A 284366-nucleotide genomic window follows, 5' to 3' on the forward strand; every position below is an offset into this window, starting at 1 on the left:
CTTTTCTCTGCCAGTCCTCCAGGTATTTGACCATCACTTCCTTCTCCGTGAGCCTCCCATGATTTCCGAGGGAACAGGCCCAGTCCCGTGGCAGGTTGCAGGCTTGCCCAGGCCCCTGGCCACGCTGGCTGGGCCCAGCTGTGGAATTTGCAAAAACATACTTAATAATTCAGGAAAGCCCCCCGGTTCCTCCTGTGTCTCGTCCGCTTGCACACCGCTGCCACACTCGACAGTTCTGACACCAGAGGCGGGGGGTTTCTCCCCCGGATTGGGCGATTCCTCGACACCAGCTGGATGTCCCAGCATTGAACTCGACTCTGACACCACCCGCCTGGAGAGAGCATCGAGTCCCACGGGTTAGTGGCTCAGGCCCACAAGACTGTGCCCCCCACCTTCCGCTGCCAATGGCAAGTCCACACTGGCACCTGTGTTTCCGGCCTCCTGGCGGCAAATCGCAGGTGTCCGCGACCTCCTTTGATTAATTTGCTAGAGCGGCTCTCGGAACTCACGAAAACAGTTTATTTACTGTTGACGGGCTCCTTCTAAGAGGATACGACATAGGCTACGGGTGAGCATCCAATCTGGAAGAGATGGGTAAGGTGAGGCACGTGGGAAGAGGCTTCCCTCCGTGCATGGCGGCCCCACCCCAGCACCTCCACGTGCCACCAGCCTGGAAGGTCCGTGAACCCCGCACTTGCGGGATCTTTAGGGAGTCTTCGTGACATAGGCACGATTGATTGTTAACTCCACCCCAGCCTCTCCCCTGGAGAACGGATGGTGAGGCTGGAAATTCCAACCGTCTAATCACGGCCTGGTCTTCTGGTGACCGGTCCCATCCAGTAGCCGGCCCAGACGCACCTTGGAACAGAGACATTGCTGTCACCCAGGAAATCCCAAGGGATTTAGGAGCTCTGTGTCAGACTGCGGTCAAAGACCAACTATTTGAACAAAGGATGTTTCTAATGCTCTTATCACTTAAGACATTACAAATGTTTTAGGAGCTCTGTTCCAAGAAACCAGGGCTAGAGATCAATCTATGTATTTTCTATCATCCACCACTAGTACGGAAGAAAAATGTGGGGCCCTGGTTCAGAAATGAGGACACACTGCAAAATGGTGACAGCAGCGGCTTGCATCGCTCCGGGCTTAGTCCCTTGCCCGGGGTCGCAGCCTGTGGTCAGAGATGAGCCGCTGTCCTCTGAACCCGTGCAGGGCTGGCCAAATGCAGATTCCCCGCTACCCCCGCCCCCAGACCTCCTGGATCAGCATCTCCGGCTGTGAGCTGGGGCCTCTGCCCTCTCAACCTGGTCCTCAGCTCGCACTGCTGCCCGAGGGAAGGCCGAGAATCACTGTTGGGCCCAGGGCTTGTTCTGCAGCCTCTGGGGGAGGAGGCTGGGCTGTTCATGGGGCAGACTGTGAACTAAGCGTCGCCTTCTTTTCCTGAGGGCTGCTGGTCAGCCCCATCGCCCCAGCCTTGGCGTGAGCAAGTTCTTTCTGACCGTCTCCTTGCAAGAGCAGGCCTGAGCTGACACCAGACGCGGCAGGCCTGAATGCTGCCCAGTTGCCCGAGTCGCAGACTGAGGGACCTGAGGCCCATTCGGAGCTCCTGCCACAGGCTCCAGAGGCCAGACAAGCAAGCAGGGCCGTCAGGGTCCAGGGCAGCTGTGAAGGAAGAGTGGAGCTTGGAACATACTCTGGAGGGAGGGCCTGAAGGACACAAAACACCAGACTCGTGTTTGTAGCCACAGCCCCGAAGCTCAGCAGGGCCCCCAGGGGACCGTGACCCGTGCCCGAATCTGTGGCCTTCCTGCCAGGCCCTTCTCTTTTCTGGGCCTCCCATCCTGGTTATCCTTCTTAGTCCCCAGGCCAGCTTTCCTTTAGGCTTCAGCAGCTTAGGGCATGAAATGTGTCTCCTGGAGCCTCCCGGCAGGTCAGAGCCCAGGGCTCAGAGTTGAACTGAGGTCTGTTGGGGCCAAAACCCGGAGTCAGAGGTGAGAGAGGAGCCTCGTGTGGCCCCAGACACTGGCCGGTGTCCACCTCATTGGGAACGTTTGAGAAAGGAAGCTGGTGGCCTCCCCAACGTCCACCCCCCCCACCATCCCTACCATCGGAGGATGCTTTCACAGCACGATGTTATTGCACCCCATGGTCGAGGGGGCACGGTTTCTGTTTTGGGGGAGCAGAAACCGAGTCTTCACATGGCAGGTGGGAAAGGGTTAATGAGGCCAGAGGGGGCCATGCCCACGTTTCTGAGAGGAATGTTACAATGTACCCTTGAGAGCCTGCAAAGCTAACCTTTAGGGACAGTTTTCCCCAGGAGGGAAACGGCCCTGGGGACCAAGTCAGGAGTCTGTGCCCCGAGGGGCTCTGCAGAGGGCATGAGCGTGTTTCGGGGCTGTCCTCGGGACCTAGGCATCTACACCCAGCACTTCAGCCCCCCTCCAGACCAAGTCGGGGACTTCTTCCTGGAGCAGAGGACATTGGGGTGGCAGGAGGGGATGCAGGGAGTGACCCCCGGACAGGGAGGCAGCTCTGGATGCTGTGTAAACCACCGACGAGGCCATGGGTTTTCTCCACGACAGTGGCAGTGGCCTGCAGGGCACGGCTCGGGGGTTGTCACTCTGTGGACACCAGGAAGAGAATCCAGTGGTAACGAATTGCTCGAACCCCACCAGCTGGACGGGGGCTGGGCAGGCAGCAAAGGCCGTGACCCTCCTGGGACTTGACATTCATTCACTGTGTGTGAAGGGGGCCCCAGCCTCAGTCTGAGCACACAGACCAGAGCAGGGCAGACAGGAAACCTGCATCCAGAACATTCCTGCTGAAACACGGCGACAGAGCAGGGCAAGGAGAGGCGCTCCAGAAACGGAAATCTCCCAAGGCTGCCGTTGGAGCAAATGCACACTCAGCAGCTCCATCCAGGATGCTTTGTTCTTTGTTCTTTCTTTCTTTTTTTTTTTTTTTTGGTTGTTTTTTCTTGTGTAAATATTACAGTTCTTTTGTCTTCATCAAAGCCCCACGCGCTTCTGTGTCTTGTCTTGCTCGGCCGTTTCTGAGCTGGTTAGACAGAGTCCCGTGTCCCCAGCTGAACTCAGGATCTCAAAATGATCTCGGGCACCAATTGTTCCCCAGTCCTTCCAGAGACGTCCTCCACAGGCACAATTCCCTGGGGATTGAAAAGCAACACCGTCGCCCGGGGCCCACCCCAGAGACCTGGATTTAGCGGGAGAGAATCTGCTCCCCCAGGGACTCAAGCACAAGGCCTGGGCAGGACCCATGATTCCAGGGAGCTCGCGGGGCCGTGCTGCACGGACGCCAGCTGACCAGCCAGAGGCAGGAAGGGCCCATGGTTCTTACCAGTTGTGTGACTTTGGCAAAGGCCCCGAGACCCCGGGCCTTGGTGTCCCCACGTGTGAGTCGGGATGGCGTCCCTGCCTTCTAAGTCTCCCAGGACCGTGGGGAACATCAGACGATGTAAAGGGTGGGCCAAGTGCAGGCCGCACCCGGGAAATGCTGTGCCTCTTCCAGGCGGCGCCTCGGGGCCATGAGTCTGTCCCCGTGGGAAGGACACAGGCCCGCCTGGCTGGAGACACCAAGTATGGCACAAGGCCAGCTGGATGCGCCCTCCGGTGGGCTCCGCGGCTGTGCAGGGGATCTGCCAGGAGGTGGTGGGGGCATTCTTTCCAAGGGCTTCTGCTGTGAGCAAGGGCGGGGCCGGGTGGGACACGGCGGGGAGAGGGAAGATGGGCAGACGTCAGCGGCAGGCAGAGCAGCCCCGCTAGCCCTAGAAGGGGCCGTGCGGCCCACCGTGGAGAAGCGGTGACCTAGGTCACAGCCTGTGCTCACCTGGAATGAAGGCCTGGGGAGCCCGGGGCAGGGGGGCCGGCTGCATGGCTGCTGGGGTGAAATGCTTTGTAGATTTTATTTATTCATTTGAGAGAGAGAGAGAGTTCGCACATGAGCCGTGGGCAGAGGGAGAGGGAGACGCAGACTCCCGGCTGAGCAGGGAGTCCGACGCGTGACTCGATCCCAGGACCCCGACATCACGACCTGGGTGGAAGGCACACGCTTAACCGACTGAGCCCCCCAGGCTCCCCTGGGGTGAACCACTGTGAAGGGTGTGAGCTGTGCGAAGTGCTGCTCTTAATTATGCAGAGTTTGAAGAGAGAAATGACAGGCTCGAGACGCGCCCGCAGAATCACAGAGCTTGTCTTTGCAGCCTTGGCTCACGGGACTCGCCACGGAGCAGAGGGGCGTCTGGCTGGTTCAGTCGGTTAAGCGACTTGATTTCGGCTCAGGTCATGATCTCAGGGTTCGAGGATGGAGCCCTGCATGGGGCTCTGCACTCGGCAGGGAGTCTGCTTCTCTGCTTCTCCCTCTGCCCCTCCCCCTGCTCATGTGCGCGCTCTCTAAATGAACAAATAAATCTAAGAAAAAGAAAATTCACTTGCCATTTCATTATTTAAAAAACAAAACAAAAACTGAGCAGAGTCTGACTTTAACACCAAGTGAATTTGTAGCCTCTCTGGGCCTCTTAAGGGAAAGTGCCAGAACCTTGGGAATTGTTGGGGCACTTTGGGAATGTTTGTTTTGCTGGGATTCCCAAGCCCCTGGAGCCCACAAAGCACCCCTGGCAAAAGCACCCCGGCCCTCCCAGCTGATGAAGCTCGACCTTTGTTTCCTCCTCACCCGCCAGCCCTTGCTGCCTGTAGACGCGTCACCAACCACGAAAGGTGGGGGAGATGGGCACAATCCTCAGGAAAGAGGAAGGCCGTGCACCTCCCCTACCAAACCCCCAATATTTGCCGATTTATGTAATCCCAAACCCAGGGAATATATGTGAGAATGGATTTGAGAATATTAGACTGGGAAGAAAGAAATCAAATAGTAGACTGGGCTGATTTTATTAAAATAGCTGCACTGACCAGAATCTGGAGTCCCCAAGTGCGCTGGGACTGGTGCTGCTGGTCAGTCACGGACTGGACCCCGGACTCTGCGGCCGAAGCTAAAGGGAAGCTTGCCGAGGTTCCTTGCGCTAACGGGGAGCGAAGAAGCCACACACGTCCAGAAAACAAAGGGTGGACAGATTTGTGCAGCCCCTCCCCCACCCCGGCTGACTCCCTGCGGACACAGTCCCTTTACCCGCCTGAGACTAGTTGTCAAGGTTAGCGCAGCATCTTTGAAGAGAGAAGAAGGGAATATCTCCTCCCCCCCCACCCCTGGGGCTGCTGAGACCGCCTAGGATTTGCTGAGACCAGCTCTCTGATTTCAGAGGGAACCATGGGATCCTTGAGGGACCGGGCGGCGTGGGGGGGGTGGGGGTGTTCCTGAGATGGGCAGCAGGACCCAAGTGGCCATCAATGGCCATCAAAGGGGCTGGCCTGCAGAAGTCTTCCACTGATCACAGGATTCCTGGGGCCTAAAAACTGAACAGCTGCTAAAGTCCTCCTTGATTTGTACGACCGAAGAAAATTCCAGGCCCACAAGCAGAGACCTGGCTTGATTCATCACCGTGGAGCGTCACGGTGCTTCACCCGTCCCGCAGAGCTCAGAGCCCCTGGAATTCCTGAGAGGAAGTTCCCCGAGATAACACGACAGGTAAATGACACCATGGGTCAAGGCTGCAAAGCGGCCAAACGCCTCCCGAGCGGCCTGTGGCCTTCACGGGGAACTATGGGATGGGCAAAGAAGTAGCGAGATGTTGAGGGGGATTATCTGACACTAATCCTGAGCTCTAGTGACCAAGGACGAGTTAGTAGGGTCTCGTGACCGTAGCCCGCCAGTCCCAACACTGGTTTATGGGACTCAGTGATAAACTTTGAATGCTTCCAGCACATAAGCCTTGTGGCTCCAAGACCCTGTGCCATGGGGAATTTCTAGACGGTGTGGCTGGAATCCCCACCCACACAGGCCTCCTGGCTCGCAGAACAAGGACCGTCACAGTAGAAACCAGCGACACGGAGCTCTCTCAAAGCTCCTTCTCCTTATTAAAAAAAAAAAAAAAAAGCACTACCATATCCCTGCCGACATCAGAGATACTGTTTTTACCATCAAGCCAAAAAAGATGGAGAGACCGTGATTGAAACCCTATCAGTTTGGGCTTTGCAGGGACTTCACCGTCCTGGAGAATGGCAGTGGAGTCATCGCGCTTAGTGGGGTGGGGACTTCACCTGCAGCTGCTGCTCTCCAGGGCCCCTTTGCTGGAGCCAATATGGGCAGTGATCCCCGGTTGGGGCAGGGATGGGTGTGGGAACGGCCGCTCTGCAGGCTACCACGCAGATGGCACCAGAGAAGGCTTTTGCCCGGGCTGGGTCTGTGGGGTTCTGGGTCTGCAGGGCTGCTATAATGTCATCCACAGGGACTTGAACCCCTTCTTGTTGCCTCGGCCTGGGCCATGACACGGATCACACGGCGCTGTTGGCACCTGACAAGCGGAAAGTACCAGGTCTCGTCTCAATGCATCTGCAAGAGCTGTGTGTGCCTGAGGGTGTGAGAACCCCTCCTGCCTGAGCAAGCTTCCTGGGGCTGCTGGGCACCGCCCCTGTGACATGAACTTTGCAGCCTGCACTGGGGTACAAAGCATGGTGAGTCCCCGCGGATTTGAGAGACAACAGGTATTCCATCTCCGTGGGCTGCTCGGTCCCACATATTAAAGAGCCATGGCGAGAGCAAGTGAAGTCTTTCCAGCTGATTCAGGCCTCCGTGCGGGGAGCTGAGCCCCGACGGCAGCGTGTGCTGAGCCAGGGGGCCCTCCGTGTCTGTGCCAGACCAGAAGGTGGTGGGCCGGAGGACCCGGGTCAGCCCCGATGAAGGGGTCACAGTGCAGATGGTGCTCCAGGAGCAAAAGCCACACTTCGAACAGCAGGCGACGGTCCTTCAGCTGAGGAACAGCTCCAAGGCTGAGTGTCAGCCACGGCTGCCGCCGAGTGACTGTGAGCTTGAGCTAGACATCTCGGATGTGTGTCTGAGCCATGGGCACAGGCTGGGGGTGTCCAGCAGTTAATCACCAGGGGAGCCGGTAGGGGTGAGACCGGCCTTGGGAGGAAGGTTCCCAAAGGCACAGGTAAATGGAAGGAGCGGGTGGCTCAACTCCCGGTGCTCCAGCTCCTGCTGCCCGTGACGCCGCGTCCTCCTGGGGAGGCCCTGTGGCCAGTTGGGTAGCGTCCTAGGGCTGCTGTACCGAGTGCCTCCGATGAGGTGACTCGAAACAGCCACAGGTCTCAGTTCTGCGGGGCAGAAGTCGGAAAGCAAGGCGCTCCAGAGCCTCGTTCCCTCTGAAGCCTGTCGGAGGAGTCCTCCCTTGCCTCTACCAGCTCCCGGTGGTTGCTGGCGATCCTTGGCATTCCCCGGCTTCTAGACGCATCCATCACTCCAATCTCTGCCTGTCGTCACATGATGTTCTCACGTTGTGTGTCCACGTCTCTTGTCCTCTTATAAGAACACCGATCATATTGGATTATGGGCCTACCTACTCCAGTACGACCTCATCTTAACGAACTCCATCAGGGATGACCGTGTTCCCAGATAAGGTCACATTCGGAAGCCCTGGAAGTTAGGACGTCCATATATCTTTGGGGGGGGGGGACACAATTCAGCCCACAGCCCCAGTGGACTGAGGACGAAAAGTATGAGCCTTGTTTCATAATGGCTGTGCATGACCTGCCCCCAAGGACGCCTCCGGCCCTGCTGACCCATGGGGGCCTCGCCCTGAGGCGGCGACAGGGAAATCCCAAGCAGCAGGCCTGGCAGCTCTCATCCATAGTGCGAGGCTAGACCCAGCCAAGCTGGGCTCCCCGGCCACCCGGAAACTGGGTAAACTCGCCAATGCCCTGCAGTAAAGATCTTTCTGTTTAAACCAGCAAGAAGGGACGGTGTTGGTGCCACACACAGCACGAAGGCTCAAGTGTGATTAGACAAGAGCAGTAAACAGGCCAACGGCAAGCTTCCCAGGGGAAATGATGCGGGGAGGAAGGGGTGTCGGGGGGCAGGCAAAGGAGAGGGGCCCAAGGGACAGCCCTCTGGGAGCTGGTTTGTGCCTTGGTCCTCTTCTTCCCACCAAGCCCTCTATTTGGAGGTAGGGAGGGAAGGAGGGGGAGAGAGAGGAAAAAACACACCCTTAGAGCAGGCCTGTTCTCAGAAGCACTCTCTGAAGCTCGGCGCCAGCTCTGTCACACGGTTGCACTGAAATCCAGTTGGAATATTGGTCAACAGAACCTTCCCCGGGCAATGCTTCTCAAAAGCTGCCTGCGCAGGAGATGGGCAGATCTGGGTGATGTGGTGCCTGGAGCTTACTCAAGTTTGCGGAGCCCTGTTTAAGAAGAACACACGATCATGAGTATAAAATTGCGGGCTTTGTAGGCTTTCTGGAATATGACGGGGTTGGGGCTGTCCTGGAAAGGGGAGAAACACGGAGAGGGCACAGACCCCGCAGGCACATACAGGACCCACCAGCAGGGCTCTGGGCAGCCAGAGACCGTGGGAGTCACGCTGGGGCATCTGGGGACCCGGGACAAGGGCAAGGCCTTAGTGAAAGGAGCCAGACTGGGGGCTGCAGAGAGGGCAGGATGGGGCCCAGAATGCGGGGCAGCACCGGCAGGAGGGGCTGGGCCAGGAAAGCCTGGATCTGGGGGCCCGCATCTGACGGAGCCAGCCAGCCGGTGAGCACAGGAGAAAATGAGTCTGGCAGGAACATCTTGAGTAAATTAAAGGGAACAGACACGGTGAGGCTGGGAGTCGGAGAGGGATGTTCTGGCGGCACAGCGGGGAGGAGGTGAGGGCAGGTAGAGGCTGCATAATGCAGGCTTTATATCCCATATGCCGGGAGGAGCCTGGCCTGCAGTGGCCTGGGGGTTCTGGGCCGGAAAGAGAGGGGAGAAGGCAATTTGACCTGAGGGGACTGGTGGGGGATCCAGGAATCTGCAGGAGGAGAGGGGAGAGAGGGGGCACGGGGAGGGGCAGAAGAGTAGAGAGGAGGGAGGAGGGGGAGCCAGTGGGGGCAGGGTGTGCAGAGACTCAGGCCCTGAGAATAGGCTGTGGGGAAGGAAGTGTGTCCTTCACAGTTGGAGAAAGGTCGGTAAGAAGTGGCCCAGAAGGGTGACCAAGTAGCTCTTCTAATTAAAGGAAGGCACGGGGCCCACCTGGAGCGAACCGGCCAGGGGATCTGTCTCTGAATCTAGTGGCTCGGATTCCCGGGACAGGCCAGAACCCGGGAAGCATAGCCCCACCCTTCCATTATACAGGTGGGGAGACTGAGGCCTGGAGCGGGAAACAGAACCCAGCGTCTCTGGGTACATCCCTGCCCCTGGCGTCAGGCTGCCCAGCGGGGCCCCCTAAATGCTGCCCCCGAGGCCCTGTGCCAAGAGGAAATGAGAACCCATGCACGCACAGCTCGGGGAGAGAGCAGAGCACAGCCCTCGGGAGGGAATGCGCCAGCCCCGCAGTCAAAAAATGGAGAAATCACTCACCACCACGTTGCGCTTGCTAAGGGTTTAACCTAAGGTGCTTGAGATTTCAGTTGGCTCACAGGGGCACAGCCCAAGCGTAGCGCTCTTTCACGAGAACCTGGCAGAGGGGTGATCTCCCTGTGAGTGGCCTCCCGGGACCCAGAGCCGCTGTGTTCGTTGTCCCACTGGCACAAGGCATAGTTGGGTCCCCTGGGGTTTGTCCCAAACCTGAAAGTCAGCCCAGGTAAAAGAAGTACTCCTCCTCCTCCCCCTCCTCCCGCCCCAGCAGCCCCACCTGACCATGGCCCGGATACCATTAGCTAATATTTGTTTATCATGTGAATTGCTTTTTATGATTACGAAAGTAATCCATGCTCGTTAGAAACTCAGAAAATAGAGAAAAGTCAACAAAGAAGACGGAAATCACTCATAATCACACATCTCAGCCATCATAGGAGATGTTTGGTGGTCTGTTTTTTCCTAGGCTTTTTTCAGTGTATAAAAGTCACTTGCAAAAGTCGTCATAGCTGGAGTCACACCACCTGCTGTTTCATACGCTAGTTTTTTTTTTTAACTGAATATAATCTTCTGTGGAATCTCCCACATCGATATACATTATCCAAAAGTAAAATTATGAATTCACTTTATTTAAGCCTATTAAGCCTAAATGTTTAGAGGTTAAATTATCCACGGTGCCCAACACATGGTAAATCCCCACTGCCAAATAAATATCTAAAAACAAAATGCCACTTTGTCCCTGCATTCCACCACTTCCGCCTCTGAGCTGGCCGGCCTCACGGTCTGCCTTGGGCCAAGCAAGTCAGGCCCAAGAGATTTGGAGGCACTGATGTATAGTGGAGAAGAGACCCTTCCAGAAGACAAGCCTGTTTTCTAGCATAGAGAGGGTGTGAGACTTGGTTCTGCCCTGATATGGTGCAGGCACTGTTCGAAGTTTTACGTACACTATTCTATGAACTTACACAACAATCTGTCAGATGGCACAATTGGGCAGAGACGGCCTATTTTCCCCCAGTGTTCCTCCCCCTTCTTCCTTAGCATAAGGACCCCAATTGTATTGGGGCACACGGATGCTGGAATAAAAACTACACCCCTCAGAATTCCTGGTTGCTGGGAGGAGCCACATGACAGATTCTGTCTAAAGACCTATAAGCTAACGTGTGTGTGACTCCAAAAAGTGCCCTTTAAAGAGAGGCAGAGAACCCCACTGTGCCCCTTACTCCTTTTTGCTAGCTGGAAATAAGATGTAATGGCTGGAGCTTGGCAGCCATGTTGGGCCAGGAGATGAGAGCTTCCTGCAAGGGTGGCAGAACAGTGAGAAAAAGGGGGACTATATATCCCTGTATATCTATATGCCTGCAGATTGGGAAATCACCCTGTCACCTCAAAACTGCTTACCTGTAGAACTTCACATGTCAGAAAAATTAAGTTTTATCTTGTTAAAAAAAAAATTAAAAGGCCATGGCAGGACTTTTAGAGCCCTGGGCTCTTTCCATAGATAGCTTACTACTATTAGGGAAGATTGTTAACATTTATTGAGTGCCTACCACATGCCAGACATATTATATACCTTATTTAATTAAATATAATATAATTTAGCTTAATTTAATTTCCCCAACAACCCTGCAGTGTTAGTATTATTATCCCATCCTACAGATGAAGAAACTAAGGCTCAAAGAGGCTGAGGAACTTGTTAAGTCACACAGCTAGTAAATGATAGAGTGCGACTACCCAATTTCTGTCCTTCCCACTTTCCCTCCCTGCCTCCCAAACTCTTCTGGGTTCATTCACTCGCGCTTTCCGGCAAGATGAGCTCCCACGGGAGAAAGTGAAGTTGCTAAAGGTAGCTTGTCTTGTTTTCTGCCAGCCTCACTTCTGAACTGAAGTTCCAGAAACCACACCATTTCCCAGGGGTGTGAAGGAAAACTTAAATCATGTTTTAATATCAGTAAATTATTTTCTTCACTTAAGGGGGGGAAAAAGCCCGTCGTCAGCTATAATAAATCCAACTCAATTACACTTATTATAGTGATGGCTGTTCATGCCACTCTAATTGGCTTCTCTCGGCGTTTTCATTAGGAACCTGCATCTTCAAAGGTTTATAACTCAGACACATCTGTACCTGGAGCTGAAATTTGGCATTAACGGCCAGATGGGGAACCCAGGCGCCACAAGAAGGAAGACAGCCCAGCCCCCACTCCCGGAGCCAACCCTCTGTGCCTCGGATGGTGCTAGCAGGGTGACCGGTCACGGCACATTTGTCTCCACACGGACCTGGGTCCTGTTGGGACGGGTCCCTGGGCTTGTCGGGTGGCAGTGGGGCCACAGCCTGGCCGAGGCTGGGCCCCAGCTGGGATTCTGGCCGCTCATGTCACTGCGAAACAACTCCCCAGGGGACCCCCCCAGGGGTTTTGGGATATGGTGGAAGGATCCAGGATGAGAAGTCAGACCTGGGTCAGGGTCCTGCTTGCTGTCCTATGGTCTTGGGCAAGGTGCTTGGCCTTTTGAATGCTTCATCTTCAAAGTGGATAATAGTTACCATGAGGCTCAAAGGAGATTCAATGTGGAAAGCAGTTACAGAAAGTGCTAGATCGATGTGAATCTCTATTGCGGCCCCCCCAGGACACCAGTTGATTTCTCTCCTAAGAGGAAGCTTGGACAGGTTGGTTTTCTGGACAAGTGAGACTCAGACTCAAGTCAGTTCTGCCTGTGTGTCAGGCCAGCGAGAGTCGCAGCATGCCCCCTCAGGTGGACAGGCTCACGGGTCGCAGAGGGGCTCCTGCATGGCAAAAGGGAAGGGTGCGTTCCTTGCCCGGCCCTGGGTTCCAATCCTGCCTGCTCCACTTACTCTCCAGGTGACTCTAGGCAAGTCACTCTGCTTCTCCGATCCTTTGGTTTTCACTGACATAAAATGCAGGTAATAATTGTGCGAGGTACAGGCCGGCACAGGTCGGCCCTCCGCACAGCAGACCTATTGTTATTAACCGTTGGTAAACCTGCACGATTCAGAGAAACTGGTGAGTGGAGGGGAGCCGGCCGGCCACCTTCTCATGCAACATTTCGCCAGCCCCGGCGACTGCTCGTGAAGGGTGGCTTTGGGGGAGCTCACCTGGAGACCTCGGCCTCAGGATTCCTCACGGGGACCCTCGGCCCTCACCTCTGCCGGCCCCACCTGCTGCATTCCCGCGGCTCATCCCCAGCCGGCCTCGGATGACTTCCTGGAGCGAGACAGAGCCAGCCTTGATTCAAGGGGTGTGCAGGGACAGGGAGAAGGGGGTGCCCCTGGCGGAAGGGCCAAGTAAATGTCTGGGAAGGGCTCCTTCATGTGGCCAAGATGCAGGGTGGCTGTGGGAACAGGGAACTCACTCTTGGCTCCCCCTCTGGCCCCGTACCCCTGCCCTGGGGCATCTCTCCATGTGACTGTCGCTCCCACACGCTGAGGCCCGACCCCAAGTAACTGTACCGTAGTACACGGAGCGTGGGCCCCGGGCTCAGCAGGCTGAACGCTAGCTCCACTCACTTGCTGGCTGGGGCAGCTTCCTGGGCCTCAGTTTCCTCATCTGCAAAACGGGGTAACAGTGCATACGTGGTAGGGCTGTGGTCAGGTTTAAACGGGCAGTGCACTCCGCGGCTGCGCGGGGCCCAGCATGCAGCAGGCTTTCCACAAATGGGGCAGAAGTGGCGAGTCTGGAGCCTTCCAGGACCCAGGTGACCACGCGGTCCCACCCCATCATCTAACACGCCCATGGTCCAGGCATCTGGGGTCAGGGCAGAACCCTGCAGCTCGCCCCCTTGCACCCCTCCCACCAGGCCGGCTACACCCACCTCTCCTCATCAGGGCTCTCGCCACTCGCTTTGTCCAGCAAGCTCCTCATCGGTCTCTCTGCTCCCAGCCTCTCCCTTTCCCGTCCCTTCTATGGCCCACTGCCTAAGCTGCCCTCCTAAAGCCTCTCCATTCAGAAGTCCTCAATGGTATCACTGTATGATTCCAAGTACATGACATTCTGGAAAAGGCAGAACTATGGAGGCGGTAAAAAGTTCAGTGGGTGCCAAGGGGAGGGACGCATGCAGCACAGAGGGCTTTTATGGACGTGAATTCTCTGTATGATGCTAGCGTGGGGGATACACGACGTCATACGGTCGTCCAGACCCCGAGAATGTACGACCGCAAGTGACTCCAAAGTAGACTGTGCACTTTGGTTGATAATGCGTCCGCGTGAGTTCGTCGATTTGACAAACGCGCCACACCAATGGCCTATATTAATACAAGGAGGAACTGGTGGGGGGCGAGGGCGAGTAGGGGAACTCTGTCATATTGCACACTGTTTTCTGTGCACCTAAGAGCACTCCAATAAAAATTTTTTTTAAAAAACCTATTACTTTTCTTTTTTTTAAGCCTCAGTTGTTCTAAACCTCTCAATTTCAATCCCTCGACTTGGCAGTGAAGCCCTGTAGGAACGGACCTCAGCTTCACCCTGGCCCCCCACCTCCTGACACAAACACCCCCTTGTGGTAGGGGTCTGTCTGGCAACCCCCGAGGCTAGCCTGTGGGGATCAGAACAAATGTAACTCAGCCTGGGCCCCGAAGGAGACGCACTGGAGCCTCCCCGGCTCTGGGGGTCTTCGCACCCATCCCACAGCACCTCGGGCTGGTCTGAGCGGCCCGGCCTTCCCCCGCACCCCCGTGCGCAGTGATGGGCTGCAGTCTCGGGGTGCCGAGAGGCACTGCAGGGAGGGACCATCATCACGGCTGTGCTGGGTGTCCCTGGTCCTCGAGGCCACTTGCTGCTGGAGACCCAAGGGCAGGAAGCCCAGGGCATCGCGAGGGCAGCGTCGCTGGTCACCGGGTCCATCCTGTGCCACTAGTTCTAAGTACCCTGTTTGTGATTCCCGGGACCCTCACGACAGCCCAGGAGATTGACTTCCCCCATTTTTCAGACAGAAGATGTGGTCCACTGAATAGTGGCCCCCCGAAGGCCTGTGGCCCTAATCCCCAGAGGGTGACTTATGTGGCCCAGGGGGCCCTGCGGATATGATGGGGTGGAGGCTCTGGAGAAGGCGGGAGGCCCCCAGTGCAACCATCACCATCCCTCCAGGGAGCAGAGGGCGCGCCTATGGCAGCAGCTACTGGACACGCCCCCCCCATGCTCCGTCTTGGGTCATCCCCGCTCCTCCCAGTGTTGCTCTGAAATCTCGGGTGTGGGGGGATCTTTCCTCCCCCTTCTCACCTCCAGCTCCTCCTACCCAGGTCACTGTAGACTCAGGCTTCCTGCCTCTGTTCTGCCTCCGCACGCAAACCCGTCATCGTGGACCCCTCAGCCCCAGAGCCCCAGCACCACCAAGACAAAGCTCCTACTCCTTCTGAGGGTGTGCACAGCTGCCTGGGGGGCCCCCGTCCATCCCTCAGCCTCGGTCTGGCCTCCCTCCAGCAAGAACACTTGCTCCTGGCTGCACCTCTCCATCACACGGTTCTCGGTGCCAGGTTCTTCACCTCCTCCCCTTGCTCGGCTGACACCGGCACAGCTTGTAAGACCTGGACCGGGCGTGGCCCTCCCTCAGGGCCCGAGCTACCCGGGTGGTGCCAAGGTGTGCCCTTTGAACAGGAAGCAGGGTGTGGGGCAACCTCGACCTGGGGCCTTGACCGGGGCAGGCCCCTGTGGCTCTACACAGGAGGGGCCTAAGTGGACCTTGCTCTCCTCAGCCCTGCTGAGCACTCACGGCAGGCGAGGAATTGTGGGGTGCTGGGTTCAAACATTCACTAGGAGACAGACATGCAGAACAGCCCAAAGAGCGGGGTAACCCCTACAATCCCAAGACTGCTCATGGGTGTCCTGGCCTCCAGCCTCCCCTTCTCCAGCCCTCCCTTCTCTGGGCTGCCAGGCGGCTCTTTCCAAATAATGGCAACATCCACCTGATGTGGAGACTCCATGAGGAACTCATGTCAAAACTGAGATCTGAAGACTTTGTGGAAGTACCTAAATCAGGCTGCGGCTGGGAGGTAACGTTTTAGACAGAGTAGCATGTGCAAAGGTCCTGGGTCTGGGAAGTATGTGACACATGAGAGAAATAAAAAGAAAAATGTGGCTAGCACAGAAAAAGCCTGCTCCTTCCTTCCCAGAATGTCCCTGCAGGGATGGATTTTTGCCTTTCCATACCCTCCCCCTGCGACTCACCTGCCCCAGGAAGCCCGGTCTGTCACTCACCGGCCTCCTAGGACTGGTTGCCTGTGTTGGGAATATGGAAACGGGAGGGCATTGTTGTATATTTTCCCAGTGGGCTCCAGATTTAGGTCTCCAAGGATAGGCCCAGCTGCTGTAAAATGCTGTAAAAGACAGGCCAGGTCCTCCTTTATCTACCCGGAAGAGGACGACAGCGACCGATGCCTATCAGACCTCGCTTTCAAAGTACAGCAGGTGCGCCCTATCTGATGTTCATGTGAGGAGAGAATGCTTGGGTGTAACTTGCCAGAGGGATTGTGAAAAGGCAGGAAGCTCCTCAGGTTCCAGTTTCACTGTCTACACCTCTTTCTGGCACCGAAAGGGCAAACCCTCATGGGTTTCGTCACCCAGAGGCCTGGCCTGCAAACTGCATGCTTTCTCTACCTGACAACGTCCGGACTCCCCCGCCTTCTTCTGCATCCAAGCGGAAGCTTCTTCAAGGGCAGTCTTCTCTCTCAGACATTTTGGGGATTTAAAAACAACAACAACAACAACTGTGATGGGAGAGCTGTCCTGTAGCTGGGAAGCCCACTTCTGGAAACTCCCCTACACAGCAGGCTCTCTGCTCTGTGGGTTGGCTTTGTGCTGCTTTGCTGGGGGGGGGGGGGGGGGAGAGCTCCGAGAAGGACAAGCCCCGCATTGCCTCTGTAACATGGCCTTGGCTGTCTTCAGAGCAGGAGTGTGCTCGGTCCAAGGGGAGAACCAAGATGGGTTTATGTGATCGTGACCATCTGATTCCACTTGCTGGATACTTGCTTTCTTAGGGTTCCTCATAGCTAGGGCTAGTCATGTGACCACACCCTGGACAGTGAGATGCACAGGGAAGGGTCTGCTGGGGAAGCTTTGGTCTCCCTGATAAAACAGACAGATGGGGGCGCCTGGGTGGCACAGCGGTTAAGCGTCTGCCTTCGGCTCAGGGCGTGGTCCCGGCGTTACGGGATCGAGCCCCACATCAGGCTCTTCTGCTGTGAGCCTGCTTCTTCCTCTCCCACTCCCCCTTGTGTTCCCTCTCTCGCTGGCTGTCTCTATCTCTGTCGAATAAATAAATAAAATCTTTAAAAAAAAAAAAACAGACAGATGGGACTTTATCTCTTTCCTCTTTTCTTGCCTCAAACAAGGGTATGATGTCTAGAGTTACGGCGGCCATTTTGTAATAATAAGATGATAAATATGAAGAAAAGTCAGCACACGGGAGAGACATAGAGAAAGAACCTGGACTGCCTTCCACCCAAAGACATTCTTGAGCAGAAGCCTCAACATCCCCAATTGTCTACCCCTAGACTTCTATTATGTAAGAAGAGTAAGCCCCTATCTCTTAGGTCTCTACTATTTGTAGTTGAAAGCATTCGTAACTGATTCACCTTGTATGTCTCATTCCCCTAAAATTCTCTAAAGTTGGTCCTGTAACATTTATATTTCCAAGATCTTTAACACCAGCAAGTACCGTGTCTGGTGTAGCAGGAAGAACACCATCAGTTTCATTTCAAGGAGCCTCGAGTCCTTCCATACTTTTCTGAGATTTAACATGCTACCAGTAGACTCGTCACTATGCATAGAAGAGAAAAATGAACCTAGGATTCAAAATTCAAAGCCCAAGACCCATGTAAGGTGGGGACTGTACTAGAAGATCTTGATCCCATTATGCTAGAACTCTAAAGGGCCACACGCCCAGGATGAGTGTGAACCAGAAGTCCATCTTCCCTTCTTCCCCCCCTGTAGAGACTACAAAGAACAGTTTCTTGGCATCGAGCAGATTGGGGGAAAAGCTCAGCTCTGGGAAGTTGTGACCACATACTAAGCCTTGTGCAGACAGGTAGCCCAAATACACTTTACCTGAAGCGTCTAAAAAACTTCAAGAAGCAGGGGTACATCACAGCAATTCTGGAGAGGAAGTGCTCCTGGTGCGTAGCAGAAGCAAGTTCAGATCCTTTTTGGAAGAAGCCACATTTCATCCCATCCTCAAAAAACTCCCTCTAGGTAATTTTTCAAGGACAGTAAGCACACTCAGTAAAATATAAAAAGCACAAAGGGAATTAAGGCAAGAGAGCAAGAATAAGCAGGAAAAAAGATAGATAGCTAAACTGAGCCCCAAATGCTTCATCTATTGGAATAATAGGAAGCAAACCATAAAGCTGTTTAGTATGTTAAAAGAAATAAAATATAAACTTAAAAATATCTGCAGGAAACAGAACTATAAAAATAGGTAGTTTTTTTTATAAAAATGTAGACTACAATACCTGGAATTTGAAATTCAGTAAATGGATTTAACAGATTAAATATAGACAAAGAGAGAATCAGTGAACTGGAATACAGGTCAGAAGAAATCATCAAACGACAGCACAGAGAAACCAAAAGATGAAAATCATGAAAAAGAGGTTCAGGGATGGGCAGGAGAGAGTGAGAATGCCCAAATACATTCAGTTGCAATTCCAAAAGGAAAAGCAAGAGAGAATGGGGCCAGACGATTATTTGAAGAGATAATGTCTCAGAATTTTTCAGAGCTGATGAAAGGTGTCAATGCATAGATTTAAGGAGCCCAACAAATGCCAAGGATGAAAAATCAAAAGTGAAAAGGATGTTCAGACTCTGAGGGCTCATCACAGCCCCGTCTCTTAACAGGCAGGGTAGACCAGTGACATGTCCCAAGGGCGGATGTTACTCAGCCCATCCTGAAACGCGAAGCTCCTGCAGGGGCATGAACAAAGCAAGTACAAGTGTGATAACTGTGTCTGCAAAGTCCACTCCTTCTTTCCTGGCCTAGGTCTGCAGAGGGCCATGATCGGAATGATAGCCGAGGGGCCAGAACATCCTGACCCTCCTGCTTTTTATATGCAACACCAGAGAGATGGAGGAAAAGGTGGAAACCCCATTCCACCAAGGTTGGATTAATTTATTACTGAGAAGTCTAGCACAAATTCCTTGTTGACCCAGCTGGCCCATTACCTTCGTCTCCATGCCCACCTTTGTAGTGCCGTGCACTTGGGATTTGATAGCCAACACTCTGGGATCTCTTGTCTAGCAACACTCGTGGAGAAAAGTTCAATCCTGTAACTTTTGGAATATCAAAGCTTACATCTCATTTTCAGGTGGAAAAACTGAGGCCAGAGGAGGTCGGGAACACACGAGGGAGGTCTGCGGTCAGGTGAACCTGGGCCAGGGACTCCTGATGCCCAGTTCAGGCTACTCTCTGCCATTTGTCTTCCCACTTCTTGAAGAACATGGAGGCAGGCTATTTCATTCTCACGGATGGCGTTCAACAAGTGGTCATGACAGCATGTAACAGAGCGTGTGAAAAAGAAGATTCCTAAAGCTCCCCAAGGGTGACATGGAAGTATAGCTATGGACACCCCAACTCCGAACAGCCCGGTTACATAACCGCGACAGTAAATGGTGAATCATTGCCGTGTAATGGAAAAATCAGATTGGTCACTAGGAAAAGTAAAAGGAGCACCGCAGTGAGTCACTGGGCCCACCCTCCCGTTGAGTCTCTGAAACGCTACACCTACCGGTTGATTCAGAGTCTGGGCTTTGTCTTCCTTTCTTCCACATCAATGTTTCGATATTTCACAATGGAGCTTTGCAAGTGATGTGAATTTCTAAAGAAGGCTGGGCCAAAGCCCCACACGTTGTCTCTTGACTGTTCTAATGGGTGGGCTCTGCGCCTACACCCAGCAGGGATAACAGCTTAAAATGGAGTAATAACTGGTATTACTGAGTGCCTACCGTGTTCCAGAAAGACACTTGGACTCCGAAATTCATTATACTGATTCATCCTCGTTACAGCTCTATGAGATCGGCACTGTCCCCATTTCACAGATGAGAAAGACGAGGCTAAGGAGGATTAAGAACATGTCCAGAGTCTCACAGTTAGTAGGAAATGACAGAGGCAAGAATCATCCCAGGAAAATCCATCCTACCCACTTTCTAACAGAATAGAAGACCTCTAGGCTTTTGTAAGCTCAGAGAAAGGCAGACACCCAGGTGGTGGCTGTCATGAGGGGGAGAGGAGAGAGTGAATGGAGAGGGCCCCCTCTCCTGGTGCCCACAGTGACCGTGCAGTAGGTATGACCTCCCCCTTTCTAGTAGATTGTAAGAGTCGAAATGAAGTGGGACAAGGAAGGTAAGCACAGCTCTTGGAAGAGGCCTTTTTGTTCAATGGAGAGCAAGGCTTAAATTTCTCTGTTACTCCTTTGGTAGACCATGTGGAAAGTTCTAGAAGGCAACCTTTTACTGAACACTAATGAGGAGCACTGGCCCATACTGCATAGTGGAAACTCACCCAGAATAACATTTTCCAAAGCAGCTGTTCCCTTGCTAGGCTGGGCGTGGAGAATGCCTCTTCCGCAGGAAGTTCCAGCTGAGCACATGTAAACATGCTGTTTTGATGGCCTGAGGAGTGATTCACTTATTTATATACATTACTGGTGTGACCCACGGCCTCGGCCACTTCTCCTTTTAGTATTCAAATTAGTCAGCTGAACCATTGCTCCCAAAGCCTCAGGGACTCAGTTCAAAAGGGCCAGACCCTCTGCCTCCAGCTGTAGAGAGGCTGACTCGGTTTCCCTCTGCAGTGGTTTCACTGCGGACTTGAAAGATCGTTGCCACACACAGGTCCATCTCGGTGCTCTTCCCCACGTCAGGCTCAAGGACATCCCAGCTGGCCTGGCGGCGGCTCCTCAGCGTACCAGCGAGGAGGGGTGGTCTCTGCTTGCAACGGCTCAGCCGTGTGCCAGACCAAGAGTGGGTGCGCCCAGGTTCACCTGTGCTCCCTGGGTCCCAGCCCTTAGCACTTCAGAGCCTCTGTCCCGGGGGGCAGTGGCCAGGCCCGCAGTGTGTGTGTTCTGAAGAGGCCTATGGAGAGCTCAACCAGCTCCTGCCCGGTCACACCCCGCAAAGTCCCCTCCCTCCTGGTGGGGCCTCGTCTCTCCCACCCTCGGAGGTTCTGATGATGCTGACCCTTCCTCACTCCACACACTTGCAGAAGTCAATTCCAGGTGGGCTGCAGACCTGACTGTGACAGGAGAAACAACAAAGCCTCTAGAAGAGAAAGCAGGAGCACATCCTCATGGGCTTGGGATTCGCAAAGAGTTCTTAAACAAAACACAGAAAGCGCTGCCATAAAGGGAAGAGACTAGAGTCAGACTTGACTAAACCTAAGAACTGCTGGTCATCAGTTAAGACGCCATCGCCATGAAGAGAGTGGAAAGGGCAGCCACAGAGTAGCCGTTACCTGCCATACGTATTTCTGACAAAGGATGTGTCCTGGGAGTATATTTTTAAAAAATTCTCACAAACCACTAATAGTCAGACAAGCCAATAGAAAAATGGGCAAAGGCCTTGAACAGGCTCCTCACCAAAGATGAAATCCAATGGCCAGGAAGCAAATGAAGCGAATGGAATCGGGCTCTCCTTCATCCGCTCCGGGGATGCGCGGTGAAACCACAACGCGGAAAAGCCGCACGCCCGCCGTAGTGGCTCGGCGGAAAAGACACACGGTGCCTGGTGGTGGCGGCAGCGCAGGGCACCCGGAACCGTCGTCACTGCTGGGAGGTGGAAAGCGGGGCAGTCACTTCGGGAAGCTTTCAGCCCCTGGACTGGAGCCGGACAGAAGCCGACCGCTAGTCCCGGACCCGCCAACGGCCTGGTGTACACACGGGCACAGAAGCGTGTGAAAGAATACCCACAGGGATCCACCAGTCTACCAGAACCGAGGGAGAGTCACACCACGGGACAGGACACGGCCACGGCCAAAGTGCTGGTTCTCTGTGGGCGAGCCACGGGCCGACAGCTGAGCCGTGGAGAGCACGCCCCGGGATTTCGTCCGTGAACTTCCGAAACAGGAGAGAGGCAAGTCTGCGATGGAAGACGTCCGAAGAGAGGTTACCCTTGCGGGGGCGTTCGTGACTGTGAGGGGCACAAGGTGGCTTCTGGAATATTCTGTGTCTTGCCCTGGGCACTGGGCTCAGCTTGTGAGTTCACCGAGTTGTTCACCTGGAACGTGTGTGCTTTTCTGTTGTAGGTTCTCGTCAGTGAAAATTTTTCTTCGAAAATGGGAAAGGAGGGGCGCCTGGGTGGCTCAGTGGTTAAGCCCTGAGTGGTTAAGCCCTTCGGCTCAGGGCGTGATCCTAGCGTTATGGGATCGAGCCCCGCATCAGGCTCCTCCGCTGGGAGCCTGCTTCTTCCTCTCCCACTCCCCCTGCTTGTGTTCCCTCTCTCGCTGGCTGTCTCTCTCTGTCAAATAAATAAAAATAAAATCTTAAAAAAAAAAAAGCTATGAGTTAAAAAAAAAAAAAGAAAAAGAAAGAAAAAAGAAAATGGGAAAGGAAAGGGGTCCAGGTGTCTAACTCTTTTCCTCCAGGAAGTGTCTCCCACTGTTGATGAATTTGCCCACCTCCGCCGTGACCCTTGAACTCTGTGTTTCAAGGATTATGTCCAGGAAGGGGCTGTGATTCTTCCATGTGTGTAAGTGTGCAGGCCGACTGTGGGGCCCCTGCCCAGAATGCAGGCACGAGCTTTGCTTTTCTTGCTGGAGAAGCCTCTGGAACTGAAATGACAGCTTCCCTCACCAAAGCAAGCGAGTTTGCCTCACGTCCTGCTACACACACACACACACACACACACACACACACACACACACTTGCCGTTTTTCTGATTATGCAAGAGCTGCAGGCCCATTGTAGAACATTTAGAAAACACCAGAAAAGAATAAAGAGAAAAGAAAAGTCATCCGCGATCCTACCGCCCAAACACAAAAGAACTTCTCATTTTGGCATATTTTCTTTCGGTCTTTCTGTACATTTCATGAATGTGTTTTTAAACAACTTCGCTGAGGCATAATTTACGCACAGCAAAAGTCACCTGTTTCAAGTGCACAATTCAATACTTTCCAGTAAACTTACAGAGTTGTGCCACCACGACCACGACCCAGTTGTGGGGCGTATCCCTCACCGCGAAGGATCCCTCGTGCCCGTTTGCTCTCACTCCCCAACCCCCCCCCCCAACCCCAGGCAGCCGAGATCTGCTTGTGGTAAGCTGATCCTTTCTGGACATTTCCTACAAACGGGATCGCACAATATGCAGTCTTCTACATCTGGTTTTTGCACTTCACCATAATTTCTTTGAGGTGCGTCTATGCTGTAGCACGAATCGGCAGTTTGTTCCTGTTTTGTTGAGTATCAGCCCTGTGTATGGAGATAACGCGTTTTGTTCATGCGTCTATCAATTGAAGAGCATTTGGACTTTCTCCATTTGGGCCGTTCTGAGTAAGGCTGCTGAGAAAATTTGTGTACGATCTTTTGTTCCGCCCTCTCTTCATTTCTCTTGGGTACGTGCGCACGGGAAACCCTGGGGTGTATGGCAAACTGACGCGTAATTTTTAAGAAACTGACAAACTGTTCTCTTGAGGTGGCCTCCGGTTTCCCTTCCCAGCAGCCACGGAGACTTGTATTACTGCAAGTTTTTAAAATTGTAGCCATTCTGGTCAGTGTGAAGTGGTTTTAATTTGCATTTTCCTAATGACTAATGAGCCATTTGTGTACCCTTTTTGGTGAACAGTCTTTTCAAATATTTTGCCTAATTTTAAATTGGGTTGTTTTGTCTTTTTATTGAGTTGTAAGAGTTCTTTATATATTCTGGGTACGCGTCCTTTGTCAGATATATGATTGACAAATGTTTTCTCCCAGTCCGTGGCTTGTCTTTTCATTTTCCTGATGGTGTCTATTGAAGCACTTTCTTAATTTTGATGAAGTCAATTTATCCTTTTTTTTTTTCCCTTTTACTACTTCCATTTTTTGGTGTTGTATCTGAGAACTATTTGCCCAGCCCAAGATCACAAAGGTTTTATTCTGTGTTTATTCCCAAAATTTTACAGTTTAAGCTCTTATACTTACATCTAGGATTTATTTTGAGTTAATTTCTGCGTACAGTGTGAATTAAGGTTCTAAATTCATCTTTTCACATGTGGGTGTATAATTACTGAGCGCCATTTGTTGAAAAACCATTCTTTTCCACCCTTGAATTCCTTTGAAATCCTTGTTGAAAATCAATTGACCACAGTGTAAGAGTTTATTTCTGGGCTCCTGCTTCTGTTCCCTTGATCTGTGTGTGTGTGTGTGTGTGTGTGTGTGTGTGTGTCTTACATCACTGCTATACTATCTTAATTATTATAACTTATTTGTGATAAGTTTTAAAATCAGGAAGCATGAGTCCTACAACTTTATTTTCCTTTTTCAAAATTGTTTTGGCTAGTCTGGGCTCTTCGCATTTCCATATAAATTTTAGGATTAGCTTGTCAATTTCTGCAAAAATGCCTGCTGGGATTTTGGTAGGACCTCACCATATATACAGCCTTTTGAAATGATGTGTTATATTAATTCATTTTTCTTGCATTCCTGCAATAAGTCCCAGTCGGTCATGGTGTCTAATTCTCTTTATGTGTTGTTGGGTTTGGTTGACTAGTATTTTTTTGAGAATTTTTGTATCCGTACTCATAAGAAATATTGGTCTGTAGTTTTATTTTCTTATGATGTCCTTGTCTGGTTTTGGCATCGGGGTGATTTTGGCCTCACAGTGTTGTTAAGTGTTCCCTCCTCTTCTATTTTCTGGAAGAGTTTGTGGCAGATTGGTGTTATTTCTTCTTTAAATGTGAAGTCATCTGGGCCTGGACTTTTCTTCATGGAGGTTTCTAAATTACAACTTCACATTCTTTACATGTTAAAAGACTATTTAGATGATCTCTTTCTTTTCGAGTCAGTTTTGGTCATTTGTGTTTCTAGAAATTTGTCCTTTTCATCTTAGTTGTCTTTTGGCATGAAGTTTTCCGTGGGATTCTCTTACAATCCTTTAATTTTGGTTGAGTCAGCAGTGATGTCCGCTCTTTCATTTCTGATTTTGATAAGTGGTGACATCTTTCCTTTCTTCTTGGTCAGTCCAATCAAAGGTCGGTCACTCTTGTCAATTGTTTCAAAGGTCAAGTGTTGGTTTCACTGGTTTCCTTTCTGTTTTTATTTTATAGAGTCCACTTTCATCTTTATTTTCTTTACTTTTATTTTTTAAAAAGATTTAATTTATTTGTCAGAGAGAGAGAGAGCACAAGCAAGGGGAGCAGCAAGCAAAGGGAGAAGCAGGCTTCCCGCTGAGCAAGGAACCCGATGCGGGACTTGATCTCAGGACCCTGGGATCATGACCTGAGCTGAAGGCAGATGCTTAACCTACTGAGCCACCCAGGTGTCCCACTTTCATCTTTATTTGATGTATATATACACGTATCTGTGTGGGTGTGTGTGCGTGTGTGTGTATATATATATATATATTTATATATATATATATATATATATAAGCGGTCTCCACACCCAGCATGAAGCCCAATGCAGGTTCTGAACCCACGACCCCAAGATCAAGACCCGAGATCTGAGATCAACATTTGGATGCTTAACTGACTGAGCCACCCAGACACCCCCAATGTATATATTTTTTAATGAAATTTGATTCATACAGCTTTATATCCTGTTTTTTTCTTAAAATTGTCATAAATCTTTTCCCATCATTAAAACATTCCTTGAAACTCAGTTTTTGTGGGTGCTCAATATTACATCGTGCTAGTTAGCGATTCCCTATTGCGAACATTTGGAAGGTTTTCCAGCTTCTCATGGTCATGAGCAATGCCTAGATGAACATCTTTCTGCTGACATCTAATTATTTCTTGAGAGTAGTTTCTCAGAAACAAGTTTCCTGGGTCAAAGCAGGTGAATGCTAATTCCTCTCTGAAAGGTCTTCACCCAGTTATGCTCTCTTGGCTGGGACGAGAGCATTTATTTGACTGCACTTTCGTTATAAATGTTAAAGGAGGAGTCCTGGCACAGGCTTCCTGGGGCTCGGTGACAGTGGGGACCCTGAGGGCTGCAGCAGGGCTGAACCCGAGCATAGGTTCCTCGACCTGTGTTGGGTTGGGGATGAGCAGAGAGAAAACAAAAGATGTTCTCTCCCAGGTCTGGTCTCAGCGCCTGCAGACCGGTGCTTGCTGGCAACGGTGATTCCGCACTTCGAGGCCCGAGATTGGCTACCTCAGCCTCTGCGATGGGATCCTGGAGGCTGGTTCATGGTCCCCTAAGAGCCAAGTGGTTCCCTCAGGGTCAAGGGCCCTGTGTCAGCCATTCAGTCCTGCACACACTTTGTTAAGCACCACACATCGGCCCCCAGAACGATTTGAGCACAATGAGGTTGGCTCACCCCATACCCAGAAACTCGTCATCGGTCTGCGGGGAGTGGAGTACAAGTTCTTTAGCTCCGTGTTCCACAACTTTCCAGAGACTGGCCCAACTTAATTTCCCGGCTTTGTTCATTTTTCCATTCATGTACGCAACGGATGGGGAGTACCTACTGTCTGCCAGGCACTAAGTCCGGGGACCCAGCTGTGGTGACCACAGGAGGCCTGCCTTCAGCGAGCTCCCGGTGCGCGTGGGTCTCCCAGCCCCCGGCTGTCCCCCCACACCTGCGCTGTCACCACGCCAGCCCCCGGCTCCTACAGAACACCGAGAGGCATTCTCTCGCCACAGTTCTGCCCGCCTTGCTAGAAGGTCTGCTGCGGCCTGGTTATAAAGCTCTGCCCGCCCGGCAATGCCCTTCAGAGGGACCTCCTTAAGAGCAGCCGTCTCCAGCTCTGCCTGCGCCCAGTCCTGCTTACACTAGGCCATTAGTAATGTTTGTTGAATTCAAGAGCGCTGGGCTGGGGGCCAGCAGGGCTGCTTTGATCCGTCCCCTATCCTTGGTGCCTCGTCACTGTCTCAGGGTGCCCAGCAGGAGGGGTGCAGGTGGGCAGGTCACAGGAGCTGGTGTGGGATGGCAGAAGCCTCACCGGCCACCAGCCGTATGCCTCTGGCAGGCAATGCGTCCTCGTGGGGCTCTGGGGTGCTGCTTTGTAAGACAAAGGGTTTGGCTAGTGGGGGAGTCCCCAGAAAGTAGTGACGCCAACGGTCCCCCTTCTGGGAATTTTGATACAGGTCAGGTTCCTGGTTCAAGCCCCAGAGGCTCTGATCCAGGGGGCTGTGGCAGGGCCCAGGAATCGGTGGCTTCGGTGACTGGCCATTCCTGGCTTGGGAAAGACTGGACGAGGTGAAGTGTGAGGTCTCCACTGCTTCCTGAGTCCCGTGGATCTAAATTCGGTAACTCAACCCGGAAGTTCAGTGAAAGTCTCTAATTAAATCTGCTCCTTAGGATTTCTGCTGTTTTTCTTCCTTTGAAGACAGGGCCCACTGCTGGGCTGGGCAGGCGACAGGCTTGCCCAGGTTTGGGGGAGCCAGGCTGCTGGAAGCTGTGTGCAGCCCTCTGCTTCCACGAGACTTAGTGGCCTCAGAGTCCTGCTGTGCCCAGAGTCCCAGCCTAGGAATCCCTTTTGCAGGGGCCTCTCTGCTCTCTGAGCAAGCTACTAGCCACAGGTACCCTGCAGGGGTGAATGACGGCGAGCCACCACACCCGGCCTGCAGGAGGGTCTGCCACCTCACTGAGCCTCTGCTTCCTCTTCTGTGCCATGGGGGCCCCTGCCTCATAGGTGCTGCTAAGGCTCCCCTAGTGGGGAGCAATCCACCACATCAGCCATGGTGCTGAATCTACAGGGAGAAAGGCGAGAGGAATAGGGGCAGGACGCAGATGGGGACAAGCAGAGGCTGGATCCCCAGGGAGTCGTCAGGCAAAGGCCTGAGCCAGGAGCCAGTCCGAGAGGCAGGCATGCAGGAATGGGGCAGAGAGCGGCGGCCTTCCATGCCCGGCCCTGACGCCTGGCCCTGGGTGATGCTGCCTGCCCCCCCTCCCCAGGCTGCTGGAGGCCCAGGGCCCACCCAGGGTGGCCGCTCCTCAGGGCTAGGTTTCCTCCTTCTTCTGCAGCCATGGAGAATCTAGGGGCCCACCTGGGAATGCCACACCTCAGAAAGCCTACACTGGCCGGAAAGGGCGCTCAGAATAGGCCCGGCCAACTCCCGACTCCGGCCAGCTTCATCTGTCTCAGCTGCATGTTCATGCAAACTGCAAATGAGGTCGGAGCCCTGGGGGGGCCTGAGCATCAGCTAGTCCAACACGTCCATTTTACAGGTAAGCAAACTGAGGCGAATGAGCTGAGCATGGGCTCCAGCTTCCCCGGTCAGAGAACCATTCTGCTCAGCTGTCGTCTGCCGCCTGTCACGCCTTCCTGGGCTGACGCAGGGCTGGATCCCCCTGGGCTTTCTCCTTAAGAAGTGCATGGTGAGTCCTGACCTCCCTGAAGGACCTTCAGTGGTGATGGGACATGAAAGGGACTTCTCTTGTCTCTCCTGGCCCTCAGCTTAGCCCCTGACCTTGGCTGACCTTGAAGGAAGCAAAACAAACAAGATACACCTGTTTATCTACCGTGAGGCCGACTTTGGACTGAGGGCTGCTGGCTGGGGACAGCAAGGCGGGGGCAGGGTAGGAATTTTCAGGTCTTCCTCACAACAGTGGAAGAGCCCAGAGTCTCAGAACTGTCAGTGCAGAGGTGAACCTTGGCCCTTCGGCCCCAGGACTGAGCTCTAGGAAGAAGAGAGAACTCTTGAACGGTATCACGATTTCAAGCTTGAAGGACAAGACCGCAAGCAACCCCACTGCACCCCAGCTTTGCTTGCACGCCTGATTCTGATTTTCATGTCTTGGCTACAACAATCCTGTGAGGGGGACGTGACTCTCCCCATGTGGCGGATGAGGACACCGGGGCTCAGGGAAGCACGTGCCCTGTGTGGGGGCATCTAGCTGGCAAGGTTGGAGGCAGAGCTGGAACCTGGTGCTGTCTGACCCCACCTCCACTGACTCCATCCAGAACCTTCTCAGTAGGGTAGGGCTGAGGGTAGTGCCAGTGCTGGAGCTGCCCGTGCCCTTCCACTTTACAGGCAGGGAAACTGAGGCTCAGAGGGGCATGCCAACCTGCCAAAGTTCTCATCACACGCAAGAGGCTCCCAACCAGCCCAGTGGTCCTTCCTAGACCTGGGACCCCCTTCCAGTCTCATTCTCGACTTTCCCCAGCTCTTCCCAGACCGGTTGCGGACAGGCTGGGCCTGACACCGTTGGGGGAGCCTGCCTGCCAGCCCAACCAGATACCCGGCCTGCAGCAGCTGCAACTGGAACCCGAGGCGGCAGGGAGGGTGTCCGCAGAGCCCGGCGCACACACAGCCATCTGGTACTTTCAGCTTTTTGCAAATCCTGAAATATCACCTTCTAATTGCTTAATTTTCTGCATTCGTTCATTTATTTAGACTAGCCTGGGGCTCTCCCGCCTGGCGTATTAGAGAACTTCTTACTTTTTAATAATAATACTTAGCATTTATATAGTGTGTTTCATGTTCAAAGTGCTTTACGGAGTTCACTAATTAATCAGAACACTAACTGCTGCCCTGGGCAGGTTTGACCAAGTTCTCGGGCTCCTAATTGTGAGGGGTGTAATTCCTCCTGCTGCCCGACCCCCAGTTCCCCTCTCTGGACCCCCATTTCCACCTGCAGCCAAGATTCTGGGCCGTTGCTCACAGCTCGGCCCCTGTGCTGGCCGGGCCCGGGCTGGGGACATGGAGCCAGGGCAGACAGGCTGCGCCCCGGGGCCCCCCCCCCCCCAGGGCTGGGGTCGATGCCAGAGGGGAGAGAACCAAGAGACACGGGGAGGGGGCACAAAGGACAAAGTGCCCCACTGAGCCTCGCAGAGCGGGGCTCCTGGAAGGATGGAGATTTGAGGACTGACAAGGAGACCTTCCTGCAGGGGAGGCAGGAATGGCATCCAAGGCAGAGGGAACAGCCTGGCAAAGAGGTGGCGTTGAGAAGCAGGAGTTTAATGTTGTCGCAGGAAGGGAGAGGCAGACGGGCTTGGAGGCCAGGGGCCAGGCTGCAGGTGCTGAACGGCCTGCAGAGGGGCTGTGGTCTTATGCACAGGCCATGAGCTGTCAGTGTGGATCTGTTCTTTCCAGGTTATTCCGCAGGTAGCAGGGAGGCTGAGTCCAGAACAGGAGCAAAATGGAGAGGCCTGAACTGGGCAGATGGAAAGAAAGACAAACCCAGGAGGGATACAGGGGAAGAGGAACAGGACAGGTAACCAGTTAGGTGGGAGTGGAGAAGCATGTGGCCGTGGGGCCCCCTGAGGGTCCAGCTTGTTGGGGGGGGGGTCCCAGAAGGTGGTGCCTGCACACTTCCTCCCAGTGTAGCTACGGAGAGACTGGCTGTGGTCAATCTGTGGGTCTAGGGCTTAGAGGAGATTTGGAGAGAGGTCTGGAAGAAGCCGGGCTTGGAAGTTACCGGGATGCAGGTGGCATCCGAGACCTGGGAGTGTCTGGGCTCTCTGGGGTCATCGGTCTGTCCGGGGTGGGTCGAGGAGAGGGGCTGGCATAGGCAGCCAAGGCGAGGCAGGCAGAGCGGGGCAAGGTCAGAGGGACAGGGCGGTGCCCCCGAAGCCAGAGGTGAGGATTTCAGGACAGCAGCAGCGCGGCAAGGCCGGGAAAGAAGGCCCGGGGAACTGGAGGAGCGCTGTGTCAGGAGGGCAGAGTGTGCAGGAGAAGAAGGATGGGCTGCTGTGTGTGCTGGGGGTGCAGAGGGAAGCGTGGCTGGGCAGCGGCTGATGGGAGAAAGGGCAAACGAGAAACTTAGGAGCGTCTCCAGAAAAGAACAAGAAGACTTGCTGAAGTGGGGGAGAGCCCAGAGGGGTGTCTGTCTTCACCTCGGTGGGGTGTGTGAGGACGCACGTCGGGTGGGCTGGCAGGAGCCGAGGGGGTTTCCTGCCTGTGCATGCTGGTCGTGTCAGTGGAGGAGGAGACAAATCTTTCCACGGGGCAGGAAGAGACCAGACCCTATATCCGAGGCTGTGACCCAGTCCTGGACCTGCCCCAGTCCTGGGCCTGCAGAGCTGGTTGGAGCTCAGGGGACATCAGGATGGTGGGCAGGTCTGTGGTCTACATCTTGGGGACTGGCCGTGCCCGTGGAGGGCTCCAGGGGTCCGCCTGCACCTCCCTGCCGTCCCCAGAGGCTCCTGTGAGGACAGGGCCTAGCTGTTTGCTCCCACTCCATCCCAGCCTGGCCCAGTGCCAGGGCCCGCTCCATCAGGAGTCTTTGAGGGAAGTGGACTCAGCCCTCTACTTGGTCAGCTCTTCGTGTGTGGCAAGCAACAGGGGTCAGGTGGCCCGGCCTTACTCTCAAATCTCCATCCAACTTCCAGCACAAGAGTCGGAGATGAGGCTTGAAACCCGTATCTGTGGGCCTGAAGGCGTGCAGAGCCTCAGACCCTACTTCCCACTCGCCACGATGCCCCCGCAGCTGGATGCACCCCCACCTGAAGCAGACCTCTAATCCGAGAAGACCAGGGAGAGAGCAGAGGAGCATGAGGGCCATCGGACAGCAGGGCCCAGGAGCTAGAGGCCAGAGCATCCGCAGCAGCAGCCCCGCCGTGCCCGCGACCAGGGGCGTCCAGGCCATGGGAAGACAAGGGTGGGAGGGTGCAGAAGGAGAGGAGAGGTGCCCGGGGGAGGGAGGGAGAAGGGGCAAAGGCCGGGCCAGTGCCCCAGTGTCTCTGTCTGATCGTCTGATTGGCTTCCCCAACAACAAAACGAGGCCGGGAAGGAGGCGGCACTGACTCCTGCGGGCTGGGGCTCTGCCAGGTCTGTGGCAGCCCAGAGACGTTGTTGCCCCGGAGGGAGGGAGGGGCGCGCCAGTTCTTAGTCTCCACTCGGGCTTCTGACTAAGGGGGTGCTCAGAGCCCAGGCCCAGCAGCCTCCTGGGTTCGCGAGTCCTCGGGGCTGGGAAGGAGAAGTTAATTGAACAGCTAATAGGTAACAGGCCCCGTGCCAAACAATAATGATTAGCTTTTATTGAGCGCTGTGCTTGGCGCTCCCTGTAGCTCTTCACACGAACTACCTCGGTGAAGGTTCACACAGCCCCAGGGGAGCCGTGTCGCCCTGGTGTCCCTGCTTCACAGATGGGGAAACTGAGGCAGACTGCAGGGTAGCAGCGTGTGAAGCCACAGCAGCGGGAGCAAAGCCAGCGCCGAGCTCTGTGCTGTGCGGCCCCCCCAGCCCGCACTGCTCTTGGGTGCCGTGGTCCACGGAGGCAGATGGGGTACCCAGGCTGGGGATGCCTGGAGGATCTGGTGTGTGCGCGGGGTGCAGGGTGTGTGGGTGTGTGCGTGCATGTCTGTAAGCGTGGCATGTGTGGGGTGTGTGTGTGTGTGTGTGTGTGTGTGGTGTGGGTGTGCGTAGCTTGTGGACAGACAACTTCCTCCTCCCGCTGGCATGGGCTTCTTCACTGGCGAGATGAGCACTTTGGACCAGAAGTATTCCAACCTTTTTAACCACAAGCTCTTACTCAATGGCAATCTTACATGAGATCGCCAAGATCTAAAACAGATTAAGAAGAGAGAGTTTCCAGGTGGAGCGCAGCTGACTCGACTTCTCTCCCGGCCCCCTGGCTGGCCCCAGATACCCAGAAGGACCCCTGAGCACGGCCAGCCTTTGACCCCCAGACCCCGGCTCTTGCTGAGAAGTCTGTAACGTCCCTAAATACCACCCCCTTCGCACACGAAGAGCAGATACTGATCAGAAAGAAAGAGATGCCATATAGAGTTGTACGTAAGCGACCCCCCCATATACACTAACTAGGAATAGCTCCAGCCCAAAAATTAACTTTATTTGCAATATAAAGATGCACAAATTAAATAATCATGACATGGTGATTTGTGAACTTAGCATTCTGCAGCCTCTCCCAAAACGTGAATGGAAACCAAAGCTATTTTATAGGAGAAAACCTCCAGTAGCATATTTGACAAATGTTAATCTATGGTTCTTTCCGTGAAGTCCCTGGGCCCAGCTCCCACCCCCCGCTGGCGCACGAGACTTCAGGGGTGGGCCTGGCCATTCGGAGCCCCTTTGGGACTGAGGAGCCCAAGGGCAGAGCAGCGCTGTGCGTGTTTTTCATTCATTTGTGTTATTTCTGCATATGAATTCAACCCACATCTACTGAATGCTTTCCGTCCAGCCGGGTTGCGTGCTCAGAACCCTGGGGGCCAGGGTGGAGACACCTTGGTGTAGCAGAGCGTCCTTATTGAAATGGCCAGTGTAGACAGGCTGGGGCGCTTGGGCCTCCCTCGGGCACCCCGGTCTGCTGCTTCTGCCCCCATTTCCCAGGCCGAGGCATCGGGGAAGCCACTGGGAGATGGGCCGGCAGCGCGAGGACCTGCCCGGCCCCCAAGCACACAAAGAAGCCAGCTTGGGGTGACAGCTGGGAGGGGCTCTCCCAGAACACTGGCTTCCCCGGACGCACCTGCAGACACACCTCCCTCCAGCCATCCTTCACTTCCTTCTTCAGGGGCCTGGCCCTGATCTCCGGGATTCTCACTTGCACAGTGAGGAATTCTGACACAATGAGTCGATGCAGTCACCTAAATAAATGGGTTTGTCAAACAAATCAGAATCCTTGAGTTTCGCCATTGGAAAGTCCCCTTGACATCATGCAATGCACACGAATGTGGCCTGGACAGGTGGCTAGCCTGTCCTTGCTTGAACACCTTCCATGACGGGGACCTCACTACGTTTAAGGCAGCCCCTTCCTCTTCTCAATGGTTCTTACTAGAAATGTGTTGAACTTTCCCCTTAGTGGTTTACACACATACATCCGAACGGCAGCCCAGGCCAACATTTACCCTTTTCCACAGAACATTTCAGCTGCTAGAAAACAGGACTCACATGGGCCAGCCAAAGCTGGAGTCACGTCTGCATGGGGTACCACTTGCGCCCCCACATGCACGGGTGCAGGACCTGGCATCGACTCCTGTCCCTTCCAAGGGGCAGGCCCAGCCCCTCGCTCCAGCCCCCAGCCTTCCAAGGCTCATGGCCTGCTCACTGTTCCACAAGAGCTCTTCTGTCTCCTTTTTAAGACCAGAAACATCTATTTTAGCTTGTAGAATTTGCCAGAGAGTCCCTAAAGGTGACCACCACCATGAGTCCTTGATGGCAGAGCGAGGTGGTGTGGCCCAGGAGAGAGCATGGGGGGATCTCGGTCACCCAGGCTGTACTGCCCACTGGCCATAGGATCTTAGGGGCAGAGCTGGGGGTTCCTGACTAAGGGGTCTACTCGCCAAGCCCAGGGCCTGGTAGGGGCTGTATCTTCCTAGAGACGTTCCCCCTTCTAGAGCGTAGGAACGCAGCTCTCAGCACCAGCTCCAGCCTTGCCTGGGGAGTGACCGCGTCTCGGAGCCTCAGTTTCCTTATCTGTAAAACCACGTGATTGCTGACAGCTAGGAGGTGCTCAGATATAATTGAGTGAACGCGTGAACGAGTGAAGGAAACCGTCTTACTGGGCAGGTGTAAAGACTTGGTACCAGTAAGTACTCGATATAACATGATTTCCTCACTTCTCCCCCTTCTCTAGGTCAAAGAACACTCCACTGCATATCCACTCCTTAACACACGGATGCCCCTCCTTGGGGGTCTGCCTCACACTTCGTTCTCTTTCCGCACCGTGCTCTGTGCCGGGACCGACCTGGCAGTACGTCTGGTCCAGGGCTAAGGGGAGCCACCACGGCACACGGACGCTGCTCGGTGGCCTGGCGGATGTTCCGTGCCTGGCTGGCCGTCTTGGCGACGGGCCCGCCACACCCACCCTCCCTCTCAGTGGAGGCGATTACAGGCCGTTGACAGAGGAGGAAAGTTAGTCAGTGGCCCTGCCAGCCAGCAGCGAACAGCCTGTTACATCACAGCCCGCACGCCCGGCCGCCTGTCACCCACCCAGCACGCTGGACAACGCCCCGACCCGGGCCCAGGCCCGTGATGCATCATGCCGGTAACTCCCTGCTGCCTCCCTGAACAGCTGGCGGGCCCCGTCTTGCCTTGGCACCACTGGCTCCTGTCCTAGATCATTATGGGGAGTGTGGCGTGAGCAGCCTCTCTGTCTCCTGGGGCGCGGTGGCTCAGAATGCTTGCACAGAGCTCCGTGGGATCTGGGACTCTCTCGCAACAGGCCTCTGTGACCAGCCACCCGCGGCCCAGGGCACAGCTTCAGGTGGCCATCGGTTTAGATGATGCAAATGGACCGGGCCGGGGCTGCATGTCAGGTTGGGAGTCAGCGTGGCCACTGGCCAGCTGGAACTCTGGGCGCGTTCCTGGCATCTCTGAGCTGCTCCATCAGTTGTAAAGCTGGGGTGATGATGGCGCCTACTTCACACGGCGTCTTAAGTTACACGAGGTAACGCCGTGGAGCCCTGCGCACCCCGTGCCCGACGCAGAAGCAAAGCTTCTTCGTGAGATGGCCACCGCTGGCGTAGCCGGAATGACGCTCGACTCTTCTTTTCCTTTACTATTGGTCAGATGGCCAAATGCAAATGCTCTTTTCAATGACATGTGGTTGCATGGAGAACAGAAAGGAAAAAAAAACCGTCGTGATTTTGAATTATAAAAAAAGTCCTCAAGGTGGGGGGCCGTGGGTGGTGGAAGGATGGGACAAAGATGACACCTGTTCAAGTGGGGCGAGAGGCGCACGGGGTCCTTATGCCATTCTGTTGCCTTTGTGTATGTCTGATAGTTTTCAAAATAAAACAGTTAAATGAAAATCGTAGTCTGTGAGTCAGGCTGAGACTTGGGTTCGTTTGGGACACTCACACTGACTGATGGGACAGATTTAACAATTTTTACTGAGGGCTGATGCTATGGCAGGCTGGGGTGTCGAAGATGAGGAATGGAGGGCCCGCTTCCAGTGCTTCCAATGAGTAGAAGAGAGACCCGTCAACAGGTCGTCTATCAGGGATGAACACATCTTCCTAATGAAATGAGGTCTGCTCTAGGTCTGCAGCTGAGCTCAAGGCAGGGAAGAGCATGTCAGCAGTGAGAACAGCCTGAACGAACATGCAGGGTGCACGGTGGGCCCGAGCAGCTCTGGACGAGGGTGACTTGTGACACCATGCGTGGCAGATAACAAAGCCAAGAAGGTGGCGGGCAGCTGGTAATAGCCGGGGCAGCCTATGTCCCTGGGCTTTCATCTGGAGACAGGAAGAGCCCCGGGGGTTGCACCAGGTAGGCAAAGGGCTTACAGAGAGATGTTTTTCGGAAAGTTCATTTCACAGCCATGGGGAGAAGATTGGAGGGAGCCAAGGACCAGCTGGAAAGCTCCTGCAAGGTGCTGGTAACATTGGAGAGAAAAATCAGCAGGGCCACGCTTTGATCAGATGGAGGTGGGGGCAGGGCTCTGGGTATCCCCCACCTTGATTCCTGGGTGGGATGATCCGTGGAATCTGAATAGTGGGGAGGAGGGCATGTGGGATGGATCCCAACGCCAAAGGTTGCTTCTGACCCACTATTGAAACTTTCCAGGAGTGCACCAAGCTCCACCAGAGCTGGAAACTGGGGGCTGGCATTGTGAGCAGAGAGGTGACAGCCAAAGCTGGTGGGTCACTCAAGTGGCACCTCGAAAGTGAGAAGGGTGGGGTTGAAGTCAAGGGCAACTCAACATAAAGCGTGAGCAGGGCAGGAAGGAGGGAGTGGTGTCACGGAAACCAAGATGAAAAGAGGGTCGGGGAGCAGTCTCAATGTCAGATGGGGGCCGGCAAGACATGACATTTGCTCATTGGATTGACAACGCAGCCATTGCTGGAGACTTCTGCCAGGATGAAGCAGGCACTGTAGCCGAAGCACCATGGGCTGAGTGGGACACAGGAGGCCGGGTCACGGACGTCCTGATGGCATAAGTGAATCCTGCAAAGAAGCAGGAAGGGGAGACGGAGCTGGAGCGGGTGTGGCCACAGCAGGGTTTATTTGGGATCGGGGGGCTAAGTTTCTCAGAGACAGCTTCACCCTTCTGCAGGGGACTCTAAGCCTCTTGTCCTGACCACAAGCACACCCATGAGGCCAACGCCAGCCTGGACCCAATCACACAGCACTGGGCTGTTCACACCACGGACGCCCTGTGACTCAAAGGAGAAGCAACAGGTCCTAGAAGGAGGTCACAGAAAGTGTCTGAAGACCTGGATTCCTGTCGCGGCTCCACCAATCCTCAATGTTCTCATCAGTGAAATGGGCATAAATATGTTGGATCCTTATCAGGCTTGGGCGAGGTCACACACGTGGACATTCTCTGCGCATGGTATTGCACAAGGGGAGCACGATTCTTGCTAGATGGTATTGGCCTCAATCGGAGGGATATTCTTCAGTGCTCCCTCCCGCAAATGAATCTTAGTGTGTCGAAGGTCAGTCTCCATGGTCCCACTGTGAAAAGCCGCAGCGCTCTTCTTTGGGTCATAACTCGCCACCAACTTTGGGGACCTCATCTGGCACAGGGGTGGCTCCAGAGTTCAGCCGAGTCCACGGCACCATCCTACACGCTGCAAAAGTAAACACTGCTTAGCCTCGACGGCTCCCTGAATGGTTTCCGGGTGAATCAAAGAGACAGTGCACACATCCTGTTAAGTAATCATCCTCTCTCCTGGGGGTTCCCCTCTTTCCAGGATGTGATCTACACAAAGCCTGCTGTTGCTGCATGTGCCCTGACCTGGCGTCATTGCCTGGGTTGCACAAAATGCCCGTGAGGAGTGCAAACAGAACCAGCTACCGAGGTAGGCGCTTCCAGGGAGAGGTGACGTAGGGCCCAGGGCAGGTAGGACATAGGTTCCTGAAACTGCCACTGGTCGTTCTGGCCCAGGTTCTCCAAGGTCCAGCTCTCCTTATTTCATGTTATTTGGGTCTCAAAGTGCCAGCCCAGGGGGAAGACAGACACTGCCTCCGACCCTACAAAGTCGAGTCATTTCCAGCATGAGACACCTGCTTCCTCGCAGTTTAAGGGTTCAGTACCTTGAAGGCAGCTCAAGCCTTAGGGCCTCGAAAGGTAATTGTGAGCAGCCGGATCCGGCACACATTCCACTAAACACCTACTGTATGCTCACGAGAGCTCCTCTCACCCTGTCATGAAATTATAGCGTTTCAGGGTCAGAAAGGACTTGTACGGTCATCTAGTCCAACCCTGCCTTCCCAACCTCTGCTTGAATAATCTCTCTAGCAGCTCAGCCAGACAAGGGATCAACCCCTGGTTTGTTAAACCCTTCAGTGCCAGGGAACTCACTGCCTTACGAAGTGGTCAGTACTGTCTTATAGCACCTTACACTGATAGATTTTCTTATTATGAGGATTTTAGTAAATCCTTAGGCAATCACCCAGGATTTAGGAAATTACCCCAGAAGCTCTGATTGGTCTTGTACTGACTCTGTGGAGGCATGGGACCCTCCTCCACCTGCCAGCCCTCCAGGTATTTAAATGCAAACCCGTTGGCTGCTGCTTCTCCTTCTGGTGATTTCTCTCTAATACTCGTTATTGTCTGTTTTTTAAATTAGGGCCGTTGTAGCTGATGTGAGGTGGTACCTCATTGTGGTTTTGATTTCCACTCATCTAATGGCTAATGATGTTGAGCGTCTTTTCATGTGCTTACTGGCCATTCATGTATCTTCTTGAGAGTTATGTCTGTTCAAAGCCTTGGCCAGTTTTTAAAATTGGATTGTCTTTTTTTGTTGTTGTTGAGTTGTAAAAGCTCTTTATATATTCTGGATATTAACCCTTATAAAATATATGATTTGCAAAGAGTTTCTGTCATTCTGTGTGGGTTTTTTTCTTACACTCTTGATAATATCTTTTGACACATAAAAATTTTACTTTATTTTTCCAGCTCTATTGATGTATGATTGACAGTAAATGTAAGATATTTAAAGTGTACAATATGATGATTTGAAAAATTCAAAATTGTTAAGGTTTTTTTTTTTTCAAGTAATCTCTGTGTCCAACGTGGGGCTCAAATCATGACCCCGAGATAGAGAGATGCATGCTCCACCGGCTGAGGCAGCCAGCTGCCCCCGAAATTTTAGTTTTGATAAGGTTTAATTTAGCAATTTTTTTTTGTCTCTTGTGCTTCTGGTGTTACATTTAAGAACCATTGCCTAATCTGAGCTCATGAAGATTTATAGTTATGAATTTTTTTCTAAGAATTTTATAGTTTTAGCTCTTACATTTAAAAATCTTTGATCTATTTTGAGTGATTTTCTGTATATGGTGTGAGGTAGGGCTCCACCTTCATGCTTTCACATGTAGCTATCCATCTGCCTCAGCACGTTTGTTGAGAAGACTATTCTTTCCCCCATTGAATTGTCCTGGAACCACTGTTGATAATTGTTCATATGTATATGGGTTTATTTCTCGATTCTCAAATTTATCTCATTGCATTGAATCTATAGATCAATTTGGGAAGTAGCCTTCTTAACAATACGAAACCTTCCAATCCATAAACTGGGAATGTCTTTGTATTTATTCAGTTTTGCTTTAATTTCTTTCAATGATGTTCTTCCCCTCTCTCTGGCCCCACTCAAACTTTTCTTGCAGCCAAAAACCTGGACTCCCTCCAGGTACACATAGGACGTGGGTATAAGCCCCTCAGCCTCCCGGCTGGTCCTCTGAATATGTTCCTGTTTGTCCAAGGAATGCCTAAGCACAGTGCTCCCAGTCTGGCCTGCATGGCAGGGGAAGAGGACTGCTCCTCGGGGATCCCCTCAGCACCCTAGGATGCCATGCTGACCTCCAGTGACCCACCTGCTCCGAGGTGCCAGCATGCTGATTTTCGGTGCTGACTTCTCTGCTTCCCCCCGGACGCTGTGAACTAGTTGGGAGGCAGTAACCCAGGCTCCGTCAGTTGAGTCTCCAGGGTCTGACTCCAGGGCTCCTGTGAATGTTTGCAGAGCAAAGCAGTTTGCTTGTTCTGGCTCAAGACAGCTATGAACTCCACTGAAGAGAACACCTGGGGATGCTCCTGGACACTATTGATCTTACGGCATGTCTGTGAGTTAAAATCAGTCTCTCTGGGGAAACCAAGCATTCTGAGTATTATTGGTGATTCCCATCCCTCTTCTCTCACTCCATAGCCTGCTTCAAACTGACGACTCAGGACATTTCGCTCTAACTTGGGTGCTAAAATAGGAGCATTGTTCACTTTATGAGTACCTAGAGGCTCAGAGATGGAACTCTTTAAATGCGATAAATAATAATAATAATAATAATAATAATACTCTCTTCTCCTGGGGGCTAAGTCTTTAAATTAAATGTTTGGTTTGGGTGGCGCCTTCCAACGCCTGCGGGCAACATGCAGCACCTTCAGATAGGAATTGCAAATAGTGAGAACCATGACTCAGTCACAGGAGAGACTCGGGAGAATGTTAAGAGTGCTGTTTCTAAGATACAGCATCTCACGGGACAGAAAAATCCGAAGTTTCCCCACTAGGGCAGAGACAAGACCAGTCAGAACAGAAGACACTGGATACGTTGTAAACTAGATCCGGAGCCTGAATGAGTGAGAGATTCCGTGGGGAACCACGTTGAGAATCGTCTGAGATTCTGCCCACACTCTTCACCAGGGAGGCTGTCACGGAGTTGGGCTATCTAGAGAAACCCCACTGGCCAAGTCGCTGACGCCCTGTTGGTGTCCAGATACCAGGTGGGTCCAGTATGTTCTCTCTTGACCAACAGAAGAGTCTGGATCCTCAGTTGCTGGGGTGATTCTACTCACCCAACGGAAATTCCAAAGTAGGTGCCATTGGCACTGCTCGGTCTGGTCCTACCTTCTGGAAGCATCTTTCTTTCTTAGAGCACAACAGAAATCTGAATTCACACAAACATATTTTGTGTGAATCTGCTCTCAAATGTTTATTGACGGATTGGCTGGGGGTCACCCCACCTTGCCTCTCACCCACAGTGGGTACTGATTTGCTTTTTTCGGATCCTGAGACTCAAACCCTTCCTCCCGAAGGTGGAGTGTTGGATTGAGTGAGCTTCAGGCCTTCAGGCCCTGATGCCCCAGGATCCCTTCCGCCCTGACCATGTTGGAGCCACAAGCTGAACCTTGGGAAAGCAGGAGCCCCTCCCCAGTGCCCCTCGGTGAGGGGCAGGCACTGGGGTTCAGTCCCACGGCCTGAGCACTCAGGTTTCTCTCAGGGGTGGTAACTCTGAGAAAACCCTAACACAGTTTCCTATGGGATTATCTCTTTAAAAAATAAGAATCATCACACAACATTTAAGGTTTAAACACATTCTAAAATACCCGCCCTACCTTTCTCTCTCTTCTTTACCTGTGGGCTCCTCCGTGTTCTCTTAGGCTCAACTGTTGAATCTTAATTTATCACGAGAACCTCTTCCCCTGACACACTCAAGGTCTTGGTCAGTTTGCTACTGAAAGTTCCTCTTGGACTTGCCCTTTCTCTGTACCAGCCACAAGCAGGCTGGGGGGCCTGGCCGGCCCTCCACCACACGGAGCAAAGCCAGCGTGCGCCCAGAGCCTTCGGCCGGGTCCCCGTGGAGGCTGGCAGGGGCAAGGCAGCGTTGAGGCTACAAGGCACCTCGAGGGGGTGGAAGGACCAGGTGGGGTGGGGAGGAGGGTCTGGCAGCGAGAGCAGGGAGGCCCGTGAGGAGAGGGGTGAGACTTCCTCCTCGCCAGAGGGGAGTCCTGGGTCAGCACCCGAAGAAGGCCTCCCAACGTGAGGCTGGAGTGCAGGCCACCAAACGCTGCCTTGAAACAACATCAGCCAGGGGTGTTGGAGGCTCAGACTGGTGGGGCCAGCTGGTTTCCTAGGCTAGCTATCCTGGGCCACCGCCTACAGGACAAGTCCTGCTGCCCCTTGTGTCCCCCTCACTAGACAGTATGGCCCTGAGGCCATGCTCTAAAATGGAAGAAGTTAGTGAAGAACCCCCAATTGTATCTTCATACATCGTTGCCTTTTGGAATTTCCACCAGCACCAAAATAAAGACCTAAGGATACGCACATGGTTGCACCTCCCCAAGAAAAGTCCTCGGACAACGACCCCATATAGCCCCGCACCAAGGGCCTCTCATTGCCATTTCAGTGCCTCGGACAACCAAGGACCCAGGAGCTGGAAACACAGAGACCCAAACATATAAGCCAGAAGAAATAGTCTAAGCAGGGGAAAGAAAAAAAATCATTCTTACTAAAATCCTGAAAGAAATATGAATTCCACTCAGGAAGGAACCAGTATCGAAATGCTTAATAGGACAAGAAAATTAAGTTAAGGAACTCTCTCCCAGGAAGTAAAGCGGAAGGTAACTGAAGGTACAGGAGAAGAGAAACCAGAAAACTGCCGGTCTAGTCCACGAGGCCCAATTACACCAGAATAGAACACATTCCAGAAAGAGAAGCCAAGAGAAGAGGAGAGGAAGTAACCGACAAAACAATTCAAGAAAAAGTTTCCCAAACTAAAAGCCTGAGTATCCAGAATGGCACTGAGTTACAGGACAACGGAGGCAAAGCGACCAATGACCAAGACTTTCCTGGGAGGGTGGCTTGATTTTATTTCTCTGAAAAGTTGTACAATGTAGAAGAGAGGGCTCTAGCTTGGGTGGGTGAGGCGGCTTTGCAGATGGAACTAAAAGGGAGGCTTTGCCCGCCTGCCACCCAGGCATAGCTCCAGGCCTGTGCTCTGCGGGCCCCCACACTCCTGGAAGCCTGCTCCCTTCTTGTCCCCTTGGGAACCACCTGAGATTTTCCCTGGAACCATGTGTCACAGGAGAAGATGTTGGACTGGAGCGGGGTCTAGTCAGTGGAGAAGCTTACAGAAGGGAAGTGAGGTCCAGCCTGAGAGCAGGAACTCCATTAGACATCCAGGCCCCCTGGACCTGTCCACGCCTGTTGACTCCCTGGGGAGCTGGAGAAAAGAACCAGTTTCTGGAACAGGGGCATCAGGAACAAGGGATCTTTGAAGGCTCCACAGGGTGAAATCATGATGGGTGAGGGAGGGGTGCTTTCAATGCATTTTGGTGGAAAGAACAGATGATACCATGCCATCTCCCCTCCCCAACCTTGGCTTCCTTAAAACCCTTCATCTGTTGTCACACCCGTGTGAGAGGCAGTGACAACGTGTGTTTCAAAGCAGGTTGAGCAATCCACTCATCCTTACTTTGTGGTTGGGTGTGAAGAGACCAAGGCAAGGATGACAAGGCCGAGGGCCTTTCTCCAAGCACAGGATTGATCTATGATTCCTGAGTCACAAGCGGGCGAATGGGAGAGGCTTTCAAATCGGGGCGTTGGAGAGAAGCTCGGGTTATGTAATAGAAGCATGGTGAGCTGTTCTTGATATGATTACCACTCTCAGTAATTATTATTATTATTCGACCTACTCAGATAAATCCAATTAAATAGAACTATTTTGCAATCAGTTGTTCCGAGGATGGCAAGGAGCTCTCTCTGCGGAGGCAAGAACCATCCCTTCGGTTTGTACTGCACGGGGCTGTTAAGAAGGCAGCCCCACCTGTATGGTCTCTTTCAGGTTTTGATCCACACAACCAACTATATGAAGAAGACCAGGTATGATTTCCCCCATTTTATGAGCAAGGAGCTATTTTATGGCTCAGAGATACCAAGTGACTTTCCCAAAGTCACACAGCAGGAAAAGGACAGAGCCAAGACCAGGCTGGTCTCTGGGACCCCATTTCAGATGTGCCTCTACCACTCAGGCTGGGCTGCAGAGAGCCTCTTATCAGGTGACACTGCTCTGGGCTGGAGGGTCAGCAAACGCTGGAAAGAGCAGGAACTTTGAAGTAAATAAAATACTGTAATGTGGGTCTCTATAATGAAACCATTGTGTGGTAGTGAGGCATGGCGTGTCCCTGAGCCATGCGGAATCTGAGAGCCTCAATCCTTCCCTGAGCTCTAACCAGGCTGTGCTAGGAGAACCCTGGGTGCTGTTTGCCTCTGAAGGAGACGTAAAAGTCTTGCCATTGCCATCTCAAAACGAAAATGTGGTTTTCCTCCTGATTATAACAGCATGACAAATTTATTGTAGAAAATCTTGAAAATCCAGAAAACTATGGGGAACAATATAAAAAGCATCCATATTTCTACTAACATTGTGTATTTCCTTCCTGAGAAGTTTCTTGTACAGATGGTATTTCTTTTTTAAGGAATCGGGATCATGGTGTGTAAGGTTTTGCGTCCTAGGTTTTTTCCCCACATTAACTCATTTCACAGTTCTTTCCCCATGACATTGGTCTTTGGAAACAAAATTTTTCCTTGATTTTTGTCTTTGTTAAACCATAGAAATGAATTAAAACAGAAAGAATGAGAAACAGGATATATGCCTGTGTAAATTTCCACGCATGAAAGTCTGTTTTTGAATAGCAATGTTTGAGCAACGTAAAGAAAAAAAACCACACACACACACACACGCACACACACACGCACACGCACACGCATACTAAGTGAGCCTAAAAAACATTTGAGAAACATTTAGCATTCTTTCCTACAAAATTCGAAGTAATAGATCATGGAAACTTTAGAAAAAGACCATTCACCAAGAACCAACAGAGAACAGTTTTCTAAATGGTGAAATTTAGAACAATGTTCCACGAAATCAGGAACTAAACAATGATGATACTACCACTATTATTATTATTATTATTATTATTATTATTATTGAACATGGTCTTGGTGATTCCAGCAAATGCAATAAGATAAAAATACTATAAAACTGATTTGAACCTTGGAAAACAAGAAATTAATTTGTCTATTTTTTGTTGATGATATGAGAATATAGTACTCAGAAACCCCAAAATTAGCAAAGTGACTAGAATTAAAAAGTATTTGCTAACATAGCTAGATACAAGATATATATACAAATATTGACAGTTTCTATTCCAGCCTTAAATAATTAGAAATGGAAGAAGATATATTCACAACAGCAAATAAAACTATTGAATACTTAGAAATACAATATACAAGAAAGAAAAATATTTTGCATAAAAACAGTAAAATATTATCAAATTACATAAACCAAGACATGAATAAAGGGAAAGCCATATCCTATTCTTAGATAAGAAGACATAATATATATTTAAATTTGCCCCTCATATATTTAATTCAATTCCAAATAGACTCCTAACAGAGTTTTGTGTGTGTGTGTGTGTGTGTGTGTGTGTCTGTTTCTGTGTGTCTGTGTTTTAGGACAGATAATTGGACAAAATGATTATAAAGTTTATTTGGGAAAATAAATTCTTAAGAATACCAACTTTTTGAGGGGTGCCTGGGTGGCTCAGTCGGTTAAGCTTCTGACTCTTGATTTCGGCTCAGGTCATGGTCTCAGGGTTGAGATTGAGCCCCACTTCGGGCTCTTTGCTGGGTGCAGAGCCTGCTTAAGATTCTCTCTCTCCCTAATGCTTAGTGAAATAAGTCAAGCAGAGAAAGACAACTATCATATGATTTCTCTCATCTATGGAACATAAGAACTAGAATGATCAGTAGGGGAAGAAAGGGATAAAGAAAGGGGGGGTAATCAGAAGGGGGAATGAAACATGAGAGACTATGGACTATGAGAAACAAACTGAGGGCTACAGAGGGGAGGGGGGTGGGGAAATGGGATAGACCGGTGATGGGTAGTAAGGAGGGCACATATTGCATGGTGCACTGGGTGTTATACACAACTAATGAATCATCGAGCCTTACATCGAAAACCGGGGATGTACTGTATGGTGACTAACATAATATAATAAAAAATCATTATTAAAAAAAAAAAAAAGATTCTCTCTCTCCCTCTCCCTCTGCCCCTCCCTTGCCCCGTGTGCACATGTGTGTGTGTGCTCGCTCTCTCGCCAAAAAAAAAGAAAGAAAGAAAGAAAGAAAAAAGAAAAAGAAAAAAAAGAAATAAAAGGATACCAACTTTTTGAAAAAGAATAATCAGAGAAATTTGCATTTCCAGACCACGAAATACCAAAAAGCCATTCTATTCAAATAAATATGGTATTGGCATTGGAAGAGAACCTTACCTACAGAACAAAATGAGAAAGTAGAAATAGAAAGCAAAAAGCAGTAAGTTTAAAAATATAATACATGAAAAAATGGTCTTTTACTAATGGGAAAAGATAAATTGGTCTTCAGTCTTACAACTTTACAATGACCAATTCCAGATAAAGACTTAAACATAAAAAGAAAGACAATAAAAATGTCAGAAGGAAGATGTTATTTCTTTTCTTTTAGGAAGCTACCTAATAATTTACCAATAAGAAAACCTTTTCCTAGATGGGGCACCTGGGTGGCTCAGTCGGTTGGGCGTCTGTCTTCAGCTTGGGTCATGGTCCTGGGGTCCTGGGGTCCTGGGGTCCGGCCCCACATCGGGCTCCCTGCTCGGTGGAGAGCCTGCTTCTCCCTCTCCCTCTGCTAGTCCCCCTGCTTGTGCTTTCTCTCTCTCTCTGTCAAATAAATAAATAAAATCTTTAAAGAGAAAGGAAAAAGAAAACCTTTCCCTAGAAACTCAGAAGCTATTTAAAGGAAAAAAGGTAGGCTTGTTTGTTAATATTAAACCACTTAAAATTGTTTATGGCAGAAGATACCTTAAACAAGTTGTCAATTATATATACTTGCAATTCAGTATCTATTACATAGAAATTGATGTGAGACAATCACCCAGTAAAAAAATGGATCAAAAATATGGAGAAGCAATTTATAGAAGAGCAAATCCAAGGGCCTAACAAATTTTTTTAAAGATTCTTAAAAACGCCAATAGTATAGGAAATGCAATTTATATTAACCGAGATAATTCTTCAAGATGATAAAACTAGCAAAATCTAAAAACAGCAATAATGCCTTTCACTCTTGGGGTATGGGAAAACCAGTACGCAGTTACTGGTTACAGCTTAATTGAGAGGCCATCTGGTAACACCTATTAAAATAATACATATTTATTCTTCAGCCCAGCAATAATCCCATGCCTGGGAATCTAGTGCATAGAAATAAAAGCATCAGTATATAAGGCTTTATATTCAAGAATTGCAGCCCTGGCAAACTGTGGGAACAAAGTGAATACATAGCTGTCAATAAGGGAGGTTGAATAAAGCATAGCAATTCTCACCCTAGAATAGAATATAACCATTAATAAGGATAAATTAGGGCTAGTAACTGTTGACATCTTTGAGAAAATGGAGATGCAAAAACCTGTATGAAGTACGACCTTGTTTTTGCAAACAATAGGATTAAAACCCTCTCTGTGCTTGTATATTGTTATATGAGTAAGGAGAATACGTATTAGGCTGTTAGCGTAGACATCCTGGAGAGTTGTTATAGGTAGAGTTGGAAGGGGCATGGAGGGCTGGCAGAAAAAAGGAAAAGGAAAAAAATAAGCACCCCAAAAGAAAAATAAACCAGAGGGTGGAGATGGTGTGTTCTGTACCTTTTCCCTTGGCCCGGACCCAAGGGAAGTCCAGTGGGATTTGCCGAATCTCGATATAAAGACCCAGCATGGAGGCTTTTCCTCTAATATTTAGCAAGTGGAAACTGGGAGACGTAAGCTTATCAGCTTGTGCTTAATAGGACTCAGAGCTGGTCAGTATAGTCCTATTGTACATTCTTTAGCAATAAAGCAGTAATGGAAAATCTCACCTTGTCCCTCCCTCATGGGTGATGAAATGCAGTATTTGCCCCACCCTAAACCCCTTCTTGAACAACCTTGTTCCCCACAATGCCTGCTGCCCACGAGGACCACCTGACTCAGGTAGCTTATCCATGGACCCCTGAGCCAGGCCAGTTGGAATCAGGGTGAAAGGGGGAGCTGAGAGGACACCAGACCAGTCATTTGGTAACTGCAAGCTTTAGCAGTGAGAGGTCATATTGAGCTGGGGTTGGGGTCACCATTTGGGGCTGAGGATGTAGGATTGCCAAGAGTGATGGCACCTGATTCCAGCCCCTGTGGGTTCTGGAAGAGCAAGGGCCCTGTGCCTCTGTTGTCTCCTTCCTCAAGGAGTATCGGTTCCAAGCAGATTCCTCCTGGTGCTGAACCTGGTGCTGAACTCAGCACCAGCCTGTGTCCCACGCTTTCCCTGGAATGCGACATTCATGGATATGGGCCGCCAGGTTCCAGCTCAGCTTGGTGTTTTATGGGCTCCGAACCCCAGTCGGTGCTTCATCTCACTTTCTCAGTTGGTAGCTGGTGATTGTGACACACCCCTCAGCAGGATCTGCGGAGGGAAGGAATCTCGGGTACTCAGCACAGGGTCTGGCACTTAGCAAGTACTCTGTGAACATTGGAGTTATCAGAAACCAAGTCAGTGCTCACCTGTTGACCAAACAAAGTGATGAACTGGTTTCCATGACACTGCACATTTGTGTTTCTCTCTCTTTCTCTGCTCTCCGATAACCTTCACAGGAACTAGTAGACTTTAGGTCCCTTTATGCTACTAAAGGGTATCATGATTTGCCACAGGCGAATTTGTGGGTCATTCAGCAATTACACTGCTAGGTATTTACCCCAAAGCTACAAATGTAGCAATCCAAAAGGGCATCTGCACCCCAATGTTTATAGCAGCAATGTCCACAATAGCCAAACTGTGGGAAGAGCCCAGACGTCCATCGACAGAGGAGTGGATAAAGAAAATGTGGTCTATATATACAATGGAATACTACAGAACCATCAGAAAATGGAATCTTGCCATTTGCAATGACTTGGATGGAACTGGAGGGTATTATGCTAAGTAAAATAAGTCAGTCAGAGAAAGACGGTTATCATATGATTTCACTCATATGTGGACTTCAAGAAACAAAACAGAGGAGCATAGGGGAAGGGATGGAAAAATAAAACAAGATGAAATCAGAGAGGGAGAAAAACCATAAGAGACCCTTAATCATAGGAAACAGACAGAGTTGCTGGAGGGGAGGGGAGATGGGGAGATGGGGTAACTGGGTGTTGGGCATTAAGGAGGGCGCGTGATGTGATGAGCACTGGGTGTTATATACAACTGATGAATCACTGACCTTTGCCTCTGCAACTAATAATACACTATATGTTCATTGAATTTAAATAAAATAAAATTAAATTTAAAAAATTGTGGATCATTTCACCATCTTGAAAGTGCTGATAAATATTTTCAAGCGAGCGCATCTACTGGTGCTAAATTGAGTGGAGTTACAGGCTCCAGAACTATTTAATAATGGTTGTTCTTCTTCAAAAATTCAAATATCAACTTTAATCAAGAGGTGGCTTAAACTCTGTATGAAGGAGTTTATGTGACCACCACTGTTAGCTCTAAATCAACTCGCATCTAACCAGAGAAATTTATTTCTACTATCTTGAAGAGAAGAGAATTTCCACTTGTCTATTCACCAAAAAATGTAGTGTTTTTTTTTTTAATGGAAACTTCCAGGAGGATATTCCACAGGCACAAAGTTTATGACCTTTACACAGTGGCAACATTTCCCTTTCATCTCTCCTCTCTGATTTCCCACCTCTTCTTCATTTTCCCGCCATGACGGAGTGGCAAGGTCAGACCGGGGTCAACGGCCGTCATGAGAAAGGAGAGCAAATCACTCCTCATCTCTTGCTAACAGGAAGACACAGGCAAACACATTATGGTTTCTGGTGGGGTTGATGTGTGGGGCACACACCCACACACTGCTGTGTGGACTTGTTCCCACGAAATGAGTCTTTCATGGTGGAAGGGAATATTAATTTATTTGATTGGATGCCTGTCAGCATTGTTCTAGAGGGAAAATGCCAGAACCACACCAGCAGATATAGTCATGACAAAGCATCAGCTGAAAAGCTTTCCTTGATTTACTTTACCATTTCTTCACCATGACTTCTTGCCCCTGTGCCTGCATACACCGACTGAATTCATTCCATCGCTCATTCCATACCTATCCCATATCTTCTACGTGTTGAGGATACACAAAGAACCTGGAGTCCCATCTTAAGGGGCTCCCACTTGGGGGGCAGAGGAGGAAAACAAACAAAGGACCAGTGCCCAGTGCCCTGGTAGAGAGAAACTCTGGGAGCCTGGGCAGTTTGGTGGACAGGCAGGCCACTGGCTCAACTCGGGACAGAGACGGCTTCCTCAGGTGAGCTGACACTGCCGTTGGGTCTGGAAGCATGAGTAGACCTCACCAGGAAAAGAACCAGCAGGTACAAATGTTCAGAAGAGGGGAAGGAGACTCCTCCAGCAGCGGGGTGGGCCGGCCGCACGTAGACACACACAAGCACCATCGTTGTGGGCTGTGTATCTTGCCCACTGGACTGTGAACGTTAGCGCACAGATGGCATTTCCTTCCTTTGTGGGGGCCCCAGTACCCCACAATGGGCTTGATACAGGTGGGGCTACTCGGTGAACAGAGAGTGATGCAACAAAGGCCATCACCCAGCTAGCCCTGCGGTGGGCTCCATCTTGTCCTGGCCCAACAGGGACTTGGCATCCTTCCTCCTTTGGCAGAGCCTGAGACTTGGGATTCTGATCTGAGATCTTCCTGGGTCCCTCAAAACCCCAAGATTCTTCCTCTCTCTGTACCCATTTATAGAAACAACAGTGAAAAATACAATATTTTAAACCTGACTCTGGAACACTAATGCCATCTCCAAAACTGGGATTTTTTTTTTCCTCCTCCCTTTTGGTCTATCAATTAATGTCAAAGAAAGGCGTATGGGTAGAAGATCATACCCTTTGAAAAAAAAAATTCATTCTTTGATCAAAGAAGAATGTTTGGTAAACTTGCCCAGAGTTAAACTAATTGGTTTGGGAGCTGATAGAATCTTCCTGAGGTGCTCTGTTGCTAAATTAGTATTGGTCAAGATGTTTGAAGTTCAGAGGAGAGCGGATTCTCAGAGGAGAAGCCCATTTGCATAATTGGCATCACGTGGCGCTCGCCAACACCGGCTTCCAGCATCCAACCCTCCTGCCGAGATGAAAGAGACACGTCCTCTGTACCTGACCTGGCTCCGCTGCCAGTGGAGATGCTCTGGAAACTTTGAAGAGCAAGTGGCTTCCCTGCCCCTGAAAACCAAGTGTCCTGGAACACTAACGAGTGCAGAAAGACACAGCGGGGTCTGGACCACAGCGGGTTTCTCAACCCTAGCGGTGCTGTTGACTTTAGGGGCCCAATCACTCTTTGTCCTGGGGGCTGCCAGGTGCTTTGTAACACAGGTGGTCACATCCCTGGCCGCTCCCCCGGAGACGGCAGGGGGACACCGCCCCATTGTGACAACCAGGTGTCTCCAGACATGGCTGAATGTCCCCTGCGAGGCCCAATCACCCCCTGTTGAGAACTCCTGGGCTGGACTCATAGAGTCTACTCTTGGCTCTAAATAAAATTCGGTACCTGTAGCCTCAACTCAGAGAATTCCTTGGTCAGCGAGCGTTCCCTCCGCTAGCTGGTTGCCATCCTCTTCCATGCCTGTAGTGTTAAGACAGAGATTGACATTATAGGGGCGGCTCAGTCGGTGAAGCGTCTGCCTTCAGCTCAGGTCATGGTCTCAGGGTCCTGGGATCGAGCCTCTCATCGGGCTCCCTGCTCAGCGGAGCGCCTGCTTCTCCCTCTCCCTCTGCCCACCACCCCCTGCTTGCTACTAAGTCCTCTCTCTGTCGGCTGAACGCATTCACAGTCCATCTTACACATTTAGAAAGAGCCAGGAGGCTCTGCTCTCTGGGGCAGGCAGGGCTCAGGGGAGGAGCACGGGTCCTGGGCTCAGTGGGGCCACACGCAGTCTCTGGCAGCTCATGGCCTGGCTGGGGCCAGGGCTGGGTCACTTAGCATCCTCACACTCCCCCCACCGCCCCTGAGAAATCGGAGTCAAGAATCCCTATTTCACAAGGTCTCGGCGAGGAGGGAGTGGGGAGACAGATGGAAAAGTTCCGTGCAAGAGCAGGCCCCCGACACCGTGAATGATCCCGTCTGGTTCCGTCAGCGTGACGAGCCCAAGCTGCGGAAGACAGAGAACAGAGCGTGACAACAATGTTGTTCGCGCAGAGTCAACGAGGCAGCTCTCTGCTGGAATGTGCTGGACGGGTTTCACTCAGACGTGGCTCTGCGCACCGTTAAACCAGGCCTGAGCTCAGTGAAAGTCTGCTGGCTGAGCACCCATGGGTTCTAGAACCACGAGATGTCAGTGCCGAGGGGACAGTTCATGGTCATCTCCTTCAGGGGTTCCAGGCTGACGGTTGTATTTAAGGAAGAAACTTCTAATTCTTCCAGACTAAGCCATGGGTTCCCCTGGGGACTATGCAACTCGCAAAGACAGCGCCGAAGAGCTAGGGGCAGGTGGGGAGCAGGGTGCGGTCAAATCCTCTGGAGTCTCCCCAGAGGACCTTCGGGGTCAGAGACACACGAGCCCAGAAGCACTTACCTCACGGTCTTAGCTTTGGCACGCAGTTCGCTTCCCCCTTCTCTCACCCTGAGAACCTTGTTCTCAACAACATCACCAAGGGTCCTGCTATACGTGCTCACGTATGCTGTCGTTCCGGAATAACAGTGTCTGCCTTAGCCCTCGAGGACGGCCACCAAACGCAGTCTAGACCCCTGGCGGGTCCTGAGGGTGATTGTTAGGGCCGGCATAGCAGTGTCAACGGAAATCACTTTTTCCTGGACGTTTATGTCACCAGGTTGATAGACAAATGTTTACTTAATTCGTGTGTTTTATTTGTTATGGATCGTTCTGTTGTTCTTTCTTACTTACCATTGTTTTTTAATTTCGTAAGGATGTGCAGTTTCCAAAGTCAGCACAGGAAAGCAAGACACATCTGGAGAGGTCTGGCTTCCACGCCCGCGTCCCCTCTGGCCCTGCCCTCGCCCTCCGCTGACAGGCTACCCTGGGTGGCTCAGTCAGTTAAGCAGCTGCCTTTGGCGCAGGTCATGATCCCAGGTCCCGGGATCGAGCCCCACATGGGGCTCCCTGCTCAGCGGGGAGTCTGCTTCTCCCTCTCCGTCTGCCCCTCGCTCTCACTCAGGCTCACGCTCTCTCTCTCAAATAAATGTATAAAATCTTTAAAAAAATAAATTCTTCAAAATAATGAAATGAGTCGTTCACTCTTTATTGATTCTTTGTGAAAAATAAGCGACTGAATCTTTTGAGTCCATATTGAACGTGTGCCTGTATCGTATCGCGTGTATACATTCCATCAAGTACACATATACATTTTTTTTATTTTTTATACATACATGTTTTAAATTAGCACACTGCATAGGCGCCATGCTTCTGTTTCTCAGTACATCTTGAAGAACTCTTCCTTAGCGGAATGTGAAAGGTTTTTTCATTCCTAAAGTCAGCACCTCCAACCATTTCGTTCTGACAGGCAAGGACACTGAGGCGCAGGGACTCGTGTCTGTCTGCTCAGCCCAGCACGTGCAGGGCCAGGAGACCACAGGCCCAGCCCGGGACTCCTCCCATTCATCACAGATGGACCGAGTGTCCAGGGCCCACTGAGAGGAGAGGGCTTCCCAAGGTGACAGGCTGGGTCACATGTGTACAGCCCTCCGCCATACCTCAGGCAGAGGGCCAGAGCCCTCCGGGGACGTCATCCAGACCTCATCCAGACCACAGGCCCCAGAATGGGGGCTAGAAAAGGCTTAGGCTACCCTCAGCCCCCTGCACCTCCCCCTGCACGGACAAGCAGCCCAAGGCCGGGCAAGGTCAGTGCACAGTGGTGGCTCTCACCCCAGCCTCCCCATGCTGTGGGGTCTCAGGTGAGTCACCTGACAGCACTGAGCTTCAGTGCCCTCGTCTGTCAAATAGGGATGGCCCCCGCAGGTTCCACTGCAGGATGGGGCGAGGTGGCCGAGAACAGGGGTGAACATTTCCCGCACTCATGGCCAGGCGTGCTACGCACAGCAGCACGACATCTTCCAACATGGCCTTTCGGAGGAAGCCACCCAAAGGTGGGACACCAGCCCATGGAAAGCCGGTGTGAGGGGCAGAGGGGAGCAGATATGGGTCAGGGAGCAGAGTGACCTTCCCGACCTGCTTCCTCCTCAGGAACCATCAGGAACAGGGCCTGCATCGGCCCAGGGCTAGGTGTGTGTCTGGATTCAGTGCAGGGAATGAACAGAGAGCCTTCAACAGAGGAGGTGAGAGAAAGGTGACAAGGTCCTGACAAGGCCCCAGAAGCCCTTCCTTGACGATTTCTCCAAAAGCAGACCCGAAAGTACCAGAGCCCCAAAGCCGGCCTTCAGCCCCGTCTCTCTGTTGATAGATCATTCCCCGTGGCCCTCGCAGCCCCTAGGTGGCTTTGCCAGCCATAATTTCTATTCTAATGACCACCCTGGCCTCTCCACAACCCTGTGGGACAGGCACGGGAGCTGTTGTTATCCCAGCTTTGCAGATGGGGAAAGCAAGGCCCAGGAGGTCCCCAAAATGATAGAGTCTGTGAGAAATGCAACAAAGGGACCCTGACCTTCCCTATCCAGAAAGAGCGTGTCCCCTACTTTGGTACCTTAGGAAAGCCCCCAGGCCTTTCCCCAGTCCCAGCTTCCTTATCTGTAAATTAGACTCTCTCAAAAGTCCCCTCACTGCTTAGTTAACTCCTCAAATTCCAAGAATCAGGGAGAAGGATTTCCTTCGTCTGGCTCCTCTGTGCCAACCCTCCCTTGGGGGTCTGAGCCGGCAGAGACTGGGGCCGAGTCCGGGTGCCCATATTTGGTGGGATCGCAGCCCCATTGGCCTGATCTCCAGGTGTTGGACCCTCCCTGGCTCTTAGTCACCTGCCCAGGAATGCGGGCATTGTGGGAGATGACAGAGTGTCTCCGCATTTCTGGCTGCCAGGTGCTCTCCAAGCCCGCACTTCCTGCTCAAATCCACACCAGAAGCCTGCTGCGTGCGCTCTGGAGGTCGGGACAGGAATCTCCTGTCTGTCTCATGACGTCTCAGATTTTATCTTGCCCTCTTTTTTTCCGAAGGAAATTATTTCTTGAAGGTAGAATTAAGATGCTAACACTTGACCTCATAGATTCCTTGGAGGGAACTGATGAAGTAAGATTTTTTTTAAAAGCACATTTAGCAAGGAGCTGGCCCAGACCCGGGCGTGGCGGGGCCTCGCAGGACCGGGCACCTCCCCCGGCGCTGACCCGCTGGGAGGTCACTGTTATGGGGAGGGGGGGGTGTCCCTGTTTTCCAGATAAGGAAACGCCTAGAGAAGTGAAAATGCTCCCAAAGTCACAGAAAATGAGTGGTTAAAGCTGAGATTTGAAGAAAGGGAAGTAATGGGCCCTTCCCCGTTTGGTGCCCAGAGGGGGCAGCTTGGGTGGGCTGTGACCCTGATTGCTGCTTTCAGGATTGCCTCTCCATACCCCCGCCTTGTCCTTTCTCTGACAGCTCCCCCCATCCCAGCTCCCCCCATCCCCTCCAGCAGAGCCCTCTCCCCAGACATCCAGGATCCTGGAATGAGCAAAGCCGATACGCCCTTTTCTTTTCTAGGGATGCCCATTCATAATTCTCAAGTCTCAATGTATTATTTCTTAATTTGCCAGAGAAGCTGTGAAATTCTATGACTATCCTTTCTATGACTCTACTCTCTACCTTGCATTCTCTCATTTCTCGGTGCATCTAATCTACAAAAGAATAAGACTTCCTTTTTCAGGATTGGGTGTTTTACAAGCACTGACTAATATAACCAGGGACTTAGCTTTCACTCCCAAATCTCACAGCGAATGGGGACCACGCTAGAATCGATCTAGGTCTCCTCAGACCCCAAGCCCGTGGCGATCCCACTCTGCCTCCACTTCCCCCAAGAGAGAACCAGCCCAAGGGCCTGGGTTTGCCTGCCCACCTGCTCCAGGCCTCCCCAGCCTGGGCCTTAATTGCACACGTGGCAAGTCTTCAAGTCGAGATGAAAGAACCAGCAATATAGAACTTTTCCACACACAGGCCTCTCATCTGAAAGCCCTATCTATCTATTTATCATCTATTAATGTTTTTAAAAGAAGGTAATTGACTCTCCCAACGCAGCTCAGAGGCAGGAGACGGTCTTTCCCTTTTTTTCTCGTGAAGAAAGAAGCCCACAGGTGCGGGCTGGGCGGCTTTCTCCCGGGCTGGGCGTTTGAACACGAGCTAGAAGGCAGGATGGCGACAGCTCTGTTTTCCCATCAGAGAACCTGACCCCCACCTGTCTCCGTTTCCCTTTGTGGTTATGCCCTGGATCTGCTTAAAGACCACCTGCCAAGGGAATCAGCACATCACCAAGTCCTCCTCCCAGCTCCGGCATCAAGAGCAGTGACCAAGGCCAGGAGAGGATTCTAGACTTTGTCCTGGAGTCCTCTCCTGGGGGGATGGTGTTCGTCTCGTGGGGTTGTCATATGGGATCCAGGACATAACTCGCAGAGAATCCCCAACCCAAGGCCCGGCACACGTATTAGAGACGCTGCTATGATTTGCTGGCCTCTGACTGAAATCTGTAATTATGCTGCATTGATGATTGGCAGGGAGCAAACACGGTATAATTTTTAAAAATTATATAAATTATCTTCTAGACTTTTTTTTTAAACTTTCTATGACTATATCTGCCTTTGTTTCTGCTTGTATGGAAATTAAAATTTTGCCTTTTCCTGCAAAATTATCTTTTATAGCCTACTAGATTATGATAATAATACTTTGTACTTTTGTCGGGCCTTTTATCCAGGAATCTCAAAGCACTTCATAAACTTTAATTAATTCTTGCAGCAAGCCCCGTGAGGTAGGTAAGCATTATTAACCCCATTTTACAGATAAGGAGAGCGAGACATTGAGAAGTTAAGTAATTTGCCGAAGGCCCCAAAGCATTTAGTAGCTGAGTCTGAACAAGACCGCAAAACGCCTGTCTCAGGCCTTACTTGGCCCGCTGGGGCTGCCCCGCTGGTCTCCCTGGGGGGCCCCCGGGCATGATTGATGGGGAGGCCTCAATTGATTGCAGCCCCCATGTTAAATACATGTTGTTGGGCTTACAGGCGTTATGGGGAATTAATGAGGCTGACTCACGTTTTGCCCCCGGGTACTGGCCTATCTTCAGGTGAGCTGGGCAAAGCCTGCAAACCCACTTCTCAGATCAGAACACTCCCCTGCTACAAAGCTGTCTCCACCAGCAGACTCCCATTTCCCTCCTATTTGGTCTCAGCTAAGCATCTGCCATGGGCCAGGCACAATAATAATAATAATAATAATAATAATAATAATAATACTCTCTTCTCCTGGGGGCTAAGTCTTTAAATTAAATGTTTGGTTTGGGTGGCGCCTTCCAACGCCTGCGGGCAACATGCAGCACCTTCAGATAGGAATTGCAAATAGTGAGAACCATGACTCAGTCACAGGAGAGACTCGGGAGAATGTTAAGAGTGCTGTTTCTAAGATACAGCATCTCACGGGACAGAAAAATCCGAAGTTTCCCCACTAGGGCAGAGACAAGACCAGTCAGAACAGAAGACACTGGATACGTTGTAAACTAGATCCGGAGCCTGAATGAGTGAGAGATTCCGTGGGGAACCACGTTGAGAATCGTCTGAGATTCTGCCCACACTCTTCACCAGGGAGGCTGTCACGGAGTTGGGCTATCTAGAGAAACCCCACTGGCCAAGTCGCTGACGCCCTGTTGGTGTCCAGATACCAGGTGGGTCCAGTATGTTCTCTCTTGACCAACAGAAGAGTCTGGATCCTCAGTTGCTGGGGTGATTCTACTCACCCAACGGAAATTCCAAAGTAGGTGCCATTGGCACTGCTCGGTCTGGTCCTACCTTCTGGAAGCATCTTTCTTTCTTAGAGCACAACAGAAATCTGAATTCACACAAACATATTTTGTGTGAATCTGCTCTCAAATGTTTATTGACGGATTGGCTGGGGGTCACCCAGCCCTGCCTCTCACCCACAGTGGGTACTGATTTGCTTTTTTCGGATCCTGAGACTCAAACCCTTCCTCCCGAAGGTGGAGTGTTGGACTGAGTGAGCTCCAGGCCTTCAGGCTGATGCCCCAGGATCCCTTCCGCCCTGACCATGTTTGAGCCACAAGCCGAACCTTGGGAAACCAGGAGCCCCTCCCCAGTGCCCCTCGGTGAGGGGCAGGCACCTGAGTGAGCTCCAGGCCTTCAGGCTGATGCCCCAGGATCCCTTCCGCCCTGACCATGTTTGAGCCACAAGCCGAACCTTGGGAAACCAGGAGCCCCTCCCCAGTGCCCCTCGGTGAGGGGCAGGCACTGGGGTTCAGTCCCACGGCCTGAGCACTCAGGTTTCTCTCAGGGGTGGTAACTCTGAGAAAACCCTAACACAGTTTCCTATGGGATTATCTCTTTAAAAAAAAAATTATCACACAACAACATTTAAGGTTTAAACACATTCTAAAATACCCGCCCTACCTTTCTCTCTCTTCTTTACCTGTGGGCTCCTCCGTGTTCTCTTAGGCTCAACTGTTGAATCTTAATTTATCACGAGAAGCTCTTCCCCTGACACGCTCAAGGTCTTGGTCAGCTTGCTACTGAAAGTTCCTCCTGGACTTGCCCTTTCTCTGTACCAGCCACAAGCAGGCTGGGGGGCCTGGCCGGCCCTCCACCACACGGAGCAAAGCCAGCGTGCGCCCAGAGCCTTCGGCCGGGTCCCCGTGGAGGCTGGCAGGGGCAAGGCAGCGTTGAGGCTACAAGGCACCTCGAGGGGGTGGAAGGACCAGGTGGGGTGGGGAGGAGGGTCTGGCAGCGAGAGCAGGGAGGCCCGTGAGGAGAGGGGTGAGACTTCCTCCTCGCCAGAGGGTGTTCCTGGGTCAGCACCCGAAGAAGGCCTCCCAACGTGAGGCTGGAGTGCAGGCCACCAAATGCTGCCTTGAAACAACACTAGCCAGGGGTGTCGGAGGCTCAGGCTGGCGGGGCCAGCTGGTTTCCTAGGCTAGCTATCCTGGGCCACCGCCTACAGGACAAGTCCTGCTGCCCCTTGTGTTCCTCTCCCTAGACAGTGGGCACACAAGGTCAAAGCTTGGAGGGCGTGTCCTTGTGCACCCAACCTTGCCTGGGTGGCCTACCCAGTGGCAGAAGCATCCAGTCTCCAGATGACCCGCCCCTCAGAGGAAAAAAGTGAATACAGTTATCATGCTGGCCCCCATGTTTGCCTGTGGGTTGCCCAGGCAGCTTCTGACAAAATGATACCCCCGGCCCAGGGAGCTAGGGCTGGCCACCTACCCTGCACCCCGGCATAACCACAGGTGCCTCTGGGCTTCAGCTTCCTGGTGGGTCTGCTGTCCCCACGACCTCCCAGCACGGGTTGGCCTGAGCCAGTCCCTTGACCCTTGACCAACAGGGAGGTTCTGGGCTGCAAAGCCGAAGACCTGGCCTTGGCCAGCCCTAGTCAAGTCTAGCCTTCAAGGGTCCTCTTCTCCCATTCTCTGGGCCATCTGCCCACCGAGACTACCTTTCTTATTTAAATTGTAGCAGAATTAAATGTTTGCTAAGCCCTTCTGCCTACAGAGCCTCATGAACTCCCACACTGATATCACATAATCAATCCTTCCATTCAAGGGAATAAGACTTCTTTTACTGCAGTGTGTCCTTCTAGAAGTTTCTGGACTATCACAAAGGGTGCAACTGTCAAAGAATGTGGATGGTGTTCGCACGTGTGTGTGTGTGTGTGTGTGTGTGTGTGTGTGTGTCTGTACACCCGTGTGTGGCTCCTGGGATCCCACGTGAAGTATTTCATTCAAGCCAGATTACAAATATGACCCTGAACCACGAAAGCCCAGCCCAGGGGCCAGGCCTCTTCTCTCAGATGAAGGGAGTGAGAAGAGAGATGGGCTCATCCTTGGTCTGGCTTAGACGTGCTCAGCCCCAACAGCAATACTGTTTCCTCTCATCTTTAAAAATTGGCCCCTGGCTGGCTCGGTCTGTGACTCTTGATCTCGAGGTCGTGAGTCTGAGCCCCACATTGGGCGGGAAGATTACTTTTTTAAAAACTCACATTGAGTACTTATGATCGTAAAAGTTAAAACTTAATTGTTACAGAAAATTTGGAAAATACAGAAAAAAAAAATTAAAATGACCGCAAGTAACTTTTACTGAGCCCTCTGGGCTTGGCGGGTACACATTCTTGTGAATAGNAGTTGGGGGGGCGGGGGGGTTAGGTGGTGGGCTTCAGGCAGGCAGGCAGGCCCAGAGCCCCCTCCAAAACAGTTTACATTCTCTGCTTTTCCTTCCAATGTCATCTTCTCCCCTACCCCCACCTTTTCGACAAAATTGGACCCAAATGGCCTTCATCTGTATTGTGCTTTCTGTGCTTAAGCCCCGTATTGTAAACATTTTCCCTGGTCATGAAGCATTCTTTGAAGACATCATTTCCCTTACTGTGTAGGATTCCAGCCTACGAAAACCTCTCCCATCATGTGTTTAACCATCCTGCCTGTTGGACTTTGGGGGCAGGCCACAGAAATAGGGTGGGGGCTCTGCCCTTCACGAGGAAGCCCTTCCCACGGCCTGAGCTAGTTTGCATCCACTGGCTGGTGAGCCAGAGGCATGGCCGTGCTTGGGGCTCCCAGGACACCCCCATCTCTCGTTGTCGTCAAAGATAATTCTCATTAAAACTGCCAGGCTGCCTAGTGGTTGTGAGGTTTCCTTTTGGGGAGATGAGAAAGTTCTGGAAGTACGATAGTGGTGCTGGTAGCCCAACACGGCGACTGTCCCGAATGCCGCTGAATCGTAACTTTAAGACGGTAAATGTTATGTTATGTGTGTTTTACCCAATTTTTTTTTTTTAACTGTCAAACTGGAACGGTCCCTGTGGCCCCAGGTTTGTTCCTGGCTCGGGCACACGCACGCCCCCGCAGTGGCGCAGGTGGCCTCATTCTCATCGGTGGCAGAATAGAAGGAAGGCTTAGCGCGTCACAGAGAGGTCTCAAATACTGTCTTTCGGGTCAAGGATCAGCTCCTTCAAAGCCCTGCCTCCCCGCGATGGCTGTGTCCCCTCGGCAGAAAGCCCGGCGTTGGGGCTCTGACTGCCCAACGTACCCCCGCCACTGGGCTTTGCCCCAGGGGGTAGCCAGGGTTTTCTGCCGCAGCCAGCTCTACTGCCAGGCCAGCGGGGGGTGTCTTGGCACCTGATGATATGCGATATTTATTGCCACTGCCGTGGAGGGGCTTCTGTGCGCATCCTGGCCCAGGTGTCCCTCTTCATAAAGCCTCTCTCCATGCTTGCTGCTGGAGCCAAAGTCCTCTGTCCTTGCATCTCTGTCCTCGTCCCTCTCTGCCCTGGGCCGCAGTGATCTCTGTGCGTAGGTCACCGGCCAGATGGCAGCACGTCTGAAGCAGAAGCATTGCCTCATTCACGGGCTGGCCCCACCCCCACAGCCACGCAGGACTCGCTTCTTCATGACACGGTGAGGGGCTACTTAGCAAGGTGCTGAGGGCACGGCGGTGGACCCTGTCCTCCCCACAAAGAGGCTTCCTTCCAGTTAGACGTGCAGAGGCTTTCAGTGCAAGAGTGTTAGTCCGTGGACAGGAGTGGCCAGAGATCACTGCTAAGGAGATGTGTCCTTCACCTAGGTGGTGTGGCACTGGGCTCCATGTCACTATTTTCGGAGGACAGATGGTGTTCTTTGCAGCATGCGAAGCCCGTCTGCTGCATTTCCCTCCTTTGTAGCACCCCCCTTTCTGGACCTTAGAAGAAGGGGCTGCATTCTAAGATTTCGTGTGGAAGTTAGTTATTTGGCATGTAAGGTTATGTTACTAGTAACGCTCCTGTGAAAGGTAACCAGTTGCCCACAATCGCTCACAAAATCAAGTCAGCTCCTATGTTTGAAATGCTACACACTCGTTCATAAAAAGTATTAGAATCTAATGGCCCTAGAACACTGCTGAGATCCTGGTCGTCCTAACCTCACTGGCCTTGGAGTGCAGGCAGGTCTCGAGTAACAAGAGCACCCAAGACCTCAGCAGCCCTTACCTTCCAGGTCCTGCTCACACAGGACCTCCAGGCCCCTAACAGTGATCCCTTGTCCTGTGTCTGTCTCTGGCAGATCCTTGCTGTGGGCGCTTACGCACGAGACAGCTGAGGGGGCTGAGCCACAAGCATACGGCCTGGGGGAGCCCTCCAGCAGCCTTGCCTTGGCACCGCCATCTTGAACCTCGTGGGCCCTTAGCCCACTGGGCCCACTCTCACCAGTGGCCTTCAGGGGAGCTGGGGGAAGCAGGCAGCGCGGGGAAGCCCCTTTACAGCTCACCCCAGCAGACTCCAGGCAGATCTGAAAGTTGGCCCACACTCATTGACGGGGGTGGATAAAGTTGGGTGTCACTGGAGGCAAATGAGGCCTTGGTGTCTGGTCATTTCTGCTGAGGCCATCACCAGAACTTTCCAGAACTCAGGGTTGGGGAACCCGAGAGCAACTTTCCTTACCCTTAATTTGTTCGTGCAGCCTGAGGATCTTTACTGGGCATCAACCGTGTGCTCGCTCTTCAGCTGCAGACCTAAAGCAGTGTATCTGTTGGCGGTTAGCTGGGAACAGAAGGCCTGGATTCGCCATCCCGCTGTTCGACTAGAAGCATAGGATTTCCCTAAGCTTTAGCTTCCTTACCTTCCACAGGGTTGTTGTCATACTGGACTGTGGTGAGAGCTAAAGACGACCGAGCCCGTGGAAGCATTTTGTGAACCGGACGTAATACGTGAATGCCAAGTACCTAAGTAACGGGGAGAGTGTAGCCGGGTGGCTTTGGGGTGTGGGTCCTTCCAGGGTCTCGTTGCTGTTTTCTTTTCTTTTTTTTTTTTTTAAGATTTTATTTATTTATTCGGCAGAGATAGAGACAGCCAGCGAGAGAGGGAACACAAGCAGGGGGAGTGGGAGAGGAAGAAGCAGGCTCCTAGCGGAGGAGCCTGATGTGGAGCTCGATCCCATAATGCCGGGATCACGCCCTGAGCCGAAGGCAGACGCTTAACTGCTGTGCCACCCAGGCGCCCCTCGTTGCTGTTTTCTTGATGACAAAAGTTAACAATCATGCCAATGCTTAGACCCACTGTCACCTCCGAATGATGCCCCTCACCATCTAAACGAGGTGAACTCAAAAAGAAGGACCAAAATAAATAAATAAATAAATAAAAGTAAGACAAGCTTCTCGTCATTTTTTTAAAATTCAGAAATATAAAAAGTAAAGCAAACCCCCCCTCCCTCTGCACAGGCATACAAGCGGCAGGAAACAGAGATGGTATCACCGCGCAGGTCATCTCTTTCCTGCAGCCCCTGGACAATTCTGCAATGTTGCAACATGCGGACCTAGAGCGGAGGCCCATTACCCGTGCTTTGGGTGGGTTCCCAGGGTGGGGAAGGCTCCGAACTGTGGAAGGGTGCCCGTGACCGCACACACCCTATTCGCCCAGAAGCCCGCTCTAGAGCTTCGCTTCTCCAACGTCTCCGCGCCCACAGCTCACCTGGGTCTTGTTAAAAACGCAGGTTCTGTGTCACTAGGTCTGGGGAGGCACCTGCGAGTCTGCGTTTCTAGCAAGCCCCCAGTGCGACTGTGGGACCACAGCCCCCATCCAAGGGGCAGGGCTGGGGAGCAGTGGTCCTTGTCCCTGGCAGAGTGGTAGGGCCACCTCAGGGCTTCATGGGTCGCGCTCGGGCACCACCCCCCTCAAAGTTCTCTGCTTTAATTGTCCACGTTGGGGATTGGGCAATGGCGTATTTTGAAAGCTCCCCGGATAATCCTAATGTTCAATTAAAGGCATTTCGTTTTAGGCCAGCAGACTTATCCAACAAACACAATTTTTATAGTCTCTTTTTGATTAAATAAAACGTGTTGTTAACGATAATGTATTGATTTTTCAATATTGATTCATCAATTGTAACAAACACAACACATTCGTGCAAGGTGTTAATAATAGGGAGAATGTGGGCGGGCACAGGGACGGGTAGATGAGAACTCTGTATTTTATGCTCGATTTTTCTGTAAAACTAAACCTGTTCTGAAAAATAAGACTTATTAATTTTTTAAAAAAATTAACAACTGGCATTACACAGACACCGACCGGTCAGATGCAAACAGAGTGCGTGGGGGACGGGCCACAGCTCTTTCTTTGCTGAATCACGGAGGGAGGGTGGGGGAAGGGGGGCCCAAGGGAGGGCCTGGGTGGTCAGAAGGCTCAGGACTGCAGAATCACTTCAATATGTAAACCACTGGTGTGGTCTCGACACCCAAAAATTAACTCTGACCGATGCTAACATTATCAGTTGTTGTATACGAATTAAAGGCAGAAATGAAGGACGCCAAGGAACGACAAGCCTGGACAATAGATACTGTTATCCTCACTTTATACACGAGGAAGCGGAGGCACACAATTCGTGACTCGTCCGAGGTCACACGACTATTCAATGGCAAGCCTGAGAGCCCACATTAGGCTCACTAAACACCAACAACCTTAGCCTAATCTAAGCTTACTGGTTTACTTCTCCATGAAGGTGGGTCACGAAGCTGGCGTTTGCAAAGTGCCAAAAAGTACAGCTCTGTTTGTGCACAGAAGGCTGGAGCTTCTTCCCAATTTGGCCACTCACTTCACCAGGTGGATTTTTTCTCTCCTTCTGCTTCACTTTAGACCTGGAGGAAGTCAGCACGGTAAAGACCTTAGGGCTGCTTGGTCAGTGGTCCCTCCCTCCCATTTTATAGGCCGGAAAAGTGAGGCTCGGAACAGGGAGGCACCCTGGCTAAGCTCTTGGCAGGGTGCAGGTCAGAGCACTGTAATTCTCCCGGGTGCACAGGTGCAATTAAGCCGTAAGGAGCCATCTCCCCCTGCAGTCAGTGGGCCACAAGGCCGCTCTGTGAGCTGTGTGCAGTGATGTAACTGGGAGTTGTCCATGTGTGACTTCACAAATGTGGGACAGGGTGCATACACTTCCCCTGTGCTTCAAATCCGCAACTCAGCATCCTTCCGGATCCTTCATCCGGCCAGTGTGCACTTCACGAAAGTAATGGTTAGAGGAGAGTCCGTTTAGCGTAATAAGGGGTTTGGTTTTATAAGCAGGAAGAATTGCCTTTGTCCAGCAGCATGAAAAAATGGTTTTAAAAGTTAAAATTATGTCATGGGGTGGCTCTCAGACTCCGGCAATGCATCACACCTCAGCAGAGAGTTACAGGGGTGCTTTCTTCCAAAGGGAGGTCAGAGCTGAGGATGCCCAGCCTGTGGCTCAGGGAGCCGTTCCCACTTGCTTCTAAAGCGCTGAGTCAACAGACTTTCCAAGGAATGTTCTGTCCTCGGCCGGAGTCCCGTCCTGAGAACACAGTTCCTGGAGGGCCAGGTTGGAAGGGGATCATGGGCTCAGTAGGTTCAGGTGGTCTTCAAAATGCAAATGCAGTTGGGTATGTTGCTATTTGTACGTCTGAAATCAACATGTCTAGTTTTCACCTAGACCTTCAGGGTCCCACAGGGCAACCACCAGCCGGCACGGTTGTTTAAAAGTTTAAACGAATCAAAATGAAATACACTTATAAATTTGATTTCTCAGTCACTCCAGCCTCATTTCAAGAGCCACCATGTGGCTAGCGGCTGCCATATTGGACAGCAAAAATACCCAACACTTCCATCATTGGACAATCGATCGGCGTAGGCGTAGAAAGTGAGAACCATTGGCAGGAGGGGGTGCAAAGAGCGTACCAGGGAACCAATCGAAAAGGCCTGAAGCACATGAGCACGTGGGAGAGTTCTGTAAGTCTATACGCGTTCAGAAAATCTGGCCCCGGGGACAGTGACACCATCCTACGAGGGCAAATTCTCCAGCTTTATCAAGGTGCCAGATTGGTTCTGCCCAGAGCACGGTTTTATAGATCTGCTCTCACTTTATCACGTTGCACATTTCTCCAAATCATTACAAAACACTCATAAATACACTTGTAAAGACTGAGTACTGTTTTATCCTACGGCTACAGCATAATTTTATCACCCTTCGACTCATGTTGGATATTTGAAGTGTTTCCAATTCTTGTTATTATAAATGACATTTTCATGAATACCTTCATGACAAAAACATCGTCTGCTTTTCAGAGTCTATCTGTGGTTAGATAGAGCCCTACAAGTGGGTTTGCTAGACTAAAGGGCACACCATGCTTAAAGCTTCTCATACTTACTGCGAGATTGCGTTCTGTAAGTGTGGTACTGATTTATACTTGTCCTTGCTGTACGAGAGAGTGACTGTCACTCCTGCAGCCCAAACAAGTTCATTTGTGACAGTTCCAGGCAGCCCACGGCTCCTGCCCTCCTGCTTGAGTCTTGCTGCGCGTGCTGCTGTTGGTCAAAAGCCCAGGCAGAGCGCTCAGGCCACTGGTTCAGACTCATCTGAAAGGTCGTTGGCAACGGGCCTCCGGGAAACCCCGAGATGGGCCTATGGCCAGGGCCCGAGGTTCAGGCAGGTGCGTTCTGGAGAGAGACAGTGCAAGAGGAGGCGAGCGCCCATGAGGCCATGAGAAGATCCGGGAGATGAGGCGAGGGTCACCTAGAGGGAGGAGTTTTGCTCATTACACGGGAACAACAGCATAACCCAGGGCTGACTGTCCCAGGCAAACCAGGTCTTACACCCACCTTACAACGTCATCTGGGACCACATGTCTACCCTAAAGTCAGCACCAAGAGTCTGTATGGAATGGGACCCCAAACATCAGGAAGGAGGACCTAATTAAGGACTGCGGGTCTAATTAGGGACTGTGGTTTCTAAATGGAGGCAGCGAAGGGAAAGCAGGGCCTCATCGTCCAGGGAACGTGCAATTTCATGGGGTAACAGGACAGCACGCGCACCTCCCTGCTAATACCCCACCTTGTCAAAGAAGCAGAGACTAGACAAGACCAGATATGGCCCAGAGACCCAGGAGGGGTAGACGTAAACAGATCTGTAGGAATGTAGTTAATGGGATTTCACTGATGTGAGATGAGGCAAATTTCAATCAGCAAAGATCTAAGGGGAAGGCATTCCGGGAGAGGGAACTGGCTTGGGTAGATACGGAAGAAGATACGGGAGTTCTCAACTGTCGTTGAGCCGCTCCCAAATGTCAAGGCCGCCACCAGACGCCTTCTAATCTATGGAATCATCCAGTAACCAGCAACCATGCAAACTCCTACGTCCAGCAGCCCTTTCCCCATTCACAGAGATGGGAAAGACCTTCCCCCAGGAGCCCAGGGCCAGCTGTAATGAGAGCTAATGTCTCTGCCCACCAGGAGCTGTGCTTTCAGACGGGCGGGACAGCCCCAGGACAGGCCGTAGGGACCTGCAATGTCTGTAGGTAATTTGAAAACGAGGGTAAAGCTGACTGGGGAAGCCGCCTTGCTTGTCATTGTCCCCCGGCCCATCGATTCTATCCAGCGGCACAGATGAAATACTCCTCCTTGAAAAAGTTCCTTTGTTTTAAACAATCGCTGCGGTTATAGTTGAGTTTTAATAATACGTCTGTGAAACGTCACGTTCTCATTGCTCGCCTGGTTCACAAACGTCCTATTCTGCACCTCGGTTACGTCAGAGAACTCTCCGTTCTATTGTCGGCCCCTGATTCACACAGACTTGGCTACATGTGTTTGGTCTGTTTCTCGTGGTTCGCAGTCCTTCAGGAGGCTGACCAGCTGGTCCTCGTCAATCGCCCAGGACGTTTCTGCTTTTGACACTGAACGTCCCTCCCTTTGAGCTCAGCCCGGGAGCAATTCATGCCTCCAGCTCCCATGACAGACACGAAATGAACAACGTCACAAGGTTGTGAATGTACAATCCTGTCCTTCCGCATGTAGTTTCGGTATAGAAAGTGGAAGCAGTTGCAGATGCTAACTGCAAGATGTGATATTTGTATTTGGTGGGTACGGATTTTCCATTCATACACGAAACATAATCTGAATGAGATCTGTAGAATTGAAGTTTCTTCTTTTAAAACGATTTTTTGTTTTAAACCTAAAGAACAAATCAAGAAAGTGATCATTGCTGCTGGTTTTTACAGACGTCACTAACAGAGAACAATTTTGTTGGATCTAGGAGAAGGACATTAAAAAGTTTTCCGTTTTAGGTGTCAGATTCTGTAGATTGGTGCTGTGTGTGAATTATCTCATTTAATCTCCATGGCAACCCCAAGAGGTGGCTTCTGTTATTTTCCCCGTTTAGAGATGAGAAGACTGAGATTCAGGGAAACGAACTGACTTGCCAGGGAGGGCTGGGATTCAGATCCATACACTTGGTCGCCCCAGCTCGCTCTCTCACTGCTGTGCTAGGAAATGTTTAAACCCAAAGCTGGGCTCTTCCAGAGAGAGCTGCTCACCGCGATACGCAGGCCCAGCTCAGAACTTTTTTTAAAGATTTATTTGTTTTAGAGAGAGAGAGAAGGAAGGAGAGAGAGGGAAGGAGAGAAAGGGAGAAAGTGTGTGCGTCAGTGGGAAGGAGGGCAGAGGGAGAGGGAAAGAGAGAATCTTCAAGCAGACTCCCCTGAGCTGGAACCTGACACAGGGCTCGATCTCATGACCCTGAGATCATGACCTGAGCCAAAACCAATAATCAGATGCTTAACCAACTGAACCACCCAGGGGTCCTGCTCAAATATTTGGTAAGAATATTATAGCTGCTTCCTTCTGTTTTATATGGCTATGTAACAAATTATCCCAAACTTTAATAGGGTAAAACAACCATCTATTACACGTGCAGATTTGGTGGGTCATGGACGGTGGGGCCAGGATTGTCTCTGGTCCATGACGTCTGGGTCCTCAGCAGGGAAGATTTGGTGGCCGAGTGACGCCCTGGCTTGGGGCTGGACTGTATGTTTGGCGCAGGCTATCTGCTTGCTGGGAGCTCAGCTCAGCTGGGAACAACACCTAGATGGAGCTCTTCACCTGGCCTGGAGTTCCCCCAGCATGGTGGCCTCAGGGCAGCCTCCCAATTTACAAGGGGACCCAGGGCTTCAAAGGCCAGCATCCCAGCTCGCGAGGTGGAAGCTGTCTCTCCTTTGCCACATTCTGTGGTTTAAACAAGCCGCAAGGCAGCCCACATTCCACCTCACGTCTTGGGTGGGGGGGCGACATATTGGAGCAGGTGCCTTTGTCGCTTCTCTTCTTTCTCGTCCAGCTGGTTCTGACTCTTCCAGGCTCAGCTCCCAGCTTGGCTCTTCCTGGGACTTCTGGCTTCTTCCAGACCCATGTCCTTCAGGTGGCCCCAACGCAGACGGCATTTTTGGGTGCGCCCTGGGAGAGGCAGCAGATAAAAGAAGCATTTCCAGTGCTAGTGGGTGAACAGAAATCAGTTTAACTCAAACAGGGAGGTCCTACCCTCCTTCCTAGAGATCGAGAAGGCAAGAGGATGTGATCCATTCCACTTAATGAAACAGGAAGGGAAGTAGGCTGGGGAGAGTTAGTTCTGCGTAAAGAGAGATAGAGGAAGAGAGGCCCTCTCCCTCTTCCCACGAGCCTTTGCTTTATAAACCGTGTCCGAAGCTGAGAACCCGGGCAGCCATCTGCAACCATGAAGGGAGCTGGGCCCTCACCCTGGGCATGGAAGTGAGAAAGATGAATGGGACCTTGGTTTTTGGTGTTGTTTATGAGTTTCTGAAGGAATGAAACTGGAGCCTCCCTTCCTTGACATTTCTTGGTATGTGAGATGATTAGTTTTCCCTGTTGCTCAAGCCAATAGGAAACGTAATACTGTGCTTACTGGAACTCTTCTTAGGACGGGTCCTCCATGTTAGCAGGAAGATGATTCTCACAAGCCTTTGGAAAGGGAGCCGTGCCCGTCATTAGCCTGCTTGATCTCATACCCATCCCCCCACATCCCCAAGGCCAGGCTCTGATTCTCCCATGGATGGGGGTGGGGGCTGAGTCGTGAAAATCACCTGCCAGCTCTCTTGCCAACAGGATCCAATCGGGAGGCCCCAGTAAGAGATTGGAGGATCAGAGAAGCTGGGTCCTTCTCCTCCTGTCTCTGCTTCGAGCAATATCCCCGGCATTGGCTGCTTCCCCTCGGTGGTTCCAGCCCCCCCCCCCACCCCGTCAGTGCCTCTCTGTGGTTCCAGTTCCCACTGGACAGCCCCCAAGTGGCCACAGCTCTGCTAGGGGCCCTTCCTCCCTTTTACACCCAGCCTATGGTGGTAGCTGCTTTCTGCAGCTGTTAGATATACTGTTATCTCTGTAACTAGTTCCCATGTTAAATTCACCCCACTGAACTCTGGGCCAGGGCCCTGAATGATACAGGGCATGGCATGCCAAAGGGGAATGTTTCATACCTGCATGGGGCGGCTAACCCCTCCCCCTGCCCTTCGAGATCACTGGGTCCTGTTGTCAGCAGGATTTGGTTGGGCTGATGGGAAATGCACCTTGAGATCTGTCTGCACAACCGAAGAGTGGCCCCTGAGGGTCAGAGGTCGTCCCCAGAGTGAGTCCCGTCACATAGCCCTTAGTTCTCTTCCCAAGTGAAGCTGGGTACATGGATGGTTACCTCTCTCCATGTCCTTACCCTGAGTGCCCTCGGCCCCTCTGCAGCTCAGCCCAGCCCTGGAGGAGCCTTTCTCTCTGTTTCTAATACCCAGAGCCAGCTCATGCCTTTGTCCTTGGGCCACCGTGATGGTACCCTGTGTGGCCCTGTCCAGGTGACCAGACATACAGAGCACAAGCCTGGGAGCTGGCCCCCTCTCTAACTGTGCACTCCTTGAGGACAGGGACTTCCTTGGCAGCTAGAGGGGGCCTGGCCTAGAATAAGGGCTCACAGGTTGAAGGGGGAAAACATGCATCCCCTTGAGATGCTCCTACAAGCTGTCCTGATGAGCCCAGGGACACATTGCTTATGCCCAGGGCCCCTGTGGCTCAGCCCAGCACGAAACTGTTGACCCTTCAGTCTCGGGTCTGACTTGGCAGGTATGTGGAGCTCACACCAACCCCAGGCGGATCACACGCTTTCAAGAAGGCTTACGTTGTGCCAGAGCCCTCCACATGCTGTTCCCTACCATGAGAGGAAGAACTCTTTTGGGCTTTGGGGTTTCCCAGAGGTGGGGCCCCACGAGGGTGGGGCTCCAGCAAGAAGAGGGACAGTGGCAAAACCCAGCACAGGTGCTGCCTCAGGTGCGCTCAGAGGCAGTCACCAGGAGCCTAGGAGAAAATCAAACGAAAGAGGCGGTGGGTCAGAAGGTCGGGCCCTTGGCAGGTGTACGAGGTGCCCGAGCACCCAGCCCAGAGCTGCAGCCCCCAGATCCTCCGTAGCCCAGGACACCAACTGCATGTAGGACACGCTTAAGATAAACACAGATTGAATGAACGAATGAACGACCGAAGGAAGAATATTCAGCATCTTTCCTCCCTCTGACCTGAGACGGCACAGAGAGAGAAATTCCCATGAGCTAATCAGCTGCGTAACCACAAGTCGCAGATTTCTCAGGGCAGCCCTTGCTCCAACCTAACAATGTTGAGCGACTTTCGTCTGCCAGGTACTGGGCTAGCAACTGGACGTGTGACGGTAAGTAAACTGTGGTCCTGACGTCAAAGGGGGTGGGAAGAGACAGGGGCCAAGACCCAAGGTGTCCGTACTGTGTGAGGAACACTGGGATGGCAGGTGGGCAGGGTCGGCAGAACGAAGCGGTTTAGGAGGACTGCAGGGTTTAGGGGGGTTTAGGACACGCACAGCCCAGTGCAGGACAGGAGACTGGGAAAGGGAGTGGGACAGACCTCTGACCGTCCTGGGTGCCGGGCGTCCAGACTTTAGCCTCTGGGACCAAGGCCACCAGTGAAGAGTTGCAGATAAGCGAGTAAAGCGGTCAGATCTGAAAACCTTTGTCCTGCTGTCAGGCCCTTTGTGAGGAAGGTGTCATATCTGAACCCTGGCTCAGCCACACATCCTGGGACTCTGTCTTCCGGCTGCTCAGAAGGCAGGCTGTGGGAAGCAAGGCATTGCTAAAACCAATTTGCCAGTCAAATGAACTCCTGCTCCTCTGGACAGAGGCCACCCTTTCTCTGCAATGTACCGTGTGGCCACCGACCTGCCGCGGGGCGCTGTTGGGCTCCAGGAGGCCCTGGCCCGTTTCCTGCCAGAAGGCCTCTGTGCCAGCAACTACGCAGGGAGCCACGCCAGGGCGGGGGCAAGGTGGGGCCGTGAGACAATTTATATAACAGACGTCCTGGGACGTCCACTTACACATGGGTGTCTTCGGCTTCTGACAGATGCCTTTGGAGGTGCTCCCCTTCTGTGATGACACCTGCGTTGCTCAGAGCAAGGAGGGCCTCCCGGAAGCTCTCTGCGCCTGGGGCACATCATTTGGATATTGGCAAGGATGGCACACTTTCCACCTTGGAGGGCGGATTGGATTTTTGGAAACACCTCAAGCGATTCGAGGGCAAGGCTAGAGTGCTGGTGAGTGACTGAGCTTCAGAACACGTGGTCAAACATCCACAGATGACTCGAGTGTCACATGACTGCTTCCCAGCTGTCCTCAGTTAGGGTACCCTTGCAGGACCGGCCCTAACCTCTCCCAAGTCCTCATGTAACTGAATGTCATGAGCCTCACTCCGGAGTCGACTCTGGGTTTCTGGGAAGATATTTGGTGCAGTAGCAGATGACCTTGGACGCGTGGATGGAACACAAACCCATTTTCCAGGAGGCTCTCAACGTCTAATATTCCAATATCGACTACACGGATACATAAATGTCCGCCGAGTGCTGTCTTCTATGTTATTTAATTATTTCTAGTAAAGGGGACTCCTTAAATTTGTATTCACTTTACATACCTTCATAAGCCCTTTCGTGTTAATAAGTTAAAGAAGAAAAAAAACACCCTCTTTTTCAGACATATCCTTATTTTTGGTTCAAAAAATGTATACGGCGGATTTATACATGAGTCTCGTTGTAAAGGAAGTTAGAGATTCTTAGAACATCAGAGTGCAAGAGCTGGCACGTTTATGTTTGCCGATCCAACCAGAGAGCGTTTTACATGGGGAGCCAGACACCCAGAGAGGGGAAGGGAAGCCCAGGGCTCCAGAATGAGCTCGGTGGTGAAGGTAGCTAAAAAAACGCGAGTTGGTCCTGGAGCTTAGGAGGGATGACTGAGGACACAGATCTTAAATGGCACGTCCAACACGGTTTTTGGTGTATTTTTTTGTTGTCAGTACGGCTTCTGTACCAAACACAAAAACCTCACCTTCATGTTAGTGTAACTTTTAGGCGTTGGGCACCACGTAGTTGACAAGGAGCTGCTGCTTTTCTCCAAGGAAAGAAATAGTCCGGGAGACGACACAGTCTACCGAAAATACGCAGAAAGACATTAATGCCAAGCATATGAATAAGGCCAGCTTTAGTCATCGCCGATTTATCTTCTCAAATCCAGGTTAGTAGCTGGGTTTAATGACTCAGGCCCTGCTAACTCCCAGACCCAAGGCCAAGGGCCTCTCCAAGAGTTTGCCTGTGGCCAGCCGGGCCAGCGCTCAAGGAAGCAGCACTGCCTCCTTCCCTTGCTTCTGTTTCCCTATCTGGGTCAGACGGATCATCGGGGCAAGACGTGGCTTCCCCAGAGGAAAGTACGGCATGCGGGCAGGAGTTTGCATGTTTGGCGTGGCTAGCAGGAGCGGCAGCAAATCTGTGTGACCTGGGTGTGAGTGGCATACACGCACAGCAGAGGGACACACCACCTGGCTTCCTCAATCAAGAACGTGCCTCTCATTCCGGTTAATACTCTAAATCTAAAATATAATCACACATCTGAGCTGACACAGGACCCTAGATCTGGCCCAAAACTTTCCCTTAATGGCTAGAGACACACTGGCTCAGAAAGTCGGGGAAGTGGCCAGGTCACACTCCCACGGTGGCAAGCTGCTGGCAAGACGGGGGCTGACCGTCCTTCCCTTCACGCCAGGCCGCTACCAGGACCCCATGTGCCGAGACATCTGGTCCCCGCTGCCTGGAGGAGGCTGCAGAGCGGGGACAATGTTCGCTTGGCAATGACTGGCTGATTGACATGCCAAGGAGAACTGTGGGTGTGGACCCTCTTCCCCACTTGGCCGTGGCACTGGACACGGGAAGCTTCTGAAATGTGAGGAAAAGTCTGTCACTGGGACAAAATGTTTCTTCACAGAGGGGGGACAAATACCAGGGTGGTCACCATGATTCTAAAGCTGTCTCATTTACTGCCTGGGCTGTCATGTTCTCGGATGGGTTGCTTATCTCATCCTTCGGTAGAAATTAAGCTTGTTAGGGTGGAGGTAACTCCCCTCCTCCCTCCCCTAGTCCAGTGGCGCCTGGCATCCACCCAGTGGCTGCTCAAAGACTATGTAAAAATAAAGTTGAGCGAGGTGGCAGTACAAGGGAAGTTTTTCAAAATCTCACAGGGTTCTGCAGCTGTAAAGATCCTGTGTCATCTAGTCAAACCTCGTCGGAGGCTCAGAGAAGGGAGGTAATTGATCCGAGATCACACAGCAAGTCAGTGCCAGGGACAGGGTCCAGCGTTGAACTCCTCCAAGATCCCTCTGCACCAACCCCCACCTGCCAGGGCTAGCTTCACACGGTCTTTAAATCCTCACCGGCAACCCTCAGGTGGGTCACGCCCCACACTCTAGGTGGGACGCGATTGCTGCATTTTGTGGTCAAGGGAAAGAATCGTAAAAGGAAAGAAAAAAAAAAAAGTGCCCCACGTTCCTTCTCCCCTCCCTGGGGTCAGCGGTGGGTGGTGGCCCACACCCCAGAGAGGCACAGTCCTCCACCAGAGGCTGCAAGCTTCTAGGGATAACTGATTTCCTAAGGCTTTTGCCTTTATGGATTCATTGTGCAGACTCTTGTTGTGCTGGGACTTACAGGGCTCTTCAAAGCAAGGCAATCGCATCCGCCCTTAGGGAGTCACTGACGAGTGCTGTCCACTATGGTAAAGGGCAGTGGAAGGGCTCGGCGGCCTGTGGCCCCTCTACCTCCTTCCCCTGCGGCCCTTAGACAAGCCTCTGGCTTAATACTGCACCTGTGTCTTCGCGTGGCTGTCGCTGCCAGCCATCTAGACGCAACACACCTGGATACGTTTATTGGCGCAGAGGCTCAGGAGCAGCGCAAAACCGTGCCGCCAGCTTGCCAGGTGACCCTCCGTACGCACCTTGCCCCTGTCTGCGTCTGCGTTCTGTTCTTGGGGTGAACCCAGAATCGTTACAGGTCGCTTCCTTGGGACTGGAGGCGCCTGGCAGGAGGGGCCAGAGTCCACCCGGGAGGGTCCACGTGGCCCGCTCGTGCCCGCGATCGCCTTTCTCTGCCCTAGGACTGAGGCATTTAAAGCCAAGTGGAAGAACAGTTCTGCCCAGCGCGGATGCTGAAATTCGGCATCTATCAGCTGCAGGTTTCCCAATTCTGCGGCGCCCGCTCCTGCCCCAGGGTTGAGGTCCAGCAGAGCAGCGGGTGCCGGAGGGCCCGGGATCTGAGGCTTCGTGCGCGTGCGCGGGCCCGCCGCAGGGCCGGGAAGGGCGCGAGGCCGCAGGGGGAGCCCTGAGGCGGCGAGCGCGTGCGCGTGCGCGTGTCTGCCGCAGGGCCGGGAGGGGTGCGAGGCCGCTGGAAGCGTCCTGCGGCGTCGTGCGCGTGCGCAAACCTGCCGCAGGGCCGGGAGGGGCGCGAGGCCGGGGGCGGGCCGGGTGGTGCTCGGAGCCGCTGACGTTGAAGGGCCCGCGCCCCCCATCCTCCCTCCGGCCCCGGTTTGGCCGCCGCCGCCGCGCTCCGCCCCCTTCCTCGGAGGACGCCCGGACGGAACCGATCGCGGCTGGTTTGAGCTGGTGCGTCTCCATGACGACACGCGCGGTGCTATAAGTAGCGGAGCGGCGGCGCGTCGGCTTTGTCAGTCCCCTCAGCCTCCGCCGCCGCCGCCCCTCTGCCAGAGCTCCGGCGCCACCTCGGGCCGGCGGTCTTCCGCGGGAGGGAGCGAGGCGGCGGGCGGCCGGCTGACGGGGGCGGCGGGGCGGCCGGCGGTCCTGCGCGCTCGGCGGCGGCATCTCCATGGGGCTGGCCCGCGGCGCCGGTGCGCTCTAAGGTGAGAGGGGGCGCGTCCGGCCGGTTGGGAGGCGGGAGGGGGGACGGCCACGTGTCCCTGCGCGGCGGGCTGGAGGCCCGGGACTGACCCCGCGCCTGGAGCTGCGAGGGACACGTGGTCGTCGCGCCGGCCACAGGTCCCTGCCCTGGTGAGCCGCTACTGTCCGGGGCCTGAGTTCCCCCGTGAAGCGGCACTTCGGACCCCCGGACTCTGCGCGCGCCCAGCGGCCACCCTCGCCGCGGCCCTTCCTGCCCCGGATCGCCCCCCGGCTTAGGGCAGCCAGGGCTGGAGGGGACTGCGTCTCACGTCTTCCGAACCACGTCAGTGGGGATTCTGAGCCGGAAGCTGTTGGGAAGGTCCGTGGTTCTTTCAACCGCTATTATTTTTTTAAAACCCATGTGGCAAGCCCGGCAGCAGGTGCAGGAGAGGTGTGAGCGAGCCCGTGCAGGTCTCGGGCTCCCATCGCCCAGCTCACTTTTATTAGGATGAGGCGGACCATTCTGCCTCGCTGTCCTGGAATTTTGTTTCTCTTAGTTTTTGTGTACAGAGGAAATGACCCAGTGTAGAAATTCGCCAGAATTGCTGGAGCTATGATACAAAATAGCCTTGTAGTAACTATGCTAATACATTCCCCATTAGCTGTGCCTTAGAATTGTCTGTGTAAGGAATTTTGAATGACTTAGAGATTTAAGAAAGGCCTAGAATATGGAGATCTCAGTTCAGGCGAACAGACTTATACGTAGGAGGCAGCCCTCACATTAAAAAAAAAACCAAAAACCTGATTGTGGTTGTTGGAGAATCCCAAATAATTGGTAAGTGTGGGGAGCAGAACCTCTTAGAAACGTCTGGGGAGGACAAAGAATGTGTTGACCTTAAAGCTAAAATTGGGCATAGTTTAGTTGACTTGTGAAATTTTTTTCAGTTTGTTTAAATTTGTCTCTGTCTCTTGTATAGTACTTCCCAATTAGCAGGAAAGAATTTCATAGCAGAAAAGTGCTATCCTGTGCTCACTGACCCATCATTTTAAGTAACTTAGCTCTACAGACCGCTAAAAGGTGAAATTTCTTTCTATTGCAAGTTACTAAAATAAAGCTTCAAAAGATACTTAATAGTAACATGTTTCAAAATAATAACTTCCCAAGTTTAAGCTTGAACATTGTAAAGCTTTTTAACAAGACCCTAACTAAATAGCCTAGTCTGTCACTGCGTGTACCTGTGTTAAGTGTTAATTATATAGACAAAAAGGGTTTTCTGTCCCTTTAGTCTCTTGACTTCCCCTAGAGGTGGTTTTGGTAACGTAGGAGATTGACAATGGAAAGTCACATTAGATCAAGTCTTAAAACAAGTTCTACCAGGGGCGGCCGACTGGCTCAGTCGGTAGAGCGTGCGACTCTCGATCATGGGTGATCCTGGGGTTGTAAGTTCGAGCCCCACGTTTGGGTGTAGAGATTTAAAAAAATAAATAAAATCTTAAGAAAGAAAAAACCACACAACAACAACAAAGGACAAGTTCTACCATGCATGGGTTTGGATTTATGGCAGGCCCGTCCCTGTGGGCCTCTCATAGTGCCCCGTGCCAGAGCAAACTGTGGCCCCGAACCATTGCCTGGCCTCTGTGCCGTAGGCTGCAGGCACTGAAGTGGGTCGCACAGTGAAAAAAGAAAGTCCTGCCTAGCAGAAGTTATAAATAAGTTAAAATCAATAATTTTAAGATAGCTCATTCACCACTGTCACATTTCTTGAAGACCAAGGTCAGTGGCTCTGAATGTTATGAGCTTTATTTTTGCTTATTCATAATTCATGTTTGTTTCCTTGCTTTTGTTATTTATAAAGTTAGCCAAAAATTACTTCCATGTGATTATTGTTCATAGCTAAGCAAGGATGAGGGTGCCCGTAAGGACAGATGAGATTTGCAGAATCACGGACGTGGTGATAGGCAACACTGGTTTAAGAATGCTGATTTCTGATCAGATACAGCGACTGTAATATAGTCTGTTGATAAGAAGATTGCACTGTAAAAACACATGCTTGGCTTGAAAATAAAATAGCATAAAAAATTAGCTCGTAAAATTCTTAGGAAACAAGAGCACTCAGTAAGTTTAGCCTTAGACGTTTCCACAATGCCTTTTAGTTATTAAAAGTTCTGTGTAAGACTTAGTGAAAACAGGAGGTAGATGTTTATAAGGCGCCTTTCAGTAATTACTGAAATGCTATTTTGAGCTTCCAAAGAGCTAACGCATCCCTAAAACCAGATAAACTGGCCATTATAAAAATTGTTCCATTTTAGTGAAGTGATGATTCTGAAGCCTTTCGGTAGGTGTTTTAGCATGACTATTTGAAGTGCTTATTTTGAGGTATATAGTAGTATGGATAGAATTTTCGTGCGTTCCTTTGAGAAAGTCGGGTGTTGAATCTGCCGTGTGCTTGGATGGCGGAGAGGTTTATGGATTCCTGTGACTTGGAAGAGCGGGGTTCCCAAATCCAGTGAGCGAGCTGACTACACAGAGAGCGCTTGAGCAGCCCTCCTTCCTGTGTGCTTGCATCACCATCAGGGCCTGATCTTTCCATTTGATGTGTTCCTAAGGCGGACAGCAGATTGTGTTTATCAGAACATTTCCACTGCTGCACCGGGGGCACACGCATCTTCCCCAGGACTTGGAATTCCGGAGAATTGCCTTTGTGAGAAGCTGGCAATAATTTCTTTAAATTCCATCTCTTAGTTTTCCATGTAAGTATTCATGGTTTTTGTTAAGAATTACTGTGTATTGGGGTGCCTGGATGGCTCAGTCAGTTAAGCATCTTCCTTAGGCCCAGGTCCATGATCCTGGAGTCCCAGAATCTAGCCCCGAATCTGACTCCCTGCTCAGCGGGGAGTCTGCCTCTCCCTTTGCCTCTTCCCTGCACTGTCTCTCTCAAATAAGTAAATAAATAAAATTTTTCAAAAAATTACTGAGTATTGCAATGGCTTCTGAGTAAATTTCTCCACCCTCTTTGCAGTTTGTTACGTTTCAAGGAACTTCAAGAAACCATGAACAACTTCAGTAATGCAGAGTTAGACTGCCATTTCCTCGATGAAGGCTTTACTGCCAAGGATATTCTGGACCAAAAAATTAATGAAGTTTCATCTTCGGTAAGCATTTTGAGTCCATGCTAGCAGTGCAGCTTTGAAAATGCTGGGCAGATGAGTGAGAAACTTCACTGGGGTCCTAAGGAAATGTAATGGAACTCACATGTCTTGTTAGGGAATTCAGAATTTATTAGCTATGGATCACTCAGCGGTAATAGTGATGTTCGTGTCAGTGACCAGGGTAAAGAGAAGAGGATTCATTGAGATGGATGGGAACAAGAGGGGAGGCTGCATGGGGGAAGTATGATTAGGTCGCTAATGAGTTCCCCACAACCACTTTTGCTGTAGGATGATAAGGATGCCTTCTATGTCGCCGACCTTGGAGACATTCTAAAGAAACATCTGAGATGGTTAAAAGCTCTTCCTCGGGTCAGCCCCTTTTATGCAGTCAAATGCAACGATAGCAGAACCATAGTGAAGACCCTCGCTACCATTGGGACAGGATTTGACTGTGCCAGCAAGGTAAGCTAAAGCAGCGGGACTCAAAAACGATGATCTCAGGTGGCCCTGGTGTTCCCAACGGGGCAGATCAAAGTTGTGTTTTTTGGGCAATAGACAGTAATGAAAGTGGGGAGACCGAATTCCTACGTTTTCCTGTTTCTTTCATTGATTAGTTTCATATACATAATGTACTCTCTCATCTTTTTCAGACCGAGATACAGTTGGTCCAAAGTCTCGGGGTGCCTCCAGAGAGGATTATCTATGCAAATCCTTGTAAACAAGTGTCTCAGATTAAGTACGCTGCCAACAATGGAGTCCAGATGATGACTTTTGATAGTGAAGTTGAGTTGATGAAAGTTGCCAGGGCGCATCCAAAGGCAAAGTGAGTGACCCCTATTTGAGGGCAGGGTCGCAGATGGGATCTGCACGCTGTCAAATTCACGTTTCCAGTTTTGAGATTTCTGTACTTTAGTAAAAGTGTGCTGGGTCAGAGGCAAAGTAGAAAATCTTAAATCCTCTTGATGAATAAAGCCATAGGAGACTCTGAGGGCACCTGGGAGGCTCAGTTGGTCAAGTGTCTGCCTTCGGCTCAGGTCATGATTCCAGGGTCCTGGGATCGAGCCCCGCATCGGGCTCTCTGCTCAGCGGGGAGTCTGCTTCTCCCTCTCCCTCTGTTCTCTGTCTCGTTCTTTCTCAAGTAAATAAATAAAAATCCTTTAAAAAAAAATATGAGACTCAATCCACAAGGTATCAGAGCCACAGATTTCTTTTTTTTCTTTCTTTTTTTTTTTTTAAAGATTTTATTTATTTATTTGACAGAGATAGAGACAGCCAGCGAGAGAGGGAACACAAGCAGGGGGAGTGGGAGAGGAAGAAGCAGGCTCATAGCAGAGGAGCCTGATGTGGGGCTCGATCCCATAACGCCGGGATCACGCCCTGAGCCGAAGGCAGACGCTTAACCGCTGTGCCACCCAGGCGCCCCAGAGCCACAGATTTCTATTTATTTTAACCATTGGCTATAAGTGGTCTTCTGTCATGGGAAATTTGATACAATTTTTCTGCTTCTAGGTTGGTTTTGCGGATTGCCACTGATGATTCCAAAGCAGTCTGTCGCCTCAGTGTTAAATTTGGTGCCACACTCAAAACCAGCAGGCTTCTTTTGGAACGGGCAAGAGAGCTAAATATTGATGTCATCGGTGTCAGGTGAGATCTTGGTGGTGGCGTAGAGGCTAAGATACAAGACAATGCACGTTTTAATAGGTTTTCTCCCACTGTAAATAGTAATTTTAAGAAATAGCATATTCTGCTTTCTTTACCCCAGCTTCCACGTGGGAAGTGGCTGCACGGATCCTGAGACCTTTGTACAAGCGATCTCTGATGCCCGCTGTGTCTTCGACATGGGAGTGAGTATACACAAACCCAATTCCGGGGTGGCGGGGTGGGGAGCAGGGCTGATAGTAACTAGACTCAGTTCTAGAATTAACCTTTTGCAGTAGTCATCCCATATTCCAGAGGCTTACACCCATCCACTGCATACATTTTCATGACTTGTTATCAGTCTGGCTACTCGATTGACTCAACTTTCTTACCTTTAGGCTGAGTTTGGTTTCAACATGTATCTGCTTGATATCGGTGGTGGCTTTCCTGGATCTGAGGATGTAAAGCTTAAATTTGAAGAGGTAATTTATAACCAAAATCTTCATAGCTATTTTAGCAAGTTTCATTTTGGTGTATTTCAGAACTTATGTGTTTTAAGTAATACGAAAAGAAATTACACAAACATAAGAATGTTTTGGTGTGATATCTTCAGTGAGTTCTGTGCTGTTTAAAATTGTAATTAATGTGCTTTGGTTTTCTAAACGACAATGAGTCATTTCCCCCCAAATTGTGGAAAATAGTTGATTATTTTAGGAAATGTTGCTATGGAAAGAGTGTGCGGACTTCAGACATCATTACCCCGAATGGGGTTTTCTGAATTTTGTACTTTTCTTTGAACATCTTAACTGTTTTAGTCACTTAGGAAGTTGAAGTGGACGTCTTACCAAGTGAACCATTACGTGGCGGAGTTTATGAAATCGATCCACCTTCTTACTAAAGTTTTGTGAGCTAGGCAGAATAGAGTTTTATCCTGTTGGCATGTATTTGATAGATTAAAATATTTAGGCATCTTGATAACCTCAGTAAGGAGTAATAAAGTGTTGTTTGATAGCATCCTACCCATAACATCTTGTAAAGGGTAGGCGGTATCCAGAGGGGAATCCAGACGAAACCACAGGGATATGCAGCCTGGTTTTTAGGGAGATGCTGGTTTGTTGGTTTTTCTTGGGCTGTTGTTGGACAGTAACCCTCCCTGCTGATGGCTGCTCTCACGTCTTTTATGATGTCCTATCACAGCACTGGTTTTCGCTCTGCCGTGAGCTCCCCTTGATGACTGTCCTCGTCTGTCTCTCGTAGATCACCAGTGTTATCAACCCAGCCCTGGACAAGTACTTCCCGGCCGACTCGGGAGTGAGAATCATAGCCGAGCCCGGCAGATACTACGTTGCATCAGCCTTCACGCTCGCAGTTAACATCATTGCCAAAAAACTCGTATTAAAGGAACAGACAGGCTCTGATGGTACGTATAAAGGGCGAATCGTGGCACGCACAGCTGTACGTTGGTACAGAAAGTGGTAATTGAGTCTCTTTGTGCCTTTCCAGATGAAGACGAGTCGAGTGAACAAACCTTTATGTATTACGTGAACGATGGAGTGTACGGGTCTTTCAATTGTATCCTCTATGATCATGCGCACGTGAAGCCCCTTCTGCAGAAGGTACCTTCCGAACATAGTATGCACAGCAGTGAGCATGCGTGGTCAGGACAAGGGTAGCTAGTCACTTTTCTCTCTCGAATGTAGAGACCCAAACCGGATGAGAAGTACTATTCAACTAGCATATGGGGACCAACATGTGATGGCCTGGATCGCATTGTCGAGCGCTGCGACTTGCCCGAGATGCACGTGGGCGATTGGATGGTCTTTGAAAACATGGGTGCTTACACTGTGGCTGCTGCTTCGACCTTCAATGGATTCCAGAGGCCAACTATCTACTATGTGATGTCGGGACCGACATGGTTAGTGACAACGACGCATGTCTGTGGTTTGATAACAGATTTCTTCCGGGGTTTCTGCTGGCTCTTGTCTGGCTGAATAAGAAATCGTCTTGTTTAGATTTGATTTAAATGCTAACAAGGTTTTGAAAAATAGTTCATTTTCTGCCTGTATTAGGAATTTATACTTTAGGGTCTCCTGGGTGGCTCAGTCGTTAAGCGTCTGCCTTCAGTTCAGCGTGTGATCCCAGGACCCTGGGATCGAGCCCCGCATCAGGCTCCCTGCTGCGCTGGGAGCCTGCTTCTTCCTCTGCCGCTGCCCCTGCTTGTGTTCCCTCTCTCGCTGGCTGTGTCTGTCTCTCTGTCAAATAAATAATTAAAAAAAAAAGAGAAAGAAAGAAAGAAAATATGCTTTAGAAAATTTGGAAAATAGAAATGAAAAGAAAATCCGCTGGTGATACTGATCTGTATCTGTTTTCAGATTTTTACAAAGGTGTACCTATTTCAAAAGAACTCTCAGGGTATTTTGCATAAACAGGATATTGTAAAGAACGCACATGACTTGTGCTTTCCCTGTTACCGAAAAGGTGCTCCTGAAGAAAGGCTTGCTTTAGAAATACATTGAATTGCCTCCCGATGACGTAGTAACCCAGGAGGTAAATAGACTCCCGAGCGAGTGACTCTCGTGTGAAGCTGCCCGTTCCGGGGACTCCGGGTTTCTGAATGTGCCACTTCTCTCTCAGGCAACTGAGGCAGCAGATCCGGAACCACGACTTCCCAGCCGAGGTGGAGGAGCAGGACGTCAGCACCCTGCCCGTGTCCTGCGCCCGGGAGAGCGGGCTGAAGCGCCCCCCGGCCGCCTGCGCTTCGGCCAGCATTAACGTGTAGGTGCCACTCCTGTAGCTGTTACCTTCGAGTTTAGCTTGAATTGGGGGGTTTGGGGGGACCGTTTAACTTCATTCCTGCTCGTTTTGAAATGTCTAAGTAGGGTTGGCACGGATTCAACAATATGGAAGACTAGGCGATGGGGTCACTTATCTGTGTTCCTATGGAAACTATTTGAATATTTGTTTTATATGGATTTTTATGCAATTTTCAAACATAATACTAAGGCGTGCCCCTCCGCTGCTGAGCAAGCGTTTGTAGCTTGTACGTTGGCAGAACGGGCCGAAAGCTTAGTGTTGTGACCTGTTTTAAAAATAAAGTATCTTGGAATAATGAGGCATCGGGGAGTTTCTGCTGTGTGTCCATTCCGGATGGCTCACCTTGAATGTGTTTTGTAAGTGGAAATTGATGTCTTGTCCCAGAGGACTTAGGAGTTGGTGGTTTTCGGACTTAGGAGTTGGTGGTTTTCAATATTTTGAAAATCCGTCCATCGAAATGCCGTCTTCCTGTTCAGCACTTCTGTTTCAAGTGCACGCGTCTTGGGGGAGGTTCGCCGCGGCCCCTCCCAGGGAACAGCGGCTCCAGCCCCCACGTAGGTAGAAGGAAAGCATGGGTGAGGCAGACCGTCCCCTCTGCTGCTGACGTGGCTCCGCCCGCCCTGCGTGTCCCCAGAAGCGGCCGTGGGAGGGCCCAGAGCCCTTTGTTACATGCCTCCTGTCGGGGCTGTGGCCAGGGAAGGCCCCTGGAGGCCCCCGAGCGCTGCCTGCGGGACAGATGTTCCTCCCACTTGTCTTCCCTCCGGGGACAAGTTGCAGAGCTGCAGGTTAGGAATGTGGTACAACATGGGGCAGTCCGCGTGTCTTCATAAACTCAACAACAGTTGTCCTGTGCTGTAGATCTCTGCCTCCTTTGACTCTGACCACCGGCCTTCTGTGTTCTCTTACTCAACTCCTACGCCTCCTCCCCGCAAAACGACATCAGGCTCTCGTACTCTGGAACCCCCAAGATGAGCCTCTCCAATCTTACAGTAGCCCTACGTGGGGAAGGAAGGCCGTGCAAAAGCCAGATGTGGCTCTAGGAAGGCCTCTAGTCCCCGCTGTCCCTGGGCAGCACTGTCCTCCAGCCTTAGCAGAGGGGAAGACCACGGAGTCCAGAGGGGAGGGAGTGCTGCAGGGCCTTTCATCTTGGGAAGAAATGAAGCCAAGCCCTTCAGCAGGTGCTGTCTTAGTACATTTGTTAGTACATTTACCAAAGGCTTTGAGGGGAACGACCTGTTGCCTGAAAAGCCACTCCCCGCCCCCCCACGACCCGAGTTCCACACGGACACTGCCGTGGTTGCGGAGTTCCCGCTTCCTCGGCTGCTCAGCCAGGCTCAGGCCGGGCATGTCACCAGCTCTGCTCTCCCTTCCTAGACCTGAGAATACAGTTGTAGTTGCCGTAAGTACGTACGTAGTATCTCTCAGGAGCTACAAACAAAATAGTTCTGACCAGAGTGGGGGCCAGGGAGAGGGAAAAACCTCTTCCACTGACTGTCCCACTTCTGTGAGCACGTGCTTTTCTGAGTCCTCCGGATGTTCAAAATAAAGGAACTGGTGTTGAGAAATGGGAGCTGGTCACCAAGCCTGGCATCTTGGTAAATTAGGCCTCGTACTTGGACGGGAAGGGATTGAGATCTCCTAGTGGCACCAGTGAGCTTGGATGGAAAAGAGAAAGGGGGAGAGTGTCCTTTCCACTCAAAGTATGCCAAGGACCTGGACACTGCTCTTCTCTCCGCCAGTCCACCCAGCTGGCCAGTGCCAATGGGGACGGAAACAGCTCCAGGTTGTCCCCTTCCGCCACACGACAGCCCCAGCCTCACTCTGGACAGCCTGCTTAACCACTTCTAAGCCCCCAGAGTTCCCTGGGCTTTGCCAAGGCCACGTTCGGGTCTGGAGGGTAATGTGGCCTGGCCTGGGCCAAATGGCCTTCTCTGGTCCTTACACCCGGGAGTGGGCAAGTGAGTTCAGTCACAGGATGGAGATCTCAGATGCAGGGTATGTGTCAACACTCCTCAAGGCCCTCCAAGTCCTAGGGTGCCGTGTACAGTTACCATTGCCACGTGGTGGTGAAAGATGGCACTGTCTGTGGGCACTGGAGTGCCTCGTTGGTTAAGCATCTGACTCTTGATCTGGGCTCAGGTCATGATCTTGGGGTCGTGAGATGGGGCTCCATGCTCAGCACGGAATCTGTGTCTCCCTCTCCCTCTGCTTCTCCCCACGCTCATATGTCTAGTCATTCACAGAAACTGGACACTTCAGACTTAGAGTGTGAAGTGACTGTGGCTCTGGCTCTACCAGGCAGCGGGTGAATTTTCCTCCTGAAAGTCCTGGAGACTGCAGACAGGCCCCTCACGGGAAGGGCCCGGGAGTATAAGCTGTTGGTCCAAGACGAAGGCAGGAGTCCCAGCCTGGCAGGTTCTGCATTCAGTTCACTCCGGGAGCATCTTAGGAATACAGCTCACAGGGCCCTCCCCCCACTCCAGAGATGGGGTGGTGTGGGGAAAGTGGGCCAGCACCCGGAAAGAGCAAGAGCCTCCCTGACTCCTGACAATCATACATTCGAGGTGAGAGTTGTAACAGAGCAGACACAAAACATTTGAGGTCAGAAAGGTAAGGGACAAATGGAACCATATGATCAGGGCTGACTTCGTATTAGAAGAGCTCTGGTCACTAAAAGGACAACATAATATAAAATAGACAAGACACAAATGTGGATTATCGGAAAGTAAGTGTGAGATTTCCAAACTCAGAGAAACGCACGTTAAAACAGACTGCGTCCCATGTCCGGTGGGCAGATGAAGGGGTCTCCTCGTCCTGGCTCAGCAGGCGTGCTCCCACCCCAGACAGGAAAGGGATCAGTGGGAGGAATCTCTTTGGAGGCTGTCGCGCAATACCACAGAGTCGGAACTCTCGGAGCCAGCAAGTCTAAGGCTTGTCAACCAGAAACCCCCTTACAGCCTCTTCCCTGTGCCCTGTAACAGCACATGGAAACACCCCCACGTGTCTGTCGAGTCGGGACGGTCAAGATGCCCAGTGGAGGGGCCCGTGGCTGCTCGAACCTGCGGGAGCTGCCAGGGCCGCTCTCCAGCCAGAGAGAAGGAGCAGGGTGAGGAGTGGTGTGTCGTGTGCTGCCGTGTACCCAGCGAACTGTGTGTGTGTGTGTGTGTGCGCGTGCGTGCATGTACGCACATCCCCGCGTGTGCGCAGAGCCTTTCTGGAAGAGCTGACAAACGGTGGAAAGAGAATTGGGGCCTGAGACTGCACAGAACTTCTACACGTGTCCGCATTCCTGATCTTAAATCACGGGCCTCCCAAGTGAGGACAGAGGCTCAGAAATAAATTGGCCCAGTCACGCCCCACGGCCGTGGGCAGAGGCCGGCCACGTGACTCCCCATGCCCTCGGCGCCTCAGCTGGCCTGCAGGTGCGCTGCCGAGCCTGGAGCCAGAGGAAGCCGGCAAGTCAGGAGGACCTAAGAGTAAGGAGGTCTCTGCTTCCCTGGCCGGTCGTGCTCCTGGTCACCCACTGAAGAAAGAGCCGTGGTGGGAATGAGCCTCCTCTCCCCGCAAGGACGGGCCGTGGCTCCCTCAGGCTCCTTCCCCGCCGAGACAGCAGCAGCCCCTGTGGCTCCAGACCCCTGCCCAGGGGGCACCTGGAGCTGCGCAGACCCAGCCCCTCCCGGCCCCATCCCAGCCCGGCCCTGCTAGTGACAGGGCCTCCCGGGTCCCTCACTGGAGGCTGTTCCGAGGGAGGGTCAGTGAAGCTCAGAATGCTGGGCCCCGAGTGCCAGCACCTGAGAAGTCCTTGCTGCTATTTCTGGGAGCGGATTGTTCCATCCTCACTCCTGACTCTAAAATGGGGAGGGCCGTGAGCAGACGGGCCCTGGGGGTGGCTGTGAGGTGGCCTGGCCCCCGCTGCTTCTGATCCGCCCCGGGGACTGTGCACGAGTACTCAGCTCCCTGGCTTGACAAGTAGAGTTGCCAGACTCAGCAAATAGAAATATGAGACCGCGTGGGACACATATTCGTTGCCTGGAATTGAAATTTAACTGGGCGACACTATCGAAAGGCCTCGGAGTCCCGGGTATCAGGAGCCCAGCCCCAGCCTCCGTGCGCTGTGTGGCTCACAGACAGTCAAGTGCTCCTCGGAGCCTCAGTCTCCCGATCTGACAAGTGGCACAGGGACAGAAAGCTATACGAAGCAGGCCCCAGCGGCTCTGAAACCAGGCGGGAGGCTTTGGAGATTACCACCCCCAAGCCTGAGACCGCCCTCCCGGCTGCAGCCACCAGGGGGCAGCAGCACCTCGTGCTCCAGGCTCATCTGCCCAGCTGGGAGCTGTGACCAAACTGTCAGGTCACACACTTAGCAACGCTTGACTGAAGAGCCCTGACTGCCAGGAGGTCGTGGGAACAGGAGCAGGCCCTGGCTCAGACAGCCATCCAGGGCCTTCTACAGAAGTGGATCCGGGGCTATGAGGAAGGGGCTCCAGGCAGCCTTGGCCATAACCAGGCCACTGCCCCCCAAAACTCTTCCTGAGCCCCAATCGGTGAAGCTCATTCCCCAGGCCCACCGTTGCCCCTCCTGCCTCACACCTGCTGTACCAGCCCTGTGAATAGCCTTGCTGCCCTGCCCTTGCAGGAGTAGCACCCCAGCCACCTCTGAAGGTGACCTGGTGACCCTGCCCACTGCCCCACTTGCCCTGGAAAAGGCCCTCCCTGTCCTCTCCTGTAAGATGGTGATGTTGAGCCTCGGCCTCCCTGCAGCAGTGTGGGGGTGGGGGAGGAAGAGGGGTGCTGCTCTCCTGGGATCCCCCCCCACTGCACTCTCCTTAGAGCTGGGGTCCAGGTCCCCACCTGTCTCCATGCATTGGTACCTAAGGCTACCAGTGTCACCCCCATCTTTGCATGGTCCCAGGCCCACATTCTCCCCACACCAGAGCTGCCCCCACGGGGGGGGGGTCCGGTTCTAACCCTGGCTCTGGCCCCGTGGCCCCCATATCCGGGGGATCGAGGAGCCACTTGGCGGCCCTCGCTCTAAGCCGGAGAGCCTGAAGGGCAGATGTTGACCCAGGGGGTGGCTTCACCCTACCCCAAGGCCCTGCAGCCCTTCCCTCTGGCAGCCACCACGCAGGGTCAATGGCACCGTCTTCCAGGAGAGGACAGCGAAGGCCTTGTCCAGGGTCACGAGGCTCCTCAGTGGCCAAGCCGAGACTCGTACCTCTGCCTCCGTGTCCAGGGCCGCAGTGGTGCAGCTCCTGGGAGTGGGGATGGGCCACATGCCGACTCTCAGTCGTCATTCCCCAGCCACTAATCCCATGCCAGGCCTGGCACTGGGTCCAGGGACGAAGGTGACCGGGAGGAGAGGAACGGACAGTCTGAGGTCAATGCGAGGGAAGCAGCACTGTGCGTGTGGGTGGCGGGGTACAGGCACTGTCTGGGGGGAGCGGGCATGGCTTTCTGGAGGAAGGGACATTTGCATGTAGCCTTAGAAAGGGCCCGGAGTGTAGGTGAACACGAGTTTCAGCGGGGAGGAGGCAGGAAGGCCACTGTCACCCAAACTGGGGACGGGAGCCACGGCAGCAGCTCTGGGCCAGGCTGAGGGCCAGGGGCACGGGGCTTCCCGCCCCACACACCTAGGGGGAGCTGCCGGGGCCGCCACTGACCGCGGCCTCACCCACGTCTTCAGGCGCCACCCACTTGCCAACACAGGCCCAGGCCAGGTGCATCAGACTCGGGACACCACGTCTCTGCACCGGACGTGCCTGGCTGTGTGTCCATGACCCCCCCATGCAGGACAGACCCACACTCAGACACACAGACACCTGGACCGGCCAAATCCCATCGGCAGAGGCTCAGGCACCAACCACACCGCGGGTCCCCAGATTGTTTCAGCTCAAGTCATGATCTCAGGATCATGGGATCAAGACCCACTGTGAAACTCTGCGCTCAGCACAGAGTCTGCTTGAGAGTCTTTCCCGCCCTCCCCTTCCCCCTCTGCTCCCCCCCCCCCCCGTCTCTCTCCTTGTCGCCTGCAGGTGGAGCCGGTGTGCCGCAAAGACCTTGCCAGCAGACCGCGGTGGTCCCAGCAGAACAGCGACGCGGGAACGTGCGTGCGTGGAGTGTGTGCGCGCGCGTGAGCTGTGGGCACACCCAGCCCACGGGCAGGGGAGACTGGCCAGGACGGGCCCAAGTGCGCGCTCTCGTGAACAGCAGGAGTCCGGTGGCCTGGCAGGTCCTTGGAGATGGCTCTCCCATGCGTCTGAGCCCAGGCCCCGCCTCCCCAACCGGGGGCCTTCTCAGAAGCTGTGGGGTTGGCGGGGGGAAGCCCGCAGGTGATGGAGGGGGGAGGCCCACTCTTTGCCCTCCAGGGGCAGCTGCCTTTCCTCCCCAGGGCCCTGCACTCGTCAGGCGGCACTCACCCCATGGCTCCTCTGGCCCCCGGCTCCGGGTGGCGTCCTGCGTGGCCATGTCCCAAGTTCGCCCTTGGGAGCGTCTGCTGGATAAATGCGTCTCCCTCCAGGCCCAGGCTCACAGTGCTCCTGCACCACTGCGTCCCCCACGTCGAATCTACCTTCACCCCCTTCTCCTCTAAGAGGCCTTCTGGATGTCCCCCCAGCCAGGGAGAAGGGCGCGCCACAGGGCTCTGACTCCATGGAGACTCCCCAGAGCATCTGGCGTGAGGGAAACCCGCGGAGGCGCCAGGCCCCGCACTGCCCGCAGCACCGGCTATCCCGGAGCCCAGCTTCACCTGCCCCGCGCTGGGCCTACCTCTAATGAACAGCTGACGAGGGGTCAGCGCCCAGCACTGGCACAGTTAGGCCACGGACTGCCGTGGCAGAGTCAGGACAGCCCGAAGCTGGTGGCTGGTGGGAGGCCGAGTTGTGCCTGCTATGGGGCCATCTGCCTCGTAGGCCGAGCCCTGTGCCCACTACCCCTCGGCGGCCCATTTCCCCTTGTCCCCTTAGGAGCAGTGAGGCCCAGTTCTGAGCTGGGGCCTCTTCTTCTGGATGCCTGAGTCTCCCCTCTGGCCATTGGGCTCCTCGAAGCCGACTGGACTTTGTTCACTGCTGGCCCGCAACCCAGGGCCAGGCGGCTCTGGGAAAGGTAGGGGATAGCATGAGCTCTCGCACAAACTCTCCTTCCTCCAGAAGACCTTTTGTGGGCCTTCGGTCTCCCCGTCAGAAGTCTGAAGTCTGGTGGCTTCCGTCCCCCACTTCGGGAGCTGTGATCAGACTGGAAGCCAGTGCTGGTGGTCCAGTGCCGGTCCACCCAGTCTAGGAGGCCGGGGTGGGGGTAGGGAGCACAGCTGATGGCCCCCCACTCCTGGCCCCCAGCGGTGCCCAGTGCAGTGCCAGGCCCTGAGAACCCGCCTGCTGGGAGGACACACCTCGGCCCGTGACGGGGATCAGGACTGGGTGCCATGAATGTGGCCCCCCTGAACCCTACTTAGGGACCCAGGGACACCCCCTGCATTTCCCCAGACATGTGGGGGGCCCTGACGGTGGCTGCAGAGGGCTGACAAGGAAGCCTGGGTCAGCTACCTGAAGACCATTCTATAATTAGGAGGAGTCACAACTTGGGTCCTTGGGAGCTTATCCTGGGCTCCGGTCCCACATCTGCCACCCCTTCCTGGAGCAAATTACTTCTCTATGCCCCAGGTGGTCCATCCATACCATGTGGGTAGTAATGCTACATTGCAGGCTGATGTGAGATTTCCATTAGTAATCCCGCAGCATCTGTCCCAGGAAGCCCTCAGCAAATGGGGGCTCACGTTTTGCTGGTTTAATGCTGGTTCCCACAGAGGAGGCCAGCCTACCCAAACAGAAAAAGCCTGAGGCTGCATTAATGAAAAGTCGGGGTTCAGAGCACTGCCCTCATGGGGGTTGATCATGGCCTGCCTGGGTGAACGCCTTGGCCATCGCACCCCACCCTCCCACTTTCCCCTCCATATCCCAGGGCTTCCTTCCTTAGATTTGAAACATGTCCTTACTTCAGGAGTTGTCCCAATTGCTGTATTTTCTCGGGGGTGGGGACACTGAGCTGGGGTGTCAGAACAATTGGAAAGGTCCATGGAGACATCACGCAGGGGCAGGGGTGCTCAGTCCACGGGAGGAATGGAGCGCCGAGCCACACCCTTTGAGCGGCCCCATCCTATGTTCTCTGGGCAGGACCACAGGGGTCCTGGACAGAGTCACAGGAAACGCAGACCAGACCAGGACCACTTTCTGGAAGGCCTGCTTTAGACACAAGCATTATTAGGTCTGCAGTCTAGAGTCTAAGGGATATATAAGAAAGTCCTAAGGAACTTGAACCAACTTGGGCCCACACAGGATGGCAAAGGGTCTGGGCTCCACAGGGCGAGGAGAAGGCGGGATGAGACCCTCCTAGGAGGACGGGGATGCAGGGAAGAAGGGGCAGGCCCAGGCCCGTAGTGCAAACTACCAGGGAGGGGCAGGAGACCGTCTCACAACCTGCTCCAGAACAGCCTGCTCCAAGGCAGGATTCTTCCTGGGAAGGGGGCTGGACCAGACTGCTTTGAGTTCAGTTCCGGGTTCTTTCCCCCTGATGAGCTGAGCTTCCCTGACATAGCGATACCATCTTCAGGGCTACTTCCCCTCACTCTCTGGCACCAGTGGCTTCCCTAGAGAACAGCCACACTGACTTCTGTGAGCTCCTGCTGGGACCGGGTCGACGAGGACCCCCAAACCCATGTCTTCCACATTTGGGCAGAAGCACTTGTGATCGTGGTATTTTATTTTATTTTATTTTATTTTATTTTATTTTATTTTATTTTATTTTATTTTAGATTTATTTACGTATTTATCTGAGAGAGAGAGAGCACATGGGGGTGGGTGTAGGGGAGAAGGAGAAAGAAACTTAAGCAGACTCTGCGCCTCAATGCTGCATGTGGAGCCGGATGCGGGGCTCGATCTCTGAGATCACAACCTGAGCGGAACCAAGAGTCAGACGCTTAACCAGCTGTGCCACCCAGGAGCCCCTGATAGTTCGTTTTATGTGCCATTTTGACTGGGTCATGGGGGCCCAGACATTTGGTCAAACATTATTCTGGGTGTGTCTATGTGGGTATTTACGGATGAAATTAACATTTCAGTTAGTAGACGGAGAAAAGCACACAGATGGTCCTTCCCCATGTGGGCGGGCCTCAGCCAATTCGTTGAAGGACTGAATAGAGCAAGACTCGGTAAGAGAAATTTTGCTCTATCTGAGGGTCTTGAACGGGGATGTTGATCTCTTGCCTTCAGACTCTTTCTGGAATTATGCCATCGGCTTTCCTGGGTGGAGCTCCAGCTTACAGATCTTGGGACGGTTCAGCCTCCAGAATCGTGTGAGCCAATTCCTGTGCATGCACACGTGTGTGTGTGTGTGTGTGTGTGTGTGTGTGTGTATGTGTGTGTGTGTAGATCTCCTATTGGGTCTGCTTCTCTGGAGAATTCTGCTACCCGCAGTCATTCCCATCTATGCCCCGCCCCCCATTCCTAGCAGTGACGCCCTCCCCAACAAGTACTATTGATTGAACCTTTTCTTTTAGAATTCAAGGCCCTCACTGGGGGACCAGACTCCCCTGGGCCAGGCAGAGTCGCAGGCACCAGCCTGCCGTTCTGCAGCAGTGGACGGTGCCGCCCACCAGGGCCCACAGCTGTGGGCAGGTAGGGAGCTGCGCCACGAACTAGCCTCTGGTAGTGCCCCTGGCCCATTAGGCACTTGTACACGCGCAGTGTTTCTATTTGGAGCCAAGTATCTTAAAAGATTACTAACAAAATAGCCACAGTCCTCACAGCCTGGGAGGCAGGCTCTGAGCTGCAGGCTTACCTCAATCACCTGCCTCTCTCTCTCACCCCTTCCGCCAGCGAAGACACTGAGGCTCTGACAAGTCCTGTAGCCCAAGGCAGGTGTGAGATGGAAACATAATTCTAATACTGTCGGGTCCTTCCCACTGCCATGCCATCTGGGGAAGGTGGGCTCTCCTCAGCCAAGGGTGCCTCTTGACTGGCCAGTCATGGTCCCCTCCCCCCCAGGCACTGACCTGGGTTTCAGCCAGTGAGAGGGGAAGCTGGTGAGGAGGTGGTGGGGAAAATTCTAGAAAGTTCTCCTCCCTCTCCAGGAAGAAGAGAAAACAGGGTTGCTTCTCTTCCTGCCTGTGGAATGCTGTGTCAGCTGGACTGTGGGGATCCCGAGGAGATAAGTGTGAGGACAAAAGCTAAATGTGAGATTGGGGGGCGGGGTGGTGGGGAAAGTGGAGGGAACCTGGGGGGTCCCCAGTGATGCTCTCTCCAGCTGCTGGATTAGCCAAGCCTACAGCACGCTGCCTTTGGACTTCTCGACGTGTGAGACAAACGTCCTCTGATGGAAGCAACCTCTGCTCAGTTTTCTGCTGCTGGGACCAGTGATGTCCCTGCGACCAGAGGCTGAGAAACCAGGTCTCCCTCCCGGACCGTGCTGATGGCCCTGGTCCCCACTCTGTCCTCGTGGGGCATGAGCTGTCCTGCTCCCTTGCTGATTAAATGGGGGCAGGGTGGGACCAGGGGTGGGGCCAGGGAGGCAGGCAGAAGCCTGACAGTCAGACCTGTCAGGGACGGTCAGCTTTCATTTCCATGAATATTTGTTGGCACAAATGGGGCAGATATTGAAGAACAAGATTTAGAGACCCAGGGACACGAAAGGGGCTGAGTTTACTGACAGCAACTGGCCCCGCTGAAATCGACCTTGACCCGAGGATCCTGGGCAACCTGGGGGCTCTCACGGGCCAAGACAAAACTCACAGAATTCCGTTTATTTGATCATTTTTAATACAGGAAATGCCAGACCAGTCAACAGGGAGGACAGACCTTACACGGATGCCTGAGTTCACTACGTGGACGGGACGGTCTCCACGGCACTGGGCACGCATGCATTTCCTTGGAAACGGGCAGATTGAGAGAGCGCATAAATATCACAAAATAACCAGGCTCGGGGGCGGATCACAGGCCACGGGGGAAACCACGCTTCACAGGCAACGGAGGCATGAAATACGGGACCTACACGGCACATATCACTTCACCAGAGGCATAATTTATACATGAAAAGGAAGGAGCCCACGGTATCTATTCGTGCAAGCAGCTTTGGTCAGAGGAAACGCACGAGCGAGGTGGAGCCATGCACGGGGAGGGCTTGTCCGTCTACTCTCCCTCGGTTCTCATCCCCACCTTTCCCACGGTCACCTGCCATCACAACATACAACAGCTGGCCTTGTCTCGATCTTAGGAAGTCCCACCCGTGTCCTCAGTGGTGTTCTCCGGGCTCCCTGGGGCGGGGAGACATCCCGGGAGCCAAAACTGTGAGCCCTGCGTGTGAACACCTCCCTGGGGGGGTGCCCTGGGGGGGCCGGGCAGGGGCAGGAGGAGGCCAGGTGGAGAAGGGAGGTGCAGCCGCCAGGCTGGGCAGGTGGCGCGTGTCGCCTGGGCCCCGGCCGCAGAGCAGGAATGGTGGAGGAGGCATCCACTTTTGCAAGCAAAGCTTAGACGGCGAGACAAGCCTGTGTTTCTCTGCCACTGTCCAGACGCCCGGCCCCTCAGAACTGACTGGCGCTGCTGGGGTCACACTGCAACAACCGGACGATGGAGGGGTCGCTCTTGGCACCTTTGATGAATTCTTCCAGGGACAGTTTGCCTGCGGCACGGGAGAGAGGAGAAATGGGGGTCAGCCAGTGCTCCGTGGTCTTCGCGCGTCCAGAGGTCCCGGACACCACTCCCATGTCAGGGAGATGCCCCCTTTGGTCTAAATCTTGCACCTTCCCGAAGCTGGACCAAAGTGAGGCTCCACTCACTTAGCACGCCTTTCTGGAAAATCCCTTTTTGCTTTCACGGCTCACTGCAAAGGATCGGGCCACGTAAAGGACACACCCCCAGGAAAACAAGAGCTGTGGCTTGTGGGACAATGTAAATCCTTTTAGAAGCCACCCCAGGCTTTAGGTAACAAAGCTGTGACTCGTCCGGAAAGAACATGGCCTCTGCCTCTCATCCATAACTGATTCAGGGCTGAGGGGACCATGGCTGGGGGGCGTGGGCCAGGGGCAGCCCTCCCCCCAGTCACAGCGCAGTGCCCGCCTGGTTTGCCCTGGTGGTGGCCCAGGCTTGCTGCTCGCTGGCAGGTTCGCTCTCTGCTGCTGGACTCTGGCCCTTTGGGGTGGGGACTAGGGCAGGCTGGCCGTGCCAAGGGTCCAGTCGGTCATCCTCTGTCCCTCCTGCACCGCCGACCCTGTTACTGCTAGGGCCAAGCATAGGAAAGGAGGTTTGAAACCTAAAGTGAGTTCTGGAGGAGCCAATGTGGGGGACACACAAGGTCCTCCTCGGTGGTCTCTCTCCCAGGACCCCACACACGGGGAAGGACCTAGGCTTCAAGCTGGCTCTGTTCTGGCAGCTTATGCCTTGGGGGCGTCTGCAGCTGTGAAGCCGTGGTGACATCGACCCAGCAGGATGGCAGTAAAGGGACTAAGGAGCTTGTGGCCGGTGCCACGCTGCCACCAGCAAGCTACCAATCTTTCCACGTCTCAGGAACTTCAGCCCCGACCGGGCCTGGAGGAGGCACTCAGCGAGCTGCTGCCATGGAGCCAGGAGAGGGATCCAGAGGGTCCCAGGCAGAGAACTGCCAGCCCACTGCCGCAGAGGACACCCCTCCTCCCGGCCCCCAGCAGGGGGCAGGCAGCCTGGCCCCAGGGAAGACTAAACAACACCCAGGCTAAAGGGTGGGCTGGGAAGCACCCCCTTCGAAGGAGGAGAAATTCTCTGGGACCCTCTGCTTACACAGAGGCGCTACTGGGCTTTGCTGCTCTCCTACGGCTGGTGGGGACTTTTACCCGCCACTCCCCCACCCTCTGATCCAGAAGCGAGAAGCTTCTGAAAGCACAGCCCCTTCGTCCTGGCAGACAGCAGAGTGGGTGAGGAGCTGACAGGTTAGGGAGTGCCCCTAGGGGCTCTGGGGGCTCCTGAGCACGGTCTGGGTCTGTCCGGCAGTGGTCAGCGTGTTCCTGGCACTCGGCCAGTCTCCGTTCACACATACGGCCAGGACGGGTGTGAACAGGAGAGGGTCGCGCTGGAGAAATACCGCCAGGCCTCCCCTGAGCCCTGGTTGGGGGGGCAGGGAAGGTGAGACCAAGGGCAGGGCCCCGTCCGCTCCTGAGCAGACCCCACAAGAAGGGGTGCCCCTAAGCACCCCTGCCTTCACCCTTCTCTCTCCAACACGGACTCCCCCATCCCTCCCCAAGGCCCTGGGACAGACGGACACTGGGGCTCACAAGGTGCCCTGCCCCACTGTGCACAGACTTGGGTTCACCGACAAGCTGGGAAGATGCGGGCCCTCCGAAGAGGCGGGCGGGCTCAGGCGGGGATGCGGGTCTGGGGAGAGGGCTCGAGAGCGCAGTGCCCAGGGCTCCGTGCTCACAGCTTTCTGGGCATCGTCTCACTGAGTCATCACGACCACATGAGCCTGAATTTATTACCCCCGTTTCATAGAGGAGGAAACCAAGGCTCAGGAGAGCCAAGGCTTGGTGCAGGTCTGTCGGAATCCGAAGCCTGTGTGTGCCTTGCTGCCCTGGACGGTGAAAGACAGGTTTTAGATCAGCCCCAGGGCAATGCCAGGCACAAGGCTGTCTTGTTTTCACTCGAACGTGTTTGGGAAACTGTTCCCGTGCCGTCCGTCTGATGCGTCCGACGTACATTCTGCCGCCTGTGGTCACACAGTAAACCCGTTCCTGGGCTGGCTCGGTCCTTAAACTCATTTGCCAAAAGCACCTCAGAGTTTACAGAGCACTTCCTCAGGCATTAGCTGATTTTTCCTCTCCAGCACAAGCCAGGGGGTATTTCCCTTTCTTTTCTAAATGCCCATTTCTTTATTGTTCAAAATCAAATCAGACCTGACTCTGGGACTGCACTTGACAAAGCCGGCAGGAAGCCTGGACCCACCAGGTCGTAGCGGCCTGCTCTTACATGGACCCTGCAGAGCCTCACTGCTAAGGCGCCCCAACAGAGCCCCCAAGGGCCACTGGGGAGCCTGCCGTCTCAGGATGACAGCAAGGGTCCCACCATCCAGGACCCTTGATACGCACCCTCCCCCCAACCCAAACGGGGCCCACGTGCCATCGGCACCCTGCCTCCCCCTCCCTGAGACACACCCATGCGGCCGACAGTCTCCCCTGTTTTAGAAGCGAGGACACTAAGGCTCGGGGGACAGGACATGCCTTGAGGACAGAGCCAGGACGCAGACCCGAGTCTCCCTGACTCTGAATCCTGCCTTTTCCCTCAGGACCGCTGTCCTGGCTGCATAAGGCCAGGGGCGCGCTGGGGGAGGCCTGAGGAGCTGCAGGGAGGAAAAGGGAAGTGTTCAAAACATACCTCTGCTCTCAGTAGCCACACACACACACACAAACACACACACACACACACACACACACTCCTTACCATCATTGTTGGTGTCCATCTGCCTGAAGATCTTGTCCGTTCGTTTCTCCGGAGTGGACTCATCCTCGGGCATTTTCATCACAGAGGACACCATTTTGTATATAGCCTGCAAAGAGACACATAGGAAGCATGTGCTCAGAGATTCTGGAATGTTCCTGGGCAGATGGGGCAGGTGTGAGCTTCTGCCCAGGCCACAGCAAGGCACAAAGAGGTCGGGATCTGAGCAGCCTTCAGGACCCTTGCTCAGTTTTCTAGAGGAACATTTCTAGAATGTTCCATGGTGACTATCACAGATGGCATGCTGGGCAAAGGAAGCCAGACCCGTTTATGTGAAGTTCAAGAGCAGGTGAAACAACACGACAGCGACAGCCCTGAGACTGGGGGCTGTCTGGGGTGGGGGTGGGATAGCACCCAGAAAGGCTCTTGAGGGAGCTTTCTGTGGGGCGGGGAGTGTCTGTAACTCGCCGAGGTGGTGGTCATACAGGCATATGTGTGCATGACCCACCGCACGGCACACTTAGCTGTGAGCATTCTCCTCTGTGACCGTCAGACCTCTATTTAAAACAAGAAAGATTTTGCCCTGAAACCTGTAGGGAGAACCACATCACGAGCCCCAGAAAGGACAGCAGCTGGGCAGCACAGGTCTCTCCAGAGGATGGACAACCTCTTCAGAGCACCTCACCGCACAGGCAGTGTGTCTCGGGGCCTGGCTGCACACGTGTGCATCTCCCTGGGACAGGGCGTCCTCCTGGCACCGGCCGTGCAGCTTGCCCAAGCGCAGAGCCAAGGGCAGCACCAAGACCCTCCAAGGTCTTGGTAGACTTCTGAAGCACAGTCCATGCTGACAAGGGTAGAGGAGGTGAGTATCCCACCAGCAGGCCAAGGAGCCAGGGGGAAGGGTCTCAGGGTTTGGGAACATGGTGTGGGGGCCGAGCAGCCAGATCCCGTTTGGACAGACACGGCGCCCACCCTTACCGCATCCATGCTGTTTTGAACAATCCCACTGGTGTGTCTCAGTTTTGGCCAAGCCAGTCTGCTCAGCCAGTGACAGGCATGCCCATTCGCAAAAGGGGTGACAGGTAGGCTAGGACTCCAGGGAGACAGAATTCTTACTTCTACGCCTCTTATAGCTACGAACCAGAAGTGGCAATCGAACCACAGACGTCCCCAAACCTGTGTTGATTTATTCTGGCGAGAACCGCCTATTAGGGAAATGGGTTGGTCACTCCCCAGGCCACTTACGGCTGGTTTAGGAGTTCATGGGTTTGACACTCTTTGCTCAAGACTTAGCTCCTGAGCTAAGAAATGCCTCATCTAGGCACTTACATAGTACATTCTAGAACCGAATCCCCCGCATCCAGGAGTAGGGGCACAGAGGACACCAGGGAGAAGCAGCTCTGGGTTCTTTGCTCTATCACAAACCCAGGCACCTGGCAAAGTGAACAAGACTTGGTTTCTTTCTGGAAAACAGCCTCATCTCCCAGAGCTGCTAAGGTGAGAGAAAAAGGTCTCATGAAGAGTGTTCCTTCTGTGTCAGAGTTTGTTGTCCTCTGACCACGAATACTGCAGTCTTCCTTTACCGGGGCACATTCCTGGGGACGTGACAGGCTGCATGTTGCATTCTCAAATACGGGGACTCGAGAAGGTCTTAGTAGGTGCCTTCTGCAAGTATCAAGGGACCTCGCCATGATAATTTTCAGCTGTTAATTCTTAGGATATCACCTCTCTGAGCCTCAGACTGTGTGAAATGCAGAGAAGGACCCCCCCGAACCCCCCAGGGTTGTGAAGAACAAAATAGATCAAAGCCCTTCACCCAGGCCTGATCCAGAAACACTGGGTCTTATCATTCCTATGGCAAGGACCTTCCCGGTCAGGTGACACTTTCAAAAGTGTGCAGGGGCAGGGCAGGTGGCAGGTGGTCCCGGAGCGGCTGGCATCGGCGGGGACCGGGGGTTGGGGAGGTCCTACCTGCACGATCTCCAGCATCTCGCTGCGGCTGATGTAGCCGTTGCCGTCCAGGTCGTACATGCTGAAGGCCCACTTGAGCTTCTGCTCCAGCTTGCCCCGCGACGTGACGCTCAGCGCGATGATGAACTCCCGAAAGTCGATGGTGCCGTCCCCGTTGGTGTCGAAGGTGCGGAAGACGTGCTCGGCGAACTTGGAGGCGTCGCCGTACGGGAAGAAGTTGGCATAGATCTTCTTGAACTCGTCCACGGTCAGGTGGCCGGTGGGGCAGTCCTTGAGGAAGCCCTTGTACCACTCCTGCAGCTCGTGGTCCGTGAACTCCGTGTTCTCGCGCAGGTCCTGCAGCACCTCGGGCCGCAGCTTGCTGTTCTGCTTGCCCATGGCGGCGGCTGGGCTCACCTGCAAGACAGGGGTGTCAGTGGCGGTGGGGGGGGCTGGGGGGCTGGGCACTCCTGCAAGACAGGGGCGTCAGCGGGGGGAGCCCAGGGGGCTCGGCACACCTGCAAGACACGGGAGTCAGCAGAGGGAGCCCGGGGGGCTGGGCAACCCTGCAAGACAGGGGCATCAGTGGGGGGGGGGGTCCGGGGGGCTGTGTGTCCCGCACCCAAGGCCAGAGAGGCCACCACGGTGCACAGGATGTCTCAGCCCGTCTAGGACACCCTGCGGGAAGGGGGACCGTTCGCGGGAACATTCTGACTTTGAGAATGTGGAAATGGGGGGTGGGAGGCAACTTAAAATCAGTGGAATGAGGTGTTCGTCAGGTGTTCACTGGGGCTGAACGAGACTGCAGGATTCGTCCCCCTCTCCCGAGCCTCGCCACTCCAGCAGAGCTCCTGCTTGCCGAGCGCACCCTGACCCTGGGTTCTGAACGGTTCTTCCTCTCTTAGGTACCACATTCTGTTTTTAGAACAGCTGTCCAGAAACTCTGAAGGAGTCCCCTCTCTATTTTGCCTCTGAGAAACTCCCCGGGGCTAGGGCAGGGGGAGTGGGGTGGCTCTAGACTTAGCACCGGGGAGCCCAGGATGTCTCGAAAGTGACCCGTGAACTATCAGGCGGCCGTGGGAGCGCGCAGCCCGCCCCCCGCAGCAGCTCCCCGCACGCCCGGACAGAGGACCGACCCGCAGCCACATCACGGCTCGACACGCACACGGCTGTCCCTTCACCTCCTCACTTCAGGGCCCGGCTCTGACGGTAACACACGACAGTAATCAGTTTCCAAGCATACAGAAGACTAGACAATCGAAGGAAAATGTCTCCTGCCCAGTCCCAGAGGTGCCCACTTGGAACTGCTTACGCCCCACATCCACATCAGGAAGGATAACAGACGTAGCTCATCTCTTCTCCCTGACGCGTCCGCCTTTGCCCCCGCTGGGTTTTATTAGCTTTATAACACATATCCCTGTTTTTACTTGTTATCTTTATGGCTTTATTTTTTTTAAGATTTTATTTATTTATTTGAAAGAGAGAGAGTCCAAGCATATGCAAGCGGGGGCAGGGGGAGGAGCAGAGGGAGAGAGAAAGAATCTCAAACAGACGCCCCGCTGAGTGGGGAGCCTGACGTGGGGCTCGATCTCACGATCCTGAGCTCCTGACCTGAGCCGAAAGCAAGAGTCAGATGCTCAACCAACTCGGCCCCCCAGGCGCCCGTTTATGACTTTAATTTATATACTTAAAGTTCCTTTCCTAACGACTATGGAGGGCAGCCTGGCCATGTCTTTCAAAACCGCAATCGCCAGCTCTCCCATTCGGAGGAGTAGCTGAAGATGCTCCCGGCGGTGCGAACAGCGTGTGTGTGCCGCTTGCTGTCTGTAATAACCAGGCGTCTGTCACCATGTACTGAGAAGCAGTAACCAAGATGCATTTTTAAGTGAAAAGAGGAAGTGCAGAGCAGCGCACAGAGTTTGCTACCATTTGTGAAAAAGCGAGAAAACAATGTATACATGCGTGTGTCTGTGTCTGGAAGGACCTATTACGACACGACATTGCCCAGAGAGAGACGGCCGATGGACAAGTTTCGAACGGGGAGCTTTTCCTATAAATCCTTTTGCAATTTTAAACTGTTGAGCTCTGTGTATGTATTTTCTACAAGGAGCGCCTGGGTGGCTCAGTTGGTAAAGCATCTGCCTTCAGCTCAGGTCATGATCTCAGGGTCCGGGGATGGAGCCCTGTGTGGGGCTCCCTGCTCCGAGGGGAGTCTGCTTGTCCCTCTTCCTCTGCCCCTCCCCCCACACATGTGCACGCACTCCTGCATGCTCTCTCTCTCAAATAAATACAATCTTTAAAAATAAATAAATAAATAAAAATAACTCAGCCTCTATTTCTTTTTGTTTTGTTTTGTTTTTTTATTTTAAAGATTTTATTTATTTATTTGACAGAGAGAGAGACAGCCAGCGAGAGAGGGAACACAAGCAGGGGGAGTGGGAAGGAAGAAGCAGGCTCATAGCAGAGGAGCCTGATGTGGGACTCGATCCCAGAACGCCGGGATCACGCCCTGAGCCGAAGGCAGATGCTTAATGACTGAGCCACCCAGGCGCCCCTCTATTTCTTGATCAAACAACTTGACTCTTGGTTCTCTCTCCATAAGATCAAGTTATTGATCCCACCCCCTTCCTCCCTTATCAGCTTCTGTTGTGAGAACCACTGTTTTCAGAATGTCAGGGTTTACAATCTCTACTTTCTGCCCTTACCTACAGGCTGACCCTAAAACGTGGAAGCCAGCAAATGTGAAAGGAAGCTGTTTGTCAGTTTCCTGGTGACAGAGGTCACGTCAAGGGCAGGACCCGCACTGGGGAAACTGTCCTTGCCTCACCCGAGGCCACACAGAACCTGCAAGCCCACCTGGCCAAGTGCAGTGTGTCCTAAAACGAGGACACACATGACCTTCATTCCACAGGAGTTGAGAGGTCACACTGAGGTCAAGGCCGCCGTGTACAGATCGGGGAACCCCATGCCTCCACTAGCCAGCTCTCTGACCCACCCTGGGACTTGGGGTGGCATGCTCTGGGAGGCCCAAAAAAGTCCTGGTGTTCACATATTGCTGATTCAACTTCTGGTCCCTTCGGAAATTCAGTTCGTTAATAAGATTTTTTTTAATGACCACTGTGATTTCTACATGAAAAATAAAGGTGAATATGAAAATCAAAACATCAGACACCAAAATGCCCCACGGAAGAGGAAAAACAAGCGAGGTGCAGGTCGGATCTCTGTCCTGTTGGAAAGCGCTCCAGGCCAGGTTCCCAAACCTAGAGCTGTGGCTGCCTCTCGATTCTGCATTTTCTTTTTTTTTTTTTTTAAAAGATTTTATTTATTTATTTATTTGACAGAGATAGAGACAGCCAGCAAGAGAAGGAACACGGGCAGGGGAAGTGGGAGAGGAAGAAGCAGGCTCATAGCGGAGGAGCCTGATGTGGGGCTCGATCCCAGAACGCCGGGATCACGCCCTGAGCCGAAGGCAGATGCTTAATGACTGAGCCACCCAGGCGCCCCAACGATTCTGCATTTTCTGCCATGCTCTTGGGGCCCCACCCAGACCAGCTCCCAGGTCCTTCCAGGTCTCCCCTTGGTGGATCTGGTGGCGGGACACTGGGATGGCTCCGTCCCCAAAGAGTCCTGCCAGGCGGGCAGGGCCACGTGCCCCAGGACTGGGAGGTGCTGGGCGCCCGGGGCGGCCCAGCGTGGCAGGTCTGTCTCCTTAGGCACTCTCAGGTTATGGTTGAACTCTGACCCCTCAACTGAAGAAAGATGTTGAGGTTTTAACCCCTAATACCCGTGAACATGACATTATTTGGAATTGGGGACTCCACAGATGACCAAGTTAGGATGAGGTGACCGGGGTGTCCTTATAAGAAGAGGACATTTGGACACAGTACAGAAGGAAGACATGTGAAGAGGTGGGGAGAAAACACAGCCATCTACCAGCCAAGGAACACGGGGAGGCTTCCAGAAGCCAGAACAGATGCTTCCCTACATCCATCAGAGGGCCCTGCCCACACCTCCAGGACTGCGAGGGAAAACGTTCCTGCTGTTTAAACCGCCCGGTCTGTGGTGTCTCGTTAGGGCAGCCGAGTATGACAGACCCCAGGGAGCGGCTCGGCCCTGCTGGACCAGGCGCCTCTCAGCCCCGCAGCCAGAGCACCTTGCCCCCCAGACCCGAGGACCGGAGCTGAGGGCACAGGGAGAAGTCACCTGGGTGTCGCCAGGGCCTTAGGCCAGGTGCCCATCCTTCTCTGCCCGTCCATCTGTCCATCCACATGCTCTCCCACCTGCACTCCAAGGTGGGGGACAGATCCAGGCAGCCTTGGGCGTGACCCCGAGACCTGCGCCCTGAGGCTGGTCCCCTCATGGAGGCACCTGCTGCCCATGCCAGCCCCCTGGGGGCGTGTTCTCATGCACATGTCTACACACACAGGGGGCTCGGAGTCCAGCAGGCCTCTGGCGCTGGGCGGGGCCCCCCAAGGGTGACTGGGCAGAAGCCACTGAGGAGGCAAGCCAGGCCGCAGGGCGAGCCCCGGAGTTCAGCGCTACAGACACGCTCCGCGCTCTGTCCCCGCGAGCTCTCCTGTGACCCAACAACCACGTGCTTTCTCTGCTCCCACGAGGATCCCTCTATGAACCGGCTAGCCATACCACGGCTTCTGTCCATTCTGTTTAAACAGCCTCCCAGCCTCCTCCAGGTCCTGTCACTTAGGACTTTTGAACGGCAAATTTTGGACAGCAAAACCTCAAGGCCAGCTGACCCGGCACGTGCTGGGGTGACTCGCTGGGTGGCTTCTGGCCGGCAGCCCCACCTCTCTGTGTCTGCAGAGCAAGGGGGCGGGCGATGGTCTGCAGAGCCCTGAGCAGCACGTGCCCCAGGACTCCCGGATACGACCCGGGACACCCTGACGACCGAGCAGTTCAGGTCAGCGGCACCTGGACTTGATACCAGCTCATTTTCCAATCCTTTAATCAGTTCAGTTGCTCTCCTATTTTCCATGCTGCTCTCGAATCGTGGGCGTGTGCTAGCCAGCGTCCGGAGCGGGGAGGGCACCAACAGTCTGTCCGGGGTCTCTCCCGTGGGACCCCCCATCTGAGGCTTCAAGGGCGGCAGAGCCACACGCGCAGTGGGCCCGCGCCTCGGATGGCTTCCTTCTCCACCTGCTCACCCTCGTTCTTCACTTCACCCAGACCTGGCACTGTTCCCACCGGCAGCGTGTGTCCATGTGTCCCTTGTCATACTGCACGGGGCATGGCGGGACAGGACAAGCGTGAACAGGCCATTCTGGACTGAACCGGAGCCCCCCAATTCACCTCGGAACGTGACTGGGTTTGGAGACAGGGCCTTTAAGAGGTAATTAAGGTAGAATGAGGTCACTGGGGTGGGTCCTGATCCAACGTGGCTGGTGCCCTTACAGGACACAGGGGGAGGGGCGCCTGGGGGCTCAGTCGGTTAAGCGGCTGCCTTCGGCTCAGGTCATGATCTCAGAGTCCTGGGATCGAGCCCCACATCAGGCTCCCTGCTCAGCGGGGAGTCTGCTTCTCCCTCTGCTGGTGCTTTCTCTCACTCTCTCTATCTCAAATAAATAAAAATAAAATCTTAAAAAAAAAAAAAAGAAAAAAGACACAGAGGGGAGGCCACATGAGGTCAAAGCAAGAAGACAGCCATCTGTGAGCTGAGTGGCCTCAGAAGGGACCAAACCTGTGACACCTTGATCTCAGATTTCTGGCCTCCTGAATTGTGAGAAAATAAATTCCTGTTTTGGAAGCTGCCCGGTCTGTGTTACTTGGTTACGACCGCCCTCGGAGGCTAACTCGGCCGCCACTGACCCGATCAGCATGTGCCGTTAGTGTCTGTGGGGCCAGACACCGGAGGTTCCCACAGCCTCCTGCCCGACCCCGCCAGCAGGCTCTGGAGGCAAAGCCGGCACTTGGCCGGGGCTGCCTGGTCCACGGGAGGGCCATGTGGTCACGAACAGCACCTTCACCAGGCCGCCCTGGATCGTTAATGGCACATCCTTTACCCTGATTAGCATCCTGTCTTTTTCACCATGGAAACGAGCAGCCTTCTGTCCAGTTCTAGGCTCTGAGGGCTCAGGATCGGTCCCTCTGGAAACCACTCACCTCACTGGAGACCAAATCAGCGCTCAGAAAGACGCTCTCAGAATGTACTGGGACTTATGCTCTTCCAGATCCCACAGAAATGCCAAACCCCAGCACCTCCGCTGCCTGAGACAACACGTGTTTGTGGAAAGCAAGGTACCAGATTAGGGAGAGGGACCAGGACGGTCAACCCAAAGCTGGAAGGTCACAGGCAGAGGGCTCGGCAACGTGCCCCGGGAGCGATGCCTTGCCAGCTCTTCCCACGTGTGTCCCTGAAGCCAACCCACCAGACGGGGAGTCCCGCCTCCCAGCCCCTTCTCAAAGTGCTTCCAAGCAGGGGGTGGAGGGTATTTTTGGGAGGGCTGTGTGGGGTGACAGGGCCTCCTTCCCGGACTAGGGTTCCTTCCTGGTCTGATAGTCCAAGATCCCTGGGTTGGGAGGTCCCAGGCTGAAGATTCCTGTGTCTGTATTTGAGGTGGGGGAGTCTCTCATCACAAGCGGTGACCCCTCCCAAGAAAGGCAAAGGAGTCCGGGAAGGGGATACAGCATTCTGTGGAAGATTCCGGAAATGTGAGGTCTACAAATCTGGGTGCCCCACCACACCCTGCACTGTATCCTGAGTCATTTAATTGTGGGGATGCTTGCCCGCACGTGTCCCCAAGCCGGTGCTCTGTTCCCCAAAAGCCCAAACCCAGAAGTGCAGGCCACCCTTGCCCTCGGCATGTTCTCAGGGCCTGGCGCCAGGCTGGGCACACAGTGGGCGTGCACTCTACTCCAGTCCATGGAACCCTCTGAATGCACCTCCTGGTTCTTAGTGCTCCGGGCTGCCTCACTCCATAGGTGCCTACAGGTGGGGGGGATGCTCTAGGGGGGAACAATTCATTCCTATGGGGGGGACTAGGTAGTCTGCCTAGGAAGACTGCATGTGGAATCAAAATTGAATGATAAGGAGGACTTTAAAAGCCACCAGAGGTTGGGGCGCCTGGATAGCTCAGTCGGTTAAGTGTCCAACTCTTGGTTTCAGCTCAGGTCTTTTTTTTTTTTTTAAGATTTTATTTTATTTATTTGACAGAGATAGAGACAGCCAGCGAGAGAGGGAACACAAGCAGGGGGAGTGGGAGAGGAAGAAGCAGGCTCATAGCGGAGGAGCCCGGTGTGGGGCTCGATCCCATAACGCCGGGATCACGCCCTGAGCCGAAGGCAGAAACTTAACCACTGCGCCACCCAGGCGCCCCTCAGCTCAGGTCTTGATCTCAGTGATCTCAGGATTGTGAATTCAAGCCCCATACTGGACTCCACGCTGGGCATGGAGCCTACTGAAACAAACACACAAACAAAACAAAACAAAACAAAACAAAACAAAAACCAAAAAGCCACTGGAGGTTGACCATAGGCCACCTCTAGGCAGATTCCAGGTGCCGGGAAGGTGGGGGGTCACACTTGGCCAGCCTGGGAGGGTGCGATATCACCATCTTAGAGACAAGTGAGGTTTCTGTGGGGCACGTGCTTCTCTGCGACCTTCCCCAGGGCCCCTTCATTGCTCAGGTCCGTGGGCAGTGACGGAAGCCACCACGGTGCTCCCAGCCGGCATCCCCCCCACCATGCAGTGGGGCCCATGAAGACGAAATAAAGCCGCCCATGCACCGTGAGTCTCTCACTGGGCCAGCTCACACAGGCTTACCAAAAACTCCGATGAAGCAGTTAATACAAAGAGCCTCATTTTCACTCCCTCCTGGAGGCTCTGAGCCGAAAGCACGCGGCCTTGCAGGGACCCAGGACGGTGGAACGCTACAAGCACGGTGACCCCTCTGTTACTAATTAAGCCAAGGAACCAACCATTCCTGACGACTGGCTGGCTGGGAAGATGGAAGATAACAAGCCAGCCTTTCTGCAAAGACAAAGCAACCACCCCCGTTTCTCAGCAGAAACGGCCCCCCAGCCCTGGTGCCTCAGGCACACAGCCGTCCTTCATCTGCAGACCAGGAAATCTTTTTTTTTTTTTTAAAGATTTTATTTATTTATTTGACAGAGATAGAGACAGACAGCGAGAGAGGGAACACAAGCAGGGGGAGTGGGAGAGGAAGAAGCAGGCTCATAGCAGAGGAGCCTGGTGTGGGGCTCGATCCCACAACACCGGGATCACGCCCTGAGCCGAAGGCAGACGCTTAATGACTGTGCCACCCAGGCGCCCCTGCAGACCAGAAAATCTTACTCGCATCTCCGTGGACGGATGGGGTGAAGAATGGGCATAGCAGGAAGGGTAATCAATTCGGGATCACAGCCACTCTCACTTGGCTTGAAAAGCTTCGTGACCAAGCAGGGCTCGGATCAGACAGGCAACAGCCTTCTGGATGCATCAAAGATCACATTTTAATTCCCAGGAATGGAAGAATGGGGAGACAGTTAATGTAGCGAGCGCTTTCATCCATCCATCTCTCTGGCTCTCGGTGACTCTATTGTTCTGAATGTGCTAAATTGTTCAAAAAAAAAAGAAAGCACAAACATGTAGCTGGGGAGCCCTATGAAAGTATTTAACCCAAAGAAGGTATCGCCTGCAAATTAAAGCCTTTTTAATGGCGCAGTTCTACCAGCTGCTCGCTGAGGCTCCGGGGAACCAAGTACTCGAATGCGTCATTAATCACAGCTCCACACCGGCTGATGGCATGGGCCGACATTTCAGCCACTGCTTTTAAACGCTTTCAGCAGGTTAGATCTCCAGAACCTGCTGGGCCGGGCGGACTTACAAACACTTGGAAAACGATGGGAAGGATGGGAGGAAGCAAGTCCTTATGAAAGGTCAAAGCTTGGGATGAGGCTGGAGGGGCATCCGCAGTGAATCTGAACTTCAAGGGACCAGAGGGCTTTTTATTGGGATGAGCACTTATTCCGTCTGGGGTCGAACAGGAAGGTCGGGGCTGAAGGGACCAGCAGAAAACAGGTGGCTCGTGCTGTTCCTCGTACAGCACAGGACCCAAGTGGTTCTTTCTCCTGGTGACCCATTAACAAACGGACAAATGCTGAGAATTTGTCCTTCTTTTCTCCAAGGAAGCAGGTGAGAGAAAAGCTGCAGGCAGCCTTGGCTTCTAGTGCAGCTGCTCTGAGGAAGGGCCAGTCCTGTCCCAAGGGGTTCGTGACCATTGCGGGGAGTCCCTACAAGAACCGCACGCTCAGGGCGGCTCAGGCTGCAATGCGGCTGGGCGGACGCTAGAGGGCGCAAGCAGGCCGGCTCCTCGGGACCGACTGGAGACCCCGCCTTCCCGGCCCCGCCCCCCCACGCCTCCTCCACGTCGCGGGAGCCTCAGTTTCTCTGCCTCTAAGCTAGATTTGTCCAATTCAGTAATCACCAGCCACATGTGGCTATTGAGCACGTAAAATGTGGCCCGTCTGAATTCGTACATGTGCCCAAAGAGTAAAATACACACTGGCTTTTGACGACTTAATACATAAAAATAATGTAAAATATCTCATGATTTTGCTATCCCGATTACATGTGGAATGACAAGTGACACCGTTTGCAATATCGTGAGTTAAATGAATCATGTTGGTAACATTAATCTCATCTGTTTCTTTTTACCTTCTTAGTGTGGCTACTGGGAAAGTTAAAATTACATATGAATGTGGCTGATACTCTATTTCTACTGGCCGCTCAGCCCTGGGTCCCTGCAGCCTTGGGACACTGCAGATCTGGGGTACCAAAAAGGGACTCTTGAAGCGCACCAGCACCCTGTTTACAGGCCCATTGCTAACTGAGACCCAGCTGGGGGAGGCGGTCTTTGTCTCCCTCCCCAGTGCCCCTGAAGGAAAGATCAAGGCATTTACATGGGTCCACAAGTTTCTATTTTCAGCAGCTTCAAGAACTTTCCCAGAGGCCACCTGCTATGATGGCCCAGGTCCTTAAGGTGTATGGCAGAGAGTCAGGAGTGGCAGAAAGTGTTCTCTGAGGGAGAACAGCCGAAGCCCCTGGCGAGATCTGGGGGAAGAGGCAGTCCTTGGCAGAGCCCTCTGGAGCCGAGAGAGAGTGCGCCCAGATCCAAACTCAGCCTGCTGACTTCCAGGAGCCTGTTTTCAGAGGGCTTTCTGAAAACCTGCTGCATCCAGTTTACCAGCTGGATGGGCTCCAGGCTAGTGACCTTTGGCTGAGAAATTCAACTGAAAACCCTCTTGACTTCTGCACGCATCCCTGGCAGCGTAAATCCTCATGACTCCCCCAAAAGCTTTAAAAATATAAAAGAAAGAAAGAAGGGAGGGAGGGAGTTGGTTGAGACGTAGAACTCCCCTCCCTGTCTTAAGCCTTCCTCTCCACTCAGCACAGGTTGAAATGCGCTACATGAGGCTGGGAGAAGGGAAAAGGTGGAGAAAAGGAGAGAGAAACCCCCGAGAGGATGTTCTTTCCCTCGCAGAAGCTACTACTGCAATAGCAGGCGGAACTGTGGGTGGCTCTCCCCACACACCTTGTGCCTCTGCAAACACTGGGTCATCCCCGTGCCTACTCGCCTTAGCTGCCCAGCAAACTTCTACTCAACCTCCAAAGCCCAACTCACAAGTTGCCGATTCCGGATGCTCGTCCCAGCCCCCGACAATTACTCTTCCTTTTGTATCTTAATACCAATTTCTAACCTATTTCTATTATGACCTCAGCTTTTATAACATCCTTTACTCGTGTTTTTCCCTCATTAGACTGTGAGCTTATTGAGGAAAGAGAACACCTCGTTCACGCCAAAGCATGTTCCAGCCTCAAGGCCTTTGTATTTGCTGTTTCCTCCACCTGGTCTCAAGGTGCATTCCCTCAACGTTCACGTCTTTGCTGGAGTCTTCTTGGGGGTGCCTCCTCCAAGGAGCCCATCTCAAATAGCATCGGCCCTCACACCCTAGTCCCTCACCCTGCTCCCTGTCATAGCATTCCCTACTACTTGCACTTCAGTGACACATTTAGACTCTGTCTCCTTTTGTTCACCACTGTATCCCCACATGGCCCAGAACAGGGCTTGGCACACAACGGGTGCTCGGTAAATCCATCTGAAATAAAGCTTGTGTGCTCCAAGGGCCTAACACAGTGCCTGAATGGATGAGCGGATGAATGAGTGAATGGGTTTCTTCTAGGACCCTCTTGCTCCAACATTTTGTGACTTCTCCGGTATTAGGGATCCAGGAAGGAACATCATGGATCAGGACGGTAGAGTGCTCTCTTGCCCAGATCTGAAGCTCTAAGAAGGGACATTCTGTAATTCAGACTTGGCATTTTGGAAAGCTCCATTGACTGATAGAGAAACAGCCATAGCAGAGCAGAGGGCCTGCCTGGGGCATGTCAGACCCCGGGGTCCAATCACCAAACCTGTGCCATCTCCTCCCTCCCTCCGTGAACACACCCCCGGCTATGCGGTCCTCGGCCAGGGTCCTCACTGCCCCCTCCAGCTGGGATCTTTCACCCAGAGCAACATCACTGCTACTTGTCTCCCAGGGAGGAGAACTCTCAGCTGCTTGCCCAGTGGAGGAAGGTAGGTTAGTGGAATAGATGTAAATGAGCCTCTGGGGAGCAAAGCCAGAGGGGAGAGGAAGAGACAATGCCCAGGAGACCGATCCTCTCCCTTGTGGAACCTGCTAACACAAGAGGAAGAGAACTCTGGGTGGGATCCAAAACAAGACCATGGGAGTTTTCTTAACACCAAAACTGCTGTATAGGCCCACCCACCGTGAGTTCCGGATTCTGAGGCTTCCAGTGGCAGACCACCACTGCCAGGCTGGAGTGGGGAGTTGGAAGTTTCTGAATTTGCTCCCTTGTGCCAGCAAACATTTCCAAGAGTTCCATTTCCCCTCTGTGCCAGGTGTGGGGACAGCTGGGTGAACAACAGACCGTCCCCAGGTGCCTGCAGTCCCCTTCCCCCAGGCACAGCCACAAGCCACAGGGATATGTTCACAACGAAGCTTACTTGGGAGGGACCAGGAATGGGGACCAGAGCTAGCCTGTCCCCGAGCAATGGTTGGGAGGTCTGATAGGTGGGGTCTGAGCCAGGCTTCAAGTCTCCTGGAGTTCTCCAGATGGGCGGAGGAAGGAAAGAGCGTGTGCTGGGGCCAGGAGGCTGGGGGAGAGCCCACCCAAGGCCACAGAGGCTGGGACATCCCCAGTGATCATGACTGTGGAACAATGCAACATGGAGGAGAGGGTCCAGGAGAGAAACAAGTGGGGACTGGAGAAGGTGAGACTTGCAATGTCCCCTCACCATCCCCAGAAACGCCCAAGTCCCGTGAAGCACTCAGAACGAGACAAGCAGCCGAGGACTCAGAGACTCTGTCACTTTCGATGGTCCACACCTGGGAACCACCCGACATCGCCCCTGCAGGGATCTGGAGCCCACCAGGGCTACCTGCTCTTTCAACGGAAATGTAAGAGGCCCCCTAGACTGGTCCCTGGGGACTGAAGGCAGGAGCCAGTCTGAGATTTCAGAAGTCCCCTGACCCCCACCCCCATAGATCTGACCCCACTTCAGTCAGCCCCGTGGGCAAGAGCTGGTGGAGGGGTCCCCACCCTGCTCAGCTGTGCTTATCACATGTGGAGATTTGGGACACCAGCCCCCACATATCTGCGTAAATGCCTCCAGGCTATGCGTGTCCGGCCGCAGAATGACTCCAGCACCAGCCCAGCCTGCGTGGGACAGACCCGCACATCATGTGACGGAGTGAGTCCCCGATTCCGTGCTGACGCTCCTGGCCAGGATGTGAACCCCAGTCCTTCCAGCCCCTCTCTCCCCCCCGCAGGAGGGAAGCCCATCCTGGCCAGTGGGGTACCTCTTGGGAGGCGGAGGGCGTACCGAGCCAGGCCCTGGGGTGCAGTGGTTCCCAGGCTCAGTGCCTCAGATCAGTGTCTGCTCGCTCTGCTGTCGTGGGACCAGAACGCCCGCTCGGTGGCGGCTGTGCACGGAAGGGGTCGCACAGGGTAGCAGGTGCCCAGAAAATGGCCAGCCCAGGCTCTTCCCAGGCTCCCCTGCCTCGCCTTACAGTCTTGGCTGTCTCATAACTTCTCTGGGCCTCAGTTTCCCCAACTGTAAATGGGAATAACAGTCTGAGCCTGCTGATGTGACCGCATAGCCGTGAGGATAAAGGGAAATGAAGGGCGTAAAAGGACTGACGAATTTACAACATCAGACAAATATCTGGAGGTAACATCACAGCTTTTAGGATACAAGAAATCTAGCTTAGAGACAGTATAAGCACTTAATGAGCTTAACTGCAGTACCGAACAGAGCCAGGCTGGAGGCTGAGGCTGGAGGCTGAAGCTGAGGCTGAGGCTGGAGCCGAGGCTGGAGGCTGAAGCTGAGGCTGGAGGCTGGAGGCTGAGGCTGAGGCTGGAGGCTAAGGCTGGAGCCTGAGGCTGGAGGCCGAGGCTGGGGGCTGAGGCTGGGGCTGAGGCTGGAGGCTGAGGCTGGGGCTGAGGCTGGAGCCTGAGGCTGAGGCCAGCTAGAGCTTGTGGGCTGCCACAAGCTGCCACTTTTGCAGACACTTCTCACCCACATGCCCAGCACAGAGCATGAAAACCTGGGATCCCAGCAGCCCAGACACATCCTGTGTGGGTCAGAGTCAGTGAAATTCTAACTCCTGTTCTTCAGAGAAAATGAGAAAAAAGGACAGAAGAAAAGGACAGTCTTCTGGTGGCAGAGCAGAGCCTCAGCCAGCCCGCACCATCTGACGTGCAAGTCTGGCAAAGCCACCTGCGGCTCCGTGGGCACTGCCGGCACCTGCCGGCCACGGGACACTGTGACCACCCCCCCGAGTGGGCGGAGAGGAGGGGGAGCCCCTCAAGGAGCGGATGGGCTCTTCTCTAAGGGCAAGATGTCTCCGGGGGAATCTGGGGCTTCTACCGGGTTCAGGTCCATTTAAGCAGGTACACATAGGAGCACAGGACAAATCCCCCGAAAGACAGATACTGAAGGAAAGGTCCGGAATCTGCCCAGAGCGACCCCCAGCATTCCGAGGAGGCTGGGCTGCTCGGATCTGTGCAGGACAGGGTGCACGCACTTGTGTGCACACGCACACCCCCCACACCCTACCACAGCACACACAGCAGCACCCCCCTCCACACTGGTGTGCTAACCCCCCCACCGACTGTCCCAGTGCGTCCGTCTGTTCCCTGGCGTCCAGTGGAAGAGAACCCAGGCCTGGCTGAGCAGGGGTGGGGGGTGCTGCCAGGACGAAGACCCTTCTGACACATCACTGTGTGGGATGGCTAGGATTTCACCCCGGGAATGTTCTTGTCTTAGAGAAAATAGCACGGCCACATTTACCATTCACTCATTCATTCCACGGCTATCTTGACCCTCACTACACTTGCACAAATTCCTTACGCACCAGGACCCGAGGCTGTAAAAAGGGAGCCGCTGTGGGCCCGACATGAAGAAGCGCACACTGGCGCCTCTGCTGGGGCGGGCGGGGACGGACCTCCAGGGCTGCCGTCTGGGAACCATTCTCCCAGCGGAGAAGGCTTGAGAGTGGGATTCGAGGAGGAGTCCCAGTGTTCGCAGAGGTGTGGGTAAGAGCGTGAAATAGCATGGTGTGGCTGCAGAAATGCTGGCTTGGGGCACACGGCTGAGGGGTGGGCAGGGCTAGCCTCAGGATTTTATCCTGGGGGTGCAAGGAGAACGCCGCCAGCAAGTACCCAGCCCCTGCTGCACAGCCCTGGGCCTGTTTCCTCTTGAGGCTCCTTCATGAGCAATGCCTGGACCAGCAATATAACGGTACTGACCAGTACAGGACAACAGGGAACAAATGGATAGATTAACAAATGTAGGGTGTGAGGAGGAGGGGCAGCTAGGGGACAGAAGACAAAATACCATCAAATCCTAGGAAATCAGACTAATTAGTCAAAGGGTAGTTCAAATATGTCAAGTTCGAGTCAAAAAAAAACCTAAAAAGGTGCCTCTGAATTTTTTCTCAGGTAAAGGGTAAGGGCTGGACTGGCAGCTCTGTGAGGTAGATGAGTGGGCATGTGGAGTAAGGAGAGAAGTCAGGTGCTATTAGCACAGCTGTTGGTCCCAACCTCAGAACAGAGTGGGGGGCCCAGGAAGTCCTGTGCCTCAAAGGGCTGCTTTCCTTACCTGTGAATTATAACTTTGGACCAGTGGCCCTGGGGGCATGAATGAACCCCCTGGAGGCTTCCACGGCACCTGGCTGGAATGTATGTCCCTCTCCCTAGGATCTTTTTCCCCCCTTTTAAAAAGATTTTATTTATTTATTTACCTGAGAGAGAGGGAGAGAGCATGAGCAGGGGTGGGGGGGAGGGAGGGAGAAGCAGACCCCCTGCTGAGCAGGGAGCCCGACACACGGGGCTGGATCCCAGGACTCTGGGATCAAGACCTGAGCCAAAGGCAGTGGCTTCACCGACTGAGCCACCCAGGCGCCCCGCCCCAGGATCCATTCGCAGATCCATTCGCTTAGCTCTTGTCCCAGTAGATGGTGGAAAGCTAAATTTCTGCCAGGCTCCTGCTCGAGTGACGCCTCAATTCACAACTCAGGGGCCCCAAATGAACCGCTTCCACACTTTGAACTCACGTGGCCCAAATGAATGAGGTCTGGCCACATTCTAAGATAACTCGGATAGAAACCGTCTGTAAGAAATGTCATTACAGATACCAGATTTCAAAGATGGTTTCCGGACACGCATGACCCCCTGGGGTTTTGTGGGCGCTGACAAGTGGCTCTGTCCCCAGGAAAGTCCACTCCACAAGCTGCTGCCCACGGCGGAGCTCCCAGGGCCCCGGCCGCCGCCAAAGGCCGGTTTGAGAGCTTGCTCACGGCCCAGCTCCCTAATCCAGAAATTTTTTTCTTGTTTTTTTTTTTTTTTTCTTTTTAAACTTGGAAGGAACCTTCCAGTGAATCATCTCATATGCTATTTGATTCATGTTTAATGTCTTTGGGAAGAAATAAAAACAGTAAGTCATTCTCAACAAAACGGCATCAGCCCGGCTAAAACACCAGGCGCGCGAACGGGGAGGTGCCAGCTGCCCTCGGTGACCACAGCGGCCGCGGTCTTAACTCGTCATTAGGGAGCGTGTTTATAATCAGGAATGCAGACAGCTCATAAAAGCTGCCCTTTGCCATTTTCACTCTTTAAATCACAACACCAGAAGCCATAGATTCTGCAGGGAGAGCGGAAGCCGACGTGCAAACACACACGGACAGGGTCGGTCCACACGCATTAACTGAGCACGTACCGAGTGAAAAACGGCGCGCTAAGTGCTGGGGACACACAGAAGGATGGGATGCTCGCACACCGCTTACAGTCCAGCTGGGGAGGCAAAGCATGCATTCCTTCCTTCTTCTCTACGCCGAGGGAGCTCCTCTGCTAGCCAGGCCCCGAGCTCCAGGGCTGGAGGCATAAGGGGGAGCGAGGGAAGACGGCGTTTTCCAGGAGGAACCGACAGACTCTAGGTTTCAGGCTGCGGCCCACGTCCTTTCCAGACCCTGTTCCCCAAGGACATAGCTGAGTTCCGTCCCCCCAGAGCACAGCTGGGAGTAAGCCTGTAGCTAATGAGTGCCGTGCCTGAAACGCGGGAAAGCTGCAGTGCTCGGCACTTGGTGAGAAGGAAGTCAGGGAGGGAGGGAGAAAAGGTGAGGCTGACAACCACCAGCCACTCTGCAGGCCCAGCCCTTCCTTGCACGGTGAACTTGGCCCGGCCCCGAGAAGCCCATCTTCCTGGCGCTCCAGGTCTCTGAATTTCCCATCCGAGACTTTCTGAGCCTTTTTGAAGTATGTTCCCGGGGAGGACTTCTTAGCCACAGACCCGCACATACAGGCTGACAAGTCCAAGAAGAGTCGAGGGGTCCACAGGACAGAAAACATGAAATCCGGGCTGACCTGGAAACCTGGGCTTTGGGAAGTGAGAAGGATCAGTGCGGGCCAACCTGGAGGGGCCTGCATCACGGAGGGGGAGGGAGGGCCTGCGTGGATGCAGACCTGGGAGGGGGCCCCAGCCCAGGCGCCAACAAGCAGCAAGATCTTGGGGTCACGGCTTGATCATTCATTCATTCATTCATTCATTCGCTGGATGAGGAGGCTCCCTCTGTGTCCAGTCCTTTTGGCTCGGAGCAAGGGCTGACTGGCACTTAAAGCACCCTTCCTTTTATCGCTGCCTTTCACCTCCCCGACACAACGCAGAAACCTTCCCGGGGCGGAAGCTCAGGGGTGCTGAAGGGCAGTGGTCCCCTTGTCTGGGGCTGGCAGTCCTGATTCGGGCCAGGACAACAGTCCTTCCATGGATTCCAGCAGAGGAGAATGCCCAGCCGAGCGGTGCATGCCCACAGTGTGTGTGTGCGTGTGCGTATGCGTGCGTGTGTGCACACGCAGGTGCACACACTGCAGCCTGCCCGCAGTGCTTGCCATGCAGGATCTGCCCGTGGTGGAGGCTTGAAGGAGACGCCCGCAGGAAGCGATATTGCCAAGTCATCCCCAGTCACTATAAAAATAACCCGCAACTTACAACACAGAAGGATTTCCCCTTTCCTAGCGCCCGGCCTCGAACCCGGAGCCGTCTCTACCTTGCAGCCACCTCAGAACGGCCCGCGGACGGCTCTCTGAGGGACCGCCTGGGACCTGCAGACGAGCAGCCCTTCCGCGGCTGCAAGCCCAGCACCGAGAGGAGAGGTTGGCCCGGCGTCAAGCTATCCTGTCCACTTCTGCAAAACCCCAAATCTCCACGCCCCTGTTCACCTAACATCGTCCAGCAGAACTGCGGCTACACAAATCTCTGTGAGCAACAATTATGACATTTTCGAGGAGGGGGTCGCTACTTAAACGACCGAGGGGCTGCCTTGTAGGGTGTGATCTGGGCTGCGCTGAGATACCGCGTATCACCCATGTTCCTCGTCGGGTTATTGTGGCAGGTGTCCTGCCCGAGTAGGACCTGCTGCCCCTCCCGTCCCACCTGCCTGGCCCATCTATTCCTGTACCTGTGCCTCCCCACACAGGGACCCCAGCCTTCCTGCTGCTCCTTAATGACTCGGGCGTACTTCTGCCACAAGCCCTGTGCGCTGGTCGTTCCTCAGACCCTAGTACGATATCCAAGCCGAAACCCTAACACACATTCTTCATCCTCCTGTCCTACCTCTTTCTTCTCTTTATTTTGTTGAGTTCATTGTCTCTCTCCCCCCAACCAGAATGCAAGGTCCCCGGGGCCAGGCTTTATTCTGGTTTGTTCTCTACTGGAAGGCCAGAGCCTAGACGATTCCTGGCACAGAGTGTGCGATCGATAAGTATCCGTTAAGTAAACGAGCACAGGGTTGCTGGGGGAGGGCTGGAGCCCACGGCCTCAGCACACCGGGAGCAAAGAGAAGGGGGCCTCCCATTTGCCATCACCTGACCTATGTCATCCACAGCTAAGGATGGTGATGTGCCAGAAGTACCAGCTGACTCCCAGAGTTCCTCATCTCTTGGTGGTAGTGGTGGGGGGGGCGGTGAGCAGGCATTTGCCATGGGCACTGGAACCCTGGGCTGCGAAGGGACATTCCTCGACCCCCTTTGGGCCCCTGCACCTGCTCCAGCATCCTGACATCCAGCTACCAGCCTCAGCACGACCTGACCTGGCCAGGAGCCTCCCCCAACCCCAACCCCCACACCTGTGCCAAACTCCGAGCCTCTAGATGGAATGCGTGTACAGTAAACCTCGGTTTTATTGTGCTTTGCTTTCTTGCACCTTGTGGATAATGCATTTTTTCCTAAAGATTCTATTTATTTATTTGTCAGAGAAAGAGAGAGAGAGGGCACAAGCAGGGGGGCAGAGGGAGAGGGAGAAGCAGACCCCTGCAGAGCAGGGAGCCCGACACGGGGCTCAATCCCAGGACCCCGGGATTATGACGTGAGCCGAAGACAGATGCTTAACCGACTGAGCCACCCAGGCGTCCCACAGATAATGCACGTTTCACAAACTGAAGGTTTGTGGCAACCCTGCGTCAGGTAAGTCTATCGGTGGCATTGCCCAAGACCATTTGCTCACTTCGTGTCTCCGTGTCACGTTTTGGTAATTCTTGCACTATTTCAAATGACTTCATTATGATTTTATCTGTTACGGTGATTCTCTGATCCGTGATGATGGCTCGCTAAAAGCTCAGATGACGATTAGCATTTCTTAGCAATGACGTGTTTTTAAATAAAAGTACATACATTTTTTTTTTAGCAATAATGCTATTTCCCACTTAACGGACTTTTATACACACTGGGAAACTCACTTTACTGGGATATTCGCCATATGGCTGTGGTCTGGCACGGAACTCGCAGTGTCTCTGAGGCGTGCCTGTACGCAGACAAGGTCCGGGTAGCACAGAGCCCCAGAGCCCCGTTTCCTCCCGTTTCCCAGCTCCCATAGGGCTGGCGGAAGGAGCTCGAACAAGTGAAAGCCCACCTTCCATGCTCATCTATCCCCTGAGGCACAGGCAACCCCGGCAGCACGTTCGCAAAGGTGAAGAGGACAAATCAGAGAAGGAAGGACATCCAAACAAGAGCTGGGGGTCCCCCCCACCAGAGGGATGCAAGCTGCCTTGGGGGGACAGGCAGCAGGGAGGCGTGCCGTGTTATCTGGGGGCTGCTGGGAGTCTGTTGGTTTAACCCACCTGCTGACCCGCCTGCTGAGGGGACTCATGTGGAAGCAGCAGCTTGGCCTCTGCCCTCCCTGCCTTGCAGCCCCCTCAGGCCTCTCGGACCCCTCAGACCCCCTCAGGGCTCTGGTGCTGGGCACCCAGCAATCTTCAGGTGCTTTATTAAGGTGGAAATGGAGGTGGTAACTCTTCACTAGGTTTTGGGTGCAAATCTTAGCCTCACAGCTGAGCCTTAAAGGTGATTCCTTCTGGGTGGGAAGGTGAGAATTACATGCTTGGAGGGCCTAGAAAAGTCCAGACTTTCTGCAAGGGCTCTGAGGTGGGTTCTCCTGGGCTGGGCCTGGCCCCGCAGGGCCGAGCCCCCAGCGGCCCCTCCCTGATGCAGCCTCGTCCCGCCGGTTGGTGGTTGGCCACAGACCCCCACACCCCTGGCCTCAACTGGAGCTCACAGTACTGGGGTGGGCTGGACAGAGCAGGGCAGGGCCGATGACTAATGACAGTCACTGCAATAATTACCAGAAGCCGGGCAGGAGGAGGAAGGGGAAGAAGGGCTGTAGGGCAGCTGAGGCTTCCCCACACCTCCACTCTTGCAACCACCCCAAAAGGGAGGTGTGACTGACCTTCTTACAATGAGGCGGGGAGGCTGTGAAGTGGGCCCAGTGGGACCCGGAGTGCACGAACCAAGGGCAGAGGCCTTTCTCCCACTCACCACCTGCTTCCTCACTTGGGAACAGAACCGAACCCTGAGCTCAGCAGGGGCGACAGACAGCACAGCAGAGGCAGCGGGTCCTAGGCCCCCCAGGGGGGCTTGTTCAGTGCACAGCCAGCACCTCCTGGTAGGGGAGCCATCTGGTGGCAAGGGAGCCCTACAGAGTGCGTCTAGAGGACAGAGGACAGAGGACAGGCAATGGGCTCAGCCCCGGGGTCAGGAAGGCTTTGAGAGAGGATGACGTCCCTGAGCTCAGCTGTATGGGCTGGACAGGAGTGGGCCAGACTAGGAAAGGGGACGGTGCTCTAAGCAGAGGGACCCGTGAGTAAAGGCCTGGGGGCTGGATGGCACATTCAAACATTACAGGCCCTTTGCTGTCACTAGAGCTGCCCTCGAACCGAAAGTAGGCCGTGGTTTGAGACAGGGCCAGGAGCATGGTGGATTCCAACAGACCAAGGGCTTGTAGGTCATATTAATTACTCTTCTTGACCCCTTGTCTGCGAGGAGAGCTGCTGGGCTCTAGGTTTGGGGGCCAGACCTGGTTAAGGCCTTGCCATGCTGGAGGGCAGGAGGGGCATGGGGTTGTGTGAGTGAGAAAGGGTGGTCAGTCTCTTGGGGAGGCAGGAAGGGCAGCAAAGTGGAGAGGCTGGGAGAAGTCCCGAGAGGCCAGAGAAAATTCTGGGAGGACAGGGGTGGGGCCAGAGAAGGGGATATTTGAACCCAAACTTTCAGAGGCCGCAGCAAGGCCTGGGGTAGAAGGGAGGTGGGGGTGGGGAGGCTCAGCCCTGGGGCCCTGGAAAGGCAGCTCTTTCCCCTCTGTGGGGGTGGGAGGTGGGCAGGGCCTGGGAGATAGAAGCTTTCAAGAATGCTCTAATCCCTAAATCAAAGCACCCCAGGTCAAATGACCTACCAGAAAGACCTGGCCAGCTTCAGGAGAGAACCGGGATGATCACAGGACCTGGGCGGGTTCTTTGCATCCCAGAGTCTCAGTTTCCCGACCACCTCATGCGTGTGCTGGGCAGCCTGTCCCCCGACTCCCGGTCTCCTCCCACTGAGCTGGGTGAAATCCTCACACACCAGCCATAGGCAGACCCCACAGAGGGGCAGAACCCCCACCCCACACCACCCATGGGTCCTCCCCTGCTTCCGGACCCTTCTGGCCTCCCAAAGTGACTTACCCAAGGCCAAGTGGAGGAGGAGACAGTTGGGACCAGAAGCTCTGGGGGCAGGTTCCACGTCCTTGTCTGGGCTGCTAGACCATGCCCTGGGAGAGAGGAACAATAGGTCACTTAGAGTGCATACACCCCCCGCCCAGAGCCCACTGCCTTTCTGATTGCTTCTGTGTGCCTCTCAGGGGGACTACAGCTTTTGCGAGCCCCTCACTGAGTACAGGAACGCCCTGGCTCCTGGGCCCAGCCCAGCCATCGAGGGCAGGGGCCACAAGCCTATGTATGTCCTGCCCTGGGAGGGAAGAAAGCCCGCTGCAGTACTGATGGGAGAGTTCTCCCGGGGGACCCTGGCCTCCCCGTGGTGAGGGCACCAGCTGTCACACGCTGGAGCAAAAGCCAGGCCTGGCCGGTGGCCTACGGCCCCTGCAGTCCGCTCACCCAGGGCTTGGGTGTTGGCAGCATCACCGAGTCACCGTGGCCTGTCCTAACGCTCTGACCCACAGGGTCACTGTAAGGGCCCGGGATCATGTGCCCACGACCTGGCACAGGGCGGGCTCACAGGGGTGCCCCCTGCCCAGCTCCCACCGCTGCATGCAGAAACGGTCAGAAGGCATCACCGACCTCAAGCCAATGGCTCACAGAGTCACATGGTCACTATGAGAAGCCCACATGCCATGGGCATCCTGGGTGCCCCGAACCACTCTCCCACCCCACCTGCAACCATCACACCACCAGCTTCTGGCACATTCCATACACCCTGCCTGCATAGCTAACGGATGGCTGACTTCCTCTTTCACTCCTTTCTGTGAACGGGCTGCGCCCTGTACGTGGCGTGTAATCACAACGTTCTCGTGGTTACCATCCTACGCCGCCGGGTGCCGCGCCGAGAGCTTGCTGTGCGTTTCTGTGCACTACCCAGTTCAATCCTCCCAACAGCTCTGTGAGGTAGGCATCATGATTAACCCCGGTTTCCAGGTGGGGAAACTGAGGCTCAGAGAAACTAACAACTCGCTCAAGGGCACATGTCTTCCAAGTGGCAGAGCCAGAATGGAGGCCAGACCGTCCTGGGTTCTCACAGCTCGGATTACCTGCCTTCCCCTCTGGCTGGCTCCTTCTCAACCCCCAGTCCCCTGTCACGCGTCTCTTCACCTGAGACCCCATTTTTCTTCCTAATCAAAACACATGTCCCAGCTATTTGCCCATAATACGTGGTTATCTCCTGCAACGATCACGGTTTATACGCACTCACGGGAGTGGTCCTGAGGATGGGAGCCAAGGAGCTCATTCACCCCAGAAAATACAGCCCCTGGACAGTGCAGGTGCCGGCAGGGCTCCCCTCGCGCCTTTGCTCCCACAAAAGGAGGGGCTGCGTCTCCTCCAATTGACTCTGAGCTCCAGGAGGGCGGGGAGGCACTGTCTCTGCTTCTGCGCGGCTGGTACGCAACTGGCACTCGATAAGTAATCCACGTTTGACAAATGAAGGCCCCCAATGGCATCGCAGGGACATTACCGGAAGCAGAGTGCACTTGGCTCAGAGTTAAAATTCTATCCTGTTTCACCAATATGGAACATTAAGCCAATTACGTTATTTAAACTCACTGCTGGGATCTAAGACCTCGAGTAAAAAGCCATACATCTTCCCACCAGGAATTCCCACTGGAAGGTCACTGAGCTTTTAGACAGCACCATACACACATATACACACACATACCCACACACATACCCACACATACACACACACGTATATATAGACACACGCATATATGGATATTCAAATATTTTATGTATATATTTTATTGCATTATATGATGTATATATATCTTAAACAGACCTTATTTTTAGAGCAGTTTAATGCTCACAGCAAACTTGAGCCGCCTTCCCCGTGATCAACACGCCCACTACAGACAGTGGCATGTTTTTTACAGTTGATGAACCAACATGGACACACAGGACGACCCCAAATCCACCGTTCGCACTAAGGTTCACTCTTGGAGGTGTATCTTCCGTGCGTCTGGACCACTGTGTGATGACGTATATTCACCATGACAGTATCATACAGCGAAGTTTTCCTGCCCTCAAAGTCCTCTGTGCTCTCCTTGTCCCATATCTTTTAAAGGCACTTTCAAGTCCATGATCTTATTAGCTAAGCCATCTTGTGGCTCCATAAGCCCTGCTTTGACCCTCAGGGAAATCAGGCCCAGATAGGGTCAGGGGCCCTCCTCAAGGTCATCTTTGCAAAACCCAATAACAGAGCTAACAGCAGAATGTGCTAGAAGCCTTGTGTCTGGTCATAATTTTATCATCCTACCCTTTTAATGGTCCTGGCAGGGAGAGCCCATTCTAACCCCCAGTTGACAGAGGAGCCAACATACTTGGGGACACTTGCCATGGTCAGACGTGGCCAAGTGGGATGCCAAAAATGCAAATTCCTAAGCCTATGCCTGCTCCTGCCATTAATTACAGGAGCTTCTAGGAGACTGTGGGAATGCGGTGAGCAAGCGCCCCCTTGGGTCAGGGGGGCCCGGAGCCAGAGCAGGTGCTCCCCCAGCCCTCAGCCCTCTCAGCGAGACCCTCCTGCGGGACACAGTCCGCCGCCGCACTGCAGGACTCATGCCGCTGGACCGCACTTGGGTCAAGGTCAGCTGGCTGTCCGCTACAAAAGCCCTACCACTTCCAGCCTCCTGGGGGCGGTCCTCAACAATCAGCGCGCTCAGTGCCCGGCTCAGGGCCCTGAGCGCCAGGTGAGGGCATCTCTAGTCCACACAGACACCTACCACAGCTCCTCCTGTCTCACGGACACACACACCCGCCCTACGGGGAAAGCACTGGGTGGCAGGAGTGCGAGGAGGAGAAGCTCTGTTTCCGGGTGTGTCTCTGCTGCAAGTGGCCCTGTGACTTGGGCACGCCCTGTCATCTCTGCCATTCTGTTTCACCATCTGTGACAAAGCCCGTGGGCTGCATCCCCTCCAAGACTGTTTCGGCTCTGCCATCAGGCTTCCTAGCTGAAGGAGGGCCCATCATTCCAGAGGCCTTGAAGCCTCTGCTCCCCAGCTCCTTGGGAACACTCCATTAACTCAAACTGCAAATTTCTTTCTGGCTCTATCGCTGAGCCACAGGGGCTCCCCGGCCACCAGCTTTCCTGTGACAGATAAAGATTACCGTCATTGCTCAAGACTGAATCAAGTAGCAGAAGTCATTATGCAGAAATAATTATGTTGAGTTATGTCTGGTGGCTCCTGATTTCTGTCTAGCAGTTGTCTTGCAAATGGTCTGCCTCTTCTCCAGAAGAGCTAACTGCAGAGGCCTGGGTGATTCAAACAGACATAAGGGGCGCAATCCCACTGCTCCAAACTCCTGCTGGCGGGGAGAGGGCATCAGCACCCTAGGGTAAGGCTCTCTGTGAGGCTCTTCTGCTGAGCACTCGGGAGAGACGAGACATGGATGACAAAAGCCCTGGAGGGGGCTCACTTACAACTCAGCCACATGCACCCCTGCCCTGGACCCTCCTTCAAAGCTGGCTTTTCACATCAGTTGCTCCATGGGGCCCTTCCTGACACCCCAACTTCCCCAGCCCCCTGCTCATGTTAGACATAAGATACCTCCTTCTCTTAGGTTTGGGGTCTCTGGGCAATGACCAGGTCTGACCTGTTTCTTGTACTTCCAGCTCCTAGCACAAAGTGGGGCCTCAGAAGGGCAGGAAGAAGGACAGCAGAGACGGCCGTGTGGCCAGACTGCCTGGGCTCAAGTCCTAGCTCTACTATTGCCTGGCTGCGTGGTCCTGACCCATTGTTTAACTTGTCTCTGCCTCAGTTTCTAGGTATGTAAAATGGAGATGGTAATCGCCCTACCTAGTTCATCAAACTGCTGTAAAAACTAACTGAGCTGATGCACAAAAAGGTGCTTGGCACATAGGAAGAACTCAATAAATGCCAACAACGACTGAAAGAGCAGAAAGAACATGCTTATAAGAACCTAAGTCACTTGAAAGACACAAACTACCAAACCTTACTCAAGAAAAATAGACAATCTGAAATAAAGAAGGAGACAATCTGAAATGCCTATAACAAGGCGACAGATAGAATTAGTAAGCAAAATATTACTCACACGCACAAAAAGCCCAGACCCAGATGGCTTCACTGCTAAATTCTACAAACATCTAAAGAATCAATACCAATTTTCACAAATTCTTCCAAAAAAATAATAGAGGAGGGAACACTTCCCAACTTGTCCTATAAGACCAGTACTACCCTGGTATCAAAACCAGACAGGCTTCACAAGAGATAGACCAGTGTCCCTAATGGACATGGATGCAAAAACAAGCAAGCAAAAAAATCAACAAAATATTAGCATACCAAATCCAGCATCATAAAGAATAGAAAGAATTATACACCATGACCAAGTGGGATTTATCTCAGGAATGCAAGGTTGGTTTACCTTCTGAAAACCCATTCATGTAGTACACCATATCAATAAAAATAAAAAGCAAAAATCACATGCTTATCTCAATTGATACAGAAAAAGTACTTGACAAAATCCAACACTTTCATAACAAAAACATTAAATAATCTAGGACTGGAAGGGAACTTCTTTGACCTGACAAAGAGTATCTGTCAAAAACTCACAGCTAACATCATACTTAATGGTGAAAGACTAGATACTTTCTACCCCAGATCAGGAATGAGACAAGGATGCCTGCTCTCAACACTTCTATTCAACAGTATACTAGAGGTTCTAACCAGGCCAATAAGGCAAGAAAAAGAAGTACAGAATTAGAAAAGAAGTAAAACGATCTCTATTTGCAGATGACATTATCTTATATATATAAAATCCTAAAGATTCCACTAAAAAAAAACCCAAAACCCTAACAGTTCAGCAAGGTTGCTGGATATAAGATCAATATACAAAGGTCAATTGTATTTCTATATATTTGCAATGAAAAATCCAAAAATGAAATCGAGAAAACAATTCCATTAGCAATGGCATCAAAAAGAATAGAATAAGGAATGAATTTAACAAAAGAAGTGCAAAACTTGTACTTTGAAAGCTAGAAAATATTATTGGGAAAAAAAAGAAGATCAAATAATTGGGGGAAATATCCTATGTTCAGGAATCAGAAGACTTAACGTTATTAAGATGGCAAAACTCCCCAAACTCATCTAGATTCAATACATTCCCCTATCAGAATCTCAGCTTACTTCTTTGCAGAAATTGACAAGCTGATTCTAAATTTCACATGGAATTGCAAAGGCCCCAGGATAGCCAGAACAATCCTGAAGAGGGAGAACAACGCAGGACTCACACCTCTCAATTTCAAAACTTAATACAAAGCAATAATAATCAAGACAGTATGGTATTGGCCCAAGGACAGACATATAGATCAATGAAACAGAACCGAGAATCCATAAATAAACCCACATATCTTTGGTCAACTGATTTTGAACAAGTGTGCCAAGACTAGCTGATAGGGAAAGAATATCTTCTTGACAAATGGTGCTGGGACGACTGCATAGCCACGTGCAAAAGAATGACACTGGACCCTCACTTCGCATCATATAGAAAAATGAACTCAAATGGATCAGAGAACTAAATGTAAGAGCTAAAACTATAAAACTCTTAGAAAAAAACATAGGGCTAACTCTTTGTAATCTTGGATTTGGCAAAGGATTCTTAGATATGACACCAAAAGCCCAAGTAATAAGATAAGATAAATAAATTAGAATTCATCAAAATGTAAGACTTGTGCTTCAGAGGACACAGACAAGAAAATGAAAAGACAGCCCATAAAATGGATGAAAATATTTGCAAATCACATAACTGATAAAGGACTTGTATCTAGAATATGTGAAGAACTCTTACAATTCAATAGAAAGACTTATCACCCAACTAAAGTCTGGGCAAAGGATGTGAACAGACATTCCTCTAAGAAGACATACAAAGGCCAATAAAACACAAGGCAAGATGCTCAACATCATTAGTTATTAGACACAAATCAAAAGCACATTGAGATACCACTTCACACCCACTAAGATTTCTAGAATCAAAAAGTCAGATCAATACATGTTGACAAGGATTTGGAAAAATCAGAACCCTCATACATTGCTGTTGGGAATTTAGTGGTGTAGCTGCTTTGGAAAACAGTCTGGCAGTTCCTCAAATGATTAAACATACAGTTACCATGTAACCCAGAAACTCAGCTCCTGGGTATTTATCCAGAGATATGAAAACACACGGCCATACAAAGACTCATGCGCAATGTTCACAGCAGCATTGTCCATAATCACCAAAAGGTGGAAACAAACCAAATGTCCATCAACAGATGAATGAGAACAAAATGTGGTATATTCATAAGGTGGAATATTATTCAGCCATAAAAAGAAATGAAGTATTGACACATTACAACATAGAGGAACCTTGAAAACATTACACTGAGTGAAGAAACCAGACACAGAAGGATGACAGAATAAGGAGGCTATAGAGACAGTAAGAAGATTCATGGTTTTTTAGGGCTGGGGGATGGGGAGATAGAAGGTGACAGCTAAAGGGTATGGGGTTTCCTTCCAGGGTGATGGAAATATCCTAAAATTGACTGTAGGGATGGGTGACGTATGTGTAAATGTACTAAAACCCGCTACATTGTGCACTTTATTTTATTTCACTTATTTATTTTAAAGATTTTATTTATCTGTGCATTGCGTACTTTAAATGGGTGAATTATATGGCATGTGAGTTACGTCTCAACAAAGCTGTTGAGAAAAAAGGGGGCTCTAAGTCAAGGTCTTTGGACAGAAGGGCAAAGAGCAGGCTCACAGGAGCAGGGAGGCAAACTCAGGGCTTCCCAGTGCTGGCGCTCGAGTTCCCGGCACCCTCGCTTCCCACCAGAGCCTGGCGGCCTCATCTGGGCACGTGGCCCCTAGCAACGTGCTGAGCCACAGAGCTGCCTCGGAGACCCCCCCCCCCGACACAGTATTCACTCCACACGCATGCTGCGTGCGTGCCCAACATGTGTGCTAGGTGCAGGGACAACGGCCCCACTTCTGAGGGGCCCACGGCCAGCGGGGTACACTCAGGTGTGTGCCAGATGTCCGGGGTGGGCCCACAGCCACAAGCTCACGGGATCTCTCCGCAGTCAAGGATGTGATCCAATCCACCGCGGGGAGTGGGGGGCATCCCTCAGGACACACGCTCAGGGAGGGACGTGCCACGAACACTCAGCTCAGCTCCTAAAATGGCCCAGGCAGCCCCCCACCCACCCCGGGGCACTGTGGGTGCCACCTAAGGATTACAGTGCTGGGGGCCTTTCTGGGCGCAGTTCCTGGACCCAGGCACGGAGGGACTCAGTGCCCACTGTCCTTGCGCGCCAGTCCTGAGGAAAACAGCTAGAAAAGCGTCTTCCTTCCGTGCCCGATGCCTCCTCACACCCAGACAGACTTCCCGCCCCGCCTGGGATCTGCGGAAAACCGCATGGCCTCTCCTGCTGGCTCCCACCAGGGGCAGATATGTGCTCAAGAGCTGACAAATTATTTTAATATATCCTGAAATCTAACTTAATTAGAGAGCAAAGTCCCCGAGGGAGGAAAATAGAGTGGGGTCTGAGTCCAGGTGGATGGGTTTTGGATCATGACTATGTCTGGGGTGACTGCAGTTTCAGGCATGACTAATTCTGCCACGGTCCCCAGGTATGAGGGCAGATGCTCCCAGGATATTTCCACGCTGACGTTTCGTCCAACAGCCACTTGAGAGAGGCATTTTCCTCCACGGCTCAGTTCAAGCACCGAGGCGGGCGTGGGCCCTACAGAGCTGAGACCACCCAGGCCGCCAGTCTCACAGAGGGGAGCAGGACTGGAAAGGACCCACTGTGGGACAATTAAGGAAACCCTGAGCCTGGCACAGCCATGCGTGTGGCCCAGAACCAGCCCCCTGGTCACCTGGGCCACCGCGTGGTGGCTGACGGCATCCCCGACTTCCAGCTCGTGCGCCCACTGTGCAGTGGCAGCCCCCATGGCCATTGCCATCACCAGGGGTTTGCGATCTTGTCACAAAACCAAAGGAGCCTATTTCCGACCGCTCTGGAAACCCGTTTAGTGCATTTCCCGAAGATGAGCACACCCCCCTCCCATACACTAGGACCTCAACTTCTCGCTCTATTCCCAACAGTAAGACTGGCACGTGTCGGTCAAGAGACATGATTTGTAATGGTTCCCGCTGGAAGTCCCCAAGTCTGTCTGCAACAGACCGGGTTAATGAACTACGGTGTGTTCACACGGCGAAGACCACACGCCGTCGGAATCAACCTCGTTACACAACACGGAGGCATCTCCGACTGGAGGACCGAGGGAAGCGGCCGGACCCGAAATACTGCATGCTGTAGGATTCCATTTACAGCAAGAATAAAAGCAGGCAAAATGAACACATGTGATGGAAATCCAGGCGGGCGACGCTTGGCGGGGTGATGATTAGAAAGAATCTGACGGCGCTTCTGGGTGCTGGTTACACAGCTGGCTCCTCTTGTGAAAACGTGCAAACTTCAGTGAAAAGCCGAGCAAAGGGAATGAAGCACCCACCCCTGCGTCCATCCCCGGCCCACCCCAGCAGGCCGGTGGCTTCCCAGCGCTCCCCAGCCTGGCTGAGGCCGCAGCCCAGGATGTCTTCGGGTCACTTGTGAAATGGGGGGAAGAGCGCAGGCCCGTTCGGCCCTGACCTCCCCCAGGCTGGCTAACCTCTCCGCACCCCATCTTCCTCACCTGAGCATGGCTGGCACATCTGTCCGGGGCGGCTCCCAGGGATGTGAATTTTCGTAAGTAAGGACCGCGTGACCTGCGCCCAGCCTGCCGTCGCCGCAATGCCAGCCATCCGCTTCCTAGGCTGAGATTAAGGGGAGCTCCTCTGTGCCAGGCCTGGGGATTCCTGAGTACTGTCAAGCACCCTGCCTTCAAAGGGCTGACTTTGCCATAACAAGATGCAAATGGGGGGAGGGCAGGAAAAATGGGTGAAAGGGGTCAAAAGGCAAATAATAATAATAACACACACAGATTGCACTCGAATACACGTAAGTACTGCTACGATTGTCATGGGTGGGGAGAAGGGAAATCTCTCAGACTACCACCTCGGATTGCAAGGAAAGCATCTCCCCTCTTTACAATAAATAATAATTTATGGCCCTGGTCGGCGAAGCAACAAGGAGCATCTCAGAACCAGGCCCCAGAGGCCAGGGGTTGTGTGTGATCATTTGCAAAGACAGAGATTCTCAGAGATCTGGAAGGAAAAGGAGGACCGGCAAAGTGAAGGGCTGGGGTAGCCCTCGGGGCGCTCCTGCTAGTGCGAACTCCCAGGGTCACATTTCCAACCTAGGGGAGTTCAGCAGCCAGACACGCTCTTCTCAGAGCCTCTGCCTTCCTTTCCCCCCACCAATGAGGGGTCTTTCTCCAGTCTGTCCAGAGCAACAGGGGAACCCGGTCATACGCCCCCCATCTCCCTCCCTCAGGTCAGCACCCAGACCTTTAGTGATGTTCTAAGACTTCCCCTCCCCCACTCCCCTGCACCAGCCCCACCAGCACAACAGAGAAAGGACCCAGGGAGATGTACTGGATGATTGTTCCGGCATTTGAACTGTGTGTCCCCCGCCCCCCAGCATCCATTCCCTCTTATAGCAATAATCCTCTGTGCCTCTTAAGGGTCCACACTGCCCAGGCATTCCCAACTCACTGGACCCGAAGGGGGCTGCCTCACTTTCCCACCACAGAGGGGGCTCTCTCCCATTACGTTCCATCCGGACAACAGGAATGACTGGAGCTCCTGCCCCATCAGCCACAGCGGGTGGCCTTCCAGACAGCACACGGGGGCTCGGAGAACAGGGGGAGCACGGCGGTGGAGGTCCCTGAGCTTGGCAGCGTCCCCACCCAGTCCACGCTGGACTCCTCAGTGCTGGGAAATATTAGGTTCCCTCGTTTGCTTTAACCCACTTTGAGACCGTTTTTTTTTCCCATCCCTTTCAACACAGTCCAAACTGACGAAAGATGCCTTATATTCTTCGGAAGGTGAACTCGACAGCATCTCATCTTCCTCCAGAGTTCCCGGTTCTGCTGAAGGACCTTTAGGTGTTGAAACGGCCTCATCTTCCTGCTCTCATTTACACACGGTAGTCCCAAAAACGTCTTCCAAGGAAAATTAGTTTGGGGTGTTGCGCCTCACAGAATGTAGAAGGTAAGAGGTGCTCCAGGGTCACGTAAATGCGCAAATTACCTCCTGCCACAAAGTTATATTGGTTTCTTTACTGCAGGACTTCTCAGACCCTTTAACGTATGACCAGTTTGTTTGTTTTTAAAGATTTTATTTATTTATCTGTCAGAGAGAGAGAGAGCACAAGCAGGGGGAGCAGCAGGCAGAGGGAGAAGCAGGCTCCCTGCTCAGCAAGGAGCCCCATGCAGGACTCGATTCCAGGATCCTGGGATCGCGACCCGAGCTGAAGGCAGACACTTAACAGACTGAGCCACCCAGGCGTCCCTGACCGGTTTATTTAACTTCAATCTTTGTGACTAAGATTTATGTGCTCAGTCCTTAAGGGGGTGTCATGGCATGCCTGACTCCCCGTGTGTCTGCCTGTGGAAATCTTATTTTCATGGAGAAACTACGGGATAAGACAACATGAAATACATTTCAGAAAATGGATCCAGCTGCAATTCCATATTTTTTTTATTCTAAAATGCTTTGCCTTTAGGGGTCTTTTGATTTTCCCACCTGAGCCTTTTGGTTAAAAAAAAAAAAAAAAAGATTTTTTTTTTTTTTTACATTTTATGTTAAGCACAAGTGTTGCAGAAGAATTCTGAAAACCAGAGAGCACTACTAAAATACCAGGCACAGGGATGCTAAGAGCCCCTGCAATGAGGAGTAGCAAGCAAGTGAGGTCTCTTCACCAGCTGCATTTTCTTGAGACATAAAATTCAACTTTGTTCACTCTCGACTCTCCAGGAAAGAAAATAAAATGGCTCAATGCCCGTTAACAGAATTCTTGGAACCTCCTGAGTCCCGGCCGCTGCCGCCCCCACCCCCATGGCTCCCCGATGCCACTGACCCCCCGACCAGAGGCCACAGAAACGCCGCTCTGGTGGTCTTCTCAGGCGGTGTCTGAGGCACTTCCTGTTCCGGTCAGAGGAAGGAAAAGCCAGCCTTTACCAGCATCACAACAATGAGGCAGCCACAGGGGGAACACGAGTGGGGCCCCGGGAGGTGGAGAGCAAGAAACCCAAAGCTGATCTATCTGGGGGCACGTTCTGCCCACAGACATGCTCGCTGTCTGCTGTCTATCAGCTGGAGAACAAGCCTCGCATGTCTGAAGGCCTGGGCTGCAGGGACCCTCCCTCCATCCTGCAGGGCCACCTCGTGTGCCCTGTACAGGGACCTCCTTCCGTGGTTTCACGGGGGAGGGAAAAGGTTCAGCTTCAGAGAATAACAAAGAGAAAGGAGAGAAGCCACGCATGGGGTCCGGCACCTTCGTTCTGCAGCTGAGCAAGGAGGGTCTCGGCCAAGAGCACAGGGTTAGGCACCAGCCGGCCAGACTCCGGGGCGGGGCGGGGGGGACACAGGTACTTGGGTTTGCTGGGCAGATGCAGATTCCAGGGGGTTGGGCTGGGCCACGGGTCTCTCTCCCTTAAATGTCCTGAGAGTTGTGTTAATAACGATGTCGGAGGAGAGAGAGAAGAGGTTTGGGACAAGTGGTCAAGACGGCCCTTCTCCGTGAAAGCCCATGGCACAGGAGAGCTCAGGAATTCCACATCGGGCCAACGGCAGCCCCGGGTCCACACGCATGACCCCAGCCAGCCTCCGGGACAGCCCTGGGCGGGCACAGCAATCCGTCCGACCCCACTTCACGCACGAGGACCCCGAGGCCCACGCAAGGTCAGGGTCTTGCCTGGAGCCACAGAGCCAGGAGGAGGAGGGGAGCGTGGGCTCCTGACTCCAACTCAGGGAACTGGGCCGAGGCACTGGCTCACCCAGAGGGGGCTACTTGGTGTTGGAGCAATGTTGCCCACTCAAGGTGGCTTCTCCTTCCAGGGAGGCGTCTGGTCCCAGACTTGAGGGGGGAGGCACCTCTAGCCAGTCCACCGGCCGTCTGCCAGGCATTCCTCCATCCACTCAGCCAGCGGCCCGCGGGCCGGCAGCCACCCAGGTGCACAGAGCTCACAGCCCCTGGGCGAGCCTCATGCCACATGCGGCAAGTGCGGTGGGGTTGGGAAGAGGGCGGTGTCATTCTACGCAGGATCCAAGAAAGGTGTCACCAGGTGACAGGGGCCCAAGCCCTGCAGCATGGGTACACCCAGGCTCTCTGCTCTCCAAATGCGGGCCCAGATGAGGAGAGGGGGCGGGAGGGGCACCTTTACTGTGCCTGCCATCCCAAAGTCCCCTCCTCTCAGTGGCCGCAGCCAGGTGGCAGAGGACAGGAAATCTAGTCCCTGACAGGCTGTCCCTGGACCCGCCTGGGTGCCTCTGGGATAGCAGGTACTCAGAGCACCGGGAGCGCTGGGGCGGAAGGGTACCACGCACCCCTTGCCGTGCACGTGGCCCAAAGCACATCAGATTTGGACTCTGATGTACTGCCATGTGGCCCTGGGCAAGTCACCCCACCTTCTGGGGCTGCTTCCTGCTCTCGAGCGCCTGGATGTAGCTTCGAGGACCATGGGGAGCAATGAATCACATGGACGCTCTTCCAGCCCCGACGCCTAACCCTGCAGTCTAAACAGAGCCTTTAAAACTCTACCTCAGGACCTCTGGGCACAGCCACACCTCGTCCCACTCTTGGGGTCACTCCCAACTACAGATGGGGACACCAAGGCTCAGAAACAGGAAGCCCCTTTCTCAAGGCCACACAGCCTGGCCGTTCTGTGCGCCCTGAGACTAGCTGGCCTGCGGGTCATGCTTCTCCCATCAGCCCCAGGGACGCCAGAGACCCAACCCTGCCCTCAAGGATCCACAAAGGTGCAAGGGAAGCAGCACCGCGAAGTATCTAAGTGTAATTAAGCAATGAAAGCAGAAGGCAGGGCTAAGGGGAGGCCTGAGGTGGGGTCTGTGCAGGGGCGAGAAGGGTGGGTGGACAGAGGGGCTCCGGACCAGGCTGCCCACAAAGCGGTCCCCTCAGTCCAGGCTCCAGGTGCCAGTCTCTCGCCCCCACTGAAGCCCCTGGTGGTCCCATGCCCCCCAACCTCTGTGGTTTAGCACTGGAGGCCCCGGTCCCACCAAATGTGGCAGGTTAAAGATGCCAACAATTCTGAGACTCCCTCCCCACGAAGCCCCCCTGCTCCCCACCGTTTCCAGGGCCCTGAGGGTCTGTGAGGCCTGCCTGTTACCCATCTGCTGGGCATCCCGACCCCTCTGGACAGAAGGCTCAGAGGGCAGAGTCAGGCTCCCACGTCTCCCAGAAATCCCCCTGCATGGCTCCTGGGGCGTGGGGGGCTCTTGATCAACGTTTAACGAATGAATCAGGGAGCTGGTGGCTCAAAGAAGAGATGTGAGGTGGGGCTACAGAGGAACGACAGAGCTGGATCACGGAGGGCTTGCGACACTGGGCTTCACGTCACTTTTGCCAACAGGGTGCCATGGTGGGCTCTTGGGCCTGGGCTTGGAGGAAGATCGGCTTGGTGGGCTGGACAGGAAGGACGGCAGCGTGAAGGCTGGTGTCAGGGGCTGTGGGGGTGAGCAACCCGGGCACTGGCATTTGTGCAAATGGGACATTTTCAAGGGCGACTGTGACCCCACACGGCTTGGCTCTAAAGCTCCCGGGCCAGCTAGTACTCGGGGGCCACGCTTCCTGAAGCAGGTGACCCGTGCAGAAAGCACAATTTCCCACAGACGGACGGAGAAGTGCCCAGAGCGAGGCAGATCTGGCTCCCCTGAAATGCAGCCTGCGACCAAGAGCCAGGAAACAGGCGCCCAGGGCCATGGGGATTAAGGCCAGCTTTCCTGCTAAAGCCATTTACTCAGTAGCCGGCAGAGCACGCTGAGCTCGGCCGCCGTATCTGTGATGAAGGAATAAGTCATCTGAAAACACAAATAAATTATTCATTTTCCACGAATGAGCAGCCCCTCGGTTCTTGCAACAGCCACCGCACCACAAACACCCCAAAGGCTCAGCGAATCCTATTAGTGACACCGGATTCCGCCATCACCCCATGTAGACAGCTCTCACCCGAGACCTGCCCACACGGCTTTCCATTCTGCAGCCACGAGTGACATCAGCCCAGCATCAAATGGAAAATCACAGCCCAGCCTGGCCTGGTCTGGGAGACGCGGGGCTCCTGTGCAGAGCACGTCTGCACTGAATGACTGGCCTTTTACCCACAGCCTCCCGACCCTGACCGCTCCCCCCGAGGGGCCGAGTCACCGTCCAGGCCAGGGACACAAGCCTGGAGTTGGCCTGCTGGCTAGCATGCGGATTTCTGGGCCCAGAGGACACCTCCAGGGTTCAGCCCAGGTGGGACACTGCATTTCCCAGCTGGGGCCACAGGAGGAATCTCCTGGATCAATCACAGCACAGCCAGCCTCGCACCGCTGGGCCGCGCTGGGTCAGGTTCTCGCCTCTGGGGCCCCAGGTGCCCTGATGGGTTTTGGGCGGTGGCAAGAAAGAACATTTGCAAAGAACTTTCACGCACTGGCGCTCAGCTGAGGCCACTCACAGCTGGGTCTTTGCATAGCCCCAGGCCTCCAATTTTGTATCTTTGATTCCCGTCTGTTCAGCTCGGGTCACAGTTGGGAAGGAGAGCTCGTGAGGTTTCTCTGAGTGCCAAGCTCTGGCTCACCAATGAGCCATGTGCTCGTCTAGAACACCCTGAGTGCCCAGAGAACCCCCTCCATCGGACCCAAACTCGAGATGGTTGCTCAATTTCCCAGCACTGCGCTCTGCTGGGATTTACTGACCTGCATCTGAAACCCACAAGCAAAGGCACAGTAGAAGGTCTGAGGTCTTACCCCGGGGCCCAGCACACCGCCTGGCCCAGAGCCACAGGGTCAGCGTGGGGAGTGAAAACTAACCTCTTTCTCTTTTGCAGAAGTTAGCTGTCCCATGTGATGTGAGCAGACGGGCTTCGTCCCTCTGTCCCTGCCCCTCCATGATAGGTCCGCGCAAGAACAGCCCTTGCTGTGAGGGGTTTCCAGCCCCACCCCCAGCTCTGATTGAAGAAATGCCCTTCCAGCCTGGGGCCCCCACCTCTACGCTGCCCCCCAAGGGTGGAGATCAGCAGTTGCTCGGCTGTCTGTGTATGAAAGGGAAATTGGTTTTTAAGAGTGTGGACAAGTAACAGGAAGCTGATTCTGGCCAGAAAGCAAGCTTGCCCATCCACAACGACCTGCAAAAGGGAGTGCATGTATATGTGTGTGCGAACACATGCACACACATACCCACACCCACAGCTAAATGGTTCCCCACTGTGGGCAATTTTGCCCCCTGGGGCATTTGGAAGTGTCTGCAGACATTTTTGGTAATAACAACTGGGCCGTGGGGGTCACCTCCTGGCACTTACTGGGCAGAGGCCAAGGATGCCCTTGAACCTCCCCCAGTGCCCAGGAGCCCTCCCCCACCCCAACAAAGACTGATGCAGCCAGAGCCTCAGCGGTGCAGAGGGCGAGAGCGCCTGACGCGGGTACCTTTCCCGGTGTTTTTGCCCCTCAGCTGGGGACAGAATCTTGCCCTGACGGAAGCACGCCCCTCCTTCCCAAATAAGGGACCAACAGCCCTGCAGGGTGCAGAGCCACCCCACACGCCCACTGCTTGAGAAAGTCTTGTACAAGCAAGCCCACACTCCCCACACTTCTCTTCAACAGGGAGGGGCTCTAGGAAGCCGAGTTTCGATGGTTGAGGACTCATGTCAATCGTGGAGGGGCCTGCTGTGTGGCCGGGTGGGAACAGGAAGATATGCAGCCTTTGCGGCTGGTTTGTGGAGACCACACTCGGCGGCGACAGCAGGCACACGCACTCACACTCCTCCCACGCGGGCCAGGTATGCTGCCCGGCGTCTCTGCACTAGCTGACGTGTGCTAGGAAGCCAGCCCTTAGTGCGGGACTTGGCCGGTGGCCATTTCCTTCTGAGCCCTATTTTTTTTTTAAAGATTTTATTTATTTGAGAGACAGAGAGAGAGAAAGAAAGAGCGAGCAAGAGTGGGGAGGGGTAGAGGGAGGGGGAGAAGCAGACTTCCCACTGAGCAGGGAGCCTGACTTGGGGCTCGATCCCAGTACCCTGGGATCATGACCTGAGCTGAAGGCAGAGGCTTAACTGACTGCACCACCCAGGTGCCCCCCCCTCCTTTTTTTTAAAGATCACACAAGATGGGGTCTTTTCTGCAGGCCAAAGTCTCAAACGTTCCATCAGAGCTCTACGGACATTAGGTTTTGGTGGCCCGGAACCTGGGCAGGAAGTTTATACAAAAAGTGTCAGCCCCCATCCCAGTTCTTCAGGGGAGCGGGAAGTTGACAAACACGGTTCCTTACGTAGAGGCCAGGCTCGAGTGATGGAAGGTAGAAGGGCCCACGGTGGCGACCACCTGGCTGAATACAGACAGGCCCATTGGGTGACCCACCTCAAAATATCCACAGGCCCTGGGGCGCCTGGGTGGCTCAGTCGGTTGAGCATCAGATTCCTGATTTTAGCTCAGGTCATGATCTTAGGGCTGTGAGATCAAGCCTTGCATCAGGCTCTGCACTGGGCATGGGGTCTGCTTAAGATTCTCTCTCCGATATTTGCAAATGTCACTACAGATAAAAGACTGGTATCCAAGATCTACAAAGAACTTCTCAAACTCAATACACAACAAACAAATCAAAAAATGGGCAGACGATATGAACAGACACTTTTCCAATGAAGACATACAAATGGCTAACAGACACATGAAAGAGTGTTCAAAATCATTAGCCATCAGGGAAGTTCAAATCAAAACCACACTAAGATACCACCTTACGCCAGTTAGAATGGCAAAAATTGACAAGGCAAGAAACAACAAATGCTGGAGAGGATGTGGAGAAAGGGGATCCCTCCTACATTGTTGGTGGGAATGCAAGTTGGTACAGCCGCTCTGGAAAACAGTGTGGAGGTCCCTTAAAAAGTTAAAAATTGAGCTACCCTATGACCCAGCCATTGCACTACTGGGTATTTACCCCAAAGATACAGACGTAGTGAAGAGAAGGGCCATATGCACCCCAATGTTCATAGCAGCAATGTCCACAATAGCTAAATCGTGGAAGGAGCCGAGACGCCCTTCAACAGATGACTGGATTAAGAAGTTGTGGTCCATATATACAATGGAATATTACTCAGCCATCAGAAAGAACAATTACCCAACATTTGCTGCAACATGGACGGGACTGGAGGAGATAATGCTAAGTGAAATAAGTCAAGCAGAGAAGGACAATTATCATACGGTTTCACTCATTTATGGAACGTAAGAAGTAGAAAGATCGGTAGGAGAAGAAAGGGAAGAAGAAAGGGGGGTAATCAGAAGGGGGAATGAACCATGAGAGACTATGGACTCTGGGAAACAAACTGAGGGCTTCAGAGGGGAGGGGGGTGGGGGGATGGGATAGGCTGGTGATGGGTAGTAAGGAGGGCACGTATTGCATGGTGCACTGGGTGTTATACGCAACTAATGAATCATCGAACTTCACATCAGAAACCAGGGATGTACTGTATGGTGACTAACATAATATAATAAAAAAATATTAGTAATAAAAAAAAAAAGATTCTGTCTCCCTCTGCCCCTCCCCCTAAAAAATCCATAGGCCCTAAGTGACCCATGGGCTACTTCCAATCAGGCACAGTTACCAAAAGAGAGAGAACCCCAGACTTTGCCACACCTCCTCACCTTCCCCCTTTACAAGGCCCCACCCGCTGCCTCACTTGCAGACCGCCTCTCCTCGGGGGTCCTGCCCGTGCTCCCTGGCGCTGTATTCAGTAGACTTCCATCTCCTCTGTTCGGTCTCGGGTGACTGCTTCCACTGCCCACCCCACCTGCTTCCACCCAATCGTTCCCCCCACTTTTGGGGGCCCTCATCTGATCAGGAGAGACACCCCATTTAGACACCACACCTTAGTCCTGCCCGACATGTAGAGTCGACACCTGGAGCCAAACCACGAGGGGGAAGGACGGAACAATCCACTCCGCGCAGCGTGCATCACAGTCCAGAGAGAACGTCACACCTGCGTTGCCACTTAACCCTCCCCACCTGGAAGCCTGGGCGGGAGAAGGTGGGAGGCTGGCAGAGGTCTGAGTGGGAAGGGAGATTCAAGGTCCCTGGGCAAGACTTCTCCTGGGGCTCAGCGGACTCAGGCCCACATTGTTGTTCAAAGCACAACCTTTAATCTTTAAGGAGCCGTAGGAGCTTCCTGCTTGGGTCAAGGGCCTACCTGGTATTTCATAGTCAGATCCACCTCCCAGGGGGGGCCCACCTCAGGGGCACCCAGACGCCTCAGGTGGATGGCAGCAGGCCCCCTGCTGGGCCCTCCCCTTCTGCCCATGAGCCCCCATGAGGACAGGGGCTGCCTCTGTTTAGCACAAGCAGTGACCCAGGTGACCTGGGCCAAACAAGACGCCCAGTGGTTCCCACATGTGACCTTCTTGTCAGGGTGATGGGCTGGTCTCTGAGCTGGAACTGAAGTCCCATTTATGCATTCGTTCACTTATTCGAATTACATTTACCTGAACTCTTAGCAGGGACCAGGCACCATCCGCTGTGTTACAGATGCGACAAACAGTGGACAAGAAGAATTCCTGCTTGAAGGAGCTCGTGTTACGTGCCCAGGAGGGTCCAGGGCAATGTGGCACGTGCCATGAGGAGCGTGAGTGCTGGAGGCTGGTGGCTGTGGGCACTGAGAGGCCTACAGCCCTACCTAAGGATCTGGGAGGGCTTCTTAGAGGAGGTGACATCTAGAATTAGCCATGCACAGAGAGAGACAGAGGAAATGCAGAGGGGTGGGTTATAAGAGCAGGCTTGCCAGGGATTTCCCGGGAAGCTCTGTCACCCAGGCAGGGGCAACGCAGGTCCTCGGGGCCCAGGCCCTCCACGGACAGACCACAATCAGTAGCCTACTGCAGTCAGGGCCCCTGGGTGGATCACAGTCAGGGAAGCCGGCAGCCAGGTGCCCGCAGGCTTGTTCCAACGTACTCAAGACACAAACAGCAAACACCCCTCCACCCCCGCCCTGCCCACAGCAGCACGCCTTCCCAGATCCTCTCCAGTTCTCACGGGCCGCCGTGCCCACGAAGCGGGCAGGCTGAGACCCGGGGCTTTGCCACCACGCACCTGCCCACACACCTTCCTGCCAGCGCCAGAGCGAACGAGCCTGGTGTCTCCAGACCCAAGCCACCTCACGCACTTCCTGACCGACAGCTGGATTCTTCTGCGTACCTGCAAGGGTACTGTGGCCAAGGGAGAGGCCGCGCCAGAGCAGCCCCAGCAGCCTCCAGGGGCCCGTCCGCCGTGCGGGCACCGGCGCGGTTAAAATCGTGCAGAGCTCGTCTGCGGGGATTAGTTCCTGTCCGGACCTCCAGGTGGCCCCGGGGCAAGGAATCCACCTTCCCTCACAAGACACTTTGCCCAGGGGACGCGAGCGGCTGGGCCCACTCCTGACTCCAGCGCTGTCCCGACCGACGGGGAGGAGCTGCTGACTCACGCCGAGCCCGCCGCCCACGGCCTTTCACGGTTTTCTCAAACCCGTACGCTCGTGAGTGAACGAATCCACACTTAAACCGACGTGCAAAGCTCGGCTTTAACCCTGTTACATGTCAGCTCATCCTTTCAACCTCGCAGAGCTTCTGGTATTCCGTGGCCCCCGGTTTCCAGCCACATGACATAGGCACACGTCATACACAGCGGGGGTGAAGTGCTGATGCAGTCAGGGCAGAGCCGAGCGGCACTGGCGGAGCCGTCCAGGGCCACTGTGGTCTCACCTCTCAAGGCCTGCGGGGAGGGTCATGCCACCACGCCTGCGGCCTCTGGCCACCACTGCTCAGCCCCCACCGCCAGAGCCTCCACTGCACCCCGCTTAAGTCCGAGGGCAAGGTCACAGCCCAGCTGCCCAAGAAAGGAGCCCGGTTTGTGTGTCCTCGCGGGCGGCCACCCTCAGACCCCCTCCCGGGGCCGCGCTCCATCACCGTAACTCCCACAACCAACACCTCGCCCATCTCCACAGTTTTTCTAGAAACATACAGGGAAGGGCATTTTGCAAAAGGAAAAAGGAGGCCGGGTTTGGGGGAAGCAGCAGGGCCGGACTTCAAATCCGGTCCCTGGAATCCCTGACTTCGCTGCGGCCTGTGTGCTGGAGACTCGAACGTGCTCCCGGGGGTGGAAGGGCAGGCAGGGGGGTGGGGAGTTCACGACGGTGGCTGCAGGCCCACACCCCGCTCTCCCAACATCCCTAGGAGGATGCCAGGGGCACAAGGCTTGCCTCCTGTGGAACGAGAGGCTGGACCGAATCATGTCCACGTCCAGAACTTTCTGTGATTTGCCATTAAAAGTTAAGTTCAGAAATCCTTGTTAATGACACAGGGAGATGGGCTGTGATGCTAACTGGAGAGGCGGCTATGAAGTGAGTACGTGCTATGGCTGCTGTGGCCCTTTACGGCCCTGTATGTAAATAAACACTGACTGGAAGAAACGGCCCACATGTTAACTGTGATTTCTCTGAACTGCAGGACAGGAGGTTAGATTTGCTTTCTTTTTTTCTGCATTTTTCACCTTTTTCACAGTGAGCATCGAACATATATAACCAGACCAAAAACACTCTGAGGGCCATGCTTCTCCGGTACAGGTGGCTAGCAGACCGTAGCCTCACCCCAGCCGCTGGGTCCTAGACCAGGCAGCACCCAACTTTGGGCACAGGGGTAAAACACAGCTGCAACCCAATTTCCCCAGCCCTGAGCACCTTGGAAATGCGGATTACTCACACAAATGAGTCCCACACCTCCCTTCAAAGCAGCCTTTAAAAAAACCCAAAACAACCCAAACTGAAATGATATCTTCCTGCACTTTGCCGTGGGCAAGGCAGGTGCAGAGCTGATACTGGAAAATGCCAGGGGATTCAGGCAGCTGCATCCACCCTCAGGATCCCACAATGTCACAAATCCCATCAAGAGCCCCGAAGCCAAACAAGTTACGCCCAAAGAGCCAGTATCATCCTGGCCTCCAGCATCCATGCTGGACAGGAGGCCACGGGCCTGGAAGGGACCACTTGGCTCAGTGAAGGCCTTCAGTCCAAAGTGAGGAGGCTCCCCTCCAGCAGCCCACTTCTCTGCACGCTGCTCAGACAGCCTCTCCTCTGCATGCCCCCCTGCCCCCCACCAGAGGGCTTGCTATGCCTAGGAAGACTTTGGATGTTCTTATGTGTATGGATCTGTTTATCTTCCACACTGGGCTGACAGCTCTTCAGATGAGAACTCCCTAATAACCATTCTTGTATTTCGGTGCCAAACCCAGCACTGGGGCTGAATGGAAGGGAGAGAGCCGAGCAGGCCTGGTTCCTGTATTACCGTGAATAACTTGGCCCTGGCCCCACCCTGAAGTTGCTAATCTCCCGGATACTCTCCAAGGACAACGTTCGGGTGGGTGGAGGCATGAGGTGAGCCAAGACCAAGGGAACCTTCCAGAAGGTGGGCTTGGATGTGGGCCAGGAGGTGTGCAGAGCAGTCAGGGTGGGTAAAGTGCACAAGACAGGACCAGAAGGGGACATGCCCCCGGGGGTGGGATTCCAGCATGGCCGGGCACTCAGGTGCCAGAGTCAAACTTAGCTGTGAGCAGCAGGGCAGTGACATTCTCAAGTCCTATCCATACACCTCGCTGGGTGAAGTGTTAAAGCAGTGGAAAAAACAGAATAAATCCCGAGTGCCCAGCAGCTCTGGACGTACAGGGTACCATATTTTAGCTGTGGTTCAGCTCGGCCACCTCCCTCCGGCCTTCCACGGTGGGCGGGTGCAGCCTATGCTATCCAGCTCACCCCACCTCTCCACGGTGCCTTCTAGAAGGACCAAATGCTGAACGGCAGAGTGTTTGTTAAGTAAGTAGTTCATGCCCAGGAATGAAATACGGCCAAAGCCTGCAAAATCGGGCCACAAAGGATGATTTTAATAAAATGGAAGAATGTTTTCAATAAGTTATGTTAAACAGGTTACAACGCAGTGTGTAAAAAATACAGTCTCATTACAGTGAACTTTAATTAGAGACATGCATTTTCTGACATTCATGAGACTAGAAACTATAAGGCAGTGTGATCTGGGGCTACCCTGCCAGGCTACAAGGGTTTATTTCCAAAATTGCTCCCCACCCCCCCGTGAGCCCACTAGGCCCACTCCCACCTTGGGTCCTGCACTGCCTCTGCCTGGACCATCATCCCCCGCAGTGGTCCCCACACTTGGTCAAATATCTCTTCCTTTTTTTTTTTTTTAAGGTTTTATTTATTTGAGAGAGAGATTAAACATGAGTGAGGTGAGAGGCAGAGGGAGAGGGACAAGCAGAGTCCCCACTGAGTGTGGAGCCCAACGCGGGCCTCGATCCCATGACCCTGAGATCATGACCTGAGCCAAAACCAAGAGTCAGACACTCAACCAACCACACCACCCAGGCGCCCCTCAAATATCACCTTCTTAATGAGGTCTGCCACCACTGACTATCTCAAACTGCAAGCCCCTCCCTCCAACGCCCCCGCCCCCCATTACCCGCTCAACTCCTTCCCAACGTGATGGAATTTGCTCGATTGTCATGTGTTGGTCCCCCACTACCATGTTGGTCCCCCCCTCGTCCTTGGGGCAGGAGCTTTGGTATTGTATGTTTCGGGAGTATCCTTGGAGCCGAAAACTGCACCCGGCACGTAGCAGGCATTCGATAGACACCTGTTGAATTCACACGTCTATCTTTTGTAATAAGAGAAGAAATAACAATAGCAAAATATTTAAATGTCAAAAAAAATTTAGATGTCGGGGTTTTTTTTTCTTCATCTAGATCAGGCACATTTCCCCTTAATGCGAGACCTGGGTATTTTCAGATGCTTTATTGGCTTTAAGAATGGGATCTTTTTTTGTAAAGGCAAGTTCTTTAAGGTATAATTTACATATACTAAAATTCATCCCTTTCAGGTCCACAGTTCAGTGAGTTTTGACAAACGTATACAGTTGTATGACCCCCAACATAACATTTTCAGCACAACAATGGGATCTTTGAAAATTATATATTAATAAGCAGTCACGGCTAATAGGAATATTTATCTTCTCTCCAACTACTCTTCTAATTATTTCACTAATTGATAGTTTTGCAACTGATTCTTCTTTTTCTCCCCAGATCCAAAAAAGGGCAAGAAGGAAGCCAATGTTTGCTGAGTGCCTCGTACGCATAAGACGCTGGGATGGAGACATCTTCCTGGGTCTCACTTTCTCCTGGAACCCTCCGAGGGAGGTACTGTGTCCGGGGTACAAGGGAAGAAACCACAGCCGGAAAATTAACCAGCCCGCCCAAGGTCACAGGGCTGTGAAGAGGACGGTCTGGGGCTTTCATCCATCAGGTGGATTCTCGACTTCAGAACTCACGTCCGTCCCAGCAAACAACGATGGAGTCCTTGTCATAACTGAATGACGATGTGGTGATTACAATCTGTGCTCTTTCTCTGCATCTAGTGAGACGGCCTTGCCCTGAGTTTCCTGCACGCTGTGAAATGGGGGCCGTCGATCCCATGCCCTCTGCCCAGTTTGCTTGTGTACTTCCTTCTTCACCCAAAGCCTCTGACACACAGCTCTGGGGACAAGAAAAGCCCCCGAGACCCCCAGCCCCAGACTGTCAGAATGTCAGGAGAGGCTCCTTGCTGGTACCATCCAGCCTGGTGAATTCTACAGACAACAAAGCGTCGCTGAATGAAAAAATAGGTTTTCAAGCAGTACATGGGGAAGGATTTCATGTATGAAATTCCATCCATAGGACTATGTACCTGCAGGGGCGTCCTCCTGGGGTAGGACAGGCACCAGAATGCTGCCTCTCATGCTGGGATCCTGGGTAGGACTTCTCGACCCTCTGCTCCCACCTCTTTGTTCATGTAGGATTTTCTTCCCTAAAGACAGCTAACTAGGGAAGATCCCCGCTCCCTCCGCCCCGCTGCCAGAGACCTCCGGGCCCAGGTCCCCCCAGATCTCCCAAAGACCATCCCTGTGTGGCCAGCGCATGGACACAGACCCCTGCCCGTCTGCCCATCCTGCATTCAACACTTCAAGGCAACTTGATCTGGATGGTGAATAGACCAACAAAGTCCTTTCCCACGGAGCTTCCATGGTGGGGGAGGCGGGGTCAGGATGCCACCTCTGTGCCATCGGACAGAACAGTCTGCCTGCCTCCCCTCTGTCCCAATCCTCCCGCTGTGGACACTCAGCTCAGTCCCAGGCCCTCCCAAGAGGCTCTTCCAAGAAGCCTTCTCAGACGCAAACAGTCCACAGCATTCTTTCCCTTTCCACCCAGCACCCACTTGCCTCAACACTCCTGCTCCCGCCTCTACTTAAACTCTTGTCCCACGTGTTGTCTTTGAGTTAAACACCTGTGACTGTCTCCCTGTGCGCTCCTAGAGGGCAGGTCTGGTTTGAAGCCATACTTCACTCATAGCCAGCACAGGCCTGCCTGGCAGCTGGGCCCCAGAGCCCTGCTCAATTCCAGCTGGGCCTCCAGTCTGAATGGGCAGCTCCCGGAGGGCAGGGCAGGCTTCTGTCTCTGCATCCTGCACTCCATAAAGACATGAGGAGCCACAGCTCCCCGTCACAACCATGAAGACCTCGAGAACGGTCAGGTCAGGGCTCCACGGGCAGCCCTGCAAGGCAGGGGCCTCCATCGTAATGAAGACAAAGCCAGAAGGGAACACCGGTGTTGGAAGGCCACGATCGGTGATTTTTTTTTTTTTTGTCCTATATCTCGCTGACTTTCTGATGTATGTTAGGCATTGTATTACATAACTTTTCTAATTAAAGTGAGAGTTTTATGCAGTCCATTGTCCCCCGGGCTCTGGTGTTCTGTCCCACTGACCTCGAAGACATGGCCCAGTGAGTCAGGGGGACAATCTGGGACACGCTGAAGGAGGGAGGGTAGGAAGGAAGGAAGGAGGGGTGAGCTGGAATCATGGAAGCAGGCAGCCTTGCTGACCCAGCCAGGTTGCCTCGAGCTCCCGGAATAGCCAGTCAGGAGACTTGGGGACTTGAGGACCTGTCCAGGCTGTATTTTGCTAGAGGTCCAAGGAGAAAAACACTGACCTAGAGGCTAAAATGCACGCAAAGTTGATTCTGCAGGAGCCCAGGTGAGCCGGGGGGTAAGGTGGGTCTGGACTGTGAGTTCCCAAGGTTTGACCCAGATAAGCTCCTTGGGGACAGAACAAAGAGATCCCAAGCACAATGGCCAGGTGTCCCAGAGTAAGGACACCATGAATCTCTAGGGAGGTGCTGCCGGGCTAGCCGGGGCTCGTGTAGGAGCCCAAGGGCCCAGACACACCAGCCTGGTTCCAGAAGGCTGAGTGAGGGCCAGGGGGGAGGAGAGCCGGCTTTCCCAGCCTTGGTGGGAAATCTGGGCAGGAAGGGGCCTCGGGTCCTAGGGAGCCAGCTCCGGGGTCCTAGGATCCCAGGGCAGTAGAGGCTCGACCCAAGAAGGCACACTGTGGTGTGACTCTGAGCCCTGAGCTGGGACACAAGGTGGCGAAGACGAAGGGACTGCCACCATCTCCGAAATCAAGAGACCTTACTTATTCCCTTGGCTTAAAAAACTCTGAGACATGAAAACCCCACCAACTGCAGGGGTTTTGTGATGATATCATCTACACTGAGATCTGCTCCAGCACCCGATCTCCGGTTTCGAGGAACACTCCTGTCACTTGTCACTTTAGATCATTTTAAATTTTAATTTTTCTATTATCAGTCAGATGATAACGATGATACTTCCAGGCCTCCACCCACCGCATGTCTTATTCATGGAGAAGCGGTTCCGCGTGGTGAAGAGAGAACTTGCTCGGAGGCCCCATATTGCCCCTTCCTGGACCAGCCCCTCCGCCCTGGGCCTCAGTTTCCTCTCCGGCCACCCATTCCTGTCCCCCACCCCCGGCCCATGGCCCCACTGGCCCGCAGGCCATTCTCCTTCGCAGGGCATCCCCAGCCACTCAGGCCCACTGTCCCCACAGGCCCTGCCCGTGGCTGTTGCTCTGGGGTGCCCAGAGTCACACTTGCTCCAGCCCTTCTTACTGGAAGGTAAGGTCAACCTGGAAGAGAGCAAGGCAGCGCTCTCTTTCTGGGGGGCCCTGTAGCACTGCTCTGCTCACTGCGGAGGGCACTGAAGGGATGGAGGCAGGGAGAGGGGGCCCCAGGGGGCTTCCAGAGGCGGGGAGCAAGGGGGACCCTAAAGCTGGCCACCTTCTCCAGGACCAGCCTTGACTTCCAGGCCAGGGAGTTGTGGGGGCCCCTGCTGCCCCCGTGACCTGTCTCCCCGCCACCCAACTGGAGGCTCCCAGGCATCCAGCCTTACTCATCATGTGGGCCCTCCACAGAACAGTGTCTGGAACGCAACCGGTGCTTAATAATTGATGGAGGACATGGAGTGGGTGCTCCACGGACTCAAGCGGAATCCAACCGTACCCCGATGAAGAGCCTCTGACGCCACTTCTCCCCTCTCCTCCTCCCCTCTCCCCAGCCAGCACAACCCACGGCGCACTCGGCTCTCCGGCGTGGCTCACGCCAGGAAATGCAGTGTTTCTGCTCTTCAGCCCCAGATGGGGACCATCCGAAGCAGAGATAAAGCAGACGGGAAACTGGAACCTCTGGTGACACTGGACTGAGACCGTCCGCTGTCCCCCCATTTCAGCAGCACGCAGCTGCGCTTAACGTGAGAGAAAGACCCCTTCGGGGTACTCCCTCATCTCTGAAGCTCGTCAGGCAGAAGAGACGAAGAAGGTGAACCGGCCTGTTCCATACTTCTCCCGTGGGAAGAGCTTTTCTTAGCAAACCGTTCACCTTGCTCACTTTGTTCTCTGTGTCCCCTGAATGCAGTTTCACCTGGGCTGGATGGCCCCGCCGGGGAAGGCATTCCTGGGGTGCCGGCCACACCCACTGCGCTCAGCCAGCCCCGGGGTCCCCAGCAGGGAGAGGCGACCGTGGAGGGATGGCGTCCTTCTTCCCGTGGCCAGTGGACACTAGCCTTCATTTCCAGGTGGCCTTCTGCTTGGCCTCCTCACCCCATGCTCCCCATTTTCCCTGTAGGGCTTCTCCATTCATCTAGAGACCCCCCCCAAGCGGCCAGGTGAGGCGCCCAGGAAGTCCCCTCTGCCGGGCCTGGGCCGTCCCACCCCCACGGGGGGCAGGGTGCCATGGAGGAGGGCCTGGCTTCTGGCCATGGTCCTTTGGTGACCCTGTGGCACCATGCCCGGATTTGTTCCTGGTTCTGTTCGAGAATCTTCCACACAGCTACTCCTGAGCAACACGGGAGACCCCAGGGCACAGGCCAGCCGCCCCCTCCTTGAATCATGACTGGGTCTGCCCACGCTTGGGACTTTTCTCTCTCCCTCGGAGGCCGGTGGTGGGTGTTGGCTCTGCCTGTCCGCCCAGCTCCGGGACTGATAGGCGTTCAGCCGGGTTCTCCCTTCCAACCCAGTCACCAGTCACACCCCCAAACTGCAAACAGCAGGCCGCACACACCTCATGCCATTGCCTAAACCTGCCTGACTAGTTCCCACGGGCCACCAGTGCCACTCCAAGGTCCCAGGTCACACCCCCTCCCTGCCCTCTAGCCCCTGTGTGCCCTGCTCTTCTTGTCGGCTCACCACTGGCCCCTGGATCCTAGAGGCACCGGCTCGGGCCCCCACTGGCCAAGGGGTCAGCCCCATAACATGCTCAATTCGATAACAGCCTCAGATGGGCCTTTGAACTTACAGGTGGGGAGACCGAGGACCACAGGGAGGGAGGGAGGGCAGAAGCTTGTGGGAGGTCAGGATTGGAACCCGATCCTCCCTCGACGTGGCCGCCACCTGCAAGCCCGTCACAACCCCAGGAGCAGGGTGCCACTGGACAGAGGAATGCACCCTTGGGATCTTTCAGCAGCAGAGGGGCTCTGGTGGTGCCCTTGTGGGTGCCCCTGGGTCACACCCCTGGGCAGGCTCTCGTGGCCTGCAAGAGGCCAGTGTCAGTGGCCACTTCATGTCCGGAGCCTGACCCCAGTGTCCAGGCATCACAGGGCAGCCTGTCCAAGGGCCCACTCACTGTCACCCTTCAGTCCTCCATGGTGGACCCTGCTTGGGGTCAGACACAACAACACCCCAAGGCCAGCACCTCCGAGGCTCCTTGGAGCCTCTTCCCATCAGCATCAAACTGTTCCTCACAGAGACAGTCCAGTTCTGCACGAGGCCCTAGGGATTCCACGGGTGGGGACAAGTATACAAAACAGGCCAGAAACCCGCCAGGCTGAAATCCTAAGCCCCACGACCACCGCCCTCCTCCATTCCATGCACGCACCTGTGGACATACAGGGGCGCGCACACGTGCTTCCCCTCTCTCCTCCGCCACACACCCCACCGGGCCCCAGCGCTGCTGGAAACTGGGAAAGTCATCACCTCTAAAGGGAAGGAGAAATTCGGGAAGGCAAGCAGCAGAGGGCTCCTAGTGATCTCCAGCAAAGGCCCACACACAAGTGTTTAGCTCCCTCTGGGCACAATGCCAGATCTAATACCTGCGTCCCCACCACCCCCGGGGCCCAGCCCAGTCGTTTGCTGAAGATAAGAGGACCAGGTATGCATCTGCACGGCCAGATAAGGGCCATATATAGAAGGAGAACGTTGTTTTTTCCAGAATGTTAAGAAGCACATTTCAAGGAGGGAAAAGGCTTCAAGGACACACTGGGGGTGGCCTAATGAGGCCAGAGCCTTTTCCTTTTTCAAAACCATACACTGAACTTCTCGAAGTCTAAGTAAATCTGGCCTGCTTGAGTCCACGTTGCACTCTAGCTCACTTTCAGCTTTCCCCGGTGGATTCAAACATGGCATATTCATTATTATTTGATTAATAGGGAACAGTTTCCAACAGACCAAATTGGCTTGCCTCACCGCCGCCTCCTCCAACAAAGCCTCAGGGTCCCCTCCGAGGGTTCCCACCACACCGTGGCCCTATCTCCTCCCCCACCTGCCGTGCCCCCCACCCCCGGGGGCAGGGGCGGGGCCCGCGATTCTAGAACTTGCTCGGGCACCAGGCGGTGCTTACTGATGGCTGTCAGGTGGAGCTGAAATAGAGTGACCAGGAGGCCTGTGGGCACGTCCCTCGAGAACTATCCACGGGCACGCACCTAGAACCAACTGTTAAAACCACCACACGAAAAAGCACATTTTTATCAACTATCTGACCTCCGTGTTGACCTGATTCTCATTTCCCAGGGCGAAGCCTGGTTGTGCTCACGCAGCCCCGTGCTCAACACCCGGCGGGGACTCTAGTGGGAGACGAAATCGGAGGCCGGGCCATCAGCCTGGATCTCTCGATGTTTGACCCTACGCGTAAATCAGCCCAGAGCAAGAGAGGCCAGGCTGACTTCGTCAATCAACAGCAAGGGTGGAAGCAGAGAGAAGGACCACGCTAGGGAAGCTAGGGAAGGGGGCAGGAGCAGCCGGCAGAGGGCTGACAGTCAGCTTTCTGGAAGAGAGGCTCTCTCCTCGGACGTTCCTTAGGAAAGCTCACTTCTCTCTGGACGTAGCAGGGGTAGGAGGCACACTGGGGGCGCAACCCACTTCCTGCCCACTGTTCCCCCTTCTCTGGGGTAGCAGGCAGCTCTGGATTCGTATCCTGGGCCGTGCCCGGCTCCACGGAGAACCCAAACAGGAGCACAGGGCAAGTGTCTGCCCGCACGCAGCCCCCAGCCTCCTGGCCCTGCGACCACCAAGCACTTGGACGGCAGGAAGACAGATGCCCTGCAGGGCCAGGAAGGGCATTCTGAGATTTCTAGAGATTCTCCCGATACCGTGAGGCTGGGAAAACCCAGAGAGAATTTCCCAGGGGGTCGAGAGAAGACCGAAGTGAGCCCCCCGAGAAAATACACCCCTAAAAGGCCAGCCGGAGCCTGGAAATCAGGCACAGGCATTCCATGACTTTCCCGGGCAGAAGAGATGGTTCCCGCCCCCCAGCCCCACAGAGCTGGAGAGAGCTCCCGAAGCGGCCACCACCCCAAAGCGGGCTGGCCGCGCGGGCTTCTGCCACGGGGACAGGCAGGGCGGCCGTGCGCCTCCAGTGCCAGCCGTGCCCCCATCTGGGGGGAAAGCACGGGCCGCCACCAGCTTGGAAGACATGCTTTCGGGAAAATCCGGTCATGATGGCATTCCTCTGCCATGTCTCCCCACCCGGGATAGATGTTGGCTAAGAGAACGAAGCCGGTTGTGGCAATGACTTCCAACAGATACAATCAAATGATCTATTCCTGGATGCTGCAAGTACTGAAATGGAATTCGATTCCTGAAATGTCATCTGGAGCTGCCGGTGCAGGCGGCAGAGCAGCTCAGTAAACACATCCCCGTTCAAGCCCACACACACCCGCTGACTCTGAGCCCTGGTGCCCGGCGTTGTGCTGGAGGCCCGCACCCGGGAAGCCACGGCCGGCAGGGCCCGAGGAACAGCCGTCCAAGGCCACAAATAGCGACCATGCCACAGGAGGTGTGCTGCTGGAGAAACGCTCAGGAACCACACTGAGCTCGAGGAAAGGGGGCTCACTGACCTGGGGGAGTCGGGAGTTTCGCAAGCGAGGCCACAGGTGTGACCCAAGCTGCACTGACCACTTGAGGGAAGGAGAACCGCCCTGCCCTCAGGGGGCTCCGGTCTAGTAAACGCAGATGCACGTTTGTCATCCACCCACACGCACACACTGACACAGATGTGTGCATACAGACACACATGCACATGCACACGCATTTACACACGAACACGCACACACATACGCATGCCCCACATGCATGCACACATACACTGACGTGCACGTCCAACATGCACACACAAGTGCACATGCACACATGCATGTACATACGTGTGCCCCATACACATGGGAAATTACATGCACAGACACACGTGTGACGTGCAGGCACGTGCACATATGCATGCCCCCACATACATGGGCACATACACACAGAGACACACGTGTGTGACATGCAGACACACATGCACACACATGCACATATGCACACCCACATACACAGGCACATACGTACACATGCTGACATGCATGTGACACGCAGACACGCATGTGCACACACAAGCATGTGCACATGCCCCCACATACATGGGCACATGCATACACATGGTGACGTGTGTGTGGCATGAAGACACATGAACTCACGTGCGCACACATATACACATGCCCCCACATACACGGGCACATACGTACACATGGTGACACACATGTTGACATAGACACGCATGAGCACACACATAAACATGCATGCATGCCCACTGGCAAACAACAGACACACACCTGTGCGCACAGATGCCCACATAAACACGCATGTGCACGCAACGCACATACACACAGTCCCACAGGAGAGAGGGCAGGGGCAGATGAGGCATGAGGATCCCATGCAGCGTGGGCTCCTGTGGGAGAGGCAGACGGCTGCCCCAGGTCCAGGGCAGCGGGGTCCACATCCCCCACCCAGCACAGGGTTCCTTGTGACAATAGTTCCACGGTTTCCTGTGGGAGCATTAGTCAGGGGGCTGTGGCATGGGACAGGGGCTTTTCCGACACTTCGATGCATTTATGCTAGGAAGCCGGAAGTGCACATCAGAACTGACATGTGGGATTATGGTGATTATTATTTTGCTTTACTGGTTTCCTTCTAAAGTTTATGAATTTTCAATAAGAGAGATATTAAAATTTTAGTTTAAATTATGACAACAAAGTGCCCCCCTGAGAACAACATCCGTCTCTGCCCGCCCTCCCTGGACTAAAGATCTCACACGCAGGGAGGAAGTGCTCTGAAGTCCCCAGCAGATGACAATAAACTAGAGAAACAACTGGAAATCGCTAGACAGACTCATCTCCTTTGTACTCCCCACCGCGACGTGGGGGCCTCTCAGTAGAGGCGGAGCCAGAACCACTCTGTGTGGCTCCAGGCACCCCTTGCCCAGCCAAACACCCCATCCTCACACTGTAGGGAGCCGTTGTCTGCCCTGCAGCTGGCTGCCCCCCCCCTCCGGAAAGTCCCGGGCTGATGCAGCCCCCCAAAACAAGGGCACTGCATGAGCTATACTTGGGGCCCCCGTGGCCTCCAACATCCTCCATCCAACAGGCCACCGCGGTGCTTTCTCGGTGTGCTGAGGGTTCCCTGTGCCGCTGCTGGGGGCTGAGATGTGTCCACATCAGGGAGTGGAAAGCAGGACAGTAGCCCGTGTGGGGAGCCCGCGGCAGGTGGGGCGGGCATCGGAGGCTTCCAGAAGCGACACCCGAGCCCTGAGGTGGCAGAATGAGGCTGCAAGTGGGCTGGGGAGGAGCACACCAGGACGGGCCAATGGCACGAGCTTGGCATGGGTGCTTCCCCTGGTCCTGGACAGATGTGCTCTTGCAAAACTAGCTCTTCAAGTGAACTGGGAGATTGTGCTACTTATGGGAGCCGAGCAGAGAGCTCCTCGGTTACGCAAAGCATCCCTGCCCGGTCCACATTCCAATCTGGCTTGAGCTCAGGGGGAGGGCCTGTGGGACACAGGGTGGGGACTCCCATCCAACAGGGGAGGTCCTTCTACAGGAAGACTGCTTTTCCAGAAACCAGCAGGCCTGGGGCTGCTCCAGACCAACAGCTCAGTATTCCTGCTCCACCTTCTGGGAGCCTGTTTGTGAGCTGAGGACAAGAGGCCACTCAGAAGAGTGGGAGTCTGAGCGAGGGTGGCTACGGCCCGCAAAGCCTGCCGCCTGGGAGCTGTTGTTACGACGTAACTCTCTACAGCAGGGGAGGGAGGTGAAGACGATGGGGCTGGGCGGGGCGTGCTGTGATGCGGAAGGATGAAGAACCGTCCAGATCAGGTGGGAAGAGAAGCAGTGGCTCCCAGCTGCAAGCCCCAGAAATAGCCATGTCTGAAGAAGACCTGCCGGTCCCTCCCCAGACCGGCGTCACCTCCACGCATCTCCCGCCCGAACTACGGGCTGTCTGCTCACGTGGCAGACGCGCCACCCATGCACCTCGGTGCTGGAGGGAGCATTTATTCCCAAGCACATCCCCAGAGCCAGGGCTCAGTCGCTCACAAATAGCCCCCCCACACACATGGGCCTAGAGCAGGTGCACAGAAGCTGGGGTCGCCCGCTGAGAAACGAGATCCTACTGTCCTGGAATCTCATCGGCGAGGAGCAAGGGCAGGGTTAGAGAACCTGGGTTCCAGTTCAAGACTTCAGTTTCCTCTCCTGTAAACCATGTGGATGACCAAGTTCCAGAGCACGGGGACAGCGCTGCCCACTACGGCCTCTAGGAGCTGGGCCTGCGTGTACGCACGTGTGTGTACGCACGTGCAGGGAAAGGGGCCACAGATCCCTTGCAACCAGCTCCCTGGGACTCTCTGCACTTTCAGGCTGGTGGTCAGAGGGGCCAGGACGCACATGCCCAGGGACCTCTGGGGGACCTCACATAGGAGCACACGGCTCGGGATGTGGCCGGCTTTCGTGTGCCCAGGCCCCAGCTACCAAAGGACAAGCACTGGAAACTCGTGAGGGAGTGGGAAGGGCCCCGTCTCCTTCCAACAGCCCCTCCTCAAGGGGGAGCTGCACCTGCTGGAGGGACAGCAGGGAGAGGAAAGGGAGAACTGACCAGGCAGGAGACTCCTTGGCAAGAGGTCAGGGAAGGGAAGTTCCTAGAAAACCAGCCAACAGGAAAGGGAACATTTCCTTCCGACGATCAGTGGATGGCCCTGAGGGTGCCTCCCGTGGGACTTCTCGGATCTGTCTCCCCGGTGTCCCCTGCCCCCGACCCTTGCACACACATCCTCCTAGCTTCTGTCTCCCTGGCAACCCCAGCCCAGGTCCCGGCCCCTCCTCCCTGCATCCGCAGCCACACCCGGAGGGCAGAGCAGGTCCCCATCCCTGTGCAGGGCACACTGGGCCCTCCTCACCATGCAGGAAAATCGCCACAGGCTCCTGGGGGAGCCCAGGCTGAAAGGCAAGCACATGGGCTGGGGGCCCAGCTTTGACACGGCCACCCCAAGCAGGACACCCCTTCTAGGTACCCTCTGGCGCCTGGGCCCTGGGGCAGAGGCAAAAAGGACACCATTTCCAAGTATTACTACAGGCTCTTCCCCAAACTGCAGCCTTGAGTCCCTGATTGCAGCCTCTCCCCCACTCCCACAGGCCCACACTCCTCCGGGAGGCCCCTGCCAGTCCTGACCAGGCACCTGCACCCCCCCCCCGCACCCCGAATCTCTCCCTGCCCTGCCCACCGCTTGGCAGACCCAGGAAAGGCCACCACTCACCAGGCTCTGAACACTTTCCCGCATAGGCGACCATGACCTAAAACGGTAGGCGTGGCATCCACACCTTTCCGACCAGAAACCCGAGGCTCAGGGATGGGAGGCAGCTCCGATCTGAACCACGTCCGGGCCCGGGCCAGGGGGTTCACACCGGGGCTGACCTCAGAGCCTGCATAAAATGCAGATGCCTGGTCCCGCCCCGGAGAGTCTGATCAGTAGGCCCGGGAGGACCCGGGAGTCTGCATCACAGCCCACCAGCGGCCTGGTGGTTCTGATGGAAGGTGGGCCACACCTTTCAGAAATATAAGGACGCCCCCGCACCTGTCATTGAACTGGAATGCCAGGAGTAGAGGTTAGACACCTGCCTACGTGCCCGCACAACCTGAAAGGTCCCTTCTAGCAGCTCCTACCAACAGTCAAGAAAGTCCCAGGTGTCTCTACAGCACCACCCAAGTTTCGGGGCAGCAGGAATGGGGCTGCTGGGGCACAAACCAGCCCCCCGCACTGCGAGGCGCACTGCTTGCTTCATGCTGCAGAATTCTCCAGAGTCAGAAATACTCCCTGCGTGGTGTCACAGTGACCTCAGAAGCACAGCTTTAGGAGAAATCCGTTTCTCGGCAGCTCTGCTCTGCACTGCCTTTATAAAAAATTAAAAAATCTTCTCATCTTCCAGTCTACTTCAGAAAAAAAAAAAAATGAGACACAGCATGGGATAGAGTGAGACTGGGGCTGGGTGACTCTGGGAAAACCACTTTCCCCCTCTGAGCCTGAGAGTCTCTGCTCAGGAATAACCTGACCGTATCTTTTCCAACGCAGGCTGTGGGGTGCGAAAGCCGCTGGTGAAACCAGTCCCAATGCTGGGCACTTCTTTCTGACACACGACCACGAGGGGCTGCGGCTTCCCCCTTCAGCGTCCGTCGGTAGCAAGCGCGCAGTCTGTACAGCCTCGGGGCCGGCCCCCTCCTCTCCCACCGCAGCAGAAATGGGATCCGTGTGTGCGGATCAGCACCCGGGGCTGCTACGTCCCTCGTCAGGCTGCCAACTCGCCCAGCGTTACAACAGGTCACGGTGAAGGCCTAGGCCGCCGCCCATCCCCACCGCCCACCTCTCTTTCCCGAAGGAACGAAGACTCATCTAAATAGGAAACAGAGGGACAAGCAGGAACGGTCCTTCCCTGTTCTCTCCACGGCTTGATGCTCCGGCCCTCACACTCCCCAGAACGTCTCTCCGCAGACGTTAACCCCTGAGAACTCTGGCCTGACCTCTCTGGGAAGCAGGACCCAGAGCCATTCAAAGCTCGGCCTGCGATCACGCCACCCTCCCTAGGATGCCACCCTGGCTTCCTCACTTGACGGCCTGACAAGCCCGCCACACACCTGCCAAGGGCTCCTTCCACTTGCCTGGGCCCCAACCCACAGCTGCCACCCTCTGTCCCCGCCGCCACTTGGGCACTGCCTGTTCCTGCCTATCCTGCATGTGCGCCTGCTCTCCTCCATTATGCTAGCATACAGCAAGTGCTCAATAAAGACTCATTGGTTGAGCAACTCAAATTGAATGAGGCAGAGTCAAATCAAACCCGCCATAAGGCCTTTCTCCACCACTCACTAGCTGTGTGACCTTGAGCACACTGCTTACCCTCTCTGAGCCTCAGGTTCCTTGTTATGAGAGAGATGGTAACTCCAGTTCCCAGGACTGTCATGAGACTCAAGTTAGCTAAAGTTTATGAAAGCAACTGGCAAGCTTTCAAGAGCTACAGAAATGTTATCCATGTTATTATGAAGAGACAACAGTCCCCATGAGAGACATCCTAACCTTCCGAGGCACTAGAGTAATCATTGCAAAATGGAAAGAGCTTTAATCACGATGGTAAGCACTGTGGACACAGCTTAGGGAATCAGTTTAAAATAATCGGTGAATCGTTCATCTCAAGTTCCCAAACCTAACGGCTTCACAGCACCAACGAGGAGGCAGGACAAACCTCCAGAGGCTGGGACTGGTCAAGGGCTTTGGTGAGAGATTCCGTCTCCTGATAATTTGAAGCCAAGTAGGGTAACTGACTCGAATTTCAGAGAGATGTGACGTGTCCTGGGGTGGCCCGACACACAGGGTTTTCCAAGAGAGGCTCACCCACCCTCCGTCAGTATTCTAGAAATTGGGTCCCTCGGCCAACAGGCTGGACGATGAGGTCCTTGAGAGAGGGGCCCATGTCTGGCCGCCTCGCTCCCACATATCCTTAGCGCTCAGCAAATGCACGGCACATGTCAGGATCCCAGGCATCTCCACTGAAGCGATGCTGGTGGACGAGAGATGGAAAGTTTAATTAAGAAAGTTCAAAGGGAGAGAGAGAGAGAGAAAGGGAGGAAGGAAAGAAGGAGGGAAGAGGAGAGAAGAGAGGAGACAGGCAGTGGAGAGAGAAAGGGCAAGAATCCCAAGAACTCTTCTGGAAAATGCACAGACCTCGGCTCTACTGCTGGGAAGATGGCTGGTCTCCTGTCACATAGGATTTGTTTTCCAAAGGACAGTTTGATGAAAGGATTGTTTTATTTCTGGTTTTGCCTTCCACTGTTCATCTCTCATAGCTGACCACTCAGGAACTTTGCAAAGAACTCTCTCATGAAACAGGACAGCCAAAGCTCTCAGCTCGCGGGTCCGGCTCCCAGGTGCTGGGCGTCTGGGGAACTCGTCTCCTGGGTAAGGCTTCCTAATGCCCTCCCCACTGGCAACCCCCCTTGGCTACTAGGGCAGCAGCTCAGTGCAGCCCCTTCCAGGGACGCCTCCCCCATACCCTCCAAACCAGCGCGGAGAGTCAGGGCCTCTCTCCCAGCCCCGTGCCTCCTCCATCAACGTGCCCCTTAGGGGTATGACTGCCCTCCAAGACTGGGGGGCCTTGCTAGTGTCCCACACCCTGCGGATAAAGAATGACTGGACGAATGGAAAAATGAAAAGCAGCGCTGATCAGCCCACAAGGCAAACTCATAGGTGATGAGGAAGGGGTAAGAGGCAAGTTTAGGGGCTTCCAAGCCAGGTGAAGACAGCAGAGTTGACCCAGCCTTCTTTGAAAAGTGTGCATAAATGAATCAATAAATACAGAGATAAAACCACCCACCACTGCTGGGGTTGCTGCCTCCAGGAACGTGGGCCCCTCACTCAGAGTGGAGAGGAGCTGGCTTGACCGCCCACCCACCAGGCAGTGATGTGAAAGTCAGGGTCAGGGTCACGGGAGGCAGGGAAGTGAGGGCCGCAGTTTGTCTGGGTTGGGAGGGTGAGGCCCCAGCCACCCAGCGGGCCTGGAAGGTGGGGGTCAGGGTTCATGGTCTTAGAACCTTCCTTCCACGGCCCCAGGGCTGTAGGTGGGAGGCTCTACCTGGGCAGAGGGCCAGAGAGACATGGCTCCATGGCTTGATGGCTCCCCAAGAAGCAGAGGGCAGAAGAAAAGTCCCCCAGGCCAACTCGGGGGCTGCTGCTGCCATGCACGCCGTCAGGATGGGGGGAGGAGAGACTGGGAATAAAGGCGCCTGGTTTCAGCTTCTCAGCCACCGCTCTACAATAGCTCGCTTGCAGGGGCTACAAAGGAAAACAGACGTGGGAGAGGCCAGGTAAGAAGCAGCCCCCACTGAGTCTTCGGAAGTACTGGGCCGGGGACGCCAGATCACCTTGGAGGCTGGACTCCATCCTGAGGGCTGCCTGGAGCCCCTCGCTGGCCAGTCTGCATGTCTGCCACTACCCAGCCGCCACCTCGGTCACCTGGAGCGCATTTCCAAAGGCTCTCTAGATGGTTACTGGACCACTTTACTCCTGCTTCTCTCTTCATACTTTCTACTTAAAAAAGTGGGGCTCAACCCAGCGATCCCGACACCCTGACATCACATCTGCCCCCCATTTATAAAGTGGGACCAGAGTCATTGCAATCGGCACCACATGTAGCCAGAAACTGGACCCAAACACTCTTCTGCAGCAAATCCCAGTGGCCCAGGAGAAAGGCTCCGTTACTCGGGGCTGCACACAGCAAAGCCATGTGGGAAAGGGGAAAGGAAGCAGGTTCGGGGGAGGGTGATGGGCAGCTGCTACAGCCCCAAATCCTAGCCACGTGCCCCCAGGGGGCAGAAGCTCTGGAGGGTGTAGACCTGGGGAGGCACGGCCGTGCCCCCCTCCGCCTCCAGCTGCTCCTTCCGCTGTCTCGCTCCCGGCACACACAACAACACGCTTTCTCTGCCTAACGACGAGGCACCGTTTCGTAACAGGAAGACAGATCTGTCGTTATCACGGTGGGAGTGGGAATGTGCGTGGAGGAGAAAACCATGGTTTCTTGATTTTCTTCTCTCCACTGCAGGCGGGGAAACCACAGGAGTAAAAATCATTGTTCTACAGACACCTCGTGGGGAGGGAAGGTCGTGATGTTTAGAAGAACCTCCTGGGTCCGCGGTGGATCTCAATCTAGGGAGATCTAATAAAGATGCGAGAGGCGTTTGTGCTCTTCCTAATACACTCCTTGGAGGAAACGCACTGCGAGCGAGGGTGTGAAACCAATCAGGGCAGAACCGCGCAGCGCGGAACCTCCCTCCCGCATCTACCCGCGGTCGTTTATCGGGACCAGTGGCAGCTTCCTGGCCACGGCAGCAGCATAGAAGGTACAAGACTCCGGCCTCACGGCACACAGCTCATGCCGCAGAGGAAGAAGGGAGATAAGCAAGCACTGCAACATAATAAGGAAAATACACACACCAGGAGGAGCCAAGCCTAGGGCAGTGCGCGAGCCCGAGCTGGACCGGGAGTCGTGAATTCCATCACGGGGGCATCACCTGCCGAGGCTCTCCCTCCTCTCCCCTCCCCCCAGCCGCCTGGACTCCGGTGTTCCCAGCACACCGCCTCCGGCCCCCTCTGCCACCCTGGACCTCAGGACGCAGCTCCCTGAATGGATGGCATGGGACCGTCAGAACAGGTGCCTGCCCCACAAGTTGAGAGATGACCATTTGAAACGGCTCTGCAGATGCGGATGTAGAGCTAGGGTGTGTGGGATGGTAGCCCTGCAGGTGCGACCCCTGAACGTGGTCGGGCCGGAAGAGTGTGCAGGGAGAGGCCCACACAGGCGCAGGGAAGGAGCTGGACCTGGGGGCGGGTAGGTGACTAAGACCTGGAGGAAGGCCGGGGCTGGGCCCAGAACCCCATGGGAGACCATAGAGAACAAAGGTGAGGGTTTTATTGTACACCCACCACTCATTTTGTGCCACCAACACTGGGGGGCCCTTTCCTGCTGGCCAAGCCCCACGGTGGTGTGGATACAGGGCACAGACTCGCTACGGTGCCAGACAGAGCTGGGTCCCCATCCTACCTTTACACCTCGGACCAGTTACTTAGCCTTTCCGGCCGGCTGCAGGACAAAGGGGACTGTGTGATACCACATCCAGGCACCGGGCACGGAGCACTGCTCCCGCTGCCCCCCACTGTCCGGGCCTGCCCCTCCCTACCTCAAGCTTCTCCTCGGCTGTGCTTTGAGGCCTAATTCAAACCACCCCCCCAGGAACCCCCAGGCTAGAAGTGGTATCCTACCACGAATAAGATAGGCGCTGTGTGTCTTTAGGGAAGTTACCTAACCTTGCTGGGCATCAATTTATGTATAAAACAAAGACAATAATACCTGCTTCAGAGGGTTGTGGCTGGAATCAGAAGAGCAGATGTGCAAGTGAATAAGCAAGCCAGTAAAGGAAAGGGCCCGGCGCGGAGCGAGCATGTGAAAAGTGTCAGCGGTGTCAGGACTGAGCCCCTCGCGGGCCGGGACACGCTGCAGACACGAGGTGCGTTTTCTTCCATGGCTTCTGTCACAGCGTTTGGTGCAGGTCGAATGCTCCGTAACGCAGACGGCAGGGTGGGCAGGAGGGAGCCCTCCCCGCCCATGATGTAACCACCCCTGCCAGGGAGTGGAAAGCTGACTTCCCAACCCCGAGGAAGCCGGGAACCTCCCCCTGGCCGGGGAGTCCCACACTGTCCCTTCCCAGATGTGAGGCAGGGGCCCTCGGGATCCCAGGCCAGGGGGCCCGACCCCAAAGCGTGCTTTCCAAGGAGAGAGAAAGGCCGGGGGGGGGGTGGACTCAGGGCACTGGCCAATCTCCCCCTCTCTCTTCCTGTTCCCTCACCTTTCTCTGTCTCTCTCTGCTTGCCTCTCTCTCTCTCTGCATCTTCCGCACCCCCCCATCGCATTCCCCTCTCCTCCTCTCTCCCCACATATTTGGAGAGAGGGCAGGACCCCCTCTGCGACCATGCAGGCGGGCGTCCCGCAGAACGTCTTCAGGCTGCTTCTCTCGCAGTTATAAATAAGCACGTTTTGCCAAAAGGCCCACAAATCAATATCATCCCACTCCGTGCAGTTCCGGAGGTAAATGACTACTGCGTGACTAATGTTCCTGGGGACGAGAATGCACTCTCCAAGACAGCCCAGCACCTCAGCCCGGGGCTCCTGTCTCCAAATAAGAGAAAATAGGTACCGATTTCCCAGACCCTCAGGGCAACGGCCTGTGCCCCACCCCCCAACAGGAGCCAAAAGAAACCTTCATAAGGTCATTATTTATCTACATAGAAAAAAATGTGTACATCTAACGTGGAGTTTAATGGTCCCAGGCCTTTGCAAAACTAGCTTCTCCATCTCCTTGAGCCCTGGGCGATAAGCAGATAACAAAGGAAGTCAAACCCTTATTGATTTTCCCAGCCATTCGTTGGGTGTTTCTGTACAAACTAACCCGTTCCGAGACAGTCTCCAGGAAAAGCGGTCATGACTAAACACCCAGCATTGCTCCCTACTTACTTTTTAGTGATCAGTTAATGGTGTGACTGTCCCATAAACTCCTATGCGCCCTTCAACGCCCAATCCAAATGCCCTCTCTCTTTGCTGCCACCAGCCACCTCAGGAAGGTGTCCCGCCGCTTGCTCCCCCCGGGCTTTCAGGAGGCTGGGTGCACAGGCCCGTCTGCCTCCTGCCCTTCCACTAGCCTGGGAGCTCCTGGGGCACAAGGACACTGTCTTCCCCACCATGCGCTCTGAAGCACCTAACGCCACACCTGGATCATAGAGGAGGCTCGGCGGGCTTGTCAGGTGAAGCAGTGAGGAGGAGGTAACAAAAGTTTGCAAAACGAAGGTCACATCACGAGTTTTCACACGAGGCCCATATGAGGGACTGCACACTGAGGATCAGAAGCGCTTGGGAAATCTCGGTCACTTGTACGATAAGCTCCCATCCACATTCCCATCCCCAGAGCTATGCAAGAACGCAGAGAGAGGCCGAAAGGAGGTCTGAGGAGTCAGAAGCCCTTCCCGCCTTGCCCGTGCGGGGCCTCAGAAAGAGTGTGAGGCTTGCAGCCAACACCTGGCTTGGAGTCTTGGTGCCTCGGCCTCCGGCTGTGCGATGAGCCAGGGAGCCTGAGTTTACTCCTCCGTGCAAGGAGGACAGTGATGCCTCCAGGCCACTCTGGCAAGGGAACTGTAAGGCACCTGACCCTGACCCGGCCTCACCTTGGCAAGGTGGGCCTCGGTTTGCACCCAGAATTTCTGAGAAGATCGGAGGTTCTGTTCAAGGGAGCAGTGGAGGGGAGGGGCCGCTTACAGGGAAGGGGAGAATAAAGGCACTGGCAGGCTCCCGAGAGTCTTTAAGTGCCTGGCAGTGGGAGGCACTCAGAAAACATCTGCCGGATGATGGAGGCAAAGGAGCGCGGGGACCTGCCCTGCCATGGGAAGCCGCCCTGACCTCACGGTCCCACACTCAACACATGTGCACAAGCTTTTGTCGGTTCTCAAACCAACCTTTGAGGCTAGAAAGCAGAAAACTGAGGTAGAGAAAGGCCAAGTGACCTTCCCATGGTCCTCCAACAAAGCAACCGCAGGCAGAGAAGTGTGTCCTCGCTGACTGCCTGCCAGCCCAGGGTGCTGGGGAGTACCTCTGCCTCCATCTTACCCTGGTCAACCACGCGTCCAACCACCTTCTGTCGGCAGGACTGACAAAGCATCGTCTTCGCAAAGTCTTTGTTTTCAGTGACCAGTTCAAATCAAAAAGCGGTTAAGTGTCTAACCTGCTCACAATTTTTTTTTTAATGTCACGAATGGTACCTGTCTTTAAAGAACTTACTGGCTGGTCAGAAAGACTAGAAGATTCTTTTCACTCTGCTCCAGAGAGTGCAGGGAGCTGGAACGTTCCGTATCTGGGCAGAAGGCCTGGCAGAGCAGGGAGACTCCAACAGTGCTGCTGCTGGGAGCGCCCAGCCTTGAGCTCCTTCGCCACCTCTCTGTGGAGGCCTGAGGTCTCATGACCCCCAACATTGAAATCAGGTCCCCAGAAGACTAGAGAGGAAGGGACATGCTTGGGTCTTGCCCCAGCACGCATGACCTGTGCCAATGGAACCAGCTGCCGATGGAGGATGAAGTCAATTGCTTCCGGGATAATTAATTTAGAATCAGACACAAACCTACTGGGAAATCAGTCCATTAAGAAAGAGATTCAAGACCAGAATGGGAAAGTTCCAGCAATATGTGGGTGGGGATCAAGGTATATTCTACATCCTAAGGGGTTTGAGGGATTAGGAAGGGGAGAAAAGGAGGGTCCCAAACACAGCAAGGGGAACTCCATGCAGAACATCCCTCTCCTAGAAATCTGAGATTGGGAAAGGGGAGGGGGTCAGAGAGGGGAGGTTGGGGGCATAGTGTGCACAGGCAGCAGGGCTCCTGGTGTTGCATTTTAAAAATAGTAGCTTTCCTGAGATATAATTCACAAAGCACACAACGCACAAATCTCAGGTATGTAACTCAGTAATTGCACAGAGTTGTGCCATCACCACAATCAATTTCAGGATATTTCATCTCCCCCAGAAGACACCCACACCTATTAAGAGCCACTCCCCTTTCCCTCCAAGCCCCCAGCCCCAGCGCTGGGCAGTCCCGAATCTACTTCCCGTCTCTGTAGATTTGCCATTCTGGACATTGCATATACGTGAAATCGCACATTCCGTGGTCTTTCATGGCTTACTTCATTCACTCAGCCTATTGTTTTCAAGCTTCTTCTGTAGTGATAGCACGTGAATAGGACTTCCTTTTTGTTGCCAAATAATAGTCCACTGGAAGGATCTAACACATTTTGTTTACTCATTCATCAGTGGATGGACATGTGGGTTGTCTCCACACGTACGTGCACGTTTCATGTGGATGAGTTTTCCTCTCCTTGGGGTGTTGCTGTGTCACGTGGGAACTCTCTGTCTTACCTTGTGAGGAACGGCCAGACTATTTTCCAAAGCAGCCGCACCAGTTACGTTCCTCCCAGCAATGTTGAAGTGTTGCGATTTCTCCGAATCCTCGCCAACACTTGCATTTATCGGACTTGTTGATTCTAGAAATCTCCGTGGGTGTGAAGTGGTATCTTGTGGTTTTGATTTGCATCTCCCTGATGACTAATGATGGTCAGCATCTTTTCATGGGCTTGTACATCTTTGGATAATGCCTATTCAAGGCCTTTGTCCTACTTTTAATGGCTTTTTTTTTTAAAGATTTTTTTTTAATTTTATTTGACAGAGATAGAGACAGCCAGCGAGAGAGTGAGCACAAGCAGGGGGAGTGGGAGAGGAAGAAGCAGGCTCCTAGTGGAGGAGCCCGATGTGGGGCTCGATCCCAGAACGCCGGGATCACGCCCTGAGCCGAAGGCAGACGCTTAACCGCTGTGCCACCCAGGCGCCCCTTAATGGCTTTTTTTAATACTAAGTTCTGAGTCCTTTTATCTATCCTAGATACAAGTGCAGAGTACACATGACTTGCAAATATTGTGTTCCATTTTGTGGGCTGTCTTTTCACTTTCTTGATGGTGTCCTAAGAAGCGCAGAAGTTTTAAATTTTGATGAAGTTCAATTTGCCTATTTTGTCCTTTGGTCATTTATCCTTTTGTTACTATATTCAAGAAACAATTGCCTAATTCAAGGTCCAGAAGATTTACACCTATTTTTCTTCTAAGAGTTTTATGGTTTTAGCTCTTACATTTAGGTCTTTGATCCATTTTGAGTTAATATCTATAAATGGTGTGAGGTAGAGGTCCAACTTCATTCTTTTCATGTGACCATTGAGTTGTACCCGCACCATTTGTTGAAAAGGCTATTCTTTCTCTACTGAATTATTTGCTACCTTTGAAAATCAATTGACTGTAAATATGAGGGTTTATTTCTGGAATGTGTATTATATTCCATTGATATGTATGCCTCTCTTTGTGCCAGTACCACACTGTATTGATTACTATTGCTTTGTAATAAGTTTTGAAATCAGGAAGTACAAGCCCTCCTTTTCTTTTTCAAGATTGTTTGGTTATTCTGGGTTCCTTGAATTTCCATATGAATTTTAGAATCAGCTTGTTGATTTCTGCAAAGAATTCAGCCAGAATTTTCATAGGGAGTTGTGTTGAATCTATAAATTAATTTGGGAGCAATGGCATCTTCATAATACTAAGCCTTCTGATCCATGAACATGGGATGTCTTTCCATTTATTGAGGTTGTTAATTTCTTTCAAAGTGCATTGTCAGTTTCAGAGTAAGTCTTGCACTGCTTTTGTTAAATTTATGCCTAAGCATTCTATTCTTTTTGATGCTACTGCAAATGGATTTATTTTCTTCATTTAATTTTCAGGTTCTCCATTGCAAGTGTACAGAAATGCAATTCATTTTTTATATTGGTCTGATATCCTACAACCTTACTGAACTTGTTTATAAGCTCTGACAGTGTTTTTTAGTGGATTTCTTAGGATCTTCTATATGTAAAATCATCTTGTCTGCAAATAGTTTTAATTCTTACTTCCCAATCTAGATGTCTCTTATTTATTTATGGTTTTTGTGTTTTTGGTTTGGTTGCTTTTGGTTATTTGTTTGTTTATTTGCCTGCCTGCTGTCTACAGCTAGAACTTCCAGTACAATGTTGACTCGAAGTGGCAATGGTGGCCATCATTGCCTCATTCCTGATCTTAGAGAGAAAGCTTTTTGTATTTCACCACTGAGTACGACATCAGCTGTTAGGTATTTAAGTGTAAAAATTTCAGCCTGGAATTGATAACATTGTGACACTTAAGTAGTTAAGAGAAGGAATCACACAAAATGTTCGATATGTAAAATGAGCATAGATGCCTCCCCTGAACTGCCCTTGGACTATGGGATGCTCAGCATCCCCTGTGAGGAACAGGGCCTGCCAGATGCTTGGGGTGGGCTGCTCTCTGAATTCACCAAGACTCAGCCGTGCTTATCCTCGAAGCTGCCTACACGGGTTGTACTTCTGTAATTACATAACTTAATTAAACTTTATGTAAACCATTGGAATAGGAGTTAAAAAGGAATTGTTTTTATGAAACAAGTGTTGGATATTTGGGGAAGATCGCTGCTAAATTAGGCATGGACAAAAATCACTGTATGATACTGGGGGGTGTTCTATGAAAATCTGCAAGTAGTAGGTTCTCAGTCCCTATTTCACTTCATAAAAACAGAAACTGAGAATCAGAAAAAGTGGAGGGGACATTAAAGAGTAATGCAAAAAAGATAATATGGACAACATCCAGTAGACCCGTAACGCAAGGAAGGCTTCAGTCCTAAATCAGGGGACAGGCGGAATGAATGCATGTTTTATGTTAAAATAGAATGTTCCAGGTATGTCTACATCATTTTTTTTTTTTGATCCCCTCTTTACTAATCTTTTTCAATCAAGCAACTCGCTGCCAGGGCGGATGGTACCAGAAGAAGGCTTCTTCTGGGACACGAATACAATGGTGGTTACCTGGGCAGGTGTGACAAAATGTCACTTTTTTTCTACCTCCTTTTTACCATTTGTTTTTTTCAAAGCGTTCTAATGAGTATGTATTGCTTTTACAGCAGAGAAAATGTGTAATAAAATACCTTTTTTAAGATCCCGATTCTATTATTTCCTGCTAACCATGGGAAGGAATCCAGAAATGCCACCCTGTCCTGGCCGGCATTGTCCCTGGAGCCAATGACGTGCCCCAATGCTATGAAGGTCAACAAGAAATATGGAAAAGGAACAATACAGAACACCAAACTCATCAGGAATCCCTGGCTCGAGTGCATTGCCATTCTGAGAGTTAATTAACACTGAAACTGTCTCCTTACTTTGGCTGAAGCTGAGACAGGTCCCTTCACACAGCTCTTTGGTTCACCTGCTGAAAGGCAGGCTTGCTTTTGGAAGAAGGTTCAAGTAACACCACACCAGGCAAATCTCGGTTTCCTGGGAGAAGACCAGAATTCAGAGTATTTTTGCAGAAATGCAGTGTTTCTGCTTTGCTCCGCACAGGATGAGGGGGCCAACAGGTGCATCTCGCTGGACCTAAATTCCTCCATCACCACCCTGATTCTTCATCCTAGCACTGTGCTAGGTTTACAGTAGGCATCTAATAATGGAATGAATGCTGCACTTGAGAGTAGTTTATCAGGACACTGGGCCTTCTCTTACAGCCCCAGGCTTCTGGAACGACAGAGGCTGCTGAAAAATGCACACACAGACACACACAGACACACACAGACACACACAGACACACACACAGACACACACAGACACACACACAGACACACACACAGACACACACAGACACACACAGACACACACAGACACACCACCATGCCCACAGCCTCACATTCTCATAATTACTGGCTCTTATGTTTGAAATACAGTTTGCTAAGCCAGACCCTGTCTCAATCTCCGAGGACACAGAAATGATGGGATCGGGAGCAGAAAGCAAGTCAATATGGCCAATGCCCTGTTCCAGGGACACAGTGGCTTCCAAGGGTAGGAAGGGGGCCTCCAGGAACTCCCAAGCTCCCCCAGACATGAAGAAACGGCCCACGGCCACGGAAACAGGTGATAACCAAGCTGTGTTGAAACCTGCGGGGGAACGAGGACCCACAGGACCCAGAGAGTCTGAGCTGGACTTCAAGGAAAGGGAAGATGTAGTTTGGGCATGACACCCCCAGATCAGATCCAGAAACCCCAAAGTAGCAAGAGGCGCTTCCAAACGAGGGATGGTAGCCGTGGCCATTTGAAAAGTTTGCCTCCCCCCTCTGCCCCGCCTCGATCCCCGCCTGTGACTGGAGCTTAGGGTTAATGAACATTCTCAGGCGTTGGGAGGCACATCTTATACCTAACATGAAACCACTGTGGCCCAAGCCAGCCACGAGCTCAGGAGGAAGCGTTCCCTGGATACCCTGCCCCTTGCCCCCTGTGGTCCTGATGCAGCTGAGCCTGGCAGGGAGGAGTTGCTCAGAGGGGTGGGTTAGAGTTGCAAGACCAAGCCAAAGAACGCTGAGCAAGGTGTTCTAAAGAGTAGGGCCCCCTGCTCAGACCCCAGGGTCCAGGTGATCAAACACATTCCCTCTCATTGATGCTGGCGTGCATGTCAAGATGAACTCATGGAAACAGCTTCCATCACCAGCCAGGGGCAGGGGTTCTAGAAACTTCTGAAAGTGAATTCCAGCAATGCAATACTCGGGCTTCTCTAAGGTGTTCTGTTCCTCTGAGGATAAAAACAGTTTGCACCACTTTACAAGCAGATATGAATTCCTTAGAGAATGGTCTGGTGGGGATGGGGAGGGGGCAGTGGTAGAGAGGGAGAGAGAAACCAATGTTTAAAATTGAATGTTATCAGAGTGGTCCTGTCTCCAACAGGAAGCAGAGAGAAGGTGGAAGGGGGAGCAGGGCCAGCGCCTATGGATGTACTGGGGGGAATGGGAGCCTATATCGTATATTCTAGCAAAGGGGAGGGGGAGAGGAAGTGATACACTGTCATCTTCTCATTTTTATATGATCAGATTGAAAATAGAGTACGGGTAACCCTTGCAAAATGCAGGGGTTAGCAGTGCTGACCCCCACCTCCCAAGGGTCAGAAATCTGTGTATAACTTTCAACTCCCCCCGAAACTACTAATTGCATACTGTTGACCGGAACACTTACCAATAACATAAACGATCACGCACACATATTTTGTATGCTGTATTATATCCTGTGTTCTGACAAAAAAGCCAGTTAGAGAAAAAAGCCAGTTAGAGAAAAGAAAATCTGATTAAGAAAATCACAGGAGAAAGTACATTTGACAGCACGGTGCTATATTTATGAAAAAAATCCCACCCACAAGCAGACCACCCCTGAGCCCTGCAAACCCGTCCTGTTCAAAGGTCAACTTCTGCTTGATGATGTCCCCAAACGTTGTCCCCACACCTCATCAATGCGAATAATCACCCGTCTGGAGGGAGGGGGTGTTGTACATAATTAATTCGTTTCCTACTTTAATTTTTAAAATATTCTGTGAACACACATATCTCACGTTTCTGTTCAGAAAAAGTTCAAGCGCACAATTTTTTTTAAAAGATTTTATTTATTTATTTATTTGAGAGAGAGAGGGAGAGAGCACAGAGGGAGAAGAAGACTCCCCGCTGAGCAGGGAGCCCGACGCAGGGCTCGATCCCAGGACCCCGGGATCATGATCCAAGCCGAAGGCAGACGCTTAACCAACTGAGCCACCCAGGCACCCCCAACCCCCCAACTTTTAAAAGTCTTTCTAAGACAAGTAATGTGGACAGCCTCCTGGTAGGACACGATTAACCTCACCTCGATTCCCGTAACAGCCCTGAGCATGAGGGCCTCCACGCTACAAGGGAACAGACCAAGGATGAGAGAGCGGACAGAGCGGCCCAAGGTCGCCCCGCCAGCACCGCCAAAGCTGAGGCAGCGGTGTCCTCACACCTGGGAAAAGGCTTCTTTGGTGTTTTCTGAAGACCCCAGACAGCGTGCAATAGGAGGAGAGGGAAGGGGGGAGCCGCGTACGCAGAGCAAGCCAGATGCCTGTCCGTCTTTCTAATTTGATTATAAAATATTTCTGAGCTACCAGATGGTGTAATAGCGGCTGTGGATGCCCCGATACTTTTCTTTATTTCTTTGCACAAGGCTCCATTTCAGGGACCTGGAGAGTGATAGCCAAGAAGCTATTGTGGAGTTCCATAAAGACAATAACCGTAGAACTGAAGGAACGCCGGGCAGTGCACCTGCTTCCCAGATGGGCCGGCCTTAGGCTAATCCCAAGGCACCTGGGGGCACTGGGCAGAGCCTGCCAGGGCCCCTTCCCGGCTCGGCCAGCCGCCAGCGATCGGAGCTCTGTTACATAATTAATCTCTGGCTCCGAGGCGCAGCACTCTGCCGGCTGGTGCGGGGACGGGCCATGGAGGGAGCAAACATCAAAGACCATGTCTTCCTTGTCCTCCAAGATCAAAGCCGCGGGGTTGATGAGTTCACCGTAGCACTCCGTCTTCTGCTTGGCTTGTCCTGCCTTTTTTGTTTCTTGTTTAGTTTTTAATAAGAGACCCTTCATCCCTGGTCCTTCAACAGCTCAATAACCTAGTTAAAAACACAACAGGTCAGGGCTCTTCGCAGATGGGCGAGCCCGGCTCAGGCTCAAAGAACCGGTGCACTAATGTTCTCAATAACCCAGAGAGGAGCGTGGGTCTTTCTGAGCTGGAAGCTGGCTCTCAAATTACTTGCTTAGGGAGAGTGCAACCGTGGGCCATTTGTCCAGCCTGCCCCAGAGAGACCGCAGACTGACCCTTTTCCTCTCTTCCCTTGTCCCCGCCCCCTTACCCCTGACCCACCTCCCCACAAGAGAGCAGCAGAAAGACTTCATATGCCACCAGGACCGATCTGAATGTCCTTCCATAAGGATAAATTTTGTTTCTGGCCTTTGGTTTTAGTCGCTTCTAGCTGGATCACTCTGAGCCGGCGGTGGCCTCACTCAGTCCACGGCCTACAGTCAAAGGCAGCTGCAGCTTGCAAACCCGTTCACCAGGTCCCCTAGCCAAAACCACTGCTCAGCCTGAAAATGCTACAGACTTCAAGAAACCTCCAAATCCAGAAGCAAAAGAAAGAACAACTCTGGTAACAGCAGGTATAGCTTATGTGGAAGTCAGCAGGCCTGCCTGGTGGCCCACCATCCAAACATTCACCCCTTCCCCCACCCCCCAGGAGTCCCGGGGGAGATAGGGTGCTGTCAGTCCTTCACACACTAGTGAGAATTACCAGCAGGTTGTATTCATCTTGCTCGAGAAGAGAGCCACTCTCTGAGGATGGGCCTTCTTAGTGGAGGAGCAGGAGAAAGGGGGATAGGTAATGTGTGTACTGTGTTTTAGGGAGTGGGACAGGCCTCTGTGGGTTGCTGGAGTGAGCACCTGAGGGAAGAACAGTCTTTGGCAGGATGGACACACTAGGGGAGGGGCACAAAGAGGAATAAAAAGGAACAAATGTTTCTCTTGTCCTAAAACTCTGCCATTCTCAACCCTGACCTCAGGTAGGGAGAAGGAAAGGGTTCCTCCTTTTCTCTCCTGTCCCACACGGGACCCTGACCGGGAGCTGGCCATCACTAAAGCCCATGTTTCTGCTGTGTGGCTCAGCCCGCCCATAAGGGGGATGGAAAACCTCGAGAGGAGAAACAACATGGCTACTTACACGCCACAGCCTTGGATTCAGGCCACAGGACAGACAGAGAGAATCCTCAGAGGCCGGGCCAGAACGTTCTGGCCCGGCCCCTGGAGGGCAGATGGCCCAGCCCGGGAACATACTGTGCCTCTCCTTGACCAGTGACAAAACAAAACTCAACTAGAGAAAGAACGGGAACCACAGAAAGGAGCTTATCGAGTGGCTTCAACATATCCGGCTCTTTACAGCCCAGACACCTTAGCACATGCTGTTCCTTATGCCTGGAATGCGGTCACCCCAATTTCTTCCCATGCCAAAAGTCTAGCATCCTTTAAAGCCCAGGCAAGCATACCTCCCTGGGAGGCCTCTCCTAACCCCTCCCAGGCTGGGTTAATTAGTTCCTCCTGGAGCTCTCCGGGCACTTGTCCTCGTGGGCAGTATTATTCATGTACCCCCTCCCTGATCGGGCTGCAGCTCTTTATCGCCCTAGGCCGGGACCCAGAACTGTCTGGCCTGGCACACCGGATGCAGGGCCATGGCCTTGGAGAGGATGCAGTGAGCCCCCAGGGGAGAAGGAGGACAGCCCCCACCCCCCCCACTCATTCAGTGTGGAGTCAGGGATTCCTCACGAGCCATGAAATTCCATCTTACATCTTACGACTCCCACCTAAATGAAACAGACAGCAACACTGTGAAATGAAGGGCCCCTTCCTTCAAGTTCAAACTTGGGGATCTTTGTGAAATATTTGCATTTTCTCCAGGGTAATCCGGAGAGTACTGCCCCTAAGACCATGGCATCTGTCAGGAAGCTCCCCCCACCCCAGCCCCTGCGCGGGCTGCGCAGCCCCACCCTCCCTGCGAGGTTACAACACAACCAAGCAGCCACAGAATCGCTTCCCGATTTTAACAAAGCCAGCGGCTCCCGTTTAAGTTTACGGGTCTCTGGGCGGCTGCCAGTGTATTGGAGAGACTTCTTGCTTAAAGACCCAGACCCCACAGGCCCTCACCCCGGGGTCACCATCAAGCCTGACGGCACACATGTAGTTACATCCCTGCCACGATTTCCATCATGAATCTGGACCCCTGGGTCGTCAACCCAAACCATCAGAAAAATTGCTCAGGACAGCCCATTTAAAGCCTAACCCTGCAGAAATCCTGCCTCTGGACGGCTTACAGTGCAGCGGGCCATCACATGTAATTTATTTGGACTCGAAGACGGGTCCAATATAGCATCTAGAATTTAGAACAGATGTTTGACGTGGGGGGGTGATTTAGCCTGGAGAACAGAAGTCTGAGGGTTAATTTAGTAAAACCATCATGATTATAAAAGCTCTTTCTTACCCAGAGGACAGTAAACAGGACAGGCACACAGGTACTGGGGAGGAAAGGGGCCACAGGCACTGGGGTGGCTTGGGGGGGGGGGGACTGGGCCCGGAGGAAATTTGCAGGGCCTTGCAGGACGCAGTTTCTTCTCAAACCGTCCAAGTCCCAAAGGAACCTCCCTTGGCATCTGGAGTGAGAACCTACAAACAAAGCTTTGGGAGAAACAGCATGGGCCCAGCAAGCTCAGTCCCTCTGAGCCTGAATCTCTGGGGGACAAATCGGGTGCCACCCCGCCGGGGACACGCCGTGCCCCCCGACAGCTGGTCTCTCAAGTTCACCTTCCTTCTATTGTAAGCGGTATTCTGAGTTATCCAACAGGAAAGACACACTATTAACCAGACCATCTCTCCGCCAGCCTCTGGCAAACATCCTTTACCGAGATGGTTCAGCAACAGGCCCTACAATAGAACAGCTCTTCTTTACGTGGTCAGAACAGTCTGGAAGCCCACACTGAGGAGCTCCAGGAATCAGCAAAGGAAGCGTTAATATCCTTTCAGTTCAAGGGAGGAACGTGGGCTCCAAGAGGTTAGATGACATGTCCAAAGCCACACAGCTGGCGAGGGATGAAATTTCACCCCGAGGTCCGTCTTACTTCTGCTCGCGGGGAAGGTGGGGGGGAGAAAGCAGTGCAGGTACGAACCCACCTCCCACTTGATCCTCGCATTTTTGAAAATCACAGGATGAGACACCGAGTGACATCACGTGCCCACAGATTCTACCAGATCCTTGAGTCTTGCTGTGTGACCTCGTGCGCCCTGTACCTCGACTTTCCCTTCTGTAAAATGAAGAGAATAACGTCTTACCTCACCATGTCGGTGCTTAAAACGTTTTCTTATAAAAGATTGCCAATACAGACAAAACAGAGAGACTAGTATCGAGAGTGACGGGTTCCCGGGACCCAGCTTCAGAGGCCGGCACACGGTGCATCTTTTTCCCCCTTGGCCACACGCCCTGCCCATACCCCGCGTCTCCTGGCGACACCCCCTGCCCCCCGACCGTCACCCACGGTTTCAGCACGCCGCGGGGCTGGTTTGAGAATTACAGCCGTGGCACAAGTAACGCGCTCAGGCCCGGGTGCTGTCGTGCGGCACGTACTCGGTACCGGCAGCCTGGCATCCTCGCTCTTACTGAAGAAGTGAGCCGACACGAGCACCGTGCCACCACGGCCACACTCCAGGCGGCCTCGGCTACTACGCCCACTGTGCATTGCCGTTCTGTCTGTCAGTGGGGCCACTGTCACCTGCCTCAGCCACCTCGTGGGCGCGCTTCAAAGCTCTGCGGGAATACAGACGGTCCCCGACAGACGATGGCGCGACTAACAGCTTCTGACCCGACGGCGCAGCGAAAGCGAGAAGCATTCAGTAGAAGGTGGACTGCGATTTCGAATTTGGATCTTTCCCGGGGTTCTCGCAACGCTGGGTGGCCGCAGCTCCCAGGCCACCCCGTGATCATGAGGGCGAACAGCCGAGACACTGACAACCACGCTGCCCCCACACAGCCATTCTGTTTCTCACGTTCAGGACGGTGTTCAATAAACCAACGCTGAGATGTTCAACCCTTCACTATAACATGGGCTTCGGGTGAGATGACGTTGCCGGCTGTCAGCGAACGAAGCGTTCAGAGCACGTTTAAGGCAGGCCAAGCTAGGATGTCTGCTAGATTAGGTGTATTAAATGCATTTCGACTCACAGTATTTTCAACTTGCAATGGATTGACTGGGGACACCACCTTACCGTCAGGAGAGGAAGATGGGCGCAGGGGTGGGCTCTCCGGATGGTACCCTCATCCTCCAAAAACATGGTGTTAAGGGGTCTTGGTAAGTCGACCCAGGGCCTGGGTGTGCCCCGCAGGTCGAGACCATGTCTTACCGTCTTCACGCACCTGCTGCCCCCACAGAGTGGGGCACAGAGAAGGTGGCCGAGCAATCACAGCCACGGCTCTGCAGGCACCTGCTGGTGCCGACCGTGCAGACATCGCCCTGAGGAGTCCAAGCTCTACCCCAAAGTGGCAACTCGCCCACTTTACCAACGGGGAGACTGAGGCTCGAAAGGATGAAAATCACACAACTAATATCCAGGCCTGTCTGGTTCCAAGTTCACACTCTGTCTCCTTGTGTTGCCCCCAATAACGTATCAAATATTGCCCATTATCATCCCCTTTGTTTTGTTTTGAAATGATACAGTCGTGCGGTTCCTAGTGTATCCACAGGCTTGTGCAGCCATCACCCCGTCTAAGTCAGAGCACTCCCGCCAGCCCCAAAGACACCCCACACCCTGTGCCAGCCGCTCCCCACCCCCTCACCTCCAGCCCTGGCAACCACTAATCCACGTCTGTCTCTCTAGAATGGCCTATTCTGGATGTTTCATACCAACGAAATCACATACGAGATGCAGCCTTTCGCGTCTGGTGTCTTTCCCGCGGCGTATCCTGTTTTCCGGCTGGTCCGTGTTGAAGCATGAGTTGACCCTCATCCCCCTTTGCGGCTCACTAACGTTCCATTGCATGGATAGACCACATTTTGTTTATCCCTCCACCAGCTGCGGGACACATGGCTAGTGTCCACTCTTGGCTATTAGGATCAATGCCGCTGCGAACGGTCGCGTGCGGGTTTGCGTGGACATGTGTTTTCTTGGGCACACAGCTGCGAACGGAGCTACGGGTCCCACAGTAACTCTGTGTTTAACTGTTTGAGGAACGCCGCCAGATAGTTTATCCCAAGTGGCTGGCCCAGTGGACAGCCCCACCGCCAACGAGAGCTCTAATTTCTCCCCATCTTCACCCACACTTATTACTGTCCATCTTTTGGGTTCCGGCCATCCCAGCAGGTGTATCCACTTACAGTCTAGGCATCCACAGCGCACACCGCACCTCTGTGAAACCTCACGGGCTCCCACAGGAAGCACGGGAAGGAGGCAGGGAAGAATTTTACATTTTTTTAAGGTTTTATTTCTTCATCTGAGAGAGAGAGAGAGCACAAGCAGCAGGCGGGGGGGAGGCAGAGGGAGAGGGAGAGGGAGAAGCAGACTCCCCACTGAGCCAGGAGCCCCACGCACAGGCTCGATCCCAGGACCCTGAGATCATGACCTGGGCCGAAGGCAGGTGCTGAACCATCCGAGAAACCCAGGCGCCCCGAGTTTTACATTTGACAGATGAGCAAACTGCAGGCCCAGAGACCATGAAAAACCTGACTCAATGATGACAGCGCGTCACCTCAATGTCAAAGCGACCAAGACCACGAGGCACTGTGCCGGCTCAGCTTCTCCTCTGGTCTAGAGACCAAGCGGACGTGTGAGGCTCCACGGGGACCGAGGAAGGGCTCGGTCATTTCGTTTGGCCCCGCCGTGGGGTTTCCTCTGACTGCAGCATTTACCCACGACGCACACCAGTCCCCCGGTCTAAACTGTGCCCCTCCCACGGAAGAGCCACCCTCCTCAATAAACAAGCATCCGTCTTCAGTTCCACCGGCTAACAGGATTTATAACGCTCCCTTACATTTTTCTAAAAATAGTAAATCCCCTCCCCAAGTCCAAAGATGGTCAGCGATACCTTAATGCAGATTAAGCCAACGTCGCCACGGCTGGCTCATCCTCACAGGGCCGGCGGGCTTCCTCAGCGCGGGGCCAGGCCTGACGCCTCTCTGAGGACCACACAACCGGCCACAGGGCACGTCTGGAAACAGGGCAGAGGCTGGGGGGTGGGAACAAAGGGACCGGGGGCATGTTAGTCACAGACTCCAAAGGCCAGAATGACAGAGAAAGAGCCCAGCACTGAGTAGGAGTCAGGGCCTCTCCTCGTTACCTGCTGTGCAATCCTGGGCAAATTTCTCAACCTCTCTGAGCCTCAGGCTTCTCACTTATAAAAGAGTGCTAAAACACTGGCACCACCAAACTTCACAAAGCAGCTGCGAGAAGTAAATAAAGTTGTTATAGTAATGGGGGGGGGCGGGGTGCAGGGGAGTACTTCCATGTAAGGGTATTTTTTTCCTTTAAAAATGAGTCATCCTTGGGGGCGCCTGGGTGGCACAGCGGTTAAGCGTCTGCCTTCGGCTCAGGGCGTGATCCCGGCGTTATGGGATCGAGACCCACATCAGGCTCTTTCGCTATGAGCCTGCTTCTTCCTCTCCCACTCCCCCTGCTTGTGTTCCCTCTCTCGCTGGCTGTCTCTATCTCTGTCAAATAAATAAATAAAATCTTTAAAAAAAAAAAGAGTCATCCTCATCAGGACTAATAATTATTTATAATTTCACAACAGGAATGCAGTAACAGTTAAAACCTAACATAATAAAGAGCAAAAGCTTTACAAACATGCATGTTCCTAACCTAGCAATTCTACTTCTTTTTTTTTTTTTTTAAGATTTTTATTTATTTATTCGACAGAGATAGAGACAGCCAGCGAGAGAGGGAACACAAGCAGGGGGAGTGGGAGAGGAAGAAGCAGGCTCATAGCAGAGGAGCCCGATGCGGGGCTCGATCCCACAACGCCGGGACCACGCCCTGAGCCGAAGGCAGACGCTCAACCGCTGTGCCACCCAGGCACCCCTAGCAATTATACTTCTAAGAATTAATCCTGAGATGTAATGACACAAACTGGTGAGGGCGTTGGGTATAGAAATGTTCATCACAGCATATGGAAAACTTTATTGCTCAAAATCGTCATCGTCCTTTCCCATGGGGGGACGATACTTCTCACCCCACCAACATCAGGCCCTGCCATACGGTTTGCTTTAGCCAATGACACGTGAGGGGGCTAGAACTGCCCTATGATCCGGCCACTGCACTACTAGTATTTACCCAAAGGATTCAAAATACTGATTCAAAGGGATGCATGTTCATTGCAGCATTATCCACAACAGCCAAACTACGGCGAGAGCCCAGATGTCCATCAACTGATGAGTGATAAAGAAGATGTGGTATGTATATCACTCAGCCATCAAAAAAAATGAAATCTTGCCATTTGCAACAACGTGGATGGAGCTAGAGTATTATGCTAAGTGAAATAAGTCAGTCAGAGAAAGACAAATACCATATAATCTCACTCAAATGTGGAATTTAAGGAAGAAAATAGATGAACATATGGGAAGGGGGAAAAGAAAAAACGAGAGGGAGAAACAAGCCATAAGAGAGTCTTAAGGATAGAGAGCAAACTGAGGGTTGCTGGAGGGAGGTGGGTGGGGAATGCGCTGGATGGATGATGGGAATTAAGGAGGGCGCTTGTCGTGATGAGCCCTGGGTGTTGTATGCAGTGACGAATCCCTGAATTCTACTCCAGAAACCAATATTGCACTGCATGGTAACTACCTAAAATTTAGAAGGAAGGAAGGAAGGAAGGAAGGAAGGAAGGAAGGAAGGAAGGGAGGAAAGATAGGTGAGAGGGATTGACAAGTGGTACAGGCAATTTCCACTGCTGAGCAGAAGCTTAACCATGGTGTTGTTCCAGCATCTTTTCTTTCTCCATCATGAGACCAGCAATGTCTCACATGGGCTGCTCTGTCAGCCTGGGTCCCAGCAGGACAAGGGTAGACAGCAGAGCCATAGCCAACAGTCGATGGTCCTGTAACTTGAGCAAGAGAAAAATCTACGTTGTTGCAACCAGAAGATTTAGGGGGTCATTTGTTACCAAAGCATAACCTAGCTAACTGATACACTGTTTCTACTAATGCAAAATGGCAAACAACCTAAAGAACCAGCCAAATAACATAATATATACATATGTACTAACAAATAACACACTATATGTTATAAGATGCATACAATATTTATATATGTAATATGCATGCTATATACAACACGTTTATATGTAAATACGTGTATATCTTATTAGATGTGTGTGTGTATATATATGTATCTCTACAACGATGCCAATAACATGCTCACAGTGAGTTCATAGCTAAAAGTGTTCACAGCATAGAAAAACATTCTCAATATGCTATGAATTTAAAAAAGCAGAGTATAAAATAGTATTACTGACCAAAGATTAGTCTCCAAAATGTAAAAGTATCTATAAATCAATAGGAAAAAGATAATCTACCCCAAAAAAGAAACCGGACAAAGGAAACGAACATACCAGTCAAAACAGAGGAAACCAGAAAGGACAAAAATACGTTGAAAAGGTGTTCAACGTCACTAGAACTCAGGAACACACAAATTAAAAGCTCATGAGATACCGTTTTACACCCATCAGATACATGGGTCAACACGCTGACATCTGAGAACACAAGTGCTAGAGAGGTGTGGGGGAAAGGAACCTCTTACCCTCGTAGTGGGAGTGGGGGTACGCACTGCCGCAAACACCGTGAAGACAGATTCAACTAGAAGCAGTAACAGTGAGTGTGAACGCGGCACAGCACCCAGCCATTCCACTGCTAGACAGTCTATAGAGCCAGAATTCTCATGGTATGCTCGTGCTAGTCATTGCTATGTAACAAATTCTCCCCCAAACTTTGCAGCAAAAAACAAACATTCCTATTTCACAGGTTCTTTGGGCAGGAATCTGCTGCAGCTTAGCTGGGGGGCCTCTGGTTCAAGGTCAGTCATGTGGTTCCAGCCAGGTTTCTATCCAGGGCTGCTCGGCGGGGGTGGAAGCTGGGGGTGGAGCACTCGTTCTGGGCTCACTCACATGGGTGTTGGCAGCCTCCCTGCAGGGTGCCCTCCCCATGTGGCAGCTGGCTTGCTCCAGGGCAAGAGACCCCAGAGAGGGCAAGAGAGAACCCTCAAGTTGGCTGCCACAGTCCTTTTATAACCTAATAAGGTGATACAGCAAACCTCTGCTGTTTTCCATCTTGGAATCAAATCAGTTAAGTCCGGTCCACACCCAAGGGCAGGGGATCACCCAGGACGCAGGGGTCACTGGGCACCGGGTCCGAGGCTGCCTTCCAAGGCACTCAAGTAAAATACAGTGCTCCTTCCAGCATTCTCTGTGATGGTAAGAAAAAACAGAAATGACCTAACTGGACTTAACTTGGGGAATGGGGAAATGTGGTTTATTGAGACAAGGGAACTCTACATAGCAATTAACAAGAGAGGGAAAAGAAGACCATGAACCCTACCTACACTTCACTAGGCTTAACCTCAAAGACAGTGTTGGACACACTGTCAAAGGCCAAACTATAAAACGATAGGAATAATAAGTAGAGTTGCAATTTATGAGTATTTCTAACACATAAAAACGAATGTTTCTATAAAGCTCTTACCACACGTGTGGCAAGAAGCCAAAACACAGATGGACACAGCCCTACTCCCTCGGCAGAGGGGCGCCCTGGGGAAGGGGCAGACAGACAGAAGGACAGGTTGGCCTTTGGCTGGTCTGTCATGTTTACCATCTTTATAGAACAGTCAAAATGAAAGGAAACTATGATCTTACTTTTTGCTAAAATATATACAATTTTTATTATACATATGTATAGGACATCTATAAAGTCTGGACACAGAAGACATTCTCTTATTCTTTTACAGATTAAAGATGATGTTGTATCTATCTGCTTATGTTTCCAGACATCACAGACAGCTTTTTGTAGACAGAAATGCCGCTCGAGAGCTACACAACAGAATGCTGACAGGGGTTATATGGGGGGGGGGGTGCTTACAATTTTTTTATTTATTTATTTGACAGAGATAGAGACAGCCAGCGAGAGAGGGAACACAAGCAGGGGGAGTGGGAGAGGAAGAAGCAGGCTCATAGTGGAGGAGCCTGATGTGGGGCTCGATCCCATAACGCCGGGATCACGCCCTGAGCCGAAGGCAGACGCTTAACCGCTGTGCCACCCAGGCGCCCCTGCTCACAATTTTATAAAGGATCTTTTTTCCCCTTTGTTTTTCTGTGTCAGCCTATCTTACCAAAGTGATGCAGAATTTTGTGTAGGAAGATGAATAATTTCTTCAAAGATTAAGTCAAGCACAAAAGCAAAATGGCCACAGTTGAATACCGGAGCACATGAGTTTTGAGAGCACAAAGGAATTCCAGTTTATGGGGGAAGGTCTGGGGAGAAAACACCTGCCTCTTCGGAAGACAAGACACAGGGCCCCTGGAAGCTCATCCTAGGCGGTGCCCCCCCGCCCCGTCCCCTGCCAGGGTGGCCCAGGGAAGTGGCACGTGACGTCAGGACCCCAGGGAGCCATGTGGGAGGCCACAGCCTGCTCCCGTCCCTGGGAGGGAAGGGTTTCCTGCTGCCGGTGCTGGAGGCCGGAGGCTGCTGACACCAACGAGCAGGTTCCTGGGCCCCCCAGCACTGGCCGAATTTCCCCTCGAGGGCTCACGGATTAGCAGGGTCAAAAGGAGAGCGGCCAAACCAAGTCCCAGCGCAGAGGCTCCAGCGGCTACAATTAGTTATAACCGCCTGATTTATGCCCCTCTCTACTTCCCGAGTCTGCAGGGAAAACTCGTTACTTTTATCACAGGGGAACAAGTTACTTTAAAAAGAGAAATATCTTTGTCTACATCCACAAGGCCCAAGAGGCTGATGAAAGACCGAGCCCGGGTAACCTGGCTCGCGCAGGGACTCCGCGCCCCATGTGCCACTTAGCACTTGGCCCCCTGCAGAGCCCGTCCTGGCTGCCCCCTGCCCCGCTCGAGCAGGGTAGTGAGAGGCCCCCACCCTCGACATCTGACCCCCTGAGGCCCCAACCGCGTTCCTCATCCCTGCCCTTGGAGGTATTACTAGTCCTTGGCCTGTCTTGCGCAACGAACACAAGATTCCTCCAACCCTTGAGGTCCCGATGAGTGATCTGCCGTCTGCTGACCCCCAGCTCCTCAGCTGTCATCCCCACTCGCCCGTGCTGTGTTCTCTCCACTGCTGCCACAGAGGCCACCCTCCTGCTCCAGTCCCGAGTCAAGGATCCCTCACTGCTTAACATGTGTCGGCACGGTTCCTTCCTTAACAGCCGCAGCCCTGCCGGGGAGCCCAGGGCCCCTCCCAGCACGCGACCCCCACGCTGCCACCTGCCCAGAAAGGGGTGGGGGTCACGGAGGAAGTTCCTGAGACATTGGGCGGGGCAGGTGGCGCAGTGGCTGGAGCGGGGAGGGCAGGCCGGGCCGATGGGCCTTAAACACATGGCTAGGAAAAGGTCAGAGAACACGGTGGCCCTCGTGTTGCTGTGAAGCCTTCCATGGAGCGAATGGTCAATGCGGAGGAGACCCAGAAGGAGAGAGAAGGAAAAAGGCAGTCAGCTAGGGAAGGCGTGGGGAAAAGTCGTGACCGGACAGGGCTTGGGTCCCAGCGCGGCCTCAACTCTGTGTGACCTCGGGCAAGTCACTTCCCCCAGAATCGCCCTCTGTCATCTTCCACGGAAGTAGGAAGGGAGAGGACACAAGATAAGCAACCGCTGTCCCAGCGAAACAAGCCATTCTGCTCTCCTGTCTGTCCGTCCATCCATCTGGGGAGAGGGACACACGTCTGCCCTGGGAGGAGGGACACACTCAGGATGCTCACCGCGTGACACGGGAAGTCCACATACAGCAGCCTGTCTCCACGCACCGCCGGGCAAATCCACACTCAGAACTAAACTTTTGAGTTCAGCGGGCTTTATGGGACTTCAAACCCTTTTAGAAAGCCCGTCACAGCTCATGGGCAGGCTGTGGTCTCTCTCTCAGGCTCGGTCAGCAGGATCACCGGCGCCCTCACCGACCGACCACAGCAGCCCAGGCGCTCCGCCTCCAGCACCTGCCACTGCCTGTCAGCTGGGGAGTGGACCCCCTCATGTCACCGGGCTCCCCAAAGCTGTGGTCCTGCCAGGCCGAGGCCCCAGGCTCAGCCATCTGGCCCGAAGCCAGCTCCCTGCCTGCCCCTTCACTTTGCCAAATGACCGGCGGGGGGACTCTATGGACACCCAAGGTGAGGACAAATGCCACCCCCCCACTACACCCCACGCTGCCTTCCCTCTCAGCCAGGCTCACCTGTCCTTTCTGGGCAGCCACGACAGCTCTTAGGGACAGCCGGGACAGGCCGACCTGACCTTAGTGACCTCCAGTGAAGCCACCGACAGTTATGAAGGGATTTGTTCCATAAGCCAAAGAAGGTTAGCACTGGAGGGCCTTAGAGACTGCCTGGGTTAGTGTTTTCACTTTGGCTAAAGATTTGAAAGGGGCGCCTGGCTGGCTCACTTCGTTAAGCTCTGCCTTTGGCTCAGGTCATGATCCCAGGGTCCTGGGACCGAGCCACGCATCGGGCTCCCTGCTCAGCCGGGAGCCTGCTTCTCCCTCTGCCTGCCGCTCTGCCTACTTGTACTCTCTCTATCAAATAAATAAATAAAATCTTAAAAAAAAAAGAAATATTAAAAAAATAAAAGATCTGGAAATGCATCTTCCCCCAGAACCTCACTAAAATGCATCCATGGGGAATGGGGGGCCCAGTGAGTAAGGCGGGTAGAGCCGCTCGCCCCTCACTTCCCCTCAGTTACTTCCTGCCCCCTCGCATCCCCAGGGGCTGCTCTGCAGAGCAGTGACTGCCGTTCAAGCAGACCCCACACCCGCCTGGAGCAGGACTCACACTGAGGCTCGGGGCTGGCAGCCTGTGTGTGTGGCGGGTTACCGCACAGCCAGAAGCCGGGGGCGTGAAATGACGACAGGTGTCACAGGGCTGCCTCCTGAGATGACGCAGGTGACTTGACAACAGGTGACATGGAGCTCCCTGGTGAAATGACAACAGGTGACACTGGGCTCCCTCACCAAGCCCTGCCAAGGGAGCTTCACTGGCACAGGCAGCAAGCTCAGCCGGGGGCCACCATATGTGGCCAGTGGGGCCAAGCAACAGATGGCGGTGTCCTTCCAAGTCCACAGAGGATCAGAGGGGACGACGGAGCAGCTGGAGCCACCACAAGAGCCGTGAACGAAGGAGACAGAAACAGTACAAAGTCTGTGACCTCACCGAAGTCTGGGGACGTTCGGGGAAAGGCAAACACAGCCTCGCCTGAAGAACACGCCTAAAAAGCCAGGGTGTCCCTCTCAGCTTGGCCCCTGGCCGTGACACGGCCTCAAAAAAGGTACTGGGAGTTCATTTCCTGCCCTGGAAAATCCCTTCTTATATCCACTCGGCCGACAGACATTTCCGGAGTGTCTCCGGGTTCGGAAATTGTGTTCGGGGCCACAGAGGACACGAAGGAGCCCACGCTTGAGAGCACAGGCGGGAGGAAATGCAGGAGGAGGGGTGCCAGAGAGGGTCCTCGCGCGGCAGGACAGGCACCCTGCTCCGCAGAGGGCCCACAGCGCTCCATGGCACACAGTGGCAGAGAGGTGGGCAGGAGCCCAGGCAGGCCCCCACCTGGCCACCAGGCAGTCCCCTGAGCTCAAGCTGTCTTTCGCAGACCACTAGCAAGTCCGCTAGATGGAAAGGGAGCTGCCCAGGTCCACAGGACAGGGGCAAGCATGGACCAAGATAATGACAAGACAGCAGGAAAGAGGGCCGTGGACGGGAGCTTGGTTCTCAAACTGCAGTTCGTGTGCTTGGGAATACTTACGTAAATTGCAAACTCCCAGGCCCTGGCCCAGTGGCGTCCGCCTCCGAAAGCCTGGCTTGAGGCCCAGGTGTCTACAGTCTCGGAGAGATGGTCAGGATCCACATTTTGAAAAACACAACACGGACAGCAACCACTGGCGCGTGAAGCAAGTTACTGTCTAGCAAGAACCTAGACCTGGCATGCAAGAGGCACTCGAGAAAAACCCCTCCAAATTTTCCACAGCTCCTGCTGGCTGCCACCTCTTGACTGCTGAGCACTTAAATACATCAGCATTCCAATTAATCCCTTACCAACCTGATTTAGGCGAGCACTGTAATTGCCACGTGAACGGGGACTCAGCTATGGGCTGAGCTGTACTTCTCCCCACCATATTCATGTGTTGACGCCCCAACCCCAGGACCTCAGAATGTGACTGTAATTGGAGATGGGTTCTTTACAGAAGTGACTGAAATGACCCAGTCCAATCTGACTGGTGTTCTTATCTGAGGAGGAAATCAGGACACAGACACACAGAGAGGACCGTGTGAGGACACAGTCAGGAGGCAGCTGTCCACAAGCCAAAGAGAGAGGCCTCAAGGCTCAGAAGGCCTCCAGGCTTTAGCCTCCAGGCTTTAGCCTCCAGGACCGTGAGAAGACATTTTTGATGTGTCAGCCCCCCATCAGAGAGAGGCACAGTTAAGAGACTTACCCGTGAGAGGCAGGGAGGGACAGCAGGGGAGCCAAGGCCCCCAGGCCTCTCCAAGCGAATGCTCCCAACCACTATCCTTACAGGACTAAGACTACTTCCCGTGAGAGCATTCTATGCCCTGTAAACACCCCCGAAGGTTCAAGATGGATTCTCTTTCCTCCTCATCAGAGGTGTCTACACGGGGAGCACCAAGCAGGCCTCACGGACCCCCGTCACAAGGCCCTCCTCACACACTCAGAGATCACCAGGCCACTCGGAAAGAGAAAACATGTCTGGCTCACCGCAAAACTGTACAAAGTCAAGTCTCTAGTTTAAAAGGAAAAAAAATCAAAAGGACCAAGATTTAAATAACAGGAAGTGTTCTGAGGGTTGCAGACCAGGTGTGCAGGTGGAAGGAGAGAGTGAGCTACAGAGAAGGAGCCGGAGTCCTGGAACCCTGTACCGCTTGACGCGGCCATGGCCTGCACCCCCTCAGACAGACCACGTCGTTGAGGAAAAATGCGACAAGTCTAAGGCCGAGATGATGGGACCCACACCACTTCAAACGCACTCTGTTAGCCCGATCTTTAACTCCGAGTCCCTGTGGCTGGGAACCATGACTGCCCAAGGCCCCCCTGAATTCCGGGACTCTGGGTGCGGGCAGGGGTGGTGCCAAGGGGACAGGGTGGTGGAAAGGGGGGACGTTCCAGAGGGAGAGCATGAAGTGATGAGGAAGAGACTGCCCTCGCTGGGACAGAGGGGCCACAGGCCGTATCTGCTCTGGAAGTTCCCAGGGAGACTTCGTTCCCCTGCCTTTCCCAGCTTCGAACGGCCACCCACATCTCTTGGCTGGTGGCCCCGTCCTCCTCCACAAAGCCAGCCGCGGCGCTGCCCTGCATCCTCGGCCTGTTCTTGTCACATCGGCGTCAGACTGACTGCAGTGGGGGCAGGCTCCTCCCTCTCAAGGACTCCCTGGTCCACCTGGAGAATCTGAGATGCTGTCCCTGAGCCGGGATCCCTAATCTTCAGCGCATTGCAAAGCCCTTCACCATGTAAGGTAGAGTCTGTGACTTTGCTACCTGACATGGAATCAGGGATGTGGATCCCTTTTGAGGGATGAGGGAGGGGAGGCCACTATCCTGCCTGCCACGAGACCATTAAGGGGATGGATTCCACAAAGCTGGAGCAGTGGTGTCTAACTTCTGGGTGCACAGAAACCCCCAGAACAGCTCAAAGGCATTCTGAGGCTCACCACCTATTGTGCCCGATGCCGGAGAGGTGGGCTGGGGCCAGGACGCTGCATTTCAATAATCTTCCTCAACAACCCCCCCCACCCCAACAGGCCTGAACATCTGGGGTACAGGGTGTTCAGGTGGGCGAGTCGACCAGATCTTGGACAACAAATTTAACAGAGCACCTGGTCCAAGCTAGGGGCCGTTCCAGCCTGGAGTCAGACAGACCTGAGTTCCAATGCATGTTGTCACTTCCAAGCCGTGAACCCTCGGAGAAGTCACTTAACCTCTCTGGGCCTGAGGGTCCTCGCTGTACAAAGGGATCCGTGCCAACCCCTGCCTACTGTGCTGAGTACCTGGGCCCACATGCACAGCCAAGTGCACGGGGCGGCCCCTCAGCCACCCTCTCCATGCCTCGCGGGGCCAGTGTTCTAGAAATACACGAACAGCTGTGGACAGAAATGGCCTCAACTTACGTCTTTTTACACTTACTAGATCTTACAGGCCACTACAAACGCAGTTTCTGATACATCAGTAGGGAAATGAGAAGTTACGGGTCTGGTGGTAACCAGAAGTCACCCACTTGTGAATACATACATAGTAAGTCATTAGCACTAACACCATATGCAGACAGTGCTACCCGGAGACTTCAGTCCCGTGCACCGTTCTCTAGCGGAACAAGACAAGGCTCTCGGCCAAAATGCGGTCCCGGCTGAAGGTGAGAGTACTTACGCCCACAGAGGACTGGCAAATTGGTTCCTGTTCCTTCAGGAACCAACAAATTGGTTCCTTCAGAAGAAAAACCAATGGAGCCCTGACATTAACAAACTAACATACACATAGACTCTAGTGTCAGCTAGCTCATATAATCCTCGTGACAGCCTTACCACGTCAGTCCAATGTGCACGTGGGGAAACTGAGGCTCAGAGCAGCCAAGTGACTTGTGTGGGGCTCACAGGGCCAAGAAACGGAGCCGAGGCCTAACCCCTCCACTAGCTATCGCAAGAGAGCAAGAGAAGCAATGGGCACGTTCCCTCTGAGAGCAGGCCTGCCCTCGCTACTGGGGTGCTGCTTGATACACTCTGGGGTTACAGAACCCGTATCCCCGAAATGCACATTTTGAAATTCTAACATAATCTAGAATACTGCCAAGTATTTCTCCAACTCTTAGCCATGGCTGCAAGTCACGGGCGTGATGGGAAGGTGAAGCCGGATTCCAGATGGACCCAGATGACAGGAGCCCTTCCACAGGCTGGATGGGGTGCGGGGGCCCCAGGGAAGATGAGCCCCAGTGCGTGCCCCGGACGGGCTCCCCTCCTTGGGGACGCTGCAGCAGAGAGGCTCTGGCACCATCCTCCTCTAAGATACGGGGACCACAGGTCAAAGCAGGGAGCAGCCCTGTGCTCTGGCCACCTGGACAGAAAGCGCACTCTAGCTTGGCGAAAGGGGGGTGCAGTAAAGACAAAGAGCTGGAGGCCAGAAGGACATGCCGATGCGTTTGCGGGATGGCGACAGTCCAACCCAGCTGGAACACAGGGTGGATCCGGGGGAGGACACGGTGGCCAGCGGCCCAGGCTGAGAGCCTGGAGCATCTGTTAGCAGGCACCAGCCAACTTCAAAGTGCACGGGAATATATGTCAAGTGACAGTGCCCTGATTCTCCCCAAAGGGAGAAGCACCATGGCTCATGTACCCATCAGTGCTGCCCTCACCCAGGGCACCGCGGGCTCCAAGCCAGCCTCCCACACTCTCCCCTCGAGTCACAGAAAGCTGGCAGGTGAGGGCACTGAGGCTCGGGGCGGGTGCAAAGGCAGATCCCAGATCAGCTCACTCCTGGCCCGGGTGTCCAGCCAACATGACTGGACCCCAACCCCACCCCCCAAAGGGTGGCCTACCACGGTTTTGGAGGTCAAGGAAAAGAGTGTCAAAGGTCAAGGTGTCAAAGGCAGGATCAATCACAGGGTTCCCACCACCTGCTTTAAGAGCCTGAGGATGACGAAGGTGACACGCCCGTCTCCTTCAACACACACTGAGCAACCTCCCATCTTCCCCACAACTACTGGGGCTGATCGGGCAGCACCTGCTTGTGGCCCCGTGGCCCCGTGGCCAGCGGCCCAGTGAGGCAGGGAGACCCCCTCTGCACATACTTCGAGAAGCAACTCCAAGAAAACATGGCTAAGTTTCTTAAACTTTATACCCCCCAGGCCAGACTGGGAGCACACCTGTCCTCCAGCGCAAACCGCTACCTCCTGGAATTATTTCACCCCAATGCGGTCAGCAGGCACCTAGCGGACAGTCGCGCTGAGAGGGAGCATGGCCACAGCAGAGAGGGGACACGCGGCGGCCCACGGCACACCTGCGCCCCTCAATCTCACGGCCTCCACCTTCTCCGGGGCCTCACAGTCCAACGAACAGTCAGACCGTCACTCTGTTTTGGGTGTGAACAGTCAGACTGCTCTGCGGAGGGGAAACTAACATCGAGGCAACAACCTAGTTTCTACAGAGTTTAAAAATCCCCAACTGCTGGGGCGCCTGGGTGGTACAGCGGTTGGGCGTCTGCCTTCGGCTCAGGGCGTGGTCCCAGCGTTATGGGATCGAGCCCCACATCAGGCTCCTCCGCTGTGAGCCTGCTTCTTCCTCTCCCACTCCCCCTGCTTGTGTTCCCTCTCTCGCTGGCTGTCTCTATCTCTGTCAAATAAATAAATAAAATCTTTAAAAAAATAAAATAAAATAAAAAATAAAAATAAAAATCCCCAACTGCTGCATCATCTCCCAACCATTGTCCCCCACAGAGCGGAAAAAGGCCAGTCGGGTCATGTTCCACAAGGACCTGGACCGCAGGCCCACGGGGGCACTAACTGGCCCTCATTTAGCCGGCAGGGCTGGAGCACAGGGCAGGGACCGTGAGGCAGCCAGGTGGCACTTGGCAGATGCTTCCGGGCCCTCCTCCTGGCTAAGAGAGCAGAGGCCCTGGATATAATATGCACCGCAGTTTGGGATCTTGACATCCTAAAAGCACGTACCGTGTTAGGAAGCTTCTTTGCAGGGACACCCCAAAAGAGACTCATGGCGGCTCTGGGCCCAGCATCAGGAACTGAGAGGCCTGGTCAGCTGGAGTCTGGAGGAGGAGGGGTGCTGGAACCAGCTCTGAGTGGGCCTCTGCGGAAGCAAGTGCAGGGAAAGGCCCAGAAGCGTGGGTCCCCGGAGCCTCCCTGGGACACAGCACCATCTCTGCCTGGCAGTCCGGAGCCCACGGCAATCCTGGCACGGCTATCTTGGGGCCCTGAGACCTTGGACAAGCCCCCCCACCCCCCGAATCCCAACGTCTGTAAATCCCTCACCTGTAAAATAATTACGGCCCCAGAGGCTGGGGCTCTGCAGGAAGCAAAAGTAAAGAGCATGTCTGTGAACTGAAAGCCCTGAGAAGGTGTGATGACGGCAGCTGGTGGGTTCAAACCCAACAACCCCCTCCACACACACACACCCCCAAAATGGAGCAACAGGGCAGGTAGGTCCTCGCTGGCCAGTAGCCAAGATGGCAAAGAACAGCACCCTCACCAAAGGTCAGTGAAGACAGACAAAGCAGGACCAGGAGCAGCTCCCTCACCTGCCCCCGGCTCTCCGATTCTGGCTTCCCCAAAAGGCAGCCTGAAACCCAGCAGGCCAATCGGGAATCCCCAAAATTAAGGCACTGATTTCTGAGAAGTGCCGCAGGGCTGTTACACCCAGAGCCACAGAGCGGCTGTCCCCGAAGGGAGGAAACTGAGGCACGGGGGAGGTGGCTCCCTTCCCAAGGTCATGAAACAGGTAGCCTGGCTGGACTGGGACCTCCCTCCTGAGAGCTCCGCCCCTGCCCCCAGAGATGGCAGTCACTACAAGAGCCAGGCCCCCAAGAATTCCCCAGGAACAGACCACTCGCGACAGAGCACCGTTGTCATGGCAACCAAAGTCTTAACAACTTTGGCATTTCCACAACCTTTGATTGATCCAGTTCTCAAAATTTACATTACAATGAAACAGTATTTGCATTTAACTTATTTTAATTGGCTTTTACATAACTAAACATCTGGGTTTCACCCTTAATAACAACAGGGTGAGTGAGGTTTTCGTAGTGGGACCCTTAAGACAGCACGAAGAAAGCTAGTAATGCAGCGTTTTCCTGCTTGGAAAAATTCTTCACTGACTTTCTGGAAGTGCATTTTTGCTTAATTCGCCTTTTTTTTTTCCCCCTGAGAAGACAGTAGGACCTTTCGCAGGTTGGAGTTCATCCTTTAGACTGTTCTCGCATCACACGGAGAACACGGAGAGGTTAATCTGATTTGAATGCTTTGCATATTAGTTCCACAAGTGTGAAGCAGCAGCGATGGAAGCATATGTGAGCTCCAAGAGGGGTTCCGAGAGATTTCTTCTCCCCACGGACACATCCCCTGCATCCCCAGCACAGCCCTCGGTGGTGACTGTGTGTTGAATGAACGAATGAGGGCTCATTCTCATGGCCTGAGATAAAGTGCCATTAAGGATGGTGCCCGTTACTCCATCTTTTACTATTTTCATTCTAAGTGAGGTGTGGTTCGAGCCTGGAGATGGTGGTGCATTTCTGGGGCTTTAGAATACGGGGAGCAAGTATGGGAGGCTCACCTGCGAGCCTTCACCTGGGGCTGCCTCAGTCACTCCCCGCCAATCCCACTGAACAGTCATCCGTGGCAAAGGGGCAGTTACAGCCCCAACGCGACGCTTAACAGGGAACAGAGAGATGAACGGGAACATGTTTGGTCTCCACTGTCCAGGGGCTTCTGTCTGTTGGGAAGAAAGACTTATTCTTTCATGCCATTCCCTCTAAAAGATGCTCTGATAATGATGGTAGAGTACAGGTGCGCAGGGCACAGTCAGGGGAGAAGGCATCAACCAGCACGAGAAGCCCTACTTGCTTCTGGAAGCTTCCTGAAGGACGATGTGTGGGTGCTCGCCAGGTTGCGGGGGGAGACTTCCTCTCCTCAAATGATGAGAGTCAAGGTGAGTGTTCTCTTTCCCCATCACCCAAGTCCGAGACCCAAGACAGACAGCACCTGCAGCCCAGGACCAGCTCCACTTAGCAGGCAAAAGTCAGACGTGAAAAGAATCCCCGAGAATCTTCTACCCCCAGTCCCTGCCCCACCTGTTCCGCTCCCCCCTGCTCCCGCCCCTCTGGTCCCAACAAAGGTGACCAGACAGCTGGCTGTAAGCCTGGAGAGCTGCTTGCTAAACACATACTCTGATTGGAGCCATGCTTGACTGTATTTGAACAAGTGTTTTTAATCTGACCAGTACGTTTCCAGGCTTCCGGGCACACAATCAGCCGGTGACCCCCCTGCCTGGCAGACTCAGAAAGACGGAGCAGATCTGACAGTCCCAGAGGGTGCGTGAGCAGATACACATTTCCATTCCTCTTGTGAGTCTCAGACAATACAGTTCTCCGGGCCTCTTCTGTGGGCTGACACCTTGCAGGAGGGAAATGAGAACCACGGGTTGACCCCAGACAGGGAGAAGAAAAAGAGCAGAAGACTCCGAATTCAGTTTCCACAGGAGGGGCCATAAAGACCCAGCCAGGAGACCTGGTGTGTTAGACCACCATGCGCCAGGGGCTGCAGGACGTGAATATAAAAGGTAGATGATGATGACGTAATAGCCTTTCCACGAACACAGCACTTCGGAGCTTACAGGAGGTCTAATGGCTATTTCTTACAACAATCCTGGGAGGGAGGGTTTATAATTCCCATTTCAGATGAAGAACGGGATGCTCCGAGGCCGTGCTCCAGCCGAGCCAAGGGACCTGCCTGGGAAGTGACGGTGGGTGTTGTTCACACCTCGGGAAGGGGAGCAAGATAGGGACCGAGTCCATACAGGTGCCTTGTTTCCTTTTGAAAAGAAGAGTCTGTTCACTACCCATTAGAACAGAAGCCAGTCCGGCGTCAAGAAGAGACACCTCTAGGGGCACCTGGGTGGCTCAGTCGGTGAAGCATCCGACTTGAGTTCAGCTCAGGTCTTGATCTCAGGGGGGTGAGTTCAAGCCCCGTGCTGGGCTCCATGCTGGGCACGGAGCCTACTTAAAACAAAACAAAACAAAACAAAAAAACACAAAACACCAAGAAGAGACAGCTTTAGTCTGGGGTCACCCTCTCCAGCTCGATGAGGCAGGAAGCCTCCTCGAGGCCCAGGACACTGGGGCCCTGAGGGCTGTTTTCTTGTTCAGATGACAGCATCTTCTACGGCCGTGAAGACCACGCTGGTCCAATCACGGCACGCACAGAGGCCAGAGACTGCCGCTTCCTCGACATCCCCGACGTCCAGGGTGGGCACCAGCTCTGCCCCGTGCCCACTGGCAGCCTCTTCGGGCTGTGACAAGCCCACCGAGGTCCCCGCCAGTGAACAAGCTTGTGCAAAACGGGCCATCCAGTGGTGAGGCCGCAGTCATTCTCTGCTTACTACGAACCAGCAGACGGCAGGCCGAAGTGGACGTGCCTTTCTCTGCGGAAGTGACCACGAGGAAGCACTCGGCAGGAGAGAGAGCAGCCTCCAGCTGCTGATCTGTGGGAGGCTGTCTGTGGCTCCGTGGCTGCCGGTGGGAGGCGGGAGCTGAGCAGATCGGCCCAGGGCCCCTCCTGGGCTTCATGCTATATCGCTATGGTCACAACCATAACAGAGGCTCGGCAAGGGCAGGGCCCCCAATATCCTGCTCACTGTTGGTCCCCAGGGCCCAGAGCCCAGCCTGGCGTACAATACATAAGGGTTGAACTAATTTACCAAATCGTACAGAGTAATCACCGTTCGCACTAAAGACAGCATGCCTAGCTTTGTGAAAAGATTTTGTTCTGGTTGTTGTTTCGGGTAGGTGGTCCCTTGATGCATTTTTATTTATTTATTTTTTTTAGTGTTTCTGTCAGGAAAGGCAAGGGCACACAGCATTAATAATTAGACAAACAGAAAGGAGGGCAAAATTATGTCAGAAATCACTAGACTGTAGTCAATAAAACGTATGACCTTTGTTTAGAAAAATTTCATTCACACGCACAATTTCAGAAATAGAAGTCAGGCTTATTCCTTTTCCAGGACAACTGGGATACACCCAGGAAACCACAGGGACACGCCCGGTCTCCATGGTAACCTACCTGTTTCCAGGGATTGGAGCGCTTCCTTCCTGCCTCCGTGTGGAATCCTACGATAAACTGAGGACCCAGCTTTCAAAAATAATAATTTCTGAGTGCTGTAGCCATACTAATTTTTTTAAAGATGGTTTCCTTATGGTTAAGATCCTGAAATAGTTTGCCAGATGTGTGTGGAATTTTGCTGACAATTATTTCCTTGCTCAGGACAAGCAATATGGACTGCAGACTATAAAAATGTGATTTTTTAAAATTTCAAATCCAAGAAACTATAAGCAGACAGAGCTGGTAACAAAGGCAACCTCCGGTTTTTCACATTATATAGCGGTATTGTCTGCCTGGAGAGACGGCCCAGGCACCAGTGTCTCTCCCTCATTTACCTGAAATTCACCCTTCCTATTAGCCAAGTTCTCTGATGGCTGGACTCAACTTCATAACCTTCCACTGCTGACTCAGTATCCTGGACTCAGACAGATCAAACCTCTGAAAAAGTAACAGCCTAAGAAGCCTCTGGAGCGATGCCACTGAAAGTCAGGCACGGCCCTCACAAGGGCTAAGAGGGTCCTGCTTCCCAGCCAGTAAATAAAGACAGTCAACCCAGTGTCAACCCAACGTCAACCCAGTGTCAACCCAATGTCAACCCAACGTCAACCCAACATCGACCCAACGTCAACCCAGCACCAACCCAACACCAACCCAACATCAACCCAACATCAACCCAATGTCAACCCAACACCAACCCAACATCAGCCCAAGTCCACCCAACGTCCAAGGCAGGAGCAGCACAGGGAGTGAGGAAGGATCACCTCCAAGTGGAAGGAGATGAAGACCAGTAGTTTCACTCTCAGGTGGGCATGAAGCAAGGGAAGGGATGGGGAATAGAAAAAGTTATTTTCAAAAAGAGAGCTGAAAAGCAGTCTGACTGACAAAACAGCAAGGAGATTCTCCCTGGAAGAAGGCCACTGTGCTCAACACCTGGTGACGAGAAAAGCAAAGGAAAAGCAACAGAAGCCGAGACCAGGCACGGGCAGCGTGAGGACACCAACCAGCTCATTCAAATACCCCAGATAATCCCTGCGGGAGCCACAAAGTCTCTTCTAGATCAAGAAGCAAAGTGAAAACTCAAATTCGAGCAAGTAAAAAAGAAGAAACATATTCTTGACCATAAACAAACTCTACCCTCTGCCATGTTGGGTTGGTGAATTTCTAGGAAGGCTCAGAACATTCTTCTTCATAACCAGTTAATAAAGTTACTCAGCATTGAATTTAGATGAGATTAGCAAATTCTAATGATGCATTATGATAAATTTCCATTAATTCAAATCATCACAACTATGGAATTCGTGGGTTCCAGACAGTCTGACTATAAAAAGAAAGTTTGCTAAGCAAATAACAGGGTAAACAAGGTTATCGGAGGAATGTGTCCTTGGGGTTCCTTTTAAAATCTTTTTTTTTTTCCTAATTGCAAGAGTCATACACACCCATTGGTGAAGATTCAGGGTGTAGAGAAATATGAAAAAGCAGGAAGGAGAAACCACTCATGAGCCCATCAGATTCAACCACTGTTAAAAGTTCGGTATATGCCCTTCTCATTTATTTTCTCTGACTTTTTTTTCCCCTCACAAACATAACTGGAATGAAACTGTTCATATAGTTCTATACCTTGCTCCCCAGCCCCATATTTAGTAGAAATGTTTAAATTGCTTATTTTCAACTCCTTTAGCAAAAACTAGCATCCTATAACCATAAATGTGCTCATTTCAAAAAATTCTTTTTTCTTAAGATTTTTTAAATTAATTAATTAATAGAGAGAGAGAGAGAAAACGCTGGGGGAGGGGCAGGGAGAGGGGGAGAGACTCTCGGAGCGGACTCTGCCCTGAACACAGAGCCCAACACAGGGCTCGGTCTCACAACCCTGAGATCATGACCTGAGCCAAAACCAAGAGTTGGCTGCTTAACCGACTGAGCCGCCCAGGCAACCCCTCAAAGAATTCTTAATAATTCATTAACTCAATTAATTCAGGAGTTTGCATTACTACATACTTTTGCCCAAAATAACACAATTTCTTGTCTTCTATAATACTCCCTAATTCTCCCTAATTCACAATTAGTCAAAAAGCTCAGTCCCCCAGTTTCGTGATCATCAGCAGTAAGGACCTCCCAGAAAGAACCGAGTTGCACCATTACAAAGAGCAGGGGTGTATCCTCCACACTGGTTTTCCCTGGGCGGGTCCTCTTAAAGGGACAGTCAACAGCTTCTAAATCAGGAACTGGATGTAGAACCTAAGAACTTTGCTCCACTGCCAGCCTTCTGTGCTCCCACTGCCGTAGCTCACCTCCTTTGCACCAGGAGCCCATCCTCTTCATCTCAGCTTCCTTCACACACACAGCACCGGTCCTGGCACAGGAAGTTACAGGAACGTGCTGAATGGACGGAGGGGTGGATGAAGCACACAGACCCCCCTCCCCAACTGCAGTATCCTCTGACCTTCCCCTTCCTTCTCATCTGTGCTCCACAGATCTGACCCTCCACAGGACCAGCCTCTGAATTAGGGTGCCGGCTCTTGCTAAGGTGTCTGTACTTTCTAAGACGTTCTTTTTCTATTTTTATTTCTTTTTTTTTTTGCAGTCAATTTAGCTAGGAAAATTCTCTCTGTGCTTTATGCTGGGTGTGCCCTACAATGCAAGTTTACATTTTTTTTTAAGATTTTATTTTTAAGGGGCACCTAGGTGGCTCAGACAGTGAAGCGTCTGCCTTCAGCTCAGGTCATGATCTGCAGGTCCTGGAATCGAGCCCCACCTTGGGCTCCCTGCTCAGCGGGGAATCTTTAAAGGGAAAAGATTTTATTTTTAAGTAATCTCTAACCCAACGTGGGGCTCAAACCCACAACCCCGAGATCAAGAGTCGCATGCTTGCTTGACAGACTAAGCCAGCCAGGCGCCCCTCAAGTTTACGTTTTTAAACATTTCTCCTGAACTGGAGAGCTGATGGAGAATGTAGAGGCTCCCTAGTCCTGAACTCCATTTGACAAACAAGGAAACTGAGATCTGGAGAGGGAAAACCACTCGCGCCTAGTTAAAGGCAGACATCCATAATCAGATGGGGATCATTCCACCAGCCCAGAAAGCCTTGATGGCTTCTGTACCACGGTGCTGCAATTTTAGCGAATGGGTAAAACACTCGCCAATCAGTGATGAGCACAGAAAACAGTGCTGACCTGCCAATCATACACTCAGCCTGCAAAGCAAGCCCCTTTGGCAAAGGTGTTAAGGTAAATGCTTCAATTCCTCCACCGTCCTACAGCCGGGGAAGGGAGTGGTGGTTTAGCCACACGTCTGGGCATCTACTGTGTTCCAGGCTCTGTGCCAGAGATGGGGGGCCACGGAGGAGAAATCCACAAGGTCCTACATGCAAAGCGGCCCACTGCCCTGGGAGAGGCAGACAAGCACAGTGCCCAACCAGGAAGGGCAGGCTCCGGCCAGCACTGGCGAAGAGGGGTAGCAAAGGGTCTGGAGAATACAACTGGGGCCAAATTTGTCCTCCCTGGAAGGGCCATGGGGAACTCAAGGGAATAGGTACCACCGGCTCTCTCCTGGGCCTGCAGGACAGGTGATTTGTCTGTCAAGGCTCTCCAGAAAAACAGAACCAATAAGAGATATACGTATGAGGAGACTTACTGGACTTGGCTCATGCAATTCTGGAGGCTGAGGAGTCCCACAACCTGCCATCTGCAAGCTAGAGACCCAGGAAAGTTATTCAATCCAAGTCCAAAGGCTGGAGAATCAAGGCAGCCGATGGTGTTAAGTCCCAGTCAGAGTCCAAAGGCCTGAAAACCAGCAGTACTGATATCCAAGGACAAGGGAAGACAGACATCCCAACTCAAGTTGACACCTTCCACTGCCTTTTCGTTCTATTCAGGCCCTCAGTGGATTGAATGATGCCTGCACACATCGGTGAAGGGGGTCTTTGGTACTCAGTCTACCAATTCAAATGCTAACGTCTTCCAGAAACACCCTCATAGACACATCCAGAAATAAAGTTTCACCAGTTATCCGGGCATCCCTTAGGCGAGTCAAATTGACATATAAAATTAACCATCACAGGTGGGATTTTCCAAGAATATTCCAGATCAGTGAGTCTCATGAGGCCTCTTTTAGAGTAACATTCCATCACCCACCCATTTGGGTTCTCTATGCCTACCATCATCTTGTACTAACTTCTCTCGTTACACTCCTAACAGTACGTGTCCCCCCGCAACCTGCCAGCAAAGAACAGCTAACTCAACAGAAATGGGCCATGTGAAGCAGTGACCCAAAGGTTGGGAAGCAATGTGGAGACTGGATGGTGGTGGTGATGGTGGTGGTGAAGGTGATGATGATTACAGTGATGATGATGATAACGGTGATGGTGGTAATAGTGATGATGGTGATGATGGTGGTGATGGTGCTGAGTATAAGGAGGATGATGATGGTGATGGCAGTGACGATGGTGGTGACAGTGATGGGTGATGATGATGGTGATGGTAATGGTGGTAATGACGGTGATGAGGAGGAGGAGGATGGTGACGGTAATGATAGTAATGATGGTGATGATGGTAATGAGGAGGAGGAGGAAGAGAATGATGATGGTGATAGTGGTGATGGTGGCAATGGTGACGGTGGCGATGGTGAAGGTGAGGAGGATGGTGATGATAGTGATGGTAGTAACGATGCTGGTGGCTATGATGAGGATGACGGTGAAGGTGGTGATGATGATGGTGGCGGTGATGACTAAGATGAGGAGAATGATGGTGATGGTGGTGATGAAGGTGAGGAGGAGGATGGTGATGGTGGTGATGAAGGAGGAGGTGGCGAATGGTGATGGTGGTGATGATGGTGATGGTGGCGATGAGGGGGATGACTATGGTGAGGAGGAGGATGGTGATGGTGGTGATGAAGGAGGAGGAGGATGGTGATGGTGGTGATAATGGTGAGGAGGAGGGGGAGGAGGATGGTGATGGTGGTGATGACTGAGATAGTGATGGTGAGAATGCCAATGTGGATGAACTGGGAAGCCAGCATGTAGCCCAGAACAAAGCACAGGCGGAAGGAGCAGTGGGCCACAGTGAGATCTTCGCACTGCTTGGAGGGCCCTGGCGGAGAGAACCTGGAATTCCTCACCTGTGCTATAACTCCCCTCCCCCTACTTCCTCCAGTGATAGCGAACATCATTTCCCAATGCATAAGCTTTCACCCTACAGCTAGCTCTGAAAACAATCAGCCAGGCCATTTTGTTTTGAGGGCAGACAATAGCATATCACCAAGAACATAAGCTAATAAAAGCAGCAATTCTTCATCCCATCTTCAGAGAGAAAGGAGAGGGACAAACCCTCCCCAGAGAATAAGAATGGATCGTAAGTGCCAAAGGTCCAGCAGGAAAGAAAGCCAAGCCTCAACATCTGTCCGAGGCCTCTTTCTACCCTCACTTACTGAAAAGAAAGACACCCAAGGAAGGCAAAGCAGCCACCACATTTTGTCTCCCACCCTTGGAAGCTGAGCCAGACTGTCCAGGCTGCGTCACCAAGCATGGGATTGGCACTGCATGACTGAGGATTTTTAATAAAGCCTTATTCCTGCCACTGCCGCCCCACGCTTTGGAGAGAGAGAGAGAGAGAGAGCGAGCGCGCGCCACCAGTCCTGCCCACCCACAGCCCTGCCTTGGGCCCACGGCGGGGCATAGGCTCTTCTAGACATCCCACACTCACTGTGGCAGGAGTGACTCTCCAGCCCCACATGTAAATACAGAAAATTGTACGATGTTGGAAATGATTTGTTTTTAAACCCAGGTGATTGATTTTGAGAAGTTCTTGCTTCCCTCCAAAAATGGATTGCTGCACAGCAAAGAGAAAGGATGGGAGTGACAGGGAAGGGTGGGGAGCTGTCGTCAATTCTGTTTTCTGGAAATGTCTGTTAAATGCACAGGAAGGAAGCAAAGACTTGAGCATTTTGCTGCTGGAGGGGGAGAAAAGTGCTGTGATCCATACACACGATGGCAGAGAATCGTAATCCTGCCGGTGTTCCCAAGTGTCCCCGGGGCAGCCCACTGGCACACTAGCAGGCTCACAAGCAAACTCAAAAAATGCTTCCAAGCACTCTGGGAGGCAAGGGATCAAGAGGTCGGGGCCTCACTGGGTCTGAGGAATTACCTAACCTAGATCTTTTTGTGCAGCCCCCCAAGTTTGGGGTCACCACGGCTGTGTCAGAGACCCTCAGAAAGGCTTCTGAGAAGACATGAGCTGGGCAATCCAAAATGGCAGCTCCCTAACCTCCAAAACATGGCCCACACCAGCTCCCTTCCAGGAGCCTTCACACGCACTCACAGACTCTCACATCAAATGCTTTGCTACTACAGTCTGGGTCAAAAGATGCCTAATAAACCTGAAAATGAAAAGAAATCCTTAGTGGCAGAGGAGGCATTGCCCAAGAACATTTAAGTGGCAACAATGGCCACCAACACTTACCACAGACATGTGACCAGCCGAAGACTCCACACTACTCCATGTCCACATTCCATGTGATAGTCTAACATGGTCCCAGAACCCCTTCACAACCGTGAGCAAACTTGGGCTCACCCAGATGATAAATGACAGAGCAGAGCCTGACTCAAACCCAGGTCTGCCGGACCCCAACATCCCTGATCTTCGGAAAGAAACAAGACACTCTTGTTGTCTATCGCGAAAGTTCTCTGCCTCAGTGGGAGAGAAAGACAGACCATTTGTGTTTTCTGTTTGGTTTTGTTTTTTACCTCTATAGGAGGGTTTCTCTTTGGTTTTGGTTTTTGTTTTCTTAAGTTTGTTGGTTAACGGACAGCAAAGAGAGACCATTTGTGACCTCCTGGTCCACACACCAGACCCAGATCTACCCGCCTATGCTGCGCATACAATTTCTGTGACTCAATTTGCAATCTGTAAAATGGGGTCTCCTCCTTTGCTTTTCCTCAAAGAACAAAAATAACCCAAGAAGGGAATTCTTCTGAAATGCTCACGGCGGGCAAGTGCTCGCCTCTCCCAGGGTCCCTGTCCGTCTCCCTCCCAGGAGACCTCTCCACGCCCACGCACGCTCACGTCACCCCTAACTGGTCAGCTGTGAGCCAATACTGAGCAAATGAAGACACACCGTGTACCGCTCACGCCCCCCAAGTAATTTCCATGGCTTGGAGGCCATTACAAGAAAAATTGAACATCACTCCGGGAAAAGCCCCAGAAGGGCAGATCCTGACTACCAAACAGGGGTGGGAGAGAAAGCGACCTGGCTGAATTCTTGGCTCTTCTACTTCTTGCCCACGGCTTTGGGTGAGTTGGTGTGCTCTGTGCATCCTGGATTTTTCCGTTTAAAAAAAGGGTTTGACCCCTTTTGCCTCACCCTATACTTTAAATTCAAACCCCCTGCTGGATACTCAGGAGCTGACAAGAGAAAAGGGGGGAAGGAACTTCATTGAGCACAGCCAATAGGCCCTGCAGGAACCCAGCGCTGTGCTAGGGAAGAAATGGGGGCCAGAAGGACGCAGTCACTGCGTCAAAGAGCTGGCCAGCCTGCAGGCAGGCAAGCACCCAGACTCTTTGATCAGCCTGAGGGAGCAATCAATTCTCCCTGGAAAACTCCAGGAAAGCCTCAAGGAGGAGGCCCTGGAGCCAAATCTATAAACGCAGAAAGAAAAGGCAAATCTCGAGACAGAAAGCCCATTGGCGGTTGCCTGGGGGTGGGGGCAGGGACAGAGAGTGACAATAAATGGGCAGGAGGGAGCTTTCTGGGGTGATGCAAGGGTTCTAAAACTGGATTGTGGTGACGGTTGCACAATTCTGTAAATTTACTGAAAAGTACTGGATTGTACATTTGCAATGGGTACGCTTCACGGTATATAAATTATATCTCAATAAAGCTGTTAATTAAAAAGGTTTTTTTTCAAGGATGAGTAGGCGTTTAGCAGATAAAGAAGTCTGGGTGGGAGAGAAGAAAGGCAGGTGCTGTGGCAACCCGGCTACCCTCACCCTCCCAATCTCACCTCCCCCCAGACACCTGCACCCCTCCCAGCACAGCTGAGGAAAGCTCCCAGAGCCAGCTCCCCCCACCTCCCTGCCCCACCCTAGCCCAGGCGGAGGAGCTTCCCTGGAGCACTTGCCAAGCTCTGAGGGCTCCTCAGGTGGTCTCTCCAACCCCCAGCCCAAGCTGGGCTCTGGCAGGGGGAAGCCTGCGTCCGGGTTTCAGAGTCCAGCTTTCAGAGTCCGGCGTGGAGCAAGGCACTCGGCAGGTGTTCAGAAGAACACTTACTGATCAAGAGCATGAAACTGGGGTGGGTGGGCGGGGAGGGGCAGGAGTGCAGAGTGACCTGATGACAACAATGACTGCAACGGAAGCAGAGCTCCAGGATAAGGGGTGAGAAAGCGGGATGGAGAGCAGGGGCTAGAGCAACCGAGGACCGACCAATTCACGATTTCCGGGCAGAGAAAGGAAAAGAGCCAGAAACACTCCTGAGGTTTCTAGCTGTTAATGAGCAAGTAGGAGAGCCGCATTCACTGCAACAGGTGAGAGGGACCCGCTTGGGGGTGGAAGGAAGTTCTGGGCTCTGTTTTGATGTGGCGCAGCGTGGGGCCTGCCCCCCAGCGTTGGGTCTGAGCCTGGGGAGAGCTCAGGTTTGCTCACCTGCCAAGGCACGGACGTGAGCCCAGGTGAAAGGAGAGCACTTAGAATGGTGTCTGACCAAGGGACACCTCCCTGGCTGAACGAAACACAGAGCAAGGGAAGATTTCAGCTGGGACAACAGAGTACAGAGGCAATCCAGGGAGACTTCCACGGGGAGAACACGCACCCCGCAAAGCCTTCTTTCTGTCTGCAGAAGCATGGCAGCTTTATCCACGGAGTACAAATGTAACTACCCTGAGTGCTTCTTAGCCAAGGGTCATAGACCCATCACTCGCTCCTCAGAAACTTCTCCTCGAGTGAGGTGGGTGGGACTGATGCCAGCAACCGCCCCCCCACCCGTCTCCTGGCTTCCTGCCAACCCGAGCTGCACCTCCCAAGCTGAAAAGCAACAGATATCGGAAAACACAGCTGCTGGATTAGCAGGTGTGGGGGGGTGCGCTTGGCTTAGAAAGATAAATGCAGGGGTGCCTGGGTGGCTCAGTAGGTTAAGCGGCTGCTTTCAGCTCAGACTGTGATCTTGGGGTCCTGGGATCGATGGAGCCCCGCATCAGGCTCCCTGCTCAGCAGGGAGTCTGCTTCTCCCTCTTCCTCTGCTCCTCCTCCTGCTTGTGCTCATGCGTGCTCTCTCTCTCTCTCTCTCAAATAAATATTTTTAAAAAAAGAAAAAGGTAAATGAAAAGAGCCCCAAGAAGACATCTTTGCCCACCTGATGCCAGCAGGGGAGGGCTGTAACAGGAAGAGCCTGGGATCTCTCCGAAAGTGTCTTTAGTTAGTCATGCCTCATAAATGCAGAGATATGAAGCTTTGCCTCTGAAATTCAATTAGACTTGAAAGGACATGGCCAAGGCAGAGTTCTCTTAAAGGATTTACTGTGCTTTCCTGATGATAAGAAGAAAAAAAATCTTTAGACTTGCACCTTGCTCATCAGTGCCTAAGAGATGTTCACCTGTCAAACCGTATTGATCACCAGAAGTTACATTAAAACCCATGCCACTAGATTCCAACCTTTTCTTTCTTTTCTTTTTTTTCTTTTTTTTTTTTTTGTGGAAAGTGATTTGAAAGAAATCTTTTCCCCCATGGAGCAAGAGTCACTGAGCCAGCCCCCACCTAAGCCTGCTCTATCTCCGTATACCATTACCTGTCACCCCCTGATTAGAAACTCAACCCAAAGGGAAGAGGACAAGAGCTACATGAGAGGCCCAGAGGCACAGCCTTACGTGTGGGCATGAAAACACCAAAAAAACCCAATGAGACTGTGGGAGAGTGGTGAAGCCCAAAGTAGAGCGCGATTAAGGCTTATAAGTGCCCTCCTTCCCCAGACACAATGACATCCGGGGCTGACAAACTAGAAAAACACACATAATCCCCCATCAAGCCCTGGCTCGCAAATCACAAACGGGAAGCATTATCCCATAACAAACAAGCATGGTGTAGGGCTTGCTGGCATGCTAGACTCTAACACAAACCCGATCCTGATCTAGATAAAATTTCGGCAGCCAAAGCGCTCACTCTGTGGTGCCAGATAAACTCTGGGGCTCCTTAGTAGTATCCAGGATGAACCCGGCTCCCAATGACCTGTGCACTTGACCACTTATGAGTGGCTATACTAGGTCCCAGGATAAGTTGGGGGGAAGGACCGTAGGCTAATACACAAACGCCTAATAGGGTATTCTTATGGGAAAAGGCGACCCTGGGAACCGTGCACTTGGAGCCCAAGGGGCAGTGGGTCCGACCCCCCCAGAAAGACAGCAAACACGACTGCTTTAGCAGGATGAAACCCCAGAGCAACTCCAGGAAGAGACAGAGCTCGGGAAGGAGGAGGCCCGGATGGGGCTGTGCGGGAAGGCGAGTCTACTCCTTGTCGCTCAACAGCTTATATTTCCAATTCTGCACAGCCCAGTGGCCAAAAAGGGGCATTAAGATAAAATTCTGAAGAAATTAGTCCAGGCTGCTTTATATCTCTTAGAGTTTCCCTCTAGAGGGCTTATTGGAAATGAATGGATCACCGGCTAGGGTTTGGGCAAATCTTTGTTCTTCTGGGGGTTTGACCTGTTGTTTCTCCACAAGTCTGCACTTCCAGGCATCTGCTTCCCAATGCCAAGCGTCCCCAATTATTATCGCACGTTGACATCTATTTTTCACCTTACAAAAAGCGTCCAGGTGGACCCCAAAGGGAGCAGGCAAGGCTAAAACGCACCACATCCCACGGCAAGCGAGAAGCAGAACCCCTGGGCCTTCCCTCCGGCACATTATCCAATAAAACCTCAAGAGCTCAGTAATTACAGGCGCTCTCAAAAGTGAAACAGAAATAGATCGAGGGCCGAAACACTGGTTTGCTTGAGACAAAGGGCTGGTTTTAAGCAGGAAAACACAAAACAACAACCCCAACAACAAACAGCCCGGCTTTTGGTCTGTCTCCTGAGCTGAGAAAGCCAGCCTGATTTTTTTTTCACTCTTATTCAATCTGATTATGGGGAAGAGAGAAGGATTCGGATGAAAAGCCCTTTTCTCCTCCAGGATATAAAACCATTTTATGCAGCAGAAAAAGCAGGTTGCATTCTAAGTGTGCCCCTGACACCAAATCGGATGAAAACTTAGCTCATCCAGGTCCCCTGGCCTGCCGTCACCACTGAGACCCCAGGATTCGGGGCTGGCAGAAGACAGACCAAGCAAGAGCTTTCTGCTCCTGTGTCATAAAAGCCTGCAAATGATTCCAGCTTCCCTGAGCACACCCACCGGGAGCAGGTGATCCGGGGAAACACATCCCATACCCACGCCCAGCCCAGCTGATGATCCCCACAGCCCCGTGCCCATTCCATGCCGATGCTCCATTTTGAGAGCGTCATGCACCATGAGGTCGGCTGCTCCCTTCTTGAAAGGCTATTTGTTTTTCCGACTGGGAAGGGTCCTGAGAGGAAGGAAGAAACCACAGCGATGGAGGGAAGGAATCTCCAGCTCTGGCAGAAGGCAGCAGGGCAGCCAGGGCCAGCTGGCCCTGCTGGGTCTAGCAAGCGCTAGGCTGCGGTTGGCAGGACTCTCCCCGGGAGTGAATCGTGGTTAGAGGGAGCGCACGTTCACTGCAGTTCAATGTTACGTAGCAGTAGGCTTCAAACCAAATATTTTAGAAATTAAGGTGCAGGACTAGGAGGAAGGATCCCTCGGCCTCCTGCGTAAGGCTGATCCAACAGAGCCGCAGTTGGGTGGGTGGGGGGAGGGTCGGAGGGTGTCCAAAGCCGAGGCCCAAGGCAGCACTTGAGGTCCTGGCAAACACCCTCCCCTAGGGGGACTAGGTGTTGGCCGGGAGTAAAGGGGATGGCCTTCAGCTTGACCAGGCCGGGCCGGGATGCCCTGGGAGCCCGAGGTCCATCTCTGCGAGAAGCATCACTTCCACGCCCTGGCTGTCAGGCTGTGCGAGCTGCAAGCCCCGGGGGACTAGGCACTTGTTGAACAAAAAGGCTCCCGACTCCAGCAGCCGCCGCAGTTGGCCAGGAGAGGGACCCCCAGCTCGGGCGCGGGAGCCTTCGCTGCTGGGCGCCGCGCGCTCCTGCACACCCGAGGCGGCGCCGCCCGGGAGGTGCGGCGAGCAGACAGCGCACCCGGCAGCCTAAACTTTCTCGAATCTCGGTGCTTCGCAGTTAAGTTAGGGCCGTGAGAAAGGCACATAACACGCGCGGGGCGGGGGGGGCGAGCAGGGGATGTAATAGCCCCACCCACGATAAAGGAAAAAATTGATTAATAAAGGGAGAGACACTAATTGACACTAATTCAACTAACTTAGCACCTACTATGTGCCAAGCGCTGGGCCGAGAGCTATCTTTAGTGCGTTCTCATTTTAAATGTCACGGCAGACCCCGAGGGAGGAACTGTCCCCATTTGATAGAGAAGCAAACCTAAGCCAGAGAAGGTGGCGTGTCTGGCCCAGGTCGCAGTGCGGGTCACAGCGAGGCCAGGGCTCTTAACGCCGGAGCAGGGCTCTGTCCATCGCCCCTCGGCCTAGTACGGAGGAAGCAGATGGCCGCCGCGCCAGCCCCCTACCCTGGCCGGAGCGCACCTGCCACCCACGTGGGCCGCGCGGACCTGCCCCCCAGCGGGGCTAGCCCAGGCTGCCCACAAGAGAGCCGCTCTAGCTCCTTTGGATCCCAGCTGTCCCCGGGTCCCTGGAGCTCCGCACTGCGCCGGCCGGCGGGAGACAGAGGGCTCCGCACGCAGGGCTGGACCGCCCACGCCCACCCTGCCACCAGCGCCCCACGCGCAGCCGCTCATACCAGCCACCCGCCCCGCACCCGTCCCCACCAGCAACTGCGCCCGGACACACAATTCCACAAACGCAACCCAAAATGTGCACACCCACTGTACACACGGATCCCCACGAGGACACGCCATTCCAGGGACACACCACCGTCCTCGGTCACCCACAACTCCACCACGCAGACAAACACAGGCACCCCCAACACACACGCGCGCGCACACACACACACACACACACATGCAGAGAGCCCGCTCACAGCTCACGCCGGTGCACACGCCCGCACTCTCCGCAGCAGCCAGCCCCCAGCTGCCCTACCTGCTCCGGCGCAGGACGCGGTCCGCCGGCTTCCCGAGCCCAAGTTCGGAGCGGCTGGCGCTGGGGCGGGCGCGGGCCGCTGCCCGGGACGAGCGCGCCGAGGCCGGGAAGGGTGGCTAGGAGCGCGGGCCTCTGTGCGCCCGCAGCCTCCGCCCCGGCCCTGCGCTCATCGCCTCCCAGAAAAACAAAAGGAAGCCGGCAGCGAGGGAGGGAGCGAGGTGGAGGCGCCCGCCCGTCCGCCGGTCCGCCCGTCCGCCGCCTGCAGTCGCCGCGGCCCGCCTGCCAGCGCCGGGAAGGAAGGGACTCGAAGGCGGGACCCGGAGGCGGGGGCCGGGGGCGGGGCGTGCGGCCGAGGCTGGCGCACAAGTTTCCTGCGGACCCGCCCCCGCTCCGGCCACGCCCCCAGGCTTGGCCACGCCCACCCACCCTGCTTGGGTCGCGCCCCCGTCCCTAGCCACGCCCCTTGTTGGCCCTTCGGTGCCGGGCCTCTAAGCCTTCCAAGCCTGGCCGGTCGCTTGCTCTTCAGCGCACTCTCCGCCCAGCCTGGGCCCTGACTCGATCCCAGTCCCGGGTGGGTTTGGGCGCAGTAGCGGAGCCGAGCACCGGTTCCGCTTCCCTAACCCTTGGCCTTTGGCCTGCGGGTGTGGGAGAGGCGGGGAGGCGGCACCGGGAGGGGCCAGCTCCGCGCCCACTCCCCCGCCTCCCCAGTCCTCCGCAGGAAGTGCGGCCGGGGTGGCCCAGAAAGGGAAGAGGCCGAGGCCGGAGTCGCCCCAGGCCGTCTCCCAGGGCCCTCTGGCACCCTCACCGCCAGTCCCCTAAGCACAAACCATCAGCCTTGCCGCGCCTCTTTCCGGGAAGAAGCCGAAGACCGGGAGGAGGGACACCTGAGTTGCAGTTCTGGCTGCCTTTGCGGGTTCTGGGCGATTTGGGCAAGTCTCTGAGACTCCCTCCCGGGGGCTTGGTTTCCCCACCTATAAAATGGACGGGAGGAGGAGCAGGCTTCTTCGGGCTCTTCCCTCCCTGACATGCTGTGGGTCTTCAGTCTCTGCTGAGGAAGGGACTTGGTGGACATCTCGCTCCCAGAGACAGGCAGCCTGGGAGCCGGGGAGAGACAAACCTGTGTTTCCTGTGGACTTCCTCTGTGCCCCTCCGAAGGCCCCTACCTGAGAAGGAAGGAAGAAAGGACTGTGCTTCCCAGAGCCCCTCACCCCAGTAGCTCCTGAAAATCTGGGCAAAAAAGCAAATATATACACACACCCACCACTACCACCACCACCCACCCCAAACATCCCCGAAGAAAGGTAACCACAGAAACAGCCCTGAATGTGGAGCTGGGCGTTAGTGTTAGGCTGAGACAGACTGTCGTTCTGGCGTCTCCAGGGGAAAACTCGAATCCTCCTCCACAAAAACCCGGTGAGTGAACTCCCACCACCCAGGGTGCTGCTGAGAGGCATGCTGGTGGGCAGCTGGGGGGCCATAGCTGGGCTGGCAGGCCAGGTGGTCCGAGCCCAGACCCCTCTCTCAGCAAGCAAATGGCAAAACCAACCCAGAGGGAGTGAGTCTCCCAGGCAGCCCTGCTGTGGGAACCAAATGCAGTAATGATTGTGAGCGTCAGCGGCATGGGGCGGTGGTGATGTCACACCCAGAGGCTCTGTACCCACGGGGAGCATCTTTCCTTCTCAGCAGAGCAGGGACCAGGGTCACTGAGCAGCTCTCCTGTCGTCTGTCGGTGCAGACGGTGGGGTGGCATACAAGTGAGAAGCCCCCAGCCACGGTCAGGCCCGTCAGCCAGGTGACCACAGATACTGGGTTACATGGCGTAGGTTATGTTCTGCTGTGGTCACACCTAAGACCCACCTCTCACTTAGGCTGCGGTTTGGTGCTAGGTGGGAGGGCACGGGGAAGACGCCTCACAGGCTTTCAGAACTCCAGCCTCTTCCATCTCGAGATTCTTCCTTCAGGGCTTCCAAGGCCTCCACTGGCCCCTTGACTTCCAGCCAGCAACAAGGCAGGAGATAGTACGAGGGGGCGGGGGTCTCCAGGTGGGGCGAGGGGGTCATCGGGAGCCAGGCCTGGAAGAGGCACACATCACATGGGTCTGCATTCAGTGACCAGAATTAGTCACGTGGTGCTCTCTGGCTGCCAGGGGTCCGGGAATTGCAGCCTTCCTCTGTGCCCGGGAGAAAACCTTCGTGTTGGTGAGCACGTCGCAATGTCTCTGCCACAGATTCAGAGCACAAGTCTCCCCAGCTCAGTCGCAGGGCAATAGACAGACATCCACATACAGCCTGATAATCACCATCACGGAGGATTGGGCTAGAGCTGGCTGTGACCCCCTGCAAAATCAGCTCATGGGGAGAGGGGCAGGAGCGCTCACAGAGCAGGTGACAGTTTCACTGGGCCTTGAAAGAGAAGGAGGAGGGGAAAGCACGGGAGGCCCAGGGGGAGGCCGGTGGAGGACAAGGAGTCTCAGGGGGAGGACAGAGGCCCACTGGGGCAGTCCTGGACCCCGCCCGTCAGTGGACCTCCCGGCCTTTGCTTGAGCCGTCCTCTCTCACTCATCTGGAACCTACCTATCCCTCAGGACTCAGTTAGCTTTCACCCCGCCCTCTGACCTCTCAGCCCTTGAGCGCTTCTCCCTCCCCTGAACTTCTAAAGGAGTGTCTCCCTCAGGTGAGATACAACCTGATCTTTTCCTTCTGTTCTTGCAGGGCATAGAGCCGTTACTCAGTAAGTACTTCTGAATTTAATACACTAGAGCAAAGCAAAAAGCAAATTCAGGATACGGTGTTCTGTTAGTTTCCTGGGGCCGTCCTAACGAAGTACCACCAGCTGGCTGGCTCAGACCCAGGCATTTATGGGCTCAGAGTTCTGGAGGCTGGGAAGTCTGAGATCAACGCGTCAGCAAGGTGGGGTCCTCTGAGGGACCTGAGGGGGAATCTGTTCCAGGCCTCTCCCTTGATTTCTGTCAGGTGTTTCTTGGCTTGCAGATGGCTGTCTTCTCCCTATGTCTTCCTATCACCTTTCCTCTGTGTGTGTGCGCCCCTGGGCCCAAATTTCCCCTTCGTAGAAGGACACCAGTCCTATTGGATTAGAGCCCATTCTAATATGTCCTTGATCGTGTGCAAAGACACTGTTTCCAAATAAGGTCATATTCACAGGTACCCGAGCTGAGGACTTCCACATCTTTGTGGGGGGACATCCAACACGTAGCAGGTGGCCTGCTGTATATACCATTTGTCTTCCATACCGTGACTGTGAACACTTACAGTCAGGAATGAGTCTCATTCTTAACAGTAACTGACTTAGGACACCTGGGTGGCTCTGTCGGTGAAGCGTCTGCCTTCAGCTCAGGTCATGATCTCAGGGTCCTGGGATCGAGTCCTGCATCAGGCTCCCTGCTCAGTGGGGAGCCTGCTTCTCCCTCTGCCTGCTGCTCCTGCTGCTTGTGCTCTCTCACTCTCTCAAAATAAATAAATAAAATCTTTAAAAATAATAGTAATAACTGACTTAGTTTTATGACATTACTGTTTGTGAAGCACTTTCACATATGCTATTTCCCACATTCTTGAGATCGTTCCCACATTCTACAGATGAGAGCACGTATATTCGGAGAAAGGAAATGTCCAAGGACACATAGCATCAGTGGTGGCCAGGTCGAAAAGCCGGATTCAGTATCACTGTGCTGGGCCTGTACAGGCTTCGGAAAAAGTACTATTTAAAAAACAATGATTTGTAGTCCTTTGATGAACTTGAGTGTGTATCCTTACTAAGGAGGTTCTTTCCAATAAACTGGGTTCTAGCTCACAGACCCCTGCTTCTGAATGCTTGAGGAAGTGAAGGCCCACTTGTCTCCGGGTCCTCTTTTGACTCTGGTCCTCTGTGTCATTGTAACTACCGAGGGGAGAAGTGTGGCTGCTGGGAATGGGGGGGGGGGGGCGTGCTGCCTTGGGCTACACGCAGCACCTCTGGCTGCCTACCCTTCCCCTGACGCCAGAAGCTCAAACCAGGGAAAACAGTCCGAGAACTTGCCGGCAGCGCCCACAGCAAGACTCATTGGGATCGCTGGATCCTGCCTCGGGTCACTATGGCTCAGAGGTGGGAAAAATGGATGACGAGGCCACCTTGCCTCTCCCTGAGGTCCACCAGCATTCATGCAGGCCCTCAAAGCAGATGCTGTGACCCATGGCTTACCTAGGGAGTGTGACTCAGAGGCGCATTCGGATGGATCTCCCCTCCCCCCTCCCCCTTGCAAGCTCCGAGGGATCAAGATAAACGAGAGTGTCCCTTCTCCTAGAGCAACTCTCCTGCTATGGACTGAATCGTGTCCCTCCAAAAGTCACACACTGAAGCCGTAGCACACCCAGTGTGCCTGTATTCGGAGAGAGGGCTTTTTGGAAGTAATTAAGGTTAATGAGGTCCTAAGGGGGGAATCCTCATCCAATAGGATTGGTGCGTTTATAAGAAGAGGAAGAGGGAATGAGGGAATGAGATCTCTCCCTCTCTCCACAGAGGCCATGCGAGGACACAGCGAGAAGGCAGCCACGTGCAAGCCAGGAAAGGAACCCTCACCAGATTCTGAATCTGCCAACACCTTGGTCTTGGACTTCCAGCCTCCGGAGCTGTGAGAGATAAATGTCTGCTGTGAGCCTCTCAGTCTCGGGATTTTGTTATGGTGGCACAAGCTCAGACATGCCAGTATATCTTCTCATCTTCTGTTTCCCACCCCATCTGCCCAGTTGCCCCCTCGCATCTCAGGGCTGGGCCCGGGGACCCAGTCCTCAGGACCAGGGGCGTTCAGGACCTTGTCTGGAGTGGTGCATCGCCCGCTTGCCCCTGCCGCCTGAAGAGCAGGGTGAGGGTGTGGAAGGGAGCCTGGCTTGCCGGTGAGGGCTCGGGAGCCGAGCTGTCTCTCAGCAGCACCACAGGCACGCCGCTGAGGTGCAGGGGAAAGCGAGGGGGTTCCGGGGAAAGCGAGGGGGTTCCAGGGCAGGCAGACCTAGAGGCAGGTCTGGCTCCGGCAGTCATCGGCATGGGGACCTTGGCAATCACTCCCTTCCTCCTTTCCTCCTTCCCTCCTTCTCCTTTAGCAGGTCCAGAACATTCTCTTCAGCAATCCCAATGGAGCCCTAATCCAGGGTTCTGATGTCCTAATTTGTGAATTGTGGATGCCCGGGTCTCCCTTGGACTAAAAGAGGCAATGCACATAAAGGGCCTCTGGCGTGGTAGATACTCGCTACATGATACAGACATTACCCTCAGCATCGTCAGCGGCAGCACCAAGGCGGACCGACTTAGTACAAATGTATAGAGGAAAGCATCCCCGGTGGATCTCAGGAGACCCAGGTTCTAGACCCAGTTCTGACACGTTCTAGCTGCATCCCCTGAACAAGACACCTAACCTCTGGGAGCTTTTCTCCTCAGAACAGCGCTGCCCACAGATGACCAGCTCGGAGAGAGGGTGAGATGCACCAAGGGTGTGGGAAGTGGCCTGGGACCCTGTTGAAGCACCTGCTGGGGTCTTCGGGTGCTGATCTTGAAGTCACGGCTCTACAAGGAGCGGTCATGGTGCATCAGACTGGAGCCCCTGGGACAGGTGTACCTTGCTGGTTTGCACAGCTGGATGGACAGGGTCCTGTGTCCATGTCCCGCATGACGACCCAGGGTAGGCGGGGGACACCGCAGCCACAGCCTGCCAGGCCCCCCCGTATGGCAAGCCAAGCCCCCAGCCCGGGGAGCTGCACACCGGGCCTGCTGTCTTTTCCATGCTGGTGACCCACGAGGCAAGCGGCCAAGAGTCTGTCCGGCTGCATCACACTCCAGCTCAAGCACGAAACCCAAAGCCAAACACAAACAGTGGCTTTGACCGCTGTTCCCAACCAGTCTGAACTGGAGAAGGCTGCTCGCCTTTCCAGCTCTGCTCCCGATGCCTTCCTCTTCTGGGAACTAGGGCTCCTGGAGCCCGAGAACTCAGTACCTGGCCTGAGCAGGACAGTAGGCGAATGTCTGCCCGAAACAGCTCAGTGGCTAAGGTGGAGTGGAAGTCACACCCCACAGCCCTGCTTGTCTCTCATTTCACCTTCTAGCCAACTGTCCACATCCCAACAGAAAGAAATGTGACCCACATATGCAGGCACATTTTGAAGTGTAAAAAGACATGGGCAAAATTAGTTTTAATGATACATTTTTTTAATTCAACATAGAGGAAATGTTATTACTTCAACATGTAATCACTCTAAAAATTATGAATATTTTGCATTCTTTTTTTCATATTAAGTCTTCGACATTCAGGGTGTGTTCTATATTTATAGCACATCTCAGTTCCCGCTAGCACAATTCAAGGGCTTAAGAGCCATATGCGACCAGTGGTTGTCATCTAGAGGGAGCACACATAGAGCAATGGATCCCCATCTTTAGGGTGCGTAGGAATCCCCTGGAGAGCTTTCAAAAACACAGATCGCTAAGCCCCACCCCCAGAGTTAATGATTCACAAAGTCAGGGGTGTGGCCCGAGAATTTGCATTTCTAACAAATTACCAGGTGATAATGACGATGCTGGTCAGGAGTCCACACTTTGAGAACCACTGGCCTAGGCAGTCTTCTGAGGCAGACGAAACACGCTTTATAACTGACATCCGGGAAAGCTGTAGCATTACAACAAAGCTACAGTAATCAAGGGAGTGTGGTACTTGCATAAGGATACATCTATAGATGAATGGAATAAAACCGGAAGTCCAGAAATAAGTCCTGACATTTGTAATCAATTGCTTTTTGACAAGTGTGCCAAAACAGTTCAGGGGGAGAAAAAATAGTCTTTCCAACATGTGATGTTGGAACTGGATGGTCACAGATGGTCACCTGGAGAAGAATGAAGTTGGGCCCCTACTTCACACCATTTACAAAAATTTAACTCTAAATGGATCAAGGACCTACATGTAAGAGTGAAAGCTATAAAGCCTTAGAAGAAAACCCAAGCATAAATCTTTGGGACCTTGGATCAGGCAATGGCTTCTTAGGTATAACAGAAAATATACAAGCAATCAAAGGAAAAGTTGACAAAATTTAAAACTTCGGTTCTCCAAAGGGCACCATCAAGAAAATGAAATGACAGGGGCGCCTGGGTGGCACAGCGGTTAAGCGTCTGCCTTTGGCTCAGGGCGTGATCCCGGCATTGTGGGATCGAGCCCCACATCAGGCTCTTCCACTATGAGCCTGCTTCTTCCTCTCCCACTCCCCCTGCTTGTGTTCCCTCTCTCGCTGGCTGTCTCTATCTCTGTCGAATAAATAAATAAAATCTTAAAAAAAAAAAAAAGAAAATGAAATGACAACCCACAGAAAGGGAGAAAATATTTGCAAACTGTATATCTAATAAGGAACTTCTGTGACATATATATAAGGAACTCTCACAACTCAACAATAAAAAGACAAATGACCCAATTTAAAAATGTAAAGGGATTTGGGTAAACATCTCTCTCAGGAAGATAAAACCAGGGCCAATAAGCACATGAAGAGATGACCAACGTTATTAGTTATCAGGGAAATACAAAGCAAACACTCTGTGAGATGACTTCACACACAGTAGTGTTTTTATGATCAAAAAGAGGAACAGTAAGTGTCAGTGGGGATTTGGAGAAGCGGGAACCCACCCCCGTTCATTGCCGGTGGTAATACAAAATCGTGTGCTAGCTGGGAGTCTGGCCGTTCTTCCAAAAGCTAAACATAGTTTACCATCAGTTCTACTCCCAGGTGTATACCCCAGAGGATGGAAAATATATTCACCCCAAAACTTGGGCATGGGTGTCAATAGCAGCACTCTTCGTAATTGCTACAAAGTAATGAAGAGGGTGGGGGGAAAGACACATTCGCAGGCACTGAGGGGAGAGCGTAAATGGCAACAGTCCCTTTGGAGAACAATTTGCCAAGATCTGGCAAAGTTGGAGAGACAAATACCCTTCAACCCAACAATTGCCCCTCTAGTTACCCACCCCAAGAAAACTTCTGTGCATACATAAGTCAAAACGCCATGTGGGAGAACACATCACAACATGGGAGGAGTGAAAAGCAGCCTTAGGGTCCTGCATGGGTGGGAGGAGTGAACAAAGCACATTATACTCATACAACGCTTTACTATAGATGGTAGTAAAATCCATCAACTGGATATGCCTGAATCAACATAGACAGATCTTTAAAAAAGCATTGAATTTAAAAAAAGATAAGGAATGGAAACAGAATGGCATGTTACTGTTAAGTTCCCATACGACAATACAATGTACATTTGTGTAAATGTGTACAAATATAGCAAAAGTATCAACGTGGAGGGAAAGACAGCCCACGGATTCCTGTTAATGATTGCTTCTGGGACAGGGCGAGATGGGAAAGAGAGTACAGTGCTAATCGACTGTACCTGACATGCATTATTTCTAAAAATACAAAGCCAATCTGTTCCGATAGCAACTCTGTTGCGGAAACGTATGTGTCTCATATTTATCTCTATATTTATCTGTGTTTTACTGTATTTCTCATTAAAAAAAGGTAACATGAACAGTATCCCTTGTCCTTCATTTTGTCTGTTGCGAAATCTGCATGCTAATTTATGGTAATGCCCAGCGAATGTAAAAGTCAGGGTGCCAGGAACCCCAACCTTTGGGAACACAGCCCTCAAACCAAGTAGAGGGAACAGCTCCTGCCATGGAGGAGAAGGTCATTGCGCAGCCCAGGTCCTGAATTCTGTAGAAGCCTCAGCCTTAGTTGGTAAAACGAGGCAGAAGCATGGAAACCAGTGAGCCATTCTCAGAGCAGAGGAGGATGGTAAATTTCACGTCTTTGGAGTAGGGTCAGTGACGTCACTGTGAAGCTCAGAATAAGGAAGGGCCAGGACATGGGGAGGCATTGCCAAAGTCAGTGTGTAGAGAGATAGCCCACAAAGAGAGACAGGTAGAGAAAGCGTTGGATACCACAGCTTCCCAGGAGGGCGGGGACCCTGTGCAGAGGGGAGGAAGGAGGGATAGAACTTCAGGACCCACAGAGCCAGGCATCTGTCCAGTCAATGGCATGAGGACTTCCAGGCAGATGCAGGCTGCTCCCACACAGCTAAGTAACCCCTGAGGACAACACCCCGAACTCACGGTGTCACAGCTGCTGTGACATGCCTCCCAGATTCCCCGTCAGAGCTGAGACACGCCCCCCTCAGCTGCTGGGAACATTGGTTGCTCATGGCTCTTGGCTGATCCCTCCCTGGAAATTGCCGTTGAGTGAAAAGAGCTGCCTGGCTCCAGGTTCCCTGCCCCCCCAGGTTCATCCCCCCATCCAATAACTGGTAACGTGGGGACCTAGCCCAGAGCATCTCTGAAGGTCTAGCTTGGCCTCGGAGCTCCCTGTGGGGACGGCTGCCCTCACCCTGTGGCCCTTCCTTCCCGAAGAGGTGCGTGCCCAAGGGCACTCCCTAATAAACCTCTGGTTCGAAAATCTCATCTCCAAATCTGTTTCCTAGGGAACAATGTAAGATACGGGGTATCTAACAACAGTCAAGACAATATTACAGTGTGTTAGGAGCCGCTCTGAGGCTGCGTGTAACACAGCTATAGTCACTTCTGTATTAGAATCAGCTGCAAATCATAAAGGCCCCCAAAATATTGGCTTCAGGAGGATAGAGGTTGAGTTCTTTCTCATTTAAGAGCAGCCCAGGGCAAAACTATTCTATAGGACAAAACGCAGGAAGGTAGTACCTGGAGCAGATGCATGGAGGGTCGGGGGAGCAGGGATGGAATGGAGAGGGGTGCAGAAATTTTGGGGAGTGATGGAAATAGTCTACATCTTGGTGGTTGCTTGGGCATACATTTGTCAAACTCCGATGAACAGTACACTTAAAATGGGTGCATTTTAAGTAAATTGTAACTCAATGAAGTTGATTTAAAAAAAATTTTTTTTTAAGTAGTCCAGAGACAGGAAGTCTTGGATTAAAATGGTCCCAGATGACAGGGATCCAGTCTTTTCTTATGTTTCTCCTCCTTCCACGATCTCTGGTATCAAAGTCACCTGGTGGCTCAGAATGGCTCCAAAAGCTCCAGCATTTATAACTTCGTTCAGGCAGCAGGAAGAAGAAAAGGGAAAAGCGCCATCCCCGCCTGCTAAAGAGAAGGCCAAGAGCCGCGCCGGTGCTTCTGCTCACATCTCATTGGCCAGAACTTAGTCATATGACTACACCTTTCACTAAGGAAGCTAGAAAACGTGTAGTCCTTAAATGGGGTCTTTGCAGTTCCAAATAAATTGGGGATCCTGTTGTTAAGGAACAGGAGGAGAATCACTATTGGGCCAATTTTCACAGTATCTTAGATTTCCATGATGAAGCGGTTAAAATAAAAAAAAAATACTTTGCACGCTTCAAAGGGAAAGGATCGAGCTAGAAAATTGACCGTGTGGAGGGCTCGGGGCTCCCCCAGAGAAGGAGCGAGATGCAAACGTCGGCATAGATCTGTATCTATACCATGGAGACACGGTTAGGATTTGCAAAGATCAAACAGCCAAAGTAAAAATCACTTTATTTTCTTAGTAGACTCATGGTTTCCTAGGGCTGGAGGCAGTGATCAGAGTACAATGTGGGGTTATATGCTAAAGGGAATGGGTTTCTTTTTGGGGTGAAGGACACGTTCTAAAATTGGTCGTGGTGATTGCACAGCTCTACGAACATGCAGAAACCATTGAATTGTGCACTTAAATGGGTGAATTGCATACCCTGTGAATGATATCTCAATACAGCTGTTTAAAAAAAAAAAGTGTTTATTTTCCTGTATCCTCTTGGCGGTCACCTGAATAGCATTCCTGCCTCCAGGCCTTTGCACTCACTGTGCCCTCTGCCCGAGGCACTCCCCACCCCTCCCCCACCTAGAAACACACTTAGCCTTTAGAAGTTCCTCTGGGGGCCTGAGCCACAGCGAAGGGAGATGCGCGCCCCTCCTCACACTTATCACAGTTCCTCCCATTTCTGAACCCCAATGGGAAGAGAAGTCCTACATTCAAAAGCCATGGCTACGCGGAAAGCCCCGAGTCGCCCAGTCTGCACAAAGGCCATTATTAGTTCTCTCGGCCACTGTCAAATCTGTCCAGGGGCAAGAAGGCCACATGGCCGTGACCTTGGGTAGATCAGACGCCCTTGGTCCCATTGCTCAATAATGCAGGTTCGTACAAGAAGCACCAGCCCGTCTCTGTTTATGCTTTTGATATTTTGTTCATCACGGATTTTTTTTACATTAATTTTGAGTTTTAAAAACATGACATTAAAATGGAATTGTCTTGAGGACCGAGTTTTTGGGGCCCGTTTACATCTTGTGTGTAAGGTGAGTGCCTCCATCTGTCTCCTCGCCCTGATCCTTGCTCCGTGGAAGCCTTCCCTCTGCTTGTCCTGCTTCTCTCGAACTCTGTCCCACAGCTTTGTCAAAGCTCAATACTGGCCTATCTCCACCATCAAACTATGAGCTCCCTGGGGGCAGGACTTTTCTTCTATACCCCTCTCTATACCCAGGGCCTCGACAGAATGGCCAGAGGCAGGCTGTCACCAACTGGCTGAATTAGCGACCTCGGGACCCAGTCTCCGTGGCTCCTTCTCCCTTTTGCACTAGAAAAACAGAGCCAGAGAGCCCAGTCTCCCTGCCTGCCCCCCCACCACCTCCTGGAAAGTAAAACAAAGGAGTAACCTATGTTCATTTTATCTCCCTGGGAAAGCTGCTTGGACCCTGAGAAGCTTGGGGGGCCAGGCTTTATCTTCAGGCCTAATGTGGGCTGGCTGAGCAGCCCTGTGATTTGGCTTGGGGAGAAGATGGCCCCTTCTACGCCACTGTCCCTGGATTCAGGCCCAGCTTCTGGATACTAGCAGGAATGTCTCAGGCAGATGTTCTGGACAGATGGGCAAGAGGCTCACCGGAGGTGGCTCCGGGGAGTCTGGCTCTGGAATAATCCGCCCATGTCAGTTACAGGTGGAGGGGGGCAAGAGTACCCAGGCCCCTCTCTATGCCAGTGACAGTTCTAGCTGAGAAACCAGGGCTCTGGACCCCACGCAACCCACGGTTGGTCCTACCCACACTGTGCTGTCCCCTCCTTCCTTTGCTTTGCCCCAAAGGCCAGGGCAGAAGCTTTCTCACTGTCTTCAAGTCGGGGTGGGCAAGGCACCAGCAAGAAAAGGAACTTGAAAGCTTTGCAGGCCGTAAAGCAGCTCGTTTTGTTTCTCTTTTCAGGGCTGTGGACTACCAGTGTTCTGGGTCAGCTGGAAGGGGGCCAGGCTCTGCTCCGGGTGGGTGGGTGAGGGGTGACTTGCTAGTTTGGATTCAGGGGCTGTTCCGGCTTCTTCCACCTTCCCAGGAGGCCCCAGCTGTCCTGGTTTGTCAGAGAATGCACCAGCTCAGAGGGAGCAGGGCACTGTGCCCGCTGACCCTCGGCAGCCCCAGGCCTGACCGCCCCAGCTGAGAGCAGAGGCAAGTGACGGCCTGGCCGCGGGGAGGCAGGTGAGGCCTGGCATCTCCCGGCCCAGGCAGGCCTGCTCTCCAGAAAAGACTCCCCATCAGAGCTGTACATTCGGGGAAGACTATATGGGGGGGAGGGGTGGGAACCCTACCATGCAATTGGCACCAAGACCTTCTGTCTTCTGAACTCAGTAAGACACAGCAGACTTTTCCAGCTCTGGATCCCTCCCAGAGCCCCACCAGCCTTCCTTGCTCAGAGCCCACCCAGAACCTGGTAAGAGTCGAGTCAGCTGAGAATGCAGGGCCCACCACAGGCTGGAAGGCCCTGACAGCCAGAAAATGGGCCTCCTCTCTCTCTTGCTCCCCTGAAGGCCAGTCTGCACAGGCCCACCCTGGAATTCTTCCTGCCTGCCACATGCCAGCCTTACCCACACCTCCGGGCCGGGAAAGTGGTCCCCACATTCTCTACTAATCAAGCGCCTCTCACCCTTCAGAACTTGTCTCAAAGTTCAATGTCACTTCCCTAAGCCCCTCTCCAGCAGCCAGCGCAAGTGGCCCCCTGATGCTCCGGCCTGTGCCTCCAGTTCCTGGGTCCCCCTCTCACAGCATTGTGGCTGCACTTTGCAGTAACTGGTTACCTGCCTGTACCCCCCCCCCCATCCTGGGAGCACACTGAGCGGGGCTCCCTCAGCGGCACGCAGCAGCCCTCACCCAGTAAACACACAGCAGTTGAGGCAGGGACGGCCCTCCCCAGGCCCCACAGTGGTGAGTGGGTTGGCTTGTACGTAGCTGGACAAGACCCACAGGGCTGCTGGGCAGCCACCTTCCTCCTACCCCGTACCAGCCAGGGGCCAGAGTGACTCAGCACGGCAGGCAGGCTTCCTGCTGAGAGCCCAGCCACTTCCTCCAGCCGGCCAGCCAGCGGCTAGGCTAGGCGAGCTTGCGTGCCTTCTAGGGCCTGGGGCCTGTGTTTCTGGGATGCTGGCCCTGGACCGGGGCTCAGACTTGAGCTTCCAATAAACCATTTGCAGCTGGGTAGCCTTGGGCATGTTGCACAACCTCTCTGAGTCTGGGTTTGCTTATTTCTGGGAAGTAGGGATTGGGTGTCCACATTCCTCCCAAAGCTGATTCAGGAATTAAGTAACTGTGACCTCTGGCCCCAACGTCCTGTCCCGCGTCTGCGGGCGCCTCGCTCTCTTGTACCTCTCAGAGCTGCTCCTTCTGTGGCTGTTCCACGCAGCCCTTCCTGCCTCGGTCCCTGAGAACCCTTCTCCCGGGCGCCTGGGTCCCCGTGGGAGGGGCTGTGGCTCCCAGCACTTTGCACCCCCTCCCTGTGGCCCTTGGGTACCCCGTGGTGCCTCTCTGCGTGTCTGTTCCCTTCCCGCTCAGGGCGGGTGCTCCCCGAGTTTCTCTCCTTGCAAAAGGGGAGACAGGGGGGTGGCAAAGGAAAAGCAATGGACTAAAGTTCAAGCTCAAATATCAATTCCTGCTTCTGCCACGGGCCCCAAGGCAGAGCCCTTGCTCCTGCCCGTGTCCAGCTCCAGGAAGTGGCTTTGACAGCGGCCTGGCCTTTCCTCCCATGGGCGTGGTGGGACTTGAGAGAGTCCACCTTCAGGAAGGGCCCTGTGACAGGGAAGCTCGCAAAGGCTTGTGCAGCCGGGACAGAATAGGGCATGGAGGTCACGTGTGACCTGCTTCTCTGTCCGGGTCTTGGGGCACAAGCAGGCATGGGGTCTGTGGTGGTGTTTGCCAAGCCCCGAATCCGGACACCCAGACTGGCAGTGGGGCAAGGTGCTTGTCCTGGAGTTTCTGGGTGCTGAGGCTGCTGCAAGGTATGCAGGCCGGATGTGTGTGTGTGTGTGTGTGTGTGTGTGTGTGTGTGTGTGTGTGTGTTGGGGGGTGTATACTCAGACCCCAGGGGGAAGGGAGGCTGCTCCAGTGCTAATGGGGCCTGCGGAAGCATCCACGCCCTGGGGCCAGCCCCTGCACGGGGTCCATTAGCGCCTGCCAGAGGGCACAATACGGCTTTGTACTCAACCTGGCATCCGTGCCAGGCTCGGACAAAGCAAACCCATCACAGGCCTCAGCTCCCTGCACCCTAATGGGAGAGGGGCCTGGAGCAGGGCGGGGAGCTCCATGAACCCCTGCTCCCACCCCAGGTCTGAGGGCTCCTGAGGGGACGCAGGGGTGGTGTCTTCTATCTTCAAGCTTGCCCTTCTCCCCTGAAGGCTGGAGCCCCTCCCCCTTCTGCGCTTTGAGGCCTGGGTTCTGAGGTTGGGCCAGAGGAGCCCTCCCCCCTTCCCTTCTGGGCCAGCCTGCCCTGGCCCCAGAGTCACGGGGGCCCAGAGCCACCTTCCAGCCCGCACGACCTCTGTGCTCTGACGTCGGTCTCTGCCCAAGTAGAGTCGAGGACAGGAACTGGTCTTATTCCCCTCCGTGTCCCCAGCTTATTGTCAGGGCCCTGACAACAAATGTCTGAATGACGTGAGACAGGAAATAAAGGTACAACCTAGTTTGATATGGAAACTATGGGGTTTTTTTCCCCTCTTCGTTTTCCTTGTTGCAGAAGAAGGATCCAACCCATTTCAGGGTTGAATGCACCTCCCAGGAGAAAATGCAAATATTTTCCCTTATATCCAGGAAGTATCTGGAAGTTAAGCCATCCTGCCCGTTGTAGAGAGGGAACCCAGGCCCTCAGGATCTGATGTGAAAGAAGAGACGAGCGCCTCATGCTGGAAAGATAAAGAAGATGAAGGTGAAAGACGGGATTGCTGCCCAGGCTGGGAGCTGCTCCTGCCAAAGAGGCCCCTCCATTTTGGAGGGGTGAGTGGGGATGAGGAGCTTCTTGTGCGGGGAGGGCTGGGAGTGGGGCTTGAGATTGGGGGTCTAGAAGCTGGCCATCAAGAACAAACCTCTCCCCACAGGCCAGCACTTACGGCCGCCTCATTGAAGTGCCCAGAGTCCCAGCCCGCCAAACGGGGCTGCCGGGGCTGCCGGGCTGATGACAAGCCTCTGAGCTGGGGGTGCTTGGCGACACCTCATGATAGCCGAGTTAGTGGTGGGGGGGGGGGGGTGACTGACGTAGAGAGGCAATGTGGTGGTCCTTGGAGTGCAGCCCAAGGTTCTGTTGGCTTCAAGGCCACAGCTGTGACATGCCGCCCTTCCCCTACCTTTCCTGGCTCCTCCACCAAACCCATTCCAGGGCCTGAGGACCTCCTCTCCCTGGGATGTGCCGGGTGAGAACGCACAGCGAGAAGGCCATGGAGCCCTCACTGCACACGGGTGGGCTCCATCCTTGCGGGAGGTGGCCAGGGACACAGCTCATTCCTCCCCTCCTTGGGATGGTTTTGGGCCTGGCACCCAGCCAGGGACAGTGCAGGAAGCAGAGGCAAATTTGACTCCTTGCTCATAGTATTGGTCACAAACCTGGTTGCATCTGGGAAAAACTCCTTTGTTCTGTCTGCTCACAGAATACTCTGTATCCCAGACGTGTGGGTTTTCCCTGCATCAGGCAGTTCAACAGCAGCTAGTGCCCTGCAGGTCAATTCTCACACTTTCTACCTGGAGACAGAGGCAGGTCCCACTTGGTGAAGGCCTCAGTCCCACCGGACTGGCCCCACCCTCTTCAAACGCCAGTCGCAAGTTCAGTTGACACCTGCCCTTCTGACCGACTGGCTGAAGAGTGGAGGTTCCCATGACCCCCTCTTATGTTTGATGAATTTGCTAGAGCCACTCATGGAACTCAGGAAAACAGTTTACTTGCTAGATTACCAGTTCGTTGGAAAAAATACAACTCAGACACAGCGAGGTGGGAGAGATGCACGGGGATAGGGACGTGGGAAGGGGCGTGGAGCTCCCACAGCCTCTCCAGGCTCGTCACCCTCCCAGCACCACCACACCTCCCCCAACCTGCAGCTCTCTGAACCCCATCCTTTGGGGTTTTTATGGAAGCTTCATTATAGAGGCATGATTGATTAGATCATTGGCCATGGATGATTGAACTCAATCCCCAGCCCCTCTCCCCTCCCAGAGGTCAGGCTTTGGGACTGAAAGTTCTAAGCCTCTAATTGCTTGGTTGATTTCCCTGGCAACCAGCCCCCATCCTCCAGGGCTTTCCAAAAGTCACCTCAATAACACAAACTCAGGTGTGGTTGAAAGAGGCTTAATCTCTCTTATCGCTTAGGAAATTCCAAGGGTTTTGGAGCTCTGTGCCAGGAAGTAGGGTGGGGCGGCGTGGGAGAAATGAAGACCAAATATATATTTCCTATTAAAAATCACAATATTGGGACGCCTGGATGGCTTAGTAGGTTAAGCGTCTGCCTTTGGCTCAGGTCACGATCTCAGGGTCCTGGGATCAAGTCCTGCATTGGGCTCCCTGATCAGCGGGGAGTCTGCTTCTCCTTCTACTCTTCCCCCTTGCTCAAGATCTCTTTCTCTCTCTCTCAAATAAATGAAATCTTAAAAAAAAAAAAATCACAGTATCACAGACTGCCATAACAAAATACCACAGAGTGGGTGACTTAAACAGCACTTACTTCTCACAGTTTTGGGGCTGGAAGCCCAAGATCAAGTTGGTGGCAGATTTGGTTTGGGTGAGGAAGCTCTCCGGGACTTGTAGAAGACAGCCTTCCCTCTGTGTCCTTGAGGTGAAGGAAGGGAGAAGAGAGAGAGGGCTCTCTGGTGTCCCTTCTAGTCCTATCCAATCAGGGCCCCATTCTCATGGCCTCCCTTAACTCTAATTACCCCCCTAAAGGCCCTTTCTCCTGGGAGAAACCACCATGGAATTGGGTTTCAACACAGGAGTTGAGCAGAGGACATTCGGTCCAGAACACCAGGGCCCTCGAGCCTTCTGCTGCTTCCCTCTCTTTCCTGGCAGCTCTCCACGCAGGGTGCACGCTCACCTTGGGAATTAGCTGAAGCACTCTGCAGGACCCACCACCCGCTTCCTGGAGGACGCGCCCTAGACCACGGGAGCTCCCTGGGGGTGACCTGGATCAGTGGGAACTGGGTGATGCGAGCCTGCGCAGATGTGTTTCCCTCTTTTCTCTCTGGGTGCCTGCTGTGTCTTCTGGCTGCCCACTGGGGAAGCAGCAGTCGGCACGGTCACGGGCACAGTCACTGTCCTGCACAACGGCATGGCATTCCCCTTTCCCTGTCTGCTTCTGGTGTGTCCTCACCCTCCGAGCCCTTCATTTCTACAGGGCTGGGGCTGAGACACATGCTGACTTTGTCCTGCAGACCCAGGGGCCGGAGAGAGCTCAGGAGACAGTGGTATTACCGTGCTAAGTGCAAGAAAGACACACAGGAGTGCAGATACGAGGGAGTCAATATCATTCCCACACTGGATGGCCAACCTCTAAACTTCTTTCCTGATGGAACAATCTCTGATGAGCTTGAGACCCTGGGGTTGGTCCCTGAAGTAGTCAGCTTGGGCCACTAGAACAACATAGCACAGCGCAAGGGTGGGCGGGAGGTGGGGGGGCTTAGGCAACTATTTCTCACCGTCCTGGAGGCTGGGAAGTCCGAGGTCATGGTGTCGGCAGATTTGGCTCTTGCTGAGGGCCCTCTTCCTGGCTGCATATCAGGGATGGGGATCCAGGTCTCCTGGCCTCAAGGAGGCCACTCTTGGTGGGTCCTCGGGCTGTGAGAACAGAAAGGGAGGTGATTGGAGGGGAGCAGGGGAAAGAAGAGGCGAGAAGCCCAGGCTCCTGGCTCAGGAGCTGGGTGGATGGCAGCACCATTGGCTGGGAGAGGGCTCTAGAGGAGTGAGGGGTTGGGTAAGGGAGAGAAGGTCACGGCAAGCAATGGGCATGGGCAAGATGCCCTGCGCATGGCTGAGTACGCAGGAAGGGGGGGGAGCTGGGAGAGCGACAAGTGGGGGTGGCAGCCAGGAGGAGGTGGTTGAGTGTGGGGCAGATGCTGGCGGAAAGCAGAAAGACAGTGGCCGGCGGAGCTGCCAGGCCCTTTCTCAACACTCTTTCAGTTCATGAAAACATAGAGGAAGAAACTCTTCAAGCTGGCAGCTGTGCAGGGTGGAAGGGACAGCAGCACTGGCCAAAAACAGCTCTCTGCAGGAATCCTCCTTCCTGGCCAAACCCGCTTATGCTTGGGACCCGAACTCAAATTAGGTCAAAGGATTTGTTATGGGCCTTTCCATGTAAAGCATCTGGTTGGATGTTTAACATGTAATTCAAATGTTCTCAGTCTGATTAACATATAACCTTTCAGGTCACGGCACAAAGGGCCATCCACGTGTATTTGCAGAAGCCTCCAGAAACACTCTCCCAAGCTCTCAGGGCCGGTGTCGCTTTAGTTCACCAAAAAGCTGGTTAACGTGGAAAATTATTTTTAAAAACTCAAACGTATCTTACAATTTTTATGTTTAAAATTTTTTTAAAAAACGTATTTATTTATTTGAGAGAGAAAGAGAGAGAACATGGGAGGGGCAGAGGGAGAGAAAGAGAATCTCAAGCAGACTCCCCGCTGAGCATGGAGCCCGAGACTAGGCTCGATCTCCTGACCCTGAGATTGTGACCTGAGCCGGAACCAAGAGTCGGACGCTTAACTGACTCAGCCACCCTAGGCGCCCCTAAAATTTTTATTTTTAACTGAAATCCTACAAAAGTATATTTACCAGTCAACTTGGACGTAGGGGCAAAGGCTCCTCTGAGCGGGGGTCCCATGGTTGGAGTAGGAGCGATCGTCTTGCTCCAGGAACCCCCACACCGTACTCCTGACGCCTACTTATTGCTTCTTTAAAATCTATAGAGAGCTCAAAAACATTTGTGGAACAGCCCGAGTGCGGGCTCCACTTAGATTTTTATCGTTTTTCTGTGATTCTTTCACAGAGGCCTTCCCCGTGTGTCCTAGTTACCTCTGGCCACGGAACAAATTACTTCGGTAGGTGGTGAACCTTACGGGTTGGCCCAGGGTTTCTCCTGAGGCTGCGGCCCGCTGGCAGCCAGGCCTGCCTCCAGAGAAGGATGGCCCGGGGCTGCGGGATCGGCCTCCAAATCCCCTCGCTCTCGTGGTAGAGGCAGGTGCGGGCCCTCCTGTGGGAGGCCCCAGCTCCCCTCCACGTGGGTCTCTCCAAGAGGCTGGAGTGTCCTCACAGTATTGACAGCTTCCTCCAGAGCTCATGACCCAGGAGGCGGGCAGAAGCTGCAACTCCCTTTACTTCTCCTCGGAAGACACACAGCGCCGTGGACCCCACATTCTCGGGGTCTCGCAGAGCAGTCTTGACCCGGTGTGGGAGAGCCCCCACGAAACTGTGAATACCAAGAGGCAACCGGACCCGGGGTGGGGGTGGGGGTGGGGGCAGCATGCACCCTGGCTGTCCCACCAAGCTTAATTCAACAGCAATATTTTTAAAGCAACTCACCCTTCATGAATCTTTTTCAAAACATTTAATTTAGTGTTCATAGAAAAACCGTCTCTTTGAATTCCTACTTTATCATTGTATGTATATTGAATTACACAATGTCGTTATAATAATGAGCGTAACTAACATAAACGGATTTGGGAGCATAATTGACTGACAGGTGATCGGGTACCCCCCCCCCCAGCTGCCAAGTGCCGCGGGCACACCGGGGAGAGCGGGAGGCACGCTGGGCCTCGTCAGAAATGCAGAAACAGAGCCTCATGTGCCGTCTGGTGCCCCTGGAGCCCTTGGGAGGATTGAAAAGTCTCCGAACCCAGGTCCACTCTTTATTTCTTTGGTGAACCTAGGAGTTGTACAAAGTATGTATGTTTGGGCCAAAAAAAAGGCTAGTTCACTCCAAGAGGCGTTTCCTGAACCCTTGAAGACCCAGGCCCTGAAAGGAGCTGAATTCTCCAGGGAAGTGGCGGTCCGGTGAGGGGAACAGAGGTAGAGGGAGTATCCCCACCAGTGCTCCCTGGGGCTGGGGTGGAGGGAAGCCTGGAGGTGTGAGACCCCAAGGGAGTGTACTTGTTTGCCTGGGGTCTCCACCACAAAATACCACGGGGTGGGGGGGCAGGGTGCTTAAACAACAGACATTTATTTTCTCACAGTCTGGGAGGCAGGAAGTCCAAGGTCAAGGTGTCAGCAGGGCTAGTTTTCCCCGAGGCCTCTCTCCTGGGCTTGTAGCCGGCTCTCCTCTCCGTTCTGCACAGGGCCTCCCCTCTTGTGTGTTCTGCGTCCTAATATCCTCTTATAAGGACACTAGTCTCCTTGGATCAGAGCCCATTCATATGACCTCATTTTACCCTAATTACCTCTTTGAAGGCCCTATGTCCGGTGGTGTTGCGAGGTCCTGGGGGCTTAGGGCTTCACTGTATGAATTTGGAGGGGACAGAACTCAAGCCTCATGGGAGGGAAGGGCATCAAATCCAACCCGGGGAATCTGGGTGGGCTTCTAGAGCAGGCATTGCCCCAACCAGGTCCTGACGGATGCTCAGGAGTTTTCTTGGCGAACAGAGGGTGGGGTTGGGGAGACGCGGTCTGTGTGACCAGGAGGGGAGGAGGGATCTCAGCCATCAGCATGGGATGTGAGCTCAAGCAGGAGAAGCCCTCCTTATTTTAGAACAGGTCCCCGGGTCCCCTCCACCCAGCCCTGCTTCTCCCTTCTCAGGAGAGCGCTTGGTCGGTGGGGGGGGGGGATCCCCCTTCAGAACCCAGCACCTCGCACCGCGGCATGAACCAATACTGTTGCTGCTAACTGGGAGTAACCGGTGTGTAATTTGGCCTCGAGCGTGGAAAGTTAAATCAGCTGGAAAGAGTAAAAGGAAGTTAGAAAAACATTTTAACCCAGCCACAACCACAGGAGCGGTAAAGAGGTGGTGAGGTCACTAGGACTTGAGGAAAATATGAATCGGCCAGACAGTCTGAAGAAGAAAGAGTAAAGCAGGGCCCTGTGGGTCCCTCCCCTGCCTGTGTGCAGCCCGGGGAGGTGTGTGTGTGTGTATGTGTGTGTGTGTGTGTGTAGCTGCGTCCCCGGAGGCTGTCCGCCTGGCCGCGTGAATGGAGGCTGGCCCCGTGTGACAGTGTCTGTCACCCTTCAAAAGAAATTTCGGTTTGTCTCCTCTTGCTGGCTTTGCTGCGGTGTTGGACTCCAGGGTCTGAAAAGGAAAAGGCGGGTTATAAGCTACCCTTCTCATGCGCTAAACCTCACAACGGAAGCACTTGCAGGAAGCAGAGGGAGGGTACAGGCTCACACACACACACACACACACACACACACACACACACACACACACAGGACACACACGCCGAGAATGGGTTCAGAGTCCTACAGACGGGCTCATTCAGGTTCTTGCTGTGTCTCTAACATGGGGCGAGACAGAGACCGACCGTGCGCAGGACAGCGAGCTTCCAGCAGCAGGTGGAAATGCTCCCGGGCTGGGGGCTCTACAGGGGCCGGGCCTTCCCGGCACGAAGCCAGCCTCAGGGGACAGCCAGAATCTGAGCCCAGGAGGGGTTATGCTGCTGGGGGGGAGGCACAGCCTGGGGAGGCACCACCTGAGTCCGCCAAGAGAACAGGCTCAGGTCCTACAAGGATGGCTCCCCCCAAAGGTCTCCCAAGTGGAGTGTAGACCCACCTGGGGTGAGAGTAGGGAACGACCCACGTGAGAAAATACAGCTTCTCCATATGATGTGATTGGCCCTTCAGAATTCCTCTTTGGGGAATGTTTCATAATTCATGTAATATGTTAGCACAGGAACGCTTGTGTATAATACATAAATGAATAAAGGTATACACCGCAGGGGTGTGCTCGAAACCCCTTTTCTGTCAAGTTTTTATTTTAATTCCACTTAGTTAACATAGAATGTTGTATTAGTGTCAGGTGTACAATATATAATTCAACACTTCCGTACGTCCTCCGGTGCTCCTCAGGACAAGGGCCCTCCTCCGTCCCCATCACCTCTTTCCCCATCCCCCCCCTCCCCTCCCGTAACCATCAGATTGTTCTCTATAAGTAAAAGTTTGTTTCTTGCTTTGACTCCATTTTTTCCATTGCTTCTCTTTTTGTTTCTTAAATTCCACATATGAGTGAGATCATATGGTATTTGTCTTTCTCTGACTGATGTTTCACTTAGCATAGTACTCTCTAGCTCCATCCATGTTACTGCAGATGGCAAGATTTCATTCTTTTTTAATGGCTGAGTAATATTCCATTGTATGTATACACCATATCTTCTGTGTCCTTTCATCAGTTGATGGACACTCAGGCTGCTTCTGTATCTTGGCTGTTGTGGATAACGCTGCTGTAAACACACGGGTGCATGTATCCCTTTGCATTACTGTGGTTTTTAATTAATTTATTTATTTGAGAGACAAAGAGAGCGAGAGAGCGAGAGTGAGAGACAGCACGAGTGGGGAGGGGGGCAGAGGGAGAAGCAGGCTCCCCACTGAGCAGGGAGTGTAGGGCTGGGTCCCAGGGCTCTGGGATCATGAGCTGAGCCGAAGGCAGACACTTAACTGACTGAGCCACCCAGGCCCCCTGAATTAGTGTTTTTTGTATTCTTTGGGTTTAAACCCTTTTTTTTTTCTTTTAAAGATTTATGTATTTGAGAGAAAGAGAGAGAGAACACGAGTCAGGGGAGGGGCAAAGGGAGAGAATCTTCAAGCAGACTCCCCACTGAATGGGGGAGCTTGATGGGGGCTCTCACGACCCTGAGATCATGACCTGAGCCGAAACTGAGTCAGAGGCTTAACAGACTGAGCTACCCAGGCACCCCTCAAAACCTCTTTATTGTAGGGGAGCACGGTCACAGCCCCTATAGCCCAGATCCCCCGCCTGGCATTCAGGCTCTAAGAAAGCACCTCCCCTCCCCCACCCTGGGCAGCGTCTCAGGGACAAGCCGTCCCTCTGGGGCAGGAGCTGATGCGTTGGGGGGCCTCTGACCTTGCCTTTTCCTGAGGTCAAGGAGGAGCCAATTGGAAACATCCTTCTGGTGTAAACAGAGGCAGAGCGTGCGCGCGCACCCACACCCACACACACACACCCACCCCCCCCCCACACACACGCTTCCCACTCAGCCTGAGATGCTGGTCTGAAAGCTCTAGATTGGGTGTCTTGGGCAGGGCTACTCTGATAAGGCTCCCGTGCTGACCCAAGAAAGGGGATTGGCACCAGATAGGCCAGCCGGCGTGGCTTACGGGCCCGGCTAACGCCCTTGGCCTGTCTGCCGGGTGGAGCCAGTCCCTGGAGGCCTTCCCCCTAGAGAAGACCCCTCACCCTCCCGTTCAGGCTCGGGATCCTGGAGCAGACTCCGACCTTCTCACTTCACAGCTGGCCCACTGAGGCCGTGGAAGGAGAAAGACGTGCCCAAGGTCACACCGCTGGCCAGCTACTGCTCCTTGTAGCGTGCCTGCCCTCCCCACCTCTCAAAGCCAGAAGGCCTGGCTCACCTGGCTTTACCAGGGCTTGGGCGGGGGGGCAGAAACAGGCCAGCACCTGAGCAACCTCCCACGGCAGGGGGGTGTGTGTGTGTGTGTGTGTGTATGAGAAACCGAAAGAAAGAAACCACTCCCCATCTACCACTCACACGGCTTCCATAATTGGGCTTCTTGTCGGCCACACGCCCTCCTGATACCCAGGGAAGCAAAAGGAACAATGTGAAATGTGATAAAGTCGTTATTTGCACAGAATTTCGGCTTGAAGCCATGTCACTACACACACACACACACACACACACACACAAGTGTGGAGTGGAATTGCCATCCCAGGCAGAGGAGAAGGACGGGCAGAGAGATGAAGCTGTGTGTGCAGAGCCCACAAGCCCTTGTCTCCTGCTGCAAGTTCAGAGTCGTCTCCCCCCGCCCCCATGTTGCATTTCCATCGCTTATTTTAGGGCCGGCTCTAGACCAGGATTCTCAGGCTGTAGAGTCTCAGGACCCCTCCACACTCTTACAAATTACTAAGGACCCCAAAGATGCTTTGTGTAGGGGAGGTCTGTTTATTGATATTTACTGGGTTAGGAATTAGAACAATTTCAGAAATATTTCTTATTGATTCACTTTAAAATAGGTCCATTACATGTTAGCATAATAGCATTTTAAATGAAAAAAAACCCCTATATTTTCAAAACAAAACAATTTAGTGAGAAAATGTCATTCTTTTACATTTTTGCAAGTATCGTTAATGTTTGGCTTGATAGAGGACTCTGCATTTAAACCCCACTGCACATTCATGAGAGAATAAGAACAATAAAAGCAAATAATGTCTTCCTATTTTTATGGGAATAGTTTCGATCTGCAGACCCCTTGAACCAGTCTTGGAGCTCTGCAGGGGTGCCCCTGGACCAAACTTTGAGAACCGCTGCACTACGGTCTCTGTGGTATGGTTTGCTTCCTACCTCATCTTCCTTCACCACATCTCCTTGATTCGAAGCTGCATCCCCCTGCCCCGCTGTGACACTATCTGTAAAATCCTAATCCTGGTCCAGCTACACTGGGGCTGTCCCTCCCCCCATGCTCTTTTGCAATTGTAATTGCATCTTTTAGTAGGTGGCCTCTTAGAGTCAGGGACACCTGATCGGATTGTAGTAATGGGGGGGGGCTCTGCAGACGGATTCCAGCACAAGGGCCAGCCTACGTTGGCTGGAACAGGAAGGAAGCGAAGGCTGGGACAGTCATGGGGCAGGGGTGAGGCGGAGTCCCCACCCCCTCCCCCCACCAAGGAGGCCAGCTTGCAGACTGCAGGAGGAGCGCTCCAGCCCAGTCTCGGCTCTCCGCCTCCTTGGGAAGCCCGGTGGCTCTGTCTCTTCCTTCCAGGGCACGTGTCCTTGTCCAGAGACAAGCTGTTACACTGTTTGTCTATGGGTCTGCCTCCCCACCTGGCTGCGGGCACCTGGAGGGAGGGTATCTTTTCCATTTTTATAGCCTCGTTTGTTCCCCAAGCCTGAGACTAGGCACACAGCCAACCCTCAGCTGCCGGAGAAAGGGGACGGGCACGTTGTGCCCCATCAGCTAGGGAAACCTTAGCGCGCAAAGGCCCGTTCCAGGGAGCAGACGGAGGGGCAGAGCTGGTGGGGGGCGGGCGTGGCCGCGCAGGGCAGCTGTTGTGGGGCAAGGCCAGTGTAATCCTGCAGAGGGGAATCCTGTTTTGGCAGCTCCTCAGCACCCCACAAGATAAGCTGGACGGTGCCGGCCAACAGGAGAGGTGTTGTTTGGAAACACTCATGAATAAAGGCAGTTTGGGAAGATTATGGCCCCAGGGCAGCCTCCTGGGACGTCCTCTGGTCGGTGGTGCCCCTCGATGGCGCGGGTCCGGCCCCTCCCCTCCCTGGGCACTGCTTCCTGCCTGCTTATAGTTACAGGGAATTGTTCTTCTGCGTGTTCTCTCTGGGGCCCCCAGGACAGGACCCATCGCAGCCCTTGGCACCGAATACAGGGCTGTGGAACTGAGTATTTTAAATACACAGGGAAGTGGGCGGGGCGGGGGGGGAGCGGCAAGGTGACAGCTGCCCAGTGACGTTCTCATCGCACTGAGAACAGCGGGGCCCTCGCGGACGCCTGTGGATTTTCCTATACCAGGTTTTCTTAGACTGGAGCCCACTGGGCACTCCTAGCTAAGGCAACTGGAATGCACAGGAATTCTCACCAAATCAGGGCAGGACGTCTGCAAAGGTGAGCCAAATTCTTCCTCCTGAGGAGGTGAGCACGTGAGGAAGGCTGCAGGGGCCCAGGGGGACAAGCCTTGGGGGCAAAGGACCATCCAGAGGTCTTTGGGGGGATTGGGGCAAGTCCTCAGGGGTGTCTTCATGGACATGACAGCTGTGAGTAAGAAAATTCTAGAAAGCTCACAGGATTTCGAGAAAGGTGAGAGGGAACAAGGCCAGAGATTAGGGCAGTCTCCTCAGTCATTCCAAACTGCTGGGAACCTGGCAAAGAAGGGGTGGGGTGGGGCTGCCTGTGGGTCTGGGTCCTCGTCCTTGTTCCAGGCAGCTCTGAGTATGGAGGGTAAAGGAGGGAGGAGATGTGAGAGGCAAGAAAAGAACCCCATAAATACATATTTTTCTACCACAGTCCTGGAATAGTTTCTAAAAGCCCCATATAAATGACTCACTTTTTTAGGCTAAGTTAATAAAGGTCTTTCTTTCCTTTTTTTTCTTTTTCTATTTTTTATTTGTTTTATTTTGTTTGTTTGTTTTTACAAAGAACACCGCATCTGGGAAAACCAGCCTTTTCAAATTGGGGTGTGAGTGCATCAGAGGGTGGGCTTTGGGGTGCCAGGGAGCACACAGGCACCTGCCTAGATGTTGGGTTCTCATGGGGCATTCTTTGCTCACAGACTGGGAAGGAAAGCATAATTTTTTTTTTTTAAAGATTTTATTTATTTATTTGACAGAGATAGAGACAGCCAGCGAGAGAGGGAACACAAGCAGGGGGAGTGGGAGAGGAAGAAGCAGGCTCATAGAGGAGGAGCCTGACGTGGGGCTCGATCCTGGAACGCCGGGATCACGCCCTGAGCCGAAGGCAGACGCCCCAACCGCTGTGCCACCCAGGCGCCCCGGAAAGCATAATTTTTATGTTAAAACAAACATAGATGTTTTATGGAAGTGAATGAAAAATAACTGTGTGTATGTTATTCTTCAAGGGAATTTCTGGGAATCTTCAAGGACATTTCTGGTTTATAGGCAGGCCCCCTGGGATACCCTAAGACGTTCACCCTCAAGACCACTCATTCTCAAACCTCTGCCACCAGGGGCTCAGGAGTGAAAAGTTTGAGAACCACTTTATTAAGTCCTTAAAAACCAAGGCTTCGGGGGGGGGGGGCACGGTGCCTGGGTGGCTCAGTCAGTTAAACTTCTGCTTTTGGCTCAGGTCACGATCTCAGGGTCCTGGGATAGAGCCCCGTGTGGGGCTTCCCGCTCAGTGGGGAGTCTGCTGCTCCCTCCGCCCCCCCCTCCGCATTGTGCGCAGGCGCTCTCTCTCTCTCAAATAAATAAATAAAATCTTTGGGGGAAAAAAAAAAAAGCAAGACCTTGGGGCACCTGGGTGGCTCAGTTGGTTGAGTGTTTGACTCTTGATTTTGGCTCCTGTCATGATCTCAGGGTCATGGGATCGCGCCCTGTGTCAGGCTCCGAGCTCAGCACTCAGCACGGAGTCTGCTTGTCCCTCTCCCTCTGCGCTTCCCCTTGCGCACGTGCTCTCTCTCAAATAAGTAAAATCTTAAAAAAAAAAAAAAAAAGATTTAAAACAAAAAACAAAAAACCAACCAGGACCCCATCACTGCCCTGTGCTAGATCACGTTCAGAGCTGGCCAGTCTCGGGGCTTCGGCAACCGGCATCGGGAGACACTCAGCTCACCCTCGTGGTACAAGAAAGAACCCTGGGCCCCCGGAGACAAGGCAAGCTGCCCAGGGAGACCTGGGTCACCATATTCCACCCTGGGCCCTTTCCTTGGAGAGCGAGGTCCCAAGCTGGCTACCGGCAGACTTACTCTTGTTGAAGAACACCCCCCCCCCATCTTGGGGATGGCAGAAACCAGGAGTCCCTACGGCCACCTCCCCGGGAGCTCAGAGGAGGTGGGGAGGAAACAGCCAAATCAGAGCAGGACGTCTGGAGAGGAGGTGAGCTGCATTCTTCCTCCAGAGCAGGTGAGCACATGAGCAAGGCCGCAGGACCCGGGGGGACAAGCCTCAGGGGCCAAGGACCATCCAGAGTCCAGCACCTCTGGTGTTGGGTGGGGGGGTTGGGCAGCCTCCTTGGGAGAAATCCCGCCTGCATTTGGACTTGGAGTTACAGGTGTGAGTGAAGAGCCTCAGACAGGGTGCGTGGGTCCCGGGGGTCAAGTCTGCCCTGCCGCTGACGGGGTGCACGCTTTTGAGCAAGTCCTACTGTCATGAGTTTCACAGTATCCCCTATGGTCAGAAGGGGAATCATCCTGACGTTCCACCGAACCCTGAAATTCTGGGCTCCGACTCAGATCGGCCAGAACTGGGAAGGGCAGAGCAGGGTCCGGGGGTGGTCAGCCTTAAGCCGACCCCAGGGAGTAACTGCATGGGACGGGGGGCCAGGGGCAGGGGTATTCTTACCATAGGGAGGGACTCAGAGTGCCCGGCCTCCCATCAGGGGTGTGTGCAGCTCAGGGCCCCTGTCTGCCTGTGGTCGGCTGGGCAACGACCCCCAGAGGCTTTCATGTCCTCATCCCAGGAACCTGTGAAGGTCACCTCACACGAGAAAGGGTCTTTGCGGGTGCGGCGAAGGATTTTGAGATGGGGATGTTCTCCTGGACTGTCAGGGTGGGCCCTAAACACAACCCCAAGTGGCCTTAGGAGAGGGAGGCAGAGGGAGGTTTTTCCGGGGAAGAGAAGGTGGTGTGAAGACATCGGAGAACGATGTGAAGATGCCCCACTTGTGCCATTGAAGGTGGAGGAAGGAGCCATGGGACAAGAATGGGGCCCCAGGGAACCGAAAGGCAAGGAGCCAGATGCCTGGTTTTAGCTTTGTGACCCTGACTTCAGGCTTCCGACCTCCAGAACCGTAAGGGAATAAGCGCGTGGTGTTTTGGGTTTTTAAAGACTTTAAAGAGCAGTTTTAGGTTCACAGGAACATTAGGAGGAAGGTACGGAGGGTTCCCCTATATCTCCTGCCCCCACACAGGCACAGCCTCCCCGTTATCAACATCCCCCTCCAGAGTGGGACGTTTGGTGCAGTTGACGAACCTACAGTGACCCGTCATTAGCAGCGTCACCCAAAGTCCACGGCTGACATCATGGTCCGCTCTTAGTGTAGTACGTTCCACGGGTTTGGACAAATGCAAGGGGCGTGGGTCCACCATTATCATATATACAGAGCAGTTTCCCGGCCCTAAAACCCCTTCGTGCTCTGCCTATTCACCCCTCCCCTCTCCCCTAGTAACCTCTGGCAACCACTGATCTTCTCACTGTCTCTGGAGTTTTGCCTTTTCTAGAATGTCATGTAGCTGGACTCACACAGTATACAGCTTTTCCAGACTGTACTATTTCACGAAAGACAATACATTTAGATTTCCTCCACGTCTTGTCCTGGTTTGCTAGATCATTTCCTCTTAGTGCTGCAGAATATCCCCTTGTCCTGATGGACCACCGTTACTTCTCCGCTCACCTGCTGAGGGACAGGCTCAGTGCTCCCGCACGCTGGCAATTAGGAATAAAGCTGCTGTCCACGTCCGTGTGCAGGTTTTTGTGTAGACATTGGCTTTCGACTCCTTTGGGAAAATCCCAAGGAGCATGACTGCTGCGAGTATGGTTAGTTAGTTTTGTAAGAAATCACCAAGCTGTTGGCGGTGCCTGGGTGGCGCAGTCGTTAAGCACCTGCCTTTGGCTCAGGGCGCGATCCTGGCATTCTGGGTTTGAGCCCCGCATCAGGCTCCTCCACTAAGAGCCTGCTTCTTCCTCTCCCACTCCCCCTGCTTGTGTTCCCTCTCTTGCTAAATAAAATCTTAAACAAAAAAAAAAAAGAAAGAACCAAACTTTTTTCCAAGGAAGCGGCACCCTTCTGCCCTCCCGCCTGCGGAGAGCGAGCGCACCTGCCGCTCCCGGCCTCGCCAGCGCGCGGTGTGGGCCGTGCCCCGGATTCTAGCCACTCTTCTAGGCGTGCACTGCTATCTTGTTATGGCTTCAGTTTGCGATTCACTCATGACCGAGGACGTGGGGCATCTTCTCATCTGCTTATTCCTACTTGTGTGTCTTTTTTGGTGAGATGTCTGTTCGGTCCATTTTTTTAAAAACCAGGGTGTTTGTTTATTGGCGAATTTTAAGGGGTTTTGTATATTTTGGGTAACAGATACGTCTGTCATCTTTATCAGATGCGTCTTTTGCGAATATTTTCTCCCGGTCTGTGGCTTGCGTTCTCCTCGTCTTGAACGTGCGTTGTTTTAAGCCGCCCAGTCAGTAGTATTTTGTCACTGCGGTAGCGGGAGACGAATACATGATCCACGATGAAGTGATTCTCAAGCCTGATAAGCCAGGACTAACCAGAGCCAAGGGGCCCCATGCAGGACACCGCTGGGCTCAACAACGTATGGGCCAAGGTGACATACAGAAGACATAACAAAACAGGCATCAGGTGAGGACGATGCCAAGGGCTCTTCAACAAAGGAGCTGATGGGGCTGGTGGACCAGGAAGGGCAGGGGACGCTCATTGGGAGGCTGTTGCCTCCCCTCCCCCACCCCTCCCCGCCCACCCTGGAAAGCACCTGACAACCATCAGGCTTCGGAATCAGGTCGCAAGGGAGAGAGGACACGAAGCAGGGATGGGGAGCCTGGCTTCAGGAAGGGTCTCTAATGCACAACACGAGACTCTGAAAATAGAATAAAGGAAGTGTATGACAAATGAGGGAAAGAAAATGAAAGGGAAAATAGGTTAGGCTTCAATTAGAGAAAAAGCAGATTAATTTCCTGATTTTTTTTATCCCTATTCTCTGCTTTCACTGAAAGCTAAAACATTAGCAGTCACGTATTTTGCAGAAACTATAAAGAAACCTAAAACAGAAAACCTCCATTAACTCGAGTCCAGACCAACCTTCCTCTCTCCCAATTCTAATATCTGAGGCTTTCTCTTAACAAAAATTTTCTCAGTGGATTTGGCTTTAATCAGGAAACAAAAATAGCTTCAAGAAAAGGAAAAAACTTCCATGCAAGATTAACAAGAACCAAACCCCTCCCTGTGTTGTGGGCTCAGAGAACACTCATTGAACCTGGCCCCAGGCCTCTGGACCCTCCACCTTCCCTTCCCTGCGTGGGGCCCGGCCCGCAGGGGTGGCCTTCCTTTCAAAGCCGTCTGCATAGGTCACTCCCCTGCTCAAAGTCTTGCAATGACTCCCCATTGCCCCCAGAAGAAAGATGGTGTTCCCTGGACTCCGGCTCCTGTAGGAGCTCCTTCCTCCTTCCTCTGTTCAGAGCCCCCACAGCGGTCTTCCTCCCCCAGGTGGCCCACCTGCCCTCTTGGCGCTTCCACGGCCGCCCATTCACTTAGATGCCCGTGTAGACATCGGTCAGGCCTCTCAGGAACTGGGGTGGATGGCAGACGTGATTTACGGCTCCATCGGGCCCGGCCCATAACAACCTCCTTGTGCTCACCCTCTGTTCTCTTTTTCCCTCCTACTGGGCTGGAGGGGAGGCAGCCTGCAAGGTGACCTCGGGGAGCCACATGGCAAAAGGGTTAGCTCTGCAAGACGGAGGACGCCTTGGTCTCCAGTTTCTGCTTTCCTCTGGCTGCCCAGGAGAGCTGCCCTCCCCACCCCCCAACACCCAAATCCCACTATTGCCTGAACAACAGAGAAGGTTTCTGTGTTGAGCTCCTGAGATGCGTGAGGTCCTCTGCTCGAACAGCAACGTTTCCCCGCCCCGGGCAGCTGGCATCACTCTGGGCCCCCCACCTCCCTCACCTCCCTTCTGGGGCCATTTACGTGCCAGAGGTCTCTGGATTGACTCCCTCTCTGCTCATCCGGCCTCAGCATCTCAAGTCTCCTCCCCAGTCTGCAGGCCTCACTCCAGTGCCCCCATCCCCATTTATCCTGTGCTTGTTGCCAGGGTCGCCTCCCACACACGGGGGGGGGGGGGGGAGGCGGAGATCATGGCATGCCCCTCCTTAAACCCCCACAGGGATTTCCATTGCCTTCCGGACCAACTCCAAACCCCTACCCCTGGCCCTGGCCCCTCTGCGGTCTGCCCACTGCCCCCCCCCTCCCCCATTGCTGCCACTCCGGTACCACCCTGCACTCCAAACACTCCCGGGGTGGCAGTCCCCTTCATGCTCAGTTCCCCTGCCTCTATGCCCCTCCTCCCACACTTAAGCCTCAGTTTCAGGGCCTCACTCCAGAAGGGCTTCCCCAGCCATGCCAGGCTCCCCTAGCCCCCGTTCACGCCCCCCTCTGTCGCATGGAGGCCATGACCTGCTTCCCTGACTGGAGGGGATGTGTGTGGGGTTCCGTCTGCCCAGCACCCTTGTCCAGTTGGGGAGCTGTCCACGCTCTCCCTATGCCACGTGGTTCTGGGGGGCCATCTATCTGAGCACCTGGCCCAGACCTGACCTGTCGCAGCGGGACGTGGCGGGTGCAGCAGGCCCATCATAACTGTGGTCAAGGTGTGATCGGCAACAGCCCCCACCTTCCCCACAGTCAGACCTTCTGCCACATGACACTGACGTTTCTGCTCCCATATTAATCTTTCGGGTTGGCCATGGTCCATTTGAGCTGCTATAATAGAAATACCACAGTCTGGGTGGCTTATAAACAACAGAAGTGTATTTCTCACCATTCTGGAGGCTGGGGACATCCAAGATCAAGGCATCAGCAGACATGGCTGTCTGGTGAGGGCCTGCTTCCTCGCTCCTGGATGGCCATCCTTCCTCCATACCTCCACAGAAAGGGAGCTCTCTGCGGTCTCCTTTATCAGGGCACTGATCCCATTCCTGGGGCTCCACCTTCGGGACCCCAGCACCTCCCAAAGGCCCCACCTCCTCACACCATCAGCATGAGTCAGGGAAGAGGGGACACATGCAGACCACTGTGCCCTGGGACACCAAGGGCAGCAGAGAGAAGCAGAACAGAGAAGTGGAGGAGACACAGAGAGCTCAGACAGGATCATTTAAGGCCTGCCTCAGCCCCAGCACTCCCCAGGCATGGGGCCAAAGATGATTCCTTTTGGAATGGTCTAGATTTCTTCCACAGGCAACTGAAAGGCTCCTCGGTCTTTTTTTTTTTTTTTTTTTTTTTTTTTTCTTTTTTTTTTTTTTTTTTTTTTAAGATCGATTTATTTATTTGAGAGAGAATGGGGAGAGGGGCAGAGGGAGAGGGGGAGAGAGAATCTCAAGCAGACTCCCCGCCGAGTGCAGAGTCGGACATAGGGCTCAATCTCACGACCCTGAGACCATGACCTGAGATGAAACCAAGAGTCAGACACTTAACTGACTGAGCCACCCACGTGCCCCAGAAGGCTCCTGGTTCTTAAAACACTTCTTGTCTCCCTATGTCCTTACCTTCTTGAGGACAATGACTTTTTTTTTTTAAAGATTTTATTTATTTATTTGTCAGAGAGAGAGCAAGAGAGCAGAAGCAGGGGGGATCATTGGGCAGAGGGAGACGCAAGCTCCCCGTTGAGCAAGGAGCCCGACATGGGATTCGATCCCAGGACTCTGGGATCATGTCCTGAGCTGAAGGCAGACGCATAACCAACTGAGCTACCCAGGTGAGCCTTGAGGACAATGACTTAGCTTAATTCCCCCGTGTCTCCAAAGCATGGCACTGTGCCTGCCACAGGGCTTGGGCTCAATCAGTATTTCTAAATTTTCTACAATAAGTGTCCAATCAGAAAGAATTGTCCAGTGTTTTCTGCTTTAACCAGAAAAGCCACAGGATCCTACAATTGATGGTTGAAGAGTATTTTCTAGAAAAATCTGGACACAATAGGTGGGTGGAGGCCTCAGCCTGGTCTTCCGATTCTCATTCCAGTCCAGTTTGCTTTCTAGGATGCTACGGCTTTTGATCAATAAACTCAAAGCCTGCCTTCCCCGCACAGCGCCGCCCATCAAGGCTTTACTACAAAATCAACACAAATGTCCAAGAGCAATTGGGGGATGGTGGGGGTGATGGCAAAGGGGAGAGAGGATGGGGAACCGTGGAAAGCAAGGCGTGGCGTGATTTACCAACAGGGAAAGTTGCACAGAGCTCTGTAGAAATGTGGGTCTGTTCAAAAGGCGGTGATTTTTTTCGGCCGTAATTGCGGGTCTCTCGGCTGGTGGAAGCTCTTTGTGTTCCTAGGGAAATTTAACAGAGCAATAAAGTTTTAATGACCCCCCTCCCAACACCATGCACCCCGCCCCTGGGTGCCAGGCAGCCAAGCTGTGCCCTGAGAAATGGGCATTAATCATCCTTCTAGAGAGTGGCTGTGCCCTGCAGCTCGGAAGTGAACTTTTGTTTGTCCAGGACGTCTCAGGGGTGATGGACCTAGGTGATGTTGGGTAAACTGAGGCACTTGGGCAGGGGGGTGGAATTCTGGGATGCCCCAGCTTCTCTGTCACCCTTAGATGCCTCTTGGGATCTCTCCGGGCATGCCCAGGCTCCAAGATTTAAGGACAGCCTCAGGCAAGAAAGCCCTTTGGACTCAGAGCTAGTTCGAATTCTGATTTCTCTATAAAATGGTGCTGTCTGTGCCCCCTTCACGGGTGCTGCCGTCAGGGTCCAGGGAGACAGGCCTGTAAGGCAGCTCGCCTGCCCTTCCCCGAGCACCTGGGACATGGCCCCAGCCACGCGTCTCCCGAGACGTCTGCGTGCAGGTACCCGAGCCCAGGGCGGCTGTCCTCAGCCCACTCCCCTCGGGGACGCCCCACTGCGGCCTTTTCTGGGGCTCCAAGTGGGAACCCCGGAAGAGAAGAGTTCGTGGGCAGTGCAGGAGACAGGCAGGAACCTCAGCGGGACGCCTGGAGCCCACCCTTCAGGCACAGGCAGAGGGGCAGTGACTGGGTCCATCCTGGGCTCCCCAAGGTCCGGCTCCGCGTGCAGACCCATGCTAACGGTGGTTCAGACTCTCCTCAGTTGGAAGGGCTCGGGGGTTCCAGGCAAACGCTGTCACCTCACTCAGCACAACGGGGGTGCCATGCGGAGTGAGTTCTGATCGCACAGGCTGTCGCTGCAAGCTCGCTGTGGGGAGCAGACCCACCTCTGGGCTTGCTGTGTGCTCACCGGTGTGTGATCTTGGAGGGGACCTCTGGTCCCGGTCTGACATGGGTTTGTTTTTCCTGGTGGTTTAAGACACAGGAATCGCTGTCCAGCTTAGCAGTTGAGTCCTGTTTTTTCTGTGCTAATACAACACAGGGTGGTATTAGGAACCTTCCCACCTGGCCACTGGGCTGGCGACGTCTGCAAGGACAGCTGGGGACATCTTCTTTTCAGATCAGCTTTCGAAGAGAGGCTGGGGGTTGCTGCTGGGGGTCCTGCTGGTGGTGGCCAGAGTTACTTTCTTGCTCCCCACCTTTCCCTCCTGTGGAAAACTCCATCAGGATAGAGATCTTGGCCTGTCTAAGAGTGTCCAACAGTACCAGCTGGCCTGGGGCTGTCCCGATGTCAGCATTAAAAGTCTTGAGTCCTGCAGAATCCCTCTGTCCCAGACAAACCAAGATGGTTGATTGCTTTGGTCAGCCCAGGACACATATATGGTACACACTCTATAAATATTTATTGAACGAATAAATAAATCCCATTTAGTTTCAGAGGATTAACAAACTCCTATTAGACAGATACATAACAATGTGGACTGTTTCTTGTTTGAGTTGCTGTTTGCAAAGCTCCTTTGTGTTAACCTCCTGACCTGACCGTCCTGCTCCTGGAGGCGGTTGGGGGGATGGAGAGGTAGGTGTTAGGTGTTGCTTATAAGGAAGCCAAGGTCATCGATGCCTCCGTCCTAGCTCAGAGAAGCTGAAGGTCAGCGCATTGCTCCAGAACCACAGCCTTCCCTGGGGTGCCGTTACCCCGAGGCCAGCCTGATGGTGGTGGCCCCAGGATGAGGGCGGGACCTGGTGGAAAGCGTGAGTCTTACTGCCCCAGCCCTTGGTCTCTTTGTGTGGATCTGATCCTTCCAGAGCCCGCTCAGCACCTGCTGTCCTTTTTAATAAGAAGAGCCATGTGTTACGCTCCCTCCTGACATTTCTGGAAAGCATTTTGGCAGAGGGAAGTGGGGTGCAGGTCCCAGAGACAATGGCAGCCCAGCACAAAGGAGGGGGGCCCACGGGGGTTCGAAGGGGCTGAAGGAGGTGGGAGGGAACTTACGTCGCACAAGCGTGAGCTCACACTCACCAGCCACGCAGACTCGTGCTCCAGGGAGCAGCGTTTGGCTCCGACGCCAGGAGAATTCTAAGAAGCTACATTTGCTGGCGTGTCAAGGCCCTGACTAGGCACAGAAACAGTGTGGGACCTTGAGCTATTTCTGCATGAGGTTCAAAAACAAGCAGAGGGTAGACCCAGAGCTCGGGGACGAGGTGGTCCCCAAAACGGTCTGCAGCAGAACTTTGTCTTCCGTGCGGCACGTCTCCCCCACAGCCTCCTTCAGGCCCTGGGAGCTCATGTGGCTCCCTCCTTTCCTCCCTGCACTGTCAGCCCATGATGTCCCCGAGCGATGAGCCTCCAGTATGGCTCCAGTTATACTGCGTGTCTCTGGATGTAATCTTGTCACTGTTGTTTGTGGGCTTGGCTTGTTTGTGGCTTGGGGCCGTATCTGACAAGATATGGTGCTAGGAGGGTACAAAGCAGTGCCCACCAAATATAAGACGTGACCAGTGGACGGTGGCAGCGATGCTGGCAATAAGCGTGGTGTGGGGAGTGTGGAGAGGGTGAGGAGATCGTGGGTGTGGTGACAATAAGCGACGATAACGCTCATGGCAGATGGAGTCAGACAAGTCTGCTCTTGGTTTTGCGGGTCTGGGCCTGTGATGACAAGTCCAGGGAAGACTCTAGCACATTTACGTACCCCAGCTTTGCAATCAAAGTCGCTCTCCAATCCATGGCCTGACTCACCTCATCCCCCGTCAAATGCTGCTCATGATCAGAAAAGCAAAACTCTAGGAGGCATGCGTTTCTTTCTGGGCCTTTGGAATGACCGAGGGAGGAAAACTAGCTTCGGAGCAGCGCCTGCTGGCGCTTCCTGCCTTGGCCAGGTAGGGGTTGGAAGGCATGAAGGAGACTGAGTGCCTGGCAGCACGTGAGGCCGGGCCCCTGGGAGAGACCGTTTCAGAACCTTCCCACATTCACTCCTGGAAACAGCCCGTCCCATGGGGGAGGGGGGAGGCTCGCCTTGGAAAGCAGAGTGTGTTCACCCTTTGGAGAGCTGTCTTTGGGGTTGCTGGCTGGGTGCTGACCTGCCAAGAAGCACGTTTGTGTGAGAAGTTTCGAGACGCATCATCCGATAAGCCGGGGCTGTGGAACGCAGCACACTGGGCGCGGTGGCGGCCTTGCCCCGCACCCCTGGGACAACCGTGTGGCCCCAGACATAGCATGGAGATGGAGGGCCAACCGTACAGGCAAGGACAGCGGCCCCCAAGGATGCGGTGCTGGGGGCGGGAGAGGGACGAGGAGTAGGGAAAAAGTGTCTTCACTGAGCCCTGGGTAGCTGGGGGCGGGAGAGGGACGAGGAGTAGGGAAAAAGTGTCTTCACTGAGCCCTGGGTAGCACCCCACGCAGCCGGCTTCCCCACGGGGTCCCTCCACACCTGGACTCAACCCTGTCCCTGCCCACTGGGAACCAGCCTCGGTACTGCTCCCCACCCCGGCTTCTCTGAATGACACCACAGGTCCCAACTTCCATCTTGGCACCCAGACATGGGGCTCCGGCTCCAGCCTCAGCTTCAGCGAAAGGAAGGATCCAGGAGTTGGGCAGAGGGCGTCACCTATGACAGGTGCTACAGACCCAGGTGTGGTGCCCAGGCTTGAGTGGTGACCAGCGGAGTGGAGTATGGATGGGCCAGTCTCAGGGGTGGTGAGAGACAGTGTTAGGGACCCCCCTTGGCCGGGAACTATTACAAGGCCCCAGAGAGTTAACAACCCCTGATGAATTCCAGGATCACCACACACAAGGGTTCTGTTAACACCGCGGCTTTCTACCCCCTTTCCCTTCCTTCAGCCCTCAGGTTCCACCATGATGATGGCTGCTCCTGATGGGGAATTTTCAGCATCAAGCCTATTAGGTTCCCTTTCTGTCCTGTTGGTCTATCTCTTCTCGATCAGACTTCTGTCTCAGAGCAAAACTATGACCAACTAATGGGTATGTGATGGTTAATTTTATGTGTCAGCTTGGCTGGGCCACGGGGCCCAGGTATTGGGTCAAACATTATTCTGAATGTTTCTGTGAGGAGAATTTTGTGTGAGGTGAACATTTAAATCAGTGAACTAACCCTAACCCTAACCCTAACCCTAACCCTAACCCTAACCCTAACCCAAGGCTGCTATGGAATGGCCCAGCTGGATTAGCAGCCGACTTCCTCCAGCAGCACAGGGACAAAGGGGGTGCCCTGCCAGGCCTCCTCCCACTCCCATCCCTCACAGGCCTGGGAAAGAAGGCCATCAAAAGAGGGTGTCACCCTGGATGTGCCCTCCCTCCATCGTGCCTCTCCCCTCCCGGGTCCCTTGTCCAGCACCCTCTCAAGTCTGGTACTCTCTGCCCTTCCCTCAGGGACTCCATCCCTCCCCGTAGACGGGGAGACTTTCTGGGCAAACTGGAGGCTTTGGACTTTGGCCAGAGGCGGATGGTGGAGTTGGCTCTGCCGGTAGAGCCAGCTTTACAGGGGAGAAGTGGACTCTGGTCCCGGGATGTGGGTACTGGCGGGTGCTTCCAGACGGCAGTGTGGCCTCCTGCTGGGGAGCTGTGGGGGGTCAGTCACCAGTGACCAGGGGACACACTCAGCTGGTTAGGACAAGGGTTAATTTTTTTTTCCCTTAGAAGCAAAACAATGCAGCAGCATATGCAGAAGGATCCAGCCTCTCTGTAACCGCTCTGACCTGCGTCTGCGCCCGACAACAGCGGCTCGGTGCCCTGGGAGGGCCCACTCCTCCCGGCTGACCAGCCTGGACCAGCTCCTCTAGCGGTCCTCCCAGAGTTGTCCTCCCCGCGCTGTCCTCCCTGCGGCGCTCCTGCAGCCCTGCCCACTCCCACCGTGGGAAGGCTCCCCCATCAGCCCCCCCAACACAACCCTTCCTCCCCGAGGGCCCCTGGTCCGAGGACTTTGAGGGGAGCAAGCTTAGAGCCAGACAGCCCGGGACTGAGTCCTGGTTCTGCTTCTCGCATCACCGAAGCGATTCCTTAGCTTGCTCAACCTCCGTTTTCTCATCGGGAAAGTGGGCTGATGGCAAGGAGGCCTCGGCCGGTGGAAGCCCCCCCACCCCAGGTGCCAGGCGTGTGGTAGGTGACAGTCACCGAGCAGACTCTAGGCTCTGCGGCCAGTTTGGGCTCCAGCAGTCCTGGCTCCGGGTCCCGCTCCGCTGCCCGCTGCCTGCCTTCTCTGGGCCTCCACTTCTTTCTCGGCAAATGATGACCCCGGGGTGGCCTCGGGGACACCAGCGGACACGGGGGAGGGCTGAAACTGACGTGGCTCCAGCACATTCCAGAAAGCCTGCGCTGTTGGTCAGAGCAGCCTCGCGATGGTTCCTTCAGAATGGAGCTAATGCTCCAAGCCCACGTCCTCTCGGGCTTTGGAACCAAAGAGGTCCAGCCGGTGCCCCCTTCCCAGAAGAGCCTCTGAAGCCCTGACCTGGGAACCCTTCCTTGCAGCCGCTGTGCTGCCCGCCAGTTTTTCCTGCTGCCTGGGAAGGGGAGGAAATCCAGTGGAGGAGAAATGGCGGCAAGATGGGGGGCCCTGGGGACAGGGCAGACATACAGCGTGACTTGGGGGTCTCCTGCCAGGGCGGTCGTGACGAGCGTGGGGGGGTCAGGGCAGAGATTGGGAGCAGAGGCACACAGTCCCCAACCTCTCCACCAGCACGGCCCCCTCGCTACATGCCTGGGCTCCGTGGACTGCAGCTGTGCTTATGGTGTGTACGGGTCCCCTGGCTAAGTGTCCCTTGGGAGCTCAACACACACACACACACACACACACACACACACACACACGCACGCCTCACATGCACACACCGCACACACTCACACACCCGCATAGGCACACCCTATATACACATACACACCGCACACACACACACGTGTGCACAGACACATACACACAGAGCCAGCAAACAGCTCCCTCCTGGAGAAGTTTTCGAGGAAGGCAAGCATCTCCCACATCTGCCTTCCGTGTCTGCTCAGTGACCGCAGCCCGCCCGGCACTAAGGCTGTCCGTAGGCGGCTAGGGGGTGCAGGGCTCACCCACCGGCCTGGCCGTGACTCGTCTCGTGGCAGGTAGCAGTGGCCCCGCCAAATACGGGAGAGGAATGCCATCCTTGGAGCCTCAGAGGTGGCTTTGCCAAGCATGAGAGCAGGGCCAGGGGGCGGTCAAGAGGCCCCCCTGAGCCCACCCCCTGACCTGAGGCCACACTGGGCTATGCCGGCTGCATGGGCATCAGGTTTCAAGGGCTCAGGGATTCCCCCCCACCCCACCTCACTGAGCTGGGAAAGAGCCCAGAAAGCAGACCTTTTGGAATAGGTTCAAAATGCAGGGCTGGCCCCCCGAAGAGAGGAGGCCAGGGTGTTCACCTGAAGACCATTAGGGATGTCAGGATCACAGGCAGGAGGGGGGTTCACCTGGGGTCAGCTAGCGTGCCAGGATCACAGGCAGGCCACGTAAGAGGGATGCAGCTGGGGACAGAAAGCGCTGGGCGTGGAGCAGGAAGCAGCCTGGAGATCTGGGCTCTGCGGGCCACTACAAGGTGACCCTGCCTCTCCTGGGAGCACTCACACCCTAGTTGTCCCTAAGAGCGAACACTGCCATCCTCAAGGCCAAGTTCAAGTCCAGCCTGGCACCCACTAGATGCCTCCCCCCTGGGCACTGAGATCTGATGCCCACCTGCATCCTCGCCTCGGGTTACAGACAACACAGGGCTCGGTGCCGCCTCTCCCTGCAGCTCTGTCCGCTCTCTCCTTTCTTGTTCTAGATGCCCCCTTCTCAGGGGGGCTTTCTGATCTCCCCCATCTTCCACCCCCTCATCTGCTCTGCGTCACTCTGCCCTGTCCTTGGCTTTGCAGTTACTGTGAGGATTGGATGAGACCAATACCGAAAGCTAGAGTGAGCCTTTGAACACTACAGCAGCTCCTGGCTCCTTTGCTTGAAAGCCTCCTATGGCTCCCATCTTGCTCAGAGCCAAACTCCCCATGGTGACTGACACCATGTGGGCTGTGCTGCCACCACACCAGTGCCTGCTCCCTCTGCTCCAGCCTCTCTGTGCCTTTATGTCTCCCACACAACGTCCTCAGGGCCTTTGCATGTGCTGGTCCTTCTGCCTGCAGTGCCTCCCTCAGGCACACTCACCTCCTTGCCTGTCTCTGCTCAGAGCAGACTTCCTTCTTCCCCACAAGGTTAGCCACAGAGCCCCGCTTCCTCCAACAGTCTGCTTTCTTTTCTGGTTAGCCCTTTTACCACCTGACGATATATTTTTATCTGCCTATTTACTTCTTGCCGCCTCCCTCCAATGCAAGTGCCAAGAGGGCAGAGTTCATGCCTGCCTTGCTCACTGCTGAATCCCTATGTCCCCCTAGAACGGTCCTAGCACACAATAAGTGCCCATAATAGGTGCATGATAGGCACCTAGCCCATTATAGGCGCCCCATCAATATTAATAAACAGAACAAAACGGGGCGCCTGGGTGGCTCAGTCATTAAGCGTCTGCCTTCGGCTCAGGGCGTGATCCCGGTGTTCTGGGATCAAGCCCCACATCGGGCTGGGAGCTTGCTTCTTGCTCTCCCATTCCCCCTGCTTGTCTCTCTCTCACTGGCTGTCTCTGTGTCAAATAAATAAATCTTAAAATAAAATAAATAAATAAAAAATAAAAAAATCTTAAAAAAAAAAAAAAGAACAAAAGTCACAGTTGGAAGTATCTACTCAGAATATTTAGTATATAAAAGGCACTCAGTAGATGCCCTGGCTGGTGTCCTATGCCTAAGTTTGCCAGATTTAGCAAATAAAAATACAGGGTGTCCGTGCATTATTTGGGACCTATAGAAAACAATTATTTGGGTTTATCTGAAATTCAAATTTAACTGAGCACCCTTATCTGGCCTCTGTAGCCATGCGGCATCCCGCTGACCTCCGCCTCCTTGCTTTTCCCTGCGTGTCCTCAGTGACCCAGGGTCCAGTGACCCAGTGTGCAGAGGAGATCCAAGGTTTCCCACCTGGGCCAACCTCTCAAGAAGAGCGGCATCCTTTCTGGGAGGAGGTGCTGGGAGTCGCTGCCGTGTGGAGCCAGCTCTCTCTGCAGCCTGGGGCCGTCACAGCATTCTCCTCCACCGCCCACAGGCTTCTGTCCCACGGCCTGCCCCGCGGCTGTGCCAGCATTGTCGCCTGCTTGAAATGTGGGATGCAAGGTGTGCTCTGTTCGAGCTGAACACAGGCTGTGCTGGAGCCGAATTCCTTTTAGGGGAATGTCCCCAACACCCCACTGTCTCCCTGCTGTCACCCTCACTGGGGGGCTGAGGTCTCCAGACCATCAAGGGTGACGTGCTTCTCTGCTAAGGACGAACAGCCAGACCTCAACTCCCTCTAAGAGCTCCCCCGCCCCGCGCCCCACACAAGGGCTTCGCAGTGACTGGGGCTCTCGTGCTGGGGCCCACGCACCCTCCTTACTCCCCCCAGACCTCTGTAAGCTGTGCAGGGAGACTCTGGAAGATCCAGCTCAGGCCCACTGAACCAGACCCGCTGTGTGAGCCCCAGAAGCCAGCAGGGTCCTGAGCCCCACACAGACTTCCGAATCCGAGTTTCTGAGGCCAGGGCTGGAATGTCCCAGGTGGCTGTCATGCACACTCAAGTTTGAGAACCTCTGTCCACGCAGGGGAGTAGCAGCAGAAAAGGTGATGTGCAGCGAGCGGGTAATCTGTGGGACTTGCAGGCCCTACCATGGCAAGCACAGGCCTTCAACGCTCAGCTCCTTTCAGCTGTGTGCGGTCTGCGACCCGGTACCAAGCACCCACCCTGTGTGAGCAGTGCTGCTCCTTCCCGCCCCCGGGCTCAGACACAGGGACACCCTTGGGCACCACCGTCTGCTCTATTTCATAAGCCAAAAACATGATTCCTCTCTGCTCTTGACTCCCATGTCAGCAAATCTCATTGCACATCAAAGCACAAGGTAGGTCTGACCATTTTTCCATCTCTCCCACCAACAGCCTGGTTCAACCAGTCATCACCTTTTCCCCGGACCACAGCAAAAACACAGTGCTCTCCCTGCTTCTACTCTTCTCCATTCCAACCAATTCTCCACACAGCAACCTGGAGGGTTGTTCTGGAAACCCTTCTTTATTCATGGTAGCCCCAGACTGGACACTACCCATACTCTTCAAAGGGTTAGTGGTGAAAGAAACCGCTATATCCTTCCAGCAATACATAGAAATGAATTCTTGAAAAACACAGCAATGCAGACAGAACTCAAGGAAGTTAGGCTAAGCGAAAAAAAGCCAATCTCAAAAAGGATACCTACTCCATGATTCTAGTTCTGTAGCCATCGTGAAATAACATAATCCCAGAGGTGGAAGACAGAGTTGTGTTTTTGAGATGGGAGAGGAGAGGATGTGCGTGACTACAAAGGGCCGACGTGGGGATTCTTGTAGGATGGGGTGCCACTGAGGATATCAATGGTGGTCGTGGCTGCACATGGGGCACCATTGCATAGACCTCCACACGCATACACACTCAAATGAGTGAGTTGAATGGTAAACTCGGAATGAACCCTGTGGATTTCAATGAGAGTTTCTTGGCTCTGGTCAAGCAGGATGGTTGTGTCAGAAGTTAAGACTGGTGGGTGTGGGAGGGGGTGCATGGGACCTCCCTGTACATTTCTGTCCAGTAGACACATGTCTTGTTTTTCCCCCCCATCACCCCAAACTTTCCATTTGGTCCAGCTTTGTGGCTCCTGTCAAGGAGGGCCTCCTGTCAATGTCACCTCCGTGGGGAGGTGACATTGAGACCTGAGTGATGGGAAGAACTCAGCTTTCAAAGGTCAGAGGGAAGAGCTAGAGCAAAGGCCCTGAGGACGTGGCAACTCTGGATGTCTGGGAGGAAGATGAGCCGAGGTGACTGGAGAGGGAGCTGGAGGCGGCAGAGGGGGCCAGGCCCATGCCTCATGGGATGTTATGAGGTTTGGGTTTGCTCTGTGATTGAAGCCACTGGAGGGTTCCATGCAGAGACACCAGTTCACGTTCCCAGCCATAGTGACGAGGGCTCCTTTTTCCCCACATCTTCACCAACACTGGTACTTCTCGTCTTTGTGATCCTAGCCATTCTGACATGTGTGTGGTGATGTCTTACTGTGGTTTTGATTTGCATTTTCTTAAAGATTAGCAATGTTGGCATCTTCTTGTGTATCTGTTGACCGTCTGTGTGTTTTCTTTGAAAAAAATTGTCTATTCAGGGCATCTGGGTGACTCAGTCAATTGTCTGCCTTCAACTCAGGTCATGATCCCAGGTTCTGGGATTGAGTCCTAGGTGGGGATCCCTGCTCAGTGAGGTGCCTGCTTCTCCCTCTGCCCCACCCCTTGCTTGTGCTTTCTCTCTCTCTCCCAAATAAATAAATAAATAAATAATCTCTTTAAAAAGGTCTATTCAGGTCATCTGCCCATTTTTAATTGGATTATTTGGGCTTTTTGGTGTTGAGCTGTAGAAGTTCTTTGTATTTTTTGGATATCAACCGCTTATCAGACGTATCCTTTGCAAATATCTTCCCGCATTCACTAGGTTACCTTTTTGTTTTGTTGATGGGTTCCTCCACTGAGCAAAAGCTTTTTATTTTGGTGTAGTCCCAACAGTTTCTTTTTGCTTTCATTCCCCTTGCCTGAGGGGACAGATCCATAAATGCGTCGCTAAGGTCGATGTCCCAGAGATTTCCGCCTTTGCTTTTAGGAGTTTTATGGTTTCAGGTCTCACATTTAGGTCTTTGATCCATTTTGAGTTTATTTTTGTGTGTGGTGTAAGTAAGCGGTCCAGTTTCATTCTTCTGCATGGTGCTGTCTGTTTTGTTTTGCTTTTTTTAAACACCGTTTATCGGAGAGACTGTCTTTTCTCCACTGTGCATTCTTGCCTCCTTTGTTGCACGGTCCCTGACCATCAAGCCCAGGTTTATTTCTGGGCTCTCTACCCTGTTCGATAGCCCAGCCCAGCTGTGATCAGCCTCGTCCGCACCCAGGCGACTGTGCGAGGCCCATGGGATACCTCTCGTCATGGCCCTGCCCCAAATCAGGTTGTGGGAAAGCCCGTCTGTGTCCAGAGAGCAAGTGAGGATGCATTCACCCCAGCGGCTGGGAGCATCCTTCGTGCCAGTGCATGTGGAGGGCAGAGCCCAGAGACCTGCGGAGAAACAGCCCGAACCCCTGAACCAGGCCTGAAAATGACTATGCCTGGGCTTTCTGTAGGTGACTCATTACCTCTCCTTGATGGATCCACGAAGCGGTTCATCCCTTTAGCACTCATTTTTGTGTTTGTATTTGTATTATGAAAAACTTCAAATAGAGACTAACATAGCAAATGGACTTTATCACGTAAGTCAGTTAGCATTGAGTTTTGTTGCTTGCAGTGAAAATCACCCCAATACACCTCCAGACTGTGTGGACAAGTCAGTTGGAAGCCAGGGAGGGGACAGAGCCCCCCACCTTCCATTCTTCTCCCCTTTTCTCTTCTACCCTCTGCCTCCCTGCCCCTCCCCTCCACCCCCCAGCCCTGGAGCTGGGCTCCCCAGGTGGGTCTGAGCCTACAGGGGCTGGGGTCCTGGGTGCAGTCCCGCCACCAGGTGTTGGTGTTGGCTGGGGTCTTCTCCATCCCATTCCCCTCCTGGTCTCTGTGTTTAGTTACTGGCGGCAAGGAACATTTCCCCTTTTCCACCGTGCGGGGCCCCAGCCCGTAGACGAGGACATTGCAGGGGGATGGAAGCTGCACTAGACCTGCAGAATCTTCCAGAAGGCAATCCTGGGCTTGTCCTCCAGCCAGAGGCATCTAAGGTTATTTGGGGCTCATTTCATAGATGAAGCAACCAAGGCTCAGAGCGGGCCAGGGGAACAAGCGGGGCTATCGCCTTTGCCCCAGGCGAGCTCCCGGGAGAGGGGTCTGCTCAGGGTGGAGTTTGCAGACAAGCAGGAGGTGAAAGGCTATAGGGGGAGCCTGGCTGGAGGGAAACATGGGGCTCCATCAGAAGGCAGCAGATCAGGGATGGGGCTGAGTGTGGGAGGGGCAGGCTGGGTGCCCCGGGGTGGGCCCATGAATGTGGGGGCTCTTGTCTGTGGATTGGAGGTGGTGACCCTGCGGTGTGAGGACTGAGAGAACAATGGGAGCGACATCCCAGCCCAGTGCCAACACCTAGTAGGTGCTCACTCAGAAGTCACTGTCACTGCTGTGTTGCCGCTGTGTCTCTGAACCCGGGCGTCACTCCTTCAGCCTCCCTCACCTCCCCACCCGGTCCCAGGCTGGCCCAGCCCTGCTTTTCTCTCCCTACTCAGTCTGCTGGGGAGAAGTCATTTCCTGCAAACATTGTCCTCACATCACTCCACTCCACTGATCAATAAGAATAATGAAAGTAATAAGCGAAGTTTATTAGGCACCTATTATATGCCGGGCACCGTGATAAGCACTGTGTAGCCGGGAGGGGCTGAGACAACTCTCCCTCCTGCACCAGATCCTGCCCCTTCCAGGCCGGGACTGGAGCATCCTTCCCTCTGAGGCGTGTCTGGGTCCATGCGTTTGCCTGGCCTGGTGTCGCCCTGTTCGTGGCCTTGGACACATCTCTGCCCCCCATGGGCAGCTTTCCTGTCCGTAGAACAAGAGGCTTGGAGGAGCAGGTGCTCCCTGGGGCCCCTGGAGCCCTGCACGTTCCGACGACTATAATAATGACGGTCACACAAGCACTTCACGGGCCTGCGGGAGCCCTGTTTTCATGGCTTCCATTAATATAGACGCATATTTTTAACATCCTCCGGTGCCCTCAATTTGTTTTCTCATTTTTCATCCTCATTTCAGTTGCCCCTTGGGACTTGGGACCTAATTTTAGAGAAGGTCAGATGCAGTTTCTTGGGGCTGCCCCTTTCTCGACACCCCTTCACAGAGCAGGGCAGCGGCAGGTGCTTCGAGCTGCGTCTGCATCCTGGCTCTGCCACAGCGACTTGGGACTTCGGGCAGGGATGGGGTGGGGCCCCACGGCCAGCAAGGAGTTACTCAGCTGGTGTTGGGCTGAGTCCCGGAGGGCATGTGCTGGCCTGAGTGGCCTTCAGAAGGGCCCAGAGCTGCGAGAGGCCTGAGAGGTCTCTGCTTCCACCTCCCCACTCGCAGTTGGGGAAACGAGGCACAGAAAAGGGCTCGTGTAAGCTGCCGAACATGCAGCTTCATCTGACCATCGATCCCACGATTCTAAGTCAAAAAAAGTGAAAGGGATGTAGGGTCACTCCCCACACACGCATCACAGCATTGAATACACCCCAACATCCACAGCAAACTAAACACTCCACTTAATAATTGGGAGAAAAGAGGTGCCTGGGTGGCTCAGTCGGTTAAGCATCTGCCTTTGGCTTAGGTCATGATCCCAGGGTCTTGGGATCGAGTCTTGCATCCAGCTCCCTGCTCAGTGGGAGTCTGCCTCTCCCTCTCCCCCTCCTCCAGCTTGTACTCTCTCTTGTTTTCTCTCCCTCTCTCTCTCTCAAATAAATAAATAAACTCTTAAAAAAATAATTGGGAGAAATAGCAAGTCCCTGTATTTTTTCCAGACTCCGGCTGGGCCGGGTGTGGTGACCAGTGCTGACGTGCTCAGCAGCATAGGCGTGGGGCCAATCCGTGGCTGGCAAATGCTACACATGGATGTGAGTGTTTCTTAGAAATATAAGTTTGAGTCAGAAGTGCCCTTGGTTGACCTGGTTTATAAAATCTCTGTGCCCAAAGAACAAGCCATCTGAATGATGCAAAGACACGTGGGGGGAGGTTGGGGGCTGGCCATGGCAGTGAGTATTGAGGGCACGGGTCTCACCAAGTGGCCACTTGGGCTTGAATGTGGATTTGCTCACCTACAATCTAGTGCCCCCACCCCCAGTCCTGCCCCACTGCCAGGGGGGAATGAGAATTAACAACTCACGGCCCCCGAAGGTCCCAGGCACCGGTCATGGCCACCGTCGGCCTGACCAGACCAGGTCTTCCGCCTTCTTCCCCACCGGGGAGGCTGCCTGCCCCTCATGGCCTCCACCTCATTCCTTCCGAATTGCCAGCAGCTGCGGTTCGTGCCCTGCCATGACCATGATGAGTAGGCAATGTTTGCAAATAATGATTAATCTCCAAGGCCACGGCTCTGGAAAATGAAAACTGCAGATACCAGGCTAGGCTTTTAATTATGGGAGACATTGAAGAGGAAGGAGGCAGCCATTCCTGGAAAACACTCCTGGCTTGGGGACCCCCCGCCCCCACCCCAGGAGACTTGTGGCGTGAAGGGGTTTTGCCAGGATCCACACAGGCAGGAAGCTCGATGCCTGGCCCAGCCTTGAAGACAGTGCTCGGAGACGGAAGGGGCAGGAGGGCGGGGCAGTCAGGCTGAGCTCCCCCTGGAAGGGACGGGCATCTACCAGTACCGCCCCAGGCCCAGGTTTCTCAAATACTCTGAGGCTCCCCTGAACCAGGGGGCTGGAGGCGGGGTAGGGCCTGAGGCTGGGGACAGCTTGTTTATTGCTCCCTCCAGATCTGACACTTCTCACCTGCACATGGTGGGAAGGTAGGGCCTTCAGGATGGCTCAGGGGACGGGGACACAGAGCGGGTAAACAGGCTCAGAGGGGGGCCTGTGGCTGCAGAGCCTCAGCTTGTCCTCGGCAGCTCCTCACCGGGCAGGGCAGGAGCTCCAAGCCCGTCTCTCTCCAGGCCCCCAGCCGCCCCCCCCCCAGCTCTCAGTCTCCTCCCTCCCACCGGGAGATGCTGACCCAGGTCCCCAGATTCTGTCCCAGTTTGCTCTTCCCTGCAAGACCTCTGCTCAGCCCTGGGCTTCCCCACCGTAGATTCTCTAACGTGTCTGTGTGCACGCGTGGGTGAATGTGCGTGTACACGTGTGGGTGCAGCAGCGGTTGTCTTTTCTAGCGCCTTCTAGCCAGGCAGCCCCAGGGAGGAGGTGCGGCCAGATGTATTCGACATGAGGACACTGAGGTTCGGGGAGGTGAGGGAATCTGCCGCAGGCCCCCAGGCCCTGCCCCACGCATGCTGCCCTGGGCGCTTCCTGCCATGGGACGTAGGTCAAGTGCACGTGCATGAATGTGTGGTACACACTGTTCTCAGCTGGGCCGGGTCGGCCGTCTCCTGGGGTGTGAAAGGGGCATCGTGAGGCCGAGGGCCTGTGTGTGAGTGGAGGGGCCAAGGGGGCTACGCCTTAGTGTAGGCTCTTGTCTCTTTTAACCACTTTCCCCCTCCCCCCCGCCCCGAGAAAGCGGGCCTCCTCAGGGCAGGCCGTGCTGCTGCGTGGAACCCCCCATGCTTCCGGCAGCTAGCACACAGTAGGGCCCCGTCCGCTCCGGGGTGAGTCTAGGCACAGGGTGCCTGCCCCTCTCTGCCAGCACCACGAGCCCAGCCCACCTCTGACTCGCCCCCGTGCGCTGGGACCCCTTGGTCCCCCGCAGGAGGCAGGGCACGCAGTAGGTGGTTGGTGATGGGCGCTGAAGACGAAAGCAGGAGCCCAAGGACTCCTAGAGACACCCCTGTCTCCAGGGACCCCCTCACAGGGACACTCACTGTGACGGGAGGAGGGCGTGATGGAAAATTCCGCCTGTGACTCTGTGTCCCTGAGTGCCCTCCCCCCGGCACGCCCGCCACTTCCCCACTCAGCCAGCCGCCTAAGTGCTCGGAGCAGTGAAAACCTTTTAGAGCTCTGGGACCTTTCCTTTGCTGTGTTTTTTTCCTTCCATTTGAAAGAGAATTAAGATGTTGAAAATGCAGGCTGAGCACCTTGGGGTGGGGTGGGCTGGAAGCCACAGTGCCGCCCCCAACACACACTGTGCACACAGCCTCTGAAGGGTCGCCTGGAGACCCTGCGCAGAGCTGGGCTTCGGGGGGGGGGATTTGTGGGACTTTAAGGGAGCCAACCAGAAAGGACAGCTCATTTTGGGGACCAAGATGTCTCATCAGGCAGTTCCACTGACCAGCAAACTGTCCCCTCAGTGGGGGACTGTAGAAAGACCTGGGCCCAAGGCCTCTGTGGGGCCTACGGTCAGAGCCATGCTCCTTCCTGTCTTGTCTAGCTCCAGGCCCTTGACCTTCCTCAGTGTGGTGGGGGATGGGAGGGGCTGACTCTCAGGCCTCTTGGGCTCAGGATGGATGAGGGAGTTTTAGGAAAACCAACGCTATCAATGCAGCCTATGGTGGGTGGACAGGGTCATTATGGGCATTACCGACCCAGCCACAGATGTCCATGAGTAATAGGAGAGACCCGTCCAAGATGGCGAAATTTCTGGATGTCTCTGCCTCCAATTCTGGGACACCCTGGGCAAGTCACTGCCTGCCTGAGCCTCAGTTCCTCACCAGGACCAAGAGAAGGTGGAACCAATGACCCCGCACGTCTGAGATGCCACAGCTCCCACCCACTCTGTGCTCATACGGAGGCAGGAGGAAGGAGCTCTTCCTTGTGTGGAGGGGGCAGGGGGCATAGCTCTCGTGTCTGGCTTCATTGCCTTGCCTGCCATCCGGGTACGTCTGCACCTGCCGGCAGTCCCAGAGAGCCAGGAGAGGAGCGGCCAATGAATGAGGGTGTGTGTGGCCACCCTCCGTCCATCCTGTGGGGCTGTCCTGACGGGGACAGGGCTTGGCTGTTGGTGTTCACGGGCTGCTATGAAGGAAAACGGTCTTCCGTCTAGTGACTGGCCTCGTGCTTCTCCCAGGACATCACGGGACACTGCAGTGGCAGGAGCAGGAGCCAGAGGGCCTGAGAGACCCTCTCGACCTCTCTGGGCCCTGCCTCTAGAGGGGTGTCTCCTGAGAGTAAGAGGTGAGATGTCTGGGAGTTGAATCTCAGACAGGTTGGCTTCCTCTAGCCCAAGGTTCTGCCAAGGGCCCCTCAGCATGTCCTGAGGTTCAGGGTTGGCCCCGGGAGGAGCCCAGCGAGGGAACAGTCAGCGGGGCAGTCCCTGTATGCAGGGAGGAAGAGCAGACAGAACAGTGTCGAGGTCATGTGCACTGCACAGTGGGCTGGGGAAGGGACACAGCCCCAGCTTTGCCCAATGACAGATGGGTGGCCGTGGGCAAGGAAACACTCTTGGCCATAAAAAAAGAGGAGACCAAAATCTGTCCCTTGGGGTAGACCAGATGACCACAGAGAGAGCCTGGCACAGGGCCTGGCACATAGGGAGGGGGCAGGACATGTTCCTACCGTGCCCCCCAGGGAGTGTGTCCAGAGCCTAGGAGGGCAGCAAGCTGACTCCCGCACATTCCCTTTGGCCAGTTCTTTCTCGAACAGGTGGCAAGACAGCATGAGTTGGGGGTGGGGTCACTGGGCTGATCACTCCTCGTGCTGGCCCACAGTGGAGCCCCTTCGGCTGACGAGGACGGACAGCACTCTACCCAAGGGCAGGTGCTGCTCACACCTCCCCCCGTGGCCCTGCTCGAGGCCCAGCTCAAACGTTGGGTTGCAGGAAGGTCCTCGGTGGCCTGCGTGTCTCCAAAGATCTGTGCATGATGCCGACGGGGACAGGGCCCTGCCACCCCCACCCCATCTCTACCAACACACCACCGTTAGGAAGGAGAAAGCTAAAGAGGACGAGCTGCACCCGCTTTTGCATCCCGCAGGGGCCCCCGTGCCTCGTTCTCTCTCTGCTGGCAGGGGATACCGCGTCCTCTCCAATTGGATCATTCGCTGCGCAGGCCCGGGCGGGCTGGCAACATTATCTACAAAGAGAATTGTCTATGTATTGGGGGAATAAAACTAGAAAGCACTTGATTTGATAAATGTCACCCACTGGAGGCATTTTCAGAAATGTATGCAGCAGCAGACCAGCGACAATCAATGTCAAAGGAAGCCGGCGTCACACTGCCCTGTAAATAATGGCTTTGTACTTTTCCAGGGCACTCCTGGGGATCCGTCCCAGAGCCACACATGACTCACCTGCACCCACACCAGCCCTCCACCTGAACTCAGACCGGAGTCACACGTTCCACAGGACCCTTCCGATGTCTGGGAACGTCATGCTCTTTGGATTGGGGACATTCAGTTCCCAGGTGCCATCACATCCCCAACAGGCTTGGCCTGCAACTGGAGGGGCTCCCTTCCTCCTTTCCCAACATCCCCTGGATCTAGAACATCTGTCTGATCATCCACAGCACACTGGGTACCATGAGTTAGACATGGCTGGAAAGGAGGGAGAGGAGTGGCACCTGGCAATGTCTGGCTGACTTGGTTGGGGGTCCTGGAGCTCTGCAGCTGGATGAAGATGGGTTCCCAGTGGTGAGAGATGGGGGTGGATGAGGGGGGTCCCAGTGGTGAGGGTTTGGGGGCTGGATGAGGGGGGTCCCCAGTGGTGAGGGATGGGGGCACGTCTAGAGCAGTTGAACCATATCCATATCTTGAGATAGAGCTGTCTCTGGAGAATGTCCAGTGGGCATCTGCCCAGGTGCCTGTGTGTGACTCCTGGATAGCTGGGGGGAGCAGGTGGCCAGAGCTGCAGGGAGCCCTGGGAGGACGTAGGAGGAGAGGGAAGAGTGGAAGGGAGGACAGCGGGCAGGGAAGTGCCCATCTGGTGCTAGAAAAGGCTGGACTGGGAACAATGCACTGAAGCAGAGGGCAGGGGGTAGCGGACTATCTAGGAAGAGGCCATCTTCCCCTTTCCCACCGCCCAAATCTACAGGGTGGGCTGTGATCTCCCATTAGGCTGAACTCCTTCAGATCATTGGAGATATAGCAGAAACCATCATGGCCTTCATTTCAGACCATATAATTTAGAATCCAAACAGGGTGCCTTTGAGTGTGGAAAAGGCACTCTTAACTATGGTCCTGAGTGACAGGTAAACATCAGAACAGTCAAGATGCCAGGTATACCCCCACCCTGCTCCAGAAGACCTGAGCTAGCATGGGCTCAGCATTTGCCAGCTGCGTACCCCTGAGGATGGCCCCTGATCTCTCTGGGCCTCAGTCTTCTCATCTATGACATGGGTACAGTAAGACATAACCCACCGGGGGGTGTGAGGGCAAGCTGAGAGAGCAGATGTGGCTTTGCTTTGTAAACTCCCCAACACTAATGAGAAGTCACAAGTCACTGCCATGTCCTCATGACCAGGTGCTCCCGGATGGGAAGGATAGGAAGTGGTTCTGGGAGGATTTTCCTACTCTTTTAGGAACAGTCCTGGGATGACAGGGAAGGCCATATCTGAGGACAATGAGCTGCCGAGAAGCGCCTTGGAAAATTCTCAATCCCAAAACAGGGATGTTCCGCAATGCCTTGTGTTTCCCTGAGGACCCCTGTCCCATCATCATCTCCTGGGACACTCCCGACCGTCCCACTGGGAGGATGGCGGCGCTGTGGCCAGGGTCCAGACCGCTAGAGCTGCTCAAAGCCCACTGCCTCCTGCCCGCACCCCCATTTCTGCTGGGAATTCCTGAGCAATTCCTACAAGCCAGGCACCGCTCCACACCTTGGTCATGACCCATTTGACCCTCACCCTAAGAGGAGCTGCCATTTTCCTCATTTCCAGAAGGAATGAAGGCTCCCAAACTTGACTCCCCAGCCCCAGGTTAAATGGGGATTAGAACCCTCTTCTCCCTACTCTGCAGCCCACAGCTTCCCTCTAGGATGTTCCCGGGAAAGTGGACAGGGGCTGGCCTGGAGCCCAGCTGACAGGAAGTAGCCCGAGGGACGCGCACATGGGTCTCTGTTTCCTGAGAGGTTGATCAAATGATGTCTGCAGGCCTGCCGGCGTGCCGGGGAATCCAGCCCTGCCCTGGTGACCTCGGGTGACCTGGTGGCTGCCTGGAGGAGTGTGGCTCAGTCTCTCAGGGGAAGGAGTTCTCTCCTGTAGGAAGCGTCCCCGCTCCCACCCCATCCTGCTCTTCCCAGTGGCTCCTGCACTCGGCCCCCTGGGGGAGGCCACAGCGGGGAGCGGGGGGTGGCCATGATCGCCGGGGCAGGAACAGCCCCAGTGAGAAGCGTGGCTTCAGACTTTTCACACCCTTCCTGTTCTTGCTGGAACCCCAGCTTCTCCTTGAGGCCTGTGAACGTGGAGTACCCCGTGCACACGCACTCAGCCTCCTTTATCCTGCCCCACGTCTCCCCCAACGCTCGGATCGCACCTTCTTTCATCAATAAGCTTGCTCAGGCGCCATGTCTGTGGTTCAGGCTCTGCCCCCTGCCCCACAGGGTGAGTCCCCCGATGACAGGAGCCAGGCCTGGCATTTTGTAGGAACCTGAAGACGCCGGTCTGAAGCCTCTGCAGAGCACTGGCCAACAGCACCCCGTCAGCACCCCTTCTTGGCCTCAGAGGCCTTGTCTCTCCCCCTGACATTTGCCCCCACATGGTCTGCACGCGCACACTCCCGCCCCTGAGCTCCCACTGCCCTTTGCCCTTGCCGCTTCCTGGACTGAGCACGGTCAGATTCGTTTAGTGCACTACTGCTTGCAAAACACCTCAACTACCATCATTCCATCTCCATGCAAGGAAGCCAGTATCATTACCCCTCTGGACAGAAGAAAACCCTGGGCTCAGGAGGGCCACGGCAGAGCCGCGGTGTAGATCCCTCCCCAGGGTTCTGACTCCTAGTGCAGGGTCCCCTCAGACTGCGCACCCTCACGGCTTCGGAGGAGAGCACCACCCCGAGACAGCCTTTCCAGCACGGGGCTGCCCGGACTTGCCAAAAGTGCTTCCTTGCTTTGAGCAAAATCCAGCTGTTCCTCCAAGATTGAAGACCGTTCTCCTGACCTCCTCCAGCATTCCTTCTCCAGCCTAAAATTTTCCTAGCCCCTTCAGCTTGTTGCCTTGTGACCTGGTTTTCTGTCCGGCAGGCCTGAGGGGCAGAAATAAGAGGGGGTTTCTGGTCTGGGTTTTTAAAAAGGGGCCTGGAGACTTTGGTAAAACTGTTTCATGACGGTAGTGGCACAGCCTCGGTCCCTGCAGCCAAATGTGTGATGTGTAAAACGTAAATATCCACTCCCAAAACTGCAGTGTTGGGGAGAGAGAAGTTTTCTTTTGAGCTGGGTGCTGAGTTGAGGGGGGGTGGCCATAAGACTTGCCCACCTCACATGAGAAACTTCCCTGCAGAGGAACCTGTCACAGAGGGAAGGTGAGCTGAGAGGTGGGGAGAGAAGTCTGAAGCATCATCTGGGTACCTGGATACAGCCATACCTGCATGACACTCGGTAAGCATCTACATTCCCATTGGTGTCTTCACTTATCAATCAATTGCTTATTTTGTTTAAGCCAGTTTGAAATGGTTTTCTGTCGCTTACAACCCAAAGCTCTCTGACGGGTGCAGCTTTGTGAGCACAAAGCATCTGATAGTGGCACCTTAAAAACTGGGTCCCTAACAAAGTCTAAGCTTAGAGTCATAATAAAATGATTATAATCCTGTATATTACAATTCATACTAATCAATAACATAATTATAAAATAAGTTAAGCCATCAATCCAGAGTCACAGGAAAGGTCTGAGGCCATGTCCATCCATGTGCTTGGAGTTGATGCTAATTAGGAAAGAAAGAAGCTAGCATCTGGTAAGTCCCCCATTCTCCGTGTTCCAGGCACCATGCCAGGCCCTTTTGCATGCTTTATTCCACCTTCCCGACAGTGCTGGGAGACAGTGTTACTTAGGATAGCTCTAGACGCTACAACAAATAGCCCAGAATATATAATGGCTCGACAACAACAGAGGTCTACTTCTCACTTGAGGTAGAAGTTCAGAGACCCCAGCTCCTTCCGTCTTGGGGCTGCACTGGCCATGAGGCCCTAAGTGTCCTCTGCATTCAGCTGACAGAGGACAACAGACCTGGGAGAGCGCATCCCTACTTCTCAGAATCCCTGACACAGGAATGTCGCCCATCATGAGCACTCATGTTCCCTCAGCTAGGACCCACTCACGTGACCACACGGAACTGCAAGGACGCCAGGAAGCAGACCCAGGAAGGGGATCTGGGGAATAGTGGGGTGTCGTCTGCTCTAAGATGAATAACAAGGGGCTCCCGTGGCTGGTAAGGTACTGAAACAGGATTTGGACTCAGGTCTGTCTGGGTCCGCATCCCACTCCCTTGTCCTTTCTCCATGCTGCCTGAATCTGTGACTGGTAGGACACCAGTGGCCCTTCTTCTTGGGGGGCTAACAGTCCCTTAGGGAAAACCCCAAATCCTGGGAGAATAATTCCAAATGGAACAAGAGGCCACTGCCAGGCGGGTCAGTGGGCGCTGCCTGGAGGAGGGATCGGGCAGCACGATGCTCTGCTGAGGCAGGACATAAACACCGAGCAGGTGCCCTGGCGGAACTCCAGCAATAATCTCAGCCTCACGTCTGAATTATTCCAGAGGGAGGAAGCGGGACCGAGGGCAGGTCCTGGTAGTCATGCGAGCGCGGCTCCTTCTGGGGAGCAAGCTGGGGGAATGATTGCCTATTGGTGGTTAGGCCCCCACTTCCTCAGAAGCTCCCCGCCACAAACAGGTCATTTCAAAGAGGAACTTGTCACTGGCCCCACTCAGACCCTACAGGCTCTGCTAACAAGAGGGGTGAAAATACCCCCCATGGCAGGTCCCTGGATAGCCTCCCCCACAGCTCTCCAGCTCCCCAGAGTCCCCACCCTGCCTTTCTGTTCATCCTTCCCTTCCACACCTGCAGTCACAGCCTTGGGCTTCCTGGTAGAGCCTGGAGATGGGGACCCTGGAGCCCACACCTCAGGCAGCGTGGCATCCAGAGGAGGCCTGGCTCCTGGCCCAGCCCTGCTTCCTGCTGTCTAGGATCCTAGAGATCTCCTCCCCTCTCCGAGTGCATCTGTCGAAAAGGAGAAAGACCACGTGATTCCAGCCCAAGCAGGCTGTAGGGGCCAAGCTGGAGGGGCTTCCTGGCTCCCGCCCGAGCCCCTCTCCCGGGCAGAGGCCCAGGGAGGGGCAGGGCCTGCTTAAATTCACCAGGTAGGTTAATAAACAGGTGTGTGTAACCTGGAACAAGATATGCTTGGCCACCCCCGCCCCCACGGCAGCGTGTCCAACGTGCTTTCTACTGAAGGAGATCAAGAGCCCTTAAGTCTCAGGTAAATACCCAGCCTGAGAATCAGCAGCTGGTCTGCGGCACAAACACGCCTTCTTCACTTAAGGAGCCCTGCCCGTCTCCCCAGATGGACCCCAGCCCTGCTCCGGGCAATGAGCAACAGGGTCAGAGCTGGTCCATCCAGCTAGTCTACTGGGGGCGAACGTCTCAGAAGAGAGGTTGCACTTTTGGTTCTCAACTTTGGCTGCACATTAAAATCACCAGGGAACTAAAATAACAAAGCACAGACCCTGGTCCCAGAGACTTTGATTTAGTTGATTGGGGCGGGGGGGGGGCAGGCAACTCCATTGTGAGCCAGGGCCAAAACCTGCTGAGCTAAGTGAGGAAGGCCCAGGGTTCCAGAAGCCCCGTCCCTGTGCGTGGAGCCAGCCACCCGGTGCGCCATGGTTCCCATTGCAGTGGTGTAAACACTCCCATCAAGTCACAGCATGTGAACAACCAGCTCGCAAACTCCCCCCATCTCACACTCGGCTCTCTCCACACCATTGCCTGCCGGGCCCCGGGGGGGGGGGAGGGGGGGGACACTTGTACCACTTCTCCTGGTCGGCACAGAACAAAGCTAGAAGGAGGCTTCCTAGCTGTCAAAACAGAAAGTATCAAAGCCCATGCCCTAAAGCTGAGATCCCATTAAAGACAAAAGGGACACCGAATGTAAAAGCTTTTCCCAACAATGGAAGCTGAGGGGACAAACCACAGTGTGGAGTCGTTTAGCGTCGGGGCAGAAAGTGCCCAGCTGGAAAGCAGATGGAAGGCTTAGCGCAGCCAGTGACGCCACTAGGTAATGCTTTTGAGATTGAGGGGGCAAATTAATGTGAATTTAAGGAAAGACTCTCAGGAGACAAAACAACTACATTCTGGAAGATTCTAGCCATGCCTCAGACTCTCAGGCTACCAGAGGTCATGGGAGCACATTTCAAGTGTACAGGCCCTGTATCTTCAGTCCCCCCTCCCCCATACTCATGGGAACGGGTCTTGATGGGCTTCCATGTATTAAGATCGGGGGCCTTGACTGGATCTCACAGTTGGGAGGGAGTGATGGAATCTGATGGAGGGCGAGGGGGTGTAACAGGCTGCTGTCTGTCTCTCCTGGAGCCAGGAAAAAGCTAGTCAGGAGCTGGTTCAGGTTGGGTGATGCCATCAGGAAACTTGACTAGAAGTCTTGCTCCAAGTCTGTGAGAGTTTTTGGTGGCCTGCAACCAAGTGAGAACCGTGTGTGTGGGTTGAGGGTGTCCCAAAGTTAAGTGTGTCCACTGTGGAGTTCTGGCCTTTGTGCTGAGATGTGTAACCATGTCCACTCCTTCAGGAAATCACGGGAGGATGGAGGGCAGTTGCTGATCTTTGTAAAAGTCCCCCTTTCTTATAATGGGAAATTGGTGACTCTCTGGGTCGTGTCTGGCCGGGAAAGATGATGTTAGGGCCTGGGAATTACAGAATCTGGAAACGATGGGTGTGGTTCCACTCCCTCATTTACAGACAGATGACTGAGGGGCAGAGGAGAGGGAGTAACTTGCCCTGGGTTGTATGGAGAACCCCTCACAGTCTGAATTTGAGGTTCAAGAATGTAGGGCCTCCTCCTGACTCTGGCCATTCCAGATCCAAGAGGCCCGTAGTGTCATGGACACTGTATCAGCTTCCACAGGCTGTGGTGACAAATTTCCACAAACGCAGTGGCTTACAACAAACACAGGTTTATTCTTGTCGAGTCCTGGAAGGCAGTGTCTGCAGTGGGTCGGCAGGGCTGTGTTCCTCCTGGAAGCTCTGGAGGAGAATCTGTTTCCTTGCCTTGCCAGCTTCTCATGTTTGTCCTGGATCTTGGCTCATGCCCTGTGTCACTCCAACCTCTGACTCTGTCCTCCCATCTCCTCCTCTGGCTCTGAGCCTCCTGCCCCCGCTTATTTATAATGATCATTCTGATTACTTTGGACCCACCTGGTAAATCCAGGATCACCTTCCACTCTCAAGACCCTTAATTCAATCACATCTGCAAAGTCCGTTATACCATGTCAGATAACATATTCACAGGTTTTAGCATTTTGATGTGGATATTGTTGGGGGTGTTATGGGCTGAATTCTGTCTCCCAAAAACATATATTCACTCTACACTAATAGTTGGAGACTTCAGTATCCCGCTCTCATAAGAAATAGGAGGACAGAAAATCAATAGGGAGCTAAAGGACTCGAACAGCACAATAAACCACGTTAGATCTAACAGACATCACAGAACACTGTGCCCAAACAGCCCACATTCTTCTCAAGTGCACGTGGGACATTCTCCAAAGTGGACCATATACCAGATGGCAAATGAAGTGTCAGCAGACTTGAAAAGATAAGTATCATACAAAGTATCTTCTCTGATCACAACAGGATAAAGTTAGAAATCAAGAATAGAAGGAAAACCAGAAAATTCAGGAAGTTGCGGAAATTCAATAACACAGCCTTAAACTACCAGTGAGTCAAAGAAGAAATAATAAGGGAATTCAGAAAATACTTAGAGACAAGTGAACAAAAGCTATATTTATAGCTATATATGCTTACCTTAAAAAAGAAGAAAATCTCAAACCAACAACCTAACTTTACAGTGTAAGGAACTAGAAAAAGAGGAACAAACTAAATCCAAAGCTAGCAGAAAGAAAGAAAGAATCAAGATCAGAGCAGAGACATGAGAGACTACGGACTATGAGAAACAAACTGAGGGCCTCAGAGGGGAGGGAGGTGGGGGGATGGGATAGACTGGTGATGGGTAGTAAGGAGGGCATATATTGCATGGTGCACTGGGTGTTATACGCAACTAATGAATCATCGAACTTTACATCGGAAACCGGGGATGTACTGTATGGTGACTAACATAATATAATAAAAAATCATTAAAAAAAAAAGATCAGAGCAGAGAGAAGTGAAACAGAGAATAGAAAAAAAAAAACATAGAGAAAATTTTTAAAATCCAGTCAGTTCTTTGAAAAATGCCAACAAAACAGACACACTTTTAGTTAGTATGACTTCGAAAGGAGAGAGAAAGATCAAATTATAAAAATCAGAAATGAAAGTGGGGACATTACTACTGATTCTACAGAAATAAAAGGGATTATAAGAGAGTACTATGAACACTTGTAAATGAAACAAAGCAGACAACCTAGATACAATCCCTAGAAACATGGAACCTACCAAGACTGAATCATGAAGGAAGAGAAAATCTGAGTAGATCTAAAACTGGTAAGGAGATTGAATCAGTAATCAAAATCGTCTGACAAAAAAAAAAAAAAAAAATCCTTGGATCTATGGTAAATCCTGGTAAATCCTATGAAATATTTAGAGGATAACGAATACTAATCCTTCCCAAACTTTTCCCAAAAACCTGAAGAGGAGGGAATGCCGCCTAAGTAAGTCACTCGATGAGACTAGCACTGCCCTGATGCCAAAGCCAGACAAAGACATTACAAGAAAAGGTATCCTTTTATCATTATTGATGCAAAAATCCTCAACAAAATACTAGCAAACTAAATTCAGCATGGCCAAATGGGATTTCTTGCTGGAATGCAAGGAAGGTTTGACATACAAAAACTGTTCAATGGGATACACCGCATCAACACAATGAAGAGCAGGGGGACCACATGACCTCTCAATACAGAAAAAGCATTTGATAAAACACAACACCCATTCATGATAAAAAAAAAGAATCAGTAAACTAGGAATAGAAGGAAAGTACCTCAACATAGTGAAAGCCACATATGGAAAATCCACCACAAACCCTATATTCAGTGTTGGAGGACCGAGAGCTTTCTCTCTAGTATCAGGAACAAGGCAAGGATGTCCACCTTGATCACATCTGTGCAACATATGTACTGGAAGTTCTATCCAGAGAAATTAGGCAAGAGAAAGAAATAAAGGGCATCCAAATTGGAAAGGAAGAAGTAAAATTATCTCTGTTTGCAGATGATATGATCTTATACGTAGAAAACCCTAAAGATTTCACCAAAACAACTATTAGAACTAATAAATGAGTTCAGCAAAGTAGCAGGACACAAAATCAACACATAAAAACAGTTGTGCTTCTATCCCCTACCAGTGACCAATCCGGAAAAGAAATTAAGAAACCAATTAAGAAAAGAAAGGAAATGGAGAAAGCAGGTGTGTATGCCTGGCTCTACGATGAGGGTGCCCCCCACCCACACCCCAGGGTCAGAGGCAACAGAACTGATGCACATCTTAGTCCATCGTCGTGGGCTCCAGCTCATCAAGGGTTCCAGTTTGTTCTTTCTCTTCCCTCCCACCTTTCTGTCCTGGGGACTTCCCTTCCCTTCCCTTCCTACCCACCTGTCTGGGGGACTTCAAGCTCCGGCATCAGCCGCAAAGATAACAGCCTTCCAGAGACTGCTTCACCAGCCTCCACGGTTTGCCCAAGGTCAAATCCCTATAACAAATCTCTTATAAATGTACACACATGTGCAATGCACTTTCACAGGGTAGATGCTGAGGAACAGAGCTTCTGGTATCCCAGGACTGCTTTCTTGTGGCTCCTGTCCTCACTGTGACAACGGTTAATTATTAACCTCCACTCCCCCATCACCCCAGAGGGTCAGCTGGCCCGTGGAAGCAGGAGTGAGTATGCCGGGTCCTGGCAGCAGGCAGCCCTGTCTGCCCAGAGGCTGCCCAGGCCTGGAGTCCAATAGCTGGGGTTTCTCCAAAGCTTCTTGGGGTTGAGATGAAGGGCAGATTTGGTGTATGACCCAGTGAGCTCTGCCCACTCTCTCACAAGTGTGGGGGACTTCTAGGTGAAAAGAGTCATCTTTACAGATCCTTTGAGAGCCTTCTGAAATACATGGCTGCCTCTGCCTCAACGAGCTCCCATGTTTGTACCCAACAGAGATGTGTAGGTTTGTGTCCCGGAAATACATACTGGAATGTTCTTAGCAGCACTCTTTGTATTAACCAAGAAGCAAAATGACCCAAATGCCCACCGAAAATGAAGAGTAGACTGGATAAATGAACAGCAGCACCATCGTGCAAGGGACGTCTCCACAGCCACGAGCACGAGGGAATGGGACGTGTGTGCGGCAGGTGGGCTGAATCCCACAAACACAGCATTGGTGGAAGAATCCAGACAGAAGAGGTGCATGTGTAGGGAGAAGATACACTGTGATTCCATCCCAGTTTAAAAAGAGGCAAAATGAAACTAATGCATTAGAAGCCAGAATAGTGTTTACTCCTGTGCTTAGGATGTGTGTACTTTTCTCTATTTTTCATTTCAACAAAAAGTAAAGAAGTAAAGAACAAGAAGTCCATGGTGGAAGAGCTTGAGCGCTGTTGCAGAGGCCTGGGAGTAAGAGAAGGAGAGCCGCATGGGGCCGACAGGACACAGGCCATCACGCCCCCAGCAGAGGGGCCAGCAATGACTATACTGGGAGGCTACTGACGGGCCAGAGGCTAAGTGGCCCGTCCAGGAGGCCACCTTGGGCTCAAGCTTGTCTTGCACATAGTTGGCCTATCTCAGGCCAGATCCCTCCAACCGTCCCCTTCACTGGCTTCCACTTGGGTCACTGGGATATTTGCTCATGAAGCCTTCAGCCACCATTCAAGCAGCTGGACTACCGTGGGTCTGCCATGTTGTCAGGAAGCCCAAACCAGCCTACAAGAGAGACTGCATGAAGAGTCCCCCGAGACTTCAAGAGAGCGATGCCTGGCCGGCCCCCAAGGCCATCAGCCCCTGCTGCTCTGACTCGAAGTCTGTCTGACTGCGGCCACATGAGATCCCGAGTTAAAATGTTTCAACTGGACCCTCCCCAAATTCCTGACCCACAGAAACCACGAGAGATAATAAAAAGATTGGTGGTGTAGGCCACTACATTTTAGGGTGATTTCTTACACAGCAAAATGTAACTGGAATACCTTGTTTGAGTGATTTGTGGCATGCTGGCAAAAACCCCAAGTCAGAGGGCTTTAGGCAAAAGAGAACACTGGCAAACAAGCCTCCCGGAGGCTGGGTCTGCTGATGAAGGTCAGGGGCATCAGAGCTGTGCCTGCTGTGGGAGCTACTGCTGTTCCAGAGCTGTGTGCAGGGTTCTGTGGCCGAGCTAGTAGCAAGTGTGGTTCGGGGGTGCCCCCCGGTGAGCCCTCCCTGGGGAGCAAGGACAGGGCAGTAGCCAAGGGCAGGTGGGGAGACCAGGAGGGGAACTGTTCCCAGCCCAGTCTCACCCTGCAAAGGGAAGTGAACAGCCACGATCCAAAACTGACTTTTGAGACCAGAGAAAGTCACCGACTCTGCAACCCCAGAGAAGCTCAGGGCGCTAACGAGATTTTAATATTTCAGAAGCTTCTGGGTCACAGTCCAAATGGTGTCTCAGAGGCTTGCAAAGTTCAGGGCCACACCTAACATCACCCAGCCACACAATCTAGAGGCACAGATGAGGCTGTGAGGTCAGGCTCAGGCACAGCCCGCCTGGGCTTCCAGCAATCCCTTGACCTTCACAGGTTCCCCAACCCCCACCCAGGGGGTGACACAAGGTCAGGAAAAGCTGGTTGGGTCCTAGCACGGCTGCATCCTGGCTGGCCTCACACGGGGCAGAGTGGTGGCCCAGGGAGACCCCCAAACAGGGGGTGCCCCATGGAGCAAAAAGACAGGACACGGGTCAGCAAGGGTGATGTGAGGGGCCTCCGGGTGCCTGGGGACTCTGGCTGCAGGCCAGGGCCTCCAGCGAGATGGCCAGAGCTGGGCTGGGGACAAGGCGCATTTGGCCTTGGAACAAAACAGCAGCAGGCAACCACGGCGGGAGGTGAGGGAGCAGGAGAGGTGGGCCGGTGTCTGGGGGACCAGGGCTCTGTGTGTCTTCAGGAAAAGGGGTCCTCCCAGAGGATGCTGTGTTCACACACTCACGCTTTGAGACCAGCAAAATGGACTTTAAAAAGTCTCTTAATATAGCCCTGAGAGAGGAAGAGAATAGGACTCAAGCAAATGACATGGGACAGGCCCCCGGGGCATCGCAGGAGGCCGGGGTGGAAGATTCCAGGCCTCCTCCTTACTCCTGCTCCTTTGATCAAGGGGGTCACTGTGAGAAGGCTGTGGGCACCCTAACTCTGCCCAAGGCCCTGGTGGGGTAGGCATGAGGGGGACAGGGGTGCACCAAGCTCTGGAGTCCCACAGGCCTAGGCCCGAACCTGGACTCCGTCACTTGTTAGGCCTGCCCAAGCGACTGAAAACTTGAGACCAGCATCCTTGTTTGTTGATGGAGGGGAGAGGGTAACCCAGAGTTGTGAGAACCGAATGGGCCCCACTTGGGCAAGTGCCAGCCACAGCCCCTGGCCCAGTGAAGTCCTCACTGCTCAGGGTGTCCAAAGCTAAGGAAAGACACTTTTTAATGTTGACCACAATCTGGAGTTTAGATGCTATTTGTCTGGTCGTCATGACTGTTCTTCCTTCCTTAGCGGGTCAGACAGAGCCGAGGGCAACGTCCTCATACGACTCATGAGGCCTGCTCCAGTGTGCCCACTCCTCACCTGGGCTGGGTCAGAGCTCCTCCTCTGATTCAGAAGCCCAGCCCAGAAGCTGCGATGGTCACGCACCGTCTTTCTCTCTCATGGCTCTGAGGGTTATAGACCCAGCCACCCCCTCGCTCTGACCCTTCACTGGCCCCTGACCTACTCTAAGGCAGCCCCTCCAGCAGGGTCTGGAGAAGGGAAACCCACGGAGAGGCCCCCACTTGGTGTGCTTTGTCGGACAGGCCTGGGTCTGCGTGCCCCTGGGCCTCTTACGAGCTCCCTGACCTTCTCGCCTGAGAGATGGGACTGGTGGTGGGGCCTGCCTCCCAGTACGGTGCCAGCCTGGGGCATCAACTCCCCAGCAAAGGGCCGGGGTGCAGCCATAGCTCATGCATGGTGGGCCTGAGCCGGTGCCCATGGAAGGGGGCAGCGAGAAGGGCCAGGCCTGGGAGCCACAGGGCTCTGAACACCACCTCCCGGGTGTGAGACCCTGGGAACTTCACTTAGCCCCTCCTCGTCCCTACCTCAGAGGCTTCTGTCAGAGATCAGCACTAATCATTGCTCCTCCCCTCCCTGCTGCCCAGGTCGTCCAAAGTTGGTGGCTTATTTGTATACGGGCAACCTCACTGACCCTCACCACACCCCTAAGCGTGCGGCGTCTCCAGCACTCGGAGCTGGTGAAAATGCAGATTCTGGCTCAGGGGAACGAGGGTGAGGCCTGAGACACTGCAGTCCCCACAGCGCCCCGGGACGCTGGGACGCTCCGAGTACAAAGCTATAGGAAGGCCCTCTTAGCCCCGCTTCGCCAGGGACAGGACCTCTGTCTCCCTGGTGAGGGCCCTGAGCCCCTCGGTGCATTTCCTTGGGGTGTAAACCGGCCTTGGATGCCGTCTTCCTTGCCTGACCGCACAGGTGCATGGATGTCTGCTTCCTGAACATCTGAGTTTTTCTGGGTGTCACAACCTCCCCTTGGGAGAGCATCCCGTGCTCCTGGCTCCCAGTGCCGCGGAGCTCCCAGTGCAAGGCAGCAGCTCCGTGGGGGCAGCAGCAGAAGCAGGAGGGACAGCTGGTGTGACTACCTGCTCCTCGTGGGCTGAGCCTCCCCAAGCTGCCCAGCAGCTAACAGTGCTCTGGGGTCTTTACGACTGGCTCCCCTCCACCCCACACACCCCTGGCTCACTTGCCCTCTTCTCCACTGAGCATGACGGCTGCCCATCCTGGGCGGCCATTCATGTCCAGCTCACCGAGTGTGCGCATTTCCCAGGGCCGCCTTAACCAAGGCTACACACTGCGGGGCTTCACACCACTGAGATGCATTGTCTCACAGTTTTGGAAGCCAGAAATCCAAACTTGGGGTGTCGGGGTGTCGGCAGGGCTGCACTCCCTCTAGGAGAGCATCCTTCCTGCCTCTTCCAGCTGCCACTGGCTCCAGCGCTTCTTGGCTGTGGCTGCAATGTCTGTCTCTGTCTTCACATGGCCGTCCCCCTGTGTGTCTGTCTCTCTTCCTTCTTCGTATCGGGACACCAATAATTCAGGGTTAGGGCCCTATTCCAATATAATCTTCGTCTTACCTTGATTACGTCGGCAAAAGCCCAATTTCCAAATAAGGTCTCGGGGGTTGGGACTTGAACATATCCTTTGGACAAGACCCAATGAAATCCACAGGGATTTTGGATCCCAGGGACATCCTCATTTGCCCAGGCAAGGTCCCTAACCCTCTGGTCCTCAGTTTGACCATCTGTAGAGTGGGGACAACAATCCATTTCCTGCTGCCTCCGAGGAGATAACAGTTGTCCCTCTAACCCCCAAGGGCACAGGACAGAGGGCGGGGACATTGGGCTTCGAGTCCCCACTTTGCCTCTGACTGGCTGACCCCATCAGTGGGGCCCGAGCGTCGGGTTCTGGGCAGCAAGACAGGGACAATGACACCTGTGGTAGCCTCGCTGTTGAGCATGAAATGACCTGGCAGAGCAGGGGCCCGGCACAGGGCCTGAGCCACGGGATGCCTGAGCCACAGAGCTGAGCCTGTCCCCTCCCTTCCTGCTGGATGGGACCACTTCCTCAGTGGGCCACAGCCTCTCCGCCGGGGCTCCCCCAGTCTCGGCACCTGGCTGGCCATCACCAGCCTGCGGGGCCGGCCTCCCAAGGGCAGTTTACTTCCCCACGGGCCCTGCGGTGGCCACCCTCTCCACAAGCTAGGCCTCCAGTGGCGTGCTGGAGCGAAGAAATCCGCCTTTACTAAATGCTTCTCCACTCAATTAGGGATTTCTACCAAACAGAACATTTTATTAAAAGACCTGAAGATAAATTATTACCAACCACTAATGATTATATTTAAAGGAGCAATCCATAATTTAGAACAAGGTTTAAAGAAGTTAAAATACCTCGTATATTTTTAGTTGGAACGCTTTTGTTTTTTTGGTTTTTTTTTTTAAGATTTTATTTATTTATTCGACAGGATAGAAACAGCCAGCGAGAGAGGGAACACAAGCAGGGGGAGTGGGAGAGGAAGAAGCAGGCTCACAGCGGAGGAGCCTGATGTGGGGCTCGATCCCATAACGCCGGGATCACGCCCTGAGCCGAAGGCAGACGCTTAACCGCTGTGCCACCCAGGCGCCCCTAGTTGGAACGCTTTTGGTCGCTAATGATAGGAACTCGGCACCATCGAGCTCAGACAGAAAAGGGAGTGTGTTGGCTCGTGACGCTAAGAAGTCTGGGGGCCATCGGGTTCAGACATGGCTGGATTAGGGGCTCCAGTCAGGGATGTCTTTCTCTGTCAGCTGCCCTTGTTCTTCAGCTTGGAGCCCACAAGAGGGTAAAGGCGTCCACGGGCACCCCCAGCCTTTTATTCGCCACGGCGGTAACCCGGACGAAAGATGTGCCGTGTCCCCGGTAGACCCAGCTGAGGGTCGACACTCGGGCTTGGGTCCCTCCCATCCCGACCCAGGGAATGGGAGCTACAGTTGGCCGGACCTGGTTCCATGTTCATCTCTGGAATACCTCAGGGCAAGGGAGCATGGGGTCCACCCCGAACCAGTGTGAGGGCTGTGGTGGATGAGGAGTGGGTCCCCCAAAGAGGGAGAGGGTCGGGTCGAGCTAAGAATGCCTTTCCTGTGGGCCCTGGATTCAGGAGCCTTGAGCGACTCTTCCTTCCCTGCTCACCCCGGCCCCAGATTGGTCTCCGGCACGAGTCAAGTGCACCAACTTGGTCATACTTAACCAAATTCCTGGAAGCCAAGGAACCTGTAGGACAACTCCAGCAGCTCATGTGGTTGTGCAAATGTCACCAGCTCTGCCGACCCCCAGCCCCGGGCCCAGCGGCCAGGCAACCCTCGGCCAGCGTGTGCTCGTTAACACACTTCACCCAGCCTCCTCCCCGAGGGCCTCAATCAGTGGCCCCACCATTAACTCTGCTGGGCTCCCTCCATGACACTGGCTCCTACCTGCAACTCACTTGATTGTATCTCAGAAGGGGTCCCTCATTTTTATCCCTTCCTAACTAACGTGACTTGCCCCGTCACTGTGGTGATCCTGGGCCGCCGACCCCATTTCCCTGCGTGAGGCTGACTCACAGCATCCGAATTGATTCTGAGGCAGAGGCGGGGGGCGTCGACAAGGGGAGACATAACCCCACCAGGCCTGACCCTTTCTCCAGTCTCATGACCCTTCACAGTTTCTGTGTCCCTGTCCTGTCTCCCACGTCACCAGGCGCTCTCATCATGCTTGTGAGGCAGGCGGCGACAGCTGTCACACCATTTTATGGAGGACAAAAGGCACGTCATTGAGCCGCAGAATCTCTAACCCTGTTTGTGGTGGGGGAGAGCCCTGTTCTGGCCTTGGTCACGTCAGAGTGGAGTGTCATCCGTCCTGATGACCAGTCAGGTGAGACATTTCATGACCCTCCCCAAGCCTTGCCTGGAAAGTACAGATAATCCTTAAAACCCCAGGGTGGCTGGAAAGATGAAATGAGATATCGATTGGGGACGTGCGGCCTACACTGTAAAGGGCCGTGCACCTCAAAGGGGCTGCTGCCATCGTCGTCATCATCCTGATGAACGGCCTCTCCTCAGAGGGAGGCCGCAGGTGACAGCCAGCCTCTCACCCAACAGGCCGAGCAGGTGCCTGGAGACACAGAGCCCGGCACAGGCCGCCGTCGGCTGGGCGGTGCAGCGACATTCCTGCAGGAGACAGAGAGGCCTGAGCCGGGATCCCTGGTGCCAGAGCTCCCACGGCCGCCTGCCTGGCAGCTGCTCCCAAGTTCGAGCGAATAAATGCTTCGGGGCGCCTTGCGGTGCGGTGAGCAGAACACAGTCATTACTGGAAATGATAGGCGCTGGGTGATTGAGGGCATTCTTCTCCGCCAAACCCGAAATTACTCTCGCTATTGATGGGGGCCTAATGGGAACGGCAAAAAAAAACCCCGCAGGGGGCCTGGCCGCGTCCCTGGCAGCCCCCACAGCCTGGAAGGCCCTTGGCTCTGCCCTCCACCCTCCTTGGCGCGGTCTCCCGGGGTCTGTCCCCCCCCACAGGGGGGCGTGTCCTGGCTTCAACAGGCAGCAGGTGCCTGATAAGATGTGGTCAACGCGTGCTGGATTATTAATGATTCAGCCCGTCCTCACCACGGACATTTGGTACTAGAACCTCCCATCTCCCCTCAACCCGTCCCCTGGGGGGCACTAGCAGCTGCCTAGTTGCTCTGATTTCTAGCAAGTTCTATGCTCCCAGATCCCCACCCAAGCACTGTTGTGTTTTGTTTTTATTGTGGTAAAATATCTCTAACATCAAACTGACCGTTTTAATCATTTTTAAGTGCACGTTCCGTGGCATTAAGTGCCTTCACACTGCAGTGCGGGCCGCCCATCTCCTGAGCGTCTGAGATGCGTCTTCCTCTTCCGGAACTGAGACTCTGTCCCCACCCCCCTCCCCCAGCCCCTGGCAACCACCCTTCTGCTCTCCGTCTCCATGAATTTGACTCCTCCAGGGACCACATGCAAGCCGAGTCATCCGGTATTTGTCCTTTTGTGACTGGCTCATTAGCACGAGGTCCTTAAGGTTCATCCATGTCACAGCGTATGTTAGAATTTTCTTCGTTTTTGTGGCTGGATAACAGTCCCTGTAGACACGCTCATCCTGACTGCCCACTCATCCGCCGATGGACACTTGGGTTGCTACCACCTTTGTTTGGACTATTGGGGATGACGCTGCGATGAGCACAGGTACAATATGCAAATTTCCCCTACAGGCCACTGGACCACATGCTAAGGCCGTATTTAACTTGTTGAGGGCCCACCATAGTGCTTTCCACAGCAGCTGCGCCCGTTTGCATTCCCAGCACAAGGGTTCCAATTTCTCCGCCTCCTGGCCAGCACTTGTCATTCCCCTTTTTGATGGTAGCCATCCTGGTGGGTGTGAGATGGTATTTATTTCACTGAGCTCATGCTGCTGCTTTAAGAACCGGCTCACATGCCTGACTCCTGTCAGATCAAAATCCCAGGGACAAGATCCCTCAGAATCAGTGGGGCACCTGCCCCAGGGCTGAGCCTGAGGTCCACGCTGAGTTTATTTTTTTTAAGATTTATTTATTTATTTGAGAGAGAGAGAGAGAGAGAGAAGCAGACTCCCTGCTGAGCGTGGAGCCAGACAGACGCGAGGTTTGATCCCACGACCCTGAGATCATGACCTGAGCTGAAAGCAAGAGTCAGATGCTTAACCGACTGAGCCCCCCGGGCGCCCCCACGCTGAGGTTAATTCTGTCTGCGCCAACCCCTATTCCTCACCAGCCCCTCCTCCCCCGCTCCCGCCCTGGACAGCCGCTTCCTTCCCCAGTGTTCCCAGAGGAGTAGCCTGGCATTCTCTCTGCCCGTGCAAGCCACAATTTGCTCTTCAAATTGCCAAACTGTTTACCAACAGCAAAATCTCCTTCGCACTCGGCTGATCTGCAAAACCAGTAATTATCCCAAGTCTGGCCGCCTTACTCTGATGCGAACAATGGCTTAATAGGAAAATCAGCACAAACAGCTCAGAGGCCTAATCACTGCTCTCCAGTGAGGCCCGTGCCTGACACAGCCTGGCCTCAGCCCTGCCGTGGGGAAGTGGAGGCAGTGCTCGAGATTCACCAGGAAGAGGGCTGGCTCCTTCTGGGGGAGGACAGGGTTCCCCCAGAGGAAAAGGCAGCTCATCACATGGTGCCCAGTCCAACCAATGGCCAGAGGTGAGCCACCCCCCCAAAAAAGGCCAGCACCCTGAAAATAATGCCTCTAAGCTGCTCAGCCAGCAGAAGGTAGGAAGAAACGGGGTCAGAGCTCTAGCCACATAGATTAAGATGGAGTCCCATCTCTGCCACTCCCTAGCTCTGTGACCTTGCATAAGTGACTTGACATCTCTGAGTTTCAATTTCCTCACCTATGAAGCCGAGACAGTAATCGTACATCTCTCTTAGGGTTTTGTGAAGTCTCATCAGAGAGAGAATGTACAGAAGCTTCTGCCGGCCTGGGGCGCCTGGGTGGCACGGTTGGTCGGGCCTCCAACCCTTAGTTTTGGCTCAGGTCCTGGTCTCAGAATCATGAGATTGAGCCCCGCATCAGGTCCCACACTTAGCATGGAGTCTGTTTGAGATTCTCTCTCTCCCTCTCCCTCTGCCCCTCCCTGCTGTGCATGCTCTCTCTCTCTCATAAATTAATAAATATTTTTAAAAAATCTTCTACTGGGGTCTGACACATGCACTCAATCAGGACACAGATGTCTGTGGGTTGGGATCCCAGCTCTGCCACTCACTGCCTCTGGGATGCTGGGCCTCGAGCTTCTCTGTAAACAGGAATACAGTACCCATTTGTGGTATTTTTGTAAGGATTACATGAAATGATGTGTATGAAGACCCAGGCAATTGGAAACCTCAGGGGTCATAAACGGTGGGTCGTCCTGGGAGATGCCCCACCCCGAACACACTTACAGAGGAAAGGGTCAGTGCTTAGCAATGCTCAGGCCCAAGCAGGAGGTCCTGGGGAGGGAGGGCCAGCCCACCTGGGAGGACCATCCAGCGTGGCCCTGCTGCGGTGACATCCACAGCCAGGTAGCCAAGGCCAGGCCCAGTGCCCACACTCTCAGCATGGTGGCTCTGCTAGTGGAGGCTAAAAGCCAAGGGCCGGAGAGAAGTGCTCCCTGGAGGAGAAGGTCCCGGGAGTAAGACTCTGGCACACAGGGCGGCCGGCTCCAGGCTAAACAGCCGGGCCTCCTTTCCAAGGCTGCCTGCTCCTGCACTGTCAGGTCCCGTCCCCTCCATCTGGCCGGAGGTGTCAGGGAGTGGTGGGCAGAGCCTCGAGAGCTGGGCACTCCCAGGGCAAGAAGCCTGTTCTGGAAGAAGCATGTCCATGTGGGTGCCTGGCTTCAAACCTGGAAGACACTGGGCTGAGTTATTACTCTGAGGCATGGGGCGTGTAAAAGTGAGTAAGGTACAGCCCCTATGCTGCAAGCCCCCAGTCTCATGGAGGAGGCAGCCCCAGACTGATGGTGGCAGCAAAGGATAAATCAGTATCTGATGGGACAAGGTAGCACAGGGGACAGGGAGGGCCCTGCCCCAGCCTAGAGGTCCCAGGAGGCCTCCTGGGGAGGACTTGGAAGAAAGCAAGCAAGGCGGTCAGTGACCAAGTTAAAAGAGGGCAGGATGACGAGAGGCTCTCATGGGCTGGTCAGGGCACAGCATCTAACCTCCAACCCAGTCACTATCAAGACTCAGAGACTGCTGGGCCCTGCCTCCCGGGCACGCCAGCCCAGACCGTCACCAGAGCAAGGCTGCAGAAGCTAAGGAATTCTAGGATCCCCAGGGAAGCTGTCCCAGTGCAGTGGGGAAGGAAGCTGAGGAGCCCGGCACTGAGCTGTGTAAAGGTCACACCCTCCCGGGAGAGTTGCCTCAAGGCTCTGGGCTCCAGACGGGACTGGGCACTCACACACAGGCCAGATGTGCAAGGGAGGAGAGGCTGCAGCTGGGCTCTGCTCTCTGGCCGCCCTGCTCCCCCAGTCACGGGGCTCAGAGCAGCACGTGCTCACGTCCTCTCGGTCCCAGCTGCCATGGAGACTCAGGAGTCTCAGGGATGCTCTGTTTTCCTGCAGAATCCTGTTGCCATTCGGCCGTTTATCTGCTGAGTAGGGATTTGCCGGCTTGCAGACCTGGGAGATTCCAGAACCTTCCTTTCATCTTTATTTCCACCCCTCACAGGGCTCCTGGTGGGCAACCCCACCCCCGGGGGTCTGGCTTCAAAGAGGGGTGAGCAGGAGAGGAGGGAGGGCCCCGCTCTGGGAGGCAAGGGCTCGAAAAAATGCCATGATTCATCATCCCCGAACATGAGCCGTCATAAATAATGGAACAAATTCGGACGTGGTGATTCAGTGTGTCAAAATATAGAAAGGCCATTTAGTATTGGTGACAAAATTAGATGAAAGGCTGCACTCCTTCAGATGAAGAAGCAGACAGAACCATGCGGAGGACACAGGACCACACCCCCACACACTGGTGTGACTGGTGAGCACCCCAGCCTGCTCGGCTCTAACCCAAGGTATCATACAGGAGATGCACCTGAGAAACCTCACGTCGCCCGAACGCGCCTTTGGAAAACAATGGTTTTTCTGGGAAATTCGGAGGGAAGAGCCGGAGTGTTTCCGATTTGCAGAAACACACTCTTTTCCTCGCAGAAATTAAAATAATTTCAGTGCCTCCAATAAGAGCACTCTTCAGCTGCAGCCTAGACAATGTGAACTGATTGATCGAAACTCACCAAAAACAACAAACCAAAACACTAACCCAAACAGACCTGTTTCTCATTTACACTTTTCAAGCCACTCGCTGAGGCGCCTCCCCCACTTTGGGCCTCCGTGTTGCAATGTTGCTGGGAGCACGATTTAAGCAAACGAAGCACCACCCCCAAGTCCTTTGAGCAAAAGATTCCTCCAGGCCTCCATGCTTCTGGAGGTTTCTCCAGCCACAGCCCTCCCCCAGCACCCAGGCAGTATATACGGTAACTGTCAGGAAAAACCCCTGCCTCGTCCCTAATAGATCTTGTTATATTCCGTTTGCACTGGGAAATCTGCGTGGGAAACAAGCACTACTGATCATGTAAGAACAATGTTCTTCACTTGGCTGGAATCCACCACAAGATTTCTAACTAATCCCATGAGATGCAACACACACACACACACACACACACACACACACACCCCTCTTTGGAAATGTTTGAGATATACCACAGATAATACCGCTTTCCTGGCAATCTACAATGCATATTAACCTTTTAAAGGTCCTGAGAAGTCCTGCAATAGTCCAGGAAACCTGCTTAACTTTGTTTAACCCAGTGTTTCATGCACTTAATTAACCAAGGAATCTTTTTAAAAAATTATTAAGGCCTATTAACATATGGAGACACCCACAAGTCACAGAGCACATTTGGAAGTACTCGTATACAGAAAAGCCCAGTGTCTACATAGACTGTGTTTCAGAGGACTTTCCCTCCTCTCATAGATGAGGAAGCCAAAGCTCTAATAAAGTCCGCTATCCCAGGCCACACACAGAGGACTTCTTAGGGAATTTAACAGAGCTTTTGATTAAATGCAACATTAATTGTCCAGGCTCAGATGACCGTGTGGAAATGTCCCACCTGTCAGTCTCTGTCCTCCTCCCACTCCCTGGTATGGTTCCTTCTCTCCCAGACCTGTGGGGTCTCTGGGGGATAATCATCCATTTGCACCCAAGGGATCCTGGCCTGTCCCCGCAGTGAGGGGGTCCCTTTCCAAGCAGCTAGGGCATCTTCCCGGGCTTGGCAGCAAAGAGGCCTCATGGGAAGCCAGGCCTGCCCTGGAGACTCTGTGTTGGACCGTACACAGAGCAAAGATCAAGAACTTCCCATGGTGAGTGATAAGAACCTGAAGCTAAAGGCGACATGTCCCAGCACGGACCATATGGTGAGAGGCAGAGAGCTGTGGAGTCCTCCGCAGAAGGCCTAGACTGGACCTCAAGCCGCCCTTGGCCACACTGGCTAAGGGTGTCACCTGCCTCTGAGACAGGAGCAGCCAGTCACATCTCCATTGAAATGCACAGCCCCCCCCCCCATAATCCCAAACTCACAGCCAAATTCCTTAAAGGAGGTGCTGCCCCCCTGTTCTGCGTCCTCCTTTGTGGGGGGGGGGGGCAGAGGTATCCCACCATCTAGGAAACAGGACCTGGTGCCCACACTACTCCCAGGCCAGCAACCCAGGCCACCAGCCTTGGTGGCCCACAGTACTGTCCCGAGACCCAGACAGCTAGTGACCCTCCTGCTCTGGGTCTCCTCCAGCCGTGCAGGGCTGAGGGGACTATCCACTCAGAGCCTGTGCTCCCCTCCCCTCTGATGGCTGTCCCACCCCGGGCATGCCCGGCACCCTGGGCATGGGGACTTCCTGCCCAGACAGGGCTGTGAAGGCGGGGTGGGAGCGGAGTGTGGGCGTGCTACCTGGGGGCCACATGTGGGGGGGGCTCCTGGTGTGGGGGGGGCTCCTGGTGTGGGGTGGCCCCAGGGTGATTTTCAAAACCAAGAAATGAAATTTGAGTCACTTCAATTTTCTCGGTCGTGCAATCACTTAGAGTTTTATTTTGTGTAAACATTTAAGAGCTTAACAGAGCACGAACGGCAAAGTATAATTCTTTACTTGAAAAAGTCTGGTACTTCGCTCAGCTCAGCGAATCCTCACAAAGTGAGCGTATCTGAGAAGCACTGGCCAGATCAAGAAATGAAATCTTGCTGGAACGCCCCCTCGTACCCCTTTCCAAGGGGAAACACTATCCTCACTTCCACTAGGACAGACAGGGTCGCCGGTCTTGAACTTGAACTGGATCATCCGCGTTGCTGCGTGTGGTCTCCTCCCCGCGGCATGGGGGTTTTCCATCATGTGAGTCCTCGCAACGTGCTGTCCCGTCTGAGAGTAACACCTGGATCACTTCCGGGCCTGGGCTGTCGGGCATGCTGCTGCTGCGAACGTCTGCACATGTGTTTTGGTGAACTTCGGGCCGCATATTTGTTGAGTGACACCAGAGCAGTCCTGCTGCGTCACGGACGCTCACCCAGCCCGACTTACCCCACCAGCGACGCCCGCCCGCCGTGCAGGCGAGTCACGGTTGCTCACATCCTCCCTGCTCTTGCAACTGGCGACTTGTAACGTCAGCCCCTCGCCTGGGTCTGTGGTCGTACCGCCTGGTGGCTTTAATGTCTGCTTCCCAGTGACTAATGACGATGATCCCTCTTACGGGTTTATTAGTGCCGTGCCTGTGCCCTGTTCCAAAGTGCCTGTCCAGATTTTCCTGTTGGCTTGTCTATCTTATGGATTTGGAGAAGCTCTTCATATATTCTCATTTCAAGTCTTAGGTCACATGCATGTGTGGCAAGTTTCTTCTACCACCTTGGTTTGGCTTCTCACTCTCTTAACGGTGTCTTTTGTTGAACAGATGTGCTTAATTTTATTGGAGCCCAGTTTATCGCTGTTTCTTCTCTGGTGAGTGCCTTCCGTGTCTTGCTTAAGAAATATTTGCCTGCCCCACAGTCATAAAGGTATTCGCCTATGTTCCTTTTTAGCAATGTTATTACTTTGCTTTGAAATTTTATATCTACAATCCATCTGAAATTGGCATTTGTGTAGGGATCAAATTCACTTTTTTTCCATAGGAATATCCAGTGAACCCCACATCTTTTATTGAAAAGATCATCCTTTTCCTCATCACACAATGTTTACACCTTTGCTAAAAATCAAGTGACACTGAATGTGTGGGTTGCTTCTGGATTATTCTCTCTCCTGCTCCACTGATGTGTCCATCCGTGCAAGTAGCACGCTCTCTCCTGATTGCTGTGGCATCATGGAATCCGGTAGCATAGATGTTCCGGTTCTGTTTTCCCTTGGGAAGGTCATCTAGTTTTTCTTGGGCCATTGCATTTCCATATAAATTTTAGAATCAGCTTGTCCATTTTCTCTCACACACACACACACACACACACACACACACAAATCTATTTGAGTTGCTCTGTGAACTCGTTTCTGTGACTTCTGTTGCATGGAGTATCAGTCACTGACCAGTTAGGAAACGGAAACCCCTCTAACTACTTCAAGCAAAGAGGAATTTAATTCGAGGAGGAATAACGGACAGAAGAGGAGGGGTGTGACCCGGAGATCAGGGCCTCGATGCACTTCCAGGCTGGAGGTGCAGTGGGTACGCAGAGGGGCGCTGCACAGAGATAAGGAAGCTATCAGCGCCCTGGGCTGGGGCCACAGCCCGAGCTCCCCCAGGGCCCAGGGCGGCCACCAGAGCACAAGGACCTACACGTCTGCTCACTGTTACGGTTGAATATGTCCCCGCAAAACCAGGATGTTGAAATCCTGACCCCGAGGACCTGAGAATGTGACCTTGTTAGGAACTAGGATCATCGTAGGTGACATTAGTTAAGGTGAGGTCAGACTGGAGTAGGTGTCCTTATAAAGGGGGCACATGTGGACACACACAGACGTGAAGACGAAGGCAGAGACTGCGGTGACTCTTCCACAAGCCAACAAGTGCAAAGACGGCCAACAAGCCACCCGAAGCTAAGGGAGAGGCCTGGAGCGACGTCTCCCTCACAGAAGGAAACACCCCTGCCTGGACTTCGGGCCTCCACGGCTGTGAGACAATAAACGTCCGTCGTTGAAGCCCCCAGTCTGTGGCTCTCTGTGATGGCAGCGCCAGGTGACAACACACCCAGCTTCTCATGGTGGATG

At 53.5% G+C, this 284366-nt stretch overlaps 3 protein-coding genes, 1 long non-coding RNA gene and 1 other non-coding gene across 7 annotated transcripts; 3 read left to right on the plus strand and 2 right to left on the minus strand.

The window, feature by feature from the left end:
- Positions 1-22501: 22501 nt before the first annotated feature.
- LOC121100949 lies at positions 22502-35246 on the plus strand. The gene is made up of 2 exons (XR_005832720.1): positions 22502-23003; positions 34070-35246. It is a non-coding gene; the product is annotated as an uncharacterized LOC121100949 (long non-coding RNA).
- Positions 35247-63680: 28434 nt separating this feature from the next.
- LOC103664187 (translation initiation factor IF-2-like) lies at positions 63681-75321 on the minus strand. Its single transcript, XM_040623079.1, has 3 exons — positions 74925-75321; positions 74361-74824; positions 63681-65869 (listed from the first exon to the last, which is right to left on the minus strand). The coding sequence occupies exons 1-3, from the start codon at positions 75319-75321 to the stop codon at positions 65759-65761; spliced, it is 972 nt and encodes a 323-aa protein (XP_040479013.1). The 3' UTR covers positions 63681-65758.
- On the plus strand, positions 75286-83236 carry ODC1 (ornithine decarboxylase 1). Its single transcript, XM_040622800.1, has 12 exons — positions 75286-75359; positions 77944-78087; positions 78357-78489; positions 78775-78948; positions 79137-79309; positions 79996-80130; positions 80249-80330; positions 80523-80606; positions 81382-81544; positions 81628-81740; positions 81825-82039; positions 82759-83236. The coding sequence occupies exons 3-12, from the start codon at positions 78388-78390 to the stop codon at positions 82901-82903; spliced, it is 1386 nt and encodes a 461-aa protein (XP_040478734.1). The 5' UTR covers positions 75286-75359; positions 77944-78087; positions 78357-78387; the 3' UTR covers positions 82904-83236.
- On the plus strand, positions 76879-77013 carry LOC121101094. The gene has a single exon (XR_005833051.1). It is a non-coding gene; the product is annotated as a small nucleolar RNA SNORA42/SNORA80 family (small nucleolar RNA).
- Positions 83237-93725: 10489 nt separating the features above from the next.
- On the minus strand, positions 93726-207188 carry HPCAL1 (hippocalcin like 1). 3 transcript variants are annotated; one of them, XM_040622802.1, is made up of 5 exons: positions 206890-207188; positions 120897-120982; positions 99357-99752; positions 97389-97494; positions 93726-94602 (listed from the first exon to the last, which is right to left on the minus strand). In XM_040622802.1, the coding sequence occupies exons 3-5, from the start codon at positions 99732-99734 to the stop codon at positions 94505-94507; spliced, it is 582 nt and encodes a 193-aa protein (XP_040478736.1). In that variant the 5' UTR covers positions 99735-99752; positions 120897-120982; positions 206890-207188; the 3' UTR covers positions 93726-94504. The 3 variants fall into 3 exon arrangements, with proteins under 3 accessions (XP_040478736.1, XP_040478737.1, XP_040478735.1); XM_040622803.1 differs by lacking the exon at positions 120897-120982; XM_040622801.1 differs by lacking the exons at positions 120897-120982; positions 206890-207188 and adding an exon at positions 99958-99975.
- Between the last annotated feature and the right edge of the window lie 77178 nt (positions 207189-284366).

The sequence above is a fragment of the Ursus maritimus genome, unplaced genomic scaffold, assembly GCF_017311325.1.
Source record: "Ursus maritimus isolate PB19 unplaced genomic scaffold, ASM1731132v1 scaffold_6, whole genome shotgun sequence".
Taxonomy (NCBI): domain Eukaryota; kingdom Metazoa; phylum Chordata; class Mammalia; order Carnivora; family Ursidae; genus Ursus; species Ursus maritimus.

Bases quoted from the DNA above. Each gene is read 5' to 3' on its own strand.
- HPCAL1 (XM_040622803.1), bottom strand. From the start codon at position 99,734: ATGGGCAAGCAGAACAGCAAGCTGCGGCCCGAGGTGCTGCAGGACCTG. The intron at 97,495-99,356 runs GTAGGACCTCCC...GTCTCTTTGCAG, and splicing joins AGATGCTGGAGATCGTGCAG to GCTATATACAAAATGGTGTC. The intron at 94,603-97,388 runs GTAAGGAGTGTG...CCCGTGCCGCAG, and splicing joins GATGGACACCAACAATGATG to GCAAACTGTCCCTGGAAGAA.
- ODC1 (XM_040622800.1), top strand. From the start codon at position 78,388: ATGAACAACTTCAGTAATGCAGAGTTAGACTGCCATTTCCTCGATGAA. The intron at 80,607-81,381 runs GTAATTTATAAC...TGTCTCTCGTAG, and splicing joins TAAAGCTTAAATTTGAAGAG to ATCACCAGTGTTATCAACCC. The intron at 82,040-82,758 runs GTTAGTGACAAC...CTTCTCTCTCAG, and splicing joins GTGATGTCGGGACCGACATG to GCAACTGAGGCAGCAGATCC.
- LOC103664187 (XM_040623079.1), bottom strand. From the start codon at position 75,321: ATGCCGCCGCCGAGCGCGCAGGACCGCCGGCCGCCCCGCCGCCCCCGT. The intron at 74,825-74,924 runs GTTTGCGCACGC...TCGCCGCCTCAG, and splicing joins CCCTCCCGGCCCTGCGGCAG to GGCTCCCCCTGCGGCCTCGC. The intron at 65,870-74,360 runs GTGTGTTGCGTC...TCCTCCCTCTAG, and splicing joins GCGCCAATAAACGTATCCAG to GTGACCCTCGCCTCATCTCC.